The 288,358-nt window shown below is 41.4% G+C and overlaps 4 protein-coding genes and 1 long non-coding RNA gene across 24 annotated transcripts in view; all 5 read right to left on the bottom strand.

Moving 5' to 3' along the window:
• Nucleotides 1-47,164, bottom strand: part of SH3KBP1 (SH3 domain containing kinase binding protein 1) — a gene marked incomplete in the record, with an annotated part of 339,832 nt that extends 292,668 nt beyond the window's left edge. The window contains 2 exon segments of the mRNA XM_034755713.1: nt 6,038-6,195; nt 46,883-47,164. Coding sequence (XP_034611604.1) covers nt 6,038-6,195; nt 46,883-46,940 — 216 coding nt within the window.
• A 6,919-nt stretch (nt 47,165-54,083) lies between these two features.
• LOC117869154 lies at nt 54,084-56,656 on the bottom strand. The gene is made up of 2 exons (XR_004643782.1): nt 55,144-56,656; nt 54,084-54,387 (listed from the first exon to the last, which is right to left on the bottom strand). It is a non-coding gene; the product is annotated as an uncharacterized LOC117869154 (long non-coding RNA).
• Nucleotides 56,657-56,665: 9 nt separating this feature from the next.
• On the bottom strand, nt 56,666-120,294 carry BCLAF3 (BCLAF1 and THRAP3 family member 3). Of its 2 annotated transcripts, XM_034755684.1 has the most exons (12): nt 120,147-120,293; nt 98,653-98,726; nt 94,896-95,474; nt 93,875-94,540; nt 90,712-90,890; nt 89,459-89,573; nt 89,121-89,184; nt 85,649-85,767; nt 81,719-81,833; nt 68,404-68,499; nt 62,707-62,862; nt 56,666-59,056 (listed from the first exon to the last, which is right to left on the bottom strand). In XM_034755684.1, the coding sequence occupies exons 2-12, from the start codon at nt 98,691-98,693 to the stop codon at nt 59,027-59,029; spliced, it is 2,160 nt and encodes a 719-aa protein (XP_034611575.1). In that variant the 5' UTR covers nt 98,694-98,726; nt 120,147-120,293; the 3' UTR covers nt 56,666-59,026. The 2 variants fall into 2 exon arrangements, with proteins under 2 accessions (XP_034611575.1, XP_034611583.1); XM_034755692.1 differs by lacking the exons at nt 56,666-59,056; nt 62,707-62,862 and adding an exon at nt 62,905-64,699 and having other exon boundaries at nt 120,147-120,294.
• Nucleotides 120,295-131,166: 10,872 nt separating this feature from the next.
• Nucleotides 131,167-260,057, bottom strand: MAP7D2 (MAP7 domain containing 2). Of its 19 annotated transcripts, none has more exons than XM_034755532.1 (18): nt 259,902-260,057; nt 186,575-186,652; nt 182,958-183,121; nt 170,951-171,065; nt 169,966-170,064; nt 167,926-168,036; nt 166,313-166,435; nt 163,872-164,020; nt 162,724-162,851; nt 150,929-151,164; nt 149,756-149,882; nt 146,241-146,445; nt 145,636-145,740; nt 143,595-143,648; nt 138,522-138,600; nt 137,314-137,512; nt 135,227-135,506; nt 131,167-132,863 (listed from the first exon to the last, which is right to left on the bottom strand). In XM_034755532.1, exons 1-17 carry the CDS (start codon nt 259,951-259,953, stop codon nt 135,257-135,259), a joined length of 2,274 nt encoding a protein of 757 aa, XP_034611423.1. In that variant the 5' UTR covers nt 259,954-260,057; the 3' UTR covers nt 131,167-132,863; nt 135,227-135,256. The 19 variants fall into 19 exon arrangements, with proteins under 19 accessions (XP_034611423.1, XP_034611446.1, XP_034611441.1 ...); XM_034755555.1 differs by having other exon boundaries at nt 163,872-163,996; XM_034755550.1 differs by having other exon boundaries at nt 137,314-137,500; nt 259,902-260,055.
• Nucleotides 260,058-281,437: 21,380 nt separating this feature from the next.
• The window catches only part of EIF1AX (eukaryotic translation initiation factor 1A X-linked), a 17,592-nt gene continuing 10,671 nt past the window's right edge, over nt 281,438-288,358 (bottom strand). Inside the window, exons 4-7 of the mRNA XM_034755519.1 lie at nt 286,245-286,295; nt 284,316-284,397; nt 284,126-284,217; nt 281,438-282,600 (exon numbers count right to left, since the gene is read on the bottom strand). Coding sequence (XP_034611410.1) covers nt 282,595-282,600; nt 284,126-284,217; nt 284,316-284,397; nt 286,245-286,295 — 231 coding nt within the window. The 3' untranslated portion in view covers nt 281,438-282,594. The remainder of the gene's footprint in view (nt 282,601-284,125; nt 284,218-284,315; nt 284,398-286,244; nt 286,296-288,358) is intronic.

The raw sequence follows: 288,358 nt of genomic DNA, 5'->3' as shown, positions 1-288,358 counted from the left end.
CAATAAAATCAACAAGAATCAAGTAAAGTCAAGAGCACAGTACCAGAGGCAGATACAAGGAGCTTTATGGGAGGCTGCGGGGTTGGGAGACGGGATGCTGGAGGAGTGACAAAGAACCTGTCCACCACCGAGCAGCAGCCAGACGACTGGGACAAAGATAATAGAGTGGGTAAAAACTATTGGGATGCTCTGGGGATATGCGTGAAGGAAAGAATACATTCGATCGTCTCTCTAGCTGATAGGGCTGTGGGAGCTTTATAGTTATAAGTGACACATGCCCAGCATCTCTCCAGTGAACCCCTACAAGTCTCTGGCTGTTTAAGATTTGTAAAAGTTTAATAAAGGCAGAAAAAGGGAAGAGAAAATTTGGTGGCTAACAAACAAGCAGACACAGCTGTCCAAGTAACCTCTTGGTCTCCTGGCACTTGAACCTAAGTACCTTAAGGTTCCATTTCACATCTGCGATTTAGCATACACAACATCATCTTCTAAATTCAACTGATTTGCAGTATTTAGAGGCTTATTTCCTGCTTTAATGCAAAAAGAGGGAGACAATGGAGCTTGGCAGCTCTTCTGACCTCAGGCATCAGTGACGTTATGCATAGTTTCTGCCCTCTGTTTCACTGATTCTAAAAACTTGGCTTTATATAGCAACTTTACACAACTCCAGTTGCACTTGTAGACCCTTTATTTGCACACCAGCTACAAGTCTGCTAACTGTACTTGCAAGTCATCTGGAGCATTGACAAGGATGAAGATAGTCTAGTGTAGCATACAATTTACCAGTGCTGCACCACTAGATCACACACACAGTTGCCTTTGTAAATTAAAACCAGCGAGCATGGGTTTTCACCACAGCTTCCTGCTTTCTGCATCTCCATTTGATATCAGCAAAATCTAACTGTCTCAGCTGCCGCTGCATTTTTAAGTACAGTTTGTTACACCGAAAGCATGGTTTGACTAGGAATTCAATGTTTTTCTTAACTTCCATCTGCTTCCGAATGACATTTCTCAACACCAAAAGAAAGAGGAACAAATTTAGCACTCATCGTCTGTATTACCCAGAAGTTCAGTGTCCACACACATTTCATCTTTTGCAGACTCAGCACAAACATACAACGACAACAAACATTTTACAGATTAAAAATAGAAGTTCAATCAACTTCCCTTGCCACAGAATTCTCATCCTCTTCTTTTCCTGTACGTCCTTAAAAAATAAATAAATCTGTATCTGAAGGATATGGGGTACTAGGGCAGATACAGGGAGGGGGAAACTCTCCTTATTTGTATTTATACCTCTCACCTGCCAAATCTGAGAGGCAAGAATCTTAAAAGGATAAGAGATATTTCTTAAATATGATTTAAAAAATCAGTGTAATGAATCATTGTTTATAGTAACAGAAGTGAGTTGACAGCAGAATCTGAAATTAGGTCTTGAATGAGGAACAACTAATGTATTTTCACATATTTAGACCAACTTTTCCCACATCATCTTTCACTAGACCAGATATACATCTTGACAATAGACAAAGAAACATGGAAGAGGGAAAACAATATCTTAAGTACCTGTATAGTTGCTCCATTGAACAGAAGGTCATTTATGACAAATATGCCCCTTTACTCTCCCTATAAAACTTATAGCATTTGTTTTTGATAGCTGTTTTGCATGTTTTAAGTATATTTGGTTTGCAGATTCAAGAGCAGGAAGTACCCTTCCTGTAGCTTCATAGTGAAAGTCCCTTGATGAATAAGGCTACTGAAGCTGTAAATATAGACACTGTCACCCGCTTTCCTTTCCCCTTTCTTTCTCACATCTGTCTTTCTATTCTCTGTCTCTTCATTAGAATATTCTCTTGTAATCTGCATTTTTAGTCCTTTCTTGTGTCTCACTCTGCGGAGATGAAAACTTCATTCTGATTACAAGTACTTCAAAAAGTACTTCCAGTACCACTGGCTCTTACTCCCTCCTAGTGTCACTGGCTCTTACCCCATATTCAGTTTTTAATTTCCTCCACCACTCTTTCCCAAACAATGATTTAATATATTTCATTCTCTTTACCCCCGAATCATCCTTCTTCTCTCTTGACAATCGTCTACCCCCTTGCAATGGCACTTTTGGAATCCACAATAATTAGTTAATTTTTATGATTTAAGCAACTTTGATTGCCTAAACCACTAAGTTTTAGATGTCTGTAAAGTTCCTGATGAGCCTGGGATGCTCTCATAACCTTATTAAACAGCAAACCAATTATAGGAAGTGCACATTTTCCACCATAATCCATATTTTATCCCTCCAACCCAATCTACAGGTTTATCTACCTCAGGACTGGTCTAAAATGTAATAACCAGAACTGCTCATCCTCCTCTTGCTCTAGACCAGCATTTCTCATATACAGCATGATGGCTGCATGCGGCCACAGCCTCCTGGTTGGTCATGGGGGGGTGGCAAAGCTGCGGCCCCCTCCCCCAGGGCTGCTGCCAGCAGTGGTTGGACCCTGCCCACCTCTGGAGACACAAAAGCTGGAGGAGCAGGCAGCCAGTGAGTTCCCCACCTTCCCAGGGCTGGTGGGGTCAGGATTCAGCCCTTGGGTGGTGGGTGGCAGGCTCCAGCCACGGGGCTTCAGGCTCCATTCCCCTGCCGTACAGTGGCGGGCTCTGCCCCAAGTCACCCCCTGTCCCTCCAATGCCCCTGACCCCCTTCTGCCTCCATATCCATCTCCCCATCCAGGGCTTACCGGGGTTGAGTAAGTCTGCTGTGAAAAGTGATATTTGTATGTTTGTTAACATCATTTTTCACAGCAGACTTAGTAGTTAGCACGTCTTTTAAAAAAGCAACCAAAAAAAACCAAAAGACAAGGGGGAAAAAAAAAAAAAGACAAGAACATACAAAGCACCTTATTTGTGTTTCTAGTCTGTTTAGGTCCAGTAAAGAATAGAGACAACTGTACATTATTTTTATTATTGAGTCTGGAAAAAAAATCCTATGTAAATAAATTACAATGATTTAGACATATATACACCTCTACCCAGATATAACATGACCCAATATAACACGAATTCGGATATAACGCAGTAAAGCAGTGCTCCGGGAGTGGGGGGGGCCTGCGGTGGATCAAAGCAAGTTCAATATAACGTGGTTTCACCTATAACACGGTAAGATTTTTTGGCTCCCAAGGACAGCGTTATATTGAGGTAGAGGTGTATATGCATTATTTATTTGTTTTTCCCAAAGTTAATTAAGTATTTTAGGAAAAATTGTCAGAGCGGCTACCAGCAATCGTGTCACAGGTCTCATGGCCACCCAATCCATGTAATCACAGACTCTATGCCGATGCTACTAGCCCTCCCATAGCTAAACTATGAAAACCTTCCATAACTGGCAATGTGAAACTGGCACCAAACCCACCTTTAATGCCTGCAGGGAGTGTAGTCCTGTGTGCCTGCTCCTCGTCCTTCTTTGGCACAAAAGAATAGCTGCAGTTCCCTGTACTGGAGGCCTGACACAGCCCCTCCACTTACAGGTGAAATGTAACCTTTATGCAGGTATAGGAACATATATGTAAAAAGTTTCACTGTGAAGAGCTACTATTTTCAGCTCTGAGAGCAACTATTTTGACATTCTGAAGCAGGGTAGGATGCCACATACCAGAAACATCAAGAGACACTGAAAAAGTAGTGATCATTTTGAACACAGCTCCCAATAACAAGTTACACCTACTTGATATTGTTGTGAACATCCTTAGGAATCCTAAGGAATTCAAGAGAGACGCAATGAACATGAGTGAGTATATGTATGTATGTGATTATTATATACTAGTATTCATTTTATTTGCCAGGGTTATGCTTGAAAAGCTTTCCCAAAATGATTATGTCCATGCTGAATTGTAATTCTATCAAGTTTAAGGAAAATTATGGATAAAACAAATTGAAGCAGCAGGTGAGGTTATGCACTTCTGAGATTCTCACATAGTATTTATTTATTTATTTAAGAATGTGTGTCAGAAACCTTTTCTATTACAGTTGTATCCTATCTAACTGGAATAGGGAAGGTTCCGCAAAGGAAAGGCAAATTTGACTCAGTGTTCTGGTTGACTATGTGAAAGAGCACGTGTGTAATGTGATTTTCAGTTCTTTTGAAAACAGCTTTAGATGCTGACTGAGCAAAAACTGCAGTTTTATTGATACTGCATGTAATGTATATGTTTATGTAGGCCTTATGTTCTTTTTTATTGAGAAAAATGGTAAAATTTTGAGATAGTTTGACTAGATGCACATGTTTGCGATCATTTAGAAAGTACAGGATATAGCAAAACTTAGATACAATAGAACCTAAGTTTAATAAAAAACATCTTCCACAAAATAGTTTCTTCCTCCTTTAACCAAATGTAGAACTTCCTACCCACTATTCAATAAATTACACTTTGACAAGGACTACAAGGAACAATATTCAATCCTGCATCAGTAACAAATGTTGTATATGTTTGAAGTCCAACATGCAATGGCTCTGCACAGCTAGAAACAGGACCTTTATACCATTGGAAAGGGGAAATTCTCTCAGACCCTGAAGGGCTGCAATATCAGTCTTGAAAATCCCAATATTGGTGTCTAGAAAAGCTACTTTAGTAATTTATTCTGGTTATTATGCCTCCCTTTGACGCCTACAGAGCTAGGTTCATAGTAACTATCGCCCCAAAGCTACATCAGGATCTGCAAACAAGGTCCCCTGAACCAAGTATAGGCATATGGGTCCCCACTTGCAGGTCCCAGTACAAGATCAGGATGGATGCTCTTACGGGAGGAGGGGAACAAAGAAGAGCTCCCCCACAAAATATTAAGAACACTTGAAAACATTCCTAAAAATAGTATTTCTGCACCATATTTGGCACATTCTAGAAACGTGAATGGGAGATGTGGTATAAAGATTGTAAAGACATTTGTTTGGAAAAAATATGCATGACTCACTCATGGATTAACTATTTGTGAATAATGAATCTATCCCAAGCTTATGCTGATAAAGCAGGGGTGGGCAAACTTTCTGGCCCCAGGGCCACATCTGGGTGGGGATATTGTATGCAGGGCCATGAATGTAGGGCTGGGAAAGGGCATTGGGGTGCAGGAGGGAGCTCAGGGCAGGGGGTTGGAGTGCGAGAGGGATGTCTGAGGGGGCTCAGGGCGCAGGAGGGGTGCGGCAGGGAGGCTCAAGGCAGGAGTGCAGGGTGAAAGAGGTATTCGGGGTGTGGGCTCCGGCCCGGCACCGCTTACCTCGAGTGGCTCCGGGGTGGCAGTGGTACGCAGAGGGCTAAGGCAGGCTCCCTGTGTGCCCTGGCCCCGCGCTGCTCCCGGAAGTGTCCAGCATATCTGGCAGTGGCTCCTGGGGGTGGGGTGGGTACCACCCCGGAAGCTCCTACTGGCCACGGTTCCCAGCCAATAGTAGCTGGGGGGGGTAGGTGCCTGAAGGCGAGAGCGGCGCACAGAGCCCTCTGCCCCCTTCCCCCTCCCCCAGGGGCCGCAGGGACATAGTGCCGGCCACTTTCAGGAGTGGTGCAGGACCAGGGCAGGCAGGGAGCCTGCGCCCACGCCCGCTGCACCACGTGGCTGGCAATCATGCAGGCCGGATCCAGCCTGCGGGTCGTAGTTTGCCCTCCCCTGTGATAAAGCCTTTACATCACACCATAATGCACTCTAGCTATCTATAAATAGATACACTGTATATGAGAGAGAAGATATTACAAACAGCATGAGTCATACAAGAAACTGAGTTTTGGAGAACAGCTTTGTCCTAAACGTTAATTTTGTTTTCAGACCACGGGGTTGCAATAACCACTGCAGAGCAGGGAAAAGGTGTGTGTATTTATCTTTAATTTTAATGATATCATAACTACACCAGATATCCACACAAATGCATTCTCTACTTTGTAATGCAACATGATTAAAAAAAATACAGATAGCAGCATGATTTAAAAAGACTGCTTTTCAGTCAAACAACAATACAAGCTAGTAAGTACAATACACAAGAACTGTTTCACTTTGTACTCACTCTTACAAAGTTGTCAGGGAACAAACCTCTTCTGCCTTTGAGCTGTCCTTCCCACCAGCCTCCAGTCTCTTTCTTGATATTGGTGATTATGTCACCTACTGTGATTGTCAGCTCATCATCATGTTGAGCCTTGTAGTCAAATTCCACTATCGCCTCCACTAAAAAAAGAAACAGCCACATGTTACAGAGCGTTAGAGACAGTATTTATTTTCAGTCAGATTGATTGAAGTCTTCATGGCTTCAGAGGTAAAAAGAAAAAAACCAACCAACCAACCCAGTAACAGCTGCTCAACAACAGGAATAGCATCAGACTAACCTTGAAGACTTCATACAACAGCAGCGTATTACGGACAAGGGCTGGTGGGGGGAGATCCTTTGAGAAGCCCTTTATAACTAGTTGACAGACAGCAATTTGTATCAGTTTATTTTAATTTAAAAAAAAATCCATTTGGGTTGCTGCAGCAGTATCCATTCAGATGTAAGCATTACAAACTGGTGTCTACTTCTGGGAAAAGATTATGGTTTTTCTCCTTGTTACTTTACAAATACTTGCTTTATTTCAGTACCATTCTGAAATGGTGGTCAAATCCATACCATTCAAAACCATAGCCATTTACTCAGTTTGCCAGACACATCATTGCTACCCCCAGAAGCATTTATTAAAATTTCTGCATGATGCTAAGTTTCACTATATCAATCTTTCTATAAGCATGATGTATTCAGAAATGCAGAGCTCAGCCTGGCAAAGCTTTGCTATGTACATATACTCTCTTAGGATTTCACTGAGGAGGAAAAATTGATGTTCACTTGCAAAATGATTATGCATCAGAGGATGTGAAATTCAAATATTACTCTTGCGCCAAATGTCAACTATCAAACACAAACTTGTTGCTGCTCCTCTACCAGTATTTCATCATGCCAGGTAGAATGCCTTATTCTCTTCCCAGAAGAATAAAAACCCCATAAACCCAAACCCCTCAGATTCTCTCATATAATATTATAAATATCTACATCAATATCATGTATATCTAGATCTCTCACTGGAAGGACCTAGGGAATTCATAAAGGCAGGAATAAGCTCTATTAGAAATGGGTAAAGTTTCCTCCCCCCACTCCTGTACCATATCACTGAGCTCTTCCTCTGTCAGTGTGGAACTGAGATCTACAGTAAATTTCCTTGTGCTCTGTCTAGTCTAATTTTAAAAATCTCAGCCATAGGGCTTTCATCACTTCCCTCAAGAGAGGGATCTAAATCTAACAGATATCACCATCAGGAAGTTTTTCTGATTATTGGCCTCAGTCTTACTTTTGTTTATTTCATTCCATTACTTCTTGTTATAGCCACTTGTATCACTCCAATACATTTCTCTAGTAGGGAATGGAAAATCTTTTTTCTAAATACTTCATATTTTACTTACTGTAGAAAATATTTTTTTTTAAAAGAAGCTAATATCAGAGGCAAGCCATGCAGAAGGAATTAATAACTTTTCGGCTACTATGAAGATGATGCTCAATGGTAGAGTGAAATTTTTGTTAGTTTGTTTGCTTGTGTTTGTTTGTTTTTGGCACACTAGAACAACATTTTCCCACAGGTGCTGTTCTCACTTATTTTCACCCCTGAAACAACCCTCCTAACCAAAATTACTGTATTCTTATCTCTAGAAGCTCTCCCAGCAGCTACCAAAATAAGAGTGGATGCCAGAATCTCTGAAATAGATGCATTTAGAAAGCCCCATCTCCTGTGATGGGAAATCATGCCCTATAGACATTCTGTAGAACATTTACCCTTTAAGAGGTTGAAGCAGCAAGAACAGAAATACCCACATTCATCTCCTTTCTGTGCAGATAACTGTGTGTGTCATGTAAGACATCATGAGAGTGAACTCTCAGGGAATCATGGCGCTGGCACAGCTAAAGGAACATATACCATTAAACCAGGAACAGGGTGTTGTTGCCCCCTGCTGGAGGCCCTACCACCTTGACACCATCACCCTCAGATGGCCTTTTGGAGAAAAAGAAGAGTGTGTTCATTCTTTCAAGAGCTGCCTAGAGAGGCCATCCAGGATCAGCTGCTGGCAGAACCAACAACTGTCCTCCACCATCAAGAAGGGTGATGAGCAGGCAGAATCCAATCAGGGCCCAGCAGAGGGCAACACCACCCTGTTACTGGCTGCTTCTCCCAGGAGCCAGTTCTGGGTGAAGTTGGAATGGGGATGAAGAATGTCTCCAGTCTTAACCCAAGAAACCCAGCTTGGTCAGAGGCCACACTCTGACCACACTTTATTGTAATTGGACCAGCGAAATGTTCATTTAGATTATGAAATTTAAAGCCCAGGTGGTCATCTTGATTTAAATATCAATTTACATTGTAAAATGAAAGTGAGCGAAACCCCACTGGCCAGACAAGACTGTGACACCACCACAGATAGTAAGACAATCCCAATAACATTCCACCTAACCTATAAAGGGATAGTACATTATATCAAACTAGGTTGGTAAGAGTATTGTTATTCCTCCCATCCTAAAGAAGTTACACACAGACACATATGTATACACATATTTTCTTGTTTCTTGGGCAATATTAACACAGACAGAGATTCACTTAGCTATAGCTAGAAGAGCATGATTGCTTTTGGCCAAGGGCTAATGGCCACAACACATCTTGAACTTCTGAATGTCCTGGAGATCTTTCATCAAAACATACTACAGTCTCATTTCACATTAGATAAAGATTTCTAGCCCTACCAAGACTTAGACATCACAGCCACCATTTGGCATCATAATTAAGGCTGTGAGTTTGTCACAGAGGTCACGGATTCCGTGACTTTCCGTGACCTCGGTGATTTCTGCAGCAGCCGGTGCGCCTGGCTCAGGCAGTCCCTGTGCCAGGCGCAGGGCAGTCTCGGGCCCCCGCCTCGCAGAGTTTGGCTGTGTGAGGGGAAAGGGGGTGAAGCAGGCTCTGGGAACCACGGCAAATGGGAGCTGCGGGAGCAGTGCCTGCAGGCGGAGGCAGCGCAGAGTGATTGGCCACGCCTCCGCCTAGGACCTTAGCCAGGGGGATGTCAGTGCTTCCAGGCAGCCCCCAGGTAAGCGCCGCTGAGAGCCCGCCTCACCCCACCAGATGCCACAATATCCTGGCCCCTCCCACACCCAAACTCTGCTGAGGGGGGTGGGCAGAGCCAGCTAGGGAGCCTGCCAGCCCCAACCCTCCCCGCCAGCACCAGCGAGGGTCCCAGGCCGTTTGCTGCCGCCACCCCCACCCCCCTCCTCCAGGCAGCTCCCACCCCCCCCAGTTTTATTCACTGGTATTTTTAGTAAAAGTCATGGACAGATCACAGGCTGTGAATTTTTGTTTACTGCCTCTGACCTGTCCATGACTTTTATCAAAAAATACTCATGACTAAAACAACCCTAATCATAATGAATCCAAAATACCCACAAGGGAGATCATGGGCATCTTAAAGAAGCTAGAGATGGAAGAAACCATTTTAATGCATAATGGTGAATTTGTCAAACACAAATAATGCTCATTCGGCATTGGAAGCTAAAGTCTAAAGGACAATTTTGTTCAATGGATAGTTTACATTTGGTTGCCAGTTTTGGTCCACCTGTGAGACCACAGATTATGAGCATGCCATTGCTAGTCTTCTAGGAGAACCATTAAGATAGGGAATTTATCAGTCATGGCGCCTTTTTAGGAGTCTGGGAAGAAAGATCTGCTGGTGAGAACGTCTGGCCCTTGTATGGGGACCACAAAACAAAAGGAACAATACACAGCTGAGGCCATAAGGGGCTCACTGCTTGTAAAACAAATAGCAAGACCTGTAGCATATGTGAGATGAAGTCCAATACCACTTCTTATAAGAAATTTACTTTCAATCAGAGCTTGAATCAGACACCTAACTAAGGGCCCTACTAATTTTCCATATTGTTCATAGATGCACATATCCCCTTCTGGTGGGCTGAGTGGTCGGTTAGTTGAAAAGCATATCCATGCTGCAGCCCTGGCAAGATCGCTAGAACTCAGGCGGCTTCAGGGTTTAAGCAATGAGGCATGTCACTATTGTAGGCCTTAAATAATTTTTTCAGCCTTCGGTCCAGGCAATGCATTTTCCTCTTTGAGGGCAGGAGCTTACGTGGCCCAAGCCCTTCTTTTAAAAGAGCCTACTTCTGTAATATGGCTCAACTGCCTCCAGGTCTGACAGCTTGTGAAGACCCTTTGGTAGGTGTCAGGTCCTTCTGCTCTCTTCCAAGGAAACCTATTAGCCTCCATCCTCATCTTGCTGAAAGTGGAGTACGTAACTCTGCCATAGCCGCCCCACACCCCTCAGTTGCTATGAATGAACTTTTCCAAAAATGGGGGGAGAAGAGACAGGAAGGGATCAGAGCTCTAGGCTCACTCCCAGTACTGGCTCTTCAAATTACACAGCCTCCCCATTCCCTGGCTGCTGCAAGAAGAAGAGTGAAGGAAACGGATCAATACAGTACAACTCTCCTAGTCTCTATTTTTCAATCCTCTTTCTCCATAAATAATTCCAGTACCTGGCTCTGACGTTGCATCCGCAGCTCTCCCAAGGAGCAGTGTAAAATTGATATGACGTCATTTTATTCTGAATAGTACCAGTAAAATTGACCATACTGCTGTTAACTGGACTTTGCAGCTGCTTGGGGAAGCTATAAGCTGCTGCTGCAGAGGAACTGGAACTGCTACATATATCTTTGCAACCGTAAGTGCTAGGAACAATTTTTTGAAACGGAAGTTAAATTAAACACAGATGTATGTGCTCTTTCCCCAGGAAACTTCCCACTCACTGATACTTCTTAAATTCTGCATCCTATCAGGAAACTCCAAAGTTATTTCTTAAATGTGTGTGACCTGATGATGGTATACAAAACAGCAGCTGGCACAGCAAGGGAAAAATTTCACAGAAGCTGGATAATTGTATGCATTTTTCAAAAAAAGCTAAGAAATCCGTAGCTCCAGGGGGGTGGTGAATAGGGTAAATCTAAGGCATGTGAAAATCATTGTGACAAACTAATGAAAAATACAATTCTGAAAAAAAAAAAAGACACCCAAGTTCCCATGTATCAAAAAATAGTACATAAAAGCCTAACGGTGCTTTATAATTTATAGGACTGGGTTTCAGTTATTAAATCAAGTTAATTTTTAAAAGCATACTAAAGGATTTGTACATCCATATTTCAAAACATGTTTTGAATAATACATTCTGCCAACTTTGGGGGGGGGGGGATTTTGGCCTAGATTCTCACAGGTATTTAGGTGCCTAACTTTCATTGATTTCAAGTGGAGATCTCCTGTGCTAGATCTCTGTGGAACAGATGCTTGCATCCTAAATTGAACTGTGGTTTAGGAGAGAAGAAAAGCATCTCATGGACAATGAGATCAAACTAATTTCACTTGTAAGCTCTGCTTATGCATTAAATGGCCTACACCTCCTCCCACTGAAGGCAAGAGGAAAAAACTCTCAGTGACACCAGGAAGTACAGGATCTGGCCCTAGATCACTGGACTACTTAACTTTTCAGCAACTTTTACTTCAAAACAACGTACATGATGCCTCAATAATGTCAAACACGTATCTCTAACCCTGACAAGTTATAACCATTTTTTTCCCCAAAATGCAATGCACACTCTCCTTAGCACTCCTTCACTGACATAAGGAGATGAAATCCAGCACCAAAGCAATTCAAGCTATTTTGATCTGAAAACTGAATGTTCGTTCCTATGCCAACATGATCAACTATGCATGACATTATAAAACCGTCAAACCAAACTGTAACAAAAATCCCATGAGACAGAATCAAAACCAATTATCAACATCCCTGTTAGAGACTGACACAGTGAAGTCAGGTTTCAGAGTGGTAGCCATGTTAGTCTGTATCAGCAAAAACAACGAGGAGTCCTTGTGGCACCTTAGAGACTAACAAATTTATTTGGGCATAAGCTTTCGTAGGCGAAAACCCACTTCATCAGATGCATGGAGTGAAAAATTCAGTAAGCAGTATATATATGAAAAGATGGGAGTTGCCTTACCAAGTCGGGGGTCAGTGCTAAGGAGGCGAATTCAATTAAGGTGGAAATGGCCTATTCTCAACAGTTGATTATTTTTGTAGTGCTAACGAGGCCAATGCAATCAAGGTGGACATCTCCCATTTCCAACAGTTGACAAGAAGGTGTGAGTATCAGCAGAGGGGAAATTACTTTTTACTACTACCCTGTCAGGGACAAAGGTAGTGTTTTTTTATTTACTACTTTGGGTTTATGAAACAAAAATTTTAAATGCCTATTATATACACCACAAGTCTTTCACATAAATTTAAGATACATTTAGCTGAAGAATGTGGAGACACAGAAGAAGACCGGGTTGATTAAATTATTGCCATCTCTCACACACACAAACTTCCAGATATTTACAGGAACTTGAGAAAACAGACTTTTGTTGGTAATTACACAACAATTTCCCCTCATTGGTTATGGCTACTTACTAGTTCCTGTCACTATTTATTGCCATTATTGAACAGAAACAAATACCCCCCAAAAGACCTAGTTAGAGTAAAAGGAACTTTAACAACATGACAAAAATTCAGAGAAGCGATGACAATCAGAGTTAATGCTATCTTAACCCACACCACTGTGTCTTATCAAGAATATCACAGATTGTTACTATGTAGCAAGAACTATGTTAATTAATATCACCAACTTTCTGGAGACATCTGAAGTGTCTAGGCACAAGCCAAGTGTTATTAAAGTCTTTGGGACTATTCCACTGAAGTAACAGAAGCCATATGGTCATACAATCTTCTGTTCCAACATGATTTCTCGCACCACAATTATTGTCACCTGAAACTAGAGCGTGCAGCTAATGTGGCAATCGAAAGGTTTAGAGTTTCTTTATGACAAGCAGGAAATTTAAAGTTCAATTTGTGCATCACGTAGGTATCATGTAAATTGATAAACACATATGCTGTACAATATAACCAGAAAATCAGAACTGAAAGAGGGACAATAATGGCTTTCAAAATCTCAAACTAAAACTTAAAGGTAACATTTGAGTTACATAAATGCAGGAAAAAACAATTAGCTGTAATTTGTATTTTTGTAACTAATCACAACAGTGAAATTATTAGCATGGAACTAAAAATTTGGAGCAGAAATAATTGCAATTTTCACCATTCTGCTTTTCATGTAACATTATCTTAAAAGTCAGTAAGAGGACACAATGATTCTTACAGGATTAGTATTTTTTAACTAGTTATCATGGTCTGTTCAATTATTTAAAAATAAATTTCCTTGAATATGAATATTTCTATTATAACCTGGTTATAAACAGAAACTTCATTTATGCAGTTGCACAGTAGTTAAAAGTCTGTCAACACTTTACAATAAATACAGTTTATAAGTGGCTTTCAATCTGGCCATAAAAATTTAATCTGCATTGAAACTTGTTAGATAAGGGCCTAATCCAGAGGTGAATTAAAAAAAACAGAACTTGCTTTCAGCAATTTTTAGTGGTTTATGAACATGAATTTAAAAATAAATAATTATTTTAAACATAAAAGGGATATTACACTGCAAGCTAATGATCACCCAGTTAAGCTGATGTCACGTAGTATGAAAGATTACTGAAAAGCATCTGTCTGGAATGGTTAAAGTTTGGAAGGGTCAGTATGGCTTCATGCAGGGAAGGAGCACAGCTGATGTTATATTTGTACTACAAATCCTCATGGAGAAGTTCAGAGAAAATAGCAACTGCATATGGTCATTATGGACCTGGAGAAGGCAGCATATGATCACGTATCAAGAGAACTAGTTGGTGGAGTTTGCAACAGAGAAGTGTGCCAGAAGGATCTATCTTATCCAGGATATGTATGACAAAATCACTTACCACAGTCAAAATAGAGAACTTCCAATAAACATTGGCCTGCGCCGAGGTCAGCATTGAGTCCCCTTTTTGTTTACAGTGCTCATACATGTGATAAGTGAGAATATATGAAGGGAGACGCCTTGGAACTGCTGTTTGCTGAGGACTTAGGGATCTATGCAGAATATTGTGAGCCCCTGGAAACCAACTTTAAACAGTGACAACATAGTTCTGGGTGGGCTGGGCTTAGAGTGAATATTGGTAAAACTGAAGCTCTGATAACTGAGGGAGGAGGAGGACTCACCAGAAAGGATGTCAGAAGCAGAGAGCTTAGAAGAGTGAAAGAATTTAAATACCCAGGATCAATGGTTACTGACAATGGTACACTCCTGAGTGACGCCTGGCATTGTACTAAAGCTGCATGGTCTCAATGGCAAAAGCTGATCCCAGGTCTCTATGACAAAAAATGCCAATAAAGTTTAAAGGTATAAAATGTAATTCGATCCATCTTAACATATTGAACACAGACATGACCAGCCACAAAAAGGAGATCAGTACGCTCTCCGCCACGGAAATAAACATGTTGAGATGGTCAAATGGTTGGATTCCATGACAGGAAATAAAATGAGATTATAAGGGGGCTAGTGCGCGTTGCTCCAATTGAAGACAAGTTGAAGGAAGCTAAGCTATGTCGGTGTGGACATATCCAGTGGAGATCAGAGAGCTTGTCAGTAGGATGGCTCTTGCAATGACTGTGGACAGAAGACGGGGTGCTGGAACAATTTGTATGGTGGGGTTGCTGAGAGCTACGTAACCGAAGTTTAAACTCTGTATATAATGGAAACCACTTCAAGACAGGAGATATGGCAGCAGCCACAGTTCCAGAACCTATGACGAAAGATGACTATGAGGGAAACCTACGCAAGACTTGGTACATGGATGGATATTGGCAGACTTCAGAACGATCAACCTGCACGACAGCCTGAATCATGAGTTTTGGAAGATGGCTATAGAAGTCACTAACCACAAATAGGAAAGCAACAAGAAAGACAACAACGCTAAATAATTATTTATAGTACCTGTAGTGAGGCGGATTGGCTGCCAACAGACCCAGAGGGGAAGGAGCCCCTCATTGAACCTTGATGGGCGGAGCCATGCCATGTTCAACCCTCCCGCCGGAAGTCAGTGGGCGGGACCGAAAGCATAAAAGGCGTGCTGGAGAACTCAGCCGCCAGAGGAGCCAGACACCTCCTGTGAGTTCCCGAGCTGGGAGGCCGCTGCAGACCCCGAGGGACCCGAGGACTCGCCAGGACTATTTATGGACCCGAGCACAGAGGAGCTGCAAGCCCTGACAGAGGCCTTCTTCCCTGACAACGCTCTACCGAGCGAGTCAGCGTCTTGCGTTCAGGATCCCCACTGATCCAGTGGCAGACTGCTCCGCCAGTGCTAGGGACCTGGGCTGGGACACAGTGGAGTGGGTGGGCCTGCGTTCCCTCCCCCCCAACCCGCCGCCACCCCAATCTGTGGGTGGCAGTCTCCCGCTCGCTTAAGCGGGAAGCCTACGCTTTTTTTGGCCTTTCACCAGAGCTAGGAGGCTCGACTGTTTGCTGCTCAGCCTGAGTGCAGGCCTGAGCCCTCAGACTCTCTACTGCCCCGCCCTGATCCCCCGCAGATTTCTTTGCTTCCCCGCAGAAAACTGATTTTCTGACAGGGAAGCCACAAGAGCCGTCATGCGACCCTCCCCAGCAGCATGTTTCAGGTGCCTAGGGCAGCTGGCAGAGAAAGAAATCACTGTGAGGCTAGGGGCAGGACTGGGGAAGACCCAGCTGGTGGCTCCTACCCTGCACCAGGCTTAGCTACTAATCCTGGCTGGTCTGGGGAGGATGGGACAACTTCTTTCCATGCATGGCATCTGGGGCTGGGTCAGACCCACCCCCAGATTTCTCCCCTAGCTGCAGGAATCTCTGCAAACTCCCAACCCATTTACTGCACCCCTCACTCCTCAGCTGCAGGGGGAGGGATCCCTGTACTGGGAGCTGTATGACAGATTTTTGTTACCAATCTGCCTGGGCCCACAGTTGATCAGGCTGGGACCACAGGATCTTTTTGGGGAGGACATGATGAGGCACACCATGTGTCTGAATTTTAAAGCTTTATTGATAAAATGTTCCCAAGAGTTCTGAAGAAACTCAACTATTAACTGTGGCATATAACTTATTGCTTAAATCAGCCTCCATACTAGTTGAATGGAAGATACCTAAAAGTAACACTGTGTGACACTTAGTACCTCAAAATAGCATCCTGGAAACCCCATATTTATCACTGTCATAGGATTATGATGGGTTTTGTACAAAGTATGCCTTGTGAGATATCATTTAAGAAATCTTGGTTTGCTGAACATTAATATCCTTTTGAAGTGTGTGTACTACCATTGTAAGTGAAGTACAAAGTATTGGTATATGTGTTACTGAAATATGTTGTGAGGCTGGGAGACATCCACAGCCAGCCTTTCAGTAGTAACAAAGAAGCAACTATCATTGGCCAGACAGGAGTTGGTGGGCCATCAAAAAGATTCCACTCTCTCGGGAACTCCTCACAGAGGTCATGTACACAACCGGGACTGCCTAACCCCCGTGCCACAGCAAGGATCATTCTAGAACCTGGAGAGAAACTATAAGTGAGGGTCGATGACATCACCACTTGGCCTCTCTTCTCCCCCATCTCAACACCTGAAAGATCGTTTGGAGGACAAAGACTTTGAACTGGGGAGATTGGTCCCAGGCTGAAAGGAAATACAGCCTGAGTATTAAGTACTGTGAGCTGTCTGTAATATGTATTAGGGTGAGAAGAGCTGTTTGATTCAAATCTTGCTTAGTCTGTTAAAGTTAGAATTTAGACTGTGTTTCTATTTTTATTTTTTATGTAACCAACTTTGAGCTCTGTGCCTTCTACTTATTTCAAATCCATTTTTTTCTAGTTAATAAATCTGCTTTATATTTTACCTAAAACAGTGTGGTTTTGGTTGAAGTGCTTGGGGAATCTTAGCTCAGGTTAACAAGGACTGCTGCACATCCACCAATCTTTGTCGGAGTGGCAAATTAATGAGCTTGCACTATCCAAGGTAGTCTTGAGCAGTGTAAGACGGTATATTTCTGGGGCATAAGGCTGGGTTGATTTGCTATTGCCTCCCTGTATGATTCATGAGTGGCTTAGAGAGCATTCATGCAAATTAGCTGAGTTAGTCTCCACATGCTGATAGATGAGTGATCACTGGGCCTGGAAGGATGTTGCTGTTTGTCACTAGCATAGCATTGTGAGAGATAGCCCAGGCTGGAGAGTTAAGGAGGCACAGAAGTCCCATAGTTCCAGGTTGTACACTGGGGCTCCCATCACACACTGATTTTTAAGAGAGACTCCAGAGGCGATCCTGGCAATTACACACCTATAAACCTAACTTCATACCAGGCAAATTGATTAAAACTATAGTAAAGAACACAACTGTCAGACAGATAGAGGAACATGATATGTTGAGGAAGAGCCCACATGGCTTTTGTAAAAGAAAATCATATTTCACCAATCTATGAGAAGTCTCTGCAGGAGTCAACAAACATGTGGACAAGGATGATCCAGTCAATACAGTGTACGTTGACTTTCAGAAAGCCTTTGACAAGGTCCCTCACCAAAGGGCTCTTAAGCAGTCATGGGTCAGTAACTGGTTAAAAGATAGGAAACAGGAATAGTAATTAAATGGTCAGTTTTCACCATGGAAAGAGGTAAATAGCGGGGTCCCCCAAGGATCTCTACTGGGACCTGTGCTGTTCAACAAATTTATGAATGATCTGGAAAAGGGGGTGAGCAGTGAGGTGGCAAAATGTGCAAACAATACAAAATTACTCAAGATAGTGAAGTCCTAAGCAAATTGTGAAGTGTTACAAAGGGATCTCACAAAACTGGGTGACTGGGCAACAAAATGACAGATGAAATTCAATGCTAATAAATGGAAAGTAATGCACAGTGGAAGATGTAATTCCAACTATACATACAAAATGATGGGGCTAAATTAGCTGTTACCACTCAAGATCTTGAAGTCATGGTGGATAGTTCTCTGAAATCATCAGCTCGATGTGCAGCAGCAATTTTAAAAAGCTAACAATGTTAGGAACCATTAGTAAAAGGATAGACATTAAAACAGAAAATATCATAATGTCCCTATATAAATCCATGGCATGCCCAACACCTGGAATACTGCGTGCAGTTCTGGTCGTCCTATCTCAAACAAGACATATTAGAATTGGAAAAAATACAGAAAAAAGCAATAAAAATTATTAGGGGCATGGAACATCTTACATATGAGAGATTTAAAAGACTGGAACCGTTCATCTTGGAAAAGAGATGAGTAAGGGGAGATATGATTGAGATCTACAAAATCATGAACTGTGTGGCTAAAGTGAATAAGCAAGTGTTATTTACTCCTTCACATAACACTAGAACTAAAGATTACTTGATGAAATTAATAGACAGCAGGTTTAAAACAAACACAAGGAAGTACTTCTTTGCATAATGCACACCCAACCTTTGGAACTCATTGCCAGGGGATGTTGTGAAGGCCAAAAGTATAACTACGTTTAAAAAAGAATGAGGATGTCCTGGAGGACAGATCCATCAACAGCTATTAGCGAAGACGGTCAGGGACGCAACCCCCTGCTCTGGGTGTCCCTAAGCAGGAACTGACTGCAAGAAAATCAGGCACTGACCACTGTCAGAGACAGAATATTGGGCTAGATGGACCAGAACTCAGACCCAGTATGGCCATTCTTATAATCTTTACTCATTGTATATCAAAGATAAATCAGAAGGATTTTGTTTAGTATTCTCTCTCTCTCTCTCTCTCTCTCTCTCTCTCTCTCTCTCTCTCTCACACACACACACACACACACACCACCCTCCCCAGTGAAAGGAATCATTCAAGCATGCACCATCAAAAGGAGAATTGTAGGAAGTGAGTGGTGTGCATGCACATTGCCTCCTACTGTCTTGAATCAGAGTTGCTCAAGTGCTTGTAATTGCCCTCCTCCCCAGTGACTGGCCCAGAAAGATAATTTTGGCCTACATGGCTCTGACAGATAACCAAGTTCAGCTTTTGCTGAAGCAATAAATGCTCCTGTGCTTTTGTATTCAGAATGCCTAGAGCGTGTCCCTCATACCATATATGAGCCCTAGCTGAAGACTGTCTGAATGTATTCAATTCCACCTATCTAATAGGAAAGAAATAGAGATGGTTTCGGTTTCTTGGGGTAGGGAGAGGGTTAGGTATTGTTGTTTTGATTTTTTTAAACAGAAACACAACATGACTTAGTGGAATTCGCCCTGCAGAGCAGGAAATTCCTTGTAGGATAGGTAGAATATTTTACGATTTCATGATTGTACTCAGCCACAGATTGATTACAATCATAATCCATCATACAGGTCTAGGATTTCCAATTATGCAAATAAGGAAGATTATGCAAATTAGTTTAAACATACAGGAAACTCCATGTGCTGTGAACTCTGAAGTATCTCACGAGGCTCCCACAGTAAGCAAAGTTTCAGACACATGCACTTAAAATGTATTAAACATTATCTTGTTGAATGGGCTTTATCACAGTAGTTTTTTCGCCACCAGACCATTGTATTTGTCACAGACATATCAATACAAAATTAAAGACAATATGAGCAATAGCATGTGACCACCAGACTGGTCAATGCAAAATTTTAAGAATAAGCTAGGAAACAGGACAAAGTCACAGTAGTTCTAACCTGTAGCAGTTAGAACCATATTGCTATAGGCTTCTTTTTAGTCCACATTAGATCTAACAGCATTTGCCAGATTTGCCTTGCCAAATCCCTTAACCCTTTAGAGAGACACACCCCCTCACTCTAGCGTTCATCTGGCTGGCAGTCTGAACAATGCCTGTGTTCCATGAGTTAATTCATCCTTTCCCCCAGGGGAAAACAGCAGCTCCAGTGAGTAGCCCTTCTGTCTAGTGCACCGACATCTAGGACCAGGCTGCTGCCAGTGACAGAGCTTGATTTTTGATTCAGCGGCAAAACAAATTGAACTGCATCTTCCAAATACAGCAGATGCTTCAAGCTTTCCTGCCTCCAAAAGCCAGGTTGCCATACTTTGTAATTCATATTTTATTTGAGAAATATTTCAGTTGACCCAGTGTGTATTAACCTGTAATTCTGTAGTGTGAGTTATATAGCCACTTATTCTGAATCTCTCCAAGCCTTCAAGAACCTTTAGAAGGAAAATCCTTTATAAAGTTTTCTTCTTTTAAACATCTTTTTCCCTCAGATGTGTTACCACATTCCACTAGTTGCACAGAGGAAGCAGGAGAAGACAGACCAGTTGCAAAGGGCAATACCCACCTAAGGGTAAAATCATGGCCCCAGTGAAATCAATAGTTTTCCCAATAGAGCCAGGATTCCAATGCTGGAGTTTTAAAATTTTGCTAGCACCTGAAGAGGAATATTTGCATGGCTATAACTGAAAACAATACTGAAAATAAAATAGTTCATAACTAACCCTTAAATGCAAAGATTAAACTAAATAACTCTGATGTGACCTGGAATAAATGTATTCATATATAACCCGCTGGAAACACTACTTATGTGCTGTCCAACTCCCATCCCGAGCAACTTGAAGTTATTGAAGGACATAAGCTACACACAAAAAAATGTGCTTTTCCTTTAGATAGATTTTTTTGAGGCGCAAGAGTTGCATTGTTATTCAAGGCATCATCATCATCATATTTCTGCTTTTAGCAAAAAATTACACCAGCTCATGAAGAGAAGAAAAAAACAAAAAAACAAAACAAAATTAAGAAAGTTTATACCTTGAAAGCAGACACTGTTTAGCAATATTAGTCTATTGTAACTATCCAATGGTTCTAATTCCACTGTAGTGTCAATTTTTTAGCACTTTGTGTGAACTGTACTTTCAATATTATAACAAAAATGTGTGCGGATGGAGATCGATTCCCCCTAGCTCAAGGTCAGATGTCAAATCCAAAGACCTTACTGCAAAGCTAGGAAAAATTACCCCTTGAATAACAGGAGCAATGGCACAGGAGACAAAAAATAGTTGAAAAAGGGGAGTGAGTGAGTGAGTGAGTGAGTGAGTGAGTCTCCCCGTCCATCCATTCTTGATAGGAGCTTAGGTAAAAGGCTATGACAGCTACAAAGGCAGCAGTTGTAGCAACCCAAGGAACGGAGGAGACAAAGATGTGGAAGCTATGGGAGGCTCAGGTGATCTTCAGTGGGATTCCTCCTGTAAGGGACAGGTAGAGACCGAAAGATGAGACAAGATTATGATGATCAATAGATGGCTCGGGCAGTGGTGCTATAAGAAGGGCTTTCGGATGTTTGACCCTTGGGAGGCATTCATGGATGGAGGACTGTTCTCATGGGAGGACTCCACATGAGTAGGGAGAGAAATAAACTTCTGGGATGGAGGTTGGTACAACCAATAAAACCAACAACACACTTTAAACTAGGAACTCCAGAGAGCCAGTCAGAAGATGCTCACATAATCGCCACACCCGATTCTAATATGGAGCATGAGAAAAATCAAGGAAGAGGCTACAGCAATAGAGAAAGAAACAATTGAGGGTAGGAAAATGAATATCAAGAGGAAAAAGATAATGCCCATACCAATGGCATTAACAGGCAGGCAGGCAACACTGGCAGTAGAACGACTATACGAATCGAGCAAGGAATCTGGGCAAAGCCAAGCAGAAACAAACAACCAGTATCAGAAGCCTGGGTAACAAAATGGAGGAACTAGACCTATTAAACCAGGAAGTGAAACCAGATATTATAGTGGTACCAGAAACATGGTGGAATAGTAGTCATGACTGGAGTACAGGTATTGAAAGGTATGTGCTGTTCAGGAAAGACAGAAATAAAAGTAAAGGTGCGGCAGACTGTAAAGAAATTAGAAGTGATGGAATGGATACAACAGAATCTGTTTGGGTCAAAATCTCTTTGGGGAAGAAAGTTAGCAGAGGCTCCACTGGGTTAGTGCTTGGGATATGTTACAGACCCCCAGGACCCCATCTGGATATGGAGAGACCTGTTTTATATTTTTAATGAAATAAATACTACTTGGAATTGTGTGATTATGGGAGACTTCAATTTCCCAGATATAGATTGGAGGACAAGTGCTACTAATAATGATTGGGCCTAGATATTCCTGGATGTGATAGCTGACAGATTTCTTCACTAGATAGTCACCGAACCAACAAGAGCTTTTAGATTTAGTTTTGGTGAGTAGCAAGGACCTCATAAGAGAGAGAGTTGTAGAGGACAACTTTGGTTTGAGTGATCATGAGCCAATTCAGTTTAAACTAAATGGAAGGATAAACAAAAACAGATCTGCAATTAGGATACTTGATTTCAAAAGAGCAAACTTTAAAAAAATTAAGGGGAATTAGTTAGGAAAGTGGACTGGACTGAAGAACTGAAGGATCTGAATGTGGAGGAGGCCTGGAATTACTTTAACTTTAAATTGCAGAAACTATCAGAAGCAAGGGGAAAAAATCCATAGGGATGGAGTGCAGATGAGATGAACAAGCATCTCAAACAGGTTATTAAGAGAAAGCAAAAAGCATACAAGGAATGGAAGATGGGATGGATCAGCAAGAAAAGCTACCTCTTAGAGATCAGAAAGTGTAGGGAGCAAGTGAGAACTGCCCAAAGCCCAACAGAGTTGGTCCTTGCAAAGCAAATTAAAACTAATAGCAAAAGGTTCTCTAGCCATATAAGTAAAAAGATGACAAGGAAAGATGTGGGGAGATATGATATGCTCCCTATAAATACATACCAGGAAGGGATAAATACCAGGAAGGGAGAGGCATTTAATTTAAGCACCTATGCTGACACACAAACAAACAGATATAAACTGGCCATTAATAAGTTTAGGCTTGAAATTAGGTGAAGGTTTCTAACCATCAGAGGAGTGAAGTTCTGGAACAGCCTTAAAAGGGCAGCAGTGTGGGCAAAACACCTACCTGATTTCATGACTAAGCTTGATAAGGTTATGTAGGGGATGGTATGATAAGACTGCCTACAATGGCATGTGGCCCATCTGCAACTGCTAGTAGCAAAGATCTCCGACAGCCAGAAACGGGACACTAGATGGGGAGGGCTCTGACTTACTACGGAGAATTCTATCCCAGCAGCCTGGCCGGCGGGTCTTGCTGACATGCTCAGGGTCTAACTGATCGCCATATTTGGAGCTGGGAAGGAATTTTCCCCCGAAGTCAGATAAGCAGAGATTCTGGGGGGGTTTCACATTCCTCTGCAGCATGGGGCATGGGTCACAGGTCACTTGCAAGTTTAAACAAGTGTAAATGATGGAGGCTCTGTAGCTTGAAGTCTTTAAATCATGATTTGAGGACTTCAGTAACTCAGACAGAAGTTAGAGATCTATTACAGGAGGGAGGGGATGAGATTCTGTGGCCTGCGATGTGCAGGAAGTCAGACTAGATGACCATCATGATCCCTTCTGGCCTTAAAGTCTACATCAGTGGTTTTCAACCTTTTTTTATTTGCAGACCCCTAAAAAATTTCAAATGGAGTTACAGACCACTTTGGAAATATTAGACAGTCTGCAGACCCCAGGAGTCTGCAACCCACAGGTTCAAAAAAGCACTGGTCTACATCATACAGCAAAACAACTCCTAGCAGTTTGAAAGGAGTTGATGTTCAACCATTCATTCATTATCTCCAAACTTATATAACTGTATGATAATTAAACACAAAGCTAGTCCTTAAAAATTCCTACAACAGCAATACTTACCCAGCCACATTACACTTCCCTTCTGTTTGTGTTTTACTTGTTGAATATGCACTTAGATACTATATGCAAAAATTACGGCAACTTCTTTAAAAAAAAATCATTAAAAAAAAAAATCAACTATTTCTTCCTTTTCTGCAGTTTTCTTTTTCTTGAGAGCGGTGATGTCAGTTTTGCCTACAGCATTTACAATTTCACTCTCCCAGTTTTCCAACAGCAACCTGACAGCAGCAGCCCTTGGGCCTGTCAGATTGGGCACAGAGGATGTACAGTACAATATCACAAAGAGGCAAGGCTTCATCAGGCCCAACTTAAAAAAAAAAAAAAATCTTAGTTGATGCTTACTGGGCATGCTCAGAACTGAGTTTTCAATAATTTATAGCTTTCTAATCCAATTATTTCTCCTTGTCTCAAAAGACAATGTACATCTTCTTAAACACTCTTGACATGTTCATTTTCAACTTCTTGTCTTTTCTGAGTTATATGAAAAAGTGACAAATTTTACTTTTCATTTGCAAAAGGAAAAGCGCAGTTTTTCAGCCTCATCTCTCTCAAAATGGTTGAACAGTCTGTCCAGTTTTCTAAAACATTTTTAAATCACTTTTTTGCTGAAACTAAGCATAGGTATCTTCTACCATCAAATATATTGTTTTGAGAAGTTATAAACTGATGAAAACAGAGGTGTTATAATTTGACACTGGTCTGGCAATCTTAACTATCACACTATCAATTAATGGAGATTAAAATTACAATCCTGTTTGTGCTGAAGTGTCTATCAGGACCTAGACTTGCTGTTAAATAGAAAGAAAATCTGCAACTTTCTTGGCTCCCCCCATATGCAAGTATATATGTGTTCAACAGATTGGAAATATTCAGTGCAGTGCCGTCCCCAATCTGGAAGTACTCAGTAGGCTTTCATTACAGGCCAGATACAAACAATTACTACCAGAACTGCACATACACTTGATTTTCAGGCAGTGCGCTTGCTATTTTGGTGCAGAAGCTAGACTAACTTTTTAGTCAGTCTTGAACTACAGCAGAGCAAGACAATATTTAGTTTTAATCTCACCTTTATGAACCAATGCAACAGTAAAATACCCTAAGATTCAGCTCTCTCTGCTATCCTTCAAACTACAGTGACATAATAATGGACAAACATAAGGAAGCCATGGCAGAATACTAATTAAATATAACCTGTTTAATTATGGAGGTGGGAGCGGATGAAGGGTCCAAGTACCTGGAAAAAGATTTTTAATCAAACAACCATGCCTACTAGTATGAGATTCTACTTTTAATCATGAAAAGAAAAATAAAAAGCTGCATCTCTTGTGCTCTTCATGGCTTTCTATTTCTAGTACTACTAGCTTGTTCTTTGCTTATTCAGACTTGAAAGAATATTGATGTACAAAAAGGAAATGCTCTTTTAGCTACTGGATACAGGGACTCACCTACTCACAGATTCCAGCGAAGTCTTGGGCAAATAAACCCAAACCATCACATCAGATAGCATGTTGAATCTGAGGACTAAAAATCTTTCCAAATGACAGTTTTAGAATTCAAGAGGCAATCCTGAAGGACGAAGTTCTAGATGGTATCTTTACTGCCTCTAGTCTTCCCGTTCAAATCAATATTTACAGGTAATTTTGGCTGGCTATTAAGAAATAAGGAAAATTGGTGGTAAATATTTTTTAAAATAGTATTTATAACAGAACAACTTATGTGCCGCAGCCATTAACTTTGCTCTGGCCTTACTGTGCTCTGAAGCAATGTCAGATAGGCCTACTTGAGGGGACTCAGCAAAACAGGACTCTTCCATTATGGAATTTATTTTTTAAGAAAGTCTCTAGCCTACCAAAAAGGGGCACTGCTTTATGGTTAACAATCTTCATGCCGAGAGAAGACGACATGGATCTAATGGAAGTTTGTTTGTGGGGGTGGCAACTCCCCAGGAGGCTAACTCCACCTGGGGAAACAATCTGCTTACTTTCCTAGAGAGCCCCCATGTCTTCTGCTTAAAGCTTGAGGACTGTTGCCCAGAAGAGTGAGCTCTTGCCCAGAGGCAAATGGATGGAGTCCCCAAGTCCTAAGTGAGGAGTTACTGTACACAAGGTAGTGACACTGTGGAGTTCTGTAGAACTAGAGTATGCACAAGATGAGGCTATGCAGCCCTATTATACTGCAAGTCATGTCAGGAACATTATCCAGATCCATTCACAGCTTCTATCCTACTGACTGGGGCAGAGTCCCAGGTGCTGATAGAGAGGGCATCCATCCTGAGCAGTGTCTTTTCTTAGTCTCTGGCCTGGAATAGTCTCCAAAGACCATATTCTCCAAAGATCAGGGTTATGGGTAACTTCTGCTAGCTGCAGAGGCTGAAGGCTACAGAGGATAAACAGAGCTCTGACTAACCCCTCATTACCCACCCTGCTTCTCCATTCCCTAAGCTTCTGGTTAGATTTTACTATCAATCCCCTTGGGCAAAATGTTTCTGGCCTTCAAATGACGTGGAAAAGTAACTAGAGACCTTTTGAGACTTCAACAGATACTTTCTAAGAATGAGGCACTTCTTGTTGCTTGGTTAATTGGAGCCAAAACCAGTGTTCTAGTCAAACAGCATTGGGGGACATCTTTATCTGTTCCTAGTGGTAATGTATTTAAGTGGCTTTGCAGGGAGAGACTGTCAGGTCTTGCAGAAAAATGGTAAATGGCATAAAAACTGTAGCTAGAAATTTAACTTAAAAGTAACATTCCAATTAACAGTTTTACATTCTGCAAATTGGCAAATGTTTGTGCTTCAGCTATAAGCTCTGCAGGCTCTCAGGGGCTAGTTCCACCAGGAAACAGCAACTAGCCCATAATGCAGCAAGTCCCACTAAGCAGGACAACTCAAAAGACAGACTGAATAATATGCATTTCCTATGCAGTTCAGCATTCATTTTCAAGATGCTGGTCCTGATCTTTACAATGTTAAATGGGCAGCTAGACCAAAGCTATCTAAGATACTTCCTCTGCCTGCCCCAGCAGCTATGATCATTGATCACCAGGAACCCTGTAGCTTTCCCCAGGGTGAAGCCCACAGGGGCAGAGGACCAGCAATTCTTAGAAGAAGTCAGGACAGTCTACAAGCAAGTCATAAGGCAAGACCTGTAACTTCACAAAAGCCTTTTACCAATAATGGAGCAACAGAATGACCCAGCAACATTCTTCTGAAACACAACCACCTACGTGATCCTACTCAGGTAGTGGCTAACAAACGAGAAGGAGAGTGTTCAGGTCTCTTGACTGGCAGAGTTAAATATGACCTATTTACATATATGACACCCCTGCAGTACCAACGGCATAGACTCTTGGCTGGGGAGGGGGAAAATCAGCATAATGCCAAGGAAGAGAAGCCAACTGAGGCTCCAAGTACTCCTCCCACAGTCTCTGATTGCATAGCAATAGTGGTTCAGACATACCGTTGCTGACTCCTGTACCATGTGTCTTCAAAGACTTGGAAAACAGGCTGATACCTCCTCTAGAGCAGGTTCCTGTGCACCCAATACTAGGGAGTCACAACTGGATCGTGCAGGTGCTATCGGAGGGAGACTTCTGAGGGTAAAACAGGAGAGATGGAATGATGGAGAAAAGATGAAGGGCGGGAATGGAAGGAAGGGTGAGCTTAAAAAGACAGAGAATATGGAGAAGAAATAAGGTAGCACACTCAGAGGTGTCTGAGAAGGAGAAAGTGAGGATTGGGTGCCCAGGAGAGGAAGGAAGGCATCTGTGTGTTTAAGGAAGAGAGGGGGGAAAGGAGGAGTGATTCCCCAAGGGAAAAAGGTGTGCAGATATGCATATAGGAGGCCAACGGTGAAAAACTGTTGCTTGTGTCAGGGGAATGGACCATGGTAACAAGGAGAACAGTCTGTCCAAGCTTGTTTTAGTAAAGCTTTAATCCCTGCATAAAGTAGCAAAACTATAATGTGCTGAAGAACAAAATGCTAAAAGTCTCACCTCTGCCTAGGAACTGCCTGGAATCCGCAACCTCAGAAAGTACCAGATGGCAGTCCAGGACTCTCTAGCTGGCATCTCTGAAAGCCATTTATCCCAATTTTCCATGGACTTTAGCCAAAACCTCAATTATCAGATTAACAGGAAGTCCTGTTTATGGCTACTTCACATTAAAAACTTGCAGTCTTTACAAAAATACATGGCACGTTAACAATGAATCCATCTGAACAATTCTGACATGTGTGAGACAAAAGAGAACAAAGAATTTTCAAGTTGATCTAAGTGGCCAGGCAAAGTAAAACCGACAAAAGTATGTCAACCCTAACTATTTGCATAGGGCTACCATACGTCCGGATTTTCACGGACATGTCCGGCTTTTTGGTCCTGAAATCCCCGTCCGGGAGGAATTTCCAAAAAGCCGAACGTGTCTGGGAAAATAGGGAGTGTGACAGACCCAGACCAGTGGGGTACAGGAGTCTGGTAGTGGGCAAATATACCGGTCACTAGATGAGTAGTTTTCTGTTCCCTGAGTGATCAGAGCAGGGGCTTCACTAGAGTAATCAGGAACCTGCTAGAACCAATTAAGGCAGGCAGGCTAATTAGAACACCTGAAGCCAATTAAGAAGAAGCTGCTAGAATCAATTAAGGCAGGCTAATCAGGGTACCTGGATTTTAAAAGGCGCTCACTTCAGTTTGTGGTGTGAGGAGCAAAAGGTGCAAGGAGCGGAGAGTGAGTGCTGCTGGAGGACTGAGGAGCACAAGCGTTATCAGACACCAGGAGGAAGGTCCTGTGGTGAGAATAAGGAAGGTGTTTGGAGGCGGCCATGGGGAAGTAGCCCAGGGAGTTGTAGCTGTCATGCAGCTGTTACTGGAGGCACTATAGACAGCTGCAGTCCTCAGGGCCCTGGGCTGGAACCCGGAGTAGAAGGCGGGCCTGGGTTCCCCCCCGAACCTCCCAATTGACCTGGACTGTGGGTTCTTCCAGAGGGGAAGGTCTCTGGGCTGTTCCCCAACCCACATGGTGAATCTCTGAGGCAAGAAAATCTACCAATAAGCGCAGGACCCACCAAGATAGAGGAGGAACTTCCTCACAGGAGGCATGGTAAGGGGACCCCAAGTGCGAGTGGCTGCAGCAAAACTTACAACTCCCACAATCTGCCAATCTGCTGGGGCACAGAAGCGGCGGGCAGCATCTGAGCATACAGCCGCCTCCTCCCCGGGCTCCAACTTTCCCGGCTCCCGCCGCTCTCCACCGCGCTCCGGGGCCGAAGCAACTTCCCCAGTGTAGCAGCAGCCGGAGCCCAGGGGGGAGAGGGGGCCAGGAAGGAGGAGGAGGAATGCGGGGTGCTCAGGGGAGGGGGCGGAGTTAGGGTGGGGCTGGGACCCCTGTGGAGTGTCCTCTTTTTTCAGTGTTGAAATATGGTAACCCTATATTTGCAATAGTTTAACATATTCAACTGTAGCTGCAAGAGAGTGATCACTGCTACTTAATGGTACTGGAGACTTCTGCAGTTTGATGGCAGGTCTTTCTTCAGAGCAGGAGAGGAAGCAAACCACTGCAGTCTACTGTAAGCAGACTAAACTTAAAGAGTTGTAACACAAGAGGCAGCAGCAACTGTGTTTCTCTCATCTTGATTTTTAATTCTTGGCTTTCTGTTGCACAAATAAGAACTGTTCCCTCACTTGCAATATAGAAAGCTGTGTCCAAGGTATGCTCTTTCATCATGCAAAGGCCATAATGTGTCAACCTTGCAACCTCATCAAACACAAGCAAAGAAGAGGAAGTGAAGGATAGTTCTCTCCCATATTAGACCTTCAGATGGACATATATATCAGATCATAATACAAACACCAGGTTAAATCTCTTCTATAGCTGAATGGGAGGGTATGTGAATCAGAGACTAATTGGGGAAAGCTGGTGAGACTTAAATTGACTGGCTAATATCCACCCAAGTTCTCAAGGACTCTGGACCCACATTGCTTAATGAAAGAAATGTAACTCTGTATTTTGAAAACATTTTATTAAATCCATAAAACAAAAATAAAATTGAGAAACCTATCACTGCTACTGCTAGTAATACTGAACTCAGAATGAAAGCAATACAACTATGAAAACAAAGTCAAATCAACAATAACAAATAACTGATCTTTATAAATTCTAAGACAGGATCTATGAAGATGGCTGTCCATTTGGTTATGAATTCCAACTAAAGAACTCTACCCAAATCAATTGAATCTATAATTTGGCTGGTTTGATACCGAATCCAAATTATTATCTAATATCATAACCACAAACTCAGCCAATTATAAAACTTCTTCCACAGAATTCAATAAATTCTTGTATGGTGGTTAATCCTTTCCTCACTCCATGTCCCTTCCCTCCCCTCAGAGATATCAAACAGATTTAAAAAAAAAAAAAAAAAGCCTTAAAGGAACAATGATAAGCTTAACAACTTTTGCTTGGCGGTTTACAGCTAACACAGCTTTCAGTTTCTTAGTACCCTTAAACAAACACATTTTAATTAGTACATTTCAGAGACTATGTGTAGGGCTGCCTAAACCTGGGGAGACTTTCTTTCCCGTGCTTTCCCCGTGTAGTCTGTACAGGTACTCTTAGGGTATGTCGATCGATCTATCGGGGATCGATTTATCGCTTGTAGTGTAGACACGATAAATCGATCCCCGATCGCTCTCCTGTCAACTGCTGAACTCAAGCTCGGCAAGAGGCGAAAGCAAAGTCGACGGGGAAGCGGCAGCCGTCGATCCCGCGCCGTGAGGATGCGAAGTAAGTGATTCTAAATCTATCTAAGATACGCAACTTCAGCTACAAGAATAGCGTAGCTGAAGTTGACGTATCTTAAATAGATTCCCCCCTCCCCTAGTGTAGACCAGGCCTTACACACAGCCATATTTTCATATGTTACAATTAGGGAATAAAAGGGGCTGGGACACCTCCCAGGTAATAAAAACAAAAGACAAACATAGAAAAGGGAAAAACATATTAAGATAACGGGTTCACAAACTCTTCAACTCTCATTGTCTTCTGGACTCTCATGGAGTACAAGCTAGACCTGCAGTCCAGGAGCCAGACAGTGATGCTGTTGGTTCAGAGCTTCTCACTAGAAGGCCTCCTTTGGGTGCAGGGAAAGACTAGTCAAAGACTGAAGTGGGCTGGTTGTTGATGTCATGACTTTCTCTCCCCACCATGAGGAGTGTCAGAGATTCTGAAATGGTCCTCCTCCCCTGGTAGCTTGTAGACCAAACAGGGAGGCTTCATATGGTTTGCAAGCTTTGCCTCCCTTCAAGGCATTCAGACAAATCAGGTGTGAGGCTTACCTTGAAGCCATGCAACTTGGCCAATCAGGTTAAGATTAGATCATCCTTAGCTTGTGTCCATTTGGAAAAGTCCTGCTTATGCCAACAGCTTTTAAACTGTGACTATTTCCTCCCTCATAAAAAAATTAAAAATAGAGAATACCAGACCACTTTTGAGGAAGCTGGCATGGCCTTGTCAGCCTCATCTTGAGATTATGTCCAATCTACAGAAAGTTTGGCAAAAAAATCCTTTAAAACAACTGATTAAAAAGATCACAGCAACAACCAGCCATTTAACATTCATCCATCAGCAAAATTAAACAAATGTGAATATCTTATGACCAGATGTCACCATTCTCCTTGCAAAACAATTTAGTAATTTTATATTTAGAAACTAGAGCACATGTCAAACAGCTTATCTTTTAAAGTTTTCATCTTGATAAAGCAACAGAGGGTCCTGTGGCACCTTTGAGACTAACAGAAGTACTGGGAGCATAAGCTTTCGTGGGTAAGAACCTCACTTCTTCAGATGCAGGTATATATCAGTGTGGAGATAACGAGGTTAGTTCAATCAGGGAGGGTGAGGTGCTCTGCTAGCAGTTGAGGTGTGAACACCAACGGAGGAGAAACTGTTTCTATAGTTGGATAGCCATTCACAGTCTTTGTTTAATCCTGATCTGATGGTGTCAAATTTGCAAATGAACTGGAGCTCAGCAGTTTCTCTTTGGAGTCTGGTCCTGAAGTTTTTTTTGCGTAAGATGACTACCTTTACATCTGCTATTGTGTGGCCAGGGAGGTTGAAGTGTTCTCCTACAGGTTTTTGTATATTGCCATTCCTGATATCTGACTTGTGTCCATTTATCCTCTTGCGTACTGACTGTCCAGTTTGGCCAATGTACATAGCAGATAAAGATAAACTTGATAAAGTTACGTTAAAACCTCAGGAGGAAACCCATTTAATAAAAAATAATTAAGATGATTTCTATAAAGTCTATTTCCATTATGTTGTTTCACTCACAGGGGCTGAAATCCCAGCTACTCACTAAGAGCTAATATGAACACCACAGAAAGGACTAATGGAAATGAGGAGGAAAATACTTACAGAAATTAAATGAAAAGACAAAGGGTTTACCACAAGCCAGTGGTTTAATTCATTCCAAGGCCCTGAGTATAAATAATACCCCCCACTGTACAAGTCCCTAATGGATAAAAATCCAGTCAAGTTATCAGTGTGTTAAATGATCCTAGCCAGTGGCAAAGCAGAAGCAGCAATTGCATACTAGATTACACATTAGACTCAAACTGAAGTTGATGGTTTATGCAATCACAGGAAGTTGGTTTTGCACTGTATATTTAGTTCAAAAAGAGAAGATTTTGAACTATGTGTGTATTTATATTCCAAGTCTTGTGTTAACCTTATCTGAATATTTCACAAGTTTGTCTATATGGAAATAGAGTAAAGCATGCAAAAAGAATAATACTGCCATTAGCAACTGGATACAGTATAAAATAAAGAGTTACTAGTTAAAATAAAAATTCAGTAAAAGTTTTCATTTGGTTTTTTTTTAAGGTATATAAAATACAAGTCCTAATCACTGCCCACTACAAACTCCTTCAGTGAATGAAAGTACAGGTTTATTCTTTTGAGATATCAGTATTTCATTGATGGCTAAGAAACATCATACAAACTAGTAAACAAGATTTCCTGAACTCTAAGTAAACAGAGGACAAACAAAAACAAAACACAAAACAAACCACTTGAACAGTAGGCTCCATCTATCATAGCAAACCACCACAGTAACTAGACACAAATTTTGTCGCCTCTACAAGCTGATTATATATCTATGGTCCTAATTCTGCCCTGACTTGCAAACCATGCTACCAGTTCCCACTGACATCTCTCTACATGGAATAAAGGAACCAGCTCCAAAGGGAGTTGCTTATCCAACACATACTAGGACTAATCTAATTGGACACAGCTACATTGCAACTAACATTGAAATTACTCCACAAGAAGCTGGAGGACAGCGTGAGAAGGAGACAGCAAAAGGGAAAGAAAAAATGCCAACATTTTCTCTCTTATTTGAAATATTTCTAGTAAAATTCAAGGGAAGAGCTCAAAATGCAGTTTTCTACACTGAGTTTATAGATAAGTGGAGACCAGGAATAATTTCTCAAACGAAATAGCAGTTTTCTATTTTATGTCTTCCCTGTACCTAGAGAGAAGAATTTTAGCATAGCAGTGATTTCTGATCAAAAGTTCTATATATTTCCTAATCCTAAAACAGATATTAACAGAAGCACAATTCTAAGTGACACAGTGGAAAAGGAACTGCTTTATGAACTATTTGTCAGAAATACATGGCCATCTTATTTCATCATCATGGGCATTTTTTTTTTTTTTTTTTTTCCAAGTCAAACTCAGATTTGAAGGGAAGAAAAGTTGAGACACCAATATTTGTTTTGCCTTACAGACTTTATGTAGCTACTGCTACTTGAATTCCCCAAGACTTCAACTTCCACTGATCCTCATCTGTTATCATTTACAGGGAGGAAAGAACACACACACACACATACACACACGCTGTATTTACTAATAAAATTCATGACTATCAAACTGCAATATTGTATATTCTCTCTCACATATTCACAGATTTAAAACGTTTAACTTTTTCCCACTGGATATGAAGCAGACACTCACCAATTACTTTCACACAAGTTGAAGCAATTATCTGATTTCCCTATCGCCCCCCCCCCCATACTGTATTGCTTTTTTTAATAGAACATTAACAGTATGGAATGCACAAAGCCTGCTTTCATGTTCCCCCAAAAATACCTGTTCTTGGTTCAGATTTTTGTACTCTAATTTTAGACACACAGTGATAGGATCTCTATAAAAACCCATGATATAGTAAACCGTGATCTAAAAACTGCCATAGGGACAATAGAAATTCTAATTTCTCCCTCCCTCCCCACAACCAACAGGGCACAAATGCACCTTAACATTTGAGAAATGAAAGTTCAGCTGCTTATTATATACAACTGTAACTCCTCCTTTCCCCTCCCTACACATGGCCGCCATTAAGTAATGGCAGTCAGAGTCAATGTATTAGCCACAAGGTCAATGATGATCTGCTATATGAATTCTGGCACACACCTGTTAGAAATGTTACCTTGCTTAACTCCGATATTTGTCAAAAAGCTTCTTGATAATAATCAGGAAATAACTATTACAAAATAAGTAATTTGAGCAATGTTTAAATGCCTTCTAAAATAATAATTGTTAGCAATAATCTTACACTTCATGAACAGTATAGGAAGAAGTATATGATCACCACTGCTAATAAGAGGTAGTAAGAGAAGGTTGTTTATTGTTGGCAAAAAGGAGAAAAACCATTTTAATTATGCCATATTTTTTCTTCCCATTCTGAATAGAGGACACCTCATGATGTCTGGAAGGTCTAAATGGAACAGTAACCACCACACCATGATTTCACAGCTATGCATCTTTGTCAGGCATATGGACCAGTAAGAATGCAATTGTTTTACCCCCAGCACATCTGCAAATTATCCTCTTCTTTCTCACTTACTGACTTTGAAGCAACAGTTAATACACAACCCTATGATAACAGTGGGGGAGGGAGAAGCGAAGCGATACTCATGGAGGATACATCCTGGCATTAAAAAAAAGTTGTGCAATTAGAAATCATTCTCAAAAGAATACGTATGTGGTCCCAAACGATTAGCTAAAAATGCACAATTTTATATCTTAACTTCAGAATTCCTAGGTATGTCTTGTATCGTTTAAAATATAATTTGAAGGCACGCAACCTGGAACAGGCTTTTGTGAGAAGGGTTGTAATTTCCTGACTTCTGGGAGGAAAGAGAAGCGAGTTACTTTGCAGCTTTTGTGTAATACTTCCAGTAGATCTATGAACTTGACCTTTAATACATCACCATGCTTAATATAATTTATGAAAATGTCACATGCAATGAAAGGAGTTCACAAATGGTGTACCAAATGCAATGTACCAAACTACTAAAAATATGTTTTTGAACAGCTCTAGTTCACCTGGACTTGTCAACAACCAATCTCACAATGACTTCAATGGAAGCAAGACAGGGCTCTAGATAAGAAGAAAACAGTACTAGAAATTTGGAAGCGGACAAAACATTAAAAAAATGTTATGGGAGATTTTAATATAAAAATACTATAGGGGATGCAGGTAGTTAAGGTTGCTCACACTTCCCATTAATAGGACGGTGACAAAGTCAGGTTTTCCTCCTTATGTTGTACGTGAACCTATGTGAGTCTTACTGTTTTGCATGAATGCTGTGTGTATCTCAGTTTCCTGTGTATTACACCAGTGCTTAGATGGTGGGAATAAGGATGTGTGACTTTTGCTGAGAACCTCAGGGGCAGGTGAGGTAGCTCCTGCTGCCTGCACGTAAGCGATGCTGCCCTTCATAACCTGAGAAGCAGGAGGAGGATGCAACCAGGTGACACTTTTCCTAGGAAGCGAGACAAAAGACCAGAGGAGGAGCAACAGGACAGGGGCCAGGGAGCTGGAAGCATGTCAGTCTCAGCTGCCTTGAGGCCCAGGAGGAAGCTCAATGCTCTGGATCTGGGCTCCCCTCCCCCAAAGATGGACTTTACTGAATGTTCCTAATTTCTATGCTAGCAAGCTGTGTTCTATGCTGTGTTTCTGTCGACTAATAAACCCTTCTGTTTTACACGCTGGCTGAGAGGCATGGATGACTGTGAAGTTTGGGTGCAGGGCCCTTTGATTTCATCCCATTCAGGCAGACTTGTTGCGGGAAGTGCACGGTGAGAACAGGAGTACTGAATGCTCCGAGGTAAGACCCAGAGAGACCAAAGTCATGTAGGCTGCTTGCCATGGCAACAGCTCCAAGAGAAGAGGCATGTTAAACCTGAGTCCTGATTGGCTTCACTTGGAGCATTTCCAGAGCATTAGCACCGATTTCTTCTGGTGCTGATGAGTGCTCGACCCCGCCTCTGCCCCGGCCCCACCCCAACCCCACCCCTGCCCAATCCCCTCCCGCCCCTATTCCAACCCCTTCTTCAAAGACCCTGCCCCAACTCCACCCCTTCCCTGCCCCTATTCGACTCCTTCCCCAAATCCCTGTCCCGGCCCCGCCTCCTCCCGAGCGCGCCACGTTCCAGTTCCTTCCCCCTCCCTCCCAGAGCTTGCTACAGCTGTTTGGCTGCTACAAGTGCTGGGAGGAAGGAAGGGAGGAGCGGAGACGCGGTGCGCTGAGAGGAGGAAGTGAGGTGGGGGGGTGGAGAGGGGAGGGGAGCTTGGCTGCCAGTGGGTGCAGAGCACCCACTAATTTTTCCCCATGGGTGCCCCAGCCCCGGAGCTGGCGCCTATGAGCATTAGCCCTGTGACTCCGTGACAACTGGTGGCAGGGATGGTACCAACTGCACCCTGTGGGCAGAGCATCCTGCAGTAAGTGACTGGGGAGCAGTAAAACAAAGGGGGATTAGCGAGAGACAGGTGTGCTGAAGGCTGAGTGAGGTGCGGTTCCAGGAGGTGGAGCAGCCTACGGCTTAACCCCCTGAGAGAGATTGTGACCCCTGAGAAGGGCTGCCACACTGAAGGGAATTCCTCCCAGGGACTTTGGGGAGCCGAGAGAGCACAAGCCTGTGAGCCTGTGACAACAGCAAAGAGATGGCCTATAACTCAAGCTATGAGTCTGTCATGGAGGTCATGGATTCAGTGACTTTCCATGACCTCCGCAGCGGCTGGTGCTGGCCCAGGGGCTGCCCGAGCCAGGCAGCCCCCGGGCCAGCAGCAGCAGTTTGGGTGTGTGGGAGGGGGCTCAGGGCTAGGGGCAGCAGGTTGGGGGGGCAGCCCCCCTGCAGCTCCTAGGCAGCAGAGAGGGTCTCCGCACTGGGTGCTGCCAGTGCCCACAGGCCCCATCCCCGCAGCTCCCATTAGCTGCGGTTCCTGGCCAATGGAAGCTGTAGCAGTCAGCACTTGTGGCCTAGGAGCTGCAGGGATGCGGAGCCAGGTAGGGAGACCCGCCAACCCCCCGACCCCCAGTATCAGCAGGAGTCCTGGCAACATGCCGCAGCTGAGCCCCCTTCTCCCGCAGCATCAGCGGGAGTCCCAGCTGCACACCGTGGCCCCCCTCTCCCTCAGCACCAGCAGGGGTCCCGGGTCACCTCGACTCCCTCCCCCAGCACCTGCGGCACGCCCAGACTGCCCCCCCAGAACACCCTCGCCCAAGTTTTAGTCACAGTAGGTATTTTTAGTAAAAGTCATGGACAGGTCACTCGCCCGTGAATTTTTGTTTCTGGGCCATGATCTGTCTGTGACTTTTACTAAAAATACCTGTGACTAAAACGAAGCCTTACCTATAACCATCTCCTTAAAAAGCACATTGTAGAGCTTTGCAGGTGGAGAGACCTGCTCATTGGAAAGCTCACCAAGGTGCATCTTTCTCAGGTGGAAGAGGATGATCGCTCTAAGGAGCTGGTTCCTGACCCAGGGTCAGAGGCCCGTGAGAGACAGGGAAGGCATAAGGCAGAACAGCAGGAGGGACAGTGGCAGCATGAACTGGGATGGCTGAGCTGAGAGGCAGGGGACCCGTCCAGGGCTGAATGGGGATGGACCACGGGTTGCCAGTTTGGCAGGGAACTTTGACACTAAATTACTGCCCCAGGTTAAGGAGGGAGGAGGCTGTCTCACGGCCTTTGGGAAGGCAGGCAATTGGAACCTGGCTGACCCTGCAGAAAGGCTCCGTTGTCTAGCCCCCTTTCTGGGTCCCAAGGCCAGAGCTGTTTAGCCAGATGGGTGGAGTGGCAGATTGGCTCCCACTCCTGGCCCCAGCATATGTGTGTACTCTCCTGGGCTCAGGCTCCTCAGACCTCCCGTGGGAGTGGAAGATGGTGGACAATGGGGAGACATGCCTGTGGTGGTGAGATCCTGGGACAGAGAAAACTGTCGTCAGGCTCCGGGTGGTGCAGCCTCACCAGATGCTGCAGGGCTGTGTGACCTGGGTGAAGGTCCGAGGGATGAAGCCACTTGCCCTGCCTATGGCCCAGATCCCTGTGCAGACGGGGTCAGGCTGGCTAGTAGTTGGGGCTCTCCAAGATATCAGCTTTGATGTGGATGATAGGGGCATGACTGTGTCTCTTTGGGACAGGATTCAGGCCCTGTTCCTATAACGGCCAAGGATTCAAGTTTGAATCTAGGGAACCAATGGGCTAAGACTGAAGTGGTCAGTGTAAATGCAAATGTCCTGGCTGACAGGGAGGAGGAGTTGCTAAGGTGCCCTGACTATCTGTATCCAGACCCTTGAAGCTGAGTGGGACAGAGAGATGCTCCTCGGCCCCTGCCCACAGGGAGAGGTGGCTCACACTGTCTCTGAAGATGTTGTGACCAAAGTAGCAGGCTCACTGCCTGCCCTCACTGGGACAACAGGGGCGAAACTGAGCCCGGGAGGGATCGGAGACCTCCGCTGAGTGTGGAGAACCACAGCCAGGGCGGGACAGCTGCCAACCAGGGCTGCCTTGTCCAGAGGCGCAGAAGGCCCCAGTGAAGGGGGAAGCAGCTAAAAAGGTGCTGCTGGTGACAGAAATGCCTGGTCAGAGGGTGACCAAGATGAAAATAGTGGCTTTTCATCAAGAGAGCCCGAATCCCAGCATTCCAGTCTGGGGGACTGTGACCACAGGCAGCGAGCGGGAACTGGTTTCACTCCCGACTCCAGCCGCTGAATTCCAGACCGAGCTGCGGAAGGACCCCTCCTTAGAGAAGCTGAGGGAACTTGCTGGCAAAACCCCTTGGGGAAGGCTTCTGGGAAAGATTCCTGTGGTAGAAGAGATTCCTGTACTGGGAATGGGCTTCCCCAGGGGAAGTGGATCTATGGGGGATCAGAAGACAGCTAGTGGTCCCCCAGAAGTACTGCCCACAGGCTACTGTACCTGGCCTGCAATGCGCTTTTCTTGGGACACCAGGGAATCCTGTGCCCCAGGCAGAGGCTGCTACAGAACTTTTACTGGCCCAGTCTTGGATAACATCCAGCAGTACTGCAGATCCTGGGACCCCTGCCAGTCAGTGGGGAAGGCCCGGGACAAAGGGAAAGCAGTCTTGAGATGCCTGCCCATCAGAGGAGCCTTTTCAAAAGGTGGCTATGCACATAGTGGGGCCCCTCAGCAAGGCAACCCGGGCAAAGAAGAAATACATTCTGGTGGGGGTAGATTTCGCGACCCGTTACCCAAAGGCAGTGGCTCTGTCCTCTATCGAGGCAGACACTGTGGCAGATAAGCTGCTGACCATTCTCACCTGCCGGGAGCTCCTTACAGACCCGGGGTCCAATTTTATATCAGTCCGGCTCCTGTACTTGTGGGAGAAGTGTGGGGTCCAGCACACCTGCCTCAGCATATCATCCTCAGTCCAGTGGGCTGGTAGAGAGATTTAATGGAACCCTGAAAACAAAGCTGAAGACTTTCATGGGCCAGCATTTGCAGGACTGGGACAAGTATTTAAGTCACCTGCTATTTGCATAAAGGGAAAAGCCCCAGGAATCCATGGGGTTCTCTCCTTTGCAGTTGATGTATGGGAAGACAGTGAGGGGACCCCTGGACCTGGTGAGGGACGAATGGGAGAGGAAGGCCTCTCCCGATGGAGAATCAGTGGTGGAGTATGTATTGACTTCACGGGAAAAGCTCACTGAGCTCATGAGTCTGGTCAGGGAGAACCTAGCCAGGGCCCAAGGGAAGCAGAAAGTCTGATACAACTGCTGAGCCTATTGGGGGGGGGGGGGAAACCAGGTGGTGTTTCTCATCCCAGTGAGGAAGAATAAGCTACAAGATGCCTGGGACACGCCCTTTAAGGTCATCACACAGCTGAATGGGGTGAAATATGTGGTGGAACTGTCCAATCTGAGCCACTGAGGGTACCATGTCAACATGATAAATCCGTACTGTGACAGGGAGAGGCTGGTACTGGCTGAGAGTGGGCAGTGGGAGGAGAAGGGGGACGATCCTCTGGTGGATCTCTTCCCTGAGACTGGAGCTGGCCTCTGGCTGGAATCAATTCTCTTCTCTGCCCAGCTAATCCTTGTCCAACAGGCAGAGATCAGAGCGGTGCTGCATTCCTACCAGCAGCTGTTCTCCAGACAGCCTGGGCCTACTAACTTGGCTGTTCACTGAGTGGGGACAGGAGCCACCCGTCTTGTCAGGTGTCCCCCATTCAGAGTCAGTGGGAAAACGGCCCAGGCCCTGGAGAGAGAGGTCAGAGACATGCTGGCTTTACAGGTGATCCAGCCATCCATCAGCCACTGAGCCTCACCCATGGTGCTGATCCCCAAGACAGACGGGTGGATCCGATTCTGTGTGGACTATCGGAAGCTCAGTGCCATCACCATGTCTGGTGCCTGCCCCATGCCTAAGCCTGATGAGATCCTAGACAAGTTTGCGGGGGGTGACTTGATACTTCACTACCAAGAATCTCACCAAAGGCTACCGGCACGTGCCTATGGATCCAGATGCCAAGTTAAAACTTGCTTTTGTCACCCCTTGGGGCTATATGAATTCCTGGTCCTACCTTTCAGCCTCAAGGAGGCACCGGTCACCTGCCAGCATCTGGGGAATCAGTTACTGAGGGGAATGGAGAATTTTACCCTAGCGTACATTGATGATATGTGTGTCTTTAGCCAGACTGGGGAGGAACATGTGTCCCAGGTGAAGAGGGGGCAGGGTCACCTCTGGGAGGCAAGACTAGACTATAAATGCTGGGAAGTTCAAGGTGGGGATGGCAGAGACGCTGTACCTAGGCCACAAGGCGGGGAGCGGTTGCTTAAAGCCAGAACCAGCCAAGGTGGAGGTGATCAGAGATTGGCCCACTCCCCAGACTAAGAAACAGATCCACGCCTTTATTGGGATGGTTGGGCACTGCTGGAGGTTTCTGCCCCACTTATAGCTCAGTGATGGGGGCTGACAGGGAGCTAATGATAAGGGTAAGCCAGACAAGGTGATCTGGACCATGCAGTGCCAGAGGGCTCTCTGTGCGCTGAAGGAAGATCCGGTCAAGGGCCCGGTGCTGGTAAACCTAGACTTTGACAAATGTTTTATGGTGTTCACCAATGCCTCAGACGCAGGGTACTCCTGGTTGGAGGTACCGAGCCACCCTCCTCGGTGGCTTGGTACCTCCCCTCCTGCACTCTCCTTCCCCTTGCAGGATGTAGGAGATCGTCCTCTCCTGGTCTTCTTTTGTGCCACTTGGCAGGTGCTGGGAATGGGGATCAGTGCCGGTCCATCGACGGTACTGGTGGGGCTCTCCGCACCAATGCTGCAGTGCTCAGGGCAGAGTCGGACCTCAACTGCTCTGGTGCCGGAGTTAGAGCTGGCTCCATTAGGAACACTTTGAGACAGATGTCTCTCTCTTTCTTGGTATGAGGTTTGAAGGACTTGTAGATACAGCACTTGTCACTTATATGCGACTCACCCAGACACCTTAGACAACTGTTATGCGGATTGCTGACGGGCATTTTTTTTTTTTTGAAGCAATGGCAGGGCTTAAAGCCTGAGGACTGGGGGATGTCCAGTCCCGAGGCTGAGTCCTGTTCGGGACTCACCAAGTAAAATGCACTAACATGCTATGGAATAACTATTTTACAAGAAAAGTTTGTAACACTGAACGAAGCGAAAAAGCTAGCTGAAGCAGCAGACATTTCAGCACCGTCACTGGTGGCAAGAAGAAACTGAGGGTGGAGGGAAAACAGTGGTGTCCTTTATACTGCAGCATGTGCATGCCACTCCAGAGGGCGCCAGAGCCGGTCCCCTACAGCAGGGGTGGGCAAACTTTTTGACCTGAGGACCACATTGGGGAATAGAAATTGTATGGCGGGCCATGAATGCTCACAAAATTGGGGTTGGGGTGCAGGAAGGGGTGAGGGCTCTAGTTGGGGATGCAGGTTCTGGGGTGGGGCTGGGGAATTTGGGGTTTAGCAGGGTGCTCTGGGCTGGGACCGAGGGGTTCGGAGGGTGGGAGAGAGATCAGGGCTGGGGCAGGGGTGCGGAAAGGGTGCAGGTTCTAGGGTGGGAATGGGGATGAGAGGTTTGGGGTACAGGAGGGTGATCCGGGCTGGGATCGAAGGGTTTGGAGAGTGAAGGGGATCAGGGCTGGGGCAGGGGGTTGGGGCCTGGGGAGAGGCTCAGGGGGCGCAGGCATGTCCCTTCTCTAGCTCCTACGCGGAGGCGCGGCCAGGCGGCTCTGCACGCTGCCCCACCCGCAGGCATCCCCCTGCAGCTCCTATTGGAGCGCCGGAGGGGGCCATTAGAGTGCCTAGGAGCCGGAGCAGGGCCATGCCGCGGCTTCTGGGAGCCATGTGGTGTGGCCCTGACCCTGCACCCTGGCTGGAGCGGGGCCGAGCCACATGGTCCAGCCCTTGACCCAGTGCCCCGGCTGGCTTAAAACGGCTTGCAGGCCAGATCCGGCCCACGGGCCATAGTTTGCCCACCCCCGTCCTGCAGCTACCACTGAGGGGAAAAGCTTCCAGCACTGGTGCATGTGGCAAGCACACACACCTAATATGGAATGGACATGAGCAAGCACTCGAAGAACGATGCCTCCTTTCTGAATCCCTCCAATGTGGGGGGGAAGGGGGAGAGAGACAGCATACAAGCGCACTTTCCAAAGGTGCACTCTGAGATGAAGTAGAGTCCATAGCTCCCTATACTGAGTGGCTGGGTTCTGAGGAAGGACGTAAAGCTGCTTCCATCAACAGATGTCAAAGCCTCACCTCTCCAGATTTCTTGGTCCTAGTCTTGAACCCCCTGGAGATCAGACACTTCTCTCAAACGTGCCCCCTTCCAAACACTTTAAACAACGGGCTTGAGGGTCACTGGCTGGCATAGACTTATTACAGCCAGACAATACTTAAACCTTCGGAACTTGGGCATGCCCCACTACTTGGTGTCGATGACACTATTCAATCCAAATATGCAAAAATAAACAAATATAAAAACAATACATGTAAACTAACACTACTAATCTAATTATTTACATTTTTTTGGAGAATGATGAGGCATACAGGCTCTGTCTACCTTCCACAGGTGGGGCGAAGGAACTGAGGGAGGGTTGAGGGCGGCCCCACCTCTTCATACCATTGGTTATCAGCATGAGCATGTGGAGAGTGCATGCACCACCCTGAGAGGTACTGACAGAGATTTTTTTTCCCATAGCTTCTGTGCACTGAGTGAGCACATACCTAAAAGTGGAATGGATATGTACTATCACCTGAAGAACCTTAATTGTGTCATTTCCTAACTTTTCAGCACTTCACTTTATGGACCTTAACATTCTTTCAATGTGTGCGGCGGGGGGGGGGGGGGAGGAGCGTGTGAGTGTTGGGGAGGTTGTTTTCTTTAATGGAGCATATACATACAATAAGGAGCCCAGCATGGGACAGATTCGAGAGGGATGTAAGATGGCGTCTAACATACACAGATTTTCAAAACACAGAAAAGATTCAAAACACATAATGTCAGACTCAGGTTTGTTTTTAATAATTGACAGACAAGATTCACAGCCTAGGATTTTATGTATTCATATATAAATACAGTAGAACTTCAGAGTTACAAACATCAGAGTTACGAACTGACCAGTCAACCACACACCTCGTTTGGAACCGGAAGTACACAATCAGGCAGCAGCAGAGACCAAAAAAAGAAAAAAAGAAAATCTAGTACAGTACTGTGTTAAATGTAAATTACTAAAAAAATAAAGGGAAGTTTAAAAATAAGATTTGACAAGGTAAGGAAACTGTTTGTGCTTGTTCAATTTAAATTAAGATGGTTAAAAGTAGCATTTTTCTTCTGCATAGTAAAGTTTCAAAGCTGTATTAAATCAATGTTCAGTCATAAACTTTTGAAAGAACCACCATAGCATTTTGTTCAGATATGAACATTTCAGAGTTATGAACAACATCCATTCCCGAGATGTTCGTAACTATGAGGTTCTACCATATCTACATTTTCACTAAGTGCAAAGCCATCTGAATGATGGAGCTTACCTATTCTTTCGTATATGTAGAAAATCTTTAAATTGTCAAGTTAATTTTTAAAACTCACATTTTCATCTTGAATCTGTGACAAATACATAAAAAATTCACCTTCAATCTGTCAATACCTGTGCTTCCCTATATAGTTTGTTTCATTTTTTTAAGTGGTACTCATAAAATTAAAAGTAAAGATATTGACAGAACTGCAAAATATCTCCAATCTTCTTTTTGGCCAGGGAAAGAGAAATCTGAATGAGTTACTGTGAGTTCAGAAAAGAACTATTAGTAATATGAATGACCAAAATGAGATATGATAGAGCGCGCACGGGTACAAACAAATGTATGAACAAACCATCATGGATGGGCAGAAAACTCATCAGAAAAACAGTTTCCCTTAATTTCAGACTGGCTTGTAGATCACAATCTATGGCTCAAAGGAAAGTTACTTCATGTTGCTTCATCACTTCTTCTAACCTCCTGCGTGGGCATGCACAAAAAGGGAAGGCCAAATATTTTACATCAGAGAAAGAGCTTATCCTTATTCACCACAGCTTGGTCTCAGATATGAACACCACATACCTTTTTTGACAAGTGGCTGAATGAAACACTGGGGTCTAAGCAAGACTGATAGTAGTGTCCTGTGGCAGTTAACTTTTTATCAGAATAGAGACATGGCAAAGAATAAACTATACTGAAAAACTGAATAAGAACAGAAAAAAAAGGTTTCTGAGCTATTCCCAGATGAGCCCAGCAGGCGAGTCACACCCCATATTGCAGAGAAAGGCCAAAAAACCCAAACCTTTCAATGTCTCACCAATCTGACCTGGAGAAAAATTCCTGCCAGATTTGGGGATGGGAAATCAGTAAGACCCTGAGCATGTGAGCAAGATACAGAGAATCCTCTTATTGATGCCTGGCTGGTTTGAGCATTGGCCTGCTAAACCCAGGGTTGTGAGTTCAATCCTTGAGGGGGCCATTTAGGGATCTGAGGAAAAAGTCTGTCTGGGAATTGGTCCTGCTTTGAGCAGGGGGTTGGACTAGATGACCTCCTGAGGTCCCTTCCAACCCTGATATTCTATGATCTATGGTGTATCTCCTCAGAGCACAGATCCACTCGACGGGGTGTCCCGGCTTCCTCCCTGGACAAGCTCTAATGCTTCAGAGGAATACATCAATTCTACATGGGGGACTGGGATGGAAACTCTCCCTGGCCCCTGCAGATGGCTGGCTGAAGCCCTGAAGCATGGGATTTGATTACAGCCAACTAATTTAAAAAAAAAAGTGTGTGCTTAATTTCTTGTTACATATTTTTGTCCAAATTCATTTGTTACATTGCAGGGATGGACATTACACCCAAGATGCAGCTCTGCTTATCCATTCTTTAAAAAAAAAATCTCAATTACAGCACCATATTAATATCATATTGCAGATTGGGGAGTGCAACCCTTTACCACTGAATACAGAAATGGAGATGAACACTCTCTGTACATGAACAGCAATGATCTAATCCTACATAGTCTTCTAAAATGCACCAATGAAGTGAGGTGTTCTGGGATGTTGGCCTACTGTCAACCAGCAACTGAGCTCAGATCAAAGCAACTGAATCTGTTCCCACGACTTCATGCACTTCATTTTGGACTGCAGGACTAACTGAAGTTCAACAGCAAAAAGCTGGTGCTTAATCTTGTGTATCTTTGTGCATTACAGTAATTGTGCATATTTTCATATACATAAGTATATGTAGCATATACTTACATAAGTCTCAAGTAGCAGTAGTGATTTGTTGATTTTCAAACAAATTACCAAATATCACTATAGATACAGAAAACTGGGTTATGCCTGCACATGTAAGCAACTATATCTGCTCACTGTAACTGACAGGATACAGACACCTCAAAAGGAGAGCTAATGTTGACACCATCCTATCTGCTCTTTGCCTTCACTGTACACAAAACGGGGTGGCAATATAGGAGAGAAAACTTAAAAACTAGCTTTTAAAGTACATTTAACCACTTCCCCACGCCTAGTTAAAACCGCTGATCCTAGCCCAACCACACATGCAAGAGTTTGTGCGCACACACGGAGAGTCTATAAAACACCGTGGCACAGGTTCTCCTTTGTTGCCTTATTTCACGTATTCCTCCCCAATCTATAAAATGTATGTGTGTGACACACACACACACGGAGCACTAAACAGATTGGATGGATGCAACAGAGTCTGGCCCTGTTCAGGAGCGAGCAGGCTTGGCCCATGTGTGCGCCTCTAAGCCAGCCAGAGCCTGGCACTGCTGTCGCCCCCGCCTCTCTTCAGCTCCACGCTCAGCATAATAAGATAATTCACCCCCGGGCTCTACGGGCACAGCAGGGGAGCCTCCGAGCAACCCCCACCCGGAGGAGGCTCTTCCTAACACCTACAAACTGAGCAGCATGACTAAGTCTCGCCTTCCGCCAGCTGCCGCGCTCCTCACTAGCCCCAGGTACTGAGCCCACCCCACGGCCGCCGTGTGCCGGTCTCCCTCCCGGACAGCCTGCGCCTGGCTGGATGCACTAGGACTCGCAAACCAGACGCAGCTTCTTCTCGAAATCAAACGCGAGCCGCCCCTGCCGCGCGAGCTGCTCGGAGGGTTAACGCGGCGGGAGAGCGCGCAGCGGTTTGCAGAACCGACCCTGGGAACAGCCTGGCGGGGCTGCTCGGCTCTCCGCTCCGGGGCTGCAACGTGGGGCAGCGAAAGCAACGCCTGGCGCCTGAGCGGCCCCCGCCCGCCCCGCCTGGGACATGTCAAACCTCGAGCAGGCCTCTCAGATTTCCTGTCTCGCAAGAAGGCAGCAGCCGCTGCACTCATCAGCTCGGCTGCTCGAGCACCTCGGCAGGAAAAGTGCAGCTCGCGCGTCCAGGGCCCCCCGGCTCTGTTCTCGCTCACACTTCAGCCTCTCGAGCCTGCACTTCACCCCCTTGCCGGCAGCACAACGGCGGCGGCTCCCGCAGCAAACACAAGCCAGCTGATTAGCCGGGGAAATCGCAAACGTGTCAACCCAGCTCGCAATCCCCATCCGCCCCAAGGGGATGGGTCCCCCCAGCCCTTCCCCTCTCCTCGCCGCCCCAGCCCCTGGGCTGCACAGCCACCGTCACCCTGTCACTCCGCCTCAGCCGGGAAAACCATTAGCGAGCGCGTGAGCCGAAGGGGGAGAGAAAAGGCAGCCGGGGAAGCCGGAGAGCCTCCAGCACGGCGGGAGACAGCAGCCTCCTGATCTCTACCCCGCACCGGCCAACCACCCAGCCCCCGGCTCGTCCTGCGAAAAGGAAACGCCCCCTGAGCGCCCCTCGCAGCGCCCCTCGCTCACACTCACCCATGGATGTGGAGCCGGGCTCTGCCCGGCAGCGGGGACAGGCTGAAAGTTTGAGACGGCGGGACAAGCCGCGGGGACGGGAGCGAGTTAAAGCCCCTGCTCGGGGGTGGGAGCCGAGCGAAGCGGAGGCTGCTGATTGAGGCAGTCGCCCGCCCTCTCAGCGCCCGCTGCAGCCGGGCTGCGTGGTGCTGCTTCTCGCTAGCGGCTCCTCCGCTCTCATCGGCATCCAAACCGCAGAAATAGGACGAGGCGGGGGGGAGAGACGCAGTTTCCGCAAAGAACCTGGGTCCCCGCTGCTGCCTGCGCTGGGGTCAGGCAGGCTCAGGGTGCAGGCTCGGCGGGCGGTTGCTTATGGGCGGCGACTCCCCGTGTTGGGCTCCGCGTGTGCAGCAGGGCAAGTGTGAAGCCGGAGCTGGGTCTCCCCCCGCCCCAGGCGCCGCCACGCTGGGCGCTGCCCCCGCAATCAGCGGCTCCGCTCGGCAGGAAGTGTCGCGAGAACGCGCCACAGCCCGGCCGCACCGCCTCGGCCCCGCGCTGCCCGCAGCTGCGGCGCAGGAAGGAGGGAAGGGGGCTGGTGACCCTACTGAGACACAGGCGAGAGGCGCAGGCGTGGGGAAAACTCAGCTCCCAGGGTCCGCCTAGGGATGCTCCTCCTCCCCCCTAGGGACATTTGGAGGGGAGAGAGGGAGGCAGCTTTCGACTGTGAAACGGGGGAGAACAATAGCAGATCTAGTCTGTTGCTAAACAAAACTCCACCACAGGGCTGACCATGCCCTGGCCTTATAGCCATTGACTGAGTTTTGGGGGGTTTTAACGTCAGGCAGTGAAAACAGTCGGGGTGCGGAGGTTCCACTCCGCTGAACAAGTTCTGACACCTAAAGTTCAAACATCTCCCCCCACTTCAAAGCTCTAAATTCAACTGAAATCTTCAGTCCATCCCTACAACGTGGTGGAGCAATAGGGGCAGCTAGAGCAGCCCAGCTCCAGCACATCTTTTGAGAAGCCTCGTCTGACTTTTGTTTGTAATGAAACCCACTTACCAGTTCTACATTTCATGGCCACTGCAGCCCTACACGTGGCTCGCTGAGGCCTGCTATATCATCGCTAGAGTTGGAGTACTTGTGGCACCTTAGAGACTAACAAATTTATTAGAGCATAAGCTACAGCCCACTTCTTCAGATGCATATAGAATGGAACATATATTGAGGATATAGACACACATACAGAGAGCATGAAGAGGGGGGAGTTGTCTTACCAACTCTGAGAGGCCCATTAAGTAAGAGAAAAAAAAGCTCTAGTTATTTTCAAAGGCTCTTAGGAGAGGTTCTATTAGTTTGGAGCCCTGTATGGTTCAGGGTTGTTAGGGGGTCTATGCACTCTATTCTTGGTGATCAGGTAGAAACAGGTCTTCAATACACATTTAAATGAGAATGGCTGTATAGTCCACCTCAGTAAAGCTATTCCAGCTGGAGTGAAGTGGCATGGGAAAAAAAAATAAAAAAGACAAGCTCTGTAGAGCTCAAAAGCTGGTCTCTCTCACCAATAGAAGTTAGTCCAATAAAAGATACTACCTCACACATCTTGTTGCTATGGAAAAAAATAGGCAGACATTAGTGAGAAGACAAGGCATCAAAGCTGCTCTAACTGACAGAGTAGAGGAAGGTAGGTGATACCATAAATTAGAGATTTAAATTAAAAAAAAAAACTTTCATGTAGAGTGATTGTTCCTACTTTCAACTAATGCATAAGGATTTGAAGTCTACATCTGAAGACAATGAACACTTGTGACATTGACACAATGAAATAGTATCAAAATGATTTATTATGCTATTTCAAGAACAGTAACATGTTTGGACAGAAAGAGGCCAAGTGGCCTGTCTCAGCTTCCCTATCTATTTGGTAACTGGTGTTTTTCTGAGATTGGAGTGTATGTATAAGTTCAAGGGTCTTTGGAAGAGCTATACATATCAACTGAAGTAGACTCCCACTCAGAGGGAAAACTACTAAGAACTACATAATCAACTTTAAAAGATAAGGTGTAGGAAATGTAATCTAAAGAGAGATTTGCACTACTGAGCAGCTTTAACTGCCCAAGGCTGCTGTAGACTGTTTCTTTAACTCTCCGTAGCATTAATTTAGTTATGAAGATGGAAAAATGCTAGCAGCCAAAATGATATGGATTTAACATGTGGAGCATATTCTTTCCTGTTTGAAAAATAGCTCTCAGGTACCAAAAGAGCAGGAATTATAAAAACTCCTCAGTGGAGGCAGAATTGCCTATAAGTTTGATGCAATATGTTTATTTGGCCATCAGAATCTATATTTTTGAAATCAGGACTTGAATAAAGTGTTTTATTGTAGAAAATTAGATGATCTCAGAACGTAAACTCTACAGGGCCAGGGGCATGATTTCCGCTGTCGATGTCATGCACACACTGTGTTTTATAAATACCTAGATTTAATTTTTTAGTAATACAGTATGTCCATTAGAACTAGCTTTTGTTCGGCTATAAAGCAACGTTTGTAGGAGAGTGATTCCATATGCTCAAGCAGTTTAAACTGAACCAGCTTAGACTTAACTGTATTTCTTTTCTAGTTTAAAGTACTGGAATTTTACTTTTTGAAAAAATATATTACATGTCCAGAAAAAGAAAACAGTGCACAGAATGGCTTATAATGTTAAATGATTTCTTTGTTTTTATTAGACATATCTGTAAGGAAAATAGTAAAACAAATCCACCACTCAATAGGGACAGAATAGAAATGTAAGAGGAACAAGATAGGAAGAGAGTATCTCGTTCAGTCAGCTTTCACTGAAAAGACGAATCAAGCCAACTTGTCCATTAACATAGTTCCATCAAAAGCAGAGTAGAAGTGCAAACTGAAACATATTCTATTGTTTCACTTTTCACCCCAGGCAATGGCATTGGAAAATTTCTTGTAGCCATTCTTCCATAGTCAGGGAGTGGACGATTCTCTAACGTATCACAGCCTGGCTCTTTACTTACAAATGCAATCATACAAAGTCTGCACAAGGTCCAGTTTACATTGGTCTCATGTACTAAATTCATCACATTTCCACAATATGAATTGAGGTTTAAGGTCTTTTTAAAATAACCAAACACACCTTTTATAATGGCTTTCCTATATTTTTTAAATCTGTGGGATTACCAGAAAGTGTGGAAATACCTTTCCAGCACTACAATTTCAGCAATTGTCTATTCTGATACAACCCATCTGCCTCCATTTAAGAAGAGTCCAAGATCATAAGTAAATAATGTGCCAACCTATATTTAGAATTGATGGAACTGGTTTTGATAAGAATGAGGATGATTCCATTGTAGAATGTTAATTGCTCTGGTTGTGGTTCTAAGGAGATTAAGGTGTACTGGAGTAATTGGTATACCTGATTTATTAGGCTATGTCTACACTACCGCGTAAGTCTACCTATGCTACGCAACTCCAGCTATGTTATTCACATAGCTGGAGTCAACGTACCTTAGGTCAAGTTACTACACTGCGGGGGGGAGGGTGGGGTGTCAACAGGAGAAACTCTCCCATCGACTTACCTTACTCTTCTGTTTGGGGGTAGAGTACAGGGGTCAACTGGAGAGCAATTTGCTGTCGATTTGGCGGGTCTTCACTAGACCCGCTAAATCAACCACTGGTGGATCGATATCAGCACATGGATCCCAGCTGTAGTGTAGACATAGCCTGAGAGAACTGTAGCAGTTTCTACAAAGATGGATCAAGGCTGGCAGGGAGATAGATGCCACAGTGTCTTCCAGTTTTCACAAACTGTCTTACTCCTATGTAAAATTCCCAACTAGGCTCCCAGAATCAGAAAACCTCTTGCCTTCTGCCACAGCACACTCCAGCAACTTCTGTCCAACTCAAAGGAAATCACTCTAAAATAATTACTGTATTTGAATTAGCCAGTTTCCCAAGGATTAAAGCATGGAGATAATACACTCCCATTCTAGAAAGTGAAAAAACCTAATTTTTCTATAATGTAAGCTCTTTGTGGCAGAAAGCATCATTAGTTGTATGTTCATGCAGTGCCTATTACAAGAAGAACCCGATATGGTTAAGGCCTCAAGATGGTATCATAATATCCCCAAATAGCTTTCTATGCACTTTACTTTGCCAAAGGAATGATATACACTTAATAAATACATTACTGAATAATAAATTAGAGATAAGGATATGTTTAGAAAAGAAAAAGCATTTGGAAAAGAAAATTAATCTTCACAACTACAGTGTTTGCTTAGAAAAAATGTAAGGATTTGTTAAAATGCACAAAATTTCTCTGATGTATGGAATGTGATTATATATTTTAGATGAAAATAATTTTTTGACTGATGTATTTCTCAGGAAACAAAGATTCAGCCATATGTAGGATGCAATTTTCAAAAGCACATAACTGTTCTTGTTGATTTTTAGGGTGACTTGTGCTCTTCAGTCACTTAGGCATTTTTGAAAATCCCAGACAACTTTCAGATCTAAAATTGGGCCTGAGGAATGGAAGCGATCTATTTGCCTCTATTATACTAAACACATCATTAAAATGTCTACTCCAGACCCCGAGCTTTGCTTCACTGTTCCATCCCTTCAAAGATGATAATTGGAGTCTAATGGTGATCATAAATAGAGGACTGTGATTCACAAATATTAATTTGGATCTTTGCAATTTTAGGGAAAGAATGAACTTTCTTGGCAATTGGTTAGAAAAAGGCAAACATTAAATTTTTGACTTCTGAGTTTCAAGAGAGAATAGACATGCCTCTTAAGGGCCTTTCAGGACCTAAAATCTGGGCAGTGTTACTTTTTTACATTTTAGTGTTATGTAAAATAGGGTTACCATTCGTCCGGATCCCCCCGGACACGTCCGGCTTTTTGAGCTAAAAATAGCGTCCGGGGGAATTTGTAAATGTCCGGACTTCCTCCGCCCCCCCATGCAGAGCACGCGCGGCTAACAGGGCAGCCGGCCAGATGGTGCCACTTACATGGGGCTCCGACAGCCAGAGAGAGCCCCTCCTCCCCCCTGCAGCAGAGCTCACTCCCCTCCTCCCTGCATTCGCAGATAGTCTCCGGCAGTCTGGAGCTCCTCCCCCACTGCTGCCCAGCGTGCCGGGACGAGAGGCTCAGGCTGTTCCTGAGCAAGCTCACAGAGACATTAGGCAAAGGCCAACAACAAGGGGGCCAGGGGGTCGGAGAAGGGGCAGGGAGGTTCTGGAGGGGGCAGTCAAGAGACGGGGGAGGGTCGGGAGTTCAGGGGGAGCTTTCTGGGGGTGGGGGTGTGGATAAGGTTTGGGCAGTCAGGGTACAGGTAGGGGGTAGGATCCTAGGGGGCATCTGGGGGGGGGGTCTTAGGAGGGGGCAGTTAGGGGACAAGGAACAGGGAGGCTTAGGTAGGGGTAGGGTTCTGGGGGGCAGTTAGGAGCAGGGGTCCCAGGAGGAGGCAGTCAGGGGACAAGGAGCGGGGGGAGGGTTGGGGGTTCTGAGGGGGGGAAGTGGGAGGGGCAGAGGCGGGGCTAGGGCAGGATGGGGTGGGGCTCCTCCCGTCCTCTTTTTTGCTTGCTGAAATATGGTAACCCTATGTAAAAGGATGGTGTCACAAAAAACACACACATACCCTTGTCAGACTACTGGAGTGCAGAGCACTCACTTTTCTCAAGATGATCTCTTACATTTTAGAAATTGGAACGCTGCAAATCTGAACTTAGATATGATCAGAAATATTAGATCCGACTCTGTTAAGCCTAAAGATGCTATAGAGGACAAAAGTAATATAGAAAGTTAGTGACTTTGTGACTGCAATTGAAAATATTCTATCCTTCAGCCCTATCCCTAGATTCTAAGGTCACTTATTACACTACTTTCCATTTTGTTAAAAATTGAGGTTTTAAAAACTGTAAAGTGACTTGTGTAAACTAGCATAGATGGGCTTGAGTTTGTTACAGCAGTTTTAAACATTCAACAGAAATGTACACACACTCACACGGCAAATGCATGCCCTCCCCATATGTGGTGTACAAATAAGGATTTGCAACAAAAAGGATATAGAACTACATCTTTTGAATGAAATAAGTGATATATTCAGAACCTGTCCTAGAGTTTTCTATGTATCCATCATCATAATATCCAAACATTATTATTTTAAGAATTCAAGAACATTTATGGGCACTATAAAGACAAGAAATATGAAATAGGGGGTGTAGTAGTATTGATTCTATTAGCCAGAAAGGAAACATACCCAAAATTATAACTAGATTAAAGCTTTTACATTCACAAAAGAGCAATGGATGAAGCCTTGATGGGAAAAAAGCAATCTAGTACACAAATATTTTTATGGACTACATTTTTGCAGAAAGAATCTAGCAGAATTTTTTCTAAGGAAAACTGGACACTACTTCAATAACTACACATGATATCAATTCCTGCTGCTAAAACAACTCATTAAAACGATTTGCAACTCTAAAAAATTAAATTTGTTAAAACATCTATTTAGAGTTTGTAGGAACAATCTCTCTATATTAACATTGTATCTGTACATAGTCAAACATAAGCATACTTGAATGTCAATATATATGTTGTTGATCAGGAAACTATTAAACAGAGTGAATCGGGAGACTAAGTCACACTTTAGACAGTTTTACTCTTAATAGTGAAGATTAAAAAAAATACAATTCCCCATCCACACCAGCAGAAACAATCATGTTAAACTTAAAAAAAAAAACATTGTAAAAGGTTTAATGGAGAGGAACTGCAGTACAGATAGGTTCTACTTTAAATGTATTTCATAACAATGCACAGCTAGCCACATCCCTGCTGGATGGAAAACTTGATAATATCTAAACAAAGGAAAGAAGCTTTTGTTGTTCCAAGGACTGTTTACTTAATCAGCAACTCACTGGGAGGGCCCTTCGCCAACCTCATTAACTAGAATAAAAACAGTCACAAGAAAAAGAAACCAGTCACAAAATAAGATTAGCAACTAAATTATTTACAGAATATTACACCAACATTTCAAGACTATGAGATTTAAATGGCTCAGAAAAGATTCAGAGCAACAACTAGTATAGTATGTGTGGGGGAAAGTATAAGAAGAAAGTAGGGGGGCACAAGGCTGTGCTAAATCACATGCCTAAGTATTTACTCAAGAAACAGGCTAAGGACTTTGTTATAAGAGTGGTTATGTCAACTCCTTATCACTGAAATTTTCTCTTAGCCAAGACTGAGATAGGACAGTGGTCAACATTTAACTGACTCCTGGAAGTCTAATGAAGAGTTAGAGGGTTGTAGGTAAGCATTCATAGTTCTTGCAGTTGCTATTTTTAAATTATATTTATGGTACTTTTCTTTGCAGGGATGCTGAAGCACCAAGTATCTTCCTAACCTGCACCAGTGGAATAAAGTCATGTCATAGGCAAGAGATCTGTGCATGTACCTAGGCACTAAGTTTTTGCAGACTTTTGCTGCACTAGGAGGTGTACAAATTTTAAGATTTCCCCTTTAACCAAGAAATATAGACAACTTGGCAAGGGTGGCACGAATAGCAGTTTAAACAGAGGCCTTGGGAAAGCAGATTCTTCCAGCAGGTAAAGCAAAGTTTAGTAAGGATTGTATGCTCTGTCTGTCCTCTGAGGTGAATACTGAAAAGCCAAGTGTATTTTTCAAGTCCTCCTTATCACTTACCACCAGTATCTTAATCACTTCACTGAAGCCCCTCTCACTCTGTCCATCATGTCTGAGTCAAGATGGAGATGCATTTTTCCATGGACCGAAAAGCCAGTTTTGAAAAGCCTTCCTTTTCTATCAAGTTTCACAGACCTTCAACCTTTTGATTATGTGTGCAATTCTAAGCTCAGACACAGGAAGCTGAATGTCTGTTTCATCCAGATACCGTAGAAGAGAGAATGGCACCTAGGTATAGTCAGTTAGTGTCCAGACTGGGCCTTCAGGTGAATCCCCAAAGAAATCAGTCATCTGCATTGAGGTAGTCTTCTTGTCTCAAAACCTGGATATAACCAAGTCCTTTACATAAGGTAAATTGTTGGATTTTGAAAAAGTTGTTAAAAATTAAGCAAACCAAAGAGGGTAAGGCTGAGCTCTACTAGTGTGTTAGCTCTCTAGTTTTCCAGTAACTCCCACAATTTTCTTAACTTTGGGAGTCTGACCATCAAAGCAAAAAAATCCCGAAAGATTAAATTAGGATTCTAGCCATGCAATGTCAGATGTATATGTCAAAGCAATTACACACTTAAAAATGGAACTTTGATCGTATTAAACCATTGCATTTTTGGATAGCGGTAAAGAATAATTTAAACATTTCAATTTATAAAATGATATTGGGAATCTGACAAGCATCATTCTAGTACAGTCATTTCAAGATGATTGAAAGAAATTTAACAATAAAGATCTACACAAATTTAAAAAAACTAAAAAGAATGGCTGTCAGACATAATTACATATTCAACAGCTAACACTTCACAATAGTAGTGTCAATTGGCTTTGCCAATAAAAGGACATACCTATGCCTCCTTTTAGTTAAGCTACAATATGGAGGCTGAGAATTACTTGCATAGTGAAACGAAGTGGCTATTGTAATCCACAAATGTCTCCTGCCCACATTTCCATCAAACTGATTTTGAAAATGACATTTTGTTTTTGTACAGCAAGAGGTTATTTTCCTTAATGCAGTACATTACAGAAAGGCACATAATAATTTTATGATTCATTTTTCTTATAACTCTCACTAACTTCCTCCTTCCACCTTCCTCTATTTCTGGGCTGCCTTTTGGTATTTAAGTCTATTATTCTCAGCAAGTACATCACTGTATAGTATTTGTCTAACACAGAAATCAGTTAAGTGTGCAGTGCTAAGTGAGCCAATTGTGTGTGTACATTTGTGTATCAAGATACGCTATCACACAATATGTAATGAAGTCTTTGCACAATGTGAAGAGAGTCATCTCTGCAACATTCCCCCAATTAGCAGGACAGCAGATGCTCTTCAATGTAGCTATCATACTGGATAACAGCATGTAGTAGTAACTTAGGCTGTTTTAAAAAGACCTAGAATTCAAGTAAATTCCTGTAAGCTAAAATATCTATACACCCAATTTATTAAATTAATGCAGTTGAGAAATCTTGAATTAGCATTGCTAAATTATTAGTAACAAATAATTTGTTCAAGTGGTGAGCTCTTAAGAAAGTACAAATGACTGAATGAATATAGTTTGACACCCCCCGGTTAGAAAAGTTTATAAAATTACAATGGCTACAGTCTAAAATATGTGCCATTTGCAATGTGTTACCATCAATGGTCATCAGTCTTTTAAAACCGTGCACAGAACAAGATATAACTGAAGTACAAAAGAAATTAAAACTACCCAGTGTCATAGGTAGAATCAGCAAAACATACTAGTCAGTTGGGGAAGTCATTCATACTTCTAATGCTGGAATTTTTGCATAAAATGTATTAACTTTGATCTCTGACTACACCAATATTGTATACTCCCACACAATGGTATAAAATTCCCTTATCAGATATGGAGGAGTTGTCTCATGTAGCCATTTTTTCCTACTTGGCTCAAAATGTAATTCTTCTGCAGGTCTTTTGTGAAAACAATGAAAATGTTTCAGAAATAGTACAACACTGTATTGCCCCATAAAGCAATGTAGCTTCAACAGTTTACATTCTATTATGTGTACATTTGTTTAAAGGTATTTTTCCACATTAAGAAGCAGCATGCCTGTTGGACAGTTGGAGCACAAATTGGGCCTAGATTTGGACAGGGTCACTTTATGCAGTCTAATATTTAAAATATTTACTGCTACCTGAAAATTGTTAGCTGTATTGTTTGAAAAAGAAAACCTTTGTTCTAACACAACTTTCTGTTTGGCTTATGCACACCGTAAGTTCCTGAAAAAACTAGTTTAATTTTTGAACAACGGAGCAGTGTATGTACATTATTACCTAAGTCCTGCACTTAGCTTTTGGAAACATTCATAGAAGTCAACATGTCTGTCTGTTCTTGAATCACAGTTATACTAATGAGTACTGCACATTATCCTACATGAGGACTAAACTGTGTACCAAAGTGTATGTCAAAGTTTTTAGGCAGATTTCAGTGTATTAAAATTTTATAGTCCCTTGAACCACGGCATAAGTCAAATACTCCTATTATTAAAGGTACTCTGGAAAAATCATGCAGTATATATTGTTTATAGCTTGATCTTCCCAAAAATTGAGTGTTTTCCTTTGTATTTTCACATGCCTATTTAATGTGCCAGTTTTCTGAATACATTCCCTAAATGGGATTCTAATGTGTACTTTTATGGCTACTATAACATTGGAGATTACTAAAATGCACAAGATTGGATGACAATAACTTTCTTCTTAAAATTAATTAGAAAGTTTTCCCTGGAAAAGTTACTTGTTATATACCTTTAGTGTACTTGTATTAAGAAGTCTGAAACAAATCTTTAACACAAACAACCTCATCATATCTACATTAAGGCTCAAACTATAAATGGGAAATGAACACAATACAGTATTGCTTTAGGCCTGAGCATTATATTATGTACATCAGCCTGCTTGATTTTTGCATAAAGCATAATGATATTGAGGAGTGGTAAACTATGGAGAATGATTGGGATTTTAATAAAAATCAAGCTTTTTGCCTTAAATAGTTTCAGTTATAAACAGCTTTGTTAGAGAATATGCTCCTCTTATCTAGTTTTTTACATATCTTTAAGCCCACTTTTAGAATCAAGTCAGTCACTTGTAGCAGAAGGTAAGACAATGTGTTGCTTAATCAAGAAATGATATATATGGAAAAAAAGTGATGAGCCAGAATATTTCTGCATACAGGTCAACCAGTCCTCTAACTAACCCAAGCATCTCAGTGCAGTTATAAGATACTGCTATGTAACAGATGACAGACCTACCCATTATTACACATTTTTAGCAAATGTTGGAAATTGTTACAACTTTTCTAACAATTTATTTACAAATGTATATATATATTTAAGTCAAAAACCCAACTAAATATAAAGCAAAAATAAATACAAAAGATTGTTCTAGGGAAATGACTTGAAAGAGCTGTAAACTCTATTGCACAACCTAAGAAGTCATTGTTTGGAGAGTCCTGAGCTAATATGCTATCACTAAACAATTCAGGCACTTTTTTCCCTTTTTTTTTTTTTATTATGTAAGCAATAAACTTTTCAACATATAAACCTCTGGGTATAACAACTCAAGTTCTATTCATAAAATCATGCGTAGAGAAAAAGAATTTAATAAATAAGACTCCCTTCAATTTTTCTTTTTTGGGACTTGTTTGCAAAAAGAACCAAAGGTACCATACTAAACTTTTCAATTGAATACTGTAATTTAAAAACAATTATTAAAACTGTAAAAAAGTTCTGCAGCATGCCACTACTGAAAAATAGTTATTTTATCGCGACAGTTACAGTGTTAGTACATTTCTCCCATTTTAATTCCTGACAAAGTTGTCAAAAAACAAACCGATGCTCCCTTGCTGTGTTATTGTATGTCTCCACTTATCACAGTTCAGGTTTCTGTGGCAATGCCTGACTGTTCCTATTAAGAGGAAAAAATTGTTACTTCTAGGTCACAACAGTGGAAAAAACCTCTATTGGCTCATATTTTTATTATTTTAATGTTCACTATATGGTATGCAATAAGCCACAAGACTTCTTACTAAAGCAGCCACGCTGCTATAAAGAATAAGTAATTAGCTTTGCAAAATTTTACTTGCCAAGAACAAAATATTCTAAACAGGTAATACTGTAGGGTTTTTTAGTCATTTAGTATCATAACAAAGAGTAGGTAAGTATGAATTGTGCCTGGACTGGTACATTTTCATGTCAATTTTGTAAGACTAAAGTAAATCATACAATGTATGCCAACTTTTCCCAAGTCAGCAGAAACTCAGCATCTCTGAAAAGCAAGGAACTTATTTATTTACCTTTAAGTGCTTACCAAGTTTGAAAATTCTGGCCAAATAATGTAAACATACTAAACGGTCAAACTTTGGGACCAGAAAAAATACTAGTACATTAGAGAACAAACACTTAAATCTGTTCTTTTATTCACTCATAGTTAGGTTGTGAACCAGACATGCCAAACCCACGAAAAAACAAACAGAAATTGGGCTTGTTTTTGGCTTAATTGGCTTGTGAGAGTTGATTGTTGGCTAGTTTTTGGCTTGTCGCTTCTTTTTTTTGATTGGCTCCCGGCAAGCAGGGGTAAGGGGGGAGAAAGGGGTGCACAGCGGGCCCACCACAGTCCCAGACTGCACGCCGGGGGGATCTATTCACATAGAGTGTTGGGGTTCTTAGGAATTGGCTTGTTTTGGCCTTGTTTTGAAATGGGATTAGCTTGATTTGTGTCTTACTGTGAAAGTTGGGATGCTTATTTACCGTGTGAAAGTTGGCAACTGTGTTGTGAACCCCTTCATCATATTGATGAGAAGTTACTCAAGCAGCCCCATTAATATCAGTTGGACTACTTGTGTGAATAACTGCACACCAGTGCAGGCAGGGAGTTTGCAGTTTACCCCTAAGAAGATACATGGGTTATGCAAAAGCAGCAGTTTTAATACACTAATTAGAAAGAAGCACTCTTAAAACCTGCAAAGTACCTATTCTAGCAAATCAAAGTTTGTTAACACACTATGTACTGAAAATACTTTGACTAATATAGTGAATAAACAGTCATTTTATAGTTTTGAATGTGTAGATTAATATTTAAGATGAGTTTTGGCTGACACGGAATAGCACAATAGTAGTTTATAAAGGGTTCATACACGTTTATAACAATCTCTAATATGCTTATCTTTTAAGTAACTTCTTGACTTGCTAGACTTGAAAACAAACTGTTTATTAAAGTCATTTATTATAAAATGTGACTGGGAATTTGTTTCAGGTAGAAGCTTTTGGAAAAATAGTTTAGATTAAAAAACTTAAAATTGTTTACTTTGAACATCAAAGTATAATTTAAGTGGGGACATTCAATTCTTTTTAAAAAAATCAACTTTCAGCAAGAAACACGATAGATTAGCACTTTTAAAAAAAATCCATATAAATCATACCAATTGTAACCCATTTTAACAAATATCAACTATTTAACAAGTTTACTATGTGGGTAGAAATACATGAATTTTTGACACGTAAGAACACGTTGCCATGATGAGGCTTTTTAAACTGCTAGTTGCACACAGGAAAAAAGGCCACATTATACATATTAATACAGGATTTATTTTACTGTAACTGGGAGGTATTAGATTTCTTTATTTGTTATAAAATTAATATTTAAACAAGCCTAATTATACTGATCAACAATTCATGCTGTAATCTTTGGCAGCCAGATTTTAAGATTATTTTAATGAATTTTAAACAAGAATTTCTAGCATTGAATTATAAAATAGCAATAAGAAATTTACGTGGCAGTGACATCTGTTTGCTGATTATAGTGAAGCAATTGTACATTTGTATTATAATACAAGTTTATAATTCCGAATGATTCTGTATTCTGAAAATTGATCTTTCAGTCATTTTCTTTTTCCATCTAGCAAGCATGGGTATTTATCAGAGGTCTTAGAAAGGAATGATCAGGACTGTCATTGTTTAGTGATGTGAGAAGCACGCCCTGTTCCCTCAGAGAAGTAGTATACGGCCTTTGCAGTGTTCTCAGACTTTATCTACATCACTAGTCTAACCATGCCAAAAACATCTGTCCGGCATGTTTAACAATTTGTAATATGGATTAGACCCCATGGTTATAAAACAAGAAAGGAAGATACATTTTAGATTATGCTGAGACCATTCAAATAGGGGCTTTATGATGCTATAATAATATTGAGGTACCCTATTTGTTACTGAGCCTTACAATATTCATGACTCCTGACATGATTCTATAAACTGTAACATGATACTCCATCAGGTGCTATAACAGTGTTGTCCTGTGCACCCTACGAAGTTATTATAACATGGATACTCCTAACTGTGTTAGACTGTGCCCTGTCAATGTTACACTAATATTGATGGGAGATCCTACCAGTTCAGGGTACCCCAAAAATTCTTCATGAATTACTACTGCTGTAGCATGACTTTGCAGAGTGCTACCACTCATTTGAGTATTTTAAAAACAGAAGTTGCACAATTAAGCAAGCTTATATACAAACAGGAAAATACTTTAGATACCCAATTTAAGAACATAAGAATGGCCATACTGGGTCAGACCAATGGTCCATCTAGCCCAGTACCCTGTCTTCTAACAGTGGCTGGTGCCAGATGCATCGGAGGTAGTGAACAGAACAGGGCAATTTCTTGAGTGATTCACCCCATCATCCAGTCCCAGTTTCTAGCATTGAGGGGGGGTTCAGTCTGCCTTTTATGCACAAGGATTGCCTGTAATAGATCTCAGTGCAACTAAGGATGTAAATGTGAACATGCATTGTTCTGTATGATGCTTGTAAATATAGCACTCCAACATGTATGAATTAGATGGTTTATAAGGTGAATATTTGGCTTGGATCCTTAGGTAATGTACTGAAAAAGAGCACATATTCATATAATAGAATTTAGTTAACCAATTGTTTGAAAGGACACACAAAACAGTCTTCGACCAGCTTCCCACTTATAGATGGAAAATCAGCTTAGTTGGGCTGCAGAAAGGATTGCCCAAACTGAGATTTCAAAAGAGAGGCAATGACAGAGGCCATAGCTGACCTACAGCTAACCAAAAGTCTCAGGGTATGTCTACACTTACTGTGGATCGATGCTGCAGTGATCAATCCACTGGGGGATCGACTTAGCGGGTCTAGTGAAGACCCGCTAAAAACGATCACAGATCGTTCTCCCATCAACTCCAGTACTCCACCAGAACGAGAAGCATAAGGTAAGCCGACAGGAGAGTTTCTCCCATCGACCCAGCGTGGTGTAGACACTGCAATAAGTTGACCTAAGAGATATGTAGACTCCAGCTACGTCATGCACGTAGCTGGAGTTGCGTAACTTAGGTCGACTTACCCCCATAATGTAGACCTGCCCTCAGTTACCAAGTTTCTTGGATTAGGGGGAGGAGGGGAAGAATGTCATTTTAGTACTCCAAAGAATATCCATACAAGCTAGACAAACAACTCCAAGTGGATTCTGAAATAGGTGTGGATACTCACATTTTATATATCAAAGAAAAGTTTAGAGAAAATTAATTTTAATCCAACTCACCTTTTCTTTCCTCAAAAATCCTTCTCTGAATTTATAAGTGGTAAATCCCCTTACACCAGCAGAACGTAGCCGCTGGTACTTAGCCTGAATATATAAACCCTTCTGTACTAAGCCTGATTTATAACTGTGTTGCAATCGACCATCTGTAAAGTTGTTCTGTAGAGGGGAAAAAAAGAAAAAATGGACAAAATGATCGAATTTCGGAACTGTGGTCAAAAAGGCCTTTTGTATTTTATTGTATTCAACTCTTTTAAAGTTACAATTACACAATTATACACACACAAAAACTTACAGTACTGAAGTATTATTCATTTATAAATGCATATGCCTCTTCTTTGCCTCCTATTAAATACTTCCCAGACCCGTACTCACTGTTCATATCACAGAACTGCAGTGTGGCACATACTGGGCAACAGTCCAAAGTAGCTCAAGTTATCTTCATAGAACAGGTTTTGATATCAAAATTATGAGCACTGAAGAGGTTGTATAATGTGGGCAATAAATGAGGTGGAAGGGGAGAGACAAGCTCCTTTTTTGGGGGGGGTGAGTATCTCTCTATATAAACAGCTGTTCTAATAAGTAAACTTCAAGAGTAAAATCCTGGCCTGATTAACTCAATGGCAACCCACTGACTTTAAAGGATCCAGGATTGCATCCAAGAGCTGTCTCTGGTTCATATGTTGAATGTAAGATACCAAATTTACCTGGAATCACTTCAGTCTTTAAAACCATAGGAAGAACACCTAGCCACAGAGCTATGCTTCTTTCACCTCTATACTGGGCTACTGTAAACTCACTTGAAGTAGAACTGAGGGTGAAGGCCACAGAGAAACAGAAATAGAAAGTCAGTGGCACTGTAAATACTAGAGTGGACAGACAGCATATGTAGTGGGAGCAGCAGTGTCCACTATAATTAAGTTTGTGTTAAGTTTTCCATTCACAGGCACTCAGATGCCACACAAAAGGGTACAGTATAAGAATAATATAAAAATTCCAACCTCATTTATTATAGTTTCTCAGATTGTTTTTGAACATTTTGTTTGAAGTTTTCAAACTTGGTCTTGACAGAAGGTGATTTTTTTTTTTTTTAAGGAGTTTTAATAAAAAATTGTTAAATCTGCTTTTGAATACAAGGAGAATGCAAGAGGTAGAACAGAAACCTTCCCCATGTAAAAGTCTTGTAACTTTTCATGAACAACTTTAACTACTAGAAGAAGAAAGCTGAAATTTGTCATGAAAATAGCCCTCACTGAAAAATGCTTTTGAGTGTTCTGGTAACATTACGTATCAATCTGACAGAGTTGGGGAAAAAAAAATCACGTGCTTCACATACGCAATATATTTTGTACCAGTTTCAGTAAACTTGCAATGTGCAGCTAAAAAAGGCTTGCACAAGGGAGGAGCTCATTTATACAAATTCCTAGAAGCCTTTTTCTATTTCAAAGACCCTGTATCCATCCATGATATACTGAGAAAGCTGCATTAACAGGAAAGATGAACACGTCAGTGACCATAGTGAAGCTTATTGGAGTTGGAGGCACAGGATTCATGGCAGATAGCTGCCAAATGCTCAACTTCTCACAGGAGATCAGAATAAGTCCAAACCTGACTGTTCTCAGGATACAATAAATACAATACCATCCTTTATGCAAATATATTGCCACAATAGGGGAAACTGAAATGTTTTTAAAATTCTAAATTAAGCCCGTGAACCTTGGCAAGGTAAAAACCAAGATTCCCCCTAAACTATGTGAATGGGCAGCCTGTGCCCCAATTGATAGGCATCTTGCATTGAGTAGGGGAGTTCTTCCACCAGGAGGCATCTGCCTCCTACCATGAGAGGAGGCCCCAAGGCTTTCCAACAGCCATCACTACTGTTTCCAGCTTGGGAGAAAGCTACTGAGCTTCCCTCTCCTTCCACACCTTCTGGTCTTCATCTTAGCAGGAGTGGTTAGGAAGATGGTTCCAAGGCTATCCCCCTGCATGTCTCTCTCTATGGAAATAAGCAAATAATGGATAGACAGAGTAAGAGGAAGGAATGGGAGTGGAGCTGCTGCTGTCATAGGTTCTACGTTTGAACTAAGGCAATCATTTGATCCACACAAAAGTGGAGAAAACAAAACAAAAAGACAACACTGATGAAGAATATAGTCAATTGTACATAAACCTAACCAGAAGCTTAATTATATATTTGGCAACAAGGCACTGTGATGGTAGACACATTAGAAATACCAAAGATAGATAGTAATGTGTTTAGATCCTAACTACCACTATGTTCAGTATCAAATTCCACAAAACCAAAGCGTAGCTTACTCCAAATTACTAACACTCTTCAAAGACAAATTTATGCAATTTAAACAGATTCTGCTACAAAATTACTCCACTGCTCCAAGTTATTTGGAAAATCTTAAGATGTTTCAGTTTGAAACAGGAACCAATCTAAGGTTCTAAATTTCATTTAATAATCAATGTAAAACTACTTTACAAAGATTGCAAATATTGTTTGTTTCTGAAACCATCACTTCAAAACTGAAGTAACACTGCTTTTCAAAATATTTTATTTTTAAAACAGAGACTATATACCAAATAATATAAACATCTAAGCTATCCCACCATACAACCATGACTTTATAACATGAATAGTTAATGAAATCATCAGATAATGATTCCAGGATAATGATTTTATTTAAATGATAAACATACCAAGTGGGTTTTTTGATTGCCCTCATCCCTTGGGTGCATTGTGAATCACTAAGTCAAAGGAAGAGCTTTTTAAAGCTAAAAACTTTGGGTACCCCTTTATAAAACTGCTCCTCTAGAGTGTGTTACTCTTTTCATATAGAAGTTAACACACACCACAGACAACCAATTTTGAAGTATTCTGAACAAAACACTTCTGTTTAGTGACTCAACAGAAATTGTTTCATACACAAGGGAAAAGAGATTTGCCTAAGTCTTTTAGTTAATAAAGATATATTAACATTAGAAAGCAGTCAAACTACCATCTCAGGTATATTGAATGCAATCCACCTTCAACAACATAAGAAAAAATTATATGCAATACAAGAGAAAATTCAATGCAAAAAACAAGTTGATGAAATTTTAGATTAGGAATTTTAAGTCAATAAATCAATATTATTTTTCCCATACCAAAACATAGTGCTGCTGCATATGCTGTTTACCCGTAGTTATACTGAAGCACAAGGGAAGATATTATTGGCTGCAGCACAGGGGCGGACAGCACAAGTTGCATGCATGAATGCAACAGTGGTTTAAAGCTCATCTTTACATTCCCCCAATCCTACACAAAATTCCAAGTTGACATGAATTAAGCCAGACTTCAGGCTGCTTTAAGTTACATCAAGTGCCAACAGACCAAAGGGTTGATATGGCAGGCACGGATCAGCCTGGCATAACAGAACCATCTACTTCCCCTGTGCTGGTAATAGACGGGAGGTGGTGACACAGGTGCCATTATGGTAAGGTGTACACCAAAGGATCCCAAAATAATATTCTATGTAATGTAATTTTAGTGTAAGATGACTTTAACCTGTAAACTAAAGTAATACCTAAAAAAAGACTAATTTTATAACACTATGAACTTTATCTTGAGGAAAGTTTGTTTTTCTTTTAATCTGGGGGGACTGGTTGGCTAAGTGCATTTAATAATAGGCTACAGAGCAAGACACCACTAGCCAGGATGAGAAAGCCCGAAAGTCATTGCTATCTAATGGTTCCATTGTTTGAAGTATAGTTAAGAATCAGGAAGTCTGAAATTTGAATTTAGCCTTTGATGCCAACTACCCGTATATACTTGGTCATAATAATTCTGCCTCAATTTCCCTATCTGTAAAATGAGGATAATGCCTACCTACCTTACACAAGTTTAAAAAAAAAAAAAAATCCTTGCAGCAACCTTGTAAAATATCAAGCATTGTTCGGTGGCTTATCTGAAATGTGTTCTGTGGAAGAGGTGGATTAACAGTGGTCACATCTCCACCATTCACGTGGCTCATGAAGAAAAGGGATATTCTAGACCATGAGTCAGTGACCTAATTGCCTTATACCAAGGCCACTTTTAAATGAAAAACTAGAAGAGGTTGACCCAGATTTGATCAGCGTTTTCCCATTATGAATGGACCTAATTGGGCCCACGCACAGCATGCCACTCACAACAGGAAGGAAGAGATAACAAGTAATCTTTGTTTTACATTTAATTGACTTTGACCCCAGGATGCCTTTTACAGTCAAGACACATTGGGAAGCCAATGCAGTACCCCAGAATCGGGTGATTTTGCTGACTCTCTTACATCTTGGGGTTACTGTTAGGGTGACCAGATGTCCCGATTTTATAAGGACAGCCCCAATTTTGGGGGCTTTTTCTTATATAGGCACCTATTACCCCCCATTCCCTGTCCCGATTTTTCACACTTGCTGTCTGGCCGCCCTAGTTCCTGTAAACAAAACCTAAAAGCAACTTATCCGATAGAATAATGAGAAAATATAAAAACATAAAAAGATTTCTGTTTGGGAGTCATCATATAGATTTAAGGCAATTTTACATGAAAAATGCAAACAAAAATGCTGTGGAAGTGCAACTAAAAAAGATGATGTTTTCTCTTAAACGTGGAAAATACTCTGAATTTCTCATATAGCGTTATGACAACTACAACATTCCACCAGGCTTAATTAAAAAAAAATTTAGTGGAACAGTATTAAAAAAAATAATGAAATTAGGAGTGAATATATTCATAAGGTGTTTCCTCATAGGCAGATTTGACAGAATTTGATTTCTGTTTTTTTAAATAAATTTTGACTGATAGTAATGTTTATTTAAGCTCTCCCCCTCCCATTATCTATTTAAATTTTCACAGTTGTGGGAAGTTATGGAGAGGGTGAGGCAATAGTTATTTAATGACAGTAGATGGTGATTCAAAAAGTTAAAGCTTTATAACTGTTGAAACACAAAATTGTCAACTTCACATGTCAAAAAATACAAAGTAAGTATCCTTAAATCAAGTTCTGAAGCAGTATTTCTCTTACTTTGCCTATCGTGAATGTCTATTATGGATAGAAATATTTTTGTTGGTTTGTGTGCATATGGTGAAATCAATGTTTACCAACATTTACTGATTAAAAACCCTAATGTCTTTCCAAGTCTATTTATTGGCCAGATGTTTTAGTAATCTCCCATTTTTTCTGCAATTTTGATTCTAAAATTGATTTTTAAGATTTTTTTCCCCCTCTTCTATTGTCCAACACTAGCCCCATGATCTTGCCACTCCCTCCTTCCTTGCCCCACTCTCCTTTCAACCTTACTGTTTTGCCATCTCCCTTAATGTTATTTAAAATTACACCCTGAGAAAGTCAGCTCTCTTACCTACCTGGGAGAGTCCAAATTCTAGTAACTTAGTCTTTCAAAATATGATAGCACTCCAGCTGTTACAGGAGGGTTTGGGGGCAGGGGGAGGGAAAGGAGTGGAATTTTCAAACATTCAGTTCTGATATAACTCCCTTCCTACTGAAGTCAAGGCAAGCCCCCATTATTTCAATGGGAACAAATTTCAGCCAATGCTGACCATTTTTGAAAATCCCACCACTAACATGTTTGTTTAAGGCAACATGCCTAAATCACAACACCACAGCCTGAAATGAAACCTTACGCAACACATACACTTGGCAAGAGTCAAACAATACCTTAAAGGGTCTTCTGAAGGGTCTTGGATTTTCCAGGTGTCCTCCAAATGGTCTGTGAGTAAAGATGTCATTTGATTTTGCAGCATAATAAGAATTCTAGAAAAATGGCACAGATACTAGTTTAACAATGTTAAAAACAATCATTTCAATGAAACATGGACAATGTTTAGATGAAGCTAATTTGTATTGTACTTTTTTGGCCTAAGATTATAACTGTGATGGATTAAGTCAGTGAAATTGCGTTGCCCATTAAACTGGAGTCCAAGTTGCAGAGACTTATTTCAGTTCCCACAGCTGAAAAGACATAGGGCACCACTCCAGAATATGTCCCCATTGGACTGTAAAGCAGCCAGATCTTTCCAACTGAGGATTACCCTGGTGTGGGGTAGAGAGCCATCAGCTGGCACAGACCCAACATAGCAGCTATACCAACCCCTCTTTGAGGGGGAACATGGGGGGGGGGGGGAGGAGGGGGGAAGAGAAGAGGAACAGGAATCACGCAACCAGATCTTTGGTGATCCCTGGCTGGCAAATGGGATTACTATTTTTTTTTCAGACTTATTACCAGTCAGACATTATGACATTAAAGCAGCCATATGTATTTCTAGCATACTCATTACTGTAATACCCATGCACTGAATACCACCTTAAGAACTGCGTTAGATTTGTTCATAAGGATGACTACTCTTCATCCTTTCTTGATTGTGGCACGTATCAATATGAGAGGCTCATCTACCCTAGAGACATGCACCATTTCAGAAGCAAGTGACACAACTAAGTGTTGTTGGAACTGTTTGTAACTACAACTGTTGAGTGCGTGTGCATTAAGCAGCCTTAGTTATGTAGAACAGTGCAGTGTCTCCATACGCAGCACTCCTTCCCACCGCTGCTTTACCTGTGCATTGTGACCCTTTTCCCATAGTTTCTAGCACAGCTGCCAGGAGCTGGTGCATTTTTTAACATATATGACATGTATTATGTTATTTTCATATATAAATCTATCTTCCGAATGCATGTAAAATATAAATACAAATATAAAAGTGTTCGAGAAATTGGTTCATGTAGGCAGAGCTTAAATGATGCTAAGTTCTTCTTTTATCAACTGAAAATTGATACAATTTTTAATGCTTCTTTTAATAATAAATCATTAATACATTAAAAAGTTTTGAATTTGCTGGGACTACTATTTTCTTCAAACATAAATATCAATTTTTGGATCTTTGAAACAGTTATGGGGGTATACAGAGGTCTTCCTAGGAATACATCAACATATGTATATATTTGTCTAGTTTTACAACCAGTTAGATAAAAAACACTGGCAAAGTCAGTACAAACTAAAATTTCATAAAGACAATGACTTGTTTATACTGCAAACTGAAATATAAACACAATATTTATATGCCAATTGATTTATTTTATAATGATATGGTTAAAATGAAAAAGCAAGCAATTTTTCAGTAATAGTGTGCTATGATAGAAGAATGGCCATACTGGGTCAGACCTAAGGTCTGTCTAGCCCAGTATCCTGTCTTCCAACAGTGGCCAGTGCCAGGTGCCCCAGAAGGAATGAACAGAACAGGTAATCATCAAGTGATCCATCCCTTGTCGCCCACTCCCAGCTTCTGGCAAACAGAGGATAGGGACACCATCCCTGCCCATCCTGGCTAATAGCCACTGATAGACCTATCCTCCATGATAGCTCAGTGGTTTGAGCATTGGCCTGCTAAACCTAGGATTGTGAGTTCAATCCTTGAGGGGGCCATTCAGGGATCAGGGGCAAAAATCTGGGATTGGTCCTGCTCTGAGCAGGGGATTGGACTAGATGATCTCCTGAGGTCCCTTCCAACCCTGATGTTCTATGATTCTATCTAGTTCTTTTTTGATCCCTGTTATAGTCTTGGCCTTCACAACATCCTCTGACAAGGAGTTCCACAGGTTGACTGTGCGTTGTGTGAAAAAATACCTCCTTTTGTTTGTTTTAAATTTGCTGCCTATTAATATCATTTGCTGACCCCTCATTCTTGTGTTACGAGGAGGAGTAAATAATACTTCCTTATTTACTTTCTGCACACCAGTCATGATTTTATAGACCTCTATCATATCCCCCCACTACCTCCCCCCGTCATCTCTTTTCCAAGCTGAAAAGTCCCAGTCTTATTAATCTCTCCTCATATGGCAGCAGTTCCATACCCCTAATCATTTTTGTTGCCCTTTTCCGAAACTTTTCCAATTCCAATATATCTTTTTTGAGATGGGGCAACCACATCTGCACGCAGTATTCAAGCTGTGGGCAAACCATGGATTTATATACAGGCAATATGATATTTTCTGTTTTATTATCTATCCCTTTCCTAATGATTCCCAAGATTCTGTTCACTTTTTTGACTGCCGCTGCATATTGAATGGATGTTTTCAGAGAACTATCCACAATGACTCCAAGATCTCTTTCTTGAATGGTAACAGCTAATTTAGACCCCATCATTTTACATGTATAGTTGGGATTATGTTTTCCAATGTGCATTACTTTGCATTTATCAACACTGTATTCCAACTGCCATTTTGTTGCTCAGTCACCCAGTTTTGTGAGATCCTTTTGTAGCTCTTTGCAGTCTCCTTGGGACTTAACTATTTTGAGTAGTTTTGTCTCATCTGCAAATTTTGCCACCTTGTTTACCCCTTTTCCCAGAACATTTAAGAATATGTTGAATAGGACTGGTCCCAGTACAGACCCCTGGGGGACACCACTATTTACCTCTCTCCATTCTGAAAACTGACCATTTATTTTTACCCTTTGTTTCCCATCTTTTAACCACTTACCAATCCATGAGAGGACCTTCCCATGATAAGATCCCATGACAGCTTATTTGGCTTAAGAGCCTTTGGTGAGGGACCTTGTCAAAGGCTTTCTGAAAATCTGATTTTTTTTTTTACACTTCATTTGCCAGAGTTTATGCTCCTTTCTATTTTCCTCACTCGAATTTTAACTTCCACTTTTTAAAGGATGCCTTTTTCATCTCTCACTGCTTCTTTTACTTTGTTGTTTAGCCACAGGGGCACTTTTTTGATTCTCTATGTTTTTTTAATTTGGGGTGTATATTTAAGTTGAGCCTCTATTATGATGTCTTTAAAAAAGTTTCCAGGAAGCTTGCAAGGATTTCACTTTTTCATAGATTATTCATAGATTATAGGACTGGAAGGGACCTCGAGAGGTCATCGAGTCCAGTCCCCTGCCGGCATGGCAGGACCAAATACTGTCTAGATCATCCCTGATAGACATTTATCTAACCTAATCTTAAATATCTCCAGAGACGGAGATTCCACAACCTCCCTAGGCAATTTGTTCCAGTGTTTAACGACCCTGACAGTTAGGAACTTTTTCCTAATGTCCAACCTAGACCTCCCTTGCTGCAGTTTAAACCCATTGTTTCTGGTTCTATCCTTAGAGGATAAGGTGAACAAGTTCTCTCCCTCCTCCTTATGACACCCTTTTAGATACCTGAAAACTGCTATCATGTCCCCTCTCAGTCTTCTCTTTTCCAAACTAAACAAACCCAATTCTTTCAGCCTTCCTTCAGAGGTCATGTTCTCAAGACCTTTAATCATTCTTGTTGCTCTTCTTTGGACCCTTTCCAATTTCTCCACATCTTTTTTAAAATGCGGCGCCCAGAACTGGACACAGTACTCCAGCTGAGGCCTAACCAGAGCAGAGTAGAGCGGAAGAATGACTTCTCGTGTCTTGCTCACCACACACCTGTTAATACATCCCAGAATCATGTTTGCTTTTTTTGCAACAGCATCACACTGTTGACTCATATTTAGCTTGTGGTCCACTATAACCCCTAGATCCCTTTCTGCTGTACTCCTTCCTAGACAGTCTTTTCCCATTCTGTATGTGTGAAATTGATTTTTCCTTCCTAAGTGGAGCACTTTGCATTTGTCTTTGTTAAACTTCATCCTGTTTAACTCAGACCATTTCTCCAATTTGTCCAGATCATTTTGAATTATGACCCTGTCCTCCAAAGTAGTTGCAATCCCTCCCAGTTTGGTATCATCCGCAAACTTAATAAGCGTACTTTCTATGCCAATATCTAAGTCGTTGATGAAGATATTGAACAGAGCCGGTCCCAAAACAGACCCCTGCGGTACCCCACTCGTTACGCCTTTCCAGCAGGATTGGGAACCATTAATAACAACTCCCTGAGTACGGTTATCCAGCCAGTTGTGCACCCATCTCATAGTAGCCCCATCTACTTTTGGCAGTGTACCTTTTAATTTCTGTTTAACTAACTTGCTCATTTTTGTGTAGTCCCCCTTTCTGAAATTAAACGCTACAGTGTTGGGCTGCTGTGGGGTTTCCCTGCTACTGTGGGGTTTATCTTGATGTAGTCCTAAGTGCAGCACAGGATCTGGTCCAAGAGGTGAATATATCTGGACTGCTTGATAATAGTGACAGATCCTGTGCTCCACTTAGGACTAAATCAAGAATTGCCTCTCCTCTTGGGGGTTCCAGGACTAGCTGCTCCAAGAAACAGTCATTTAAGGTGTCAAGAAACTTTATCTCTGCATCCCATCCTGAGGTGACATGTACCCAGTCAATACAGGGATGTTGAAATCCCCCTTATTATTGAGTTTCTTTGTTTTTATAGCCTCTCTAATTTCACTGAGCATTTCACAGTCACTATCACCATCCTGGTCAGGTGGTCGGTAATATAGCCCTACTGCCATATTCTTATTATTTGAGCAGGGAATTACTATCCAGAGATTCTATGGTACAGTTTGGTTCATTTAAGATTTTTACTTCATTTGATTCTATGCTTTCTTTCACATATAGTGCCACTCCCCCACCAGCACGACCTGTTCTGTTCTTCTGCTCTATTTTATACCCTGGTATTACTGTGTTCCATTGATTATCCTCATTCCACCACGTTTCTGTGATGCCTATTATAGCAATATCCTCATTTAATATAAGACACTATAGTTCACCCATCTTATTATTTAGACTTCTTGCATTTGTATATAAATACTTTAAAAACTTGTCACTTTTTAGCATTTTGTCTGCCATTACATGATGTAATTGAATGGAACTCTTTCATTTGACTGTTTCTCATCAGATCCTACCCCTATTTTATCATCTTCCATTTTCTCCTCCTTACTAGGATATAAAGAATCTCCATTAACAGATCCTCCCCAAGGGATGTCTCTGTCCGAACCACGTGCTCCTTTTGCACCTGTCAGCTTTCCCGCAGCCCTTAAAGTTAAAAAGGTCATAGAGCAGTGTGGCAAATTGCCGGCACTACTATGATGGGTCTAGTGCTTTCTCTTCTGGGGGGGAAAAGGGGGGGGTTTCCAGGGCGCCGTTTCTTGACCCTGAACTGGGATATTATGTGCCCACTAGTGTCCTAGAGGAGGGGAGTGGAGAGGGAGGGACCTGGGCCCGCCCTCTACTCCAGGTCCCAGCCTAGGGGCCCTAAAGATAGCGGCAAACCACTTGAACTAGCAGTTCCTTCCCCTGGGCTACTTCCCTCTCCTGCCTTTCAGCTTGTGGGGGCTTCCTGCCCTCCCTCTGCACAAGCCTGGTGTTCCTTTACCTAGGGTCTTGGTCTTCTTAGCCCACCACAGCACTTCTCCAAACTTTCCTCTGCTTCCCTCCAAACTGCTCTCTGCTCCAACACCGATCCACTCTGCTTCAACTCCTTCCCCTGTCTGATTGAAGTGTGTGTGTGTGGGGGGGTTATCAGGTGACTGGCTTCAGGTGCTCTAATTAATCTATAGCAAACTTTCTTCCCTCTACAGGGAATAAGACTCCCTTCTAACCCTCTCCTGCTGCCCTCTGGCCATGCTGTATCACAAGCAGGTTTGTTTTTAAAAAAGAGCCAGCAATCTGGCTCCATTTTGGTTAGGTGGAGCCCATCCTTCCTATATAGGCTCCCCCTTTCCCAAACATTTCCCCAGTTCCTAATAAATCTAAACCCCACCTCCCTACACCATCATCTCATCCATGCATTGAGACCCTGCAGTTCTGCCTAACTGGCCCAGTGCATGGAACTGGAAGCATTTCAGAGAATGCCACCATGGAGGTCCTGGACTTCAATCTCTTACCTAGGAGCATAAATTTGGCCTCCAGGACCTCTCTCCTACCCTTCCCTATGTCATTGGTACCTACATGTACCACAACCACCGGCTCCTCCCCAGCACTACACATAAATCTAATCTAGATGTCTCGAGAGATCCGTGACCTTCGCACCAGACAGGAAAGTCACTATGCGGTTCTCCCAGTCATCGCAAACCCAGCTATCTATGTTTCTAATGATCGACTCCCCCATAACTATTACCTTGACACTTTTGTATGTTTATGTCTGATTTTGTAAGCAAGTAGTTTTTAAGTGAGTGTGAAATCTGGGATACCCAAGACAAATTAAGACTCCTGAAACGGGTACAGTAGTCTGGAAAGGTTGAAAGCCACTGATCTATACAACATTCTGGAATGTCTTACAGTCTAATAATGATACATTTGCAGTTAACAGCATTGTGCCTGGGATTTCAGCCATGTGCCTAGATATCAAATTATTAACAACAGATTATGCAACCAGTTGTTTCTTACTGCTGCTTAATTATAATGAACGGAAATAGAACAAGATTAGTTGAAAAAGCTAGCTGAAGATCATTTTTAAAGAATAAGTATTTAATAATTTAAAGGGGTCTTGCTTGTGTTAAGCGATAGCTTAAATTATTAAGAATAGACAAAATTAAAATTGAATTTATTCTCTCGCTCTTCATTTAGGCTAGATTTTTACTTTTCACTCAACTTGAATAATAAAAACAAAAATTGACAGTTTCTATGTCTGGGTCTCATGCACTAGTTACTTTTTAGGTTGCAAATATTGCAGAAAAATGTTTTAAATTCAGTGACAAGTTTATTTGAATTTAAAGATAATCATGAAAGTGTTTTATTAATTTAGTTTGTTTTAAACAGAAATAAAGGGGTGGCTAAGAGAATCAGTTGAAAATTTAGTCTTTCAAAAGGCCTTTACAAGATCTCTCACAGGAGGCTACAGAAACTAGATAGTCATGGAATGAAAGGCAAAGTATTGTCAGAGAACAAAAACTGGCTAAGAGTCAGGAAACAAAGTAGGAATAAGTGGCCAGTTTTCATCATGACAAAAGGTAGAGTGGGGTGCCTGAAGGTACTGGTGTTGTTTAACATATTTATTAATAATCTAGAAAGAAAGGTGAGCAGTGAAGTGACAAAATTTGCAGGTGGCAAAGTTATTTAGGTTAGTCAATTCTAGACAAGAATTCAGAGAGTTAACCCAAGACAAGTGAATGGGCAGATGAAGTTCAGTCATGATAAATTCAAAGAAATGCACACTGAAGGGGTAAATTTAAGCTACTCCTACACCTGATAGGTTTCTAAATTAACTGTGCCAACTCAGGAAAGGGACTTGGGCATCACTGTGAAGACCTCTGCAGCTGCATATTGAGCAAACAAGGATGCATAAGGAATGGGATAGGGAATATTATGGAAAATATTATAATGGTACAGCCTCATCTGCAATATTGTGTTCACTGGTTACCCCATCTCAAAGGATATTATTACAGAATTAGAAGGGGTTCAGAAGAAGACAAAAAATGATTGAGGGCATGGAAAAAATCTTATGAAGAGAGATTGAAGAGAATGGGACTGTATACCTTAGAAAGGAGATTAATAAAAGGCAACATGATAATAGTATATAAAATAATGAGTGGCATAGAGAAGGTACATCAGGAGCTTCTGTTCTTCCTGTCTCATAATACAAGAATACAGGGGTTTTTAATGAAATCAAAAGGTGTCAACATTTTTTTGTTTGTTTTTAAACAAAATACGTAATTAGAGAATGGAACTCATAGAAGCCAAGACGTACAAAGATTCAAAGAGTCTGTTACATGGATAACTAGAATATCTAGAGTTCTAGTAGTTAATGCTAACAAAAAGTGTATTGGAAGGGAGATAAAAAATTATGTTTCATGGTTTAAACCAACCTGTAACTATTAGGTATTAGCATGAAGGAAAGATTACCTTGCACCTACCTACTATAGGTATCTTGCACCTTCCTCTGAAACTACAGTGTGGGGCTACTGTCAGGAGACACTATACTGGACTAAATGGTCCACATATCTGATCTAGTATGGCAACAATGTTAAATTTTGGACCCACACTACCAGACATTGTCCATTTAACAACAATAATCAAATTATGGCAACAAAATTGAGCTTACATCAACTTTCTAGTAGTATTTCAGTTGTACCAAGGACAATCATTTTATTATTTTTATATATAAAAACACAACATACTCTCAGGTTTCATGTCATGCAGGATCTTAATAACTGGTATGACCTGCCACTCAGATTTAAATCGTTTAAATATCAGTTGCTTCTTTAATGTCTGTGTACGATGCACCTGAACCAACCATTTAATCAAAGAGCCAGACAAGCATGATTTAACCACAGAGTATTTTAAATACTGAACAAACAAAAATTAAGCAGAAATATCCACACAACACCATAAAAACTGGATGTCCAATCTAATTTAAAATATAATTTTAAATAACTTCAGGGATTTATTTCGGTCCTTATTTAAATATTATTTTTAAAATGCTATTCATAGAGCCTTGCCTACTGGTCATGCTTGCCCTTGGAAACCTGCCCCTCTGGTACAGTCTTCTCATTGTATAGTTACGTGTCAACAAAAACGAATACACTTAAAAGGGGAGTGGTTACGATTGCGTTTTGTCACTTAAAAAGCATATGCCTTATGACTGCATGTTGAACACCCCAAACATAAAGGCTAGCCAGACGTTCATTCCACTTGTTCCCCTAAATTTTATGATTTTGCTAATATTATGCTAAACTGCTACAGTTCTTCCACAGAATCCAGGATGAATTCCCTAATCAGCACCAAAATTGAGCCAACTAAAAAGATTAATCTGGATGTAATTTATCTGTTGCAGTTTGGGATTTATTTAAGGTTTAGTTTCTTATTACATGGGACACATGACACAATTTTAGGATTAATTTGATTTCACAAATTTTTAGGACCTTTTACATTTTTAGATTAAATTCAGGCTATAAACCATTTTATGACTGTGAGCAGAGCTATAGTAAAATACAATCTCTGCACCCTGCACACATACCCCTCCACTCTGACCTTTGGTAATAACTTATTATTCCATAATATGATCTCAAGTTACACAGCTCAAAGATATTGGCCTATTTTACTCCCATAGTGCAATATGATATCATGTTTAATTTACTTTTCACAAACCCCTAACTCTCAACATTTCAGGTTTCTCCCTCCCATATCTGCATTTCCTGTCTGTATATCTACATGCATTTTTCCAAGCTGAATCTCATTGAATTATTTTCTATTTTTTTAATCTCTCTAGGTCACTTCATTATCATATTATTTACCTATTATCTCTTCTTCCCTTGTGGCTATTTGCAACTGCCCATTCACCAAGTACAACTTTTTATTAGTGTCATTAACATAGACACAGTTCTAGATCATTTATGAAGATATTTGGTTAGACTGGACCTGAACTGAATCAACATCTGTGGGATTCCACAAAATATCTCCTTCAAATCTGACACACTGCTATTTAATATTGTCTTTTTTTAAAAAAAATGGTCCTGCCTCCAGTTTTGAATCCATGCAACAATATTCATATCCAAGACCACATGAATTTGTTTTGGTAGCAGGATTCTGTGAGTTACTAATGCTTTTCTAAGATTCAAATATTAATCTTCCAAATTCCCTTTCCCTACTTTTTGAGTGACTTGATAAATTAGCAATGAAGAATATTTGTCAAATTTTTAGTGGATAGATTTCTATGCTGCTTACTGCCCATGATTTTGTTCTTCTCTTGATACATAGTGATTTTTTCTTAACATTTCTTCTATATTTTACTAGAGATAGAATTGATAGTAAATTAATTACTAGGATCACTCTTCATTTTGAAGACCAATACTGCCTTTGCTTTTTCTAATGATCTGGCACATATCCAGTTTTCATGACATTTCAGAAATATGTCATTCATGAGTTTTACAAATTCTCTTAAGAGCACAGAATATATATTATGCAGACTGGATGATCTTTGTATTCATATTTAATGTACTTTATTTCCTTACTTGCTTTTTGTCAAGAACGTGTATAACATTGTCTCACTTTCTATTTGTGTAAGCTTCTCAGGTTTTCTTGAAGGCAGATCTTTTTGAAAAGGAGTTTAATATTAGAGGTATTTTGGGATCTTTATTTTCATTCAGTTCTTTAAATAGCTGCTTTCACTCTTCTCTACTGCAGTACTTTTCAACCCAAGAGATACCAGACTACTCTAGGGGATCAAGGCCAAAGAGTAGTGGATGCTGAGAAAGTTATATGGCTCTGGATCTACCTTAAAGCACACTGAAAAATTACTCTTAAGATACAAGTGGCTCCTTGAAAACAATCTTACCACCCTGCTCCTGCTACAGCCTGTAATTCTGTGATAGATGCTCACTTTTACAGAGATCAGGCTTAAGCTACAGCCTATCAGGCAAAGTTCTTCTCCCCTGGCACTCAGCTCAGCTACAATATCTGCCAGCCCAGCCCATGATACACCCCATCTTAGCCGTATATAGTGAGTGGGGAAATAGTAAGAGGCAGCAAAATGAAAAGAAACATCTTTGAAAAGGCAAAAAACAATATAGAAGAAAAGAGAAGATGGACGGAGAAAGGAAGCACAAGTGTGCCAGGGCAAGACAAGGGCAAAAAGGGATGCTCATCTGCTAATCTGTCACAACTGGGAGCTCTGACTAATAAATACTGGTAAGAAATGTTCTAGTGCTGTCCCTAAAAGCCCTTTTAATCTCTTTAAAACATTTGGCTAGCACTAACTCATTCTAATTTTTGCTGACATATTCATTGTCAACTCTGAGGCAAGAATCTTGTCTTCAAACTGGCTAGCACATGGCTGGCTCTCTCCTCTTCAGGATGCCCTGCATTATTCAGTAGCTGTTCTTTCATAGCTGCCATTGCTTCTTACTCAGCAACTCTTCATTGCTGGAACTTGTAAGTGTCAAGGCAAAGGCATTTTCTGCTGTCCAAGAACTCCCTTGTTTGCAGTTTCCTGTTAAATGTCAGGCAAAAGTTTTCACTGCACCCTTAGTAGACACAATGCATTAACTCAGTTCCCACTTTGAACCAACTCCCTTCTGATTTGCATTGAGTCTGTTAACCGCTAAGCCGGGCTCTCACAGTTTCAAATGCATAATTTCGATTTTAGTTCTGAATGAAGTATTATTCACGTCCTGTCCTAAATTGTTCTGTAGCATTGTCAGAGCTGTTAAAGAGTTGCCATATTACATCCCCAAAGCAACTGCATTTCAGTGTTGGTGAACAAATTGTGGATAATAAAAACAAACTTTGGTAGACTAAGGAAAAGTTTGATGAACCCATGGAAGTTTGACATTAAAATACTGACTACATATGTCAAGACATTAAATAAGACCACAAATTACATGTCTCCTATCTAGTTTATTTTATTTATTCTGCATGCACCAAAACAGTCCCTTGAAAACTCAGGAAGTTGAAGCTTTAGTTCTAATTTACACTGTACTTATTTCAACAAAAGTTTCTCTGCGTGCTTTTGCTTATCTAACTCTGTTAGCTTACAGTCACTCATTTATCTGAGGGTATTTCAATACCCAAACAGTTATAGTGGCATGGCTGCAGCTGCACCCCTGTGGCACTTCAATGTAGACACTACTTACGCTGACGGGAGAAGTTCTCCCACTGACATAGTTAATCCATCTCTCTGAGAGGAGGTAGCTAGGTTGACAGAAGAATTCTTCCATATACCTAGTGTGATCTACACTGGGGGTAACTCAGGGATGTGGATTTTTCACATCCCTGAGAGACATAGCTATACCGATGCAAGTTCCCAATGTAGACCAGTCCTTAGTAAACACTTAAAAACAGACTAAATTTATTTGTAGAGAAATTGTCCAGAGGGAACATGCATTTATTTCTAATTATTGCAGGTCAGCACTGGACCCGCAGTAATCATTCTGCCCAGTTTAATGTACAAATTTTATTTAAAAAAAAGACTCATTATGGAGATGTCAGTAAAGGCCCCGTCTAAATTTGGTGAATTAAAAATCTAGAGCAGTGTTTCCCAAACTTGGGACGCCGCATGTGTAGGGAAAGCCCCTGGCGGGCCAGGCCGGTTTGTTTGTTTACCTGCCCTGTCCGCAGGTTCAGACGATCGCAGCTCCCACTGGCTGCGGTTCGCTGCTCCAGGCCAATGGGGGCTGCAGGAAGAGGTGGCCAGTTCGCCCTTGGGAAACACTGATCTAGAGTAACATGAGCTTTTTCACTACATGAATTTTAAGTATGTCCAATTATTTCTATTCCCTGATTTTTCTTTTCTTATGCATTTCCTAGAATCTTTCTAGTAACTAAAAGATAATCTCTCTGCAGAGGAGGGTACTTAATTTAAGCAAGATGTGCACTTTGTCCTTTGGTCAGCCACTGGAGTGTGTGGGCTGGCGCTCTGTTCCTGTGTTCTTCATCCAAAACTATTATATTTTACTTCAGATGAGTCATTCAGTAATAACTCCTTTGATCTGTGCTTTAGGTGGGAGTATTTTATGAAGTAAGGGAAAATGTAGTGCATCACCAAATTTCTTGAATACAGGCTGCAATCAATCCAAGTTTTAATTTAATAGTTCCCCATGATCTATTGAAATTGCAAAGTCATTCAGCACCCACAATTACAGTGACCTGCTCTCATTATCCTGTGTTAGAAACTGATCTCCCCATTTCTTGACTATCCTGAAAATGTTCTGACTCCACTGTAAATAGTTCAAAGTCTAAATCAAACAGTGTTCCGATTCCCAATAACCATCTCCATGCCAGGGAAATAAAAAGACAGTACAAGTTGCTTAGGAGTGGTACATAGGCATCAAGAAGCAGAAAAAAAATCAAGATTTTAAATCAGAATAATGTCATCATTCATGCAAGCCAATACCTTTTTGTATACTATGTAACAGTTGTAACATTTGAAAAAGTTCAGATGCAGCAGAGTTTACCCATGACCAGTAAACTTTAGTACTGTTTAGATGTAATTTAACCGAGGTAAATTTTATGATGCAACAAATCATCTTTTGAAACTTAACATGACAAGAGATCAAGAGACTTAAAATTCATGTCAGCCCAGCCAACACAGTAAAATTTTAAATAAGAGTATAAGGGAAAGAGAAGAGAAAAGCAAGGAAAGGGATCTATTTCACTTCAACTTACCATGTGAGGTTTCCTAATAAATTTCCTGAAAGGTGGTTTTAGGAATCTTATAGGTTTTTGGAATCCATCAATTTGAGCGTTCTGTAATTTTGAAAAGCTACCGTTGTGCTCATTCCTGATTGGATACAGAAAATAAAAAAGGAATGAAAACTAAGCCATCAATATTTCAAAATTAAGCTATTTTAAAAATTTCAATTATGTACAAGTATTAAAAAATATGTTAAACTGGCACATAAATTGACAAATTACTAGTGGTCCATTTTCACTGTCGAAACCAAAGTTAAATGAAATTATCATTGCATTCTGGTACACAGATTAATAAACAGACAAGTTGGTGATTCTCAGTGCCTTCTTTAAATCCTCATTATACAACTGAAAATCTTTGTACAAATGATTCAACGATGCATGTGCTTGGCTATCTCTGCCCTCTGCTGGCTGGAATATGTTAGACCTAATTTTAATTATTTTACAGCTTGAACTTGTCTCAGCCTAGTGTGGCTGTCCAACATAGCTCTATGTCTTAGTGTTCTTATAAAATAGAGAGCTCTATTATTTCAAATGGAAGAAGACTGCATTTTTGGAGCTAAAGATCACAAGTTCTATTCCTCATACCACATTCAGTACACAGTATGACATCCAGCCTCTATTTATGTACCATTGATAGGATTTTCAAAAGCATGTAAGGGCCTGTCCACACAGTACAGAACTGCAGCAGCACTGATACAGCACATCTGGTGAAGATGCTCTATGCCAACAGGAGAGAGCTCTCCCGTTGGCATAATAAAACCACCTCCATGAGCTGCAGAAGCTGTGTCGGTGGGAGAAACTCTCCACCAACATAGTGCTGTCCACATTGGCACTTATGTCGGTGTAACTTATGTCTCTCAGGGGAGTGCTTTATTCACACCCCTGAGCGACATAAATTATACTGACATAAGCTGTAGTGTAGACATGCATTCCTAAATCACTTAGGCTAAGTCCCATTGAAAGTCATGTACTCAAATACTGAATGCTAGGGTTTCTCAACCTTTTTCTTTCTGAGCCCCACCACCATGCTATAAAAACTCCACAGCCCGCCTGTTCTACAACAACTCTTTTTCTGCATATCCAGTAGATTAAAAGCCCTGGCTGGCATTAGGGGGTAGCAAGCAGGGCAATTGCCTGGGACCCCACATCACGGGGGCCCGCAAAGCTAAGTTGCTCAAGCTTTGGCTTCAGCCCACAGCGGTGGGGCTCAGGCTTCAGCCCCAGGCCCCAGTGAATCTAACACTGGCCCTGCTCTCTGGTTTATTTTGGCGGACCCCCTGAAACCTGCTTGTGGCCCCCCAGTGGGCCCCGTACCCTTAGTTGAAAACCACTGCTGAATACAACATACTCTTAGCACCCTGGATTAAGAAGAGACAAGAACAAATTTTGAAGGTGGAATTTTAAAAATCTGGTTTTGACCAATGTTATGCATGTCAGATTAGACCACAAATGATCCCTTCTCTAGGCTAAAAATCTATTAATCTATGAAAGTGCAGGATATGAAGAAACACTGCATGAATTATGAAGAATCCTTGGCGTTACATGGCACCAAAAGCAGCAAAGCTGCAAAGAGCAAGAAAAACTACATTTCTTCTCTAGGTCCTGCACAAAAAAATATGTTTTCCTACAACTTTTGAAGATTTCACAATTGTACACTGGTGTCTTATATAAGGTTTAAATATAAAGCTGAAGAATAACTGCCTGAAACATAAGACTGGGGTTTATGGTTAGCAGTTTCAAATGCATAAAACCTGGAATGCTGCTTTAATATGCTTTTTATATTCTCTCCTGATAGAAAGAAAATAGCTCATTCATGTAAGCACCACTAAACAGTCTTCTAAATAAAACCATACAAATTTTGTAATTTTTAAAGCTCTAAATTAAAACAGACATTATGCAGTACACAAAAGAATGCTTACTGATATTATACCCCTAGGTCTCCTTCCTGAACAGGCCATACCACTCACTCTCTTTTATTTAGTATACCACAAATGCAGTATTGTCAACATCTACCTAAGAAAAGATTCACCATAAAAAGAAGCAGCCAGTAGTAGTCAAGATTTAGCTTTGGGACTATACAACTGACCATTTCCATTTGCCTATTCAAATTGCTTAGCATCTACTTTTAAATAAGAATTTACAGTATGGCCTAAAAGCATTTAAATGTAAATCTCTATGGTTTGAAAATATATAGTTATAAAATGAATTCCAAGGACATTCATTGAGATATACTGGATGAGAGTTGAATAGCAGTGAATCAAGCTAATCACTTACATAATATATTCTGTATGATCTTCCATGAAAGTTCTCGTCAATTTTTAAAAAAAAGGAAAACATGATGACGATGTTACAAACTGACAAAGGAAAGGAAATTAGTTCCTTCTCCCCTTCTTAAGTCTGCACCCAGTCCAAGCCACAAATTAGTTTTCCAATCAGAAGGTATTGCAATTTATTATGTAATAGGCTTTGTATTTAAAATAAATATGCACTGGTATGTTATGACATATCATCAAATCAAGCCCTATTTCATTACAATTTGACAGTTTCCTCCACAATTATTCTTTTCTGTACAAAGAAGTCATCTCTGTATATTTAGATTAATCTTTTAAGGTTAACCAGTGAAGTACCATATATACTCGTTCATAAGCTGAATTTTTTTTAGTAAGGGAAGCACCAGAGAAGGGAGTCGGCTTATGAACGGGTATAGAGAGGGAGAGGTGGGACACAGCCCCTCCGCCCAACAGAGGGAGCAAGGAGAGGCAGCACAGCCAGCAGAGACAGAAGGGAAGAGGCGGGGCCAGAGTCTCTCTGCTTCTGGCCACGCTGCTCTCCCCACAGCCTAGGAAGCAGCTGCAGCTCCGGGGCTGGCAGGCTGCAGCCATGACGCCCGGCCCACCCCCAGAGCAGGCTGTGGCCGTGCCACCCGGCCCAGTCCGCTGGAACATGCTGTGGCCACGCCGCCCTGACTGGCCCACCGGAGCAGGCTGCGGCTGTGCTGCCCAGCCTGCTGGAGCAGCTCCAGCCAGGCCAGAGACATCCTCCCCTGGCCCTCCCCAGATAAGGTGGGAAGGGATGGGATGGGGAGAGCGTGGAGGTCTCGGGCTAGGAGTAGGGTCATGTGGGGGGTGGTCACAGGGGTTACTCCCCGACCCCCAGATTCTACCCCCAAAATACATTTCCCCACTAGTTGCTGTCCCGGTCCGTCAGGGTAAGCAGCTGGCATGCCGGGACGCTTTGTTTACTTAGGTTTACCTCCGTGCCTGCGGACGCTTGAGGTAAACAAAACATCTCGGCCCACCAGCGGCTTATCCTGATGGTTCGGGAGCCAAAGTTTGCTGACCCCTGAATTATAGGGTCGGTGCTGAATGTCCCCATTAATCAAGCAGTGGGAGGCACTCTGTGCAATAATAAACTGTAACTAAATCTTTTGAAAAAAAAATCTCTAAAATACTCTTGGAACTTCCTGCTTCACTGAAAGTATCCCAGATGGGGACATCACAAATAGCAATGGTTGCACAGAACAATTCATTCCAGAATACTGTCAGCGAACCAGAGAATTCCAAGAGAATTCTACAACAAAGGGGAATTTTTAAATGGTTAAAAAAAATCTATTTGAATTCAATTCCTTCCTCCTTCCCAGACCTGGCCAATGGGAACATTTGACACAAAGCTTAATTTTGATTTTCACATTGCAGTTCACCTTTATTAAAAGTTAAACCGTTCTCTCTTTCAAGGCTGTTCTTTGTTACTACAGAATAAAGTCTAGGTGTGTTTATAGTGGATTTCAATGGAATTAGATTTTGAGACTCAAAATTCAAGGACCAACCTTAAAAACAGATGCAAAAAATTTCTGATGACCCTACAGACTCCAGTATACAGATGTATTCACTAAAGGTAGATTACCTTTGAATTACACTGTCTATGTGAAACACTCTCTCATCTTCATTCTGCAGCCTCTCTTTTCTCCTCCTCTCTATATCATGCCGTAGATCATTTGGATCTTCTAGAACTCTCACAACAGTCTAAGTAACAGGAAGGGAAATTTTACTGAAATTATATTGGATATATAAAATCAATTTAAAGGCAGGTTACTTGATCCATACAGTAGGTGCTGTGGCTTGTCTTGTGCTTGCAAAACCATTTTAAAGAAGTGTAACCATCTGAGTGTGGGTAGGAGGCTGGCATGCACATTGACCCATGGATACAAAGTTCAAACCTTGGTTATAAAGAACGCAGCTCTGCAACTATCTGCTGATCCTCTCTGCTTCATTTTACTAATTACAAGATCTCAAAGTAACAGGGAAGAAGGGTCAGTGTACAGTTGAAGAGACAAAATATTCACAGAACTCAGTTACTGGTACTTAGGCTGCCATTCTCCTTCATGTAGTTACCTCTGTAAATTTGCACTGTAGTAGATTAGCAAGCAGGAAGAGGGCAGAATACTTAATTAAAAGACCTCAGGCCTGCCCTCCTATTTGGCTATGGAGTTGAGAAAAAAAGTACTGAATAAACTAAGCTATGAGTGGAATTCCAAGTGGGATCCTTACAAAGAAAGGTACATTAATGACAGACTGGCAAGGTGGCTCCTCTGTTAGAAAGGGTTCCAAGTCCCTCTTGGTGCTGGAACTCTTTCAGGCCTGGTATAATGAAGTGGGAAATATCTGTTTAATGAATATGGCACATGAGACTCTGCATTTACAATGGCCAAGATAATGAGCATCCTACCAAACACTCAAACACAATAGCCAGGTTTATAGCCACGAAGGGAAGGCTCCTCAGCCCCAACTCAGATGTTTTATCAGGGCTGAGAAGAGAGAGATGTCAAAGGGAATACTCAACCATTACAAGACCCCAGGGCCTAGAAAAGGAAGGGGGTACAGGTGAGCTAAGAGGGTCTGCCCCAGGAGTCAATGAGAGCTGACAGGCTAGCAAGGAGACATAAAGAGTGAGAAACGCAGAAACTGAAGTAGTGGCAGTCGGCTCCTCATAACCCAGAGGTGGAGATAAATGGGCTGGCTGAAACATGTGAAAGATTGCAATTAGGGGTTAGGTAAAGAGAAATATGCGTGTAAATCTGTATTATGTTTATCCTTTGCTCTGTATGCTCTGTACCATTAGTGAATGAATAAAAAATGGGGGGCTGTGTTTTGAAAAAAGCTGTTTTGGAGTCACTATAGCTACCTCAGTGGTCAAAGGACCCCTGAGAGAAAGTGGTGACAGGTGCCAAAGTTGGGCCTGCCACATTAACACAGGTGGGAAACAGGGGAGCTGATAGCCATAGACCCAGTTCCAGAGTAGTTGAAGTACCTGGTTCCACACAGAGTTAGGTGCAAGAAGCCATGTCTGCCACCTAGGGGATACTTGAGAAGGACTAAAGGGGCTCAAACTTCACCCGGTAACTGTGACATCCAGACACATTACTTTAACCATCTGGATAATCTCTAGATCAGGGATTCTCAAACTGGGGGTCGGGACCCCCCAGGGAGTCACAAGGTTATTACATGGAGGGTCACGAGCTGTCAGTCTCCACCCCAAACCCCAATTTGCATCCAGCATTTATAATTGGGTTAAATATATAAAAAAGTGTTTTTAATTTGTAAGGGGAGAGGGGGCCACACTCAAGAGGCTTGCTATGTGAAAGGGGTCACCAGTACAAAAGTTTGAGAACTACTGCTCTAGATGGAGATCTCATCTCCTTTGATCTTGTTATCAAGTCCTCAAATAAGATTACTTCCAAAATGGCTTAGTTTTTAAAGGTCTGTTTTCACATCTAATTTATTCAGCTAGCCTTTCTCAGCATGATATAAAGCTTTGAGCAGAAGATATAGATATATGTTTCATTTTAGATCAGGGTTCAGCAATCTTTCAGAAGCGGTGTGCCGAGTCTTCATTTATTCACTCTAGTTTAAGATTTCGCATGCCAGTAATACATTTTAACGTTTTTAGAAGGTCTCTTTCTATAAGTCTATAATATATAACTAAACTATTGTTGTATGTAAAGTAAATAAGGTTTTTAAAATGCTTAAGAAGCTTCATTTAAAATTAAATTAAAATGCAGAGTACCCTGAACCAATGGCCAGGACCCAGGCAGTGTGAGTGCCACTGAAAATCAGCTCACGTGCCGCCTTCGGCGTGTGTGCCATAGGTTGCCTACCCCTGTTTTAGATGATGCTCAGATACTTTGCTTTACCCAGAAATATTAACTAAGGATGCTGCACTGCTTTCTCTTTGGAAAATACTAAACAAGAAGGGTCCACCATTAAAGTCTGGATTTTACTCAGCCATCAGGAAGACAACTTTTCTGGAAAGAAAAGGTAGAGAACAGTTCCCCAACATTCAAAAGGAGTAGCCATAAGCCTACTAAGAACCTAGCTCAACATACAGAAGTTAACAGGCTGGTGAACTGGGGGATTAGACCTTTAAAGGCAATGTGCTTCTCCATACAATCCTGAGCTTGGCAACAAGGGCTCACCTCTTGAATGTTTCTTTGAAACAACTACATCAAAATTGTCTTGATACCTCAGAGAATAGAGGACTATGGGACTCTGAATGGGCTGCTATAACCCATTTGTCTTTCCTCTTTGGAGAAAGACTGAAGTACTTGTGATCAGTTGATCCAAAGCCTCAGATAGAGTGCCACATGGAAAGGCCTAGTCCCACTTTTCTTATTTGCATCTTGTTCTGATATCAGAGAACACCAGCCAAGTATCCTCAAGTCGGTGCCCTTTTCCCAAACACTTTAAGCACCTAGTGTGAAATGCAGTGCAGTGCTTGAAGCCTGGGTGCTTATCTGGATCCACATTAACTAGATCCTAACATTTTTTAAACAATATGTAAATACAACTATAATCATTAAAGTACATTGACAATACAGTTGGTTTGAGGTAAATAGTGCTGAGGCTGCTTGTGCCTACAAAAAGAGAAGTACTCAGGACAACTATTTAGTTTAGCAGGAGGGGAAGGAGCTTAGAGCCTTTTATAACCCCAGGTGGAACACTGGATCCATGGGTTAACTGGCATCAGCTCAATATTTAAACTGCTTTCAAATGGTCCTGGGTTCACAAAGCATAGCATGAGTACTCAAAGACTTCAGTTAACGCAGAACACATTTGCCTGCTTATTGAATGGGGAGGGAAATACACGATACTTGGACTGTCAAGATTCAGTTTCTAAATCTATGTGCAAAAAAAAAAAAAAAATGTGGAAAAAAATTAAAATGATCTTAAAATTGCTTGATGGTTCAGTATTTGTATACTAATGGGAATGTTATGGACGAGTTACAAGAGCATGAAAAAAGGATTACAGAAGTGCTAACAGATTGTCATTGTAACTTATTCTCCCCCCCTCCCCATAAAAAAACAAAAAATTAACATACCTGTCCAGATTCACATGGCATAGCTAGTTTATTCTGAAGTTCTGCCAAAGATATATCAATTCTCCTGAAGTAATAAACCGAAATGATACAAGAATGAGTATGCCACATTTAAACATGGAAGAGAATGATCACTTTAAACAAAAAGCCATGGTTATTACGGCCATTTTAAAAATAATTATACTACACAATTGCATGCTATGCAATTTACAGTCCACTAAAAGATGCTGAAAGAAAAATTCCATTTATTTCATATTCCACATTAAGCTGCACGTATAATATAAAGGAAACAATTAAATAGCTGAATCAATATAAATAATAGCACAAAGTTTATGCTTTACCTGTGAATTTCTGGATCTGAATATATTTTAACTTCATTTAAATTTACAACTGGTTTATCTTGAATTTTTGAGAAGCGTTCATTTAAAGTTAGGTCAGATGATGTAAAATAATTTGCTGTGAAAATATATTAAATGCAAAAATATTACTTTATCATTTGTATTGCAATTGCACAACCATACTATTAAAATATTAACTGTACAAAATAACACTGAACGCTGACATTAAATCAAAATAAATCCCACTTGAAATCCAACCCTAACTCACACTGCTGAAAGATTAGTACTTTAACAAATTGCATACATATTAAAGCAGCCATCCTAGTACTTTAATATTTAGTATATTAGCAACAATGGATTTAATCATTTCATTTTTCAATTAAATTAATCTCAACATAAAGAAATGTAAGGGTTTACCATCTCTGTTAATATAATAATTTAAATACTGGTACCTATGGGTTGTCACAATCAGCACTGCATAGAAGTAGCACTACAACAAAATTAATAAGGTTAAACTGAAAAATGAAAGGAGCAGAAAATGTAAATTGCTTATAGTTAATTTTGAATAAAACAAAGTATATTTTATCTCACTCCTTTCCTCCCAAGAAAAGTTATATGAGAGGCACCAGTATCTCTCCACTGCAACACATAAGCCCTGGTACTGCAATATGGGATGCATATGGGTGCAATAGTTTATGCATATAGATTACCACATAGAATTGAGGCCCTAGCTTTGTATTTGTTTTGGCTTGGCTGTAAATGAAATGCAAATCAAGACCATTTTTACTTAATATAAAAACTATGTAACCAAGTGAGGCCACCAATTAAGAGACTACTTTTGTCCCAGCAGTCAATTTCTAACCCCACCTTTAACAATCAAGAGCCCCAATGTCCTACCACCTTCTCCAGGCTGCCAAGCCCTCTGCGTATCCCTTACCCACATTCACTCAGGACAGAACCCCAACTCTTTCTCGACAAGCAGGTTAATTTGATCGCTCCTCTAGCAAAACCCTTCCTGAACCCTTAGTGGCACACCAGATTTCCTCTACGCTAGACTACCAAAACCTTCACATCAGCATTCCTTGTCAAACATGCCCAAGGCCACAGCCACCCCACATACTGTTCAGAAACCCGCATGAGGCTTTACTTGTCTTGTTCTATTTGTATTCAAATAGCGAGTATTCTTGTAGATACAAAAACATTTTAATTAACCACATCCTAGTTTATATGTTCAAGCATAAAATATTATAATTCACCTTTAACTTGATGGATAATTGTTATGATTTCTTGAGTAAATTCTTTTGATGGGTTGTTCTCGACATTTTGTGTTACAGATTCCATGTGTTCAAACACTGGATGAAAATTTTCATTTTTCCTGCCAACAGCAACCAGATCATGTGACATCTGCCGCTCCATAGTATGGCTAGAGGCAGTCCTAGAATAAATTTGCATACATTTATTTAGTAACTTTCAGAGATACTGAAATATTAATAAAAAAATAAAATAAAGAGTAGATCAAGAGACAATTTCATCTTAGGGAAAGGTGGAAAGAAATTAAAGTCCTTTTCACATTTTAAATCAAGCACTACGCGAGGAACACAGATCATGAAGACGACGACTGAATGAGGGATGAAGGAGAGGATAGCACGGAGACTAGGCGTGAGCTAGGACTGGATTTTTAATGATTATATGTATTTGTAGATTTAAAATTATGTAATGAACCCACATAATCAAATAAAAATAAAGGAAAAACATGTATTGAGAAACAGCCATTACTATAGGCATATGTTCCAGCAGAAGATCTGGAGTGATTTTGGAACTCGGCAGGATGTATCTCCATATTCGAAAAGAGGGACTATATTGATTTCCAACAGTAGAATAGGCTATTCCCTCCCACTCCTACCCCCTCAAACAATGATCTAATTTTTGAAAAGTCTTGTGGCTGACTATTGCAAGTAACCAGCTTGATTGGTTAATACATCAAAGGAGAAGCAAGTATCTGGTGTTTCTGTCAGTATGTTTTAAAATTTCTAAATTAAGTTGGTCTTCAAAATTGCTGCATTTTCTCAAACTATTTTGAGACCAGCAATACTTTTAACAATCTTATTCTGTTACCCTCCTTACAATGAATGCTTTAGTCATTATTTAGGAAAATACAAAATGCAGAACACCTCTAAGTGTTCCACATTATCATCTTTTTCATAAAATACAAAAATGTTTTGGAATTTTTTTTTATTGTGCTTTTGGAAGGCAACTCTCTATTTTCTTCCAACAAGAAGCAACAGAAGCAACATTTAAATAATAATGAGCTACATCAGACATAGCTGTTCCTGGAAGGTCTTGAAAACTCCGTTTGCCTATTTGCCACTGAAGAATAGGAAGCTTTCCAATGAAAATTAACGGGCCTAAGCAACCAACTTCTGCAGAAATTAAGTTTGTTTTTGTTTTGTTTTGTTTTTTTAAATGAAAAAAGAATGCAAAAAGTGTCTTCCAAATGTGAAATGAATGACAATCAATGTAGTGTTGTCTTGCTTGGACTGCAAATAAATTTCCATCTCTACTGTGGGTGGCTTTCCCAAACATAAACAGAGTGAAATTAGCAAGACATGGCCAGGTTATTCAGTACTGTTTTTCGGACCCTTGTGGGAAGCAGTGAAATGGAGAAGAATCACGTCATGTATATTGCCACTCAAGAAAGCAGGAACAGCAGCCCAAGCACAGGTGCCACTGTCTCTCAACCTCCCTAGTGGTACAGCCCTCTATAGTCTTTCATATTGGCCTCTCTTCAGTTAGTACACTGTTCTCTCTAGTCTCCGTAACTCCACATTTTATTACTGATTTCAGGCAGAAAAATATACAAAAGAAACTTTGATGGGGAGGGAAAAATACTGTGGGAGTAGTTCCCTTGATATATAAGGAGTTTCTAATTGACTATATTCTTTTGCTATTTCTTAGACTGAGGTAGTTTATCAATGTAATGAAATACCACTCAGACATCTAGAACGTTGGTTTATTGGTCACCTTTCAGAAAATACATCATGAACATAAGAACTGCTATACCAGATAAGACCCGTGGCTCATCCAGTGCAGTCTCCGCAAGGGAAGTTTCTTCCTAACATTTGTCAGACGTTGGCTTCTTTTATAAGGGAGGTATGACTGTTTGCCTCCCTTATAAAAATCTTTCTCCTACCTTATGTAGTTATCCAATTCTTTTTCTAACTAACTCTTTCTTGATTAAATCTGGTCATCCGCAAGATTTTGCCACTTAGCTGTTCAGCCTCTTCTACAGTTTATTAATATAATAATAAACACTAGTCCTAGTAGAGAATCTTATGACACCCAACTGCTAATCTTTTGCCATGCTGCAAATGGATAGTTTTCTGTCTCTCAGCTAAGTTATAATTCATCATAGTACTTTACCTCTCGGACCGTAACTACCTAGTTCTCCTACCCCAACCCCCTCAAAATAGCTTCTCGTAAAGGACTGTCAAGGTTTTCCAGCCCAAATTAAATAAACCATCTCGCCCAAATTATATAAACCAACTCTCCTTTATTCACCATCATGTTAATATGTTAGAATAATTCTAGTATACTAAAGCATGATTTCTTCTCAAGAAGTCATACTGGCTTGTCCGTCCATGTAATTTTCATCTAGGTATTTATATTGCAATTTCTACTAATTTACTGGTACTTAAGTAAGCCTGATAGGGATGATCATAGAAATTACAATCAAACACCTATTTAACATAGGTACAACATTTGCCATTTCCAGTCCTCTGGCATAATGGTTGATTATGATAATGTCATATTTTTGTTAGCTGCTAGTGACTTCACTTTCAAGCTCAAGCAGAACTGTTGCAGAAATACCATCAAGCCCAGGTAACATGCTGCTGTTTAATTTAGTTTGTTCCAGCAACACCTCTTTCAACACACTTGAATTATACAGCCCATGAATGTACCATTTTGTTCTATAGTTTTACTGGATTTGAGATCTTAGGTGTTTGAGATTATATACATTTTAAGGCAGTAATTTTCCAAAGGAGCCTGATGGAGTTAGGTACCCAAGTACCAGTGGAAGTCAACGAAAATCCCATCCTAAATGGTCATTCCAGAAGACAGGACAAAACCAGATTTTTACCTGGTTAAAAAAAAATCCTAGGTAGATAAATCCATCTCAGTGAGAGGAAGGGAAAAAAAGCATTCCCCCCCCCCCCCCCCCCCCGCCACCACATCCTTATAATCAGGTACTATTTTCCTTTCAGAGAAACAAACAGTAACTCAGAGTTAGCAAGTTAGCATTTTTGTACTAAAGAACAACCACCTTATTTTGCTCTAGTTACCACCTTAAGAATCTTTGGTTTCTCTAATATTCACAACTAAACAAGAAAGGAAGCATGAACAGGTAAGAAAAAAAAATACCTGTACTTGTTCATCATTTTCTTCATATCCACTTTGATTGTGAGCAGCTCCTTCCTAGGAGTGACATCTGACATTTTCACATCTGAAACTGTATGACTTGTGTCATGATGGCTATTAGAAGAATCTATTTTTTTTCTGAAATCCCCTTCATTCCTTACTCTTTCCTTCTTTGTGTTATTAAAGGGTCTCAGATCAACATCATTTTTGTAAGAGTTGGCACATGCATTGCAACCCTTCTCTGAACTATATTTAATGGGTACTTCATTATGCCCTTCTTCAGTCTGTCTTACTCTTCCACCACTACAATAATCTAACTCTTTGCTATTCAGAGCACCCTTAGGAGAATTATATTTTTGGTCTTCCTGCTTTATATACTTCTGAGCTCTATCATCAGAAAAAGATTTTGTCCCATCTGGGTGTCTATGATGTTTGTAACTATAGTCATATGCTATCTTCGTAACAGAACTCTTTGTGTACTCCCTTTCAGCAGAACGATGAGCTTGTGGACCAATGTTTCTTTGCTCCTCCTTTTTTTGGTAGGGTGGAAAAGAACGATCTTGCTTCCATTTGTGATTTCTTGCTATTTCTCCACCGTCATATCTCTCAATTTCTTTAGCCCTTTTAGATGTATGCCCATGTTCTCTGTAATCACGATCTTCAGGATACCTGTGTTGACATAAAGCAATTTACACTTGCACTAGAGAAGAAAGTGAGAATTTATGTGCAGAATGTTGGATAGCACGGCCTTATATGCAGAATGTGTGGCAAGTTAACCCAAAATCCCTCAAGCCAGAATACAGAAGTGCAGGGGCACTTAAAAGGAAAATATTATCCTTTTATACTCTAGCCATGTACATGATTTACTTAAAAAGATAAATACTTCTCTACCACCAGTTGCCCACAATTAAACTACAAATTGATAAATGCCTTTCAAGGTGGAAATCTTCAACTACAACGAAACTAGACTTTCACTTGAGGCTTTACACCACATTACCCAGGTTTAATTATTTTATTCCTATACCTCTTCTGCAAAGAGCTCCTTGTCGTAAATTCTTCAGAAGCTCTTCGGAGCGACTGACCATATTTGTCTTCCTGAAACTTCTGGTGCCTCATTTCATCTTCATGCCATTTTCTTTCAAATTTACATGAAGCCCCTAATGGTCTATGAAAAGGTTTCATTCCTTTTTCATCTCCAGTGACTCTGAAGTCCTCAGGCATATATCTTTCTTGCATTTTGTGTGGGTAAAAAGGTTGATCATGTTCTTTGTAGGATACTTCTGAGTATTTGGGTGGAAACTGATATCTCCTGTTGCCTTCACCCCTTTCTGATGAATGTGTTCTATAGGGTTTATGACTATATGTATCCTCTAAAGGAATTCTTTTTACATTTGGCAAAGATGATCTATGCTCATAAATTCTGTGGTGGATATTCCCATGTGGTGCAAACATAGAATTGCTTTGTCCGTATTTCCCATCTTCTACTCTCCAAGACACAGGTTTCTTTAGGTCCTTCCTAAATCTCTTATATTCACAGTCATAATTAATATGAGCATGTCTTTGTCTATGGTGTTCTGGACTCCTAAATGCAGGTGATAAGGACCTACATAAGAAAAAGAAAGATTCCATTTTAAGTGTTACAAAAAAAAACACATACAAATTTGTTGTTAAAACAAAAAATATATTCAGTGCAAAAATAACTTACGCAGTATTACTGCAATGTTATGGTTCTTAATTTAAACAAGCCAAAGTATTCAAAATTATGAAGTCCAAAGCAATTGTATCTCAGCTAGAGCGGATATAAAAACCTGATTTTTCCCCTAATGAAAAATTACCATGGGAAAATACCAAATCTTTTTAACTGAAAATTTTCAGGTTTTCCACAATTTAGAAATGTCACTTTGAAGCATGATGTTTAATTTCAAAATTTCTTTTTGAACAAAATCAAAAATGTTATTGAAATTAGCCTTTTCCTGCAGAAAATTCTGATTTTGTCAAAACCACATTTGCCACTAGGAAAAGTTTTCATAAGTCAAGAAATTTAAACCAGCTCTAATCTCTGTCTTCTTGCATATAAATATTAATGTTTTTGCTAGTAAGTATATACCTGAATATGTTAAATGATACTTCCACACGTTCATTTAAAAACAACAACAAAAAACCATGATTGATTGCACTTTCATATGCAAAACTAATTATTCAAATGAACAGTGCCCCATCACAAATTCAAGTGACACTTCCACATTAAAATCAATACTCCTCCATGTGTGATGAAAGCATGTTGGATAAAGTATGCTCATCTGATTTTCAAAAATGCTGAGGCCAGCTATGCAGTTTTTTGTTCTTTTTTAAACTGCCAGACACCTACTAGTCAGAGGCCATTCCAAAAGAATAAGACAGTAGGAACCACCAGTGAGAATCAGGAGGCAATCCTAGATCAAAGCATCTTGTATTTAAACTAATCAGTTACTGAATATTTACAGCAAACTCTGCAATCAATCCACAGATTTAGAGAACCCTTGAAAAAAGCTTGAGTAAATTCCAAGAAAATCACTATCTTCTTGTGGATTTTTCCTTAGCAAATGCAAAATTCATTGCAGATTGCTAGCTCAATTCTAGAAAGCTGTATTCAGCAAAAAAAGCTGTCTGCAGACTCAGGACACCATCACCACCTTTGAAAGGTACGTTCACACCAATTGGGGCCAACTAGAAACGTAGTGGTTGTTTTGACATTCTGCAAAAATTGATAGCATGCACCCCTTTCCCTCTACTCAGCAGGGAAAGGCTTCATCCAGCCTACCCAACAAACCACCTCACTTAATTGTTAACCAATTTGTTTTACTTTTTTAAAAATGGAAGTGGAATTTAAAAGCTGTCACAAATTAAACTGGTGCCATTCATGCACGAACTCCTTGCAGGCTTAATGATGCTTAAAACCTATTACCACTTTCTATCTGGCTCAAATTTCATGCAAGTAAGAACTCAATTTACTTTTGAAAACTTGCTTTTACAGGTTACATAAAATTAGTATTTTATAAAATAAATATGTTTTCTTTGAAATACATTTTTAGTCTTAATATCTTTTTGTTCTGCTATCCTAGAAGATACAGGCTGTTTTATAAACTCCTATATAAAGCTATGTTCTGAAAACAAATATAAACTAGGGCTATCGATTAATTGCAGTTAACTCACGCGATTAACTCAAAAAATTAATCGCAATTAATCACAGTTTTTAATTGCACTGTTAAACAATAGAATACCAACTGAAATTTATTAAATATTTTGGATGTTTTTCTATATGTTCATATCTATTGTAATCTGTGTTGTAACTGAAATCAAAGTGTATATTATTTTTGATTACAAATATTTGCACTGTAAAAGTGATAAACAAAAAATAGTATTTCTCAGTTTACTTCATACAAGTACTGTAGTGCAATCTCCATGTTGTGAAAGTGCAACTTACAAACAGATTTTGTTGTTGTTACACAACTGCACTCAAAAACAAAACAATGTAAAACTTCAGTGCCTACAAGTACACTCAGTCCTATTTCTTGTTCAGCGAATCGCTAAGACAAACAAGTTTGTTTACATTTACAGGAGATAATGCTGCCCTCTTCTTATTTACAATGTCACCAGAAAGCAAGAACAGGCATTTGCATGGCACTTTTGTAGCTGGCATTACAAGGTATTTACGTGCCAGATATGCTAAACATTCGTATGCCCCTTCATGCTTCGGCCACCATTCCAGAAGACATGCTGATGACACAAGTTAAAAAAATAATGCGTTATTTAAATTTGTGACTGAACTCCTTGGGGGAGAATTGTATGTTCCCTGCTCTGTTTTACCTGCATTCTGCCATATATTTCATGTTATAGCAATATCGGATGATGAACAAGCACATGTTGGCATTTTAAGAACACTTTCACTGCAGATTTGACAAAACCCAAAGAAGGTACCAATGTGAGATTTCTAAAGATAGCTACAGCACTCAACACAAGGTTTAAGAATCTGAAGTGCCTTCCAAAAACTGAGAGGAACGAGGTGTCGAGCATACTTTCAGAAGTCTTAAAAAAGCAACACTCCAATGCAGAAACTACAGAATCCGAACCACCAAAAGAGAAAATCAACCTTCTGCTGGGGGCATCTAACTCAGATAATGAAAATAAACATGCGTCAGTCTGCACTGCTTTGGATTGTTATTGAGCAGAACCTGTCATCAGCATGGATGCATGTCCCCTGGAATGGTAGTTGAAGCATGAATGGATATATGAATCTTTAGCGCATCCTGCACATAAATTCCTTGCAATGCCAGCTACAAATGTGCCATGAAAATGCCTGTTCTCACTTTCAGTTGACATTGTAAACAAGAAGCGGGCAGAATTATCTCCTGCAAATGTAAACAAACTTGTTTGTCTGAGCAATTGGCTGAACAAGAAGTAGGACTGAGTGGACTTGCAGGCTCTAAAATTTTATATTGTTTTATTTTTGAATGCAGGTTTTTTTTTTCATAATTCTACTTTTGGAAATTCAACTTACATGATAGAGAGATTGCACTACAGTACTTGTATTAGGTGAATTGAAAAATACTATTTATTTTGTTTTTTTACAGTGAAAATACTTGTAATCAAAAATAAATATAAAGTGAGCACTGTACACTTTGTATTCTGTATTGTATTGAAATGAATATATTTGAAAATGTAGAAAACATCCAAAAATATTTAAATAAATGGTATTCTATTAACAGCTCTAATATAAATCATAATAAAAGTTAAGCATTTACCTGCGTTTCCACCTTGGTGATCTTGATCTAGATCTAGCCATCTTTTAATGTGTGTGTCAATTAGTTTCTTGAAGCTATAAGAAAAATATGAATTATTAGTCTATTTAGAGAGCTGTAATACAGCTATCAATAGGAGGCCTAGACATTTTTTATTTATTTTACAAGATTTGTATTTAAATCTTGTTCAGTTTTTTTTAAAAAGGTAAAAAGTGATTAAATTCCCTTATATCACTTTTTAATCCATTGGTGACACAGCCTTTCCCAGTGGTGACTTGCTATTTCTATATTTAGGTTTTTATAACCTGATTTAAGACATATTTAAAAACATACAGATGACAACAAATACAATTTCAACTGCAGGAATAGCTATTAGAGCTTAACAAATCATTCTATTAATTGCAATGAGAAGTAGGACATACTGAATAGTCCCAATGAAGACCACAAGCATTCAGATATTATGATAGTGGGTAACCTTTTAAAAACCTAGAGCAACAGGTGTGCTAAGTCAGGAGCTAACTCAGCACCCTGTCACTTTAGCACCCATCAGGAAGCAACCCCAGTAGGTGGGATTATATAAACTGACAGGAAGAAAGTCCAGGGGTGAGGGATCTTGAGGTACACAGGACTAGATGCCGCTAGTACAGTTCCCTTCCCTAGAAGCAAGTGGGGAAACTGGCTAGGGACTGTAAATATATGTAAACAACGCTACAGGCTATGGCCTGCTGGAAGAATACAATAGAACATGGTGGTGATGGTGAAAGAGACCTGGAGTAGTAGTGGTGAGTTGCTGCAACTGGAGAGGACCTCCAGAGAACCATCCCTAATACCTGGATTCAGTTCTCGGTTTATCGAAACCAGCGTTTTCTCATCGAGATGGGCCATAACCTACCCATCCACCAATTTGCAATAAACTGAAGTTTCTTACTAGAACTATACTTTACTACAGAAAAAAACCACAAAGTAGTAAACATCAAATATCTGAGTATTAACCTTTGGTGAATCCTTCCATGTGGCGTAAAATGAAGGAGTGCTACCAAAAGGCAAAAAAGCTGGCAAAAACCTTGTAATGGAGCAGAGATGGTGACACACACCCAAAGGCATTTGTACTGAGTGCCTCACAAGAGCTCCAGATTTAAAGTAATTTTGATCATCAATGCTGAAGTCATGTGCATGAAAGCCACACTACTAAAATGGCAGATACTTATTATAGACAAATGGTTTCATTGTACTTTATTTAAAAATTATAGGCCAGATTGCAAAATTTTTACCCACACTGAGTAGCATCTTATTCCAAAAACAATCCCGCTGACATCAACGGTATCACAATAGGGGCATAAGTGATTTCCCACTTGATCCAATGCAATGAAAATCTTTAAAATCTTGGCTAGTGAACATGTTGGAAATGGTTTCGCAAGGGAGTTCTCCAGGTGAAGGGGGAGCAAATACAGGACCCTTGGGGTAAGTGACTGTCTGTAGTGTGTGTGTGTGTTTGTTTGTGTTTGGGGGTTACTTGCTGTGTGCTGAGCTTGTGTTTGTCAGTCTGTTTGTTTGTTTGTTTGAAGGACTGTGTGCTGTGGCTGGCAGTTGGAAGCTGTGAGCTTCAAAGGAAGGTCTGAAGGCTAGAAGCCTCTGGTAATTGGCTGAGCCTTAATCAGTGGGCGGGACATTCACCCAGGCCAGGGCTTTATAAAGCAGCGCACAAGCGACCAGGGAGCTTTTGCGACCAGGGGCTGCTAACGGAGTTTCACAAGGGAGTTAGGAAGGGAGCGTGGGTCCCTTGCCGGTTCTATCTTATACCCTTTATTCCCCTTAAAACCTATAGCCCAAACTACATTCAAAACTTCTTGCTTTAAACAACCCCTTCATTAACTAGGAGAAAATGCAGGCAGAAACCCAGCTGCAGAGTGGGGGCTATCCAGTTTATTGCACTGAGTGTAGCATGTATGATTACCTGCCCTGTGGGCGGGTGGCGTGTGTGTGCATTCGGTGCAAGGAGCTCCTGGCCCTCAGAGACCACATACGGACTCTGGAGGCAAGGGTGGCGGAACTGGAGGAGCTAAGGGAGGCAGAGAGGTATGTTGATGAGGCTTTCCGGGACACTGTAGAATTGTCCCACCTCCGGTCAGACAGCCCCTGCGCTGTTGAGGAGAATGAAAGGCCCAGGGAAGCAGAGCAGTCAACGGGAGCAGAGGGAAACCTTCCCATAGTTACAGAGGGTCCTGTGGCACCTTTGAGACTAACAGAAGTATTGGGAGCATAAGCTTTTGTGAGTAAGAACCTCACTTCTTCAGATGCAAGTCTGAAGTGAGGTTCTTACTCACAAAAGCTTATGCTCCCAATACTTCTGTTAATCTCAAAGGTGCCACAGGACCCTCTGTTGCTTTTTACAGATTCAGACTAACACGGCTACCCCTCTGATACTTCCCATAGTTGGGAGCCTCCTTCCAGACGGTGCTGGGGTTGCCTCTCGCACTGAGGTTACCTCTCCAGGGGAGGGAACTCCAGTTGCTAGGAAAAGGCAGGTATTAGTATTGGGAGATTCGATCATTAGAAACGTAGATAGCTGGGTTTGTGATGACCGGGAGAACCGTATGGTGACTTGCCTGCCTGGTGCGAAGGCTGCGGATCTCTCGAGGCATCTAGACAGACTTATGTGTAGTGCTGGGGAGGAGCCTGTGGTCATGGTACATGTAGGTACCAATGACATAGGGAAGGGTAGGAGAGATGTCCTGGAGGCCAAATTTAGGCTGCTAGGGAAGAGACTGAAATCCAGGACCTCTATGGTGGCATTCTCAGAAATGCTCCCAGTTCCACGCGCAGAGCCAGGTAGGCAGGCAGAGCTTCAGAGTCTCAATGCGTGGATGAGACGATGGTGTAGAGAGGAGGAGTTTACATTCATTAGGAACTGGGGAAACTTCTGGAATGGGGGAGCCTATACAGGAAGGATGGGCTCCACCTAAACCAAAGTGGAACCAGACTGCTTGCACTAAACATTAAAAAGGTTGCAGAGCAGTTTTTAAACTAGGTGATGGGGGAAAGCCGACTGCTGCAGAGGAGCATGTGGATCGGACAGAGACTTCTCTTAGGGGAGAGTCTAATCATAGAGAATCTCCAGGTTATAGTCAAGAGCAGAGAATGGAAGAGGATAAAGTAGGGGCCAGATCAGATGATAAACATTCACATAAAAAAGAATCTGATACATCAGAAAAGGGCAGACAAATAAACAGTGACAAGTTTTTAAAGTGCTTGTACACAAATGCTAGAAGTCTAAATAATAAGATGGGTGAACTAGAGTGCCTTGTGATAAAGGAGGATATTGATATAATAGGCATCACAGAAACCTGGTGGACTGAGAGCAATCAATGGGACACAATCATTCCGGGGTACAAAATGTATCGGAAGGACAGAACAGGTCATGCAGGGGGGGGGAGTGGCACTATATGTGAAAGAAAATGTACAATCAAATGAAGTAAAAATCTTAAGTAAATCCGCATGTTCCATAGAATCTCTATGGATAGAAATTTCATGCTCTAATAAGAATATAACATTAGGGATCTATTATCGACCACCTGACCAGGACGGTGATAGTGATGATGAAATGCTAAGGGAAATTAGAGAGGCTATCAAAATTAAGAACTCAATAATAGTGGGGGATTTCAATTATCCCCATATTGACTGGGAACATTTCACTTCAGGATGAAATGCAGAGATAAAATTTCTCGATACTTTAAATGACTGCTTCAAGGAGCAGCTGGTACGGGAACCCACAAGGGGAGAGGCAACTCTAGATTTAGTCCTGAATGGAGCGCAGGAGCTGGTCCAAGAGGTAACTATAGGCAGGCCCGCTTGGAAATAGTGACCATAATACAATAGCGTTCAACATCCCTGTGGTGGGAAGACCATCTCAACAGCCCAACACTGTGGCATTTAATTTCAAAAGGGGGAACTATGCAAAAATGAGGGGGTTAATTAAACAGAAGTTAAAAGGTACAGTGACTAAAGTGAAATCCCTGCAAGCTGCATGGGTGCTTTTTAAAGACACCATAATAGAGGCCCAACTTCAATGTATACCCCAAATTAAGAAACACTGTAAAAGAACTAAAAAAGAGCCACCATGGCTTAACAACCATGTAAAAGAAGCAGTGAGAGATAAAAAGACTTCCTTAGAAAGTGGAAGTCAAATCCTAGTGAGGCAAATAGAAAGGAGCATAAACGCTGCCAAATTAAGTGCAAGAATGTAATAAGAAAAGCCAAAGAGGTGTTTGAAGAACGGCTAGCCAAAAACTCCAAAGGTAATAACAAAATGTTTTTTAAGTACATCAGAAGCAGGAAGCCTGCTAAACAACCAGTGGGGCCCCTGGATGATCGAGATACAAAAGGAGCGCTTAAAGACGATAAAGTCATTGCGGAGAAACTAAATGGATTCTTTGCTTCAGTCTTCACGGCTGAGGATGTCAGGGAGATTCCCAAACCTGAGCTGGCTTTTGTAGGTGACAAATCTGAGGAACTGTCACGGATTGAAGTGTCACGAGAGGAGGTTTTGGAATTAACTGATAAACTTAACATTAACAAGTCACCGGGACCAGATAGCATTCACCCAAGAGTTCTGAAAGAACTCAAATGTGAAATTGCAGAACTGTTTACTAAGGTTTGTAACCTGTCCTTTAAATCGGCTTCTGTACCCAATGACTGGAAGTTAGCTAATGTAACACCAATATTTTAAAAGGGCTCTAGAGGTGATCCCGGCAATTACAGACTGGTAAGTCTAACGTCTGTACCGGGCAAATTAGTCGAAACAATAGTTAAGAATAAAATTGTCCAACACATGGAAAAACAAACTGTTGAGCAATAGTCAACATGGTTTCTGTAAAGGGAAATCGTGTCTTACTAATCTATTAGAATTCTTTGAAGGGGTCAACAAACATGTGGACAAGGGGGATCCAGTGGACATAGTGTACTTAGATTTCCAAAGAACCTTTGACAAGGTCCCTCACCAAAGGCTCTTATGTAAATTAAGCTGCCATGGGATAAAAGGGAAGGTCCTTTCATGGATTGAGAACTGGTTAAAAGACAGGGAACAAAGGGTAGGAATAAATGGTAAATTCTCAGAATGGAGAGGGGTAACTAGTGGTGTTCCCCAAGGGTCAGTCCTCGGACCGATCCTATTCAATTTATTCATAAATGATCTGAAGAAAGGGGTAAACAGTGAGGTGTCAAAGTTTGCAGATGATACTAAACTGCTGAAGATAGTTAAGTCCAAAGCAGACTGTGAAGAACTTCAAAAAGATCTCACAAAACTAAGTGATTGGGCAACAAAATGGCAAATGAAATTTAATGTGGATAAATGTAAAGTAATGCACATTGGAAAAAATAACCCCAACTATATATACACAATATGATGGGGGCTAATTTAGCTACAACAAGTCAGGAAAAAGATCTTGGAGTCATCGTGGATAGTTCTCTGAAAATGTCCACGCAGTGTGCAGAGGCGGTCAAAAAAGCAAACAGGATGTTAGGAATCATTAAAAAGGGGATAGAGAATAAGACTGAAAATATATTATTGCCCTTATATAAATCGATGGTACGCCCTCATCTCGAATACTGCATACAGATGTGGTCTGCAAGGATTTTTGCAAGGATTCAGTTGTTTTCCTTCCCAATCACCAACTCTGCCCATCCAGAAAAAGCACAATAGTTTGTGTACTTCACCAAAAACGTGTTCCCTTCATAGCTTTCTTAAAATTTTTGTATTTCATTCTTAATTTTAAAAAGTACATCATCTAAAGAAGAAGCATCTCTATTTACTCCCCACTGAAAATAAGTAGTAATGCTAAAGAGACAATAATGCTCATCCCTAGCCATCTCAAAGCCTGGCAGAACTCCATGATATTACAATACAATCAAACTAAAAGTGGAATGTACATGGTTAAGTCAAACCTAAGAAAAAGCCTTTTCAGCCAGATCAGCAGTGCAGTCATGTTGGAAGCGTGGGAAAGACTGATAGCATGTACTTGTTTTCGCCCTGGGATAAATGGTACTATTATAATTTCCAGCTCAGACACTCCTTTTGCCTCATGGAAAGAAATGTCTTATTTGTTTTAATATAGGACATTTAAAACTTACCCAAGTCAAGTAATCAGTTTCTGACTGAGATTCAGAAAATTATGGTTAAAAAAATAGATAATTTATTAAAGAAATTTCTCATAGCTTATTTTCCAAGGGTATGTGGACAATGACCCGGAGTACTAGTTACCTAAAATCATGGAAATATATGAAAATATTACTAAGTCATCTAGCTCCCTCCCTGCTAAAAAAGCTTTAAAATTAAATTATAATATGGAAAGCAAGAATAAGAATATTTGTGCTTACTCAACACATTTCTTTTCTTTGGGTACTAAGGTGTGGAGGGAGGGATAAAAAGGTGGAGGGGAGAGGGGGCAGTTGCCCTGGCTGAGAATGCCAAGCAAACATGAGACTGATTAGTTTTGGGAGGAAACTAGACAGCAATTCTGTTTATATCAGGATTGTTCGAGCCAAGCAGGGGGATTCTGCGGAGGCCTTTTGAGTTGCTGAATCTGCCTCATAGATCTTCCTTACAGATTAATTCACTTGTCTGTCTACTGGCAACTATAGTGGGATACAAATCCACAAGCTTTGAATTAGAGATCCAATGAGGTCCATTGTACCACAGAGCTTGGGGTATTGCAGGGCCCTCCCATTCTGCCATAATCTGGACACCATTTAATGGGATATAAGGAACTAATTTTGAAGCTGAGGAAAAATATCTTCTGGACATTTTGCTGTCTGGTTTTTTTTTTTTTTTTGGGGGGGGGGGGGGAAGTGGGTTGTTTTTTGTTTACAAAATGGAAGACTTTCCATAAGCAAGGGTCTTATGCAGAAATAAACCTCCTTAGAATAGTCTTGAAGTATTCCTGATGGAACCCATCCTATATTTCCTTTTCTTGTCCCTCAAGTTTCAAATCCAAGAACTGACCTTCCTCTCAGAAAGAAGAGTCTGAGCCCCCGTGACAGCTTTTCTTGGCGACTGCCTTTTTGAGAGTAGTGCTTTAGGTATGTGCAAGGATCCTTATAACACCCTTCGTAAAAGTCTGAAAGACAAATCTATGACTGAGCTTAAAATGGCCAGTGTTATTTTGTATTCCCTCCCCTCCTTCCATGTGCATTCTTTGGGGGAGGCAGCAAGGAATAGGCTCCTGCACTTTTACCCTGTCTGAATCAGACAAAGATTCCAACATACAACACAGAGCTAAGGAAATTCCTGCAGAGCTAGTGGGATGGGTATCTGGATTATTTGAGAGAGACAAGGTGGGTGAGCTACTATCTTTTATTGGACCAGCTTTTGTTGACCAATTATTTTAATCTTTTTGTCTGCTTCACAGGGCTGCTGCTTCTTTGATCCCCTTGTCAGATGCAAGTCTTGGAGGAGGGTATGTTCATAGATTCCTGACTCCTTGTGACAATGCGGTTCTGGCGGAACCCAACTGAGAGTGCCAACTCAGGACAAATTGCTCAAACAGGGCAGTTACAGCCCAAGGCTGGGGTTTTTTCCACCTCTAAGGCAAACCAAACCAGCCAGACTAAGGGGACTTCGGTCTCACCCCACTGGCTAACCGCAAGTCTCACAAGCAATCTCCTTAGACACTCCAGTTTCCCAGTATAACCACCAGTGCCACTCGTTATGGGGACAAATGGTTATGAAAACCAATACCCAAGTAACAGAAAAAGGTTCTCCTGATCCCAAAGGACCAAGCCCCAGACCCAGGTCAATATACAAATCAGATCTTACCCACAAATCACGCTGTTGCCAATCCTTTAGAATCTAAAATCTAAAGGTTTATTTATAAAGGAAAAAGATAGAAATGAGAGTTAGAATTGGTTAAATGGAATCAATTACATACAGTAATGGCAAAGTTCTTGGTTCAGGCTTGCAGCAGCGATAGAATAAACTGCAGGTTCAAATCAAGTCTCTGGAATACATCCCCCGCTGGGATGGGTCCTCAGTCCTTTGTTCAAAGCTTCAGCTTGTAGCAAAGTTCCTCCAGAGGTATGAAGCAGGATTGAAGACCAGATGGAGATGAGGCATCAGCCTTATATAGTCTTTTCCAGGTGTAAGAACACCTCTTTGTTCTTACTGTGGAAAATTACAGCAAAATTACAGCAAAAACCTGGAGTCACATGGGCCCATCCCTGCATACTTTGCTGAGTTACAAGGCGTATCTGCCTTCTCTCAATGGGTCCATTGTATAGCTGATGGTCCTTAATGGGCCATCAAGCAGACTAGGCAGAGCTAGCACCAGTTTGTCTGGGATGTCACCCAGCAGCATAGCATAAGTTTGAAACACAGACAGTATAGAGCCAATACCCACAACTTCAACTACAAAATTGATACACACATATAGACAGCATAATCATAACCCATAAACCATAACCTTGTCTTAGACACCCCATTTGACCCCCTTTATACAAGATCTGGGTGCCACTACAGGACCTTGGTCGCAACACTGATCTATATGGTCCCAGGTTATATCAATAACGTCACACTCCTTTACGGGGATTTTTATCCAGCATGGCCAGACTCAGGAATCACCAATTGGAACTGTGGTCACCTGGCTGATGGAAGAGGGAACTGGAGCTGCCCCAGGGAAAGCAACCTCCACCCTTATATATCTTGAATGGAAAAAACTTACATAGATAAATCTAACTGGAAAAACAGCCGCTAGTTAAGGCCTTTGATAACAGGCCATGAAATATGTGGACTGTTGGGTATTCTGTGGAGTTGGGCACAATGGTCCCTTATTGCCATCTTGATAGCCTCTCCAGCCTAGCTTTTGTCTAGCCTTGTTAATAAGGCGGTCTGGATGATTCGTTTGTGGGCTAGGCAGGAGATGGGGAGAAAGAGAGGAAGGGGCATTTCCCCAGCCATAAAACCAGTAGAGCTCACTATCCATGCATTACCTGGAAAGAGGTTTAGGAATTGAAGGTTTTTCATTTGACCACCTGCCAAACAAGTATCTAGCAGGCTATGAGGGGCACACCAGAGCATGCACCACCTGCAGTGCCTCAGCAAGAGAGAGAAGCCAAGAATTCAGAGGCTCAACCCCAGAAGACAGCCAAACCATTTGACACAGATCCAGACACATTAAAGCTCAACTGCCCCCAAATTTATTTTTTAGTAGAAAAGTTTTAAATCCTAAGACCTGCAGCACAGAAGTCTGTCCTGTCCTACTTATAAATGAGGTGGCAGGACAAAACTGGCATCCTTTTCAACAGATGAGGGATATCCATGAGCCAGGAATTAACAAGCTTTCACAGACCTGGTGTAGCTGCCCCTTTGTGGAAGCTCACCAGGCTGCTGAGATTGGATCCATATGCTTTTAAGCTCCTCTGGCTCTGAGGGAGCTCCAGGCACATTCTTTCTTTGGCCTCTAGGCTCACTCCCCGGGAACAGACTCTTGTCTGGTACCCCTTCTTGGTCCAGCTACCCTAGCCCCAAGACCAGTGCAGAACACACGCGCCCAATAACTTAAGTAAACACTTTCCAGAACTCCACCCTAATGGGTACTCAGGTGTATAGTTTAATTCTTCAGTGACGTGATAGTTGAAGCAGATAAACAACAATTTGCAGAGGAATTTCTAAACCAATCACTTTACAACAGGGTGGAATGATTTAAAATTCAGTGGTTTTCAAACTTTTTTTCTGGCAACCGAGTTGAAATAAATTGTTGATGCCCACGACGCAATGGAGCTGAGGATGAGTGGGGTTTGGGGTGGTGGGAAGGGGTCAGGGCTGGGGCAGAGGGTTGAGGTGTGGGGGTGAGGGCTGCAGAGTTGGGCCAGGGATGAGGCGTTTGAGGTGCAGGAGGGGACTCCAGGTTTGGGGGGGACTCAGGGCTGGGGCTGGGGATTGGGGTGCGGGAGCAGGTCAGGGCTCTGGGCTGGGAGTGCAGGCTCTGGGCTGGGGTCGGGGATGAGGGGTTTGGGGCGCAGGAAGGGGCTCTGGGTTTGGGAGGGCTGGGGCAGGGGATTAGGGCGCAGGCTTACTTCAGGCAGCTCCCAGTCAGCGGCGCAGCAGGGGTGCTAAGGCAGGCTTCCTGCCTGTCCTGGCATCGCAGACCACACTGTGCCCCGGAAGCGGCCAGCAGCACGTCCAGCTCCTAGGTGGAGGCGCAAAAGCTCCTCCATGTGGTTCTCTCCCCCAGGCACTGCCCCCCCCCAGCTCCCATTGGCCAGGAACCCCGGTGCTTGGGGCGGGGGTAATGTGTGGAGCCCCATGGGCTACCCGCCTAGGAGCCAGACCTGCTCCTGGCCTCTTCTGGGGTGCAGTGCGGTGTCAAAACAACTAGGGACTAGCCTGCCTTAGCCAGGCAGCACCACCGACGGGACTTTTTACGACCCGGTTGGCGGTGCTGACCAGAGCTCCTGTGACCCAGTGCCTTACATTCCGCGACCCAGTACTGATTTAAATCACCATGGGGAAAGCCTTGATTTACAAAATTGATTTTAATCAACTTTTCCATTTGTACTTCAGTTAATTTTCTAAAGAAGGTGCATTTTCATTAGTTGATATAACCATTAAAACATGTTGATTTAAACTAAACAGAGCCTTTACACTAGATTTGGTACATCTTTTTGCTATCTAGAAGGGTCCCTATATACACATTTATTTAAGCAATAATATAGCTTAATATTTTCAGATTCTTATTTATTGTACATTTTTAGTTTGTTAGAAAATGATGAATGATATATTGCTTATTTACTAGATAATTAACTTTTAGCTCACGGTTTGTGGCAAGCTGTATTAGGATGGCAACTAGAATTTAAACACACAAAACAGCATATAAAGTTTGTTTTTACTAAACAAAACACCCTTAATTGTTTTAGATACACAAATCTCTCTTAACAAAACATGTTTCACACTTACACAACTAAAAATTTTATTAAACAGAGGTGTTAACTGTAGTCAGTTAAACAAACTGATTTCAGGTCAGCCTGGGGAAATTTTAAATATGCCAAACAAAAGTAACAAGATCTTAAATTCCTAATCTCACCCAAGTCTCTCAAAAATGAAACAGTCTCTTAAATTACTTAGGCTGATCTATTGGTCCATATTCATAATGCTTGACTTCAAAAGTTAGATTTTTTCCCAATTTTTTTTTCTTTATACAGAAGAACAGCTTTTAACTCCATTTTTCATAGAGGCTCATGCATTCGAAATATTTATTTAAATGCTTTCAGAGATTACAGTAAATTTAAGCCTTAATGTATTTTTAATTAAATTCAGATTCATGTTAAACAGGTTTATATTTTAAAAAGAAAAAAATACAATTTAAACAAAATAAAAAATCAGTTAAGTTTTTCAAAAAGTCACCAATTTTTATCCACTCTGCTTTATTTTAGACAACATGAGATGCCCCAATTGGTGCAAAATAAGAAACATCTGTATACAATTCCCCGCCTCAGTTCCTCACCACTCTTGAGCATTCTTTGTCATTTGGTATATAACAGTTCAAGCTTCCAGGCCCCCTCTCCTGGACCTCACTCCTCCAGCTCAAGCTTCTCTTCTGAATCATGGAGTCTGCTTTGACTCCTGCAACCAGCTTCCTTTGGCTTCTGTTGGTCTGACAGTCACAAGGTTCCCTCTAGCCTAGGGCAAGGCCTAGTCAGCTAAAGGTCCTCAATGACCACCTATTCAGTCCCCTCTTTCCTTCCCACATTCAGTATGATGCAAACAGCTAAGATCACCCAGGCATAAACATACAGAGTTAATAATATCATACAGAAATCATAAATTGCACACAAACTGTCCCACATGCCTGAGTTCAACCCAAAAGATGGAAGCAGGATGAAGACCTACTATAGGATTTATAAACTTTACCATGCTGAAGAAAAAAAGTGCAGAGCATCAATGGGTTTGTTACAACAAATTTAAAAGAATTTTCTACAATGTTTGAATTTGTGGGAACATCTTTAGTAATGTAGCGTACAACAGAAGACATGCCAAGAGGCACTAAATGGACACCCTTCTCATCCCATGAAGACCTGGACTTTGCAGATGATCTCGCTCTCCTATCACATACCCAATACCATATACCCCTCTACCCCGATATAACATGACCCAATACAACACGAATTCGGATATAACACGGTAAAACAATGCTCCGGGGGGGGAGGGGGAGCGGGGCTGCACACTCCGGTGGATCAAAGCAAGTTCGATATAACGCGGTTTCACCTATAACGCGGTAAGATTTTTTGGCTCCCAAGGACAGCGTTATATTGGGGTAGAGGCGTATAAGAAAAAACAACTCGACTCAACGCATTCAGTCAGCAAATTGGACTGAAAATCAACCACAATAAGACAGATATCATGACCTTTAATATTGCCTCACTATCACCAGTAGGGATAGAGGATTATGTTCTCACCAATGTAGAAACATTCACATACTTGGGGAGCACCATCAGCCAGGACAGTGGAACAAGCCAGGACATCCAGAACAAAATCAATAAAGTCAGGACCACCTTCAGGAGCTCAACAGAGTCTAGAAATCATTAACATACAAAATCAAAACTAAACTCAAGATTTATCAGAGCAACATACTTTCAACATTACAGTGCAGAATGCTGGGGAATGAGAAAGGATGACATGTCCAAACTATCTTCGTTCCATACAACCTGCCTCAGAAAAATCCTCCATATCTTTTGGCCCAGGACAATCTCAAACCAAGACCTGTTTACACAGTGCTGCCAAGAGGACATGAGCACCATCATTGCCAGGAGACGTTGGAGATGGATTGGTCATGTGCTTCAGATGGAAGCTGATTCCATTACCAGAGTGGCAATAAGATGGACACCTGAAGGCAAGCGAAAACGAGGCCGCTGGAAAACAACATGGCAAAGAGCTGTGGAAGCCGAGCTGAAAAACCTGGGGCACAGCTGGTGAAACATTAAAAGACTTGCCAGAAACAGACAGGGGTGGAGGAGCTTCATTGCTGCCCTAAACACCAGAAGCATAATGGGAACATGATGATAATGATCTTTAGTAAATATAAGCAGCAGAAATGTCTTATCTGAGTTAGCTTACTGGGCATCTGCTACAATTTTAGCAGACTTCCATGAAAACTCACCCAGTCAGTGACATCACCTAGGCCAGTGGAGCACCATGTTTGCAGCAAAAAAGAATGCAGTGGAAACTTACAAGAATCAATGGGCTAAAAGTAACATACATAATGATTATATATTTTAAACCCAAGATAAATGGAGTTTTTTGTGGAGAAAGCACTAAGACCATAGGTTATACACCACAGATCTAGGCAGCCTTTTCCAAGTCTACCTTTTATAATATCAACCACAAACATTATCTAGACATTTCTGTGAGGAGCACCAGAGAAATCCTAGTAAGTACACTTCAAAGATGATGTGAGGCAGTTATCTCTTAGAATTCTAGGCAGTCCGCAGACTCAGGAGGACAACAATGTATCTTCAGTTCATCTTCAGGAGGTTTATTTCACTACTGTAATGACTAACTTTTTTTTTTTAAATCATGTGTGAGGTTCATACAACCCATCACACAAGTCAGGGGAATAACTGTCTAGACAACAGTACTGCTAAAAGGATATGAGGGGTTACAGTGGATAAAGTGAATGACTCAACAATGTCATGTACTTGCGAAAAAGGCTAATATTCCAGGGTGTATTAACAGGAGTGTCATATGTATGCAAGACACAGGAGGTAATTTTTCCAATGTATACATCATAAAGAAGAAATATCAAACCCACTGTTAAATGAATGCACTGGAAGACCTCAGCTGGAGTACCGTATCCCATTTTAGGCACTACGCTTTAAGAAAGAGATGAACAAATTGGACAGAGTCCAGAGGACAGCAACAAAAATGATAAAAGGTTTAGAAAACTATCCTATGAGGAAAGGTTAAAACAATTGGTCATGTTTAATTTTGTGAAAAGACTTATAATAGTCTTCAAAGGCTTCAAGGGCTATTATAAAGAGGAAGGTGACCAATTACACTGGTCTACAATTTTTGAGAAGTCGTCTGCTTCAGAGATAAAACGTGCTATTTATTATGTATTTTGATGTGCTGAATTCAAATATGACAATTAAAACAACTGATTGGCTTCTGTTTCTAAGATATTTAAGTTTTTACATTTTATGTCTATGTATATTGTGTAGATAGAGTTTTAATCATAAATTGTATACCTAGGTCTTTTCATGTATTTATGGTTGCTTTACATGATATTTCACCTGTCCTGTTTATGTAACACGTTAAAAATCAGCAAAAGGGTTATATAAATAAAATGTATTATGAAACAAAAGGCAAAAAACTATTATGTACATAGTTTAGTCCTATTCAGTGTCTACTCGGCGCTTCTTGGCTTGTCTCTTGTATTCATTAAATGGAGCATCTCTTGTCACTGTCCAGCAATAGTCTGCAAGCATTGATGGGCTTCATTTGCCCTGATAGTGTTTCTCCATTGTTGCAATGTCCTGGTGAAATCGCTCGCCGCTCGCTGCTCCGCAGTTCGGTGGGAAAAAATCTAGATGAGAGTGCAAAAAATGTATCTTTAGTGACATGTTGCAACCAAGGCTTTTGTATGCCTTGAGGAGGTTTTCCCACCAACAACCTGTAGTTGTCTGCCTTGTTGTTTCCGAGAAAACTTATTGCCACTAACTGGAAGGCTTTCTTTTGGTCAAATGAATCATCTCGAAGAAGTTCACGAATCTGAGGACCAACAAAGGCACCTTCCTTTATCTTAGCTTCACTTAACCTTGGAAATTTTCCACGGAGGTACTTGAAAGCTGCTTGTCAATGCTTTTTTGTCAATGGCCTTGACAAAGTTCTTCATCAGACCCAGCTTGATGTGTAAGGGTGGTAACAGAATCTTCCTTGATTCAACAAGTGGTGCATGCTGAACACTTTTCCTCCCAGGCTCCAATGACTGTCGGAGTGGCCAATCTTTCTTGATGTAGTGAGAATCTCTTGCACGACTATCCCATTCGCAGAGAAAACAGCAGTACTTTGTGTATCCAGTCTGCAGACCAAGTAAGAGAGCAACAACCTTCAAATCGCCACAAAGCTGCCACTGATGTTGGTCATAGTTTATGCACCTCAAAAGTTGTTTATGTTGTCATAGGTTTCCTTCATATGGACTGCATGACCAACTGGAATTGATGGCAAAACATTGCCATTATGAAGTAAAAACAGCTTTAAGACTCGTCTTCGATGAATCAATGAACAGTCTCCACTCATCTGGATCGTGAACGATGTTGAGGGCTGCCATCACACCATCGATGTTCTTGCAGGCTACAAGATCACCTTCCATGAAGAAGAATGGGACAAGATCCTTTTGATGGTCACGGAACATGGAAATCCTAACATCACCTGCCAGGAGATTCCACTGCTGCAGTCTGGAGCCCAACAGCTCTGCCTTACTCTTGGGTAGTTCTAAATCACTGACAAGGTCATTCAGTTCACCTTGTGTTATGAGGTGTGGTTCAGAGGAGGAGGATGGGAGAAAATGTGGGTCCTGTGACATTGATGGTTCAGGACCAGAAGTTTCATCCTCTTCCTCGTCTGACTCAAGTGAGAATGATTCTGGTGCATCAGGAACTGGCAGTCCTTCTCCGTGGGGTACTGGGCGTATAGCTGATGGAATGTTTGGATAATGCACAGTCCATTTTTTCTTCTTTGACACACCTTTCCCAACTGGAGGCACCATGCAGAAATAACGATTGCTGGTATCATCTGTTGGCTCTCTCCAAACCATTGGCACTGCAAAAGGCATAGATTTCCTTTTCCTGTTCAACCACTGGTGAAGATTTGTTGCACAAGTGTTGCAGCATATGTGTGGGGCCCACCTCTCGTCCTGATCTCCAATTTTGCAGCCAAAATAAAGGTGATAGGCTTTCTTAACCATAGTGGTTATACTGCGCTCTTGTGATGCAAAGTCACTTCGCCACAAACATAGCAGAAGTTATCTGCACTGTTCACACAAGTACGAGGCATCTCTGCTCACTTTGGCTAAACAGAAATGTGTCCCTTTGCAAAATCAAACACTGACAAATAAGAGAGCACGACACTGTAATGATTTCTAAAGCCGATATAGGGCAATTTGTTCAACAGAGTGATGTAAGCTTCGTTACGACTGCATCATCCATGACTTCTAGGAATAACATGATGCAATTCATATCATGTATGACGCAATACCAGCTTCAGATTGCATCATTCGTTGTTTTGCCTAAAAAGCAAGTACTGTCCAAACCCAGTCATAGATTTATTCATAGATCCAGTCAAAGATGTATTTTAGTCATTTCTGGTTTAAACTGAGATCCCTTCCCTTTATAACTCACTTATCCTCCGCCATTCCCAAGTCAAGGGTCATATATGCTGACCCAATAGCGTATCTTGAAAACTAGAGCCAATCAACAATTTTAAGCATCATTTTTGTTCTCAGTGATGCAGAATTAGTAAAGTTTGACTACATTTATTTCAGAAGCATTTTGGCTGTAGAGCAGTGTTATTATCCATGTCCACTGAAGGCAGGACAAGTAGCAATTGGCTTAATATGAAGCAAAGGAGATTTAGATTAGATACGAGGAAAAACTTTCTAACTATAAATATAAGTAAGTACTGGAACAGGCTTCCAAGGTAAATTATGAAATCCTAGTCCATGGAGATTTTTAGGTTAGACAAACACTTGCCAGGGATGGTCTAGGTTTATTTGGTCTTGTCTCAGCCCAGGAGGCTGGAGTAGATTATTTCAAGGTCCCTTCCAGACATTTTAACTATGTTGCCCATCTACACTACAAAATCAGTCATCCTGGAGAATTTATTTACTATACTTTCCTCTTCCCCTGAGATGATTGAAATATGGTTCCATCTGTAATATAGATAGTTAAAACAGGTTGGATCCTATGTCACCACCTTGCTTTAGAATAATCCAAGGAGAAAGATCTCCTTCATGTTGCAAGACAGAGCTACCTGGGGGATGGCCCCCATTCAAAATGCATGTCCGTTGACAGAGTTGGTTTTTCTAGCAAAGTCTGGACCAAAATGAATCCTGCTTCAGTTTATCACAGGCATGAAGAATACATTGGCATTGATTATACACAAAGTATAAAGTTGTGGCAATAATACCAGAGTTATTTTGCTGGAGGCAGATGTGGAGGAGCACAGTACAGCACAGACACTATTTAGTAAAGACAGTTGTTCATCAGGACTACGAGGTTGTGTCAAACTAAATGAATTACTTTTGTCTGATCTCTTCCCACACTAGCACTTGCAGAAGAAAATATTTTAAAACTATTCTAGAAAATCCAATTAGAAGTTTCAAGATGTCAAAAATGTATTGTTCAGGAACAAGTGAATATCAAATTTAAACTTCTGATCCTTGCCTTCCAGCTTCTCCCCCCCCGAACTCCCTCCCACACCCAGTCTTGTGCGCTGCACGTCCACACACCCCAGCCCTCTGCCCTGACCTCGAGTCCCCCCCCCACACCCAACCTCTGCCCTGAACCCCCCCACACCCAGCCTTCTGCCCTGACCACGAGCCCCGCCCCCCACCCCCCCAACACCCAGCCCTCTGCCCTGAACCCCCCACCCAGTGGGCTGAGCAGGCTGGCGGCGTAAGATCAGCATTTTAATTTAATTTTAAATGAAGCTTCTTAAACATTTTGAAAACCTTGTTTACTTTACATACAACAATAGTTTAGTTATATAATATACACTTAGAGAGAGACCCCTTCTAAAAAAGCGTTAAAATATATTACCAGCACGCGAAACCTTAAATTAAAGTGAATAAATGAAGACTCGGCACACCACTTCTGAAAGGTTGCCTACCCCTGCACTACGCAAACCTCCTCCCACAAGACTCAAGAAAGAATAGAGACCTACAAAGCTAAGAGATAAATAAAATAAGTAATTATGATAGGGACTCCCTTCTCTAGTTTTCTCATCACTTCTTGTCTCACTTGTCTCTCTTTTTAGGACTTGAGTACAATTTTCAAGAGCTCTGATGTGACTAAGGAGCACACACCCCATTTTCTCAGTGATTTTCAGGAGCCTAAGGCCTGGTCTACGCTACAGGGTTAGGTCGACATAAGCTGCCTTGTGTCAACCTAGCTGTGGAAGTGTCTTCACTTTTGGCTCCTGCCAACGTAAGTGCCTCTTAACACTAATTTAGTAACAGCATCTTCCTGAGCTGCCTAGAGTCACAATCGATGTAATTAGGTCGATGCACCGTCGGTGTAGACACTAAGTTGCTTACTGACAATACAATCAATACACACACTCCTGGTGAGGACGTGCACCGCCAACACAAGGAGCCCTGTGCACATACATAAGCCAGTTAACTTTGGTGGCTGTATGCCAACGTAAGTTACGCAGACATAATTCTGTAGTGTGCACATGGCCTAAGTCACTTTTGAAAATGGCGCTTAGCCTCCTAACTCACTTCGATGCGTTTAGAAGTGTTACCCCTTGTCTATGCTAGGCAAAAAGATGTTTCTATAAAATAGTGTCGCTTTATCTAGACAAGGACTTAGGTGTAAGGGCTTGTCTACACAAAAGCTTGTACCACTTCAACTATTTTTTGTATATTTGCTTTCAGTTTAAACTGGTGCAAGTTTGTGTAGATGTCTATACTGATTTCGTTTAATCCTGTAAAATGACACTACACAGAAACAAAACTCTCAAGCCAAAATACCAGTCCCTACACACAAAACTTGCACCTGTTTAATGAAATCAATATAAATTAGGGCTGTCAATTAATCGCAGTTAACGCATGCGATTAACTCAAAAAAAATTAATCACATGCTTATAACAATAGAATACCAATTGAAATTTATTAAATATTTTTGGATGTTTCTCTACATTTCAATATTGATTTTAATTACAACTCAGAATACAAAGTGCACGTGCTCACTTTATATTATTTTTATTACAAATATATGCACTGTAAAAATTATAAACAAAATAAATAGTATTTTTCAATTCACCTCATACAAGTACTGAAGTGCAATCTCTTTATCGTCAAAGTGTAACTTACAAATGCAGATTTTTTTTGGTTACATAACTGCACTCAAAAACAAAACAGTGTAAAACTTTAGAGCCTACAAGTCCATTCAGTCCTACGTCTTATTCTGCCAATCGCTAAGACAAACAAGTTTGTTTACATTAATGGGAGATACTGCTGCGTGCTTCTTATTTACAATGTCACCTAAAAGTGAGAACAGGCATTCACATAGCACTTTTGTTGCCGGCATTGCAAGGTATTTAAATGCCAGATATGCTAAACATTCGTATGCCCTTCCATGCTTTGGCCACCATTCCAGAGGACATGCTTCCATTTTGATGAAGCTTGTTAAAAAAATAATGCGTTAATTAAATTTGTGACTATACTCCTTGGGGGGAGAACTGTATGTCTTCTGCTCTGTTTTACCCGCATTCTGCATATATTTCATGTTATAGCCGTCTCGGATGATGAACAAGCACATTTTCGTTTTAAAAACACTTTCACTGCAGATCTGACAAAACGCAAAGAAGGTACCAACGTGAGATTTCTAAGGATAGCTACAGCACTCGACCCAAGATTTAAGAATCTGAAGTGCCTTCCAAAATCTGAGAGGGACGGGGGTGGAGCATGCTTTCAGAAGTCTTAAAAGAGCAATGCTCTGATGCAGAAACTACAGTACCCGAACCACCAAAAGAGAATATCAATCTTCTGCTGGTGGCATCTGACTCAGATGATGAAAATAAATATGCGTCAGTCCGCGCTGCTTTGGATTGTTATCAAGCAGACCCCATCATCAGCATGGAAACATGTCCTCTGAAATGATGGTTGAAGCATGAAGGGACATATGAATCTTGCATCTGGCATGTAAATATCTTGCAACGCGAGCTACAACAGTGCCATGAGAATGCCCGTAAACAAGTCTGTAACACTGTAAACAAGAAGCTGGCAGCATTATCTCCTGCAAATTGTAACCAATCTTGTTTATCTGAGTGATTGGCTGACCAAGAAATAGGACTGAGTGAACTTGTAGGCTCTAAAATTTTACATTTTATTTTTGAATGCAGTTGTTGATTTTACATGATTCTACATATGTAAGTTCAACTTTCATGATAAAGAGATTGCACTACATTACTTGTATGAGGTGAATTGAAAAATACATTTGTTTTTTACTGTGCAAATATTAATGATCAAAAATAAATATAAAGTGAGCACTGTACACTTTGTATTCTGTGTTATAATTGAAATTAATATATTTGAAAATGTAGTAAACATCCAAAAATATTTAAAATAAATAGTATTGTATTGTTTAATCGCACAATTAATTTATTTAACTGCTTGGCAGCCCTAATACACACCTTCAGTTAAGCTGTGCAAATTTGTGTTCAAAAATCCAAAATTTCTTAGGGCAGGGAGGGTCTGGACACATCTTGTTCAATTCAAAGCAAAATAATAGCAATAAACTCAGTGCTGTATAGGTGATGCAACAGAGTTCACAGAAAAAAAATGAATTTAATGGATCAATAAATATGAGTAACCTCATGATATTATAATCTCATAATTCTTGCCTATGCTCGCCTTAACCCTAACAAACCTGGTCAAATCATACTGTATGCAAGATATCATCTATTTTAGGGGGCTTATACCTATCACCATAAATGAGTTTCTCCAGATTAGCACAGCCCAAGTCTCTATTGATCTTTTGCTGAGTCTACAACTCCTCTCCTCTCCAGATTTACAGGGCAGTTTAGAATGAGTTTTTTTTTTTTTTTGGGGGGGGGGGGGGAGAGAGGCTGTTAGCTTGATTGGTATTTTAATCTTATGCAATTTGCCATACCAATACATATTTTATTTGGTTTTACTACACGACGAGAGGACAAGGTTTCACATGAAATATCAAGCGGGAAACATTTGTTTGTCGGTAGCCCTGGCCCCTGACCTGAAGCCAGGCTAGTACCCTGGCGGGGAAGAGTCAGCTGGAGTGGAAGGGGCAGAAGAAAGGTCAGCGAGGGGAAGGGAGCATTGCTCAGCCACCTGTGTTGGTATGAGGCGTTTTGCACATGCCGGGGGGAGGGGAGGATGGGCGGCACTGGGAGAACTCAAAGCGCAGCCAGCCCAATGCCCAGGCCGCGCGGGGCTCTGGCTGGGGGCTCAGGCCAGGGGCGGGAGCTTTAGTTTTCCTCCCAGCGCTGTCCCCAGGTGAGGCTCCGCTCGGGAGCTCGCCCCCGGGGCTGCAGGCAGCCGAGCAGGCCCCGCGCCTCGCCATGTCCCCGCGGCCGCCCCCGAGTCACGCCGGGTCCTGCCCCCAGCGAGCCCCGGGCCCGGCCGCAGCAGGTGCCCCCGCCCCGCCATGGGGAGCGAGGCCCGGCCGGGGACACACCCACCTCCTGACCCGCCAGCGGGAGGCCCCAGCCCGGCGCGGCCCCCTCCCGCCGGGCGCGCGGTGACACTCACCCTGTGCCGCCGCCGCCAACGCCGCTTCGGGGCCCGCCGCCGCCCCCGCGGAGAGAGCTGGGCCCCGGCGTAACGTGACAAACCGCTGCCCCCTTGGACTAGGCGGCTGCTGCTCGGCTCGGCTCGGCTGGCAGGGCGCATGCGCCCAGGGGCTGAGCAGGCTCCGTGCCGCCCGCTGAAGCCTCTGCCCGCGCTCGGGGGAGCTGGCTCGGGGCCGGGCGGAGCCTGGGCAGGGGGCGGTCACAGAGATGGGGGCGGGGCCCAGGGGCAATACGGGTTGCCGCGGCTGACAGCGGGGTCTGGGCGCTGCCGGGCAGGGGGCAGCGGAGAAGCCGGCTGGGATTGGGGGGGTAACGGGGACCCCAGACCCGGACGCTGCCGTGGCTGCAAAAACGGGGCGTGGCGACGGGGGACTTTTTGCCCCATCTCAGCCCCTCGCTCCCCAGGGCGGCGCCGCAAACCCCGGGCCCGTCCCAGCGCCCAGACCAGGCTGCTCCCCCCGGCGTGCGGAGCCGCGAGTCGGGGCAACATTTCACATGCAGCCCCCGGCTCGCTAATGGCCAGACGCGAGTTTAGAGACTCCCCGGTCCCGTGTCCGCAGCGCCTCCCAGCGGTTCCCCGACGTGCCCGCGCGGCTGTTCTCAGCGCCGGACCCGCACCCGGGTGTCCGGCAACACGTGTTTCTAATTCTACAGTTTTGTTTTTATTTTTTAACACACCAGTTTATTCTTTGGGATCATGTGGCTTTAAGGCTGGCAGTTTTCCTGTTGTGGAGACAACACTTGTTCAGTTTCCTTTGATCCACCAAAGGGGATTGGTTTCAGAGTAGAAGCCGTGTTAGTCTGTATCCCCAAAAAGAAGAACAGGAGTACTTATGGCACCTTAGAGACTCACAAATTTATTAGAGCATAAGCTTTCGTGGACTACAGCCCACTTCTTCGGATCCACAAATTTATTAGAGCATAAGCTTTCATGGACTACAGCCCACTTCTTTGGATCCGAAGAAGTGGGCTGTAGTCCACGAAAGCTTATGCTCTAATAAATTTGTGAGTCTCTAAGGTGCCACAAGTCCTCCTGTTCTTCTTTTTTCAAAGGGGATTGCCTTGTCAAGGATTTTTGGGGTTTTTGCCTCTCTATCCAACACCATAGTGCTATTGCACATGTCGCCACTGGTGTGTAGAATGTATTTCCCAAATATTCACCACAGGCCAGATTCGTAAACGGTAAAAGCACCTAGATGCTTATGAAAATCCCAATAGTTGCCTAAATATGTTTAAAAATCTGGTCTAAGTCGGCAGGGCTACTAGATGGTCTTTGGTTCATACTTTCTAGAGCCTATACCTTGGTTGATGGCACCAGGTCTGATGGTGCAGTCGGCAATATAGTTCTCTCTTCTGTACTGGACTCTAGTCCAAAGCCCCCTCCTCTCCTACTGGGGATACTGCTCAGGACTCACCCAGAGTAGAGCACCCAGAGGGACACTACTCAAAGAAGAGGCTATTTACCCTATTCAGTAACTGTAGCTCTTCAAGGTTTATCCCCCTCTGGGTGCTCCATTCTGGGTGCAGATCCTTAAGTGGAGATTTTCATTAGCAGTGTCTGTTCAGCACACACACCATTGGCATACTTGTGTCCTACATCACATATCACTATATACAGGGCTGTCCCTAGGGGGGTACGGAGCCTGGAGTGGAAGTGATGTCACTTCCTGGAGTGACCATGACAGGGGTGGTTAGGGGAGGCAATTCCTCCCCACACTCCACCCCCCAAAGACCCCACTTCAGCGGCGCTGCTGGGTTCCAAGGGCCTGGGGCCATGCCGCCCACCTTCCTGGGGCTGAGGAGGCTGCAGCAGTACCACCATGCGCTTTCCTGGTGCTCCAGAGCACATGCTCTCCCTTGGGTGGAAGGGCAGGGCTAGGGATAGCCTCCCCCAGATAGCGGTTCACCCGCCACCTATGCAGCACGAGCCCGCCCCAAAGCGTGGGGCCTAGAGTGGTCACCCCGATTTGCCGTCCCCTAGGGACGACTCTGACTGTATCAGAAGAAACTCCGAAGATGAGGGGAAGGAGGGTGGGCACGGTAGCACCCATAAGGACACACATCTCAAAGAAATACAGATACTGCACATCGCGAGTAACCTCTGCTTCGCAATGTGTCCACAAAACAAATGTCTCTCCCGTCGACGTAACTTCTACCTCTCAGGGAAGTGGATTACCCTACAATCAGGAGCTCTCAACCATTCCTGACAACTGTACACCTTTAAGGAGTCTGGTTTGTCTTGCATACCCCAATGTTCACCTCACTTAAAAAGTATTTGCTTACAAAATCAGACATAAAAATACAAAAGTGTCACAGCACCCTATTACTGAAAAATTGTTTACTTTCTCATTTTTACCATATAATTATAAATCAATTGGAGTATAAATATTGTACTAGCATTTCAGTGTACAGTACATAGAGCAGTATGAAATGTTAGTTTGTACTGACTTCACTAGCGCTTTTTATGGGGCCTGTTGTTCAACTAGGGAAATATCTAGATGAGCTGATGTAGCCCCTGGAAGACCACTGCGTACCCCCAGGGGTATGCGTACTCCTGGTTTAGCACCACTGATCCTATATCCAGGGCCGGCTCTAGGCACCAGCAAAACAAGCTGGTGCTTGGGGCAGCACATTTTTAGGGGCGGCATGGCCGGCGCCAGAATGCCGCCCCTAAAAATGTGCCCCGGCCGCCCTAGCTCACCTCCCCTGCTGCTGCCACGGCGCGCGAAACAGCTGATTCGCGTGCCGCTACTCGCCCTCCCTCCTAGGCTCTCAAACCTGGGAGGGAGGGGGAGCAGCGGCGCGCGAATCAGCTGTTTCGCGCTCCACGGCGGCTCGGAGTCTCCCCCTCCCTCCCAGGCTCTCAAACCTGGGAGGAAGGGGGAGATCCCGAGCGGCCACGGCGTGGCGCCGCTTCTCCCCCTCCCTCCCAGGCTTGAGAGCCTGGGGGGAGGAGGCAGGGCTGGGGATTTGGGGAAGGGGCGGAGTTGAGGCGAGGCAATTAAATAAGGGGGAGGAGGGCACGGCCAAAATTGTTTTTGCTTTGGGGGGCAAAAATCCTAGAGCTGGCCCTGCCTATATCGATGGGTGAACCCCTCCCACTGGCGTAGGTACCATCTTCACTGAAGTGCTACAGCTGCACTGCTGCTGTTTTTTAAGCATAGACAAACCCTGAACATTGTAAAACCTACGTCCCTTCGTGAATCTACCCTTAGGCCTTTTCCTCATGGCTAAAAAAGATTGTTTTGTTTTACTTCGGATACCTAAGGTGCGAGAGCTACTCTGAGGTTAAAAAACAAAACAAACCACCACACTAGGGTTACCATACGTCCGGATTTTCCCGGACATGTCCGGCTTTTTGGGCTCCAAATCCCAGTCCGGGGGGAAATCCCAAAAAGCCGGACATGTCCGGGAAAATCGGACATGCGGTGCCAGGCCGGCGGAGCGGGGCCTGGCCAGGCCGGGGGCTCGGGGGGCCTGGCCAGCGGTGCCGGGCCGGGGGCTCGGGGGCGGGCCGCGCCTCCTCCCCCCACACCCTCCCTTACCTACTTCAGGCTTCCTGCGACTCAAATGTTCGCGGGAAGCAGGGGAGGGGGCGGAGACTTTGGGGAGGGGGCGGAGTTGGGGCGGGGCTGGGGCCCCGTGGAGTGTCCTCCTTTTGGAGGCACTAAATATGGTAACCCTACACCACACACACACACACTGAGGACAAGGCACTTCAGTTTTAGCAGTGAGAAGACCTGAGAAAACGTCTCTGCAGTAAGAGCAGAAGGCAATAGGCTCATATGTTTGTGCCAAAGCAGAGAGGTGTAAATCTTGTTTTGAAAACTTGATCAATAAGTGTAATAGTGACAACGAAGAGGGGTGCGGAGTCTGTATAAGGAACAATGGTAAATTTTCTGCCTAATGGGTTGTGTTTAAAATGTATTCATAAGTATTTCAAATGCTGTTTACAATGCTTTACACGAGTATCAGTGTTGTGTACATTAAACCTTCCTATAGGCCATACAGTTTCTGATCTATAATGGGAAGAGCTTAATAAAAAAAAACAATACCTTCCTGCAGGGTTTTACATACAATAGCCTTGTGGTTTACCTCTATAAAATGCTTCTCCAAATTACAAAAATCTTTTATTTAGTTGTGTCCAAATTTAAAAGAGAGATTTCACAATGGTAGCAAATTGTGATGGGAGTGCAACCAACCATTACAATGTGCTACCCTCGGACCAAGATAATGGTGAAAGGCAAAGGGAGCAAATTGTGACAGTGCACCAAAAAAGCATACCCATGGAAGTCAGTAACTGCTGTATAAAATTGTGTTTGTAGCTGTTTCTAACATTATACTGGTCCCAGAACAGCAAGCCTGGCTAGGGGGTGTGCTGACTGCAGCTTCTCCCTGTGGGTAGGCCAGGCTGGGCCCAGTGCCTGGGAAATGAAGGGGCAGGGATGAACATCCAGTCGAACCTCCTCTCCCCCATCTGCCCTCCAGGAAGAGGCTGGGCAATAATGGCCCCAACCCCACACACTGCTGGGAAACAACCCTCCTCCCCCAATCTGGCAGGGCATTAGCTCACCCCCTCCAATTCCCCTGATGGGGCAATGATTTCCCCCTTCCACTGGGGCAATAACTCTCCCAGAGCCAGCCATATTAATCCATACATCTTTACCAGGAAAGGTGAACTGCTGGAAAGTCCTGAACTCCAAAGGGCTCAACCTGATTATATATATCTAAAATTTACTACACTTTTAAACCCCATAGAACACTCCCTATCACTGCACAAAGAGGAATATCTTTATAATCAAGAAAAGGAAGGTCGACCTGTTAGAGTAAGAAAACATCTCACTTTTTCTGTTATTCATTACTCCAGCTGGCAGGTTCATATATTTACCATGACAAAAGATGGGCTTTATAAAGCACACAGGGATATTCAGACCAATAGCATGGCTGACAACATTCTGAAACTTGAAAATGGGCAGATAGAGCATCCCACTTTAAGTTGCAAACTGTTTCAGAATGACTACAGAAAACCCATTTTGCATATAAGCTTTTATATACATAACCTGAAATAATGTAGCAATATTAACTTCTTTACTTCTGAATCCTCCTCTAGCAATACAGGTTTCAGTCCTGCAAACAGTTATATGGTTAATATTAAACATGTGCATAAGTGTTTCCAGAATTGGGACCATAGTTTTTAAAGTAAAACTCCAATAAACTAGTTAACTAAATATTTAATTAGTAAAATTATATTTAAATTTCAAAACAGCTTTTATCAAGAGTCTCATTGGTTCATTATCTCCATACCTGTGAACTGTGACTGGTTTCTCTATGGGCCTTATTGGACATGGCTCATTTGATGATTACACATTATATTTAAGACAATTTATTATTTTTAAATGATTTGTCTTTCCAATTAAAAGTAGTTAGTGTAGCTTTCATATTCCACTTGAATGAAAAATTTGTTTTGTGGACACATTAACTGTGTCTATGTGGCTAAAGACTTATAGATTACAAATGCAAGTAAACTGGAATTCAAAAATAAAAGATCACACAATTAAACATACGGTGACTTAACTGTCCATAAAAATCACTTTTACACACAAAAAGTTGTGCCAAAGGCCATGGCCAGCTAATTGTAGAACAGTGAACAAAATATTTCAATGGAAGCTGTTCAGCCAGGGGCGGCTCTATGTATTTTGCCGCCCCAAGCACGGCAGTCAGGCGGCTGTGAGCGGCGCGCCTGCGGGAGGTCCACCGGTCCCACGGCTTTGGTGTACCCGCCGCCAAAGCTGCGGGACCGGCGGACCTCCAGCAGGCATGCCACCGAAGGCTTGGTGCGCTGGTGCCTGGAGCCATCCCTGTGCTCAGCCCCTTTCAAGATCAGGTAGAGGCAAGCTGAGCAACACAGGCTTACTCTGCACTAGTGAAAGTTAACTGGTTTGACGACAACAGATCAAAACACCTGGTTTTGAATACTGCTATTCCACTGAGGTGATCCTGGTTAACCAAGTTCCAAGCCTCTTGTAACAAGTGTGCTAGTTTTGTTATCATATACAATTCATTTTTACTAGCCTTGACTCAGCCCTAGTGCAAGAGATGTTTCAGAGGAGAGAGAATGCTGCCTCAAACCTGCTGCAGCAGATCCTCTGGAGAGAGAGTCTGCAAGGGAGGAGAAAGTCTAAGAGAGCTGTCAAAGAAACAATAAAAAAGTGGACGAGGCAAACTTCAAGAGAAATGTTTAGTGGGTGCTTTACCTTTTTTTAAGCCTGGTTTTAAATATGCTTTTATAGTAACAATAATTTTGGGCTCTGCTTTCAGTAATAGCCTGAACTTCAATCATCATTTCTCCCTCACACACGCCCCTCTTCAGAGATCCAGGTATTTTTCTCCCTTTTATACAAAAATACTTTAACCAAATAAACCACAAGTTTTGTTTCCCTTTATTAAAGGAGAGTGCTGTATACATACTGTACAGAAAGCATTTATAGATAGTCTATAGTAATATTTAGTATTTATACAGTGCTGTGGAAACAAATCAGTTAAGCATCACAAACACCGACATGATGTAGGTCAACTATTTTTCCCCAATTTACAGAAACTTAGGCCAGAAGCTCAAATCAGACCTTGGGATAATTTGTTACATCTACATTGACTTCAGGTGAGTTACACCTCACCCAGACCAAGGCTGACTTTGGCCCAGAAAACGGTTAAGCAATTAGCTCAATGATCAGTTTGCATACTTGTGATCCTCTCCTGATTATGTGCTCCAAGCAGTAGCCAACATTTCCTCAGTTAACTGGAGGTGATTAGGATCCTCCTTATTAAAATCACATTGTGTAGCTTTGATATTTGAGTGAAACTCTGTCAAATTAGTAACTTATAAATATGGAAAAAGAAATGGGATTTAACAATTAAACTGGAACAGGATGACTGACTGCATTACTCAGCTCACTTAGCATCAGCAAATTATTTTTTAAATAGAGTCTTACTCTGAATCTAACAACTCATCTAATTCTCCTGGTTGGTCAAATAAAATAGGATTCAAGCCTCCTTTTTATGACATAATGGTGCCTGGATATTTATAAGGTCATTGTGACTTCCCTGTAGCAACACATAAAACAAATCCATTGCCTCTAGCTGTACTGACTGTGGTGACTGGTGTATAATTTGTAAGATGTAGCTTAATAACTTTAGCTGTAAACTAAAGGCACTTAGTGTATGAACAGGTATGGCGTATAAACTTGATCACCAAAAGAGAATTTTTTTTTATTTTTTTTGAACAAGCAATCAATTTTGAATAAGTAATAAATAGGACACCAGTGAGGTTATTTAAGGATGGAGTGATGCATTTGCATTTCCCTGCATATGTGAGCAGGAAGAACTAGAATTTGGATACTCCACAGGGAAAGAAGTTGTAATGAAGTGGTGGCGTGAGAAAATGAAAGTATGACTTTGGATTTCAAGAGACATCGATAGGTAGATGGTTAAGAAGGGATTACTAATATTTATTTATATATTATGATTTTGAATATTCATGACTCAATATTAAGTTTGCACAGTCTATGAACCACCTTAGTGACATTGTTACCCTTATCCTCCCCCATTTCTTCCAATTGTTTGTTAAACCCATTTGTTGTATCTTGTTTTACATTAAATTATAAAAATCCTCAATGCAGGATCTTGTGCGTTTGTATAGCAACTAGCAAAACAGAGCCCTGATTTTGATTGGAGGCACTGAGTGTTACCATAATACAAATAATTAAGTAGAGGTGATGCAATAGTATATCTGAGATGGCAATAGGCAGACTTACTGATCTAGGACACTGGGAAAGAGAAAAAGTTCAGGGTTCAGGATATCACCAGGATTACAGTTAGTAAAGAAAAATGGGAGGTTTGGGTCAAGGAAGATGAAACAGGCAAAGAAGCTATTACTTATTTCCTAAATTGTGTGGGAATTTTTAGTGCTTTGACACACCCTAGAAGTCCTCTATTTATTAACATAGTGAGAATAGCATGGACCACAGCACAGCAAACTTCTCCATATGGCCATAGCAATTCTGATCTGGATGCGCCATCTCTAGAGGTGAGAGGATTATTCAGTCTCTGTGCCCATTCAATTTTTGGTCTGGCAGCTGTGGTATAAAGTGCCTTCAACTAGAAATTGGACTAAGAGCAAACTAATTTCACAAGACATCCGTGAGAATTTTTAGTCGTGAGGGCTGACTGTCTTGGGACTGGTAATGTAGAGGTGAAAGCTATGGTCTTGATTCTGAACTCACACCAGTGTAAATTAGGAGTGACCTCAGAGAAGTCACTAGAGTTAAACCCTGTAACACTGTAACAGTTCTCCAGGGAATTGAGAATGGTCAGTTATGTTCATATTTCTCCATATTTGTGAAAGATGCTAATAATTTTCTTTTGGGGGATGTTGCCACATTAGGTTAAAAAAAGGAAGTTTTAGACCACAATAGAATAGTTTTGCCATTTATTTTAAGAGAAAAGTTATTGTGATGACATAAGGGACACCCGAATTTTTGAAAGTTCAGTATTGTATTATGCCTGCATTGCCCTAACATTGCCAGCCACTGGCCTGCACTCTGTCTTTCCATGGGATTAACAAGTACTGCTCATATGTAGTATTTGGTAAATATGTGCCTGTCATTCTCAGAAAAATACAGGAAATAGTATGAGAATAAATTTCCAGTTTATGATCTCATCTCACACCCACGAAAATTCTTCTATAACTAGATATTTCTGGATATTTGGGGGTCCAATCCTGTGTAGTGCTGAGCACTCTCAACTCCCATTAACTTCGGTGACTCTTCTTAACCTGCGCATGTATGGCTGAAATATACAGCACATGTGATTGATTGCCAAAATAAATAAATAAAACATTCTCCGTTCAAGGACTATGTAAATCATGCCACTTATTACTGCAGTTTTCTACTTTTCTCATTTCTTCTCAGTCTGAGCTAGCATCTCTCTAACAAACATTCAGGCTGGATTTCAGAAGGGCTGCATGTGTAGTTGTGAATCACGAGACCCTAGCTTCTAGAAGGTCATTTTGATCCTGCACATTGCAGGGTTCAGATAGTCATCCAAACCACTGGTTGGGAAACAGATTTACACTATTTCCTTGGTTTTCAATGATCAAATATACTGTAAGAACTTCTCACCATATTTCAGTACTTCAGCTGTGCAAAATGAGGAAACAGAGTGGAAGACAAGTGTCATAAAACTCTTCTGAAGGACAAGAAATTGTTAGCTTGTTAGCTTGCATTTTAGTTAAAAAAAAAAAAAAAAAAGCTTAAAACCCTTTCCCTCCTTACTCCCTGCTTTCAAATTTAAATAGTCTTTCCCATAAAATATTTTCTTAATAGACAAAATAGATAATCGATGATTAGCAGATTGAGCAGTAGTACTAATTTTCAGACATGAGAGCTTATACAGATGATAAAGGACTGTGTATTAATGAAAATCAACTAATTTGTGATCCACTATAACCCTCAGATCCTTTTCAGCAGTACTACCACCTAGCCAGTTATTCCCCTTTTGTAGCTGTGCATTTGATTTGTCCTTCCCAAGTGAAGTACTTTGCATTTGTCTTTACTGAATTCCATCTTATTGAATTCAGACCAGTTCTCCAATTAATCAAGGTCATTTTGAATTCTAACCCTGTCCTCCAAAGTGCGTGTAATCCCTCCCAGCTTGGTGTCATCTGCAAATTGTGTAAGCACACTCTCCACTTTGTAATTCAGGTCATTAATGAACATTAAATAGTACCACACCCAGGACTGACCCCTGGGGATCCCACTAGCTATGCACTCCCAATTTGATAGTGAACCACTGACAACTACTCTGAGTACCATCTTTCAACTAGTTGTGTACCCATCTTATAGTAATTTTGCTTTAGTCCAGTTGTGTAAATACTTTTCTGTAGCTTCAACTTAGCAATGTAGTATATGATTTCATCTAACACAATGAAAGAGGCATATTTCAGTGGTTCTCCAACAATTCCATTCTGTGGATCACTTCATAACAAAGATCACTTTCATCCACTTCTCTCCCCCTCCTTCTCTACGGCGCGGTTCTCAAATGGTTTAATTCTGTAGATCTCTAGAAAGAACTTGGAGGACCACCTGTAGTTCCAGGACCATTGTCCTATACAAAGAAAGTCCATTGCATCGTTCTGAACCACAGCAGCAAATATGAATACCAGTACAAAGAGTAAGAAAATGAATTAAGGCCCCGCCCACGACACATTCTATTTTCTACAAGAGCAGTAACCCCAGATATTCAGCCAAATCCTGCTGAAAAAATCTTTGGAAGTCAGTAAGAAAAGGATCTGAAGTTATTTATATGTACACCTATCTGTGTCTCCTCCTATCATCTTAGAATGCAACTGTATTGAGAAATCACATACAGGGACCCAGTGTACCATAGAACTCAAATGAGCATGTGTTGAAACATTATGATGGAAAGAGATATCCTCGATGATAAAGGTAACATTTTACACTCTAAAATATATCAGACTTATATGTTTGATATTTTGCATTAAAATTATTTTGTTTTATTTTACTTTTATTTAAAACAAATGTTTGCAGACTGCTCCTCCCCGAGAGTTTAATGGACTGTTAGTCATTACATTGAACAACCTGGTCTCTTTCTAAAAAGATCTTTGTCTTTAGTCTAAGGAGCAGTTTAACATTTATATTTTAGGCTGCTTTGTAATGTGGCTAATTCACAGTTCAAGTACCTGAGAGAAGACCAGTAAGAGAATAGAACAGCCTTTAGAAGCAAATCACCACATCAAATTGAAAACAAAAGGTAAAAAGATAAATATTTTGAGAGGCTTAGGGACTATCCCTTCATTTAGTATTAAGCCTTGCTGAGAAAACCACCACAAATCAAACTGCCTTTTTTTTTTAAAAGTAGTTTTGCCATGATTATTTGGAGGGGAAAAAAGGCTAGGAAACAAGTCAGACTCAAATGAAAATGTATTTCACTCTTATACATGCTATACATGTCATGCAAGTGAGGTAATCTACAGGTTATACAATGACACCATAATAAAATATAACATCTCAGGTGACATCTGCCAAATACAATATATCAAGCAAAACAAACATGATTAGTTTGTTTTGGTTCTTTTTTTTATTATTATTTAGGAAACAACTGTAGGACTAATTTGGAAGACACGATACCATGCTACAGCTTACTGAACAGTCACTAGAAAGGTATTTTGCTGAAATACACCAACATAAAAAGAACTATTGTTATAGGCATGTTTTCTTTACATACTCACACACAGGTTCATTGGCTACTTCAATTTTTAAACAGTTGCTGGCTTTAAAAGCAGAAGAACGTGGCTACAATTGAGACCAAGCTACACTGTAAACTTCTCTACATATAAAAGTTTCTACTTTTTTGTTAGTGTCCAAACAGAATTGTAGTGACTTTTTTAAAAGACTTGGACAAAAATGTCCTCCAGGCAGCACAGAATATAGGATAAAAGTTACCATAGTTCACCAAAAGAAATAAAACTAACCAAAATACATTGTATGGCACATAATGTCTACATTTTACATTCTTGATATGAATTTTCCCATATAGATGTTTGTTGAGTACTAAGGAGGCTAATATTGTTATATAGGTGAAAATACTATGTGAGAGAGAGAGAGAGTGTCTCAGACTTAGTATTTCCGTTGCAATATCTGTATATTGTTTTACCGCTGATTATATTTTTTGTTGAGTCTGTAGGAAGACACAAAATAGTTGTCTACATGAATGAAAGCCTGCTGGTATTAATAACTGATCTCAAATAGTTAACTCAACATTTATCTGAACCCCATGACATACTTGCTTAGAACTACTGCATTTATGGAATACATATTAAAGAACTGTAATGGGTATTATGCCTACATTGTCTACAAGTGTTATATCAAGGGAGTTTTAAAGACTTCAGCGAGAGTCAACCCAAGCCTTTATTAGTACTGTATTAAACTGCTTTGTCACTACTGACTTTAAAAAAAAGACAAAATAGCCATGTGTGATGCATTGTAGCAGGGGGATAAATCTAACCCTCCACAGTCTGTAAGGAGGCTCCTTTGATTCCAACAGTTGAATAATTATTTGTTTTCGTGCTTCCTCAGTTCTAGTTTTGCAATTATACACCTGCAAAAAAGAGTTGCCAAGAACTCTTCAGTATTTTTCCCCATTTAAAAAAATAGGCACAGAGCTAAAGTACAGTACATTATTTAATTTCAACGCACTGTGGGCAAACCTCATAGCATTTACAAGAAAGTGACATTGAGTACTTGTATGATAAAACTGAAGGAAGAATGATTTTAAAATAAAATACACAGGGTAGAAATCACAGTGAAGTATTTAGATGAAATTTAAATTAAAAAAAAAAAGTAGTAAGAGCTTTATTAGCAGCTGAAGCCCAAATTCTAAAGCACAATGAATCTTCCCTGAAACTAATCAAGGCTATAGATTCCTGGCATCTATGAAGAACAGCCAGTTATTCAACATACCACTTGGGAAGACAAAGTTATATTCAGCTCTGATTATGTGAAATCCAGTGTTCAAAGACTGCAGAAGCTCTTTCAGATGACAAGCTCATATTTTACTGCCAGCAGCATGACAGGACGTATATCCTCCATAAATACTTCCTCTGTCAATTAAAAACACACCCAAACAGTTTATGCAAGTAAAATGGCTCCAATTTTTATAACTGAGAACTGATTCTCTTGCAATAAAGTACAATGCTACAATTAACGTTAAAACTATCAGTATCTCATACTGTATGTCACTTAGCTTGCAGACTTTCCAAGAAAAGGACTGTTACTTAACTGTCTGTACAACGCTGCGTATATCTATAGCACTGAACCATAATAAATGGCAATCACTACCACATTCCACATTGTTGCATACTTAATTGGTCCTGCTTTTAACTGTTCTCTCTTTGTTATTAAATTGAAATGAGATATAATTAAGGACTATCATAACTAATAGGGAAGGGTGCATAGTTCTTTAACCAAAAGAGAACACACATCTATGTTTTTCATTATACCCTGAGTTTATCACTGAAATGTTTAAGTTAAACAGGTAGCTTCAACTGCTTTAATGTAACTGATTTGGGTACCAGTACAGATCAACAAAAAGTCTTAAACATTTTATTAAGTACCGACTACTGTCTGTAGAATTCACAAATAAAAACACTGTCCTCTGCCAGACACACAATTTACATCTTTAGTTCCGAACTATGCAATGAGTTCCTGCACTGATGGCTCAACTGCCAGCATAGAACCAATCTAGATCTCACTCTCTTTCCACTCCTAGCTGGACATGAGCTAGCTCCCCACTCCTCCTGGCTGTGGTTAGAAACCAGGAGCAGGGAGAGGTAGGGCATGACAGGGGTTCCCATCAGGGACGAAGTAAAAACTTGATAGGAAAGCATATGGTGTGACCCATCTTTCCAACAGCCGAACAAGCTTCCCTTTTCCTCCATGATGCCTTCCTTACCTATTTATTATCTATAGAGTACCAAGAATGTGCAAGGTGCTTTACAGACTAGTATGAAGACAGAACACCTACACCAAGAAAGTTACAATCCAAGTAGTCACTGAAAGGAAATTGCAGGAAGATGAATGGGCAAACTCAAAGAGCAAGGTGAGCAAACATTGAGGATGAGACATATCTTGCAAGTTCCACACTTTTCCGATTATTTTTATGTGGGGGTTTATTTTCCTTTGTTATATTTTTACGTCTTTTCCTTTCACATTTTTGTACTTTGTATTGAGGATTCTCATTCATCTGACTAGTTAACAATTAAACTGCAGAGAGCTCTAGAGTTAATAGGCCTTTTGGAACAGGTAGTGTCATAAGGAGATTTTGAAGGTAGAGAGGGTGGATGTATGACAAAATGGGTAAGGACAGAGGCTCCAAGCTTACAATCGGAGGCTATATGAAAAGAAGCAGAGACAAAATTAGGAGGGAGCACAACATGAAGCAAACAGTTAGCTGTTCTGCTTGGGCACAGCAGAGGGAGCAAGAAGAGATGATGAAAGGAAAGGTGAGTTGAAAGGTACAAGGGAGTAAAGTTGTGCAAGTCCTTGAAGGATAGGAAAAGTAGTTTGAATTTGACACAGGTGGCTAACAAGTTACTCTAAAACCTAGGAAAATGCTCATTCCCCAAGATGTTCAACAGCTGGAGATTAACCTATATTCCAAGGGTTCACAAGGTTTCTCTTGTGTCACTTTATCTCCAAAAAATGGAGAAGTGTTCAGAGAAAGGAATACTTATGTAATTGGGGAATTCTATCCTAGTAGATTTCAGGAAGACTAAGGTTATTTCGTTTGAAAGGGGAAGAGTAAGTAGTATGATAGGGGTATAAAAGAATAAAAATGTAGAGAAGGATGAACATTTACTCCTATTTACCCTTTCCCATAATACAAGAATAAGAGGAAATTAGAAGAGAATTTAGAACTGATAACAGTAAAGCTTTTTATGTTACATTTAATTAATCTGTGAAACTGTTGGCTGCAGGGTATTCAGGCAAAAAGTTTAGCACATATCAGAAAAGGATTAGAAGATTGTTTTAAAAAGAGTAAGAATAGCATCTGTTACCCTAGTATATTAGCTAGGGTAAAGTTACAAGGACCATCACTTCTCATACCTTAGGGCTTAAGATGGTAAACATCTTGGGTCAGGAGGAGTTACAGTTAAGATCTGGAGAGTTCTGCTTTGTTATACATCGGAGCATTCTGAGGGTTTATACCTTGCTCTGAGGGACACTGTTCAACACAGACTGCACGCTAAAACGGGATTCAGGACTAAGTGGACCATTCCTCTTTTCCACTATGCCAATTCTTACATTCCTAATTAGTCTACTCACGGAAGATTATGCCAAATTTAAATGTCCAGGAACCTAACTCTCAACATATGCTGCTCGCACTACTGGATTAACCTAAAAAGTGTGCTATCTACACTCCCAATAACTTGTCATAGCTTAGATATTTCTCACAATATTGTACCTTCATCTGTACAACAGAATCGTGTGGTTGTCAACAGATGGAGTTAAGTGTATTCTCCTGCCCAGGACTGTTAAATCCATCAATCAAGTTTTTGTTACAATCATCCAGGCTAATGTTTTCACTGGATATCTTGGAGTAAGTGGCCTGTCCTGTGAAATCCAAGAGATCTTCAAGAGCCTTGGCATTACTTGTTCCATTCTGGTCCATAGAACCACCGGGAATGAGTTCATTCATAGGTGAGAATTCTGGGATAGATATAAGTTCTTCTTTGGAAACAGGACTGTATGGAAGACAGAAAGGAAAATGCAGAATAAAAGTCTTGTAAGCTCTTAGTGTTCATGAAAAGGGTTACGACATCCCTGAAAGCCGTTCTATTTATCCTCAGAACAGGTACAACATGCCTCAGTGCTATGTGCCCAACTCATACACAAAGGAGCCAACTTATAGGAGAGAAAGTAATTCTGTCTTCATACTCCTTAAATGTTGGTCTTGGTGGTGGCTGCATAGTATTGACACAGTCCAGTAGGAACTGGACTGAGATTACAAACTCATTTCAGAGAGGCTGGATTCCAACTAGTGACCCAGAGGTTAAAAAGGCTGAATATTCCATTCCCTGCGCCATCAGATACCTTATATTTACCATTTTAATCGCATCTTAATTCTGCAAAGGTTTACACACATACTTAACTTCATGAACAGCAAATAGTCCCCTTGGCTTCAATGCATAAATTTCAGTTAAGCTTGTGGATAAATCTTTGCAGGATCGTGGTCTCAGACTGTTAATTTTGCACAGTACAGATTTCAAAGATATATTCAACCATGTGAAAATTGTGAAACCGTGTGAAATTTAAAAAGCTAACTTTTACAGAACAAACTAAATGCAGCACAACAAGGGAATTGAAATTCTAAGGTTGCTGGGAACTATAGTTCTGAATTTCTTTATTTTAGTAAAATCTCATATTTAATATTGCATTAATGTAGGTTTTTTTAATCAATGGGCAAATTAAGCCCTGATGCAACTCTAATTACTTCAATAATTATGCAATGGATCTATTTGTTACAATGTTAGGTTCATTTAATTTTTAGTTATAATGTTAATGGGGAATGAACACTATATTTAAGATTATAAATATATTATATATCTATGCCAAACATTGATATACAGATGTCTACAATCTTCGCTTATTTCCTCCTGTTTCTCTAACAAATAGTCAAAAGGGCATGGGTACATTTCAAATGCAATTTTAATAAAAGATTTTTCTTGTTAAAGTCTTGGTATAATCTTCAGACATAACATGAAAAAACTGAAAATTAAATGAACCTAACATCATCACAAATGGATCCATTGCATAACTATTGAAGTAATTAGAGTTGCATCAGGGCTTAATTTGGCCCATTGATTAAAAAACCTACATTAATGCAATATTAAATATGAGATTTTACTAAAATCAAGGAATTCAGGACTATGGTTCTCAGCAATCTTAAAATGTCAATTCCCTTGTTGCACATACTGTACAATAGGAGTCTTTCACCCAAGATCCCATAATACTTGTTTATTGCTTACTTGTTGCCAAATATTTGTTAAATTAGCATGAATTAAAAGACTTAAGATTAAAATAATTGAAAATGTGAATGTTGAAATTCTAACCTGCGGCATTATTTGTACAACACAATGACTTATATGCCACTGTTTTATAGTTCTGGTACAAAACAAAATCTGATATTTGAATACCCATTTTCACAGCAATACAGCATGTGAACTCTATGGACAATCCAAAATGTTTGAGCATGTTTGTGTGCACTTGGCAAGTGAGAACTATGGAAGAGCTTAATTATTTTGCAGGATATGAGAGTGAGATAAGAGATTGTAAGTATCCTTCAACCTGAAAGTGCATTTACTTCTTGAGAGCACACTACTAGTCAGAACATACAAAGAGTAGTTACACAGGAGTCCATATTTGGGGTTGGGCTGTGCCCAGAGATGGACAGATTAACAAATGAAATGAGAGAACTGCATATGTTTTGGTGGGTTGGTTTTGGTTTTCTGAACAGTTACTTAAAAGTTATGTGTTTCATGTGACGTGTACCTCACATCCATAGACTGAACCTCATCTGTTGAATCATCCATGCTGTTAGATTTCCCATCAATGGCATCCAGCTGAATAAGGCCCGTAACTGACTTAAGTCCATTAGAAAATATATCTCGAGAAAGTGTTTCAACAGCAGCACATCCTAAGCCTTTACTCTCCTGGCAGGCTGTCAGTCCATTGATTTCTATAAAAGAACCTCATTAGGAAGTAATAGCAGTGTTTATATTTAAAAATCACAAAATTATTTGAGTCATAGAAATTAGAGACGAAAGTGACCCATCATATTATCTTGTCAATCACCCTGCTATTGTAGGACAGTTTGAAAAAGAAACAAGATAATATATTATCTTTTACAACATGCAGAGAGAAGCCCTAGAGAAGGGGAAAAAATACGGAAAAGTCACACTTCACTATTTACACATTTTTCATTTATCATTCTTTAATATATATATATATATATATGCTGTTAGCAAACCAAATTAAATGCAAAAGGGATTGTATTTTAAAACAATGTTTAAAAAGCATGTCAAGCTTGGCCGTAGGGGAAAATATTTCTAGAGAATCTACAAAACAGGAATGTAGACTACAATGAACAAAGAAATCTGCAGGCTAGAATAACTTTTATATAAATGCTATCTGGGACATGCTGTGGAGTAGAATATTACCCATCAGGATAGTTGTCTTCTGCTTCTACATCAGGGATAGGCAGCCTTTGTCACGCGGCCCACCAGGGTAAGCCCCCTGGTGGATCCGCAGGTTCGGCTGATCATGGCTCCCACTGGCCGAGGTTCGCCGTCCCAGGCCAATGGGGGCTGCGGGAAGCGGCACGGGCTGAGGGATGTGCTGGCTGCCACTTCCCGCCGCCCCCATTGGCCTTGGAGCAGCAAACCGCGGCCAGTAGGAGCCACAATCGGTCACACCTGCAGATGCGGCAGGTAAACAAACCAGCCCGGCCCGCCAGGGTACTTACTCTGGTGGGCTGCGGGCCAAAGATGGCCGATCCCTGTTCTACATTTACCATACTTTGGTAAATCAAAGATGTTCTATTTTCTTATGTTTAACATATTTACACATAAATGTATCTGTTCCTTTTCTGAATGAAAACACAGCATCTGTGACAATACAGCACTATCTGAGGTTATGGATTTTTGTTTTCAAGTTATCAAGACTGAATATTGGTCAAAACAAAAATGAAGGGCTTTTACCTGTTTGATTGAGAGCAAGAGTTTTTGGTTGCTTTTCCACAGTCAAAGTTGATGGTATCTCCAGTTTTGGCTCTTCCTTCTGTAACCAAATAATGTTTAAGCTGCATTAGATGCAAGGTCCTAAGATTCAGGGAATTGACTGGACTCAGAACCTTTAAAAAACTCTGCTGGTTAATACACAGTTGTTCCTAGAATGCTTTTTCTCAATTACATTCAAGCACATAAAACAAAAACTACAACACACATTTTATCTTTAGGCTGCATCTATTATAGAAGTATTCCCTACACTGCCAGAGTAGTTACTCAGAGTACACATGGCCTTGTGAAATTATCCTCAGGTCCCCTTTTGGGATGCAGAGGCACAAGGTGTGAGAGGAAGACAAAGGGAAGAGCAGAGGCTCAAGTGATGGTGGTAGGGGAGTGGACGGGATAGGACAGTGCCAGAAGGAGGTCAGAAAGTTGACTGAGATGGATGGGGAAATCCTGCATGGCTGGGAGAATAGGGGTTGAAGAAAGACAAGATGCAAGGGATGTAGTTTAAATTAGGCCACAATTTTATTAACTCATTTTGGAAATACGTGGCAAGGATTGTATGGTGCTGATCATTCTTTCCTTAATAATTCCCACCTATCTGCAAAGGCTGCCAACAGCCCTCTGGACTTCCTGCCTGGACCCAGCTCATTGCTGGTCCTCATTGCCCTTCTCTTATATGAAGGTTAAGAAGGAGTGGGGATACAAGATTGTCTTCCTGCTAGACCAGACGGTAGGAGTTCCACTTCCCGAGGAGATGCCCTTCCCATATATCCACTTCCAACTGGTTCATCAGGGAACCGGATCCTCCATGCAATGAGTAACTTCACTGGATACCTACTAAGCTGAGACAACTTGAACCTTTCCTCCTGACCTGCCCCACCAGGTCCCTAAGCTGCAGAAAACCCCCCACTCCATCTCAGCCACTCTGCAGTGAGAGAATTTCCTTCCCAGGCCCCAAAAAAGAAGCTGGTGTAATGTCCGCCATAGACAATAAAACCCAATCTTATTATGATCCATGGGTGGGAGGTACTGGCCTTGGGAATGAAATATAAATACTAGGGCTGTCAAGTGATTAAAAAAATTAATTGCAATTAATCGCACTGTTAAACAATAATAGAATACCATTTATAGAAATATTTGTGGATATTTTCCACATTTTCAAATATATTGATATCAATTACAACACAGAATACAAATTGTACAGTGCTCACTTTATATTTATTTTTGATTATAAATATTTGCATTGTAAAAATAAAAACTCGTATTTTTCAATTCACTTAATACAAGTATGGTAGTGCAAACTCTTTATCGTGAAAGGTCAACTTACAAACGTAGGATTTTGTGTTACATAGCTGCCCTCAAAAACAAAACAATGTAAAACTTAAGGGCCTACAAGTCCACTCAGTCCTACTTCTTGTTCAGCCAATCGCTCAGACAAACAAGTTTGTTTACATTTGCAGGAAATAATGCTGCCCGCTTCTTGTTTACAATGTCATCTGAAAGTGAGAACAGGTGTTCGCATGGCACTATTGTAGCCAGCGTTGCAAGATATTTACGTGCCAGATGCGCTAAAGATTCAGATGTCCCTTCGTGCTTCAACCATCATTCCAGAGGACCATGCGTCCATGCAGATGATGGGTTCTGCTCATCATCCAATCCAATCATCCAATCCAAAGCAATGCATACCAATGCATGTTTATTTTCGTCTTCTGAGTCAGATGCCACCAGCAGAAGATTGATTTTCTTTTTTGGTGGTTCGGGTTCTGTAGTTTCCACATCAGACTGTTGCTCTTAAGACTTCTGAAAGCATGCTCCACACCTCGTCCCTCTCAGATTTTGGAAGGCACTTCAGATTTTTAAACCTTGAGTCAAGTGCTGTAGCTATCCCTAGAAATCTCTAAGGATTTCTCTGGTACCTTCCCTGTGTTTTGTAAAATCTGCAGTGAAAGTGTTCTTAAAATGAACAACATGCTGGGTCATCATCCGAGACTGCTATAACATGAAATATACGGCAGAATGCAGGTAAAACACAGAGCAGGAGACATAAAATTCTCCCCCAAGGAGTTCAGTCACAAATTTAATTAACGCATTATTTTTTTAACAAGCGTCATCAGCATGGAAGCATGTCCTCTGGAATGGTGGCCAAAGCTTGAAGGGGCATACGAATGTTTAGCATATCTGGCACGCAAATATCTTGCAATGCAAACTACAAAAGTGCCACGTGAATGTTTGTTCTCACTTTCAGGTGACAACATTGTAAATAAGAAGTGGGCAGCATTATCTCCCGTAAATGTAAACAAACCTGTTTCTCTTAGTGGTTGGCTGAACAAGAAGCAGGCCTAAGTGGACTTGTAGGCTCTAAAGTTTTACATTGTTTTGGTTTTGAGTGTTAAAAAAAAAAAATCTACATTTGTAAGTTGCACTTTCACGATTAAAAAGATTGCATTATGGTACTTGTATCACGTGAATTGAAAAATACTATTTCTTTTATCATTTTTGCAGTGCAAATATTTGTAAGAAAAATGATATAAAGTGAGCACTGTATTCTTTGTTGTAATTGAAATCAATATATTTGAAAATGTAAAAAACCACTCAAAATATTTAATAAATTTCAGTTGGTATTCTGTTGTTTAACAATGCGATTAAATCGGCGATTAATCATAATTAATTTTTTTAATCGCTATTAATTTTTTGAGTTAATCACATGAGTTAACGCTGATTAATCGACAGCCCTAATAAACACCTTTGTGACACAGAGGCCCACTGGTGGTTCACTACTCTGTGTCAGCAACTCGTCAGGCCTGACATACTCACTACACCTCACACACAATTGTCATGATATATACCCCAAAAGTGGCACGTAATATATCATTTGAAAACTAGTAACTCACTGATCATTAACATTCTTGTATGATGTATGCATGAAGTGTCTAAGAGAGTTATGGATATGTGCTAGAATTATGTTCACAAAAATGTGTTTGGCAAGCAATGCATAAGCACAGATTGCTGTAAACAAAAGAATGTGCATTTGTTTGTCTGACCCACCTGGTCATCAGGCAGAGACAACGAAGGCACATTTACATAAAAGATTTTAAAAAGCCACCAACCTAGCATGTGGGGGAGATATCCCCTGGAAGGATCTGAACTTCAATGGTAAGTAACAGAATCAACTGACTGTACACAGTATTACAGTATTAGCAAAGTGTACAGTCAGCGGAAGGTTTTTTCTGAAAGCTGATGACACACTGGTGATTAATATAACTGTGAAATGTACATATTAACAGTCTATGAGAAAATATGGATACTTAAGGACATTATGCTTTAAAGTCTGTAACTAAAAGCAGGGAAAAACAGGTTTCTCCCAGACAGGAGAGAAGTCAGCTATCTATCTGTCTCCAATGACATTAAGCGAGGTGTGACCAAAAATAATGGAAGCACTATTTACATACGAATCAGCAGGGGGATGGGAAGTCCACAGGAAGGGAAGAACAGCATGACGTAATCCTGGGTCTGGGGACAAAAGAGTGAGTTTGGGAAGATAATATAAGGCAAGAGGAAGAAGCCATCATGGCATCCATCACTAGGCCAGAGCTCTTGCAAGACGACAAAGATAAGTCCTTGAACCAAGGGGGCTGAAGTTTCTGGGAACTGAATATAAGCGAGAAACCTGCTTAGGCAAAGATCTGTCACCTAGGAAGACAAGGGAAACCAGCCCCTTGTACTTCTGTGGAAGGTCCTGACTGAGAGAAAGTCAGGCATAGCTGGAAAGAAAAAGATTGGTAAGAAATCTACCTCAAACAAAGGCTATAGCTTGTTAAGTCTTAGCCACTAGAAAGTGTATTTTATTCCTTCTATTTGGTATCACTTAACCTATGCCCTTTTGTTAATACCCTTGTTTTATACCCCAACTCCTCAGTGGTATGTTTGAAGGGAAGGGTGTATTTACCCCAATTAAGGTAAAAAGCTCTAATTTGCTTTTGTCTCTTTGAAGACACAAACGAACTATATTATTTCTCCGAGCGTTCCAGGAGAAGTCAGGACACTTCAGGGCAGACAGTTTTGGAGAAATTGGAGACTGGTGGTATGTTGGGGTCACTTGGCGAGCAGTAACCAAGGCTGCTGGAGACCAGTGTGTGGCTATGGTGAAACAAGCAGGCAGTTGGAGTCAGAGTTGCTGAACCAGGGCTCTTACCACACGGATAGTCAGGGCACACAGGGTCACTGGGCAGATCGTGGCAGAACCCCTTACTGGTCAGGGATTGCACTCGAAAACCTCCTCCCTCCCCAAGGTGTCCATGGATTAGTGGCCCACCTGTGCCATTTCTAGTCCTCCCCTGGCTCAAGTGAGGTTCCCCTTCTGCCCCTCAACCCAAAGGAGGGTAACCCTTAAAGGAGTCACATCCCCCATTTCTTCCCCCTGGCCAGACAACACCTTCCCCTCATATGCCTAATGTCTGGTAGCTTTTAGAGAAATGTAGACAGGAGAGAGGATTTTTCTGGTTTTGTCTTTTTAAAGAAAACTAGAGCCTCTTAAGCTAAATAAAGAAACAGCTTCCCTAAAAGAAAATTTTATGAAGTAAAAGTCTGAAGTGAGAGTCAAACACTTTACCTCTGTCCATTGAGTGCTGGTGCATCATCAGGCACCTCTGCTCTGCTGTTAATCCCACCCCGTGATCAGAATTAACATGGAGGAGGACAAGAGCTCTATGACTGATTAATTCAACATCATCAAAATGGAGGAGATGCATTGCATAGGCAAAAGTCACAAAGATACCAGTTCTCAGCACTACAGTTCTGAACTATATATGGCTCACCACCTCCACTGCCTAGGAGAGTAGTACTGACCTCACGGTGCTGCTACAACTATAGTCACTCTTAATTCTAAAATCTAACGGAAAAATAAGAATAGAGCATTTCTAGTCAAAGCATTTATTCTCCAGGGAGCAATCCTACAGTGTCCCTCCCCCTCCCTGCCACCCACACCCACTGGGAAAATATCCTGGGAGCAGGGTGTGTGTGGAGAGGCACTCTGTTCCATACCTTTACTTCTGGTGTTTCACTCTTTCTTGTTCTCTTCATTATTTCATCTATTCGCTAGAAAGCAATGTAAATCAATCACATCAGAAGGTTACAAGGCAGACATGCTATGAAGCTGGGAGAGAGGGCTCATGGGATTGGTAATGGGCAGCAGGGAAGGTTGATTTAACTCTGGTGTCACAAACTTATCTCTGCCCTCACTAGAAAGGAAGAAGACAAAAGGTACATCTACACTGCAATAAAAGACCCACAGCATGGCTGTGGCTGGCCTGAGTCAGCTGAATTGGATTTACAGGGCTAAAAATGGCAGTGTAGGTGTTTGAGCTCAGGCGGGAGCCCAGGGCGGGCGGGTCTCAGAGGTGAGCTCCAGCCTGAAGCCAAACACTGCAATTTCTGGCCCTGCAGCCCAAGCCCTGCGAGCCCAAGTCAATTCATCCAGGTTCTGAGACTTGGTGCCGTGGGTTTTTTATTGCAGTGTAGATGTACCCAGAGGAGAAGAGGGGAAGAAGAGAAGGGAGCTCTCTTTGTAATCACAATTCCAACAAACTGAATTTCTCACCAGGTGCAAATTAGTAGATAAAAAATAAATAAAAAGGTTTGCGATGATGAGCCCCCCAGTGCCCACTTCCTGAACAAAAAGTTTGTCAGCTGAACACTAATTGCTCAAGTCTCCAACTACTGCTTCTTCAGACCACAAAGTCATCAGTAGTCCTCTAGTATTGCAATCCATTTGCTATTTAAAATGAAACACTTTATTTTACAGTTGTACAGCTGTAAAATCCTTCTTTTCTGCTTGTTAATTCATCAAATGCATTATGTCTTTGCCCAGAGAGTTATATACTTAAAGTAAACTATTTTAGATTTAAAGACATCACTTCTAGTTCTTGTGTTCCAATGTACAAGTGGTTGACCCTACTAAAGTTAAACCCCTCCAGCCTCCAAGACTAATAATTTGGAATGAAACTGGAAGAAAACACACAAAAGGGAAGGCTTTTATAACAACTTTCCAGGCATCTCTTAACTAAGCTAAAGACAAAGATTTCTAGAAATCTGGGGGAAATTCTGTCCGGCCACCTATGGGCATGCAGTGTGACTAAGCACTACATGGATGCTTTGCAGGGTGTGGGTCTGGAGTTACATAGAAGCACCAGCCATTTCCCTGCTTGAGCGAAACAACTGCAGTAGTGGCCATAGAGTGGCTCTGCTGATGCTCCTCCATTCCCTCAGAGTAGGGTGGGAGGAGAATGCTTTTTCCAACTGGATAACATACTATTTTTTCTGCAGAGTACAAATCCACTTTCTCAATTAAAAACTGCATATTTATTTAAAGCAAACACACTCCTGTTATTGTTTTTAACTTTCTGTGGCTTATAAGTCTGAGTGGGAACCATCACTCTGCTTGTATATTATACCCGCTTCTCCTACCCTTTGTCTTGTCCATTTAAATTGTAAGCTCCTCAGAGCAGGGACAGTCCAATACTGTGTTTGTACAGTGCCTAGAACGATAAGGCCCCATTCTCAGTGGGCACTTAGGCACTGCCTTAATAATTATTAATTAAAAATAATAATAAAACAACAACAACTAAGGGTATGTCTATACCCAGCCGCTAGTTGGCAATCGAACTTCTGGGTTCGACTTATCGTGTCTTGTCTGGACGCGATAAGTCGAACCCGGAAGTGCTCGCCGTCGACTGCGGTACTCCAGCTCGGCAAGAGGAGTACCGCGGAGTCGACGGTGGAGCCTGCCTGCCGCGTGTGGACCGAGGTAAGTTCGAACTAAGGTACTTCGAACTTCAGCTAAGTTGCGTACCTTAGTTCGATTTGGGGGTTTAGTGTAGACCAAGCCTTAGTTTGTTACAAACTCTGAGGTACATGTTTCTCCAGGTTGAAAATTAGCTAATCTGGATTAGGTTTTAAAAAACAAACCTTGAACTCTGCCTACTCAACTGAATGTTTGTTTTGGATATTTTTGGGCAGGTTTCTGGATTTATGCATTTAAAATAACAAAGGTACTAGTTCTTTTAAATTGGAGATGAACACCTACCTTCTTTCTCTCCAGTCTTTCTTGCTCAATCTGCTGCATGATTTGTTCCCTTTCCAGCCGCATGTGTTCAGCTGCCTCTCGGGCCTTTGCTTCAGCTTCTTCTCTCTAATGAAAATGCATAAGCTAAGGTAGAACCGTTATTTATTTTAGACAAATCATCAGATTCTATAAAATCTTACACAGCCTGCCAGGTATGGATTATCGGCATAACTCTGTCAGCAAGCATCTTACAAAAGAGAAAGAGTAAGAGGTTTAAATTTCATTAGACTGCATGTCCCGTTGTAAAAGGGATCACTGAAGATTACATTTTTTCTAGATTACATTTTATCTTCACTGCAGTGTCCCTCTGCTTTCCACTTGATCTAAGAAGCAATGGACTCTAAGTTATTAAGTGCTCTTCAATAACTTTTCCACACTCGTAGTTTTTTATAACGTTCATAAATAAAGATGGGGTCCCCGTTTTCTGAAATACTGAGCACACCAAGTTTCCAGTGATTCAATTGGAGTTGCTGTTCTCAGAACATCTGAAAATCAGGTCCATTGCTTGTATTTTAGATTTCTGCTCTTTTAACAGAAGTTCTTGCAAGAGATATCTTATACTATACCTGTTTTTCAAGCTTGGCCTGCAGTTCTTTTTCTTGCTTTTCCTTTAGCATTTTTTCTTCCTCAGCTCTCCTTCTGGCATCCTCTTCTGCTTTTCTCCTAGCTTCTTCCTCTTCACGCCTTCTTTCCTCCTCTCTCTCACGAGCTTCTTCTTCTAGGCGAATTCTTTCTTCTTCTGCCTTTCTTTTCAGCTCCTCTCTCTCTAGCCTTCAAAAAAACAGCAGCACATTTGAAAATGCAGCACACGTTGCTCTTCGTTTAACACAGAACTCAAAGACGCACAGAGTGCATCATGCACTGTATGTACAGAACGTAATTTGGCTGCGAATAAACGCTTCTACATACATTTGTATGGAATGGGCTCTGACACAATGGAGGGATTGGCCACAACTCCATAATTCAAGTTGCAACCAGGCTTCCATTCTAAGCTTTATTCACCCCATCTAATGTTTTGAAGAATAACATTTCCCTTTGAACACTGATGTGACTAAAGTGGGACAGAACAAGAAACGTGTTTGTAATTTCAACTACAGTATGTAGAACTAACATTTTTCAAGTTTTGAGCAGTTAAAAAGGACCCTTATTCCCACTTTTGCCTTATGATAACCTCACCTCACTCCTGACCATCTGAGCAATGAAGTTATTTTTGAACATGCAAATGCCCTCCCTTGGTGAAAATAGTGAGACACAGCCCCAGAAGGAAGGGAAAGCACATACCTGATAATGCCTCCTTCAGAAGCTTACTAAACTGTGTGTTTGCGATGCTGTGGGTCTGACAGGTCCCATTTTGGGATCAGGAAAGAATTTTTCCCATTGGGCCAAACTGACTGAGGCCCAGTGGTTCAATCTTTTCACCCTCCTCACAGCATCATGGAGTTAGATTAAAAGAAGTAGGGTATGGAATTTTAATATTAGCAATTTATAGGAACGGTTAGTTTGTCACAATTTGCCGCTGGTGTCCAGTGTGGCAAAAGGCTAAAAGAGCCAGCTTCCTGAGGTAAGAGAGACCTGGAATTTTGCTGGTGGCCCTTGCATCTCTGGGAAAAGGGGAGACCTGAAATCTTTGCAGACCAAACCTTTGGTATCGTCTAATCCCCTCGGGGGCAGAGGGTGAGAGATTCAGAAGTGGGCTATGTCATAGGGGTAGGCTGAGTAGGTTCTCTCCCCAGTTATTAATTATATGATGTGAGACCTGCAACTAAATGTGTGGTATGAGAGAGACCAGGTGGGTGGGACACACATAATGCCCTTCCCCAGCGTTCAGTCAATAAAGTTGTGGCCTGCTGCTTAAATCCATCCCTGTTTTAATTCACTTGTGTGTCCTGCTCAATTCATGAGTGCATGTGTCCAGAAACAATATCTCATGACACGGAGAGCTAAGGGGGTCAGGAGTACAGAAACTCATGTCTATTAGCTCCACAGACCACGTGGAAGTAAAGATAAAACTCCTACCTTTTGAATTGCTTAAAGTTTCATACTTTTATAAATAAACTGGCTTTAAAAAAAAAAAACACCGCCAAGTTTAGAGCCTCAGCACTTCAAATTTTACACACATAAAGCTTGACACACTTGACAGGAGAGATTGCACACTACTTTGCATCTGTACACCTAAAACCTTAAGAAGGTCAGGATAGTTGGGAGCTAACTCTTCCATCCAGTGCTAAGCCTCTCATGGTCCTTGGGCTACCTGACTGTCTATGGAGCTCTCTCCCCTCAGTGCAATTTTAGCCTGGCAGCCTAGGGACCACCGGGTGCTTAACAGCTCAGTAAGGAAGCAGGAGGTAGGAGCAGACTGCATGGTACTTGATCTGTAAATAAATAAATCAATTCAGGCTAGAATGAGCTGAGAGTATGGCAGTATCTTCATACTCCCTTAGCCACAGGGAAAGCGAGGTGAGGGAAAGGACCTAGTACTGCACTGTGATATGAGACAGTGACTCCTTATTCATAGATTCTAGGACTGGAAGGGACCTCGAGAGATCGAGTCCAGTCCTTTGCCCGCATGGCAGGACCAAATACTGTCTAGACCATCCCTGACAGACATTTATCTAACCTACTCTTAAATATCTCCATAGATGAGATTCCCTAGGCAATTTATTCCAGTGTTTAACCACCCTGACAGTTAGGAACTTTTTCCTAATGTCCAACCTAGATCTCCCTTGTTGCAGTTTAAACCCATTGCTTCTTGTTCTATCCTTAGAAGCTAAGGTGAACAAGTTTTCTCCCTCCTCCTTATGACACCCTTTTAGATACCTGAAAACTGCTATCATGTCCCCTCTCAGTCTTCTCTTTTCCAAACTAAACAAACCCAATTCTTTCAGCCTTCCTTCATAGGTCATGTTCTCAAGACCTTTAATCATTCTTGTTGCTCTTCTCTTGACCCTCTCCAATTTCTCCACATCTTTCTTGAAATGCGGTGCCCGGAACTGGACACAATACTCCAGCTGAGGCCTAACCAGCGCAGAGTAGAGCGGAAGAATGACTTCTCGTGTCTTGCTCACAACACACCTGTTAATACATCCCAGGATCATGTTTGCTTTTTTTGCAACAGCATCACACTGTTGACTCATATTTAGCTTGTGGTCCACTATAACCCCTAGATCCCTTTCTGCCGTACTCCTTCCTAGACAGTCTCTTCCCATTCTGTATGTGTGAAACTGATTTTTTCTTCCTAAGTGGAGCATTTTGCATTTGTCTTTGTTAAACTTCATCCTGTTTAACTCGGACCATTTCTCCAGTTTGTCCAGATCATTTTGAATTATGACCCTATCCTCCAAAGCAGTTGCAATCCCTCCCAGTTTGGTATCATCCGCAAACTTAATAAGCGTACTTTCTATGCCAATATCTAAGTCATTAATGAAGATATTGAAGAAAGCCGGTCCCAAAACAGACCGCTTCTATCAATTGTGAAGGAGCAATGACAAGCTCTGAATTAAATTCCTTTCAGTTCTCCAGGGACAGAAGGACAGACACTTTAGATGCGTGGAAGCGTAAAGTGGGGAAAGAGTGAGAAGCCTCTGGCCTTCTACAGGGATAAAAACACACGTTTCTATTGCACTCAATATAAAAAGACTTGAGTAATTAGTTATTTGAGTTAAATTTTTAAAACCATGAGGGCCTAAGCTTAGGTTCCTGAGTAGCTGGCTTGATTTTCAAAAGTTCTGAGCTCCAATAATAGATCTGCTCTTAGGGATTCTCTCTATTACTATGTGTTTGTGTAACCCACACACCTCCTGGGTGTGGTGTTCTGTGCCACCTTGGGGGAGGGGGAGAAGAGAGAGAGACTGACTCTGCTCTATAGCCTTAGCTCTGAGACAGTTGGCTTTTAGCTCATTCACTGGCTCATGCACTAAGCTCCAAGGGTCCCAAGTTCAATCCAGCCCACTGACGACCAGGGTCTGTCGGCGTTACATTTGTACAGTACTTTTTATAATGGGCCACTGACCTTAGACTTCTGGGCGCTAATGACTACCACCACTAATTTTCTTTTTGTTTTTTTTAAAATGACAGCAAGTACCTTTCCCGCTCTTCTCTCTCCTGTCTCTCCTGTTCTTCTTGTTCTTTCTGCAGACGAGCCTGCCGTCTTTTCTCTGCCAGAATTTTTGTAGCTTCTTCTGCATCAGTAGTTCCTGCTGTGAGCTTCCCTGGTGCAGCATTGTGATTAGAATGTTAGTCAGGAAATGAAAAAAGGAAGCACAGCACATACATATATATACTTTGTAACATGTATTCAATAAGCATGTTATCTTTTCACAGTAGCCTACTGTTTCCCATTCCCCTTATCCACCTCACAAGTACTTCTTTACATCCCTCATGCACTGGAAACTTCTATGGCAGGGTATTTATTTTGTGTATGTTTACAAAGTACCAGGCATTTTAAAGCAGCTGATACAGCCATAGAAATAAGATTAGTATAAAAATAACTTCATTGTGTGGTGAAGTATTTTAGATCACAACTGCTGTAGAGATTTAGCTGCATCTTAAAAGAAAGATGTAGACAATATTTTCAGGTGGCATCTACTGTCTAGCTAAATGGACCCTGATCCTGCTCAGACAGAGCCCAGCACTTCAGGGAAGTACCAGAAAGAATAAAGTTAAGTTCTGAAAACCTGGCTTAAGTGTAAGGAGTATTCAAGGAGCTCATTTTTCTAAGGACTGTTGACTTCAAATGATTAGCACAGCTGAAGCTGAAGCACCTTGTTAGCATGAAAAACAAAAATGGAAAAATAAGGGGTTTTTAACTGATCGTTTTGATACGAAGAGGGTAGTAAAGAAAAAAAAGTTTTAATCCAAAATTGGCAAGATTTTTTTTTTTTAAAAAAGGAAGCCTATGCCTAGGCTCCTAAATCCATACTTAGGCATCTAAATAAATGACTTGATTTTCAAAACCGTGCATCCTTCTGCTTCCATTGATGAAAATGACTAACGTCATAACTTCCGGCTCTTATTTTTGAAAACCTTGGTCCATGAGATGCATTGATGGGAATCCTCAGTTTGGCCACCTCAAGTTGCATTTTTATAATTAAGAATTTATCCACGTCACCACAATGGAAATTATATAACTAGTGATTTCAATAGATACTGCAAACTTCAGATTTACAAGTAGCTTTAGGAAAAGAAAGAAATGCCCTTGTTTAAAAGCATCGTGTACCTGCAGCGGCTTTAGATATATCCTTGCCACAAAACCCACCTTCAGTGCTTTCAGTCTTTCCTGTAGAAGGCACATGTTTCTCAGCAACTGCTTGGCCCACAACCTCCTCAGTGGAAGACAGCTGGGGTTTGTGGCTAGTGGTGTTCTCTTTCTCCTTGTCTGCTTTCTTTTTAGGAGTCTCCTGGCTGAGATTAGAGATGACACGGTGCTTCACAGGAGATGCAGGATATTGTTTAACATTTTTAGGAGACTGTGGATACGTCTTTGTAACTGTCCTGGGGTTGGGGTGGGGTGGGGTGGAAGAGAAGGAGAGAAAAGTCACACACACACCATTAATTGTATGTGATTTAGTATGAAGTTCTCACTTAACAGATATTTGCTACTCCTTTCTTGTAGGCTTTGACACAGTATCTCAGACTATCAAAGAAATGAAATGCTAGTGATAAGGAGAGCGTGTTTATTTTTTTTTATATATATATATATAGAGAGAGAGAGAGAGAGAGAGAGAGAGAGTTGTATGTAACTTACTGGCCTGAATTTATTATATATACATACATACATTCCCCACCCCACCCACATCACTACCCTTTAGGAGATGGAATGTAGGACCTGGCTTGTGTGGTTATCATCTCCTCTACTGGCTGAACCAGTGGAGCTCCTCGTTTAAATCATGTACTAGAGGCCTGTGTTTAAGCGAAATGCATTATTTTGTTTTTATCCATACATCCATCCAATTATTAAGTCAGCTGTTGCCATAGCATTTAAGTGCTGATGCTAATTGTATGAAGTTAAGACAACTACTATGTCTGTATGTCAACTTCCATGGTGTAGCTAGAGAAGCGGTACACTTATGGTGCTTCGCCCCACAGGCAGTACCGGGTTTACCTGGCCCACGATCCAAAGGGGCCCCGGCCTGGCCTGGCCGCTCTTCTCCCCCCGCCCCTGTGGGAACAGAAGCTTGGTGCTGCTGGCTCCTGGGGCTCCTGCTGAAGCAGGGCAGGCTCTCCCGGCAGCTAAGCTCCTTCCCCACCTCTTCCCCCAGCTTGCTATGTTCCTCCCCTCCCCATCTCCCTGCCGCCAATTAGCTGTTTGCCACCAGGTGGGAGGGGGAAGAGTGGAGCCTCAGCACGCTTGCTGCTCGGGGGAGGGGGAGAAGGGGTGGGGGCAATGCCTTGGAGAAGGGGCTGTAATTGGGGCATACCCCCTCTAGCCCCCTGCCGTGAGCACCCCGACCCCAGCCCACACCCACAGACCTCTGCCCACCCTGACCCCTGCACCCCCTCACACGCCCCAGCCCCCTGAACCCCCTCACACACATCCAGCCCCCTGCACCCCCTTCACATCCCCAGCCCTTGCCCTGACTCCTGCAGCTCCCTCACACACACCCAGCCCCCCCACACCCTATGCCCTGACTCCTGCACCCCCCCCCACATCCCCACCCCCATCCTGAGCACCAAACAGGGGCTCCTGTCCCATCCCCCCAGCACCCCTCACACCAAACAGGAGCTGCCCCAGGTAAGCGCTCCACACCCCAACCTCCTGCCCCAATCCTGAGCCCCGTCCCTCGCCCTAGCTCCTGGCTAGACCCCACACCCCAACTTTTTTTACAATATTTGGAAAGATCATTAAGTGGGCCATCGAGACCCTCTGTGATTTTCAAATGGTCTGTGGAAAAATAAGTTAGACTACAAGAACAATCAAGGTACCATACTTTATTTTCATTGACTTGCTATTACTTATAGGAGGAGGATGAAGGAAAAAAAGAATGAAAAACAGGGGCGGGGGAGATAAGAGAGAATGTTCTTTTTCTTGGCTGGGTCCTAAGGAGGGACCCCAAAACTGAAGCTGGCTGTCACGTCACCTGGGCTGGGGATACGGTCTCTAACCTACCTGGGCAGTACAGCAGACATGGTTCTGCCCACTAGCTCCTCTTCACTCCCTAGCCCACCCACCACTTGCTTCCCTCCCTCCCGTCCCCAAGGCTTAGCCCTCTCACTTTTAAAAATGATTGCTTCCTTTCCCCCCTCCTCCCCCGGGCTTTTCTTGCAGCCCTGTTGCCAGGTATCCCGTTTTAGACTGGAAACTCCAGTAGAAAATGGGACCTGAGTGTCCGGTTAGCAGTGCTGACTGGAAGCTAAAACTCCAGTTATAGGAGTAACCACATTAGCCTCTGCACCTCCCACTCCCAACACCCACCTCAGAGAGCTGGAAGAGAACCTGTCCTCCTGCTGGGGGAGGAGGGGCAGCTCAGTGCAGAGAGAGATGAAGAGAATGGGCTAGAACCAGTTAGGTACCCGCTGTATGTGGGCAGGGGCGGGGATGGGGGGGAGAGGAGGGAGATCCTGTTTACCCCCTCCGCAGCCCTGCTGCGCTTGCAGTTTACCCCTGGCCCCTCCCTTGCTCCAGGGACCAACCCTAGCTCCTGCCCCACTGTGCTTTTGCCCCCGGCCCCTTTTACAATCATTCCCCAGGGGGGCCCACAAATATGTTTGGCGCCAGGTCCACAAAAAGTTAATCTGGCCCTGCCCATAGGCTGAAGTAATGGAATCCTTTCTTTGCTACAAATACACTGGAGAGAGAGAGAGAGAGAGAGAGAGAGAGAGAGAGAGAGAAAGAAAGAGGCAGGCAAGACTGATATGTGGAAATAACTTGATTAACTAGTTAAAGCTCTGGGAAGATCAGTACAATGCAGTTTCGGAATACCACGCCTACCCCCCTATACAAATTACAGTCCAGATTTTGCATAATCATCTTGAACATAGCAAAGAATTCAACAGACATCACTAGGTTAGATTAATTTTTCAATCTGAAGAGGGACAAATTTCTCTATCTTCTCAACTAACCCCTTAGTATATAGGAATAATTTTCTGGGGGTCAAAGCATGGCATCCCTAGACTCTGTTTGTTTGTCAGAGGGTGGAGATGGATGGCAGGAGAGAGATCACTTGATCATTACCTGTTAGGTTCACTCCCTCTGGGGCACCTGGCATTGGCCACTGTCGGTAGACAGGATACTGGGCTGGATGGACCTTTGGTCGGACCCAGTATGGCCGTTCTTATGTTCTTATGTTATCAACGGTTGGAAATGGGCCATCCTGATTATCACTACAAAAGGTTTTTTTTCTTCTGCTGCTAATAGCTCATCTTAATTAATTACCTTTGTTAAAGTTGGTATGGCAACATCAATTTTTTCATGTTTTCTGTATATATATATTTTTCTACTGTATCTTCCACTGCATGCATCCAATGAAGTGGGTTTTAGCCCACGAAAGCTTATGCTCAAATAAATTTGTTAGTCTCTAAGGTGCCACAAGTACTCCTAGTTCTTTTTATGTAATTTAGGTATCCAAGTTCTATTTTCAGAAGTGATGTAGGAACTTCTGTGCCTAATTTTCATGAAAAGTCATTTTTCAAAATGGGACTTAGGTCCCTTTAAAAGATATGCCCCTAGTCTAGATAGGGCTGGTGTGTGGGGGGGAATTGTGTATCCAAACAACTTCTTTCACAGTCCACTCTCCAAGCAGAGTCTATTGACAGAAATTTCCCTTTTTTGTTCTTTGCTGTGTCCCTGCACTCCCCTTCTATCTGTGTGTGTCCAAATTTCATTTCAGTTAGAATGTAAACTGTTTGGGGAAATGACCTTGTTTTATTCACATTGAAAATACCATGCACACCAATGGCACAAAATAAATAAATTAAGTATATCAGCTACATAGGGAAACCCTTTTAGCTTTCATGTGTTTGTGCGTGTGTGTTAATGTTCAACATTAAAGCTAAAACCATCCCTATATTTTTTATTTAATAAAATAAAATTTGTAAATAAAAATTGATAGCCATCCCTCAGTCTATACTTTTCCTTTGCACAGAGGATATTATTTCCCAACCAGATTGCATTCACCCTCTACCTCAGTTTCTTGGATCACCTTTTCCATTTCAGAACACATTTCTGGCAAATCTGTTTTAGTCGTTGTGGCAGGAGGAGAAACAGTCATATAACTAAGGCTGAGTCATCACTTTTAGCATTACCAAAGCAGTAATTATATTCTGATTAAGGGATGACAACAGGTTTATATTAAAGAGGTTGGTAGGGAAGGAGTTTAGTAATGAGCAATTAAATCTCTTGATCTACTTTGAGGACTATGACAGAAGAACTGCACAGCATACTACACTGGAGCCAAAACGTGAGTTAAAACGGTAACTTGAGGAATAAATCTCTCTACATTTTATTTTGTGGTTGTCTGATGAGAGGAAAAGAAAACAGTGGTTTACTTGTTTTGATATTTGCAAAAAGCCAGAAATAAAACCTATAACAACTGTAAAAAATATTGCACCATGACAGAGGAACAGCTGTTAAACAAAATTTATATCAGCAATAAGAATCTGTATTCTGAAGTTTTCAAATCCCACATTAGGTGCCAGTCATAAATATATAAAAAAGAACATTGCTTTGATTTGATGGTTTTCTCTTTGCATTTAAGAGCACCATAAATTGACACTTCTAGCATTCCTCTATTCCAAGATGCCAGCAGGGGTCATTATTTGAAGCAAGTTTCTCTTCTTTTTTCTCTTTACTGAAAGGCTGAACCAAAATGTGTAGAGCCCTGAGTGGATACAAAAATTTGTACCCGCATCTGATCTGCAAAAATTGTCTGCAGATCTCCGCAGGTTTGCAGGGATCTATAATAGCTCCACAGGTCACCGCGCAGTGACTCAGGAGTATGCCAAGCACCTGCTTCCCAACTGCCCTCCACTTCTCCCCAGAGACCTCCTGCCCTGCCGCCCATGTTGTATTTCCTTCCCCACTCCGGGCAGGGAGGCTACAATCCTGGGCACTCATATGCAGCACCGCCCTCCCAGTGGGAGGCTTGGACACCCCTACGCAGCTGCAGTGGCTCTAACACCCGCAGACCAGGCTGGGATAGACAGTGGCAACAACTACTCTCCTCACCATGTCTGCAGTTGCTGCCCACTAATTTAAAGTACAACCACACCTCTTTCAAAATGGCATTTCACTCATTCCCTTCTGGGAGTTGTAGTTCACCTCCACTGTCTGAGCAAGCTGGGGACAACTCCTCCCACATTGCCACTTATTGCAGCCAGCTGCTCTGTGATTCAGAGAGCCGAGCTGGAGCCTGAGGGCTGGGTGACAGCCACTCCATTCAGGTGAGCGTGTGATGCAGAGTCTTGGGGCTGGTCTACACTGGGGGGAGGGAGGGGATCGATCTAAGATACGCAACTTCAGCTACGCGAATAGCGTAGCTGAAGTCGAAGTATCTAAAATAGAATTAGGGGTCCACACGGGGGTGGTGGGCCCTCCACAGCTCCCCAGCCTCCACTGCTGGCAGCTCCGCCCCCTCCTCCCCGCGCAGCTCCCCTGCCGCCATGGGTGGCAGGAAACTCTCCGCAGCTCTGAGCCCTGCTGGGGGCCCCTTCTAGCCACTGGGCAATGATATCCCTTGCAGCTCTCAGCTGCGGGGGGGCGGGGGGGCGGGGGGGGCATAGGAGGCAGGGTGCTAGACCCTCCTCCCTCCCCATTTTGTCAGGGATGTTTTTAGTAAGAGTCAGGGACAAGTCACGGGCTTTCGTGATTTTGTATTTATTGCCTGTGACCTGTCCCTGCCTTTTACTACCAATATCCATGACAAAATCTTAGCCTTACTAATAGTGCACGAACCAACACTGCTTTGCCTGGCTTTACTACTTTGTCTGAATAGCCTCATCAGTTAAGACAACACAGCTCTGAAACTGGTGTTCTCAGCATGAGTGCCTTCTGTTAGCTGACTATCTGTGAAGGAGGTAAACTTTAAATATTGTAGATCCAACAATTAATATGTGGCTTTATTTTATTTCTCTCCCTCCCTCAGTCAAGACAATGTTGGGTTGAAAATCAACGTAGCATACTGAATGGATTAAACACTGGCTAACTGATGGATCTAAAAATGTAACTGTTAACAGGGAATTAATCACTGAACACAGCTATTTCTAGTAGGGTCTTGTAGGGATCTTTTCAAAACTCTTTAAAAAACTGATTTCAATACCATTCCACATACAGTTATGGCCATGATCCTTCATTTTGATCCATGAAGACAGATCCTGAGCCCATATAGAACCCCTCTGGCTTGAGGGGGACATTGCAGAGATATAAGGGTCCATCCACATTGATCAAATTGCAGGATTGGGCCATAGTTAGTAAGCTTGACTGGCAACAAAAATCTAAATTGGACTAGCAACAGACGCCAGAGAATATTGGTAAACAAATACAGATCAGATCAAGAAGACGACGACCCAACGAGAGCCACCATTGGGTTCACTTTTCCATTTTTTTTTAAATACACTGTACATCAAATGTCCTACGGGAAACAATATGTTACAAAAATGAAAATTTGCAGATGCTTGAACAGGTAGGGGCCTGTCAGTTCCCAGGAGGACATTGGCTGGACCCAAAGAAAGTTAGAAGAAATGGGGACTTGTGCAGACCGACAGATCAAATGTAAACAAGGGAACAATAATTTTAAATGGACACATGCTTCCAGACACGGATCTGAGAGATAATCTAATGTCCTGAACAGATGACTTGGGGCCAAAACTTCTGCTTTCAATTCCTGGCCCTAGCACTGGCTCCCTTTATGGCTTAGGGCAAGTCAATTAGGGCTAAATCCTGCTTGCTCTACTCAGGCAAGTAGTCCCACTGAGTGCAGTGGAACATCTCACTTGAGTAAAGGCAAACCCAATGCGGCGGCCCTCAATCACTCGGTCTATCCATAAAATAGGGTAATAATACTTATCTACCCACCCTTACAGGAATGTTATGAAAATTAGCTGATATTTTCAAGATCTTTGAAGATGAAGAGAGTTATAAAAGTGCTAAGTATTATTGACCTGGGGAAGTATCTTGAAGGTGATAAACACTTAAAATAATCAATATCTGACAACTGGGAAATTAAAAAGAATTCCTTGTTTTTGCCAAGCTATCCCACGCTGTCAACTTCCCTGCCCATTAACAGACTTCCATATTAAGTTAAGATTATTGTTCTAAACTTTTCTGTGCTTCGTGTCATTTCCTGTCTCATCTGTAATTTCACACAACTTTATATACTTCCTCTTGTCTTCTAATTAGTGTTCTTTTGGTATCTCCTTTATTCCCCATTTTGCCTCATCATCATATTATCACTCTTTCCATCCTTCTTGTACTCCTGGGGGAATTCTGTGCCCCTGCACAATGCAGAATTTTGAAGAAATTAACATGCATGCAGAATTTCCTTTCCCCCACAGAAACGGGCTGCAGAGCCCAGCTTGCCCATAGAAGATACTGCCAGGGGTGGGAGAGGGAGCTAAAGGGTTCCTGGCAGCGGCAGTTCCCTGCATGCCCTGAGGGAAGGCGAGAGTGGTGCGCCGGAAACTCCGTGCAAGTCTGGGACTGAGCATCAAGCTGTTTCTCCTGCTGGATTCCTGGGCCAGGGCTGTCCCACAACATTTTGGCACCTGAGGCGGGGAGCTCAAATGACACCCTCAGGCCCCCTCGCTTGGGCCAAAAACTTTGAAGGTCTCAATTCTGCCTTCTTCCTGTTCTACTCCTCTCATGGTACTGCTCTGCTACCTACCCCAATAAAAGAGAACTAACAACTTAAAATGCCTTGTTCAAAAATTTTAAGTAACACTTAACTTTCAAATGCCCGAACAGCAAATGTAACTTTTCTTGTCTACATAGTCAACTCTGGCATTTGTATCTGTTTGAATAATCAAAGTGGTGCTTTTCGTGCCTTCTTGGTTGAAAAGATTTGAACTGCTTCCTGAAGGTTAACAGTCTGGGCCTGCTCATGATCTATTGAGATGGTTGCAAGGCCGACCAGCCTCTCCTGTGTCATTGTGGAGTATAGATGTGTTTTTATTAACTTCAGCTTGGAGAAGCTGTGTTCTGCACTGGCAACTGTTACAGGAAGTGTCACAAGTATGCCCAGAGCAACAAAAGCATTTGGAAAGAGGGTGGTCATCTTAATCAGCCTTTGGAGTTTATCCTTCTGAAATGCATCTTGAAAGGACTTTCAGTTCATCACCTAAATCACTTGCGTCAATATCATGCATATCATCATGTGTCAACACTGTCTCTAGTGCCCTGCATTGTGGGTATAGGTCTTCTTCAGGTATAGTGAGGAGTTCTGGAATATCATACAACGTCCCAAATATACGGCTGTGTTCCTTGAGCTGCATGAAACATTCTTCAACTGACTGTATTCACACACAATCTAGCACCTGGTTAAAAAAATCAACTTTGAATTATTGTTTGGGGTCTCTTATGGGATTATCCCGTGCCTCGTAATCAAAATGTTGTCTTCGTCGGTGACTCTTGTATTCTTGAATGGGTGGGAAAATAGCTTCAGTGTGAAGTTCCTCTGCCAACTTCTGTGCACTCTTCAGAACGTTTTGAAATCCCAAAACTGACCGCTAAGACTGCAGGTATGACTTTGCTTTGTCCAGTTGTTCCGTTGCTCCAGATATATCAAGGTCAACACCTTGGAGTCTCTTGCTTACGACATTTATGTCAAACAGTTTGTCATGCCATAACACTAAGCCACACAGAAATGTGAAGTTATGTATGTTTCTGGTGATTCCATTTCCCTCTGCCACTGTTCTCCCACGAACAGTTCCTGTCATAGCATTATCCTCCATAATGGCAACTATGGCATCATCTATCTTCCCAATTTGGTGTTTGATAGGCTTTATTACCTCCACTCTACTTTCCCATCGTGTTGCACTCAGTGATTTCAGTGTCAGAGAGGATGTTCCCAGATGTTGATGGAGAGAAAAATATATAGATGCTTTGCATTACATTAAAAAATTCAGCAGCCTCATTAGAAGCTGATGCTGCATCACTGACCACCAAGTTCAAAGAATGAGAACTGCATGGGACAAAAAAAGCTTGAGGGTTTAACTCTCGGATCCATGTCTGCACTCCTCTGCTCTTTCCTCTCATGTTGGCACCATTATTGTTGCCCTGACCACTCAAGTCATATCGCAATTCCCGTATCTTCCAGCTTTTTAAGAAGCACATTTGTCATACCAGCTCCTGTAGTATCATCAATGTCAATAAATTCTAGAAAATGCTCTCTGACAATCACCATTGCAGGGACATTTTCACTAGGTTCTGTTGTTGTTACAAAACGCACCATTAAAGTCATTTGTTCCATATGGCTGATGTCAGGTGTGCAGTCCAGAATAACAGAGTAATATCTTGCTGACTTCAGATCTGCCACAATCTTCTGTTTGAAGGGGGAAGGGTGCAGAGAAACAGGAACTGGGTTGTCATAGGGCAGGGGTCGGCAACCTTTCAGAAGTGGTGTGCCAGAGTCTTCATTTATTCACTCTAATTTAAGGTTTTGTGTGCCAGTAATACATTTTAACGTTTTTAGAAGGTCTCTTTCTATAAGTCTATAATATGTAACTAAACTGTTGTATGTAAAGTAAATAAGGTTTTTAAAATGTTTAAGAAGCTTCATTTAAAATTAAATTAAAATGCAGAGTCCCCTGGAGTGGTGGCCAGGACCCGCGACCACTGAAAATCACCTCGCTTGCCGCCTTTGGCACGCATGCCATAGGTTGCCTACCCCTGTCATAGGGGTTTCTTTAACTCTCTACTCCTGCGGGAATTTGTGTGTGTCTCTGTATTGTTACAGACACACTTGTTGACAGGTATTTTGAAATTAATTACCAAAATAATTGAAACTGACATGATTATATGGTGTTATTTTACAATATTGTGGGCAGAATTTTTAATTTTTTTGGCGCAGAATGCCCCCAGGAGTATTCTTGGCCCTTTTAGTGGAACAAGCTCCTTTCTTTTAATCATTTCACTAGATCTTTGTCCAAATGTAATTGTGGATGTTCTCATTATTCATTTAAGTGTCTATTTTTAAAAAAATCTAAGTTCTTGGCCTCAATCTTTTATGTTAACTAGTTTCATAGGTTAAAGGCATTGAAAAATAAAGTATTTCCTTTATCAGTTATAATTTTGTTGTCTTTCAATTTCATTGAATGGCCCCTTGTTCCATGATATAAGAAAAGGTAAATCAGGTACTACTCCCGCTCTGTACCATTCATTAGTTTGTATCTCTCTATCATGTCCCTTCTTATTTATCATCTCTCTAAACTAAACATTTTCATTGTCTACTCATCCAGAACTGTTTCCATGTTGCTACTCTCCCATTCCTTGACCTCCTCTATTTCTTGTATATCTTTGAGATAGGATGATTGAACTGTTAAGGAATACCATAATTTAAGAAATCCCATTATTTTAATAATATTTTTGGACTTATTTTATATCCAGTCAACTAATTTTTTTTTACATTTTTGACTGCCATCACACACAGAGGAGAAGTTTTCCCTGAACTGTCCAAAATGATTCTTAAAAAATTGGGCCTCTGCAGAGTTGCCATTTCATTCTTCAATGTTACATGAATTTGGATTGAGACAAATTCATGTAACTCCAACATTTGGAACAGACAAGTCTTTACTGTATATTTAATATATGACATTTGATTGTGACCCAGGATGGAAATATGAATTAGGAATGTTTTGTGGCTGAGTATGAGGGGTCTTCTGGAAGATAGAAGACGTGTCTCAATTCAGGCTGTGTCGACAATACAAGGCAGGGGTGTGATTCCTCTGCTTATGTATACATACTCGCACTGATTCATGACTGTAAACAGCAATACAGCCATGGTACATGGTAGCATCAGTCGCGGCAGTGGAGGCAGAGCTGAGCCATATTGAGTATGAGTCTCAGGAGGATTTGTACTCCTCATGGTTCAACTGTGCCTCCGCTCCTGCTACTGGTGCTACCCTGGTTACACTGCTGTTTATACTCACGTTAGTTCCATGAGAGTTAGCACGAATGTGTGTACACAAGCAGGTGTAATTCCACCCCTAGCTCGTAGCAGAGACATAGCCATAGTGTCAAAGGCTAGACTGCTTTTCGAAAAGTCTCCATGAAATCCCTACACTATTTTGTCTGACTAACACGAAAAACTTACATGCACAAAACTCTCTTCTGTCAAGAGGCCACACACAAAAAGTTTGAAAGAGAGGGAGGGTTGGATTTTCGTTTGTTATTGTTGTTAAAGAAGATGGGTATGTGTCAAACTGGACTCATGGGGCATCAGCATGTGGCAAGGTTAATAACCTTTGTGCTAATTAGAAAAAGGAGATCATATCATAGATGGATGAGACTGAAGTATGAATGTTCCAAGGGGCACAGAGGCAATGCGTAACACAAAACTGTTATAAACAGTAATCAGCTCAAACCCAATAGTACACTGAACTAAAGAAAGAAAGGATGAAGCTATAAGGACATTAAGGATAAATTTCTTTAGATGGAGGGTAATACATTTGTTTGTGGACTGGACTATGATGGTCAGCAATAGAAACTGCAACATTAAATGTATTATAAAAGGAGTTAGACTAATATTTAGTGTTTGTCCTCTTGCCAATTTCTTTCTTCTTAGATAGAGAAGGATGGCTTTAACCTTCCTCCCTCCCCCAAACACACACACACACACACACACTTCTATGCTACATAACTAAAGCCAGGCTAACTCAACCAGATTTAATATAAGCTACCAAATGAAAGGCTAACACCAATCAGTTCATGAGTGGGACTAAGAAAGATGAAGAGAAATATTATCAGAGAGCCATTAACACAATAATATAAAAAAAATTAGAACTCAAATTAATCTGGATTTTAATCAAAATTTCTAAGGAAGCCCCTGAGCAGTTAATGGTTTTCCTATGGCAATAGGGACATTCTCAAAAAGTACTGAAGCAATGAGAAAATATCCATACTTCGGTGGTGCAGGTGATGCAGATCTTTTAGATATGCTTGCAGGAGAATCAGATCTTCTCAGAGGGGATCCCAGGCCAGATGATGAAACAGGTGTTGTGGGTCGCTTCTCTCTCTTTATCTTTTCAGTCTAGAAAAAGAAATTCAGGTGTTTTTGTTTAGCTTGTAATTAAAAGCAATGCTTCATTGATACAGATAGTTTATTAATACAAGGACATATAAACAGATTTGCATAACAGTCACATAAAATGGAAGTTTTCTAAATCCCAGTATACAATTGAACTGCAAGATCTTTTTCAATACTGTATATACATTTTTATGTCTTGCGCACACAGTATATGCTACTGCAAAAATACCTTTCAGGCCATAAAGAAATATTAATGGAACGGTACAGAAGGGCACTGCCCCTGTTGGAGCCCAGAAAGCATTGGGTAGAATTTTCAAAAGCAACTAAATCCTACTGACTTCCACAACTACACAGACATATTCTTTCTATCAATTATTACAAGAGATATGGCACTATCAGGGGATTTGGCAGAAAAGTTGAGCTTTTGTTCTCAGATGCTATACAGTGACTAGGTACATGCAGGCTAAGTTAAGTTTCCATGCCTCTATAGAAAATGTACAGTTGTCAATAGTAAAAATGTTGAATAAATTTCACTTAAAATTATATATACAGAAAGAAGTGAAACTTGACAGGTATAAATTAGTGATACTGCCAATACATTAGGCAAGCTGCCGGAGCATGAGGAAAATTTGCCAATTCACTAGTAGGGTGGCTTTATTTCTAGTCAAACACTCTCAGCGATGGCAACATCCCATTTGCCATGCAGCTGTAAACCCATTCCCAGAAGTACTGGTTTCACAGCACGCAGCACGTCCAGAAAACATGTTTCACTGCCAGAAATGTAGATTCCCTGAATACAGAAGTGTCATTTCCACTAATGCTGGTTAATAGAGGCTACACTGCCTTCCAGGAAGATATTAAAAACCTGCTGATTGGCAGGTGAATAGAACCAAATGGATGTGAAAGTTTTTCTGCTTTCTGTTCTTAAAAAAAAAAAAAAGCATATTGTACAATAATGAAACACAGCAACTAAAGCAACATAACTTTGTCCAGGAACGCAATCAAAACATGCTCCAAACCCACCTGTGTAACTTCAGCTGCAGTTGCCCCTTTCATGGCATCAGAAGTGGAAGCTGATGCTGCCTTCTTCCTTTCTGCACTTCGGGTGGGGGAAGGCTTGTAGGGAGATTTAAGAGGACTAGCTGGTGCTACACGAGGACAGATATGGAATACTAAAGAGTTATAGTACAATAGCAAGAGCAAAGGGGAACAGACAGAGGAAGTAGGGGAGAGGAAAAAACAGCACAACTTTATGTTATAACATTAAACACGGCAAACGACATTTTTAAAGGTTTATTTAAATAGATATTTAAATCACATTAAATCCGTGCCTTTTGCATATGTGCAGAATGGTCTCATTTACCAAAAATGCGTTCACTAAAAGCATTAACATAAAACTAAGTGCATTTTTAAAAAGCCTATAAAATACCTGAGCACTAAAGTATCTCTTTTACCCATATAAATTCTGAATAACTTTGTAAAGATTTCGTGATTTCCCCCCCTCTTCTTTATTAAACACACACAAAAAAAGATTAATAGGATAGCCATAGTTGTGTTAGTGTAGATAGTGCTAGGTCTCTGTCAACCTAACTACTGCCTCTCAGGGAGGTGGATTAGCTACGCCATTGGGAGAACCCCTCCCATCGCAGTAGTGAGTGTCTATACCGAAGCACTACAGCAGTGCAGTAGCTGTGCGGCTGTAGTGTTTCAAGCATAGACAAGACCTCAGTCACCGAGATCAAATGGGTGCTTTTAAAAGCTGTACCCATGCATCCTAAAAAAAGCTTGTCTGAGATATATTAAGTGCACGGTTAGTATTACTAAGTGCACAGTTATTGTTACTGTGCACATATTAAATGCAAAGTTATTACTACACATAACCTTGAATTTGAAAGTTCACTGGTTATGTGCATTGTGATCAGAATCACAGCGCTTCCCCCCCACACACATTTGTTGTCTTTTTTTTTTTTTAACTTGCAATTTGAACAAAGGTTTGTGAAAAGAGGATATTCTATGTTTTGCTCATATTGCTTTGGCAATATGTTGGGAACATTTCACAGATGTGAAAAAACAATATTAACTGGAAGAATGTGAGAAAAAGCAAAACAAAAAACAATTTTGCCCTACGTTTGATGTCTTCTATATAAATCATGAAGAACCCATAAAAGATTTAGTCTTGCCTCAGTGCCAGGAACTGGACTAGATGACCTACTTAGGTCCCTTCCAGTCCTACCTTTCTGTGGTTGTGTGAAATAAAAGCAACATACTTTTATTTTATCTTAGTAGCTCTCCTTTAATTTAGAGCAGAGTACACTGACATTCTGGAGTTGGCTTTCCTTTAGACAGTTGCTTTGTGAACAGTAAATCAGGAATTCTCTCATGGCTAAAGTGTTCTATATCATAACTTCCAAAGGTACAATATTTTTCATGTAGAAACAAAAAACTGAGGATCTTTTAATGAGTCTACCTTTATATAGCATAAAGAAAAAGTGGAGGGGAAAAAGAGAATATCTTTTTGCTTTGTAATATACCTTTGAGCATCCTTTTATTAAGAGGTAACATACAGAACATGCGTAGATTTGAGCCACGTAATATGGGGATAACAGATGACATAGATGCTGTACCTTAGCACAATTTTGTCCTGAAAAGTGAATATTTTCCTTTGCAGAAAGTCTATTTTTAAAAAAAAGTGCACAAAACTTTTCCTACTTTTGATCCTGATTCTGCAAATATGTACTCATGTGAGTAGCCCCACTGAAGTCAATCGGATTACTCATGTGCATAAAGTCAATAAGGCTGCTGCTATATTTAGTTTTGTGTTGGCAGGGTTTATAGATTATAATAGATTTATAATATACCGAAAAGAAGCACTAATTACCATCACTCTCAATTTATATAAAAATAATATATATAATAACATATATTTTTATCACTAGAAAAACTGATATCCTCCACTCTGTGCTTCTAGTTTATTTTTAAGTATACCCAAGAACTTAACCCTTTTCTGATCTGTTCCTTTAAAAAGACAAAAATGATTCCATAATAAATAATTGCAGCCCCAATAAAGCAATTATGGATGAAATTACATGTTTAAAATGCTAATTTGTATTTTGGAAATTATTTGGGTGTTGAGGATACAGAGCACTACATTAATGTGCGATCTTTTGCTCTGATAAATGGGTCACCTTGGAGGGAAGATCCAAAAGTTGAGATACCTGGAATTTCCTGTTGATTTTAGTTAGTTAATTCAAGACCCTGACACCAAATTTTCTTATAAATAAAAGAAAGAACTGAAAAGGACAAAATGGGTAGACATGTAAATATTTCCATGCTTTTGAGACATTACTACCCAAAAAGGAAGTAAAATTATATTAAAAAATAACAGATAATATCTCTACGCAATTTTTCAAGTGCAGCTAAACACATACCTTAACATTTTCAAAGGGCACAATTTTCATTTTTACCTGAATCATTGTATTGCTCAGAAAGCATTAATGTGCTTCTGCTTCTGGCTAAAGAAGACTGTGTGGGAGTCAGCAGTCGAGAAACAATAAAGTTTTCCACTGGACTAAGGTGCATGCGGTGAGCTGAAGGATGGGAGCAAATAAAACAAATAAATTTTAAAAGCAAAAATTAAAAAAAAATATTTGTTTTAAATAACAAATAAAACCAGTGAAATGATCAAATGAAATGAACAAGAGAAAACCTGGTATGTCTGTGATTTAAAAATGCTGTTAAAGAAGTTAATGCTCCTCTGAAGGAGGTTTCTGGTTTCTTCATCATTTTAAGCCACCTAAATTATCTTCCAACCTGTATAATAAATACAGTAGATTAAACTTGTTTTTTATACAGAAGAAACTTCAGTTCTGCAAAATGGTTGCTTTCATGACTCAGCATGAAAAGGGTTTGCTTTTTTTCCCCAGTGACAGAGCAGTTCCTTGTTTGTGTGCTAAGTACACTGGGAGTCATTTAAAATGCACAGTCTCTCTGTGGTACAAACCTTATTTATACAGTACATCCTTATGCCTTTCCTCCTCATAAATATGAGGTATGACTACATATGTTTATAAACAAATTCCTATTACCTGCATTTATAAGGTCACCTATTACCATAATCTCCGAGTTCTACATTTATATTTATTAAGCAACTCTAAAACCAATTTAAAATGAAGTATGTTTACTGTTGCTTCTTGTTTCTGTCAAAATATTTGTAATTTGTTCTAAAAGAAACAATTCACAGAGGGACAAATCGTTCAGTATTTACTGTACAGTTACCTTCTAAAGGGCCTAATCTTGCAGAATGCTCATCATCTGCAGAGCCTCTCATGGATCAGGCCTTTAAGTCAAATTAAAAGACTCTAGAAATCTTGACACAAGTGACAACTTCCAGCTGGTTCACAATGATGACAAACTTTTGTCAACAACACCCAGTAAATACACACCTGCGCTCATTTTTTAATTATAGTTTCTTAATATGCTAAAGCGTCACAAGCAATGCATTTCTGGAGGATTACTGCAATTACATTTTGTGCTCAGCCCTGTTTGTATTTCATCTCGTGATGCACTAAGAAACAGTATGAAATTCTTACTGTGTTTTACTGTTTAAATAAACCTCGTATTTACTTAAGGTGCAAAAGCATAATACATCACGGTGTGAACTATCACAGCTCAAAAAAAAACAACAACTAATTTGCATCCTTTAATTCATCCAACATTTCCACTGCCCTGCCATTCCTCACCAATATTCAACCACAGTAATGCAGATAACTGGCTACCCAAAATGGTTACATGAAGGTGCACTTTGTCCTCTATGGCACAGACTTACATCTGCCGTGCCACATTTAGTCACACGCAGCCTGGGGTCTCTAACATGGTAGCATTATCCTGGGCTGGCTATAAAGCTATTTCATGTATTTAAGATCTTTTACTAATATATTTAACTCACCACCCTAATAATGTTAGAATTGGTTATTGTAAAGAACTCAAGAGCTACAAACAGATCTATGGACAAGAAAGTGTGCTTTAAACATAGGAGAGTTTATGCTGATAAGAGACAATGAGCAGCATATTCACTTGCCTCTGTCAGGGGAATATGTTATTGCCGCTGTGGAGGAGGAGAGACGCTTACTGATTGGTGACTCCATTTGCTTTGGCAGATTCATTGTAGAAGCTGAAAGTTTGTCACATGCTGCAGAGAGACGCATTAAAGATATTTATATTCATACTACAGTGTTGAACGCTCCCCAAATTAACCTCTCATTTTTTACTCATGGACCTTGTAATTTATCTGGGGGCAATGAATAATGTAGAACAGATAATCCTATTCCAATTGCTGTAGATACCAGCATTTTATAAGATACAGTTTGGGATACAATTTTTCTACTTGTGATTTTAACATTTCAATTTTACAATACCCTGTGCAATACAATGCCAGGAGCAAGTGACTTCATACTAAATCCAAATGAATGAAATTGTATCAAGGAAAGAAATGCAATAGTTGTACAAGAAGAAAATACATAGGCCACACAAACATAACAAATCTGAACTCTTCCCTGACATCTCTCAGCTTCAGTCTGGAGGAGATGAGATGTATATCAGCTCCTCCAAAATACTATTCTAATGCAAAATTCAAGATATTCAACACTAATTTATGCATTTATAGGATGAATGATAGCATCATTTACCTCTTTACCATCTTGTGCATGAGAACTTTCAAAACAATAACTTGGTTTTGGCCCAACTGTTTATATTTGTTTTTATTTCTGTTATAATACTGTTTGAGAAAGTAAATTTTGGCTTGATGACTATTCCTACGTACTCATAATTTCAATATAATGATGGAATCACTTATGCCCAATTATTGTAGTGGTGAACTACGACGTGTTGTTCATTATGTAATGGTCAGAACCTACAAGCATACTGGATGGCTTCAGGGGGGTTGTTTATGTTTTAAATTTTGTTTCTTCTGACAACAACAAAGAAGTCTCAGCTGGTAACTCACATTCATGTTATAAATTCTACAGTCCTTGCTCAACTATGAGTTCCACTTACATCAGTGGAAGTCTTGCCAAAGTGACAACTGCAAGATTTGGCCCTATCTGCTACAGCAAGCAATAAAATTCCTTATGTTCACATTTTTAAAAGGTAGATGCAATGATTGCTTCCAAAAAATGCATGCAAACCTGCAAATAACTTATTTGTACATTAATACTGCTTTGTGTGAACATTCACCCATGTCTGCACAAAAGTAAGAGTCTTGGGGTTTACATACATGTTTTTTTGCAGTACATCAGTTACTCATGCATTTTGCAGGCATAACCATTGTGCCCATCTTTGTAAAAACAGCTCTTGAGTAGGTTGGCTGTGCTAGATTTCCAAAATATGTCAAATATATTTGCAGCTGAAGGAAAAAACAAACATCACCAAAAAAAAACCAAACCCCACAATGTACGATTCATCCCTGGTATAGACACACAAGATCTATTTCACAGTCCTCTGAAATTAATATTCTAATCTAACATATAATATAAAATTCAATAAAGTTGTCAAAGGACAAACGCAGAATCAGAATTTGTAATCATTATTACAATGTTCAAAAGACTTCAGCATACTAAAACAATGCTTACTAATTTTTAACATATTGTGGATGTAGAGGGTAGGGCTGGAAGGAATAGATAGCATGTCACCCATCCTGTATCTCCATAACATATTTACTCTTATTGTATAATTGAAATGTTTTAAAATAGAACCTCTGCCCCATCAAGTCTCTCTTGAACAAGCTACTCAAATGATATACACACACAAAAACTACAAAAACATGTATCTGTGCCCACAAATTTGACAAAGACGTGAATTTATTGAGTTATTCAAGTCCACAGTTAGTGAGAAAATTATGGAATGTCTCCATTGTGCTGGAATGCTAGGCATGCATTGGTTCACTATGACAAAATCAAAAGAAAAAAGACATTTATTCCATATCTTTAACGGTAACAGTGTAGAGTACCAGACTGAAATAATAAGAAAAACAGTGGTTAGGAAGGACAAGATCAGTGAATGATTTAAAGTGATTAGAACAGTTATAAACGAGACACTATGGTACTGTGATTCTCTGAAATACCATTGTAGGAATCAGCAGCAGCAGTAGAGGTCACAGGGTCTGAAGGAAGGGTGTTGGCAGCTAAACCTAGGAGAGGGGGTGGGGTATTTTCTGATTCACCTATACAGCAGAAAAATCAGAGCAAAGAGAGGTGAAAGAAATTACCGAATAGATTAAAAAAAATAATGTATAAGCTATACTAGAAAATTAAAGAGGTTGCTTTCTAGAAGCATAAGAGATGCTTTTATTATGTTGCAAGTATATTTCTTGCCCAATTTTTCTTAAATGACAAACCCTGAAAATTTAATGTGATATAAAGCTAAATGTTTTTTGCTTTAACATGGACAGAAAAATATATTTTAGAAGAGAGCAGCAGTCATATTTCATCATCTGAGCAGAGGGTTTTTTGTTTTTCTTTTTTAATAAACCAGTCCATTTGGAAACCCAGTGAATTTAAATGATATAAATAGAAGAGAGATGAATACCTTTTTGAAACGTAAAAGCAGTTCATGGTTGATTATGAAATAATTATGAAACCAAATCAAAAAGAGCAACAACAACAAAAAAGTACGTGGAAAAATCCATTTTAAACTGTGAATGCTGCATAATCATCTAGAAATCCCTGTGAGCTTTTAGAAGTGCCAGTGACAAAAACAGATTGTTTTCCGCAAAGGTTTGGGCAGCACTAGGCTCCTTTGTGAATACAGCAAGCTAAACGTATTGGGGTTTTTTAAAATTTCATTTTAGCATTTGCTGTGATCCCCAAAACAATTTCTGATTACTCTATTAAAATGACCCTGCTTTCACAAACTTAGGAGTGACCTTTCTTCCCAGGAGATAGCATAGACAGGAAACCTGATAAGCTATTACAAAGCATTTATTCATGCTACATTATCAACAGCCCTCACAACATCACAGTAACTATAAACAGGTACCTTCTTTCTATCTTTAATCTCATGCATTTTGCACTTCAGGATCTGCAATGCAGGCAGCTTGTTTCACTCACCATCTCTCCCTCCTGAGCCTGCAGTCAGTGCTCCTCCCCACGACCATCGCTTCTGTTTCTGTTCCAGCTGCTGACTACGTTCTAGTGAACGACGCATCATGGCTTCTAAACGTTCCTGGTTAAATTGTTGCAAAAATGGAGAGAGAGAGAAATAAAATCTAATTCAGTTCACCTGGGCTTTCTGATCAAAACTAAAAAATAAACATCATTTGTCACCACACATAACAGGTTCCTGTAATCATGCTATCAACAAAAGAAAAACGACTGAATACAGAAGGTACCAGTATGTCTACCTACCTCCAGAGAAGAGTATCCTTTGTTTGCAATCCACTGAGGTCACTACAGAGGCCTAAGTAAACACCACAGGTTGCATCACTGCCTAGCATCTGTTCCTGCTGGTGAGTCTGCTGCTGTGCTCTGGACTTAATTTGTGTAAGAATAATGCTTGACAAGCATTAACTCCTTCTTGTCTAAGCAGGCCTCAGGTTTTTCTCCTTCAGTATTAAAGCTAGATTGCTGCAATGCCAGTGGCTCCTCCTAGCTGCACAGATAAATGATCATTTCAAACCTGAAGCAGGTTGCATTTGCAGGATGACATTTTTCTTTTCTTTTTTTTAAATCCCTGCTTCCCCCAAAACACCTTCTACAGATTAGATATTTAAGATTGTCTTTATCCTAATCTGAGTTGCATAGACCATTCCATTTAGATACACCTTTTTAAACACATATTTACTACTTCTTGCTCGAACAACTTGCTTCCCCCTCCCTTACCCCCGCATCCCCCCTCCCCTTCACTCTGCCTGGTGTATTGTTTTTTTCTTTTTTTGGTCCCTTTGGAAATCTTGCCCCACCTTTAAACTTTCAACTGTTTATCCATGATCTTTCCACTACCTCCACCTCCTGGCCCTCACAGAAACCTGACTCCTCCATCCATGCCTGTTGCCATCTTCCCCCTACAGTGTGCGCGCTCTCTGTGCTTTATTGGTCAAGATGTTGGCACTGGTCTTTTACTTTCTTACTCTTTTTCCTTCAAAATGGGCATCATCTTGTTCTTTGCCCTCTGCTTATTTTTTGCATCTATTGCCTCCCACGGTCCTGGTCCTTCTTCCTCTCTTTCTCCAAACTGCCTTCCATCATCCTTGGCCACTTCAGCCTCCATGCTGAAGATCAGTCCAGTTGTGCAGCCTCTCACTTTCTTACCCAACATTCAGTCATTCATTTGGTTTTTAACCTCAGTTCCTCTACTCACTACCTCAGTCACTATTTTTCACGAGACACTGGATTCTTATGCTCTAAATTTTCTGTCCCTGATCACCACATTATCTTACTTATTCATCGCTGTTAAACCCCAACCCAATCTCAAAATCCATGTGTTACCTCCAATCTATTAAATTATCAACTTCCCGCTGACATTAACACCATTCTTTTATCATTATCCTCTTTCACTTTGGCAGAGAACACTGGTCTCCAGAGGCAATGCATAAGGGGCACACAAGGTCATATCCTCCCTCCCCTCCCCACCCCCCAATTTGCTGCTTGGCTTCTACTGAGCACGCTCACAAGGACTTCTCATAATATTTACCTTACAAGTTGCCATTTGGGTATCATATGTAAACAGGTAACACACTAGATATTAATATTATTGCATGATTTATGTACGTTTAGCATGTGAAGAGTTAGCTAGGTGTGCTGGAAATATGTTTAGATCAAGCATACTAAGTAGAGTGAATAACAAGCCTGCCCTAGACAAAGGAATGTGGATTTAACTGTCTGCCTAGCTTGATTACAGGCAAAGGACAATGAAAGTACATTTACATATAAGGTGAACAAAGTAATCAAGTTAACAGGTGATGGAAGAGCATGGTGAGCATACTAGGGGACTCCCCAGAGTCTGAACCCTCAGAAGGTCTTCATGGCTCTTGAGGCAAAATCAATGGACTTTGGGGAATAAAATGGGAGCAAACATCCTGGCTCTCCATCACTTAGGGGACAAAGGGAACAGCACCCTCTGATTCTGTGAACGCTGGATCCTCTGGCCTGAAGGGCAAGAGATTCTGGTAGTTTGAGGTCAGTGAGAAAGCTTAGGCAAAGATTGTAACTTGTTAAAATTAAGTTTTAGTCACTAGGAAACATGTTTCTGTTTTATTTGTAACCATTTGTCTCTGGTACTCTTGCTTAGTATCACTCAAGTCTACATTCTTTATCAATAAACATATGCTTAGTTTTACTATAAACCATCTCAGTGCTGCGTATTAAGATAAAGAGCATGTCCTATTTCTGGCCGAGTGTAAATGCCTCCACCCCATCCTCCTCCATGATCTATCCACTGATTTCAGCAGCAGGCCACTTCCTACTCCTGGATTCTGCTCTACTGGTTCTTCCTCTCCCTCTCCAACCGCTCCTTTAGTTTCTCCTCTCCCTCTTTCGTGGATTCTTTCAGTCTCTCTCAGGCCTCTGTCCATTGTTCCATCTTTTCCCGCTACCCTGGATGACCTAATCTGATCTCGAACTTTCAGCTATTATTGTCTATCTACTGATGAGTCCTTCATCTATGTCTCCATACTGACATCTCCCCCTTTGATCTGTCTCTCATCTCCAGCTCTCTTTAGAACATCACATCCTAAATACCCTGCCATTAGCTAATGCAAAACATGCCAAAAGCAAACTGCAGCATTTTGTCCTTTTTTATGTCACTGTCAATACCATCAGTGTCTAAACAGACACACAAGCTCCCTTCTCTTTTTCTCCCTCCTCATTTCCCACCCTCCCTCCAAGTGCATGCATAGAGAGGCACACACAGGCCACCACAAAATCCAGACGTCTCTCTCTCTACAATATCTCAGAAAAAAACATACCTTCCTTCCTGTCTCTGGGAGTAACATGCTTGTCCATACTGTGGTCTTCTCCTGCCTTTGCTATGCAGCTTTTCTCTGTCTCCCTGATTCCAGACTTGCTCCCCTCCAGGCTACCATGCCATGACCTAAACACACTTTCTTTCCTGCTTCTCTGACCACGTCATCCCCACATTCAAATCCCTCTGCTGTCTCCCACTCATCTTCTGGTCCTCACCCTTCAAGGTCATATTAACTCCACAGCCTAATCATTGCTCTCATTTCCTTTCAGTTCCTCTACTCCTCCCAAGACTCCTACCTCACCCATCTCTTTATAGTCTCCTCCCACTCATTTACATTACTTTCTCCAGTTATCCTCCTTGCCTCTGAAATGTCATTCCACCAGCGTCATGCAAAACAATCACTCTTTTCTCTCATACCCCTCTTTAAACACACTTCCGCAAAACCTACCAACCTTATCATAGCTAATAAGTATTATAAACACACTTATTTAAAAAAATGTGATACTATATATTAAAATGTCAGCTGGTTATAAGAGGCAACGTGTATTTGTTTTGTCTGTTTATAACTTTAATATTCCATGGGGCAAAGATCGTGTCATCCTCTGTTTTGTAGGTCAGATAACACAATGATGGCATTTAAAATAACTAATAACACTGTTCTATGAACAAAATAAAGCACAAAATGAAATAGTTTAAAGGAAAAACTGTGGGTTTTTTCATATTTATTTGAAAACTCATGTTACCCACATTTAGAATTTGATATCTTAAATTGTATAGTATGAAACTACAAAGAGAGAAGGATTTTCTGTATATTTTATTTGGAAATATATACTTTCATTTATGTAGTGCCTTTCATCAAAGAATCACAGAACACTTGAATATTAAACCCTCACAAAATTAACAAATATATACATTAACATTTTAAACTAGCAAAATATCACATACTTAAAGAAAAAACCAAAAAACCTCAGCTTGTTAGCCTATAAAATGCAGGATTAGCAAAAACAACATTTGGATTTAGTACTGTTACAACCAATTTATTTGCCCAGGAATAGCTAACCAGTAGGACACAAATGCATTTCTCCATCAGCAACGCAAAATGTGCTGCCTTTGTTACATAGACCCTAACTCATTGAAAGACATTTCATACACTATGCCGGCTTCCCATCTGGAATCTGTAATAGCTATTGTGAACGTAACTGCTGCACTATTGACATGTTGAGCCATCAAAAACAATCCTATAGTATTCCATGAGCTTCGCATGAAGGTTAAATCAAGAATAAGCAAACTATGAAAACCTGAATAGAGCCACCTACTGTTCATACAGAAAATATAAAATTTCTGCATTCCAAAAACCCCTGTAGCCATCAACCCAAGTTTCTTCAGTCTAAAAAACAGAACCATTTGGATCACCCCAAATTAACTCTTTTTAAAAAAGCATTAGCCCAGAGAACTCAAGTAAATTGATCAAGAACTTCCCTTTCATCTATACAAAATATAATACACACAAATGGCAAAAGAATCCAATTTCTTTTCTCATTCAAACTGGAGGTTATTTTACAAATATCATGGGTATAAACAAAAAGGAATTTGTTAAAAGGACAGCTTAAAAAAGTCATGCTCCTGCCTGAAATTTTTGTACCCACTGTTACAAACAACTAGCTGAATGTAAGATTAGAGAAAAAAATAATTCTGTTCACCTATAGTAAACAAAATGAAAAAAGAGGATTTTAAAAAAATCAAAACTGTGTATATAGTTAGTTGCACTATTTCTAAATACCACCACCCAGTCACTTTCAACTTTTATTTGTGTGGGTCTTTTGCATAGCAATGGGGGAAAGAATTTTTTTGTTTTGTTTTAAAGGGAAAAAATGTGCATTGTAAAAAATCACAAAAATGTTTATGCCGGCCTACACCACTCCTTCTAACTGCCTTTCTGCACACAACCCTTTACCAAACTACCCTCATTTAACACAACCTATTTCTACTCCAGACATTCGTACTGACAGGGAAAACATATCTGGTGAACAGGTGTGCAGAAGGGCACAGGGAGTACATGGTCTGTGGTATACGATAGTTATAGCAATGATAATGGGCATGTTTGCAGTTGGAGGAGAAGACGGTATGAACTGATCAGTTGCTTAACTTTATTTCTTTACTTTTGTGAGTTTGTGTCAGGTAAGTTGCGTGTGTAATAACTTAACTGTTTGACAATAACTTTTTTGTGTATTTATATATTGGATTAAGTTACACACAAATGAATTACAACACTTATTATGAAAAAATTATTATTCACGTTTTTTGGTTCAAAAAGTAATTAACTGGAGTCCCCAAACATTCATGAATATTTCCAATCTATTTTTTTTAAAAACACATATCCTTCCCAAATGCGAGTTTCAAAAATATGAAATTTACTCCATAATGAATATTTTACTGAGAGAAGTCCTTCCAATGATGCAGAATGATTTTACAACAGCTATTACCAAGATGTTTTGAAGTTGGGAGCTGGGTTTTGTGTATGTATCTATTTTGCAGTGCTTGTTTATTTAAACCTCGATACAGTGGTTTAAATAAACAAGCACAATGTTAATTTTGTCTTTTTCATAGAATCATAGAATATCAGGGTTGGAAGAGACCTCAGGAGGTCATCTAGTCCAACCCCCTGCTCAAAGCAGGACCAATCCCCAGCTAAATCCCCAAATCCCTAAATGGTCCCCTCAAGGATTGAACTCACAACCCTGGATTTAGCAGGCCAATGCTCAAACCACTGAGCTATCTCAACCCCACGGATTATTTTTAAAAATATAATCTGACATTTTTACCCCAAAATGATGTATGAATGGGCAGCGTAGAAAAATATGAGAAAGAGCACCCAATATGCTTGACACAGTCAGTCCAAGTCAGAATGTAATCCAACGTCGTACATTTTGGGAGGTGTTCACATTGCTTTATTAACAAAAAGTGGGAGGAGCAGAGGACATTACATCTAAAAAGAGATACATTTAGAATATGTTGAAAGACCTACTAAAGCACTCCAGTCTCAGAAGTGCTTTGGGGTAGGAGTGGGGACAGACCTGCATTTTAGTAAAGTATGAGGAACAAACTTCCCAAAACCATTGGCTATACACTAATAAAAACCACACTTGAAACTTTTCTGGACAAGAGAGTGCTTTCTTCCTTGAAATGTCAGAGGTTTTTAATCCAATGCTATTGGATTAAAATAAATATGGAGATAAAAATGGTGCCATCTGGAACCTCTAGGAAAAAAGGAGTAGCTAATAAGGAGAGGGTTACGTTAAAGTAAAAATTCAGTTTCTACTTGTCACATTCACACAGTTCCTATCTGAGGAAATGCTCCTAAATAATGATAGAAAGTGGAAACACACCCACTGTCACTCCACTCTGCAATGTGGCTAATCACCACCTCAGAGAGAGCCTTGCTGGAGCCACTCCACTTTTACTATCAATTCCCTTCAAAATACACAAACCGCCCTATCTGCCTTTGCACAGGGAACAAGGAAGAAGAGAAGTCAGAATAGGTGGGACTTTCACTACCTACAAGTACTTTTGAAGATGAGTTAGTACAAAATAGCTGAGCAAAGGATTCTCAGCTCTATGAAAGGAATAAGCCTAATACAGATTGTGAAGAGCGATTCTCCTTTCTTTAAAAAAAAAAAAAAAAAGTTCTACAGACTCAACAACAACAAGTATTTTCTACCCAGATTCTCATGGCTTATTCCACCACAGATATGCAATGATCTTCCCAGTAGATTTTCTGAAGATTTTATATACATATATATATATATATATATATGCATTTACAAGTGGCATGCAAGTGGAAGCACTTCTCTCTTTGAATATCACGAGAGGATGGTTACAGAAAGGTCTGTGATGGTGCATACACTTAACATAACACAAAAACTCACATAACACAAGGACCAGGTGTCACCCATTGAAATGAACAGACAGCAGGTTTAAAACAAACATAAGGAAGTACTTCACACAATGCACAGTCAACCTGTGGATCTCACTGCCAGGGCATGGTCTGAAGAATGAAAGTATAATTGGGCTCAGAAAAGAATTAGATAAGTTCATGGAGGATATGTCCAACTATGTCTATTAGCCAAGATGGTCAGGGATGTAACCCCACGCTCTGATGTCCCTAAGCCTCTGACTGCCAGGTGCTGGGACTGGACAGGGGATGGATCACTGCTAAATGCCCTTTTCTGTTCATTCCCTCAAACATCTGGCACTGGCCGCCATCAGAAGACAAGTTACTGGGCTAGATGGACCATTGGTCTGACCCAGTATAGCCATTCTTATGTTCTTATACTTGCCTGTTTTTTTTTCCAGATGGATCACTGATATGTATTTCCAGCTGCGTCCAATTAGTTTAACACATCTTTGGGGAAAGTATTGTCATGGCAATGAAGTAATTTCAGAAGGAGATAGAGGTCTGTTGCTGCTCATTATAAAGGTAAAACAGGAGCAATTCTTAAGATGATTCATATGACACATTGGCGGGCAAGCAGGATGGTTGCCCTGGATTCCAACTTCCAGAGGGTGCCAGACTGCTGTGCCACTCAGCTTTGTTTACTTTTTGCTCCGCTGATTGGCTAGCCAAACGTTCTGTATTTTTTGCTCTGCCACTCAGGTGGGGCAGGAGTGAACCAAAAACATTTTCCATCTGGGCCGACAAAACAACTATGGTATGAGACCATAATTTTTTTTTTTAAATGAAGCAAATCATTTCCACAGACAGTAAAGCACCAGATCATAGAAACAGGATGTCACAGTTAAAGTGGGAGAGGCCAGATTTTGTTTTCTCTTTTAAAGTTAAAGTCGGGGCAAAATGTACATAGACTAAAAGAAGAGAAATGGGAGTAATCATTTTGATACTACATGGAAATATTTTCTCTCTTTTGAAAAGGTGTTTTGGTCATAGGGAAGGTTATCAAGGCTCTCTAGAACGTGTCCTTACAAGATTTGAAAGTCAACTATTCTAGCAAAGTCATCATCTTCTCATGACATCTTTTTTCTTTCCCTGTCTTTTAAAAAAACGTAATTCTTAATCTTAAGCTGCAGTAGCAGTGCTAGTGTCTACTAAGGCCCAAGCCGTCTTCAACCTCTGTCCACGTGTGAACACATAATAATAGTAAGAGGAACCTTACTGTGTAACAGCAGCACAATAACCGCGGTGAACTTAAGTGTTAAAGTGAAATCCTGGAAGTGCAGGACAAGCTTGTGGCCATTTGTTTTCAGCAGAATTGGAACTTTCACACTGTATTTTAAGTCTCTATCCCTTTCTGGTTTGTTAAAACCTTCCTCATAGGGCGGAACTGCAATGATCCACCGCAAAGGTTCTTCCAAGATGTGAACATGCCCCATTTTATCGTGAGTTATTGTGCTAACTCTGAAACGTTTTGATTGTTGCCATTATGCAATTCCCTATTTTAAGGGACTCTGGTTTTCCAGTTTCTGTTTTTACTCATTTCTATGTTCATCTTTTTGATACTTCAGTGCACTGACACTGCATAAAATAATATTTATTGGTTTGCCTGAATTGTTACTACATAATTTATCAGAAATCTGTTGCTTCTTTAGCAATGAAAAAAACACAAAACAAATTAAAAGAGTTTTAAAGCAGTCTCCTTTCATGCTTGTCTCCTATGTTGCGGGCCTGTCCATAAGTGTGCAGATACACACATGTACACACTGCATTTAGAGAGCTACATCAGAAATTAGGTCACTGTCCACCACAACAAAAAACCAAATTGAGTACTAACTGACCCTGGCAGAGAGCGTGCATATGCATGTGCGCACACAAGCCTTTTAGAATACTTTATCCCTTTTATTAAAGATTGGTATTTCAGCTGGCCTAGATTATTTACATATGTTCCAGTGAGACTTTCTGGTTTTGTTATGGGATATGGTAGGAAAAGGAAATATGTATTTAGATGTATAAAATCCTCCATCTGTCAGTGGACAGTGTAAAGAGGACATGAAAAAAGAACCTTGCATTTTCTGACTCTTCCCTCTCGTCCTGGCTATTTTTAAAAAACTGACTCTTGGAATGCTACATTAAACTCATGCATTATCGAAAGCCCTAGTTATTTCAGTAGAAACATCCAGCTAACATTTGGGTTTTGACTGAAATTACAAGATAGAGAAACCCACGCTTCCCAGCTAGAGTCTCTCTATGGAGGAGCAAGATGCATGTGGAATGGGTAGGATAAGTAGAAAACTTATGTGGATAGCAGCAAACTACAAGGAAGCTTGTGGAAAGATCGTTCTGCAGCTAACACTGCATGGCTGCGACTGTGTTGCACGGGTCAGTAAAGACTGTGGTTCAGATTTTCAAGGTCAACTAGGTGATGTAAACACACAAATGGATTAATTTTATGGTGAGTTGTGTGCCTAAAATCCAGCGAACAGGCTATGAAAATCTTTGCCTGTATTCTGCTGATTGGAAGCCATGTCTTGAGTGAATGGCTGCAAAAATATTTTTGAAGGGCTTAAAAATATTACATTTCAGTGGGAAGCAAAGGGACATGTCTGCAGCTGCCAGAGGAATGGAACAACAGGCAACTTTTCTTGCAGGTGGCAGGGGATCAGGGAGGAAAGTTAGCATTTGTCTGCTTCTGAAAGCTTTACATAGGAAGGTTTGGGAAAGGGCTTGCCAGATTTCCAAGAAATGCTCAAAAATATGTATGAATTATCCTAAAGGGCAAATGGATCAAGCATGTTCTAGATTAAATAAAATCAGTGGCACAGAGACTTAGGAAAAGAAACATTCCAGTTGTTTGTAGAGCCACGTTCACCTGAACACAAAGAGACCAAACATCCACAAAGAAAATGTATTGAAGTTCTATAAACGTCTGAGAACAAGTGACATATATCCAGAGTTATGCAAGAAAGCTTCTATTTGTGCTATATTCTTTGGAAGTATTTGTATTTATAAACAGATTTTCTACTATGGAACTAAATATATCAAAACACTGCAGTGACCAAACATAGGCCTGGTCTACACTACAGAGTTAGGCTGACGTAAGGCAATTTACGTCAACCCAATTATGTCAGTACACACTACAGCTTTGTTCCACTGACGTAAGTGCCCTACTACACCGACATCATAACTCAACCTCCACAGGAGGTGAAGGGCTTATGTCAGTGTAGTTATGGCGTTGCAGTGTCTGTGCAGACACTGCTTTACTTGCACTGGCTGTTGACAGTCTCGTCAATTTCAGGGCTGAAATTGACAAGAAAGCCAGGCAGCCAGAGCCCAGTTGTCCCCGGCTCCCTGCCAGACTACACCTGCCCGGCTCCCCACTGGTCTGTTCATGTCCTCCTGGCTCCCCATTCAGAGAGGCGAGAAACCTGGGCAGCTGCCCCCGCGCTCAGTGGGGAATGGAGAGGCGAGAAGCACAGGCGGCTGGCACCCGCTCCCGGCAGGCAATGGGGAGCTGAGCGGAGCTGAAAGCCCTGGCTCTCAACCCCTCCCACTGCTCTTCTTCCACCAGTGGAAGCACTCCTGGTGAGGATGAGCAATACCGATAGGAGGAGGGTAGTGTGGATATCAGCCACTGCAGTAATTACTGTGGTGGCTGTAAGTCGACTTAACAAATTTTTACGTAAGTTTGTAGTTTAGACATGCCCATAGGAATGGGATCAGACCCAAGGTCCATCTCATCTAGAATCCAGTCGCTGGCAGCAGCCAGACTCCAGTCTTCCCTGCATAATGTGTGGCGTCACTTCAAGGATAAAGTAGGACATCAATACATAATATTCATATTACAATAATTATTCCTGGGGGAATTCTGTGTCACTGCGCATCCGCAGACTTCATGTGCCATGCAGAATTTTTTTTCTCTGCTGGAAAAGTCCTGCAGTTATGCCTTTCACCCACCAGTGGCTGCCGTGGCGCCAGAACAAAGAGCAGCTGCTCCCGGGGGGCAGTATCCCCAGATGCAGATAGGGAAGAAAAGAGGTTGCTTTCCTTACAGCACCCTGCCCACCTCACACCACCCTGCCCTCGGGGCCAGGTCAGGAGGCATGGGATATGGGGGGAGGGATAGCATGGGGCACAGAGGGCTGCTGGGGGGGGGGGTCACAGACTGGGGTTCAGAAGGGCTAGTTGAGAGAGATAGACTGGGGCAGAGACTGAATGGGAGTGGAGGGGCAGGGACATATGGGGACAGGGGCAGATGTGCATAATTGAATGAGAGAGCCTAGAGGTCAGCCAGGGTCTGCATGTGGAGGCTCCCTAATAATCCCATACAAAAAATGCTCCATACTTCTCCCACCCACACCCAACAACCCACCAAGTTCACACCCAGGCTCCTTCCCAGCAATTACTTCTCTCTGCCTCAGCTCCTCCATTACCCAGGACTCCCCAAAACCTTTGCACGGCTTCTCAGGGGAGTGGGAAATACGGTTCTATATTGTAGTTTAAATGAATTATTACTCAGAGTTCTGTGCTAATGTGCCTAGTAATGAATCTATTTGTCAAAAAACATTTCCTGAATCTTTTTTGTTATCTGTATTGTTACAGACATATATGCTGACAGGTATTTTGAAATAAATTACCAAAATAATTGAAACTGGTGTGATTATACTGTGTTATTTTGACAAATAAAATATGCAGAATTTTACAGAATTTTAAAATATTGTGTGCAGAATTTTAATTTTTTGGCACAGAATTCCCCCAGGAGTAATATATTCACAATTTGCAGATGAGTTGTTTACTAACCCCCCCCCACTCCAAAAAAACCCCCAAGAGATATTAATGGTGTCATAAATGAACAACTTTCAGAGATGCAGTACCAGTTTCCCCACAGGTATTCCCTCCCCTGCAGCCCACAGAGCATTTTGTCTCTGTGCAGTTTGCGAAGTACTGTATACCATTCACAGTGCTCAATAAAACATACACACAGATACATATGAAAACAAACTGTGCAGCTCTCTGAAATCCTATGTAAGTTTAGGCACAGCTGTTGGCTACCAGCCTGTAGGCAGCATGGTCCTTACTGCCACAAAGGTTGAGCCCCAGTGCCATAATCATTGGATAGCTCACGTCAAAGCATAACCATCCCTACACAACAGTCACGCTACCTGTGGTGGCTGTATTATATATGTCATAGCAGTATACCTCACCTCTTCTTCTCTGAGCTTCTGTTTCCTCTTCTCTTCAACAGCTGCTCTCTTTTGCTCCTCTCTCTGTCTCTGTTCCTCCAGTTTTCTCCATCGTTCTTCAATTTGCTTTTCATACTGAAGTTTTGCTCTTCTTTCCTTCTCCAAAATCTGCTGCTCTCTGGCAGCTTAAATAAATAAAAATACTTACTTAACTTGATTTGATTTTTCCTCGTCTATAAAGTCATTTACCAGTATGACAAAATGGGAAGCAAAGAGCAAAAGTATACCAAGAGCAAATATACAGGACACACTGGTGCAACAAAATCAACAGCACAATGCATAAAAATACACTATGCAGGTTAAAAAAAAAAAGCAATAATCTAATTAGTATAATAAGTAATGGGGACACCCTTTTTTTGCAAACTGGCAGGTGCTCTATTTCTTCCATAGACAACATAATCAGACTAACAAGTGATCTGTATACATTATGAGTTCCTTCATAGCTTTATGGCTAAATTCTTCCCTGCACAAACACGCCTCCTCTGGCTTTTAAAGGGAGTCACATGTAGATGAAGAGGGCCGAATGTGGGTTTTAGAACTACAAAGGCTGATTGTTCCATTTTCTCTTCTTTAAAGAAAGAATTTAAATAGCTACAAAAGCTTTATGGAACAGCTTTGAACAGTGGTCCATTCAGTTAATAATTTTGTATGTTTCAGTTACCTTGTTTGTCACCTCTAGCTATTTGTATGAAGAAAATTTATTTTTGTTGTTGAGTTTGTCGCAATTGCTTGTTCCACATGAAAGTCATAATCCTCTTTGATTCACTAATTTATTGCTATAGAAATAATGACTGAAACATGATAAACAGGATAGTTACTTCAAGTGTATAGGGGAATAAATATTGGGAACAAATCAATAAATTATTAAGAAAAGTTTGCTTGAGAACTGGAGCTTTAGGTAAAAGGCAACAGAAAAATAATTCAGAATAGATATGAATGTATAAGAGTGCATACATACATACACACACACACACACACACACACACACATAAATATATATTTTTGCACACACACTAAAAGTTGCATTAACTTGGATGGATCTAGACTGTTCTCAGTGGTACCAAATGACAGAACAAGGAGTGATGGTCTCAAGTTGCAGTGGGGGAGGTTTAGGTTGGCTATTATGAAAAACTTTTTCACTAGGAGGGTGGTGAAGCACTGGAATGGGTTACCTAGGGAGGTGGTGGAATCTCCATCCTTAGAGGTTTTTAAGGTCAGGCTTGACAAAGCCCTGGCTGGGAGGATTTAGTTGGGGATTGGTCCTGCTTTGAGCAGGGGGTTGGACTAGATGACCTCCTGAGGTCCCTTCCAACCTTGATATTCTATGATTCTATGATTAATAGAACATTATTAAAGTTGAAAAATCATGCATCCAGTCTCATTCTCCTCACCCAGTCAGTCCCCATCTCCACCCCTCAGACTGTTCCAGTCCCAGCCACCCCTCCCAACCATTTCTGGGTCCATCCCCTATCTACTGTTCCCAGTCCCATTTCCCAGCCAGTCCCAGTGCCAGTCCCCACTCCCAGCTCCTCATCTGATCCATCTCTCCCCACGACCCGGGCCTACAGTCCCTTATCCCCATCCCCACTGGCTCTCAGTCCCAATCCCCCCTCTTCAGGTTCCTGATTCAATTCTAGTTGTGAACCGTCCCTTTCCGGCTCCTTCTCTAGTTTCTTGGCCCAAGTAATCTCAACTTCCCCTCTGCACCCTTATCTGATATGTCTCCCTTTCTTTCCCCACCCCATTGGTTCTCATTCCCAATCTCCCTGCCCACAAGTCCCAGTCTCCACACTTGGCTCCTCACCCAGTCTCAATCTGCCCATCCCTTCCCCATTTACCTCCCCAGATCCCATTCCCAGTCTCATCTGGCTCTTGCTCCCAGTCAGTTTCCTTTCCCACCCCTGTCAGCTCACAGTTGTAGTCTCCCCTCCCCTCACAGGCTCTTTATTCCAATCTACTTCCCCCTTCCTGACCCCCAATCCTGGTTCTCATTCTCTCTGCACTCAAATCAGGCAGCTCTCTCTCCCACAATGATCCCAGGCTTCAAGTGCCCATTGGAGAGAGAGTCTCCCCCTTCTTATTTCAGGTGCCCACATCCAGCAGTGGCACGGCCTCTAGCAGCCCAGTGCTACTATTGCAGAGAATACCCTGTTGAGACCCAGGCTGCAGTATGCTCAGTGCATACAGAATCTTTGGGGAATTTACCAACTAAAAACCTAAGATGTCTCTATTGAGCATGTTCAAACTGTGATTCTTCAAAGGCTTATAACTTGGCCAGATTCTGGCCCCTTTTCACAAGGACAGGAAAGGGCACATCCATGATAATGGCTATGTCTACACTGCAATTAGACATGCCTGGCTGGCCCGTGCCAGCCTATTCGGGATAAGGGGCCCTAGCTCAGGGGCTGTTTAATTGCAGTGTAAATGTCCCGGCTCAGGCTGGGGCGCAGGCTTTCGGACCCTGCGAGGTGGGAGGGTCCCAGAGTTTGGGCTTCAGCCTGAGCTGGAACCTCTACATTGTAATTAAACAGCCCTTTTAGCTTGAGCCCCTGTGAGCCCGAGGCAGCTGGCAAGGGTCAGCTGCGGGTGTCTAATTGCAGTATAAAGGTCACACAAAGGCCACACCCCTGCCAAATTTCAAGTCCCTACTCCAAAAAATCAGGGCCCTGCAGCTTTTCAAAGGAAAGGTTGCTAGAGATATTTGACATGAGCAAAACAACATTTTCTCTAGCCTCATTCTTGGAAACAACTGAATCATTTTGGTGAAATCTTCCAAAAATACCTGTCATGGCAAATTTCAGTCCAAATGTTTAAAGTTTGGCAAAGTTAAAAGCAGGATGTCTTAATGGGAAGTGTTGGGCAGCGTGCCCTGCCTATAATAATGAGGTAGAAAAAGTTATTCAGAAATATTTTGCGCGCGCACACACACACACACACACACACACACACACACACTCAACATTTCCCATGAGGTTTAAGTTGTTCTTTAAAGCATCAGAAACGACACCAATGAGTCTGAAAATAATTTTTGCCTCCCATGACTGAAAAATGAATTTGTAAACTTTAATTCATGTGACAGCAAGGCAAAGGAAATATTTAGTTTATGCCACTCTCACTAACTCCACTTTAATTTTAAAGTTGTTAACCCTCAGAGGCTAAAATCACAATGCCGCAGCCAATCAATCTTTCATTGTAAATATCATTCAAGGCTTGACTTTTTGACAGAATCATATACATCAGCTTCCAAAAAGTCAGTATCTCACACATATATTCATGTCATAATATTCAATAGCACATTTATTGAAGATAACGGATTGTTAATTGTAGCATGTGAAGTGCTGTACACTGAAATCAATTGAAAGAGTCCTAGAAGATTAGATTCTCTGTTTGAAAGTGAATTAGATTCTGCTAAAATTCTTCAGCAATTTAAACCATTTCAAGATGGCGGAAAAACAAAAGTAGATTGAAATATAACATTTAAAATTCAGAAGAGGAAAAACACAATTATTTTCCTTTTAATAATGTAAGCCCCACTAAAAGTCACATATAGCTTTCAAAAAATGCAGAGGTCAACTTACCTAGGTATTTTTCTCTTTCTTCTCTTCTTTCTTTTGCTAATCTTTGCCTTTCATCAGTTTTCAGAAATCCATCCACCACTAAAACCAGAGGGGAAAAAAGGAATTTTAACAATAAAAGTCAAGAAGAGTCCCGAAGAGCCACAGAGCTAGTGCATTTCTTTTTTTAAAAAATTACACCATACTCTCATGGGTTATTGCATTGTATCAGGGATTTATTTTTTTAAAATAACTCCTTACTATGTACTGTGGAATTCAAGATAAAGTTAATCACTGTAAATACCCAAGCCTGAATCCCTTCCACTGCAGACAAGTGAAAGATCAGGCTTTTGTAGGCTGTGGTTTTTTAAAACCTTTGTGAAGGCAAAGTTACAATAAAACATTAATACACTACCCACTGTACATCACTTGTTCAGGATAAGGTTAATATTCAAAGAATCTGGCTACAGATTCTGACCTGCTTGTTGGGAATCCTTCCTCTGCGGAGTACACTAGGAAGGGTGACCAAATTTTTAAACACCTATCCTCTTTTTGGAGCTTCTCTTCTGTGTGTACTTTTAGTTTACTTTAAAAATACCCAGACATTTTTATTGCTATATATTCAATATCATTAACAAGCTTGTTCTCAAATCCTTGACTAGGGTTGGGGTATTTCAGTATAACAATAAGGCACAACAAGTTGTCATTCCTCACAAGACATAGGCGATCATTTGTGAGACCTTCAATGTTTTAGTAATGTTGTGGACATTAAAGGGAGCCAGCATCAAAAGACAGCTTTATTTGCCTTCTAGTATAACTGTTACATGATCCTGTGGTCTCCTTATTAGTGGGTTAAGCACAGCCATACCGAATCCCTGGAATAACATTTGCACAACAGAATCATATGTAATTATTACTGCAGGAGAGTACAGAGGCAGCTCCCTTCCTGCAGCTGGTACAAACAATTTATTTCCCCACCTCTGACCCCGCCCCCAGTCAGGAAACACACTTTTCATCTTCCTCTCGCTTGGCTTCTGCACTTTCCATCTGTGAGAAGCCACACCCCTTAGAAAAACGAATAGGAGTACTTGTGGCTACAGCCCACTTCTTATGCTCAAATAAATTTGTTAGTCTCTAAAGTGCCACAAGTACTCATTCTTTTTGCGGATACAGACTAACACGTCTGCTACTCTGACACCCTTTAGAGGCGGTCTATGGATATGCCATGCACAGACCCAGCCAGCACAGTAAATCTGCTACAGTACCAGGTCCCCTAGAAAGTGTCAATTAACAGACAGACATTTCACAAAACACAATACAAAATACAATGTAAGTCATCCATCTGAGGCGTAACTACATTGTCTCCATTTATACACCAACAATTAACCAGGGGCCCTTCGATCAAACAGACTATTAAAAGGCTCCTTCTGAATCATGTTCTTAGGTAGCCTTCAGACATTGACTCAACGCATATTTGCTTCTTATTCCAAGGTAATGGCCTTCACTTTCTTCCAGGTTTTCAGAAGCCACTACAACCCTGCCAGAGCAGCAGTGTATACAGATAGCTAGAACTTAGATGTGTATCTATAGTTAGTGATTAGTTTATTTGGACCCACTGTTGTGCCAGTGTGGTTTCCTCATATCACATATGTCGTCTAAAGAGCAAAGGACAACAGAACAGAGCAAGGTATACAAGGGAACAGAAGTATGCGAGTTTCATTCAAATATTAAAAAGGGAGAATTACTTAGCTTGTAATTCTGCTTCTCTGGAAGTGGTATCTCACTGCAGTCTCACTCCTGGGCCTCAGCTCCTCTGAGAAAAGCAGGTGGTGACCAGGAGTGAGAGTCCTGCCCAGATGGTGGCATAAAAGAATGTATAATATGCACTATGGAAGTTTAAAAATCAGCCTGGCAAGGCCATCAAGAAAATTTACCAAAACACAAAGTCCAGTTGTTCTGCATTACAATGATTACAGAGGACAACACTGGTTCTCTCGAGCACCTTTATGCTCTCTCCCATACCATACCACACCTTACACATGAGGAAATTTCCAACTGAAAATCTGTAAACAGCGAGCAAGTTGAAATTACTGCTACTGAGTGGCTTATGACATTTAGGGTTTGTGCAGCTAGACTACACTAAAATATCTGGTTGTTACTGCTGCCCCATGTTTCTTCTCCACTTTCCAGGGTGCAAGGAGAGAACGAGGAGTTGCTGGCAAAGAGATTAAGACAAGGCGCAGGAAGGTGGTTGTGGGGAAATGAAACAGACTGAATGAGACCACGGGAATGAGGAACCCATGGGGGTGGGGAGCTGGAAGGGGTGTGTGCACTGGAGGCCAACGGGTGGGAGAGAAATCAGATGAGGAGCTGGAAGTCGGTAACTGGAAAGGGAGACTCAGACTGGCTAAACAAGGAGATGGGGATAAGAAGCCTAAGGAGTGAAGACTGGGATTGGGACAGGGACAAGATGGAGGGGGAGGGGCAGAAGAGTCTGAGGCCATTATAGAATGTTTCCCTCCACAGCCTGGAACGGAACCCAAGATTCCTGAGTCTCTCAATTCCTCTGCTATCAGCTAATATCTATGAAACCTTCTGGCAAAAAGTGTCATCTCCCTGCTGTGCTGGTCCACATAAAGTAACTGCTATCATTAGCTCAAGTAGCAGAGGTCTGTGGGGTGGATCTAAAGTTTCCAACCCTGCTGATGACCCATATGGATGTCAGTATGGTGTCACACTATGGAATTTCTGTTTTTTCAGTTTGGCTTTTTTATAAAATTAGGAAATTACTCACAAAAAATTACGTTCAAAGAACATTATTAAGGCTGCAGAGCTCAAAAGTTAGGAATTGCCAGAATTAAGGTTGCCTCTTGAACCTTAAATTGCCACTTGTGTGCATATGAATTATGAGACAGTTATAACATATAATATAATGTGGAAAAATAGTAACATACTATTTTTTCCACAGGACTCCTGCCTTACTCAATGCACGGAATAGATGGTGCTCACTTGCTAAGCAGCTGTTCAATATTTTCTTTTTCCCTAATTGTCCAATGAGTGGCCCCAGGCCTTAACTACTGCACACAGTTCAAAACCTGCTCTGAAGAGAAAATTATTAATTTCCTCATGGGCCTATGGAAATGATGCTTGCTCATATTTATATAGAAATGTGTTGAAATGTAAGTCCAAAATTCTATTTTCTAAAAATAGGCTGGACAGTAGCCAAGTGAGGCCTCGTAAAATATGAGTAAAGTGAAGTGAGATAATTCAGAAGCAAATTGGAGATTAGTTAGGACATAACCCCAGGTCATGTTGTAAAACATGTTTTGGTCCCAACTGGTTTTCTCGAGTGTTCTACATAAAATGTTAATGTTTTGGAAAATCTTACCTATATTGATAGTTATTGGTATGGCATTTATGTGGATGTTAATTAAGATGATGTTTAATGTTAAATAGCCAATGAGAAAGTAAAAAATATTTAATTATGGCAGTGGATATGTATTTATGGTAAAAGGTGGATTTAATGTTAAGGGGCATTATTATAGTTGATTATAAAACGGTAGCACACTAATTTTAGATTCGGTATGGCCATCCACCATCAAGGTAGAGGAAGAATTATAACTATTAAGGAACTGATCACTTCTAAATGTACCATTTCATATTAGGAAGGGAGCATGACTGCAGTGTATGGTTATAGATCTCTACCTCGATATAACGCTGTCCCCGGGATCCAATAAATCTTACTGCGTTATAGGTGAAACCGCGTTATATTGAATTTGCTTTGATCCACCGGAGTGTGCAGCCCCGCTCCACCGGAGCCCTGCTTTACCACGTTATATCCGAATTCGTGTTACATCGCGTGGCGTTATATTGGGGTAGAGGTATACTGCAATACCTGTTTGCTTAACTATTTTATATTAAATAAAGTCTTTAATTTTAACACTCCTTGTGCCAGTCACAGTCCTCCACTAAATTAAATTATCTGTAATTGCCCTGGAGGCTCAAACCTTAAAAGAATTCAGATTGGTTTTATTTCTTATTTTTAAGATACTAATTGGGAACACAAATAAAAAGTTACAGGGCGCTCATCACAATAGTTTCTAAGTGCTGCACAAACATTAATTTATTATTAAAATACTCTTGTGAAGTGAGGAGGTGGTATTTTACAAATGGGGAACTAAAACACAAAGATTAAGGTCAAAACTGTCTATTGATTTTGGGTGTTCTATATAAGGCCTCGTTGTTCAGAGTACTTAGCATTTATAGCACTTTATATAGTCAGAGTAGAGTTCTTGTTGACCTCTGTTGCAACTGTGAGTCCTTGGGCTCTGAACTGCAGAAGTGCTAAGTATCTCAAGATGGACAATCAGAAAATGAAGAACACGCAATGGCCACCTGTGAAAATGCTGGTTTCAGTGACTTGCCCAGCATGATGCATTACATAGGAACTCTGTGGCAGAGGAAGGGATAGAATCCAGTTCTCCAGGGTGGCATTCCACTGCTTGAACTAGGAGCTCCTCCTCTCTCTTCTTGCAATCCCCTGCCTCATTCAATACACACATTCCAACCTCTGCAACAAATGAGGCAGGAATCCTATGGACAACAGCCTCCTGCATTACACAACCCAGATTCATCCCTAGAGCAGATCCTTCCTGTGCACTCAATAAGCCAGAGGTCCTATGGAAAAAATAATATGTCATCATGTAAAGACTATCAGAATGCATATGCACAAGGAAGGCAAATTAAGGTTGCACAGTCAACCTTAATTCTGGCCCATCCTAACGTCTGAGTGCCTGATTTTGCAACCCTAATAATATTATTTTAACATGGGGTTTTTTGTGTGTAATTAATATTTAACTTGTCTGTCAAAAGTTTCTTGCCCTAATTGAGTAGGCAAATAATTTTCTCCAAAGCTGATCTAGCTATTTCTCTTGTGTAATAACTGATTATTTGGTAGTGATTTTTTATTGCAGGTCAAAATAAGCACACAGAGCAAGGGCATAGAATATAGAATACAGTGTAAAGATAGTAGCAGTAATGGAGGTTCACAGTTAATTTACTAAGAATATGATCAATAGTACAAATTTAAATATTCTAAAAAGCAGATTGCAAATGATGTGCATCAGATAAACTAAGTGCACGTTTATGAATCACACCACCATTAATCTCCCATTTAAAAAATGGCATCTATTTATTTCACATAACGAAATACCAGCAGATGGCAGAGCAATAGTTTTGCAAAATTGGAAGCATGAAAAACTGCACTCCAGGACTGAAAACTTGTATACTAAGCTTCAGTCAAAAGGATTTTTATTGCCAAGCCACTGGTCCCTCAACAAGGGATCTGAAGTGGTGAAGGACTTGTATAAAATTCCAGGACACAACCACCTCTGCAGAAAAGGGTCATAATAGGACTCTAGAAATCAGTTAAAATGTCAGTACTCTTGCAGCAGTAATTCATCAACAAATATTGAAGACTTTTTTCAATACTTTTACATTCATTTGAGATAAACATTCACAGCAGCACATGCACACTTATCTTAATCACGGCTACAATTCAGTCTAATGGACTTGCTGCCTCTGGAGGTCCTTTCAACATAAATTATTGTGTGATAAAACTGAATGTCAGAACACATTCTCTGCCTGGTAGTTTTTGGGAGGATAAATTACCATTTCTTGGGCAATGCTGCTCAAGAAGTAGAAATTAAACCACGTCAACTGAAATGTAGAACAAGTTTCTAAACTTAATATAATGTTGCCACTTCTGACACCAGCCTTCTGTTTCTGACACAAGTACTGTCCCTCTGTCAGGAGAGAGTAGATGTCTGGGCCCTTGTAGATTGTCTTCCCAGTGTAAGAGAAAATCTGGGATGTGGACTCAGTGCATATCCTAAGCATAACTTGCTTTATTTACATGCACATACACAAATCATGGTAGACAGGTAGTTACCCACCACACACAAGCAATCCACTCTTCCAGAAATCTCAGCCCACACATCAAAGTCCAGTTCCAGGAAGTTACTCTGTCCCAAGAATGGTCTCCAAATATAGAGAATAAAGCAGACAGCAAACTCTCTGCTCTCTTCCACAGCTTCTGTCCAAGTAGTACTGCACAGTAAAATAATAATACAGCATTTCTTCAAAGACTAAAAACTGTATTGCAATCTAAGAAAAAGAACTTGTAGGATTATGCATAACTTTGCCATGCGGTGACTCCCCCATAACAATACTCAGCATCTTACAAGATGTGCCAAGAAACCATGACATACAAATTTATATTCACAAGATTCAATACTTCAGAAACAGATGGGGTAGGAATACAAGACATACTATAGACTGTCATAAGGAAAGTATCTGTGAATTTTGTATTTTGGTACAACACTGACCATAGTCCCAGGTCAGCTAAAAGAAAATTGTTTTTCAAACTCTGGTATATTGCCAAAAATCTTGCAAGTGTTAAGTAACAATGTGTCAAGTAGAGATGGTCATGATTTTTTCCCCCTAAATTTTCCATGAAAAATATTGACAAAATAACTGTTAATCAAACGTTTTCCTATAAATTTTTTCCGGGTTTTTCATTGAACTGAAAACCCAAGTTCAGAAACATTTTGGGCTTTCAACCAATTAAAAATTTTGTCCAGTCCAGTCTTCGCTTGAATGGCTGAAACTTTAATTTTGTTTTTCAAAATAAATAATCTAAAAATTTCATCAATATTTTCCACAGAAAATACTATTTGACAAAAAAAAATTTGTAAAATAATATTTTGAATTGATAAGTTTCAGACAGCTCTAGTTCCAAACACACAAGAATCACAGTATTTTATTGGTCATAAAGAGGTTAATGTTAATGTGGATAGTCAAGAAGTGGTGACTATATTTCAGCATCCATTTTGAAAGCATGCCATATTTACATAAGGTTATGGTACTGATTTTTTTAAAAAATTCAAGTTATATTTACTTAAGCTTTACCTACGAGACATCCTGAACCATTCGCTAAATGTCCTTTATCAAAAAGATTTTCAGGGTATTTGCAATGCACTAGGAGTTTGGTGATCAGCAAACTTAAGTATAAAATGGTTCCCTCTTGACACCTCACCATATTCCAATATCTAAGAGGGCAGTCCACGCCGTCCCTCTCTCTCTCTCTCTCTCTCTCTCTCTGCTTAATTCCCACACTGAAGCTCTGATATTTAGCCAATACATGAACTTAACTGGAAATAAAATGTAACCCCACAAAGGTCTCCAATTATGTTTAATCCTAAAAGAAATGTTAATCCATCTCTTAACAAGCTGCACGGAAATTCACAAAAGAAGGCTCTTGTGTTGGGTTAAACAGAACCCTATTAGCTATGAATAGGCCATAAAAGGGATGCTTATCTAGGAGAGTTGAGGTCCTATATGTTAGGAGCATTTGAAGGTAAACAACCCTCCCACATTTATTTTGGGAAGAGCCCTGACCTCTAATTTAAACCAGAATTTAGGGTGCCATCTCTGTAATTAAACACATCTTAGACATATGCAAGGAAGTAAGTTAACTTAGAAATCTTTACTAATGTTCCCAGATTTTGAGATTAAAATTGTATGTCCTAATTATATTTAGGACTTTGGAAGTTCCAAAACTCAGGTTCTTGTCCATAAAGGACTTTCAATTAAAAGAAACTATCTCTTGGGAGAGCAGAATCACTGCATAAATAGGATACACTCATCTGAGTTGAGATCAGGATGCTTCTGTATTCAGGACTTCTGGACCTTTGGACAAAGACTGGATCTCTCAATGAAGTGAATCAGTGGACTCTCTTAGGTGTAGAGAACTAACTTGGATTTTGCAAAACTTTTTATGCAACATCTTTCCATTCAGCTGTATGGAAGGGTTGGCCCAATTCCAAAGAGGAATCAATCGCTCATTCTAACATCATCCCATTGGGCAGTTTAAAATTTTGGGACATACTCAGATTTGATTGCAGGTAATAAATTCATTGACTGAACAGGTCAAAATATCATTTCATGTTTTCTATTCATCCAATAGATGGCAACCAAGCTTTAGATAAGTTCACCTCTTCAACAGTTTCAAACCCTTTTATTTTGGACTTCTTTAATTTCTTTTTTAGCACTGTTAAATAAAATATATTCCAACAGAATTGTTTGAAAAGTCTTTTGGCTCAATTTTCTGTCACTACTTCTTCTTGAACCATTTAACAACAGGATGGGGTAACTTGGTGATTATCTTCCAGAATTCTACTTAATTTTGAAGTTAAAGCTTTCATCTTCTTTCTTCTTACAATGAGAAGAGATGAAGGTTTCCTCCGATTTGATTCTACTTTTAAACAACTTCCAGGTTCATTATAAAATCATAATCCTAATTACCAATAATTAAAATATTCTGGCTATTCTAACCTGTCCTAAATAATTTCAAAACATTAATAAAATGAGCAAAAAAAATCAAAAAGCTTATATTATCAAATATCAAATTCACAATTTAAAGTTAGCAATTTTATACAACATTCCTACAATCAGTAATATGTGAACATACATTTTCAACATTAACTCTTATACGAATACTTCGGTACTATTCCCAGATTGGTCAAAATATTTACTTGCAAACATAAAAGATAAAGTTAGCTATATAATCAGACAAATATTAGGTTTTCTTATAAGAAAGGAATTCAGAATTGTCACCTTAAAAATTAACAGAAAAAAACATAAATTCCTTTGTTTTCAATAGTTTCTTGTTTCTCAGGGTGCTATGGCATGCAACCTTAGGAAAGAAAGAGCTTTCCTGAAAATAAAAATACTAAGAAGAACTCTACAGACAACAGAAGGAAAGGGGAAACAACAACAGGTCATACTGAACGGTGAATTGTCAGGCTGAAGGGAGATTACTAGTGGAATTTCTCAAGATTTTGGGACCAATTTTATTTAATATTTTCATTAATAACCTTGACACAAAGATTGGGCATGTGCTAATAAAACTGCAGATGTCACAAAGTTGGGAGGTATTGCTAATATGGAGGACCACCAAAATATCGTACAAAATGGATGACCTAGAAAACTGGACTAATAGAAATGGGATGAAATTTAATAGTGCAAAGTGTATGGTCATACACTCAGGTACTAATGACAAGAATTTTTGCTATAAGCTGGGGACTTATCAATTGGAGGAGACAGAAGAGGAGAGAAGCCTACATGTACTGGTCTATCACAGGATGACTATGAGCCACCAATATGATGTGACTATGAAAAAGGCTAATGCAATCCCAGGATGCATCAGGCAAGATATTTCCAATAGAGATAGGGAAGTGTTATTACCATTATACAAGACACGGTGAGACCTCATTTGGAATACTGTGTGCAATTCTGGTCTCCATTGTTTAAGAAAGATGAATTCAAACTGGAATAAGTGCAGAGAAAGGCTCCTAGGATGATAAGAGGAGACTTACAAAAGCTTGGCTTGTTTAGTCTAACAAAAGGAAGGCTGAGGGAGATATGATTGCTCTCGATAAATAAATCAGAGGGATAAACACCAGGGAGAGAGAGGGTTATTTAAGTTAAGGATCAACATTGGCACAAAACCAAATGGATATAAATTGGCCACCAACCAGTTTAGTCTTGAAATTAGATGAAGGTTTCTAACCATCAGAGGAGTAAAGTACTAGAACAGACTCCCAAGGGGAGAAGTGGGAGCAAAACATCTAATGTGTTTCAATACTGAGCTTCATAAGTGTATGGAGGGGATGATGAGGCATATGGCCCATCCACAATTGCTATTAGAAGTATCTCCAACTGCCAGAGATGGGACACTAGATGGGGAGGGATCTGAGTTACTACAGAGAATTCTTTCCCAGCAAAGTTTCGCACACATGTTCAGGTCTAACTGATCACAGTGTTTGGGGTCAGGTCAGATTGGCAGAGACCTTGTGAGATTTTTTCGCTTTCCTTTGCAGTGTGGGGCATGGGTCACTTGCTGGTTTTCACTAGAGTAAATACTAGTCTTTAAATCATGATTTGAGGACTTCAGTAACTCAGCCAGAGGTTATGGGCCTATTACAGGAGTGGGTGGGTAAGGTTCTGTGGCCTGCAATGCGCAGGAGGTCACACTAGATGATCATGATGGTCCCTTCTGGCCCTAAAGTCTATAATCCACTTGGCTCTAAAGCTCACTGAATGAAATAGAATTTATTTCCAAAAGAAAGTTGTGCACAGACAGTATTTTGAGAATAGATGTATTGCTCCCTCAACTCAGGAAAGTTGCACCTTCAAATTCTCCCTAAGCAAATGAAATACCAAAAAAGTTAAGTGCATGATTTCTACTTGCTCATACAGTCTCTTGGGACACATCCATCTTTTAAAACAAGATGAATGGAGGTCAGTCCAAGTCAACATCTTTCAGGAAGGAAAAAAAAAAAATCAATTGCTTCAGAGGACTAGAATAATCACTGCTTCTAAGTAATGCTTTACTTTTCTAAAATAAGTAGCCAATTTAGCTAATGGCCAGCTGGGATTGCTAGGATACAGGACTGCTGATTTTTATATATTTTAACATTAAAAAAAACTTTAAAAATTACTCGGAACCATCAAGCCAAGCACACAATCTATGGAACCATATGTTATTGCTATCCTTGTCCCTCCTCCACTTTAAAACTCCCTCTTATTGTCTGTTACACTCACTCGTTGCACTTGTCTTGAATTAGACACTGATCCTGCAAAGATATATGCACCTTCTTAATTTTATGGACTGTGTGTAATTCCATTTACTTCAGTTGGGCTACTCGCCTCACATAAGTTAATCAAGTATGTAAATCTCTGCAGAACTGGGGCCTTAGATTGGAAGCTCTTATGTGGCCAAGCTGTACTTAGCACAGAGGAACCCCAACCCCGAATATAACCTTTGGTCCCTACCACAATACAAACAGAACACATTTGAAGGATGTGAAGGAAGGTATACAGCAGACCTTCTGTTTAGTCTGCTCCAGTTTGCCTTGTGCCATGGCCTATGAAGAAAAAGTCTCACAGAAAGTCAACTTCATAAAAAAAAAAAAAAAAAATCTGTAAATATAGTTGCTTTGTCCAGGCAATCTAGTGGAGTACCTATAGTCACGCTGATTTGCTTCCCCATCTCTTGACTTCAGCCTGGGTCTCAATAAAAGCCCTCTTAGAACATACACTTGAATATAGTAGGGATTTGATATCTGCAGTGAAGATCAATTGATTTTTATATCTGGACTTATGTTCATTATTATTTGAAACAAGCAGCAGCAGCATAGTTTTGCTATATAACAGAGTTAATTTCTTCATATTAAACATACTCTAAATATATTTGGATTTAAAATAGTCAGGTTTTATAAAATCAAACCATCTATTACATTTTATTGTTGTTTATTAGTATTACAGTAGCATGTAGAGGTCCCAAGCATTGGTGCCCCATTTACTGAGACTCCTGAGTTTTGACCTAGAAACTGTAACTCCACAGCTACATGTTAAAAACTGCTTGCTATCAGGATTAATTGGCTCTGCCAGCATGTCGTGCTGAACACAGTGCAAGCCCCTTGCATCCATATTCTGGGGAGCGAAGGAGGAAGGAGGTGAAAGGGGAATAAGAGTCCTCTTCACTTGTTCTACCATATTCTTTACTACAACATACTCCTAGGGATGTAGCTAAAATATGTGGGAGGCAGGGAAGGTCAAGGAAATCACACAGCTGCTCTTAGGGTCCAAGAAACTAACAGCAGCCTTAGTAGAATCTCTAAAGCCAGTGCATTCTGCAGTCTTTTGCAGCCGCCATGTGGACATAGTATTGATCTGCAACTGGATCTTCATTTTATTGATATTACTTTACAAAAAAACAACAACATACTTGTCTATTTTCCTTACATAATTGCTTTTGATATTGTAATTTAACAAACTTACCAGGGCCTATACTTTTTCAGAGGGCTACTCAGAAAATCAAATGTTCTGTCTTTTTTTTTTGGAGGGGGGGGGGGAGGGCTAGAGAACCAGGTTTCTTTGTACTCAAGGGCTTAGCATGCTGCCTCTAAAGTACTGGCAGCCTTTTAATCTGAATGTTTCTCCTCCACCTAGAGAGATTTCCTGCCACCACTAGATTGACAAGCTATGGTCTAAGATTTCAGTATGCTGGAGCCCTTTTTAAAATTTTGCCATCACAGTAAAGGAAAAGTTAGGATGATTTTCTGCTGGTGGCAAAAGCAGTCTACACTCACTCTAGATATTACTGAATCATCCCTTACAGAGAAAGCTTATAAAATAATTTAATTCTTAATTTTCTGGAGACACCAAAAGGTGATAATTTCTGTACGTGTACACACACACACACACACACTTTAAAAAAATCCTGGGGAAAATATTTCTTAAAGTCTAAAGTGTTTGTCTACACACAAACTGGAATAGAATGAACTAAATCAATTGTAATTCACAGTTTTAGTTATTTCTGGGTTAGTCTGTATGTGGACACTTATTTCAGATTAAGAGGGATGCAATCCGAAATAAAAGTGTTCACACACCGATTTACCTTTAAGTACTTAAAGGTGCGAATTAAAACCAGTTTAGTTCATCCTGTTCTAGTTAATGTGTAGACAAGCCCTGTGGATCGTCTAAACTGGAACCATGAGGGGTATTTTAAAAGTGCTTCTGATGTACTAAAAAAAATTTGCTGTTAATTTTTGAGTCTTCGACTAGCTGAGTCTTCAAATTCTTTTTTGGCTTTCCTAATTATATTTTTACACTTCACTTGCCAGAGTTTATGCTCCTTTCTATTTTCCTCAATAGGATTTAACTTCCACTTTTTAAAGGATGCCTTTTTGCCTCTCACTGCTTCTTTTACTTTGTTGTTTAGCCCGGGGGGCTCTTTTTTGGTCCTCTTACTATGTTTTTTAATTTGGGGTACAAATTTAAATTGAGCCTCTATTATGGTGTCTTTAAAAAGTTTCCATGCAGCTTGCAGAGATTTCACTTTTGGCGCTGTACCTTTTATTTTTGCTTAACTAACTTGCTCATTCAGAAATTAAATGCTACTGTGGACTAGCCCCACTGAAGTCAATGGGACTAAGCACATTTGTAGGTACCCTGTTGCATAGGGGCCTTAAAAGACAACTCCCATCCAGCTTTCTAGCAAACCATAACCAAAAAACATTAAGGGGGTATCTGGCTGCATTTATTCCATTATACTGAATAAAGGTTGGCACTGAACAATTTGCATGTTATGTCCTCATGAAAATGATAACAGAATTACATAACATATCATATCTCAGTTAATTAAAACAAAAGAGTGTTCTCTACTGTTCTCTGACACCCAAGCTTAGAATTGCTTTTTCACAATTTATGTAAGATGATAGTTTTTTTGTTCCTTTGGATATTTTCTGAGGAAAGCAGGGGAAGAGCAGGCAAAGATCTGCAATATTTTTATCATTATATATTACTTGTATTCTGGTAGTGCCTAGAAGCCCCAGCCATGGATTAGGGCCCCGTTGTGCTAGGCCCTCTACAAACATAACCAAGAGACGGTCCCTGACTCAAAGAGCTTCCAATCTAGAACTTTCTTCTCTCACAAAGCTACATTAACCTAGATGTCAGGTTTAAACCCCCACTCCACTTTCAGCTAATTTTGTGCACACTGACAGAATCTATACTCAATAAGATGGAAAAGAATAGGGTGGGTTTTTGTTTTGTTTTTTGTTTTAATACACCATCTCACTATTAGCACAACACCAAGAGTATACTTACTTATTTTAAAAGTTGGTCTAGGAGACTGACTGACAACATTAAAGTATTAACTTGGCCTACTAGTTTAAAATATTGAGATGTGAGATTTGAAATGCAAACAAAAAACCCAACACAATCTATATTTTTTTAAAATATTTTTTAATTTTTTTTTAAAATGTACATGTATTTCAAGTAGACTGCACAGTAAAAACTGCATCTAAAGTATTAGTTGTCTATGCTTAACAGCTAAAGTACACCCTGATCCTGCAACTTGTTCCACACCTTGTAAAACCCCACTGAAGTCAAACGGGAATCTGGTCACGTGGCGTTAACTACAGGACTGGGTCCCTCCTTATGTGACCTACAATTTCTGTGTAACCTTGTGACTTTTAGAATTTCTGGATTTCTTCACAAAGAGGTGACAGACTGTGGAAGTCAAAGTTAATTTTATTTCATGTTATAGCAAACTGATGATATCCATGATACAGTTCAAAGGAACATGATGTACTTTAAAAACAATTACGTTGTGAAGTTTCTGTATTAAAACCTTTTATTTCATAGAGCACATAAGATGATTATAACTGAAGGATGTAGAAAAATATTTCCACCACCACCAAAGTTATTTATTTATGCATTTTGAAAGCACCTTTGGACATTTGGGGAAAGAAGGCGTAGGTTTCAGAGTTTCCTCGTTTGTTTGCATGGTTCTTTCACAAAGCAGCTGAGATAGAAAACTAATTTTAAAAAGATAAGAAAGTGTGACTAAGAATACAAAAGTTGCCAGGGGAACTCCTTTCAACTCATTTTTTTTTTAAATTACTCAATTTCAAGTTGACATTGTCCTTTTAACACTAGTTCACAAATATAGAGAAGATTTTCTTCACAAAAACTACTGCTTGATTGGAAACCAACTTCCGCAGAATGCTACATTCTGGAGCTTTAGTAAAAATACCACTCCAGGTTTCTCTATCTAGTGTCTCAGTCAGTAAACATTAATTTTTTAAAGCATGAAGCTCCAGTTTTTGCACTCCAAAACCCCAAAAAAGTTTAAAACAAAGTCTATCTATATCAAAATGACTCTTTCTGGGAAACCTGTTGACATGGTGAATGAGCACATCACAGGTGGCATTTCATAAAATGCAACACTGACCTTGAACAAATCACTGCACACATATGCAGGGATACTGCTGTAAAACCTCTTACATTTTTTGTTTTGTGCTCAGTTTAATACAATTATATATTTTTTAAAATGGCTTTACTTGTGCTCTTGACCCAAATGAGCAACTTGCTCTGGATTATGAATAATGGGGAAGAAACTGAAGTTGGAGAACCAGGATAATGGGCTTGGGCTCCAAGAAATCCTCCAAAAATTCCCACTCCTTCCAATAGATCTACAGTTCCTAGGGCATGATACTCCTGTCCTTCATTTTAGTCCTTCCTAGATAACAACAGATGACAATTGAGGAAGTTTATTTCTCAATAGCCTCTTCACTCTCCAACACTCACTCTCCTCCATCATTATAAATTGGCTGGGAAGGATTAGATTTTTATCAGCAAATGTCTGTAAACATTTGATTTCCTTCCACCCCAAACTGACAAAAATATATTTCCATCTATAATAATCAAAATCTAAAGAAAGAAAAATATTGTTTGAGAACTTCTTAGAGTCAAAATCCAGTGATTTAGAATTTTGAATTAGGCTTGTTACAGTAGTGAATGAATATTAAATGATTAGTTGATTTAAGGATATCTACTTTGTATATTTTGACCTGTGATATTAACAGCTTGTGCTTTAACAGTTTTATAAAGCTTTAATTTTTTGAATCACGTCGAGGTCATTAAATAATTGTCTGCCCCTCATAATTTTGTGCCACTGTGAAAATTTAAAATAAATACAAATCTATAAAAAAAAAAATCTTAAAAATAATTTTTTTATAATTGCAACAGATAAAAATCAATAAAAAAAATTCTGCCAAGTCTAATTAGAAATTGACTTGTCAGTGCCGCCTGAAGTATTTAACTTTTTTGGGAGGGAGGATGTCAGGGGTTTTATTTTCTCTTCTGTATGCAATCTAGGTGCATGTGGATTGTTTAATGTAAGTAATATGTAAGACTAGAGACTAGTCTCTACTGCAAGCTTCCCTTGATGTAACTTAATGCTCTACAAATAAGCAGTGAGACACTGACTGACCTTAACTGGCATGGTATGCTCCTGTCAATGGCAAGCTGAAACAAGTTCCAGTTTGCTCTGCTCTCATCTGCTACATCAGTGGAATAGCTCATGGCTTCAGATAGAAGCATCTGTTGGTTGTCAGATGGGGAAAGTCTTTTCTCCTCATCTACTGTTCCCATAAGCAATGACTGCAGGATAAAAGCAAACCTGACAGATCCAGAAAAAAGCAAAATTTATCAGCTGTGGATCCAACTTTGATTAGGAGACAGGTTTAACTTGTTCTTTTTACTGTACCTTATTTTAATGAACAATATTTCCCACTGACTTACTAAGGGAAAGCAAGAGATGTTTGTAGACCAGTGGAAAAAAAAGGATACAAATTTTTCTAGGCCTGTGCATGTCAGCCCCTTTCATTGTTAGGGGTGTTTCTCCATTAATGCCTTCAGTTTGTTCATCCCATTTTTCTTGAAAGCTACACTACTACATATATTATAAACAGCATATGTTATAAGTATAGCAACAATATCACCAGTAGCAACTGTAGTTCCTTAATTATATTTTTGGCCAATTCAAAATGAATTCAACCCCACCTCTAATTCTGGGAATACAATTTTAGTGGCCCACAATTAGAGGCCGCTTCTCAAAGCTTGACTTTTAAGTCCACATCAATAATTGCCTCAGGGCTTTCTTCCACGTGCCCCCTATGCAAAAAGGGCCTCCATGAGCTCATTGAAGACTCTACCCTTTCTAGACCCACTTTAAAGACCCACTTCTGCTGTGATGTCTACAGTGATTTTAGTTAACTAGTATCAGTTGTCCCTATGAGTACGTCTTCACTTACTGGAGGGTCCGGCGGCAGGCAATCGATGTTCTGGGATCGATCCCGGAAGTGCTCGCCGTCGACGCCGGTACTCCAGCTCGCCGAGAGGAGTACGCGGCATCGACGGGGGAGCCTTCCTGCCGCGTCTGGACCCGCGGTAAGTTCGGACTAAGGTACTTCGAATTCAGCTACGTTATTAACGTAGCTGAATTTGCGTACCTTAGTCCGAAGTGGGGGCTTAGTGGGGACCAGGCCTATTTGTCATTCTCCTTCCCCATACCTGTGTCTACTTTCCTATCTGTCCTTAGACAGAGCAGGAGCCTTCCAATCTTGCATAGCTAAAGAGCACTTAAATAAAAAAAAAAAAAAACAATTACATTGGCCCAGCACATGTGATCAAGTGGTTTTTCTCCCTGTCTCTTTAAGAGGTGCCCCAAAGACTATTCAGCCTGCCCCTTTTCCACAGCTGGAGTAGTTATCCTTCAGCTCAGCTAGTGGAGGACTAGTGCTTTTAGTGTTAAGTGTCCTAGGTTATACATTCTTTGAGAACTCAGGTACGTGAGTGTAAGAGAGCCACCATGGTTGACTAAACATATAGAGAAAGTCTGAATCAAACTGATTTTTCTTTTCAATACAACCTTTCAGACATGATGTTAAAGAAATACTGACTATAAGTCATCTTTTGTCTTTATCCTTTGATGTTGCGCTCTGCACATGGAAAGATGTCAGTATCCTGTCAAACCTGCGACCATTTTATCCTTCTCCAAGGTGACATACTACAGAAAGCGAGCGAAGGGGGAAGAGGCAAGAAAAGAGTGAATGCACTCCTGCCTTGCGCTCCACAGTTACAACAGGCACCAAAACCACATTCCACAAATGAAAACTTCTTGCTTAACAACCCTTAGGGCAACAATTAATTTTTATATGTTCTACTTCATTTTTTCCACACACAGTCATAAGCTATATATTACATTAGACAGAAATAGAAAGCTTTGAACTAGACTACTGAATTTTAGTATTGTAAAGGGGGCTCTTTGGTAAGGTATTTCTAGTAGGTTCTCGTGGAACAGATCTCAAAGACAATACAATTGGTATTGGCATGATAAGCTAGCCAGAAAGAGGTATTATGAAACACATACACAATGGGATCCAATCCATCTTGCCTGGAACAAAGTGAAGAGTGTTTACAGCCTTGTTGAGAAGGCAAGAGAGAATTCCACCTCTTGACTCTGAGGGAACGTTGAGTGAAAAGAGCATCACTGGCTGCAATTCTACCTGCAAGGACTTGCTGAGATTCCAGCAAGTGCTAGGAACCCAGATGCGGAGAGGTGAGGATATAAGAATCAAATTGTGTGTGTAGCTATATTTTATACCCTCTTGATAGCTCTGAGGCTAATCTAAATGTAAGGTGTATAATAATTTGTTTTCATTTTATGCTATCTTCATATTGGTTCCTTTTAATAGTCCTATTATTCTCTGGTTTAATATTTTAACGTGAATAACACAGTGGCTGTAATCAGTCATGTAGAGGATGTATGCATCTGTGTGTGTAAAGTCAGACACAGACTTCCTAGGACAAGTTCCTCACCCCTGCTTTCTGTCTTTTCTGCAGGCTTAACAGGGCACATGGAGCACCACAGGGAGGTTGCCATAATTTAGATAGCTGTCTCCATTATGCTGGAATCCACTTCAGTCCCCAGAGCAGCTCAAGATTGGGAGGGGACAAAGGTGGCTCAAAGCCACCATAAACAGCCCTAGCCCCTCCAATGGCTGTGCGTTCTGTGCTGCACTTCTTAGAGATGCATCCCAGAATCTTACCCATAGTGTTTAAGTCCTGCTGCTCTCCAATCAAAAGAAAATGTTTGTAATCAAGGTGAGACAATACACCGAAGTGACTCCATCTTTCTGGGAGCCTAGGGTGATTCCTGGAAGAGACGACTTTTACGTACAACTAACAACATCCAAATGAGTTGATGCATAAAAACATTCAGGTTGATTATTTCACTAGGAGGGTGGTGAAGCACTGGAATGGGTTACCTAGGGAGGTGGTAGAATCTCCATCCTTACAGGTTTTTAAGGCCCGGCTTGACAAAGCCCTGGCTGGGATGATTTAGTTGGGGTTGGACTAGATGACCTCCTGAAGTCTCTTCCAACCCTAATCTTCTATGATTCTATAATCTGGATACACTTTGGAAGAGTATAGGTCAGTGTTCTGAATAAATAATGTAATTGTTAAGTTGATGTGTCTCTGTGTATTTCCCTGGCTATTCTGAATTTGAAGGGAAAAAAATGATAAGATGCTTTCACAAAAAAAAAAAAAAAAAAAAAAAAAGTCTGTTCTTATGTCTATTGCAAAATAAAGTTAAATCTTTGTTAACCTGTAACCTATTCAAGGCTTCATCATGAGTTTCTGTTGCAAACCTTCACGTTTATTTATAAAAATACTAGCAGAAACAGGGTGACAATCTAATAACGAGCACTTGATCTACAGACCAACTAAGTATTAACAAAGTTACGTTTGTCTAGCCTAAGAGGTAGCACGTGAGAGAATTGTGTCTCTAACACTTATTTTCATGTCTTAAAAAAAGAAAACTATCTGCAGGTAAAATTTTGGCACATTTACAGGGATTTCTCTAAGCTACAGGATAAAGCAAATATGAAGGCATGGGGAGGGGACCCAGATTAAACTGTATGTATACATTTGCGCACGCACACACATGCATACTATTTTCAGAATTTTGCCACACTCATTCCAAGAGAAAAATCAAAGAACCAGTTAGAATACAGCAGGTCACTAAGCTTTCAGTTTAAGTTATGTTTACCACAAAGTTAAGGCACCATAGTAAGTATTCTGTCAAAATACATCAAAACCTCAAGGTCAATAAAAAGTGCAATGAGGCGTAACAAGACTCCCTGAGGATGAATGTAGAACTTTCATTACAACAGATATCGCTTAGGTTTTTTTTAGGAAATGCGCAGCCCCTGAACATACTTGTAGAAGTTCTCTCTCTTTTCATCAGCTGAACTCCACTATGATTTAAAGCACTAATTTTGGTCAAGAATGCGGTCCACTAGTCTTTTTAATTGTATATAACTCAGCCAAGTCACCACTTGAAAATAGTCAAATTGTATTATAACATCTTGCTGAGGTCAGAAGTGAAATTGAGGTTGGCAATCTTACCCCAATCACTACTTGGGCATTTGCCTATATCACCAAGAGACTAAAAATATTTAGCCTAGGGTGACCAGACAGCAAATGTGAAAAATTGGGACGGGGGTGGGGTGGTAATAGGAACCTATATAAGAAAAAGACCCAAAAATCAGGACTGTCCCTATAAAATTGGGACATCTGGTCACCCTAATGTAGCCCTACTTGCAGACTTTATTCAAGAGAAGTCATAGAATATCAGGGTTGGAAGGGACCTCAGGAGGTCATCTAGTCCAATCCCCTGCTCAAAGCAGGACCAATCCCCAACTAAATCTCCAAATGGCCCCCTCAAGGATTGAACTGACAACCCTGAATTTAGCAGGCCAATGCTTAAACCACTAAGCTATCCCTCCCCCCAAGAACTAGAACAAGGGAGGCAGTGTAGGTGCACTGACAGAGCTAAGAGCAGACTTGTGAACCAATGTCCTGACTCAATTCATCTCATAATTAAACACAATATTTCATTTTGACTAGCAACTTTACATTATCTTATTCTGCAAGGCCCATGGACATTAACCCACATTTAAAAAGAATTAGAGAGTGGGAGAGTGATTGCATGTTAAACAAGTTTTATCAGGGATGACCATAGCCGGAGATGGAATGTACGGTAGGGAGGGCCAGGGCTCTTAGGCAGCACTGACCATTCTCTCAGTGACGGCACCAAGCCTGGAAGTGTTTCCACTTCCGCGGGCAAGTTTTCCACTACTAAGATGTAGTGTTTGTATCTCTGGGAAGTATTTTTGTCCTATACCAGAGAACCAGCTAGTAGACACCATGTCTTGAGGTGAAGTGCCAAGAGATTGAGGGTGGGAGGTGATGGATCCCAATTGAGTGAGGAGATTTGTTCTCAGAGGAAGGTTGCAGAGACAGGTGAACCAGCTTTGGAAACACCACCTGTCTTGACAACAACGGTACTACAAGGATGGATACTAATTACAAATAGCAAAGGAAGTAGTAAACATATAGCGCAGTAGTGAAGACGCTGGTGGATAAACATATGTTAGATCAAGGAATGACTAGGGCATCTCCCCTTGAGTTGTGGCTGTGTCCCTCCCCCAGCCAAGCAGAACTGTCTACACTTCGCATTGTGACACCATCCAAAGAGATCTCTCTCTGGATGATCCCTGGTAAGACACATCTCTGAGCCCTGGTCTATACTACGAGTTTAGGTCGAATTTAGCAGCGTTAGATTGATTTAACCCTGCACCCGTCCACACGACGAAGCCATTTTTGTCGACTTAAGTCGACGCTAGCCTCGATACTGTGGACGCACTCCGCCGACTTAATGGTTTTAAGTGGGGACACACACAATCAACTGTATCAAATCAATTTCTAAAAAACTTATATTAAATTGACCTAATTTCGTAGTGTAGACATACCCTCAGAATACATCATTCAGCTGCCATTAGTGGTCAATGAGGAAATGCCTGCTAAGGCAGTTGGCCACTGTGTTCTGCAGTCCTGGTAGATAAACCACTGAGATCTCTATGCAGTATGACATGCACCAGGTCCATACTTTTACAGATTCGGTACATAAGGATTGGGATTTTGCTCCTCTGTCAAGCATCATTCTGATTGGGTGGCCCCAATGTGCAGTAGGAAGTGCTGGCAAGCATAATGAACCACTCTGAGCTAATTCGTTGATATGGAGGACCGCCTCCCAAGAGATCCATTTGCCCTGAGCTGTGAAGTTCTGGAAGTGTGTGCCCCAGCCTAGCAGGGAGACATCTGTAGTGATTATCCTAGTGAGAGAAGTCTACAAGAATGTAACTCCCATGCACACCTTCTGTGAAGCCTTCAACCAATTTAGAGAATCAAGGACCCTCCAAGGTATGGACACTCACTTGGCTAGACTGTGCTTGTTGGTATACAGTTCTCAGCCAGGCTTGAAGACACCAAGACTGTAGTCTTGCTAAGGGTGTCACAAATGTACAGGCTCCCATATGGCCCAGAACTTGCAGGCGAACCATTGTTGTGGCTTGCAGATTCTGTTGTATTGTTGAAATGAGGCTGGACATTGTGGAAAATCCATCCTTGAGCAAGTATGGTCTGGCAGTGGAGGAGTCCAGACTGGCCTCAATTAAGTCCATGTGTTGAGTGGGTGGAAGGGTAGGATCTTCTGTGTCGAGAAAGAGGCCCAGTGACTGGAAAGAGATAGGGCCTCAGTAGTTTCTGTCTGTACCTTGAGAAATCAGCAACCTTTCAGGAACCAATCTGCCAGCTAGGGAAAGTCAATTATTCCCATCTGGCGAAGATGGGCTGCAACAGCTGAGAGGCCTTTGGTAAAGGCTTTAAAAGGAAGGCCCTTTCCTAGAGAACCTGAGTTTTTTCCAGGTGGCGGAGGGGGGTGTAGTCAGTCTCATGTGCTGCTAGTGGACTAGGTGAGACCATTGAGCTATCTATGATCTACTGTATTGTCTCCTTGTTGCAGGTGTATAGGTGCCCAGAGATTGTACCGTCTCCTGGGAGTTTTTAAGAGAAAGGGAAGAGACCTGGCCATAGCATCATTGAACAACTTGGGCCCACCAAAAGAAAGGTCCTCGACAGTTTATTGGACCTCCCAGGGGACTGAAACCAAGAAGCTCGGTGCATGACTACTGCCATAGCCATGGAACATGGAGCTGCATTGGCGGCATCGAGCAAAGCCCGGAGAGACATGTTGGCAATTGTTTGGCCTTCTGTTATGAGGGCTTCAAATCGTTCCTTCTGATCCTGTGGCAGGTGTTCAATAAAAGATGAACAATTTGAATAATTTGTAAAATCATATTTTGCCATCAGGGCTTGTTAGCTACTGTGAACTGCAAAGAAGCAGAGGAGTAGCTCTTGCAGCCCAGAAGGTCCAGTCGTTTCAATTCCTGGTCAGATGGTGTTGGGCGAGACCAATGCTGCTTGTTTTGTTCATTAACAGCCTTGACAACTAGGGAGTTGTGTGTAGAATGGGGAAAAAAATAATACTCTTGAGCATCTGGGTGGGATAAAGGTTTTTTTGTCAGTCTGTTTACACATAAGTGGTACAGTAGCTGGAGTTTCCCATACAGTACAGGCTGGGGCCAGCAGAACATCATTGCTGGGCAAGGCGATTTTGCCCTGAGGAAATGCAGGACAGATTTCTATCAGGAAACGTTGGGATTCCTGTATCTCCTCCAATGGTATTAGGCCTCCACTAATCATTTCATAATGAAAGGCCTTGAAATCATCAGTGTAAAATGGTGGGGTGGCTTAACAGCCTCCTCTCGTGATGAGGAGAATTTGTGGGAAGGTGTTGTTTCTTCCTCATCAGCAGGTACTTACTCTTTTGTAAGATCCTCTTCTGGAGCAGGACCTAAGGCAGTGGCTGTTGCTCCTGGTATGCCCTCTTATGAAATGGGATCCTGGAGAACTGGTCACCATAAGAGGCCATGGGTTTCCAATAAGCCAATTATCATGGGGCATAAGGGAAGAGGGCACAGCCCCTTCTAGGTGTATCTCCTGCTGGGAGATTCCTCCTCAGGGTGTACCCCTGAGACTCAGACTTTAAGGCCAGAAGGAACCATCATGATCATCTAATCTGACCTCCTGCACATTGCCACAGACCCTCACCTATCCCTCCTGTAATAGACCCATAACCTCTGGCTGAGTTTCTAAAGTCCTCAAATCATGATTTAAAGTTACAGAGAATACACTATTTACATTAGTTTAAACATAGGCGCCGACTCTGTGGGTGCTCCAGGGCTGGTACACCCATGAAAAAAAATTAGTGGGTGCTTAGCACCCATCGGCAGCCAGCTCTCCCTCTCAAAGCCTTCCGCCCGCAGTGATCAGCTGTTCCGCGGCATGCAGGAAGTGCTAGGAGGGAGTGGGAGAAGCAGGGACAAGGCACACTCTGAGGAGGGGGCAGAACTGGGCAGGAAGAGGCAGAACGGAGGTGGAGTGGGGCGGGAAGAGGTAGGGCAGGGGTGGGGTCTGGGGCAGGGCTTGGGAGGGAAGAAACCGGGGTGGAGGCTTGGGGGAATGGCCTGAGGTGGAGCAGGGGGGTTGATCACACACACCCCAGGCCTGGAGGAAGCCGGTGCCTGTGAGTTTAAACCTGCAAGTGACCTGTGCCCCATGCTGCAAAGAAGAAGGCAAAAAACCCCGGTGGTGGGGGTGTCGCTACCAATCTGACTGGTAACCCCAAATACGCCCATCAGTTAGAGCCTGAGCATGTGGGGAAGACCAACCAGCCAGACAACTGGAAAAGAATTCTCTGTAGTAACTCAGAGCCCTCCCCATCTAGTGTCCCATCACTGGCCATTAGAGATCTTTGCAGCTAGCAGGCACAGATCTGCTACATGCCATTGTAGGCAGAGAAGGGGTAGCCTGAAGTCTCTGCAAACCAAATACAGGAGATGGATAGGTGTGTACAACACCTCCACCCACTGCTAAATTAACAAAGTTGCAACTTGTCACTAAGGCCTGGTCTACACTATGAGTTTAATTCGAATTTAGCAGCGTTAAATCGAATTAACCGTGCACCCGTCCACACAACGAAGCCATTTATTTCGAAATAAAGGGCTCTTAAAATCGATTTCTGTACTCCTCCCCGACGAGCGGAGTAGCGCCGAAATTGATATTGTCATTTCGAATCAGGGTTAGTGTGGCCGCAATTCGATAGTATTGGCCTCCGGGAGCTATCCTACAGTGCACCATTGTGACCGCTCTGGACAGCAATCTGAACTCGGATGCACTGGCCAGGTAGACAGGAAAAGCCCCGCGAACATTTGGATTTCATTTCCTGTTTGCCCAGCACAGGAGAGCACAGGTGACCACAGATAGCTCATCAACACAGGTAACCAGGCAGACCGATAATCGAAATAGAGCACCAGCATGGACCGTATGGGAGGTACTGGATCTGATCGCTATATGGAGAGAGGATTCAATGCTAGCAGAACTTCATTCGAAAAGATGAAATGCCAAAACTTTTGAAAAAAATCTCCAAGGGCATGATTGAGAGAGGCCACAATAGGGACTCAGAGCAGTGCCACGTTAAAGTCAAGGAGCTCAGACAAGCCTATCAGAAAACAAAGGAGGCAAACGGTCGCTCCGGGTCAGAGCCGCAGACATGCCGCTTCTACGCTGAGCTGCATGCAATTCTAGGGGGGGGGGGCTGCCACCGCTACCCCACCTCTGACCGTGGATTCTGAGGCAGGGGTAATCTCATCAGCCAAACCTGAGGATTCTGCGGACAGGGAAGAGGAGGAGGAGAACGACGAGCTTGCGGAGAGCACACAGCACTCCGTTCTCCCCAACAGCCAGGATCTTTTTCTCAACCTGACTGAAGTACCCTCCCAGGCCAGTACCCAAGACCATGACCCCATTGAAGGGACCTCAGGTGAGTTTATCTTTTAAAATATAAAACATGGTTTAAAAGCAAGCGTTTTTTAATGATTAATTTGCCCTGAGGACTTGGGATGCATTCGTGGCCAGTACAGCTACTGGAAAAGTCCGTTAACGTGTCTGGGGATGGAGCGGAAATCCATGGTAGGACACTTGACCACGCCATGCTAGTAGCAAGTAATCTGGTATCATTGCATGACAAAGCCTGGCAGCGTATGGTCCCAGTGTTTGCTGGCATTCAAGCAACATCTGTTCTTTATCTCGCTATGTAATCCTCAGGAGAGTGATATCGCTCATGGTAACCTGGTTGAAATACAGGAATTTAATTAAGGGGACAGAGGTGGCCCTTCCTACTGGGCTGTTTGCCTGTGGCTGAAAAGAAATCCTTCCCTGTAGTAAGCCAAGCGCGCGGGAGGCAGGGGGAGAGGGGATTGGCGCTAAGCTTTTTGCCTTTGGCTAGCAGGGATCTTCCCAGAGAATTGGATGGGGCATGGGGTTAGTTTGTTTTCTGCTACTGAAGGTTAACAGGAAAACCGCGGCACTCAACAGGCTTTGCTTGGTATGTGGGAAAGGAGGGCGCAGAAGCGGAAAGACAATGGCTTACCATGGCCGCATGCAAGCCGAATTCTGTTGCCCGGACCTGCGTCTGTGATCTCTAGCAGCAAAGCCACAGGTACTCAATATTAAGAGGCAAAATGCGACCTTGTACAGAAATCACATGTGCTATGTAATGTGAATAGTGTTGTTCACCGTGAAAGAGTATAAGCATTGTTCTGTAAAATGTATCTTTTTAAAAAAATTCTCTCCTTTTTTCCCCTCCCTCCAGCAGCTGCAAATTTTTCAAGCCTCCCTCCTCCGTCCCAAAGGCTATCTCAGATAAGGCGTCGGAAAAAGAGGACACGAGACGAGATGTTCGCGGAAATCATGGAATCCACCCGCAATGAAAGAGCTCATCTGAATGAGTGGAAAGACACAGTTTCAAAGTATAGGAAAGATGCCAGTGAACGTGAGGACAGGAGGGACCAAAGTGAGGACATGGGGGACGCTCGAGATGAGAGGTGGCGGCAGGAAGATCAGAGGCGGCAGGATGCAATGCTGGGGCTGCTGCGTGAGCAAACAGACGTGCTCCGGCATCTGGTGGAGCTTCAGGAACGGCAGCAGGATCACAGACTGGCGCTACAGCCCCTGTATAACCCCCCTCCCCATGTTCCATAGCCTCCTCACCCAGATGTGTAAGAACGCGGGGGGGGGGGGGAGGCTCCGTGCACCCTCCCATTCCACCCCAGTGGACAGCCCAAGCAAAAGGCTGTCATTATTTTAACCTTTTTTTAGTGGCCTTTTCCTTCCCTCCGATCCTCCTCCCAAACCCCACCCGGACTACCTTGTCAGTTCTCTCCCTCTTTTTATAATCAATTAATAAAGAATACATGATTTTTAAACGATAGTGACTTTATTTCCTTTGAAAGCAAGCTGTGATCGAAGGGGGAGGGTGGGTTGCCTACAGAGAATGAGTCAATAAAAGGGGCGGGTTTTCATCAAGGAATAAAACAGAACTTTCACACGGTAGCCTGGCCAGTCATGAAACTGGTTTTCAAAGCTTCTCTGATGCACCGCGCTTCCTCGTGTGCTCTTCTAATCACCCTGGTGTCTGGCTGCGCGTAATCAGCAGCGAGGCGATTTGCCTCAGCCTCCCATCCCGCCATAAACGTCTCCCCCTTACTCTCACAGAGATGGTGGAGCACACAGCAAGCAACAATAACAATGGGGATATTGGTTTGGCTGAGGTCTGAGCGAGTCAGTACACTGCGCTAGCGACCTTTTAAATGGCCAAATGCACATTCCACCACCATTCTGCACTTGCTCAGCCTGTAGTTGAACAGCTCCTGACTCCTGTCCAGGCTGCCTGTGTATGGCTTCATGAGCCATGGCATTAAGGGGTAGGCTGGGTCCCCAAGGATAACTATAGGCATTTCAACATCCCCAACAGTTATTTTCTGGTATGGGAAGTAAGTCCCTTGCTGCAGCCGTTTAAACAGAGTAGTGTTCCTGAAGACATGAGCGTCATGAACCTTTCCCAGCCAGCCCACGTTGATGTTGGTGAAACGTCCCCTGTGATTCACCAGAGCTTGCAGCACCATTGAAAAGTAACCCTTGCAGTTTATGTACTGGGTACCCTGGTGCTCCGGTGCCAAGATAGGGATATGGGTTCCATCTATTGCCCCACCACAGTTAGGGAATCCCATTGCAGCAAAGCCATCCACTATGGCCTGCACATTTCCCAGAGTCACTACCTTTCGTAGCAGCAGCTCAATGATTGCTTTGGCTACTTGCTTGACAGCAGCCCCCACAGTAGATTTGCCCACTCCAAATTGATTCCCGACTGACCGGTAGCTGTCTGGCGTTGCAAGCTTCCACAGGGCTATCGCCACTCGCTTTTCAACTGCGAGGGCTGCTCTCATCCTCGTATTCTGGTGCTTCAGGGCAGGGGAAAGCAAGTCACAAAGTTCCATGAAAGTGCCCTTATGCGTGCAAAAGCTTCGCAGCCACTGGGAATCGTCCCACACCTGCAACACTATGCAGTCCCACCATTCTGTGCTTGTTTCCCAGGCCCAGAATCGACGTTCCTGGGATAGACCCTGCCCCATCAACAACATTATCTCCAAAGCGCCAGGACCCGCGGTTTGAGAGAATTCTGTGTCCATGTCCATGTCCTCATCATTCTCGTCGCTGCGCTGCCGTCGCCACCTCCTATCCTCGTTTTTCTGGTCCTGGTTCAGCATAAACTGCACGATAATGCACAAGGTGTTTACAATGTTCATGACTGCTGTCTTGAGCTGAGCAGGCTCCAGGCTTGCTGTGGTATGGCGTCTGCTGTGTTCATCCAGGAAAAAAGGCGCAAAATGGTTGTCTGCCGTCCGTTGCTTTCATGCAGGGAGGGAGGGAGGGGTGAGGCTGTACACCCAGAACCACCTGCGACAATGTTTTTTGCCCCATCAGGCACTGGGATCTCAACCCAGAATTCCAATGGGTGGGGGAGACTGCGGGAACTATGGGATAGCTACCCACAGTGCAACACTCCGGAAATCGACGCTAGCCCCGGTACATGGACACACACCGCCGAATTAATGTGCTTAGTGTGGCCGCATACATTCGACTTTATACAATCTGTTTCCAAAATTCGAATTCTGTAAATTCGGATTAATCCTGTAGTGTAGACATACCCTTAAAATCCATTCCACTGTTTCATTCACCTGCATGTCCTAAGAGCAATCAATTCTGAGAGTTTGGATACTACTCCAGTGAGTGTTTGCTGTGTTAAGCCCCAGACAAGAACTCGACCCATTCACAGCATGGCTGGCAGTTAGAAAAACAAATATCCATCCATTATAGTTAAATTGAGAAAGTCTGATCTAGCAGTCCCTAGGCACAACAGCTGCAAAAGCCCATGATTGCATTTTTAGCATCACCTTTCAGAGTAGAACCACTCTTTTACATATTAACTTCCGAGCAATTTGAATGAGACAAAGGTAAATTTATTGACTGAGGTGATATACAGATTAGCCAAAAAGGCAGTTCAAGTTGTATTGTTATATGAAAATTTCCTGTTTAAACGTGTTAAGGGATATAACCACCACATCACACTAGTGTCAGTTTTCACAGCATGTAATGTAAAACAGCTAATATTAGAACTGAGAAGCTTAGAGAGATGATGTCATAGCCTTGTCAGTCCCAGGATATTAGAGACACGAGGTCAGTGAGGTTCAGGGGAGGCCAAACTGCAGCTCTTTTACAATTAAAGTGCAGCTCGCAAAGCCACCCACATCCCCTCCATTCTCCATCTACCAGATTGCGGGGGGAGGCCCAGGAGGGAGCTTGGGCTAGGGGCTTCCGCCCAGCAGAGTCGGGGGATCTTGGGGCTTCAGGCCCACAGAGTATGCCTGCCAGGGATCGGGCATCAGCAGGTATAGGGCTGAAGCCCCATCAGGTGTTCCCTGCCAGGCTGAAGCTCCAAGGCCCCGAAGACATGCCCTGTGGGGCTTAAGTCCCAAGCCCCCGGCCCTGCATTCCTGGAGCTCCGACAGGTGCACCTTGTGGGGCTGAAGCCCTGAGGTCCCCCTTCCCACAGGGCAGAAGCCCTTAGCCCCACCACACCATCACAGGACTGAAGCCCTGCTCCAGCTGGTGTGCCTGGTCTCTCAAACTTCTGAAGATTGTTGTATGCAGCTCAGAGGGTCAGTAAGTTTGGCCACCCCTATTTATTGGATCAACTTCTGATATTACCCACCCACCTTCTAAGGCTTAGAGAGGCAGTGACCACGTCCAAAACCAGTTTCTAAAGTAATTTAGAGTTAATGCCAATGTGAAACGGAATTATAGTGTTGGAGATGATAGATTTCATCGTAAAATATTTTTTTTTTATCATCTGTGGAAAGCAGGAAATTAATGGTGGCTACAGTCTATCAAAATATTGCCGGGTCAACTAGAAACTGAAGATGACAGATTAGTCAACAACAAAAATTATTTGCATATAACATAATACATCTTTGACAGAAAGCACTTACAAAGAGAGAGAGAGAGAGAGAGAGAATTGTCCCTTAGTCTTTCCTGTGGGAAGCCAATTTAATCATGCACCCAAGCCTTCCTCTGTATTCCAGTTTTACAGTATTAGAGCATGTATGTAATGCTAGTTATATATGAAGTTCATAAAATAATCCTGCAAAAGGCATGTGATGTTACACCCCATATTCTTTATGGAAATATGCTCATGATATGAATATGGTATAACTAAGGTATCTTACAAGACCAATCTTGCATAAAGTATATCATTGGAAAGGTAATAATTTACTGAATGTGTTTATCCAGTTTGCATGCATCTATCATTTTTGTAGCTGAATATTGACCATGTCTCTATATTTCAAATGTGCTACATTGGATGAGGCCAAACAACTTTAGTGGTTTATTAAAGAAATGCACACAAGCATAAGGATTACCCCAGGAACTGTGTGCAATAGAAGCCTCTCAGAGATAGCTCTACACAATGGGAACTGTTTGACACAGGTCTCAGGAAAAAAAAAAAAAAAACGCTTTCCAGAAAGTGGGGGAGAAGATATAAAAGAGGGAAAAATGACAACATGAAGGGGCCTCACTCTCCCTAGAACAACACCCCTGAAAACACCTGAGGAACAAAGACTGAACTGTGAGAAGTGATGGTCCCAGGCTAAGATCTTTAGCCTATGTAAGAAAACCTGGGAAAGCCAAGGCAACTTGTGCTGTAAGAATCTGCCAGCCTGTTTATCACTCAGGGTGAGAATTTGTTAATTTGTATCCTACTATATAGTGTAGGAAACTCAGTCTGCGGCTTTTATTTATTTACTAAGGTAATCTGCTTGGTTCTGTTTGCTATCCCTTGAACCACTTAAACTTATTTCTTGTTTATAATAATACCCAGTTTATGTAATTTCTAAAGGGGGGGGGCAAGAAGTCGTGCATCTCTCTCTTCACATTGAGGAAGAGGGTGGATTTGTATGAGCTTGTGCTGTGCAGATTTTTCTATACAATGCAAGATGATACACACCAAAAGGGGTGTGCACGTGAGTGCTGGGGGAGTCCTCTCACACAGAGCTGACTTCAGCCTGTGACTGCAGCGGGGTATGGCCCTGTTTGTGTGTGCTGCAAGAAGCCAGACGCTAGAGAGCCTAATTCAGCAAAGCAGGGAGAGGGAACCCTGACTGGCTGAGCAAGAGGCTCATGAAATTCCAGTACATCAGGTGGCACCCCAGAAGGGGGATCCAACCCATCACAAGGCAACAAAAATGAGTGCAAAGGAATCAAAAGACAGTAGTCTATTATATTTATCTCTATTTAGCAAATGATACTTTGGTCTAACTGCTTTAACAAATCTAAAAATGGTCATTTATCAATTAACTAATATACACAATAATATGAGACACAAAGTGGGTGAGGTAATATTTTTTATTGGACCTACATCTGTTGGTGAGAGAGAGAAACTTTCAAGCTACAAAGAGCTCTTCCTCAGGTCTGGGAAAAAGAACGAAGAGTACTTGTGGCACCTTAGAGACTAACAAATGTATCTGGGCATAAGCTTTCGTGGGCTAAAACCCACTTCATCGGATGCATGCAGTGGAAAATACTGTAGGAAGTATTTTTTTTCTGAGACCTGTGTCAAACAGTTCCCATTGTGTAGAGCTATCTCTGAGAGGCTTAAAAGTAGGAAAATATATATATACACACACACACAGAGAACATGAAAAAAATGGGTGTTGCCATACCAACTGTAACAAGGGTAATTAATTAAGGTGGGCTATTATCAGCAGGAGGAAAAAAAACTTTTGTAGTGATAATCAGAATGGCCCATTTCCAGCAGTTGACAAGACGGTGTGAGTAATAGTAGGGGAAAATTAGCTTGGGGAAATAGTTTTTATTTTGTGTGATGACCCATCCACTCCCAGTCTTTATTCAAGCCTAATTTAATGGTGTCCAGTTTGCAAATTAATTCCAATTCTGCAGTTTCTCATTGGATTCTGTTTTTGAAGTTTTTTTGTTGGAGAATTGCGACTTTTAGGTCTGTAATTGAGTGACTAGGGAGGTTGAAGTGTTCTCCGCCTGGTTTTTGAATGTTATAATTCTTGACGTCTGATCTGTCCATTTATTCTTTTGCGTAGAGACTGTCCGGTGTATCCAATGTACATGTCAGAGGGGCATTGCTGGCACATGATGGCATATATCACATTGGTAGATGTTCAGGTGAACAAGCTTCATAGTGTGGCTGATGTGATTAGGTCTTATGATGGTGTCCCCTGAATAGATATGTGGACAGAGTTGGCAACAGGCTTTGTTGCAAGAATAGGTTCCTGGGTTAGTGTTTTTGTTGTGTGGTTGCTGGTGAGTATTTGATTCAGGTTGGGGGGCTGTCTGTAATAAATCTGTTAGTCTCTAAGGTACCACAAGTACTCCTCGTTCTTTTTGCGAATACAGACTAACACGGCTACCACTCTGAAACAGGTCTAGGAAAGATACTCTCAGAGTCTCAACAAAATGCAAGGTGGAACAGATTGGTTAGCATATATTGTAAGGGAGCATTGAAGGTAGAGTGGCCCATTAACACCTCTACAGTCATAGGACCAAAAGAGGGGGTTAGTGGTTTACAGGTTGTTGCAACACACCATAAATCCAGTCTCTCTGTTCAGTCCATGATTTTTAGTGTCTAGCACAGTAATGAATTTTAGCTCCCAGGCTTGTCTTTTGAAAGCTTTGTGCAGGTTTCCTTTGAGGATGAGGACTGATATGTCAAATATAGAGTGATTGCTTTGATATTACCTCATCCACCTTGTGTCTCTGACATCCTGGGACTGACAGGGCTACAACTACACTGCATATTACACAATAATATTTGGAAGCTTATGACTGAGCAAGCTTTGTAATCAGTTTAATGTCTTTTAATGTGTGTTTGGAGTTCAATTTGTGTCTATAATATCCTCTAAAGGGTTTGGTGATTTAAGTGACACATGCAATTTTAATTGTATTTTTTCCTTATTAAAATGAAAACTAAAAAATAATTTCCCCACATTCTTCATTTCCTCTTTCCCTTATGGCTTGTCATAATTGTGCTTTTACTGCAGCAATTTCTTTGTAGGAATGTTAACTCTGCCAATTCTGCCAATAAATAAAAATAGCTTTATTTGGCTACCATATGCACACAATATGGGTTTTGAATGTCAAAAGCTGGTTGGTTTTTAAAATATAATTACCAATGTACAAAAAATGCAAAAATCAGCCCCTGTAATATTCAAATAATTTTGTCTTCTTTTTTCTACTGTAATATCCTCTTAAAGGACAAATCCTTTACTTAGAAATAGTGTCCATTTCCACTTGGGAATTATTCCTCTTCCCATTCCAACAAACGTGTGCTCTGATGGAGGCTGAGATAACACAGTTATATCAAATACTTCAGCTGGTCATGATATTCATGCTGAAAAATGTTCTTGAACCACAGTATTAACACATACTTTGGACTCATCTTTTTTGTGTCCAATTCTGCAACACTCCATTGAGGTAGAGATCTCCGATTTTTCAGAAAGAAATTAAACCAGATTTCATGCGTTTTCGAGAGGGAGATGGTCAGAACTTGGATTACAGCTCAGGAGCAGAGCTAGGCTGGAAACTGTTTTCTCATCTTGGGAAAATTTTGAAATTTTCAAAAAATTTCCATGTCCCAAATGGCCAAAACAAAAAAAAGATGGAATCTCAAAATGTTTGTGAACGACAGAAAAAAAACGGTTTAGGTTAATTGAAACATGTTTTTTAAATAAAGGTGAAAATCAAAACAATTTAAAAAAATGTATAATTTTGCAACTTTTTTCTAAAAAGTTTTTGAAATTAGAAAGTCATCAAAACTAATATTTTCCTTGCAAAAAGTTTTGTTTTCAATGAATAGGCATTTTCTAAGGAAAGTCAAACAAATCCCTGCAGCTGTGCTCAAGAGTACCTATCTCTCAGGCCTGAGCTCAAATCACTAGCCTGATGAGCACAGCTCTAGAAATTGTTCTGTAGCCAAAAGGGGAAGATCACCTCGGCTCTTCTCCAAAACCCCTTCATTATGTTTGCAGCAGTGTGGTAAAATCATATTAAATAAAAATGTTAAAATCGGATAGTATTTTTACCCACATAGGTTTGCAATAGCATCTAAGTTATGGATGATCTCTGTCAAAGGGACTTGTGTTACACCATCTTGGCACCATATAAAATTCTCTCAATTTAATCAAGGTGACTCCCTAAGTATTGTGCCAAGACTCGCTATACTACTGAAGGGGATGTTTGTGGAATGGGACATAAAATATAGGTTCTGACTACTTTTAGTTATTAAAGATTCCATGGCATATTTCGCATGAGGGATGAGGTTAGACTCAGTGTCCTGGACAAATTCCAGTTTGGGTAGTTATAGTTTGCCTATCTAGATCACTCCCACTGAAGTTTCAGCTGAATACAGTATTTCCTAGACCAGTGGTTGTCAATCTTTTTTCATTTGCGGACCCCTACAAAATTTCAAATGGAGGTGCAGACCCCTTTGGAAATTCAACCTGTGGTCCGCGGACCCCTACCATAGAAGTCTGAGAGACTGAAAACTGACTGAACAGAATTCAACTATAAACGTTGCACGTGCTCGGCAAGACACTTGATGCAGCGTCAGAAATAGGGTTACCACATTTCAACAATCAAAAAAGAGGACACGGGGTGCCACCCTAGTCCCGCCCCAGCCCTGCCCCCTCCCACTTCCCGCCCCCTCCCTACCTGCCCCCCCCAACTGCCCCCAGGACCTCACCCACTATCTAAGCCCCCCTGCTCCCTGTCCCTTGCCTGCCCCCCCCCACCCACCAGGCAGAGGGAGACCTGCGGGCTCCACGTGCAGCCAAACAAATAAGGCGCTGCTCTGCGGGGAGGAGGGAGCGGGGGAGGGGGAGGTACTCTGGCTGCTAGAGGCCCCAGTGGTTGCGAGCGGCTTTCAGACAGGCACAGCCGTCCAATCAGCTGCGCCGCACTCTGCATGAGGGGAAGGGGGAAATCCCGGACATTTCTACCTTATCAGAAATCCCCCCCCGGACGGCCATTTAAAGCTAAAAAAGTCGGACATGTCCGGGGAAACCCGGACGCATGGTAACCCTAGTCAGAAAGGGCACTAAACTGTGGGCTTCTAAGGTAATGACAACACTTCTGGGTTTTGACCTGTAGGTGGAAATTTTCACATACTTTTGATTGATCAGAAAAACGGAATGTCTTTTCTGGGGTCTGAAACTTTATTTTCATAGTCACCTTTCGTGGACCCCTTAGACAAAGTCTGCCAACCCCCAGGGTCTGCGGACCACAGGTTGAAAGCCATTGCCCTAAACTCTCATGTACTGATTCTGTGCCTTATTAAACAGTAACCATATTCCATCCAGAGGTGATCAGTAATCAGTGATAGTTAAATGACTCAGGCATAGATAACTTATAAACTGCTTTATAACACTCACATGAATGGTGTGATACAAACCCAGTTATGAAACTATAAGGAATTGTTTTAGCAAGGATATTTTGGTAATATTGAAATACTTGAATGGCCTCCCAATAATCATGTAGTAAAACTAATTATTTTCAGTATTACAAACACACGCATTACAACAGATGCACTTTACTATGTTCTATCCAAACGCCTTAGGATACAGAATTACATATATCTGCTCTTTATATTTTACAAGGGTATTCACTTACTAAGACAGGTGGTATACCACATTCTCCTGCAAAAGATGTATCTGACAAAATGATTAACCTATCACCACACAAGTCTCCTTTTGTATAAACTGGGCTTTGCAAATAACTTTTTTTTGAAAATTGCTTATCACAGCAGGTCTGTTATTTCTCAATATTGGCAAATTCTTCAGTAGTACTCCCATGTGCCACATTTTGGCATTTCTGTAGACATATTGCCCAGTAACAAACTGCTAAAGAAAGAAAAGCAATGTGATTAATTGAATTATTTCCAAGACAAATCAAAAGTATTAATTTGTTTTACATACAGAAATGAACAGTTCTCCACTGATTAAGTCATTTTCACCTTGTAATCTATGAACTAGAGTAGTTGTATATGGCTTAGAATCTGCCTTATAATTAAGTGCTAAATATGGCATTCTGGCAGAGGAGGATCAGTAAGAAAGTCTTTCGAGTGAATTCTTTTTAATCACAGTAAAAGTAAGGAAGAGAAGTAAAAAATCCATTCTACACCCTCACTTATACTTATGGCTTTAGGAGTTAATTAATAGGTGATTGATATAAAACAACAAAACAAAACCTTTATTCCTTGGTGATAAAAGACAAAGAAAAAATTAACAAAATAGGAAAACAAAAAACGGAACTGAACAGTGCAGAATATTGTCCTATTAATCTGTTCAGATTTAATCAAGTGGCAGCTACTTTGATGAAAAAGCGGCACACTAATTTCAGATAGTTTAAAAAATGCATTTGAAACATCTCTTGAAGTTTGATTTTTATATTAGCAAGTAAAAGAATAATTTTGCACCAGACAGATCTATGGACTAAGACTGGCTGGAAAATACAAATTCCAGTTCACAAAAATTGTAGAGGTTTTGACATTTGTTTTCATTCCGATGCGGAACAAAAGCAATATATTACTAACTTTTTTGTGTGTGAAAAGTTTCAGAGTGCATGAGCACACCCCAGAATAGCCAACAGCCTGGCCACAGAGTCATAGAATTTAAGGCCAGAAAGACCACCAGATCATCTAGTCTGATCTCCTGCACATCACAGGCCAGCAACACCTGCACATTAAATCCAACAACTGAAATGATAGTGAAGTATTACAGCCCACAGAAGACTAGACACAGGCAGGGAATAGGAAGGACCAAGGAGTGCCAGTGCTCTGCTTGATACACACCAGAGACTTTAACCTGAGCCTCTCACCTCCCAGGTGTGTGCCCTAGCCACTGGGCTATCGGCTATTCTGCTCCTTCCCAACACCTTCTCCCCCCCCCCACCCGACCAAACATTCCACTGTAGACCTGAGAAACCTTCCCTACAAATGTATAGTCAAAAACAAATTCGCACAACTCTAGCATTGTGACAACACCAAGGATGGAGTCTGTTTCAAAAACAGCAACCGTAACAGAGTTCTGAAACACGGTTGTAACTAGAACTGGCAGGGAAAGTTTTAGATTTCAAAATGTTTAGCTGAAAATGGGCAATTTTTTTTAAATGAAAAACTAATTTCTGCTTTTCTACCAGCTCTAGTTACAATACTATTCAGACCTACCCACACAGAAGACAAAATTATGCTATAGTGCGGTTGAGGTAATAACAGAGCTTCCACGCAAAATGTGTAGTATAGATTCAATCTTACTGTGTCAGTTGGTGAATAGAATATTGGCCCTGACCTCAGTAGGGCTTGTAAAAACATTTGGAATGGTTTTAACTAAAACAAAAAACACTTTGTAACAAATATTGCAACCACATCTAACATTGTTAGTGTTACAGTCACTTTTGGGAACTTTGCTGCAGACTTTCCAGGTGCAGAAGATTAGATACCTGTGCTGTAACCTAGGAACACTTGTTCACAATGGACATTGAACACATACTATAAGTGAAATAACCATTTTTAGGGTGACCAGACGTCCCGTTTTTTAAAGGGACAGTCCTGTATTTAAGCCCTCCTGCAGGTGTCCCAACTTTTTCTTTAAAATGGGCAAATTGTCCCATAATTTCTGTCTCCCCCCCAGTCAGTACTGGCAGGTCCTGCTGCAGGCCAGATCCCTGCTCGCTAGCGGTGAGTGCAGGGGGTCCAGTGGCCAATAATGGGGGTGGGTGAGTAAGGCTCGTAGCGGGGCAAAGATGCAGCATGAGGGGCTGGGCTGCTCCCCCTGCTTATCTGTCAGCACAGCCCCCGCTGCGCAGGGGCTCTCGACCAGCAGGGCCCTGCCCCCCTATCCCATTTCTGGCTGATACTGGCTGCAAACTGTGAGCTGCAGTGGCTGGTGAGTGCGGGAAGGTGCCAGGTGGCAGCCGACTATGTGTCGTCTCTGCTGCCCACCCACTGGCCCTTTACATGCTTGCCCTCTCACTGTCCTCTCCCTGCTTTGCCCCTTTGCTCCCCGCCCCCATCCCCACTGCTCCTCCATATCCCCCCCAGCGGGGTGCGTCCTGCTCCCAGCGCTTTGTGGAGAACCAGGCCCTGGCCGGAGCGCTCAGCTTGCCAACAGCCTGGCCATCAGGCTCCTTCCTTCCCCCACTGACTCTGGCCGGGTTGGTGCCCCAGGAAATTCCAAGACCCTCTGGCCTGGGGTGCTGGCCAGGAGGACCCGAGCCCTGCATGTGCCAAAACCCCACACAGCGCTGGTATGGGCCAGTCTCTCCGAACCTGCAGGCTCCACAGCAGTCCCCCAGGGCAGTGGCTTAGCACCCTCTTCTCACTCTCACACACACACACACACACACACACACACATACACACACGTCTTGCCCCCAGGGAGTCCAGGGCTGTTCTGTCCCCTAGGCACCCTCCCCTGCTGAGCTACCTCTCTGGCCCAGTTTGCTGAACCCCTGCAGTCAGGTTCCCTGGGCCCTGGGGCACAATGCATCCTTAGGGCTTAACCCCTTCCTCCCCGCACTGTAGCAAGGGGGGGGGAGGGGAGTGAGACAGGAGGCAGCTGGGTTATGTCAGTGGCCAGCAGCAGCCTGGAAGTGTTAGTTGCCTTTCAAGCTGCTTCCAGCCACAAGAGGGGAAGAGGGAGAGATGAGCTTTTGAAAGAAGTGGGCCAGGTCATCCTTCTCCTCCCCTCCCCTCCCCCCGCCCTGCCTTCCTCCCTTGTGACTGGAAGGGGCTCCCATCCCTTCCCTCTCACACAGTGCCGAAAGGCTGCTGCTGGCCACATTCTGGTGTGAACCCTGGCAGAAATCTGGGGGGCGGGGCATGTGACCCTGCATGCCCCCACCCCAAGTGTTGCCTCAGGAAGACACGGCGCCAGGTACTAGGAGTGGTGGGGTCCTTCCCAGGGGCCCAGCCAGGCAAGGAGGGCGGAGAGTGCCACGAAGGGAGGGGAGGGTCGGTGTGTGCGAGAGAGACCTCTCTCCATGTGAACCCTAAAGCCATACGAAAGTAAATAAATGAATTCAACTACGCAGTATTTCTTAACAGTCAACTTGATTTTAATTTGTATCTTTGTACTGCATAGTTCTGATTGACTGTCATTAAACTCGCTTGAACACAAGTAATTTTACCAGGTGCCCCGTATTCAGCATAGGGAAATATGGTCACCCTAACCATTTTTCTAGTATGTTGCTCCCAGAATTGTGTTTGATAATCATATGAGGAGACACTACCTTACCCTTTGAGAGAGTATATTCATATTTCAAGCTGGGAGTGCAATTCCCAGCTTGAGGACACATTCCCATGCTACTTCTAACTGCGCTAGAGCGGTAAAAATAAAATATAGCTGCCAAAGTGTGAGCAGTGGGACAGTTAGCACATACTTTTGTTGTTTACACTACTGTTCTACAACTGGCCACCCTACCTTCATCAAGCCATCCAACTGTCACTGACTGGTAAAATATCCACTTTTTCCATTAACTTTTCAACTCAGAAGCCTAAAGAAGAAAGAGCAGAGGTCTCTCAGCCATTTATAGAACTATCACTACAGTGAGTTATACTAAAATAATTGGTAAAAAATGGACACTAAGCTGATACTTCTCTAAATGTGTCTTTTTAGGGAAAGATATTAGCCATTGAAAGTTAGCCTTGAAATAGTAACAACCTATTTTTCTTGCTGAGCAATGAGAATTCAATTGAGAAGATGCTAACCACCATCAGAACAGCAAATGTAAGAAATTCGATTAGACATTACATTTTATTGATTGGCTCAGCTCTCTTACATTGATCTACCAAATTAAAATGAACATTAAGACATGAAGGTTTGCATTTTAGTGGTCCATTAATGCCTCAGATGCACAACGATGCATGATAAATTACACACTGCTCTTTTACAATAAGATTTATTGATTTGTATATTAGAAGTGTATTAAGATTGAAAAAAGTGTTTACAGTATATAAACCTGTCTAAGAGAAAGACAGGTAGTAAAAATGCAAGTATTGAACTTTAAAATTTTACAGCACTATCAGTTAGTATAATTGATATTGTACCATTGTGTTCTTATATATTCTGCCTTCCTTCCCTTTTTGGGATGCTAGTGTAAAACAAGGCTATATACCATTTCAGACCCTTTAAAAATATTTCCCCCTACATCTCCCCACCTCTTATTCCCAACATTGAATGACTGGTTTTAGAGGATGTGTTTTGGCATACATACATGGGCACACAACCTCTCCAGGTACTTAAAGTAAGGACTTAACATTGGACCACTGACAAGAGCAGTGAGTCTTGCCTTCAAAGAAGCAATGAACAATCCCTCCCCCTCTCCCAAAAAAAGAAAAAGCACACATCCAACTTTGCTTTGGAAATGTATTGCAAAGGAGTGCATTTATACTGTTAGCAACCAGTATATCAGTTACTAAGATAGCACAGGGACATTTAACAGATTTCAGGTTTTCTGTATCAACAGCATTTTCATATCCAGTTAGTTACCAAAAGCAATCTTTGTCAAAGCCAACATAAATCCTGAGAAGTGTGATATATACAAAATGATGTAGACTTCCAGCCAAGAATACAAGTGGCGAGAAAGATGGTCCAATTTAGCACGTGTAGCATGGCTACTTTCTGTTGATCGTGGATGCTTTAATTCAACTGTTAAATAAACATGCAGTTCAAGTCAAGATGGTGAGAGTGTCGTAACCAAATCTGAAAGGCAAAGAGCCATAGTGAGGTGTAATGATGTGCTGCAGTCAGGGCTTTTTGGCCCCCCCCCCCCCCGAAAAAAAAACCTGTGGCGTGGCCGGAGCGCGGGTGCAGGGGGACCAGCTGGGGGGAGGAGGAAGGGAGGGAGGGAGCGGGCGGCAGAGAGAGAGAAGGGGGCAGCCAGGGCTACAGCAGGGGCGCTGCCACGCGGCCCCTCCCGCTGCGCTGCCTCCTGCCGCGAGGGCTCCACTCCGGTTGGCGGGGAGGGAAGGAAGAGGACTGCCCTGCAGGGTGCTCTGGTTCTCCGCGCCACCGCCCCCTACAGGGCAGCTGGAGCGGAACAAGAAAAAAAAAAGCAGCCGTGTCGCCCTAGGATTGGGCAGAATGCCGCCTCCAACAATCTGCCGCCCCAAGCACCAGCTTGCTCAGCTGGTGCCTGGAGCCGGCCCTGGCTGCAGTTTCCTCAAACCAGCAGGAGTGATAAATGGAACATACCATGATCATCTATTCCCGCACTACTCAAATTTGTTCCCTGTAAACAGGGTAAATCCACTGTATACACTGGGACGGGTTTGGAACTTATTCTGAACAGTTCCAGCACAGTACTTTGAATATCGTGTCCACACCTAACACTATTCCCAAACCATCAGTCATCAGGTTATCTGAGGTTTCTCTAAAGGGTCCATCATCATAACATCTAGAGACTAAGCAGCCAAAGTGACCATATCAGGGCCTCACATTACAACACAATAATGCCACAACAATGTCATACAGGATTTGTTCTTGCCTGTGGAGACAACAAGCAGGGTTATAAACATGCTACAGAACTATACAACAGCCATATAAAGACCAGTGTAAAAGTTAAATTTTAATACAATCAGAACTAAGTTAAGCATTGCCACAGTGTTTCACACCAGTAAAGGAAGAGCGAGAACCCACTGGTATTTACCAGAAGTAGCTATATCTGCCTGGGATAGGGCTTCAGTATATTTGGCAGTCTACTTCTGCATACCTCTGTTCAATCTTTCCTTCCAGGGTTATATAATTTTTCCTCTTTATTTAAAAAATGAATGGTCTAAAGAACACACACACACACGCACAATGTAGTATTTTACACAGGTTCTCCTTAGGGAAATTCCACATGTCAATTCCACTCCCTTGTGTAGAGTTTGCTGTTGGCTGTAGGGTAGCTCCATACACCATGGGGAGATGGTAGGTTGATTTTACTTTGGAGCCCACATAAGTCTGCAGTGGTTATCCCAAATTTGAAGTTTTGCTATTGTGGAAAGATGCTTTTTCTGTGGCCTGGGAAAGCTGGCCCTCTGAAGAGATCAGGTGTGGGCTGTGGGCTAGACAGTTGGTCCCCCAAAGACATGAAAGGAAAATAAAGGCCACTGTTCCTCACCCACAGAGAATGATGCTCAACATTGTGAAAGAAGAGAAGAGAAGAGAAGAGAAGAGAAGAGAAGAGAAGAGAAGAGAAGAGAAGAGAAGAGATTGTCAAGTGGAGAATTCTCATTCCACTCCTCTTCCCTTCAGAGACGGAGTACCAATTCCTTTTCCCTGCTTGGGAGATGCAACCACCATTCAGGTTAAGACAGTGCTGCAGCATGGATTCAGACAATATAAAACAAAGCTGTGCTTATCCACTATGTATAACTAGGCTTGGAAGAATTACATGATCGATAAGTGTTGATTGCACCGTACACGCACAAACTAGCAAAAAAATATTTCCATTGATAACAGAAATTTACAGATCTGCAAAGAAAGAAAAATGCTGATTGAAAACTCAGAATTTGATCTAAGGCTATTTAATTTGTATCTTTGGACATGTGATGTTGACAATTTATGTTTTAACAGTTATAAAGCTTAAAATTTTTGAATCTCAATGTGTGCTCTCATTAAACAATTATTGTCAGACTCCTCCCCCAAAATTTCCCACAACAGTGACAATTTAAATTGATAAAAATGGGGTGGAAGCTTAAAATCCAGAGATTTGTACAGCTAGGAACATTTAAATAAAATAAAAAATGCTTAAAAATAAACCTGGATAATATCCATTAAAATTATTTAAAAAAAACTTAAAATCTAATTCTGCCAATCCTATTTATAACATAGATGTAAATATCACAATTTGGTGCTGTAATAAGGCAAGTCCAAACATCCTGATTACTAGCCGGAAATTTTAGGCTACGTCTACACTAGGAGCACCTCGTCAGTATAAGAATACCAGTACACCAATCTGGCAAAATGCTGCTAGCGTGCTAAAGCTATACCAGCAGAACTGTGCTTTGTACTGGCATACTAAACCCCACCCCTACTCCCTTTTGCAGTCTAACTCTGTCCACACTAGAGACTTTTGCCCTCACAGCTATTTCTGTTGGGGATCACACCTTCTCCATATCCCTGACAGAGCTATGCTCAAAGAAATCTGTAGTGTACACCTAGCCTAAGGAAGTGAATGTAGTACTGAGGGGTAAAGTTGTGATTTATAAAATTAAAACCCATAGCATTTTAACTGTCCTGGACATCACACAGTATAAACAGAGACACTATTTTAAAAAGCTGTTATTAACACATTAATTAAAAATAAATCACCATCTTTTTAACTATAGTGTGTGTACTGTCTCCATTTATGTTCTTTTCATAGATTCTAGGACTGGAAGGGACCTCGAGAGGTCATTGAGTCCAGTCCCCTGCCCGCATGGCAGGACCAAACACTGTCTAGACCATCCCTGATAGACATTTATCTAACCTACTCTTAAATATCTCCAGAGATGGAGATTCCTCAACTTCCCTAGGCAATTTATTCCAGTGTTTAACCACCCTGACAGTTAGGAACTTTTTCCTAATGTCCAACCTAAGCCACCTCCTTATCCTATCCCACATAAGGAGAACACTCTTCCTGGGTCCTAATGGATTTAATGATCCCAATTTTTAGAGTAAGCTCTTTGGGACAAGATCTGTGCCTTCTTGTGTTTGTACCGCATCTACCACAGTGTGGAAACTACCAGAAACATACTCTTGAAATACAATTGCAATTATTTTTATCAATAGGATAGGACAGTAGATAACAGTATTCCTTTCATTGAAGTATTACTTCTTACTTTTTAAGACAGCATCTTCTGACATGTTACCCAGAACGTTCGTCAGGCATTTTGGTTAATTGGAAACCTTTTATCTGAAACATTATTAAAAAATATTTCTTCTGTTTGAACTCAGAACAAGCACGTCTAGGATGACTGCACATTAACTAAGATCTCAGTCTTTAACTGTTACTCTACAAGCAGCTTTCCTTGCAGAAACAGAAACAAGTCAGTGCAAATAAATTAATTTGTATATTATAATTAAACTTTGTTGTAATTAAAAATTATGGTAATCTACTTTACAAATCTCAATTTAAGCCAACTAGAACTACCTTCTAAAATACATTTTTTGTTCCTTTCATTGTGGAAAACATGCGTATTATCTCTTGCCGCAAAGTTAGTCAGTCTAACACAAAATAATTATTTGAACCATTTGAAAGACACAAGGACAGTTTTGACTTTTTAATCAGTACCAAAAATGTAAATACAAGCATTGTGATATTTTCTGTATTCAAAATGAAAAACTGATGCAAAATTCAGTGTTTAAATTGGGGATGGAATATAGGCCATTAGGGCATATCTTGTTCTCCCCACCTTTGCTGGTTTAAAAAAAATAGACAAGTGCCCTAACTTTCTCCTAACTCCTCTCCTTTTTTCTCTCCCAATTTTTCTTCTTTTTTTGAACAGAAGTAGTGAAGAAGAGAGGCATAGAATCATAGTCTATCAGGGTTGGAAGGGACCTCAGGAGGTCATCTAGTCCAACCCCCTGTTTAAAGCAGGACCAATCCCCAGACAGATATTTGCCCCAGATCCCTAAATGGCCCCCTCAAGGATTGAACTGACAACCCTGGGTTTAGCAGGCCAATGCTCAAACCACTGAGCTATCCCTCCCCGCCCCCGGCATGGCATGACTCTCTCTATTTGCTCTACCCTGTCCTCCCTCAAACATTAATAGTTTCAGTATTTGTTTATTATTCAGTTACGGAAATAGAGACCGACACTGTTCCTAAATTCTATAGAACTTAACTGATTTATTTTATGAGGAACTTTAGCATACAAAAGTTTTAAGGAATATTTTAGGTCTTCATGCAAGATTGATTAAAATTTCAGGGCAGTTTCTTGTACCTAAGAACATCCAATGGTATCTTGATATTACACTGCTGGAAACCACCATCTCGGTTTGTCTAAATTACACTAAAATTTAAAAACAAAAAAAGTTATATTGTCTTAAGTAGGATATGCAGAGGGAGATACCTGAAAGATTTTTAGTAAGAAAATGTTGATTAAATGATTACTTTACAAAGTTATGTCAATATTGGTGTAATGCTGGTTAAAGTTTAAGCGACACGCCAAAACAAAGTGAAAGTTAAACAAAAAAAGTCGAACTCAGGAAACTCAAAAAGCAATGCCAGTGTATGAAAACCTTATTGAAGCAAACTTTAAACATTTCACATTCCAAAAATAGTCAGACATGCTTTGGATGGTCCTTAAACTTAATATAGACAATAGCTAACATGAAATAGATACCAGTGGAAGAGATTTCTGTGAAGAAATGTTTGTCTATACAGAAGAGACCTTGAAAGTTGCAAGTTCCTAGTTATACTAATATGTGTGAATTTTTATCTGTACTAGATTGAAGTACATGAGTATCTAAGTACATGAGTATCTAGTCTTTCTGCACAGTTCCAGAATGTTTATATACATAGGAGATGTGTTGTTTTTATTATGACTAAATCTATTCATATCTTGTGAATAGCCAGAAAGATAAAAACTGATTATTCATTTATTTGCCAGTGACATTTTTAAGCTATGTGAACTATAGCCTGTTTTTCAGCTAAACTAACCAAACTGATGGTAGTCCATCCAAGCTTTGCCAGAGAGATCCACTGAAGAGAAAAATCTCTTAAATTGTTGTACTTATACAATCCAATATTAATAGCACATATTTATCCTGGATTAAGCATGCTGCTCTTAACAAAAATGCACAAACACCATGGATACCTTGAACATTAGTCACTACTGTAACCTATAAAAAAAAGTACAGTATCTTTTATAGCAAGATTCACAAATCCTTGAGCAAAGAATCTCAAACAATTCATTAAACTGAGAAAACATATAATGAACACATGACTAGTTATTGCCAATGTGAGATGTACAGAACTGAGAGAGGTTAATTTGAATTTTTTCTTCCTGGGTTAAAGCTGCTTTGGGAAAACCTAGCAGCATCAGGACATCTAGATGATTCAAACACAGCTTATTTTCCCCAAGTTGTCATACAAGTCATTTTTACTTTCCCAGAGTTGTTGTTCCTAAGCCCTAAGTCTCTTCCAGTTTCGGAAAATTTAAAGACCTGTTTGCCACCTATTAAGTAGCCACCCTGCTATACAGACAAAACAGAAGTATGTACTTAATTTTTTCAATATCTCACTTTTTAAAATGATAAGACTTGTGCCCAACATCCTCCTCAGAACCGCACTGGGGATTTGTGGATGGGGGGTTGCTTAGGCAAGAAGATACAATACAGATTCAGAAAACTTTCCATTGAAACTGGAAAGGAAGGGGCCAAGCAGCTAGAGTCCCTACAGCCAGGCCTTAGGCACGACAACCTACCCAGTCAGTAATGAGAATTCAGTGAGCAGAACAAGCGTTATTATTGGTTCAGTGACTGAAAGAAGATTACATCAGTAGTTCAGAGACCTGAGTCTGTGGCCACTGTTGCTCCTAGTAAAATCCTTATATTATTAGACTGCCTCTTTGAAAGTGATGAGAAGGAGCATGGTCAGCTTTATACACTTGATGTTTCTCCACAACAAAGTCAACACCCAAACCAAAAAACAAAACAAAAACCAGGGGTCCAACTCAGGGACAAGACTACATGCATTCACTACTGCAGGGGTCAAAAACGTTTGGCACGCGGCTCGCCAGGGTAAGCACCCTAGCGGGCCGGGCCAGTTTATTTACCTGCTGACCCGGCAGGTTCAGCCGATCGTGGCCCCTACTGACCACGGTTTGCCGTCCCGGGCCAACAGGGGCGGCGGGAAGCCGCGGCCAGCACATCCCTCGCCCGCGCCGCTTCCCGCCACCCCCATTAGCCCAGGACGGCGAACCGCGGCCAGTGGGGGCCGCAATCGGCCCAACCTGCTGCGTCAGCAGGTAAATAAACTGGCCCGGCCTGCTAGGGTGCTTACCCTGGCGAGCCGCGTGCCGAACCCGGCACTACTGTTTCCTTCTTTCTGCAATATTCCTATGCAAGTAAAAGTGCACCTCCCTGAATAGTTATACTCAAGGTAAAAAGGAACACTCAAAGAAGATAAGGCCGGTGCGGAGAAACTAAGTAAATTCTTTGCATCCATCTTCACTGCAGAGGATGTGGAGGGAGATTCCCACCATTGAGCCATCCTTTTTACATGACAAATCTGAGAAACTGACTCAGATTGAGGTGTCAATAGGGATGGTTTTGGAACAAACTGATAAATTACTCAATAAGTCACCAAGACCAGATGGTATTCACCACCCAAGAGTTCTGAAGGAACTCTCATGAAATTGCAGAACTACTAACAAAGGTATGTAAACTATCACTTAAATCACCTTCTGTACCAGATGACTGGAGGATAGCTAATGTGACGCCAATTTTTAAAAAAGGTTCCAGAGGTAACCCTGGCAATTACAGGCCAGTAAGTCTAACTTCAGTACTGGGCAAACTGGTTGAAACTATAGTAAAGAACAGAATTATCAGGCACACAGATAAACCCAATTTGTTGGGGAAGAGTGAACAAGGCTTTTGTAAAGGAAAATCATGTCTCACCAATCTGTTAGAATTCTTTGAGAGGGTCAAACAGCTGGACAAGGGTGATCCAGTGGATCTAGCATACTCCAACTTTCAGAAAGCTTTTGAAATGGTCCCTCGGCAACGGCTCTTAAGCAAACTAAACAGTCATGGGATAAGAGGGAAGGTTCTCTCATAGATCAGTAACTGGTTACAAGATAGGAAACAAAGAGTAGGAATAAATGGTCAGTCTGGAGAGAGGTAAATGGTGTCCCCCAGGGATCTGTACTGAGAGCAGTGCTGTTCAACATATTCATAAAAAGTTCTGAAAAAGAGGTGCAGTGGTACCATTTGAAGATGATACTAAATTAATCAAGATAATTAAGTCCAAAGCGACTGCAAAGCGTTACAAAGGGATGTGTCAAAACTGGGTGACTGAGCAACAAAATGGCAGATGAAATTCAACTTGATAAATGTAAAGTAATGCACATTAGAAAACATAATCCTAACTATACATACAAAATGATGGGGTCTAAATTAGCTTTACCACTCAAGAAAAAGATCTTGGAGTTACTGTGGATAGTTCTCTGAAAACATCTGCTCAATGTGTATGCTCTGGGTGTCCCTAAAGCCTCTGACTGCCAGATCCTGGGACAGGACGACAGGAGACGGGTCACTTAATAATTGCCCTGTTCTGTTGATTCCCTTTGAAGCATCTGGCATTGGCCACTATCGAAAGCCAGGATACAGACCACTGGTCTGACCCAGTATGGCCATTCTTTTGTTCTTATTCTTATGTTCTTATACTGAATACAGCATCTCTTTTCTTCAGTGAAGCTGCTGGTCTTTTAATGCGCCCAGTGTGGAGTAGGCATGTAGACAATTCATTACATGCAGGATAGGCATAATAGGTATTTTGTTTTCACAGAGCTAATAGAGACAGTGCCAATTTTTGCACCGTGTCAGTTTTGCTGCAAGCATTATTATGGTCTTATCCCTCATAAGTAATTACAGTAGAAAAATCATATCATTTGGTTGCACGTGCTTCTGCATGAAAGCAACTTGTGAAGTCAGTGACACAATGGTTGCCTAACAACAAGTATTTAGGGCCCCTTATTATAGTAACAGGAAAAATTCATGCCTATGCAACTGAAATTCAAGTAATCAATCAAGCTAAAGAACCAATTAGTTTTATGGTGGGGCAGGTAATAGTACTGCTATCACTTCCTGAGGATCCAAGCAGGGGTTGACCTGGGCCAGCTCACTGCAACTCAGCAAACTGGTACTTCTTTTGAGAGTTGCTTTCTTGCTATTCACAATATAAGCTCACTTTTAACAATTCTTTAGCCCTGATGTTTGATGCAGACCTTCAAATGTTCAGTCCCTGAGTCTGCAGACAGTGCAAAACAATAGTTTGAGAGGATGTGAACTACACCTATTTATTTAATCTGGTGTTAACTCATAAACCTAATGATGGTGGTTTAACCATTAATACTATTAACTACTACAATGCTGCTTGAAGTACAAAAGAACAAAGAAAGAGAATTGTATTGTGGAGACTTGTCCAATTATTCCATTAGGAATATGTAGATCCATTCAAGAAAGAGTGAATCCAATGTTATTTCATCCTCTCAAGCTGTTATGAAAAGAAAACAGCCCCCACCTAACATAACAGCATCCCTTGGGGGAGTCAAACTTATTTTAAAATAAGTATGTAAAACATTATTATAATAAATCCAACTGCCTTTAAACGTAGTTGGGATTCAAGATACCAGAGTGCTGTAGTAAAAGAGCCTTTTATTATTATCACATGAGCATCCAGAGACCTACTCAGGATTGGTGTTTCTTTGTGGTAGGCACTGTATAATCATATGCCCTAATCCTGCAAATGGAGCTATACAGGTGGACCCATATGGATATACATTGTAGTCAATGATGCTCTGCACAGATGCAGAGGTGCATCCATGCAGAACCTCTTGCAGGGTCAGGATGTAGAGCAGATAGGCCCTGCCCCAAATAACACAGCAGTTTACCAGTACAGTGCCCACCACTATAACGAAGGCTGTGTTAATGCTGCAAAATCTGTTCTATATCACTGGCACCATGCACACACATGCCCCTTCCCAGAACCACGGGAGAGGTGAAAAGCAGGATCTACCATTGTATGCTCTATGGACAAAGGTATGTGAATCTAAAGAGACTGAATTTGATGCTCAGGTGCCAAGCGAATGGGTACTCTCTAGATATACACCTTATAAAGATTAGCTATTCACTCAACAGGTTCTTCACTGTGTCAAATGTATACTTTAAAATACAACTGTTTAAAACAAAAAAGACTGGATCCAGAAGATTTTCATCCCACACACTGCAGCAAAATAGTGTCATATATATATATATGTATATATAAATAAAATTTGGCTGCAGTAAAAGAATTACTAAAATAGAATAAGCACCTTGTATTCTGGTTTTGTACTCCTGAAATACTGGGCTCCCCTCACCCAACAGCATGTGCTTACAAGGAGAAGACATTTTCAAATTACAGCCTACATCCATTTGTGTGGCAAATCTTAAAGGTAGTTTGTCATTTTGTGCGCAATTCTGAATTCTGTATTTTTTAGAACAAAAGTTAGGAGAGAATACCAACAACATTTTAAAACTGTTCTGCATTAGGAAGCATGAAGTCCCTTAAGATAAACAAGTATTCTGAGCACTGTACTACTGCTTAAGGGTGAAAATTCAACCTCTTTGATGCTGTCACGTTCTTCATTTGTAGTTAGTAGAAATTATTTGAAAGACCTAAAAAAGGGGCATGCTTAGGCTTATGGAATAGTCGACTACAACACTTGAACAAATTAAGCCCGACTTCTAAGGGATACCCCTCTGGACTAAGGATAATCATGACAAGTTAACATGTTTTTACACGCTGATGACGTTATCCACACATTTAACACAGTATTAACATTTCCTAATGTGATGCATTTTCCCAGTATAGACAAAGCCCACAAAAGTAGGGATTGGAAGAGGAGTTCTCACCACCCAGTGATAACTTATAACAGAGGTTCTCAAACTAGGGGTAGAGGGGGAAACAATGTATTAGGGAGGAAGGGGACATGAAAAGCTTTAGGAAAAAAATACTTACTGTGAACACTTTATGCACCGCCATGAATAACTAGCAAAACTGATTCCTCCAGACATACCGAGTCATCAGATGGTGCTGTGCATTTTGACAGATTTTCGGTAAGTTTGCATAGCATTATACAAAGTCATTGCCATCTGTATGTTAATCCGTTTGTAAGACGCCATTTGCACATTTAATCATAAGTATCGACAGCTTTGTTTTTGCTCTTATTACAATGGATCATTGACTGTGTTTGAATCAGTGCCTTACTGTTTTTAATATTTAGTGAGTTGCATGTTGATTTTTTTATGTACTTGTGTGGTGGGGGGGGGGTGGCATAAACTACTACAGACACAAAGAAGGGTGGGGATACGATCAAATAAGTTTGAGAACCACTGACATAGAATATGGTGTAATCCAGGGGTGGGCAAACTATGACCCATGGGCCACGTCTGATGGGCCAGATCTTTTAATCCGGCCCTCGAGCTCCCGCTGGGGAGTGGGGTCGGGGGCTTTCCGCGTGGCTCCCGGAAGCAGCAGTATGTCCCACCTTCGGCTCCTACGCATAGAGGCAGACAGGGGGCTCCACATGCTGCCCACACGCCAAGCACCGCCCCAGAGCCTGCACCCCCAGCTGGATCCCTCAACCTCCCTGCACCCCAACCCCCTGCCTTGATCCCCTTCCTGCCCTCTGAATCCCTCATCCCCAGCCTGGAGCACCCTCCAACCCCAAGCCCCTCATCCCCAGCCCCACCCCAGAGCCCGCACCTCCAGCCTGAGTCCTCACTCCCCCCCTGCACTCCAACCCCTGACGACCTCATTTCTGGCCCCACCCCAGAGCCCGCATCCCCAGCCAGAGCCCTCACCCCCTCCCGCACCCCAACCCCCAATTTCATGAGCATTCATGGCCCGCCATACAATTTCTATACCAGATGTGGCCCTCAGGCCAAAAAGCTTACCTATCCCGGTGTAGTCCATAAAAGGTGGAGGGGTGCATTAGGAGAATAGGTAAAAATGTGCCTCTTTACTGAAGGGGCAGAGGATTGCTTCCTAACATGCGACAAAACAGGAGAGAAACCCCTTTTCCTGTATTGTTCTTGGTAAGTGCTCACAAAGTAAGAAATGAACATTCAGAGAACTGTTACTGACGAGGATCACATGCTCCCATCCAACAGACCTCCGGCCCCCCAAAAACATTAAAGCTAAATTCACCTGAATATCACAGAGAAAACTGAAGCAAGTGAAACAACAGGCCCACCTAGCGGATGGTTAAGCAGGAGACTTCATGAACAAAACTGAAATCAGGCTTACCACAGAGCAGATGAAGCACTGAAAAAGTCTACAGATTCTTGAAGTGAACAGGGAACCAATGGAATTGAGGATAGGAGTGATTTGGTTGCATTTGTCCATGTTCAGAGAGCTGGGACACAATGAGTCTACAGGGAAGGGTACCGCAAGTTAATGTGAGAGGAGATGGTTCAACATTGTGAAGTGGTAACTTACAGATTTGCAGACATGTAGAGAGAAAATATTTAGGGTCAAGGATGACAAAGTTATATACAGTGGATCCAAAGAGGAAAGTCTGAGCTAGAAAAAGAAACTATTGAGTTGAATTTTTATTTATTATTGAAAGATTTCATACTTTAATGAAGACCATGTAGTTGACTTAACTATCTCAGAAAAGTGACCTGTTTGCAATTCTACATAAACACTAAGATAATAAGCTCATTTCAACCAGTGTTTGCCTTATTTGATTTACTGTGCCTCCATATTGAGAATAGGTGGTTTTCTAAATTAACAAGAGATATTTAGAACTTTATGTATTTCTCTTTGGAGCAGACTTTTTGTTGTGTGCTTGGCATTGTTATATAACCTCACACGATGTAACAAGCTCACAGGCTAGAGGACAAACTGAAAGTTTCTCTGCTAGTCAGTATGAATCCACAAAAACATTTTAAAAATAGGAACAAAATCACTATTTGAGTTAATTTATTAGCGAGTACAAAACCATCCAAATGCAAACAATGAAACTTTAGCTTCTGCTAAAAAGGAAAGTTAATGTGCCCAGAGATTGATTATCTTCACTAAAAAGGTTGATTGTGACCAGACACTTAACACAATCAATATTAATAAGGAGGAAGGATTGCAAGCTAAAATAGCGAAAGAACAGCTTAAAGAATATTTAGAGAAGTTGGATGTATTCAAGTCAGTAGGGCCGGATTAAATTCATCCTAGGGCACTTAAGGAATGAGCTGAAGAAATCTCAGAAATCTTAGCAATTATCTTTGAGAACTGCTGGAGGACAGGTGAGATCCTAAAGGATTGCAGAAGGGCAAATATAATACCTATCTTTAAAAAGGGAAAGAAAGAGGATCCGGGATTTATAGACCAGTCTGCTTAACTTCAATACCTGGAAAGATACTGGACCAAATTAAACAATCAATTTATAAGCACCTAGAAGATAACAAATAGCCAGCATGGATTGGTCAAGAATAATCATGCCAAACCAATCAAGCCTCCTTCTTTCATAGGTTCTGGCCTAGTGAATTGGGGGGTGGGCTATAGACAGGATATATCTTGATTTCAGTAAAGCTCTTGACATAGTCACACGACATTCTCATAAGCAAACTAGGGAAATGTGATCTAGATTAAATCACTACAAGGTGGGTGCATAGCTGGTTGAAAGACGGTACGTCTAATTTGTTCCCACAAGAGTGCGTCCTGGGTCCAGTACTATTCAATAATGACCTGAACAATGTTGTGGAGTGTATGCTTATAAAATATGCAGGTGACACCAGGCTGGGAAGGACTGCTACCACTTTAGATTTCAAAATGATCTTGACAAATTGGAGAACTGGTGTGAATTCAACAAGATGAAATTCAATAATGACAAGTGCAAAGTACTTCATTTCAGAAGTTAAAAATCAAATGCACAAATAAAAGATGGGGAATAACTGGCTAGGCAGTAGTATTGCAGAAAAGGATCTGGGGGTTATAGTGGATCACAAATTAAACATGAGCAACAATGTGATGCAGTTGCCAAAAAAAGGCTAATATAATTCTGGGGTGTATTAACAGGAATGTTGTATATAAGACACAGGAGGTAATTGTCCCACTCTACTTGGCAATGGTGAGGCCTCACCTGGAGCACTGTGTCCATTTTCAGGCACCACACTAAGAAAGATGTGGACAAATTGGAGAGTTTCAGAAGAAAGCAACAAAAATGAAAGGATTTAGAAAACCAGACTATGAGGAAAGGATAAAAAAAATGAACATGTTTAGTCTTGAGAAAAGACTGGGGGCAGGGGGGGGAAGACACACTTGATAACAGTCTTCAGATATGTTAAGGGTTGTTATAAAGAGCACTGTGATCAACTTATCCATGTCCACTGAAGGTAGGACAAGTAGTAATGGGCTTCATCTGCAGCAAGGGAGATTTAGGTTAGATATTAGGAAAAACTTTAACTATAAGGATAGTTAAGCATTGGATTAGGCATCCAAGGGAGATTGTGGAATCTCAGTCACTGGAGGTGTTTAGGAACAGGTTGGACAAACATCTGTCAGGGACTGTCTAGGTTTAATCTTAATCCCATTTTCCAGCCTTCCCACCACACCTATAATCTCTTCCAACAAAATGTAGATGCTTCCCACTAACTATGCTTTTTGCTTCAATCACCCTTAACTTACACTTTACTGAGAATCATTTTAGAGTAAGCAAATACAGAACACCTCTTACAGCAACAAATGCACTATGTACCAATGTTTACTGACCTTTTGTTATCTATTATGCCTTTAAAAAATATTTATCTGATTGTAATGAAGCAGAGAAACAACCCACCAGCACTGCAGGGGTTAAGGAGAGCCTTTGGGCCCAGCTAGCCCCACCCAGTTATACCTGCAGCCAATGCCAGGCCTGGACGAGGGAGAGAGCCAGGCCCAGATCAGGGCTGACTGGCAGAGGCAGGAGTTAGCTACTGCCCTACCTGACCAGAAGGATTGCTAGTCTACCAAACAAGGCAGCCACCAGGGAGCATGTTCTGTCTCCCAGCCAAGGGAGACTGTGAAGGAGACCTCAGAGCCTCTTGCAATTGAGGTAACTGGATGACTGCAGCCCAGAGACATTGTGGGGTTTGGCTTCACCAAACTTACAGCTGCCCCGGCGAAGGAGCCTGGGACTGCAGCAGGACACCACCCAAGATCCACAATAGGGCACCACGGGAGGTAAGCCTCCTCAGCAAATTGGACTACAGGGGCCATGCCCCAAGCTGAAGGGAATCTGGTAGGAAGTAGCCCAGGACAGTGGCTTTGGACTTCCTGCTTGGAGTGCCCCTGTTCAGGGGTTGATTCACACAGGGCTTTGGGCTGGGATATAGTGGGAAGGCCCGTGTTCCCCTACCCAGAGTGTCTGAAAGACTGAGGCTTCTTGATCAGCCCACCACTACCCTCCAAGCACCCTGTTAGTTACACTGATACACAAAGATTAAAAGTGGGGACTTCATATACCAAAGGATATACAATGATCAGAGACCGTACAAACATAACCTTACTGAACTGCATTCCTCCCCACCCCCCACCCCCTCGCCACCATTTACATGTAGGATGAAATCATTTCTAACCAACACCCATGGTAGAAGTTCAGGCATGCATTCCCACACAGTATAGGACTACTTAGAGAGAGAGAAAGTATTTATTTCCAAGATCATTAACCAGGAGCAAGCCACCACCTCTTTTTTTAAAACCACATTCACAAGAATATTCATCCAGGTGATTAAAGAAAAATGAACAACATGGATTTCTGGTTCCACAGTTACATATCAATCTGTAATTGATACACTATTTGTCTATCACTCTCTAAACCCGGTGATGTTCGCCTTCACAGAATGATAGAAGTAAACAATTCTGATCTCTTTTTTCAATTTCATCTATTACGTACAACCAAGTCTCTTAAATTTTGTTTAAAGGATGTGCTTAATTTTGCTTCTGTTCCCAACATGTGGAGCCTTATTTTGTACAACAGAAGATTTAGGGGTTTGAATGCCAATTCTGCAGTTAATACATTCTAGTGACAAGCCTATCACAGCTGTTTGTGCCACATTCACACCACACCAGCTTCACCCAAAACACCATTTTCCCACATCCTGCATTGTTAATCCAGCACAGTTTAGATTGGCTATGCATGGATGCTTCTAGTATGATATTCTCAATGTTACAATAAACATGACAACTAGACACCTTAAAGAAATGCCTATGTCTCAGAAGACTTCTCCATTTTGGTATAAACTAAATACTAGGGGTGAGGATCCTGTCCCGAGTGAAGTCAGTGGAAGTTTGGTCATCAGGTTGGGCCACAATTTGACCCTAGTACTCCTGTTCTTTTTGCGGATACAGACTAACACGGCTGCTACTCTGAAATTTGACCCTAGATAATTTTTCACTGACAAATTCAATGTCAAGATATCCTTGTTTTCTTCTTTGCCAATTTGTAACAGACCTCTATTAGTGCTCCCGGCACCTACAAAGAACAGTAACAAGATGTATTGAATTAAACTATTTCCCTCAAGATTTTTCCCCACTCTACTCCACCAGCACCATTCAGACACCCATATTCCTCCTGGCCACAAGGAAGGTAACTTTTGAGGTGGGCAAGCTGTGTGTTAATTTCACCAGGTGAGCTATTTTTAAAAGCCTGATTTAGTTAATACTTTGCACTTTACATTTTCAAAACACTGTACAAATACTACTTTTCAAAACACCCTTGTTAAATATCATCCCTACTGGGATAGGGAAGATGTGGAGAAGAACATGAGAGTACTCAGGGATATATGGCGAGTCAACAGCATAGCTGTGACTAAAACTCAGAAGTTCCAGGATCATGCTCAGTCCACTACACCAGAGGTTCTCACAGTGGTCCGTGGACAACCAGTGGTCCGTGAGCTCCATTCAGGTAGTCCGCGGATAGTTCCCTCTAAGGTGCACATCTGGGTGGTGCCTGGAGAGACCCCCCCCGCCTTCCCAGTCCCAGATTGGGGGCTGCCGCAGCAGGAGAGAGAGAGGGCATATCCATCAAATTAGAAAGGTAAGACTACTGATATTAAAATATGAGTTGTGAGATTTTATTTGTAGAAAGAAAAAACTATTAAGGTTTTTTATATATAGTGCTTTTGTCCAAAGTGCTTTACAATAGGTTGCTAACGGTACAAACAATATTTGGAAAGATCATTAAGTGGTCCGCTGAGACCCTCAGCAATTTTCAAGTGGCCCGCAAAAAAAAAAAAAAAAAGTTTGAGAACCACTGCACTACACCATATTGGTTTATTTAAAATAAAATGTAAGTAAGCAATCCTTAACCCTATTACAAGAAGCACTAAATTAATACTGCAAATATTTTTTTTTTAAATTCACTATTTTTAGTATTCATGCTGTGTGTTTCCTCCTTCACATTCCACTGGACTTTGATAATGAAAGCAGCCTAATCGTTTTCACATTGGCTTTCTAACCAGTCTCACTTTCAGATGCTCTTACAATTAAAAGATTTTTTTTTTTAATTTCATGAAAACATTTTGTTTGGTAAAAAGAGTATATTTAAAAAAACCTACATTTTGGATCAAATTTGACCTGACTAATTTCCCTTTACTTTATTCATACAGGTACTTGTAAAAAACACCTCAGACCCGCCTTCCTATCTCCCCTCCAAATATGTGCCCAGCAGTGTAGTTTTAAGTTATTTGAAAAGCTTTACAACTCACACAGCATGGTGAAATCATCACTGCTATTACTGCCCATAATTACTGACTGGCAGACATATCTTCCTTGTGAGACCCAGATCTCAGTGTAAGCCGCGTTAGCCTAAAGCACAGCATCCTTCTCAGAAAGCCACCTATTTGGAAGCAAGTTCCACAAGCTGATGACTTCTGCTCACAATGCCATTTACTACACAGTTCTAGCCTAACACATTGCGGAAGCATCTCCACTGATTTTAACTGTCAGATTCCAGATAACTAAGACAAGGATAACCATGACATGGCAAGCATTGGAGGGAAACAATCTTGATCAACCAGAGATTGGAAGCAGCACTATGGAGCACCACTGCTACCTAGGAAATAATGTGTTTTGACATTTTCATATAAAAGTTCAAAGCAAATAAGGACATTTTAGTTTCATAATTTGTGTTAAAGAGTGTATCATTTGTTCCAATATGAAACTGGATATGCAAGTACTGAAAATAAGTCACTCTTAGAGGTGAAATTCATACTCTAAAACTTGAACTTGACATAGTTCACATCAGGGGTTCTCAACCTTTTTCCTTCTGAGGCCCCCGCAACATGCTATAAAAACTCCACAGCCCACCTGTGCCACAACAACTGTTTTCTGCATATAAAAGCAATGGCCAGCATTGGGGATAGCAAGCCGGGCAATTGCCTAGGGCCACATGCCACAGGACCCCTGTGAAGCTAAGCTGTTCAGGCTTTGGCTCCTGCACTAGGTGGTGGGGATCAGGGCCTCAGACTTCAGCCCCATGCGATGGAGCTTCAGCTTTCTGCCAAGGGCCCAGCCTCTGGTTGAGGAAGAGTTCAAAATTCCATAGGAAGTGAGTGCTCCTTTGTTCTGAGATCTTTCACAAGTTGCTGAAGTTACTAGGCAGCAAGTGTGAAAAATCAGGACAAGGGATGGGGGGGTAATAGAAGACTATATAAGAAAAAGACCCCAAAATTGGGACTGTCCCTATAAAAATTGGGACATCTGGTCACCCTAGAAGTTACTGATTCCACAGGGCAACCAACAAATGACTGCTACTGGGATGCTTGCGAGACCAAGAAGGAAGAGTTCTTATTCACACACTGGGTAATACAGCTCAGCCAGTTCGTTCCCACACCTTGATGACAGACTGCTGTTGCACCTTGATGAGTGGTATCTTTTTAGTGCAGGACACAGTAGCTGCATATATAACACACAAAAAAAAAATCACAGCAGATTATGAGAGTCTGCTCTGTATCATTTCAAATGTATCCCACTTGCCCAGAAGTTAAAATAACTGCATCTTGGATTCTCCAAATCTGTTACTCTTGACTGACTCATTATGAGTCTAGCAGAAAAAGGAACCATTCAGTGTTAGAGATCCCATCTTGCCTCTCCTGCTTTCCCTTAAGATCTGATGGCAATCAAGCTGAAAGTTACTCAGGAGAATCATAATACAGTATATGTAAATGATAGACAGCTTCTACTCTTAGTCATACAAAAAACAAATTAAAAATAAACGTATCATCTGAGGTTTAGGGAGGAAATACAAATAGTCACCGATATCCAGGGTATCTCTAAATAACAAAACCAGCATCTCTGTCTCATTTCAGATTGCATGTCTGATGCACCAGAAACATCACGTACAGATGAATATTTCAACTTATGTAGCCCCCAACATAGAATTCTCACGATTCTCTTTGCAGTTCCTCACAAAGAGGATGGGCAAGTGCAGAGAGAAATACTTGGAGAAAATTGCAACTTCCTGTCTGTGTATACCTGAAGCAAATTCTTACAGACTAATCTAAAAATTCCTAAATCAAAAAAAAGAAGGCTCCAGTTATTGGATTTTTTTTTTTTTTTTAAGTTCACTACATTCTCTGGTTTATTTGATTCATGGTTTGTGTCAATCTTGATTTAAGTTTCCCTGAGGACTAATATATCGTGATCATAAGGACAGCAGTTACCTAACATTTTGCAGAAATTACTTTAAATATATTTAAGCTTTTGAAAAGCCTCTGTTCTCATGATTTTAAAGGTTTGGGGATAACACCCCCTTGCCTTGCAACTCCATATAACTGCCATGCTTTCACTCACACTCCCTCTCTCCCCCCCCTCCCCCCATCTCCAAAAGCCAAGTCCTTCCATTTGAGTAATTAACTCAGGAACTCACCATCTAGGCTCTTGGCTGCAGGCACTCCTCCTCCTCTCCCCCTTCTCATCAAGCCCAAGTTGTGCTTTTATTAAAGGCCCGATTTATTCTTGTATAATCCTCCTCCGCTGTTGACAGGCCTTGCGGCAGCACAACTCTCCTCCGGCTGGAGTGTCTTTTCAGAGCTTGTCAGTGAAATTCTCAAACTGGTAATAACTCATGCCAACCAAACACACATCTTAACATCCATTACTCACTCCCTGAGAGCGATATTCATTGCTTCCGTAACATCCCTCCCCCTCAGTCGCCCCTTGCTTCCAACAAGGGGAGCAAGTGGTTTAAATGTATTTTTGTAGGCAAATTTTCTTCTATTACTGTTCGCTAAACAAAACTGCTTAACTTAATCCCTTCTAGGAAATTTCTGAAGATAACAAACCTGGCTCTATCTGAAAGCGCTAGGGGAAACTTCCAGTGTCTTCCGACTGCTCATTAACTTACCATGTCCATTAAAATTAACACAATTTACCTTCCATTACAAATACCTAGTACACATGAAAACTTTAATAGCTTTACTGTTTATGGCTTCTGTTTGCTGTCCCAAATACTATAACAATACTATTAACCTACATGTTAGTTTACTACTTTTAAAAGGCAATCTTCTGAAGCAACAGAAAGAAAAGACAGCAGTTGCTCTAGACTCCCCTGCTTTTGCACAATTTTGTTTTGTGCTTAGATATGAAGTGAGATGTGTCTTGAGGCAAACTAAGGCAATCAGATATGTGGTTGGGTTGAGTTGGCCTGAGTAACTGAAGCCAATACATTTCTCAGAAGGAAGGAGCAGCCAGGGAGCAAATTGGTCTCCCAGGGGTTGCTCCTTTCAGAGGGAAGGTAGCAGTAAGGAACAGCAAACCTATGTGGAGATGAGAAGCTAGAGCCTAGAGCATGCTCAAGAAGGCAGGAGGAGCAGCAGCAGCCAGACCCAGAACTGATTTATTTAGGTTGGTTACATAATCAGCAAATCTTCACAGGGCCGGCGCAACCCATTAGGCAACCTAGGCGGTTGCCTAGGTCGCTAACATTTGGGGGGCGGTGACCACGGCGGCAGATCTTTGGCCGCCCCGGTCGTTGGTGGTATTTCAGGGGTGGTATTTTGGGGGTGGGACCTTCCGCCCCCTAGGGCGGCAAAAAAGCTGGCAGTGCTCCTGAATCTTCACGCTACCCAGTAGATTCCAAAAAAGTTGCACATACATGGTTGTGGGGTCATGGCAGCATAGGTGTTCTTTACTTAAGCCAGTAGGATTATTACCCTTGCCAAAAGAAGTCAAGTAAAACTTTCAAGCTCTGAACACCTGATCAGTATATGAATGACAAACATAGTATCTGCAGCAAGAAAAATTTCAAGTCAGGATTAAACAACTTTGTCCATAAGCTCCAAACAAGGAAAATAATAAGTAAAATTATGGAAGGCAGTAGTCTCTGCACAGAAAGGGGAACACCAATTTCCTGTGTAAGAAAAATATTTACCCATCATGGATTTGTTCCAGAAGTGCTGAATACATTAATAAAAATATGTTCTTCAAATGGTTTTTGTAATTTTAAGTCAGTCACCTTTTCACTTGCTCCCTGATCCCTCTTATGCTTGCTTAAATGCATTATGATTCAGGGGCAGCCTACTTACTTTCTTCTATACACCCTTTTATCAATATGTAACTTACAAAAAAATCAAGGTACATTCAGTACCAGTGATATCCAAATAAGGAATAATATCTAAAACTCAGGAACACTACATAAAACAGATCAAGAAAAATATACTGGAAAAAAAAATGATATACCAAAAAGCACTTTTCCTCATTCTGTCAAAATAACTGCACACAATAAGATCTGTTCCCACTAACTTATAAAAATGAGTGCACCTCAGGTTATTTGAGTCTCGATGCAGGTGTGTCTCTCAGGGTATGTCTACACTGCCCGTCATATCAGCGGGCAGCAATCAATCTGGGGGGGGAGGTGTCGATTTATCGCATCTAGTCTAGACACGATAATCGATCCCTGAGCGCTCTCCTGTCGACTCCTGTACTCCACCACTGCGAGAGGCGCAGGCGGAGTCAATGGGGGAGCGGCAGCAGTTGACTCACTGCAGTGAAGACACCACAGAGATTAGGTCTAAGTACGCTGACTTCAGCGACGTTATTCATGTAGCTGAAGTTGCGTAACTTAGATCGATCTCCTCCCCCAGTGTAGACCAGGCCTCAGACTTTTCTTCTAGGTCTTCAGCTTCTCAGTCACTTCACTGACTGTAGAAGTCAGTGATTTCTCCAACTCTGCTCTCTCCATAGAACACTCTCTCTAAACAACCTATATTATGCACTGTGCGCATCTCCCATTGCCTCATTCCTACTCAGACTTTGTTCTAGAATCTAGCCTCAGAAAAATTTACACAACCACATCCTGGAACATGACCTTGGAATAGGGTGACCAGATGTCCCTATTTTATAGGGATAGTCCCGATTTTTGGGTCTTTTTCTTATATAGGCTCCTATTACCCCCCACCCCTGTCCCGATTTTTCACATTTGCTGTCTGGTCACCCTACCTTGGAAGCCCTTAGATGTCTTCGTTCAGGGCCTGATCAAAAACCCATTGATGTCAATGGAAAGGCACCCATCGATTTCAGTGGGCTTCGGACCAGGTCTTTAGACAGTTCCATAACTGCCATTCCTAATCATAGACACAGCAGTTAGCTGTGTTTCTTACTAAAAAAAGTTTGAAGTTGAACAACGAACACTTGCACATATTAACAGGAGATAAAATGTTTTGAATACAGGGAAGGATGTCTTGTGGCTAAAACACAGGACTGGGAATCAGGAGACACAATAAAACTCAGGCTCTGCCTCAGATTTCCTTTGTGACCTTGACTAAGTCTCAATTGCAATATTCAGCTTCTTCCATCAAAGAAATCAGAATTCCTGCCTCCCTCACAGAGGCTTAATTTTTTTTGTTTGTGTATTGCTTTAATTGAAAGAAATATACATATGGAAAGCATTACTATTGTTATTAAAATCCAGTCATGGTACCATGCAGAAAGTATTGCAAAAATAAAGGCACCATTACATCAAACATTAAAAATGCTATTAATGCAATATTTATTTATGCCCCGATAAGATATTTAATGGATGATTATATTTATTTCCTTTTGGGACACAGAGCAAGATCCATTTTCTGATGTGCCCTATGGTCTGCTTAACTACATAAAGAACACATCTTCGTTTCTGTGATTAAGGTTTTTCAAATTAAGGGCTTATTTTACTTACAATAAAATAAACTTACATTTAAAATTTAATAAAAATACATTTAATTCTAGATAGATAATCAAGGACTGTTTACTTAGATTATAGCTTTCCTCAAACTATAACCCAATTTACTCTTAAAATAAAAAAGAGCAGCACATTCACTGACTGAAAGAAAGACCACTTCAAAGTTCTTTCTGTAGTCAATACCCTGGAGCATGCTGACTTAGCCTTATGATAAGTCTGTATCTTTCTTCGTGGATCAAAGACCCATTAAAAATTCCAGCATTCTATGACATACATAAACTGAATTAATTACAAACCACAGATACTAGAAAGAGCATTTTATTAAAATAAAGAACAGTCATTCTTGTTTATGTTTAACGTGTGACAGGTAATTGACCACTTGCACACGCTGAACCAAGCAGGAACATAACATAAGAACATAAGAATGGCCGTACTGGGTCAGAGCAAAGGTCCATCCAGCCCAGTATCTTGTCTACTGACAGTGGCCAATGCCAGGTGCCCCAGAGGGAGTGAACCTAACAGGTAATGATCAAGTGATCTCTCTCCTGCCATCCATCACCACCCTCTGACAGACAGGAATGGATAGGGACACCATTCCTTACCCATCCTGGCTAATAGCCATTAATGGACTTAACCTCCATGAATTTGTCCAGTTTTCTTTTAAACCCTGTTATAGTCCTAGCCTTCAGAACCTCCTCAGGCAAGGAGTTCCACAAGTTGACTGTGCACTGTGTGAAGAACTTCCTTTTATTTGTTTTAAACCTGCTGCCCATTAATTTCATTTGGTGGCCCCTAGTTCTTGTATTATGAGAACAAGTAAATAACTTTTCCTTATTTACTTTCTCTACATCACTCATGATTTTATATACCTCTATCATATCCCCCCCTTAGTCTCCTCTTTCCCAAGCTGAAAAGTCCTAGCCTCTTTAATCTCTCCTCATATGGGACCCATTCCAAACCCCTAATCATTTTAGTTGCCCTTCTCTGAACCTTTTCTAATGCCAGTATACCTTTTTTGAGATGAGGAGACTACATCCGTACGCAGTATTCAAGATGTGGGCGTACCATGGATTTATATAAAGGCAATAAGATATTCTCCATCTTATTCTCTATCCCCTTTTTAATGATTCCTAACGTCCAGTTCGCTTTTTTGACTGCCGCTGCACTCTGCGTGGATGTCTTCAGAGAACTATCCATGAGGACTCCAAGATCTCTTAGATTTAGCTGTAGCTAAATTATTCCCCATCATATTGTATGTATAGATGGGGTTATTTTTTCCAATGTGCATTACTTTACATTTATCCACATTACATTACATTTGCCATTTTGTTGCCCAATCACTTAGTTTTGGGAGATCTTTTTGAAGTTCTTCACAGTCTGCTTTGGTCTTAACTATCTTGAGCAGTTTAATATCATCTGCAAACTTTGCCACTTCACTTTTTACCCCTTTCTCCAGATAATTTATGAATAAGTTGAATAGGATTGGTCTTAGGACTGACCCTTGGGGAACACCACTAGTTACCCATCTCCATTCTGAAAATTTACCATCTATTCCTACCCTTTGTTCCCTGTCTTTCAACCAGTTCTCAATCCATGAAAGGATTTTCCTTCTTATCCCATGACAACTTAACTTACATAAGAGCCTCTGGTGAGGGACCTTGTCAAAGGCTTTCTGGAAATCTAAGTACACTATGTCCATTGGATCCTCCTCGTTCACATGTTTGTTGACCCCTTCAGAGAACTTTAATAGATTAGTAAAACATGATTTCCCTTTACAGAAACCATGTTGACTTTTGCCCTACAATTTACGTTCTTCTATGTCAGGGGTCGGCAACGTTGGCACGCGGCTCACCAGGGTAAGCACCCTGGTGGGCCGGGCCAGTTTTATTTACCTGCTGATGCGGCAGGTTCGGCCGATCACGGCCCCCACTGGCCACGGTTCGCCGTCCCAGGCCAATGGGGATGGCGAGAAGCCGCGGCCAGCACATCGCTCGCCCATGCCGCTTCTCGCCGCCCCCATAGGCCCAGGACGGCGAACCGCAGCCAGTGGGGGCCACGATCGGCCAAACCTGCCGCGTCAGCAGGTAAATAAAACTGGCCCAGCCCGCCAGGGTGCTTACCCTGGCCAGCTGCGTGCCAACATTGCCGACCCCTGTTCTATGTGTCTGACAATTTTATTCTTTACAATTGTTTCAACTAATTTGCCTGGTACTGACACTGCTAGAGCTTACCTAACTGGATTAAACTACAGGGATCAATATGCCCTCCAGCATCTGACTGGAACAGAAAAGACAACAACTGGTATACATCATGTCATTGTTATCTTCTTACATATTTCTAAGGAGCCTTTACAATGGCATCCAGGAGCTGACACATGGTTTCACCAACATTACCCTTCCTGCCCTTTCCCTTCATATACCCAAATCTCTACAACTGTTCATTTTGTAACACTGCCTATTTCTCTAATGGAGGGAGTTAATGTTAACAATTGGGAAAAACAAAACAATTAAGAGAAGAAATGTATTAAAACAGCAAGAAGAGGGACAAGTAGCATCATGATTCTCAGATGGCTACTTAAGCCAATAGCTCTGCAAGATTAAAGAATGTTTTATGTGCCCTGTCACCTTTCTGTCACTGGATATGAGAAATGCAGCAGAAGCACTAAAGTGAATGTAAAGGCCGACATCACTGAAGTGAAGAATCCACTTAGAAAGACACTGCAGGAGGACAAGTCAACTTTACAACAGCGAACTGAAACATATGCAATGAAGTTAGAAGGGGACTGGTCCATTCCACAACACAGACAGGAGTGATTTAACATTAGATATAAACTATAAAAATGAACTTTCATTAAATGGGTTGGGTTTGATAACAGAGAGAGCAAATGAATGGAGAAATTAAAATATTTCTGGAACAGGAAGTGAAAAACCATCTCCTGGATTTTCTGGTAAAAATCTGGAACTGAATACATGATAAAATCTATTTCAGCTCATTATGGGATAAAGAAATCTTCAGGGAAATTAAATCCTACAAAAGACTGGAATGCCTAAATTTTGACAATGGAAGGCAATAAAGCTGACTCATCTATGAAGTGAGGAAAATAATTTAATATTAAAGGAACATTCAGAAATGAAGTTTGTAACAGGGATTTTCATTCATCAGACATGTGAGTTTTCCCTGTTTAGACTGATATTATAAACAGAAAGTTTAAGAGTATTACCAAAACCAATCCAAAAGAAACAGCAATCAGAGAAAAAGATAAACCAAGGAAAATAACTTGCAACCGAAGTGAAGGAAAGAACTTTGCATACTGAGAAGCCATGGAGTGACTTAAAATACTTAAAGGTTCATTTACCTTCATATGCAGAGAGGCTACCTAAAATATTACTCAATTCCCCCAAACACTGCTCATTGGAAAATGAGAGCTTTTAAAAATGAACACATATTCCAGTCACTATCAATTTGGGATCCCTTGTCAGAAACTAGAGTTACAAAGCACAACAGAAACAAAGAGGGCCTGCTGTCATAACAGCAGGAGTGGAATAAAAATTCAACCGACAATGCGGGAGCAGGTGGGAATGGGAATCGCAGGGTGGGACTGGTGCGGGATTAAAAAAATAATCGTCTTGTGCCACAAACAACATGAACGCCCCAGCCAGCAGCCACTGCTCTCCAGCTGCCCAGCTCTGAAGGCAGCACTGCTGCCAGCAGCAGCACATAAGTAAGGTTGGCAACATTGATATTTGTATGTTTGTTTTTTTAAAAGGGCGAAAGGCAGAAGTTTACTCACAGCACCCCAGAGTGCCTCTTGCACACACCCCTTAGGGGAGTGCCCCCCATTCTGCGCACCACTGGTCTATAGAAAATCTAGAGAAAGCAGAGGTTTGGTTGTTACTATTCTGAAGTGACTATTACAAGCATGGTCAATAGCAGGTTGAACAAAGAACAATCTCTCTCTCTCTCTCTCTCTCTCTCTCTCTCTATATATATATATGATGATAACTAATACTTTTTAGACATTAAATTGGGCAAAGAATTGTTGCGCTAAGATTCACAGAAACATATGCTAATTAGGCACACAGTAAGCAAGAGTTGAGATATAGCAATTTGATGTGGTTTATTTGCCCTCACATTTGACAAGAATTCAGACGAGCCAAGGGAGAAAAACGTTAAGAGTTGAATGAAAGTATAATTACATGAATCTTTTAAATAATAATTTAAATAATGAATAACGGGAGGGAATGAAGAGAAAAAAAAACTAAGATGGAACAGTCGAAGATCTGAACATCTTACTTTATTACTTTAACAAAAATACTCTATGAACACCAAATAGAAAGAACAATTTTAAAGCAAAACTGCCATTTAATATGAAAGATTTTAATCACTATCTAATTACACACAAAATACATCACTAAAGAGCTTTACAATATTCATTTGAAAAGACTGTCAAGCAGGAAACACTGCTATCTTGACAGCCCATTGGCAGAAATCAAGACAAAGAAAATTAAATTCATTATCTGAATGAGAGAGGCAGAGACCGTCAGACATAAGATTTTAAGTAACAGAACAATAAGAACCTGGAAAGTCTCTGCCTATTTCATTCTAACAGTGAAATGCATTTCCTCTGTCTTAAGTCACTTCCCAGCAGGAAGACCAATCTGACATCAGCTCTCACTGAGGCAGGTGTGCAGGCACACACACATCCCCAAGCATTAGTCACAGTCAGGGAGATCAATTACAATGACAGGTATCTCTAAAAACTCAGTATGGTATATTATTCTGATGAAAAGTAAATGTTTTTCCAGCTAAGATTACAGGTCACTAAATTAGCGAGTAACCCATTAAATGACCCTAAAACAGGTATTGGACACAAGCAATGTGGCAGACTACCTAGTATACTATAACAGCTCCAAATTTAAAATCATGTAGTTTTATGAAATTAGAGCATGGAAAAAACAGAGAAACTGACTGTGAGCAATATATATAAATATATGCATATATACACATACCTAGAACGGTAAAATCCTCACTTACACAATATCAAGTCATCTGTGATTTAAATGCCAAATGCAGGTGACTTATGGTAAATTCATAGAAAAGGAAGTAAATAATAAATAAGAAGGGTTAAATAATAACTAGAACAAGTTCACAACAGTACTAGAGGAACTTTGGTGTTTTATTAGTGAAACTTTTGTTAATGTACACTAGTATTCCTGTAAACAATTAAACAATAAACTAGAAGTTTGCCTGGGCCAGTATGAGAGAAACATGCTGTATGAAAGTTAAACTTGGGTGTGTAACAAAGGAACACACTGTATTAATGTGTATTACTCAAATCACAGTAACGTGGTGTACTGACCTAGGTAAAATGTGTTGTTCACATCAAGTGAAAGGTAATTGTATCAAGGAGAACCTGGATCAAACAGAGAATTCCAAAGATTTGCTGAAATTCTAATCTGATAGGCTGGAAAAAATTGTGACAGCCAGGTAGAGATGGAAGGTGGAAAAGGCAGAGTGGAGCAAGAGATGGTTGTACCAGGACATAGGTAATATTTTCACACTTCATAACATAGTGTTTGTCTGCTTAGTCTTTTTTTATAGTGCCTGAATAGATGCATTTAGTTACAACTTTTATACATGACAATTTTGTATTTTAAGCACAGAAATTGAGTATGGATCATAGAATCATAGAATCATAGAATATCAGAGTTGGAAGGGACCTCAAGAGGTCATCTAGTCCAACCCCCTGCTCAAAGCAGGACCAATTCCCAGCTAAATCATCCCAGCCAGGGCTTTGTCAAGCCGGGCCTTAAAAACCTCCAAGGAAGGAGACTCCACCACCTCCCTAGGTAACGCATATTCCAATTGAGACTAACTGCTATTGAGAATCTTACAGAGAATGCCCCTAAATTTAGAGAAAGTTTAGTAACAGCTTGTGTGTCTGGTCCTAGCAGGAGATTGTGATTTTTCTTCCATAGACAGTGCTGCAATGAAGTTAATGGAAGCCAGCTTGTACATGGAGAGATCCAATGATTTGAGGGGAGCCAGACTTAATTACAATACTACTGTATTCATCAAAATAAAAAGGCACTAATTTAAAAATTGCTAATCTATTAAAATACTGGCTAATAGCCATTGAGACTGCCAATATAACCATAGTGGAGGAAAGCAAAAGAACCAGCTAGTACTGCCAACCATGGAATATATTGACAATGGAGGACTTCACAGATAGGAATAAGGAAAAAAAAGACATACCTTATTACATGAACAGTCAATAAGAATAATCTGGCCACCAAACACAAATTCTCAATTTTCAGTGCACTGGATAGGTGGTATTAGTACCTGACTGAAGAGTATGAACAGGATATTCAAAACTTCTCTTTTACTAGGTTAAGCTATAAATAAACCTAAAGTTAAAAAAATTACTAAGAAAATTATAATCGTTTTAATACACAATAAAAAGTGTTTACTATAAAAATCTTAAGATTTCAACGGGCAGTATACATAATTTTATTTACGTGACATACATGTAAACCCCTTCAGTCAACATAAAAAAAAGAGAATAGCAAATATCTAAGTTAACCCTCATGTATTTCCCACATATGTATATGAGAGCCCAATAATGCAGACTGAAATCTGTATATTATGTATGGTATCAAGACAGCTTTCTAACACCCTAAAGTTCAGATTTTTCACTGCTACACTTTTATAGCTTATTACATTCAAGAAACAACTCTTCTTTTTCCCCCCTCCATGTTTGCAGTTCAAAGAGACAAGATACTGTTCCTCACTTCATTTTAATCAAAGTACAAAAATAATTTTAACTAGTAATGCCTCTGAGCCATTTCTTATGTAACTACAGAATTCATTACATTATTCTGAAATAAAATTGATGGTTATGAAATAGTTACACCATATAAAAGCAGGTACACATTACTTATGTGTATACTTTGCTATACACTGAAAAGTATTATAGAAGTCAGCTGAGTGAATGCTGTCATCACAGCAGCAAAAAAACAAAACAACATTCTGAAGGAATATGTAAGAATTTGCTACTTATATTTTCACTCTGTTTATCTTTTCTACTTAACTAGACACCATATGTACCTTTCTCTTAAATCCTCTTAGTTTTGATCAAGCTTTTCTGCAAGGAAAGAAAAAACACTTCCCTGAAAAATAACCACAAATACTGAGCTCTGCTTAGGTTTCCAGGACAGATCTAAGTACATGTCACAGAGCACTGAAACAGAAGATGAAGATCTGGAACTCAAAAGCTTGACATTTGGTAATAATTAATACTGATGAATAAATATTTCATGGAGAACTGGCAGTGACCCCAATATTTAGTTTACCTAACACTTCCATTATAAAAGATTATTGCCATCTTTCTTGAGCTCTATCACCTTTATTATTTGCAGCAGGGTTTTGGCAGGAGGAAAGTGTAGTTTACTAGTACCATGAAATTCTGCTCAGATGTGGATGAATATAAACTGTTGAAAATAGCTATTTCCCTACCATGGCTTGTGTTATTACTGCGTGATTTTGGCAGCATGCAAAAACACCATGAACATTCTAAGGCTAAGGCATACACTGCACTGGAAATCCCTGTGAACAGAAACTCTGCCGAGTTGCTGCCAGAACAGCTATAGTACCGGAGGAGGGGATGGGAAGATCCAGGCTGGGCTACAACCATCACCTGCACCCAACACATGGACCCAGTGGCCATTGCCCACTTCTAGGGGTATCACAGATGGGCAGATATTATTCTCCCCACCCACAGACCTCCCATGGTGGGATGAGAACCCCAGGAGAAGATAAATTAAAATAATAATAATGTGTACCTGAAGAGCATGAGTTCTAAACTCTGTCGCTGAGTGCTTTAGTAATTGTGTACTCTTCACAGTTATTATTAAACTGGGACTAGTAATATATCCCAGCTCTCTACTACAGCAGACCCAAATCTCATCCAATCAGCCACACTGCATATCTTTATTTTCTATTCTGTCTGTAGAATGGGGCTACTCATGCATATGTAACCCACTATTTTTCAGTGTATTATGCAACTTCTTTTAGTGGAAGGTTCAAATAGGGTAACTGTCTTCTGCTACCAATTAATATATTTAGTCCTGTAGTTGAAGGAATAGCACTCTCTGTTGTAGTGCTTAAAATTCAGGTTTCAAACCCTGATGATGCATGATCAGCAGTTATTACAATTGCCCATGCAACCTTCATTCTTGTGCAGATTCATTGTGACACAGTCTGATCACACAATAACATACTATCTTTTCCACAGGACAGGACAGAGAATGGACGGTGCTGAGAAGTTGTATAGTCAATGAGATTTATCTGTAGGACCCTGCCTCACTTTTCTAGCAGTTGGAAAGTGCATAGAGAATAAAGTAGGAAATGCAAAAAGATAAAAGATGGCTGGTCTTGTGGTTAAGACAGGTGACTTACACAGACCTCACTTCCATCCCTCCCTCTACCAGAAACTTCCTACATGATACTGGGCGAGTTACTTGAAGTGGAATTTTGGTACATGGTCAATAGTAGTTTCTCTCTCATTTTCTAGGGGCCCAACTTGAGATACCAAGGGCTGGATGATCAGCAATGCTAAACACTCTGAAGAGCAACTGAGCTGTGGTTGCTCAGTAGGGCCGCCCGGGGAGGGGGGGGCAAGTGGGGCAATTTGCCCCAGGCCCTGGACCCCACAGGGGCCCCCACGAGAATATAGTATTCTATGGTATTGCAACTTTTTTTACGGAAGGGGCCCCCCAAAATTGCTTTGCCTCAGGCCCCCTGAATCCTCTGGGCAGCCCTGTTGCTCAGCACAGTAAGGCAGTGTGGCCTAGAGTAGTCAGGAATTGATGTTGAAAGTTCTAATTCTGCCGCTGTGTGGCCTCAAGCAAGTCACTGTCTTTGTCTCAGTTTCCCCATCTGAGAAACAGGGATAACAATACTTTCTCTCTCCAAGAAGTTGTGAAAATAAACTTATTAGTGTTTGTGAGGCACTCAGGTACTACAGTTGATGAGCACCATAAGTAAATTACTAATTCTGTATTCAGTACATGGTTTTATATGGTGTGCAAGGGTCACATATTAGATAATGGAGATAAAAATATATTGAATAGCTCCTTCATTCCCTTCTGTGCACTGACTGAAGCAGAGGTCATATGGAAAAAATAGTATGCAATCAGGTTATTACGGTGTCTATCATAATGCACACACACATACAAGCAGGGGAAAGAATAAGATTTCACAGGCAACCTTAGTTCTAGTATTTCCTAATGTTCAAATGCTTGACTCTACCAACTAAAGAACTTTATTTTAATATGTTCTAACGTAATTATTATTTATATTTTGGTAGCACCCAGAGATCCCAATTAGAATCAGAGCTCCATTGTGTTGGGTGCTGTACAAACACAGAGCAAAAAAAAGTCCTAGCCCCAAGAAGCTTACAATATGGTTATTTAGAATGAAGCAGGAAAGGAGAGCCCTTCAGAAGTTGTGCCTATATAGGACTGAGAATAAAACTGATTGTTCAAGCTCAATACCAGCTTAACCTGTTTATTCCATGGTTTGGCCTACCAGTATAGACAGGCCCAGACACTGCAGGAATTGTGTTTAGATGTTCTGTCCTGGATCCCTACTTTAGGCTAAAATAAAGCTCATTCCATCCCTGGCAACACATTTAGTGGTTAAGAAATTAACATGCAGCTGTCATCCAAGACCAACCCAACAGGTTTAAAGACACCTAAAAACTGCCTCATGGCAAATATTTACTATACCACAAAGAAAACATAGTTTTAAAATGAATATAAGCATGCAAAGGGATGTGAATCGGAACTATACCAGTCTAATAGTAGCAGAGCTCTGTGCAGATTTACTCTCAAACAACACATACTCCCTTTCTGATAGTGTTGAACCAAATCATGTTTGACATCCCCAGAGAACAGCAAACCATTCAGCATTAACAGCTTTCCTCTGTAGCTATTACTGATACTCTCTCCCACAGACGCAGGGATAATCCTTCCTTGGCATTATTTACAGCCGGCCTCGTGCTCCTAGGATAGAGGGACCTCTCCACATTCTCTTACTGGTGCCTGGATGCGGAAGGCTCCCCACATCTAGCCATCACCCCCAGGATGAGCACTACGCGCCCTTCCCCTCCACAAGCGCCTACTGCCCACCAGCGTGAACCTCTCCTGAACACCGGGGCCCCCGCCCAGGAGAAAGAGTCCTTTGCTAAGGCCTGGCGCTCCCCTCCTCCGCACCCGCTCACACACACACACACCCCCGCTGGTTATTTGCAACCCTCCCCCCATGAGTTATTGGGGCACCTGCCCCCTTCCGTCTTTGTCACTTTCATGCTAGTGAAGGAGGCTCCGCTGGCCCCCGTCCCTGGGGCTGCTCCGGCTAGAGAGCGGCTCTGGGCACCGCTGGAGGGGCCGCTCCTACCTCCGCGGGGCTTCCCTGCGGGTCCCGCTACTCCGCGGGAAGGGGGGTCCCCCCACGCCCGCTGCCCCTGCACCTGGCGGGCCCGCCCGGCCCGTCCCTCACCTGGCGCCCGAGGCTGCGGGGGGGAGGTACGCGCAGCCCCCGGCTCCGCCATCTTCTCACTCGGCCAGCGGCGAGCGCGGCTCCTGCTCCCGGCTGCGGCCCCGCTGCGCTCCGGGTGGCCGCCGCACAGGCGCGCTGGGCGCTCCGCGGCACCTGACGCCGCGCTGCTGGGAGGGGGAGGCGGCGGCGCGGGCTGCCAGCGGGGCGGGAGGCGGCGGCTGCTCCGGTGCTCGCTGCGCGCAGAGCGGGTGGGGCGGAGGCTCCGGCGCCTGCAGGTGTTTTCCTCCTTCCCGGCGCTTGCTGCGCGTTGCCGGCGTGTGGCGGCCCGTCCCGGTCCCGCGCCCGCCCCCTGCCCCAGCGCCGGGGAGCGGCCCTTGGCCCTGCAACTGACCTGGCGGGTGGGCGCTAAGCGGGGCCCGGCCGCTGCCTCCTGCGCAGGCAGCCGGGCTCCAGCAGCACCTCTAGGCGCGCCGGTGGGGGGAGGTGAAGGGCAATTGCAAAGCGGCTGGTGCGTTTCCCTGGCCTCAGAGCGCTGGTGGCTTCGGGCTACTAACGCCTGACATACAGCCTGGCCACTAGACGATGGGGCAGCCAAGAGATGGGCTTCTGGAGTCACGGCTCTTTTGCTACACCCCCCGCCATCGCCTCAGCCTCCGCACACTTGGCCTCTCCATTGTTCTCAAAGATTTCTGATTCCCAGGGTGGAGGGAAATTGGGTTGAACGAATCTTGCCCTGGCTTGACAGATTCTAGTGCGAAGTTTAACTCCACGAATATTCTTGAACCGAGCAGTAGGAAAACTTTCTTCACCAGTACAGATTGAGCGCCTCAGGCATAAGCCTTCCGGGGTGTGTGTGTGCGGAGGACGATTTCCCCGCTTACAGAACAACTGGATCCTGCTACATTTAGAGACAAGTGAGGAGAAAACAGCTGGATCCAGGTGCGCGATTATTTAAGAAATCATTAGTGCCGTGGACAATCAGTGAGAGGTAGATCATGATAGTCAAGTTTCGGGTGTATTCTGACTGCTTCGCACACGCTCCTTGGAAAAGATGGCACCTGGAATTTGGATCCATGTGCGTGGATCTGCTAGAGTGCAAATTTGTTCCCTAATTATATACACAATCAATACATAAAACAAATATCGGATAAAAGCACGTTTTAAAGGACCAGAAAACAAGTGAGAATCCCGAAAGTGTTTAAAGTAACATTAAAACGTTTATATCTTCTTCCCTTTTTCACTGATTCTTTGTTACTGTATGTATATCATTTTTGTTTCAAAGTTTAGCCCCATTGCAGTTCCACAATAAAGGAATTCTGATACCAGGCAGTGAGCTTTTAAAACACACAGGATGAAAAAAATGTAATTAGCATTTAAAAAGGAAAGACAACAACACTACATGTGAGATGTCAAGCCTTAAACCTGTTGATTTTTTTTATATATTATAAAGAGACACATTGTGTCATAGCTTTGCATGCAAAGGTATGTTTTGTGGAGTAACATTACTTCATACATTGATAATTAGGCTATTGTAATTAGTTTATCCAGGGAGGGAAGCTAAACGATCTGTAGCATCTGGCTTTCAGGGAGGTCCTGGTTTAACTCATTTTTCCAGCTGAGCAGATTGAAACAAAAGAAGGTTAAGTGACTTGTTGGAGGTCACACAGCACCTTGAATAAACCAATGGCAAATTCTTATTATTAGCTCCTTCCTAAGATGCTAGACATACTGCCTGCTTTTGGTGTGGAATACAGCTTGAAAAAGATACGATATGTAATTTATAATTATGTTTCTCAGTATTCTAAATACACGGTTCTTTCCATTGTTTGGGTTGAGAAGAAGGTTACTCAAATAGGTTTACTCTGCTGGGACAGTATGATTGTTTTCTTCATACATCTAATGACAGGCTCCAAAAAGAATTATGGAAATTGCTTTCTGGATTTCTGAAATCTTCTATTTTCTCGTTAGTATCTGTATGTTTGTGATCAAGGGACTGGACTGAAATCTATACAGTTCAGCTGGTACATCTGCTTTGCTTCTGATATCTCTGTTTCAGCTAATTCCTGCAAAAACTCTGACAGCATTAGTACTAAAGGAGTGTAAGATATCTCCATTTGTGTGATGGGAAGGCATGCACTCTTCAGATGGATTGAGCAAATCTTTCTTTGCATAGAAGCAATGAAGTTTTAACAGACAATTTAGTCCTACAGCTGCTCTGTCCTACTATACTTGTACTGGACAGTTATCCTCCCAGTATATAGTTGTCCCCATGAAAATACAAGGCAATATGGAACATAATTTTGTCAGTATTTCAGTATTAATGCTACTTCAAATAAATTACAGTTTCTTGCTACATGTGAATTGTTTTGTTGGAACTTGCTTGTGAACTATTTTTCTTTCACGTCAGTACATTCAAATGGGTTTTGATTTATAGATGGTGCATGAAGTAATACCTATAAGTTAAAGTTGCCCAACACTTTCCCTTATAAGGACGTTGTTTTCAGTTGCTGATAACTGCGCCAAAGTTAAACCATTTGGGCTGAAAATTTCCATGCTGGGCATCTCCCTCAGCCTGAATTATTCTGGAAAGTTTCATCTAAAATGGTTCATCCTGTTCTAAGAATGAGCTTAGGGGGAAATGCATTTTTGCCCAGTTTAAAAAAATTCTTACAACCATTTCATAAGGAGCTCTATTGTCAAGTTATAACTTTCTGAAGAAAAAAAAATTATGGTTCACACATACTCAGCAGAGACTTGTTAGAGTTTGGCAGCTAAATACACCAAAGATTCTATCTGTACTGGGTATACTCCATTCCCTCACATGGCTCCTTCCTGCCCACTAGATGAGCTACAGACTCACTGAACATGCCCTAGACCAGCACTGCAGGGACTGAGCAGAACTTCCCCTGCAATGCTCCCCTTGCTGCTGCCAAGGGCCACTGTACAACTGGAACTGAGACCAAGACCACTCATAAGCTCTCAGTGCTCTCCTTGCTGATGCCCAGGAAATGTGCAGAAGGAAGAAATAGATGACTCAAATGCTGGGGTGTAAGGAAAGTGGGGAAGGGGAAGATAGGATGCAGAAGGAACAGGGCCAGGAGCTCAGGGGATAGGAGCCTGGTGGTGTAGGAAGTTAGAAACAGGAGCTCAGAGGTGGGAAACAGGGAAAGGAGAAGAGGGAGGATAGGAGTGGGGAAAAACATAGACAGGAGCCAGAGGGAAGATAGGAGTGGGGGAGGGAGGGACTGGGCAAGAGTTGAGGGAGGAGACAGGCAGGAACTGGGGAAGAATATCAGCAGTGGAATGACAAGGACAGGAGCTGAGAAGAGGGGAGAACTGAAGGGGTCAGGAACAGAAAGGTCTGTAACCACTAGAAAATGCTCTCCTACAGAACCTGGACTTGATCCCCTCATTCCCAAGTCTCAATATTCCCTTTCAGTCTAGCAAATAGCTGTGAAACCCACTGGCAAAGTATGCATCTCATCCTCCCGCTCCCCCTCTAGTGGCAGGTCATATAGAAGATAACAGATTTCTAATGCTGCCAGTTATGCTATTAGCTCAAGTCAGTAGAGGACTGTGCTCTGGATCTAATGACCCCAATCCTGGTGATAACCAAGTTAAGCAACAACATGGTTTCATGGGATGAAATTTTTGTTTTTCCGATATTTGTTTTTTTAATGTAATTCCCTAAGTTTTTAAAAACAAACAAGACTCCCTAAATTACAAGAATAGTGAGGCTGCAAAGAGAAGCACTCAAAAGTAAGGAAATGCCAGAACTGTTTGCCTGTGCAACCTTAATTTGCCTCATTTGTATGTATTATGATAGTCTTTAATTACATTACATACTAATATTTTAATAAGTGGTGCATAGCTTTTTTGTGTATGTGAGAATTAGATGAATACATATCACCTTTCTTTCTCTTCCACCTCCTGTTCCCCCTTCTTATTTTCTACTATATATGTACCCCTCCCAAACCCTCATATTAAATAACTCCAATTATAAACAATCTTAGGCATAACAGGATATACCTTTGTATCAGAGGGGTAGGCGTGTTAGTCTGAATCTGTAAAAAGCAACAGAGGGTCCTGTGGCACCTTTAAGACTAACAGAAGTATTGGGAGCATAAGCTTTCATGGGTAAGAACCTCACTTCTTCAGATGCAAGTAATGGAAATTTCCAGAGGCAGATATAAATCAGTATGGAGATAACGAGGTTAGTTCAATCAGGGAGGGTGAGGTGCTCTGCTAGCAGTTGAGGTGTGAACACCAAGGGAGGAGAAACTGCTTCTGTAGTTGGATAGCCAACTACAGGATATACCTTTGTGACTCACATGCAGGATCAAGGCCTTGCTGCAGTGATTGTTGTGCATAAATTGAATTTTAATGAGTTTTGGATTACTTTTGATTCTGGGATTAAACTCAAGATTCTTTGCTACAAAGTTAGGCAAAGAAATGGCAAAAGTGCTCCTAGTTTTTCATGCTTTGACAGGCTGTGACACAGCCTCAGCATTTGCTGGGAGAGGTAAAAAAAGAAAAATCCTCCTAGGAAGCATGGAATGTTTGCCCTTAAGTCACAGAAACATTTGTTTAGGTTTCTCATCACCAACTGCTGAAATCATTGATACTTGCCTTAAGGGAAATTGAGTTGTTTGTAGTGTTTCTGGGTAACTGCACTAGTGCATTGGAAATGCCAGAGAAACAAAAGAGCACCCTTTCACCAAACAGTATGTTTAATAGATTACATAGAGTTCAAGGCCAGAAGGGACCATTAGATCATCTAGTCTGACCTCCTGTGTAACACAGGCCATTACATTTCATCTAGATATCCCTATATTTAGCCCAATGACTTTCAGCCATGTTACGGGGTGGCTGCCCCACACAGGCACAGAAGGGCTTAATCATGCCCTGCCCTAGAAGGAGCAATGGAGGTGAGTCCTCTGAATGTCCCAGAGAGGCTGCATGAAGCACAGCCAATCAGGGAGGAGGTGCAGGGACTAACCAATCTGGGCCCAGCTGGCTCAAATAAAAAGGAGCTGCAGGGCCAGGGCAGGGGATATCATAGGTGAGGGGAGACTATATCTTCCCTAACCCAGGCTGTGGCCCTGCCTGGCTCCCACTCTTCCCTGAAGCTGGGGGAACTGTGGCTCAGTTGGCTGGCTGCTTTAGCCAGCTGGTGGCCAGGGGCAGCCTGGGGTGGCTCAGGCCAGGGGGTGGCTGGCTGGTGGCTTGGGGGCTGGGCTGGTGGGTGCTTGGGCTGGTGCTCAGGGCTGTCCGGCAGCCCAGGGGTTGGTACAGTTTGGCTGGGGCTCCTCTGGCCATGGTGAGGGGGTGGGAGAACTTGAGGCTCTGGCAGGTGAGAGGATGTGGGGTAAGGGCACTGGGGGCTAGCTTCCCCAAAGGGGGTATTCCTGTGCCACCCATGTGCAGGGCAGAGTAGGTCAGTTGCTGCTGGGAGCCAGGGAATTTCTACAGTTTTCTAAGGTTTGTTAAAAATTAACATTAGTGGGTAAGAGTTCTTCAACTCTACACTCTTGGGTATAAGTTACCCAGCCTTATTATTATTATTTTTTTAATATTTAATTTTAACAGATGCTGGCTTGCATCCTCCTTTGTTACAGATGTTAAGCTTTCTGCTCCATCCACAACTTCACATAGGATGGCTACAGCCTCCTGTGTTCCAAATAGACTAGAAATACCTTTTGAACATTTCTGCCTTTTCTACATCACTATTTACAATTTTACCATTTGCATTTAGCAATGGACTTACACCTCACCTAGGTTTTTCCCTAATGTTTTTAAAAAATCCATTCTTATTGGCCAGATCAGAAAAGGTATTTCTCTACATCAGAAATTCACAGAAGCACCTTTTTGATTATGTAATATCCATGGGATTTCTGCATTGGTAGGGATTTAAGCAGTCCCAGATAAGGAGGAAGGTCCTCTAGGATCAGTAACTGGTTAAAAGGTAGGAATAAATGGCCAATTTTCACAATGGGGAGAGGTAAATAGTGGGGTCCTCCAAGGATCTCTGGTGTTCAACATTCATGGATGATCTGGAAAAGGAGGTCAACAGTGAGGTGGCAAAGTTTACAGATGATACAGAATTATTCAATAGTCAAGTCCAAAGCTGACTGTGAAGAGTTAAAAGGATCTCATTAAATTGGATGACTGGGCAACAAATTGGCAGATGAAATGTAATGTTGATAAATGCAAGGTAATCCACATTGGAAAACATAATCCCAACCATACATACAAAATTAGCTGTTACCACTGAGGAAAGACCTTGGAGTCATCGTGGATAGTTCTCTGAAAACATCTTAATGTGCAGTAGCAGACAAAAATCTAACAACCATTAGGAAAGGGATAGATAATAAGACAGAAACTTTCATAATGCACTATAGAAATCCATGGAACAACCCTCACCTTGAAAACTGCATGCAGTCTTGGTTGTACCATCTCAAAACAGATATTACCATTGGAAAAGATACAGAGATGGGCAACAAAAATTATTAGGGTTATGGACTGAAAGGAGAGAGTAAAAAATCTCTCTCCTCCGTATGGAGGAGAGATTAAAAAGACTGAGTTTGAGGTTAGACAAGAGACTACTAAAGAGGGTTAAGATAGAGATCTATAAAATTATGAATGGTATGAAGAAAGTGATTAAGGAAGTGTTATTTACCCCATCATATAACACAAGTGGGGGGAGGGTCACCCAATTAAATTAATAGGCAGGTTTAAAACATATGTAAGGGGACTATTGGCCCTTTACTAAAACTCATGGGGGTGTTTTGGCTGGCTAGCTCCCAGTACTGAAAGAAAGGGGAAGGGTCGATAGGAAATCAGGACCCTGAGACTGACAGTCCCTGGAGTAAGGGGGAGAGGTCAATGCTCCACGTCAGCCTGACTGACAGGGCAGGCAGGCTAATGAGGGATCAGGAGGCCGGGAGGGTACCATCCTTCCTGGGAGCTGGAATTGCCTGGAATAGAGTGGGGCAGAGATAAGGAGAGAGCAGGAGCCCGAGCTGAGCTGGGGAGCAGAGCTGTGCTGGCCAGAGAGAACCAGAGAGAAAGCCCAGGAAGCAGGTCAGTGCTGGGAGCAGAGCCACAGAAGCAGCCCAGGGAGCAGAGCTGCAGCAACCAGAGCCAGAGAGGCCAGAGAAGCAGCCCAGGGGGCTGGAGGCAGAGCAGCATCAATGCTGAGGCAGTCCAGAGCCAGGTGTGTGAGCAGTTGGGGAGAGCAAGGGGGGACACTGGGCAGCTGGCCCAGCACAGAGAGACGTCCCCAGCCAAGAGGCCTTGCAGGCCAGACTTACCGTAACCCCAACGGGGGAGGAGGGAGGGCTGATGCTAGGAAGAGGGGTCCTGCCACATAGAGCCTGAAGGAGTGTGGGCACCGCCAGAGCAAGTGTCTGACTGGCAGCATCCCTGCAGCACAGCCAAGGCCTGGGACATGTGAGGAACAGACTGAACTTCCCTTACATTCCAGAGACTTGTGGCGTCCCCATGCCACAGAGCGGGGTTGTGTGTTTTCCTTTAACCTTTCCCATTTTTTCCTTATTTTTTTAAATGGATTGCTGTTTAATAAATTGTATTTGCTTGAACTATATGTAATGTTCGGTGGGCCAGGGAAGCGTCTGGTGTGAAGAGAGTACCCCGGAGTGGGGATAAACTACTCGCTGTCCTAAATGACCATGACAAGGTTGGGGGTTGAGCCCCCCCAGGAATCCTGGGCCCAGCCTTGTTAGGGTTACAAGGAGCAGAAGAGGAGCCCTTGAGGTCAGGCCGGCCTCTGGGTAAAGGAAATAGGAGTGAGTACTCAGATCCTTTCGCTAACCCATTTCACTGGGGTAATTTATGAGCCAGGAAAGTTCCCCACAATAGCAGGACCATTCCCCTGCTTACACATACACAAGGAAGCACTTCTTCATACAACACACAGTCAATCTATGGAATTTGTTGCCAGGGGATGTTGTGAAGGCCATAAGTATAACTTGGTTCAGAACAAAATTAGATAAGTTCATGGAGGATAGTTCCAGCAATGGCTATTAGCAAAGATGGTTAGGGATGCAACCTCATGCTCTGGATGTCCTTAAATCTCTGACTGCCAAAAGCTGGGACTGGATGTTAGGGGATCAATTACTCAATAATTGCCCTGTTCCCTCTGCACCTTCTGGCACTGTTGGAAGACAGGTTACTGAGCTAGATGGACCTGACCCAGTATAGCTATTCTTATGTTCATGAATGATAGATGCCTGGGTATGAGTTGCATTAACAGAAATAAATCTGAATTTCTCTGTGATTTTGAACATCAAGAGTTATTCCTGAATGCATAAAAATGGCAAACTGGGCTGACTCAAGGTAGCTCAGTGAGCCAGGTGTTTTATTTTATTTTGACTTGTTAAACTGCCATCTTGTGCTCAAGAATCTAAGCTTTCATTAAAAAAATAAAGAAGAAAGGGCATGTCTACATTAGGGATTCCTGCATTGGTCCAAACCCCTGGAGCATATAGGACAGATGGGCTGCGTGGGGTGCAGCCACAGCCATACAAATCTGCTTTAATAATGCTGCTGAATTTATCTTATAAGGAAGCTATGACAGAGTTAGCGGAATTAAAGGAAAGGTTAGATAAGCACATAGAAGGTACTTAGGTCCTGATTCTGAAAAGATCTAAGCATTTGTTTAAGCCTTTGTATTACTGGGCCCATAATGTCACTTCTTAATCCAACCAGTTGAATTAGATGTTTCAGATGATCCCTTCCAACCTCTGGTGAATATTTATTCTGTATGGTGATATTCTAGAGGCTCACATCACTGGTGACTTGATCTAACTTCCACTGAAGTAAATTAAAAGACTTATTGACTTTAATGGACACTGAATCAGGCCCTTGCCTGGTAATGACAATGGAGTAGTTCTGTGCAGATTCAGTCATCGTAGGTCTGTAAGAATTTGTTCAGGGAGTTGTGCCCTGTTAGGTGGTAATAGATTAATGATTTTTAAAGTTTGCATGCACAGAGTGGTGAGTGGGAATATTGTTAAAAATAAAATACATCATTTAAATAAAAAACTGTTCTCCTTGCCTGAATATCAGTAATTGATTAGTCACTTTTGAATATTACTGGGGGGAGAAAAAGGAACAAAACTTGTATTTTCTTCTTGTCTCTGTTTACACGTGAAAAATCCTTGAACAGTTACATTGTCTTCATTGTTGAGTTGATATTTTGTTTGCTTATTTCTTTAAAAGGGCACAGCATCACTAACATCTGGATAGAAATTGCATTTTTAAAAGAATATTTGAAATGGCAAATTATGATTTTATTTGCTTTGTAATCAGTTTTTCCAGTTTTCCTTATTCTTTCATTTTTAGAAACTTGAACAAATTAATGAATTGTGTGCGACTAAGCATATACAAACTAAAAACATGTGTATTGGTCATTAAAGCTCTGATAGCAAGGTAGCAAGCTTGTTGTGCCATTGACTGCAGTAGGGCCAGAATTTCAATTAAGGACAGATCTGTAGCTGATGTAAACTGCCAAATCTATTGACTTCAATATAGTTACTAGAGCTGAGTAAATAACTGATTTCAGTTAACTGACCAAAAAAAAACCAAACAAACTTGGTTAGTTTCAAACCAAAGCTTTTATTGGGGAGGGGGAGTGCATGGGGGAACTTCTCATAAAAGCATGGCAATGTAAGTCTGGAAGGGACCACAAGAGGTCATCTAGTCCACCCTGGACTGAGGCAGGACCATGTAAATCTAGATCATCTCTGACATTTGTTTGTCTAATCTGATCTTATAAATCTCCAATGATGATTCCACAACCTCTCGTTAGCTATTCCAGTATATAACTATTCTGATAGTTACGTTTTTTTCTAATATCTAACTTGAATCTCCTTTTGTAACAAGTGAGGCAAAGGACAAGCTGCCAAAGGCTCAAAAATGGAAGACCCATCAAGACTGCCAATATCCTATTAAGGACCTAGAGTGGAACTGTGTCCATTACAGGAGAAGAAAGCCGGACAATAACGTCTAAAAATCAGGCAAGCATGAGGTTAGGAAAAAACAACAACAATCTTCCTTGAATGGGAGGATGGATAGCCAAGATCGCAGCCAGCTGGACTCTCAGGGAACTGAAAGATCTGAGGATGTGTACTGATAATGTTGACCTGCCACCAGGAATCTCAGAAACTTCTTGCGACTTGACAGCACCACCACCAAGGAGATGTCCTGGAGATTGAAGATAGCAAACCAGTCGTCACAATCCAGAGAGGGAAGGATTGAAGCTATGGAAACCATGCAGAATCTTATATACTTGATGAACTTGTTGAAATTTCGGAGACTGAGTACAGGTCTCAGACCCTTTTTGGACTTGGGGGATCAGAAAAGTATCATGAGTAAAATCCCTTTCCCTAGTGTTGAAGAGGAACTTGTTCTATAGCTCACAGTCAGAGTAGAGTCTGAACTTTTTGAAGGAACACTGACATGTAGGATTGTGTCTATGAAAAGGGATGGGAATAAGTGGGTGGGAAAAGGGGATAGAGAGGAATTGGATAGAATATCCCAGACTCACAGTGCTTAGGACCCATCTGTCTGTTGTTATGGCTTCCCAAGCATTGAGAAAGTGGGACAATCGGTCCCCAAATGGTGTGTGGCAAGATGACTGCTAATGACTGTATCACTGACCTCCAGAAAGAAGTCAAATATTCTGCTTCCCCTGAGCTGACTAGGGACGAGAGGCTGATTTGAGTTGGAACTGGAGGACCTCCTTCTTTGTGGCTTATGCTTCCTCCTAGAAAAGGCATGCTGCTTAGATGAGTGTCCTGGCTGCCTGTAATACTACTGAGAGTATTGTTGTTGTGGGGCTTTAAATTGATGCTTTTTGGGAGCTGGGGAACCACTAATGAATGAAGCATAGCACGGGAGTCTTTAATGAATGTAAAGGCTCAGCAGTTTTGTTGGAAAACAAAAACAGATCATCAAAGGTAAGGTCCTCTATGGTTTGCTGGATGTCAGATGCTCTATAGAAGTTCTGTAACCAGGAGGCTCTCATTGTTATTGTAGAAGCCATATCCCTAGAAGAAGTGTCCACCACGTCAAGTGCAGACTGGAGGAATGTCTTGACTTCAATGGGACCTTCCATCAGAAAGTCTTGAACTCATCCCTTGCATCTTCTGGAAGTTTATCAGTAAATTTGGACATTGCATCCCAGTTTACAAAATCATATTTGGCTAACAGGGCCTGCTGGTTAGCTATATGCATCTGGAAAGAGAAGGTGGAATGAATCTTTCTCCCAAACAGATCAAATCTCTTGGGTTCTTTTTCTTTGGGGGCTGATTTAAATCTCCCTTGATGTGACCTTTCCTTAGCAATGGTAACCACCAGGGAGTTAGGGGCAGGATGGGAATAAAATAGGACAAGAAGCAATGGACTTAAATTGAAGCAAGGGCAGTTTAGGTTGGACATTAGGAAAAACTTCCTGTCAGGGTGGTTAAGCACTGGAATAAATTGCCTCGGAAGGTTGTGGAATCTCTGTCATAGGAGATTTTTAAGAGCAGGTTAGACAAACACCTGTCAGGGATGGTCTAGATAATACTTAGTCCTACCATGAGTGCAGGAGACTGGACTAGATGACTTCTCGAAGTCCCTTCCAGTTCTACAATGCTATGGTTCTATGAAAAGCACTGAACTCCCTGCTTTGGCACATAATACTTGTCTGTGCACTTAGCTGGAGGAGCTGAGGCTGGCATGTGCCTTAAAGAGTGCCCTCTGATGGCTGTAGAAGACCATAATTAATTGAGAGGGCCACCCTCCCGGGTAGCTGCCTGCAGACTGTCCAAATGTTTGTCAGTATTCTCTTGAGCAAGCTCAACTTATATGCCTAAAGCCACCACCGTTCTCCTCAGCAGGTCTTGATAAGACTTACAGTTCTCTAGGACTGGAGAAGAGGAGTCTGGTATCAGTGAGTTGTCAGACGAGGAGGAGGACAGCTGCACAGGAGCCATAGGATCCTCCTGATGGGAAACTGGCTCCTCCCACAATGGGCTTTTGAAGCACCGGCTGCTCAAGAGGACCAGTATCTCCATGCGTTTCCAATTTAACAGGCTCTAAAAGCTGTTTTGCCAAACAGTCTGATGACCTTCCACTTAATTGGGTCTGTGAGTGGTGCCTGAGGGAAATCGAGAAACAACCCAGGGATTCCAAAAAAGCCACTGGGGAAGAGCTTAAAGCCTGGGCAGCCGGTAAATACCAGGATACAATGACCTGTCTCTACCATCTGGTCGGCTCCAGTCTTGGTACCAATGCTCTCCCTCTGGAGGTAGCCTAGAGGAGTTGCTAGACGGTCTGTGCTTAGGAGGGGACAGTGAAGTACTGGAGGACTCTGAACCAGATTGCAAGAAATCATCCAAATAGTGAGCATCAGAGGTGCCAAGGCTGATGGAGCCATTGGGTGACTGAACATATCCATAGCCCATTGAACAGACACTGAGGTCAGTACAAAGTTGTTGGTACTACAGAAGCATCCCGAGACACTGATGGTCAGTCGTCATACATCGGTGTTCGGAAAACCCTCAGCTGGTGCTGAATAGCAGCCCATAGACAGGACGCCTTCCAATGAACATCATAATATAAAGACTGCAGGAGCCAAAAGAGGTAATACAACTGGTACCGAGGCTGGGGACTGAGCTGAAGTTGGCATGGTGTGCAGTGGTGCTGATGGTGGTACCGGGGCCAAATCTCTGCCAGATTTCTTAGTCGATCCTGGGCATTGTTACCACTAACAGTCCTGAGCAGAAGACCAGGACTGCAACAGGCCTGGACAAGTGGGAGGCACCATCAGCAAAATGGATTCCTGCATCACAGGAGAGTCCAGGACTGAAAGGCACAGCAAATCCTTTGCTGCCTCAAAAACTTGCAGGATCATCAGTACTGATAAAGCTAGTGCTGAGATAGTGTCCACTGGTACCAGACTCAATGGCCATCCTGCAGACAGTACTGGAGTTTTTCATCACAGTACAGGGGTAATATGGGTTGACGACCCAGCTCTACCATGAGTACCTCAAGTCCTGATAATGTTCCACATCCTTTCTTGAAGAAGAGTCCTTCTTCAACTTTGAATGGCTGTGGTCTGTTTTACAGGTCCTTTTTCTAGGAGGGCCCAGAGAGGAAGATCGAGCCCTCTTTCTCTGTGGAGAACAATCTGAATCTGGGGGTCTGTCAGAAACAACAGGAGCCACTATAAAGTATTGAGCATAGGAGACAGGGCACTTGCCATGAGGTCCTGGGTCTGAGGTGGGCCTCATTGCCTTCTCCATGAGGTATTATTTTGAGATGAAGGTCTCTGGTAATCTGCTTTTTTTTCTATTAATAAATTGGTACTGTTATCAGCCACTGTAAACTGCTCCTTTACAATTTTTTTTCTTTCTAGCTTATTGAACAGTGTGGTGTGTTAGGAGGAAAGAAGAGAGATAGTGGGAGATGGAAGGTAGATGCTGCATTTCTCCTTGATGTGCCCCTTGCTGAGGAACAAAAGGCAGGGTGTGCGTGTATGTGTGGGGGGGAGAGGGTCACTATTTGGAGATAGATACCCCAGGCCATAGGCAGTGCTTAAAGTCTGGCGAGCACTGCATGTCACTGGTGCCTACTACTGAACTGACTAAAAACTGAAAGAAAACAAAAGAAAATAAACCCTATCTATTGAGTACTAAATAACAGCGGTCTACAAGGAAGATAGAGAGCTAAGTATTCTGAAAAGAATGCAAGAAAAACCACACAGGGAGCTCTGACTGGCCATGGCGAGTAAGAAGGAAAAGAGGGAATTTGGGGTGTCCCCACCTACTCTACAAATAATTAAATTAATAATAATCTGTTCATGCTTCCATCAAATCAGCTCCTCCAATGTTAACAGCAGTGGGAGAACCTAGCATAGACAAAGCTCCGGTGGCTTTGAGCATTTTTATTACCATGTCAATTAAATCAGCTAACAAACCAGAAGAGAACACAGCATTTCAGCTGGGTAAGACAGGGACACAGATATTTGTGTTATAAAGGATATGAAACATCTGAGTGGGTTTTAGCCTTTAATCCTAATCTTGCATCAGTTGCAAATGGATGCAGTGTCATTACCTGCATCCCTCCATCTCCCACTATCTCTCTTCTTTCCTCCTAACACCCTACACTGTTCAATAAGTTAGAAAGAAATAAAAAATTGTAAAGGACCAGCTTACAGTGGCTGATAACATTACCAATTTATTAATAGAAATGCATTGCAAGTGTTCAAAAGACTAAAAGCATTGCAGCCATAGCCATGAAAAAAATATAGCTTGCTTGATCAGTCCTTAAAGGCACCATGTGGTATCACCCTCTCACTGGTGTAGCAGCCACTTAATTGCAGTTCTTATTTTGGTCCATTTGTAACAAATAGTAAAGTAGAATTTTTCACACAGTAGAAATTCCAAGTGGGCTACTAGATTTCTGGACAAGGTAAGCTTCCCTCTGCCTTCTCTGTAATTCACAAACCCCTTCAATCATTATTTTTCAGTTCATCTGGTATAAAAGTGCAGAAATATTTCCCTTGAATAACCAGGTCTCTGCTGTGAGGCCTGAAATAACTGCTCTCTTCCAGTCTGGAATCTCCAACACATCAGCCTGCAATAAGTTTGAAATAATCACCCATGCTGTTGTTTCACTAAGATTGGCTGCCCCCCCTTTAAAACATCTCCCTATTAAAGTGGAAATATTTGGAAGCACACTATTCTTTTCCTGCGAACATGCTTTAAACAGGCACATGAGGCAGCAAAAGGAATGGCAGAGATAAAAAGTTGCAATTTTTTTTATGGTTATTTCCAGCTACATAGAAAGAGTATAAAATCATAGTAGGACTCAAGGACACTCACAGATTTTTCTTTGTCAGAAACCTCTGAGTCAGTCTCAAATGTAGGAGGGAAGGGAGAATGCCAAAAGCTGTGAGCCTGTCTGCAGAATCTGAGAGCCAAGTGACAGAGGCCCAGGGCTGACCTGCTGCCGGAGATGCAGAATGACTGCTCTGTCAGACCAGCACTATCAAATGAAGCTCAGGAACTGGCAGGTGAACCTAGAGCAAGGTGCAAAGCAAAGGGAGGACCTGGCATTGAAGAAGCAATCCAGATGAAAGGGATATGATGGAGTATCTTTGTTATGACTGGGACATCAGGGAGTGAGACATGACATTTCAGGGGGATCTTTCAGAGATGTTTAGGGGTCATGAGCCAGTTGGCCTCAAGTTCTCCCGCCTAAAGCCCCAGACCACCTCTGCCCAGTCCTGTCATTTAATCTCTATGGTACCATCATCTAACCTATAGCCAACTCTAGCTGAAGGCAGAGAGGAAATCAGTCAATAAGCTATGGGAGCATGCTCCATCAGCAGTATCTGCTGCACAGCACCCCTATTCCAATATGGGAAAAGAAACAGATATCCTAATGGTATATTACAATGCACATCAACACTTTCAGTTTATTTTGCTCTTGGGTGTTTAGTACTGTGGTACCTTTGCAGGTAAGTGTTGCTGGTTTGGATTTGTCTGGTTTTGTTTTGCACACCTTTTCAGTGTTGTAATGGCAGTTGAGCTGCCCAAATAGATTTACCTTCTATAAAGCTTTTTATGGTCACATACTGAGGTCTGGAATTACAATGGCTAACAGTACACACCCAGAAATGACAAGTCCACTATATTTATTTAATACAAGACTACATTTCATTTCACCCTCCGGGCCAAGGTGTGGCATTAACCCCCATTATCCCCACAGACACACAAAGCACCCCGTATCACCTTTGCTGTAATGGACCCTCCCTCAGCACAAGGTGGATGTCTGTAAGCATCCCAAACAATCCCCCCTTATCCCCACATATATGGTAGAGCACACGTCATAATCACATGGCATTATACATGCTACAGTCCAAACAAGTCTGTAAGCAGCACCGTTTTGCCTTCAGTCAGCTGAAAGTACATTTCACCCCCATCCTGCACTTGCTCAGTGTGTAGTTATATTGTCTTCTGCCACATTGGTGGAAATCAGAAGCCATTACCACCTATTGCAACAGAGGGTAGGCTAGTTTGCCTACAATCCCAGTGGGCATGGACAATCCCTTGGTGCCTGTGACGAGGATGGAATAAAACTTGCCTGGTGAAATAGCTCATACCTCTGAAATACCCTGGTATTGTATGTAGGTGTCCACAAATCTACCACGGTGAACCACAAGGGTTGCAAAATGGCATAGCAGTATCCTTTCCAGATACTGTACTCACATCAATTAAACTCCACAATTATTTTGAAGAAACTTACTAATTCAATCTCTCTGGGCTGCAGTAAAGCAATAATTGCCTTGCAAATCTCCATGGCCCCTGTGATAACTTTGGATTTGCCAACCCTGAAGAGACCATCACAGATGTGTAACAATCCAGGGTTGCCACTTTCCATAAGGTGATAGCAACATATTTCTGGACAGTTACAGCCTTTTTCAACTGCAAGTTATGGTGGCATTCAAGGAGTGAGCTTCTCACACTACTCCACGAACATTACTTTAATCATAAAAAAGGTCTGGGCCAACTGCTGGTCACCCCACATTTCCATTAAGATACAGTCCCACCACTCTACGCTTGTGGTACTGGTCCAGAAGTGGCAGTCTGAATAGGGGAGAGTCTGCCATGAAAGACAGCATCAGCTTGGTCCATGTCTCCATCTCTGATTGGCACTGACCTTTTCTCTTCCTTCTAACAGCAAACCACCACTGTCTTCTTGGGGTAAAAAGCCACCTCTGAAACCACCATCTCTTAGTGACAGCTGAAGCATACTAAAAGTAACATAGCCACCACCAGCGGCTGTTGGTTCTGTTCTGAGGGCAAGCAGGATTCATACTTTACAACACACCCACGTGTCCTGCCAGAACATGAATTTCTCAGGCCTAGATAATTTCTGCCCACAATCCCCAGTGGACAGAAAAATTGTCCCTCAGCACAGAGTTATGACACTACAAACAATGTAATGTGCACCCAGAAATTTGAGTTTCTCATGGCTGGATATGTGGCATGACAATAAGTGTGAAGAACTCAATTGCTGTTCTGCAGCAGGGTCACACTCTAATGAGTTAGACAAAAATGAGATGACTAACTTGTGATTGCCCAACTCAGTCTTCACTGCAGCACAAAGTTCTGTTGAGACACAATGAGGTTTTAATGCAAGTTGGCTGGTTGGTATGGATGTGGTTAACAAATAAAAAACTCACTCTTTGAGATAAAAGCACCAGAAAGCATGACTAATACAGTTGTCCTGGTTCTACTGGCCAGTGCAAGTGCATTAGAACTCCATGTGGTTGTAACAGATTTTTAACAACTGTGCACAAACACTAATTTCTTTAATAGATGGGGCCTGTAATGACATATGTCAATATAGTTAAGAGCATTTGCTTCGCTTAGTTAATAGTGCCTAAAAGCAGTAGCAGGGACAGGCCTCAGACTTGGTGAGTGGAAGAGACATTTTACTGCCTGGTGTAGATAACAATTACAGAATTTTTCTGGGTTTTTTTTACCTGAATGCCTTCTTATGAACTTCTAATGAGACAAGACAACTACTGCAACTTGGCTTAACAGACCTCAAAACAGGAGTCATGACTTCTCAGTCCTGAGATTGTCATTGCTCCTAAGGACTGGACTTTCATGCTTAACAGAAGCAAGAATATTTCTTTATTTTTGGAAGGAGGGTAATGACACTTATGAGGGCTCCATCCTTGCATTAAGAGCACAATATTGGTTCTTATGTGAGAAAGCTCCAAACTTCAAGTCAGCTGATTGGACATAGTAGCTAGCAGGACACCCTTTCAGGCACAAGAAATATAACAGCAGCTCCTGCAGGGGGTCAGTCCAGGTAGCACTGTAAGGAGCAGAATGAGCGTCTAAAGTTATGCTCTCTGATCTTGAGAGGCTGGAAAAAAGGGTGTTGTCCTAAGAAGGCAATTAATGTTGGGATTTGTGCAAAACTTTTTTCTTGAACCTACTGAGAATATTATACTACAAGAACTAGACCTTTTGCTCTAAACAGCTGCTTAAAACCCTCCTGCAGGAACTCAGGGCTGTGTTTCACTTGGTTAAATGATAGACTTTGCTCCAGCCAAGAGACTAAGTTCTATTTGTTGACTTCTCTTCAGGTCTATGAACTTTATCCAAGCATCCATTCTGAAGCCGTCTGATTCCAGGTGGAGGATTAGGTTTTTGCAGTAGCAGACGTCCTCTGAGACAGACACATCAGATAGCTCAATGCTATGTTAGGCCAGAAAGCCACAGCTTCTTTAGTTAGAAAGGCATAAATAGTATCACAGCTGCTTCTCCTTCCTATCTTTTGTATGGTTCTAGGGAAATGGAAAAGGTTGGAAGATATACAGCACAGACACTGTCATGCTTTGAAAGAGGTTGTTCACCACCTCACATTCTGGGTCCAATACATGGAGAGGAGACTGCTTTCTAGATGCAAAAAAGACCAACCACCATCATAGTGACTTACAATGAAAGAAAATATTTCCGGATGCAAATTCTATGCTAAGATGAGGGGGGGGGAGAACTTCTGACATGTAAGCCTTGGTATCCATCTCCCCCTTGATGGGCAGTATGCATACAGAGGGAAACTCTGCTCTGCCCAGGACTAGAGAAGTTGATTTTCACTCTTGGCTCAGGTGATCATGTTCTTATTTTTAGGAAAACAGCTATCAAACACACTGATGGCTAGAACCAAAACAAGTTTGATCCAGAGAAGGAAAGATGCTCCAAAGACTTCACTGATTCATTGGTTCCTGCAGGTGGTGTGCCTGGTATCTGGAATCTATTCCCTGGTTTGAATTAAGAAATGAATGAATCTCTCTATTAAACCCAGCTGGCATCAGAGCTAGGATCACTCTGCCTAATTCAATAATAGGTGGAGCTCTTTAAACAAAACCCTGCTTCTGCATTCAGTTGACATAGGATGTCAATGGATGTGATAAAGAGGTGGAGGGGATAACCTGAATTACTGGATAGGTCTCATATGACTGCTGGATCATTAAAAGCACACACAGAATTGATTAAAGATCGTTCACTAAATCCAATAGTCATACAGAGCCACAGGAATTACCACATGGCTATGGCTTGGTCTCTGCTGCACTGATCTACCATACTGTACACGTTGAAGGTGAGCAGGGGAACTAGTTGCTGATTTCATTTAAAGGGAGCAAAACTGGTCCCAGAGATTGCTCCAACAGTATTTCAAGTGGTTAACTATCTCCCTCGCCTCAAAGTGGTCAGATTTATTGTCCCTTCCTCCCCCACATGAGCCTCTTTTAAGTCTTTAGGTTTTCAAGGCAGGTACTGGTGGCCTGGGGTTCGAGGATGGACAGCTCATCTCTACCCTTTCTACTGCATGAGATCCAGATGGGCCTGCAATTCCCCTGTATACCTCAGCCTAGTATATCAATAGAGATCCTTTAAAAGGCTTGTTGAGATTGTGGCAGTAGGAAAGAGCTGGGTCCAATGACTCTTTACTGCACACCCTGCCATTAGCAGTATCTGTGCTGAGTCCACTATCCTCCACCATCTACACTGAGGGGAGAGTGAGGATGTGACTGAGCTCAACAGTTAAAAGGTGGTATGAACTCCAGGGACTTAATCTTCCATCTAGCAAGCTGTCCTTCTGGCATCAAGATGGGAGCGGGAACTGGTTGGCCCCATTTTTCAAATCCTGCTCAGGAGTGGGGGGGCTAAAGCAACCCTGCTTGGACTGGCTGAGAGAGAGAGAGACACACACACACACACAGACACTGCACCCTGCCCATAAAGCCAGTCAAGCTCCACAATCAGACACTAAGCGGGTGAAGCAAGAACAGACCCTTCCTTTTGCCTCTGGCTTTTCTCAGCCTTGCTCAGTCTCTGAAAATGCACCAAAACACTGCAAATGCTTAAGATGGAGAAACAAAGCTGAGGGGATAATCTCCCTAAAATGCAAATGAAGCCCTAGAACAGAGACAGGAATTGCACAGCCAATTTGCTGAGCCAAAACAGTACTCAGAAATTTGAAATGAAGTTGGGAATTTTCCCTCAGAAAAGCTCTGCAGCAGGGAGGTCTGTCTGTGCCATCTGCCACTGTGGGTGCACATAACAGGCAGAACTTCAGGGAGCAGGGCATTCGCCAGCTACCAGTGACTGACAGGTCCAGTTCTGCTTCCAAGCTGAAATACAGATGGTAATAGATTGGTGGACTTTTGTATGATGAATAAAGTTCCCTGCAACAAATGAAGATAATCAGTATAAAATTTGGCTCGTTCCTCCCAGTCACAATATATTATAATAAATTTACATTTGAACAAAACATACAGGTTCCCTAACAGCAATTCCTCCAGTAAGTGGACAGGTAAGATGATTTAGTCATCACCACTGAATCTTCTCCAATGGATAGTTCTAGCATTCTAAAGTCAATGCCCACATTTTATCTGTTATGACACCAAGCCAATTCACATGTAGTTGGTATTAGGAAAAAACGGCACAAGCAAAGACAGGACCAATGTACTAAAAGCCTTCTGTGCCATGCCTCTAGCTAAATTTTAAGAGCTCAACCATGTTAAGGTGTTCAAGATCCCGTTTGGGCACTCAGGGGAAAAGATAAAGAAGAAGGGGGGAAATGGTTTATGAATTCCTGCTCTCTACATGCTCTATGAAACTGTTAATTAAAAATCAGATCCTGAATTGATGGAAATTCAGGCATAAAAGGACTACAAAAGTCAAAAGCAACAGAGGGTCCTGTGGCACCTTTAAGACTAACAGAAGTATTGGGAGCATAAGCTTTCGTGGGTAAGAACCTCACTTCTTCAGATGCAAGTAATGGAAATCTCCAGAGGCAGGTATAAATCAATATGGAGATAACGAGGTTAGTTCAATCAGGGAGGGTGACTTCTGTTAGTTTTAAAGGTGCCACAGGATCCTCTGTTGCTTTTTACAGATTCAGACTGACACTGCTACCCCTCTGATACAAAAGTCAATACACCCGATACACACCAACAGAGCAGGAAGTGTGTGTGGGTAATGCAAATATATTCTCTTTTCTCAAAAGTCAGCAGGATTGTAAAATTCTTTATAAATTATTTAAATATATAAAAAGTTCTGCAAATATACTGAATATTAAAGAAAATTTTTCAGTCCCTGTAGTGACTCCCAACTCCACACAAGGAAAATGGAAACCTACTGTACACTGGGGAGAAAAGGTAGGAAGTTACATTTTTGCTACATGCTCTAAGGGAGTTTGTTTGAATAGTCAACAGTATCCAAAAAATCTTGTTTAAAGCAACGAGACCCATCTGCATTTTTAAAGCTATAGTCACTTCATATCATGCCTATCAGACCATATAATGAATACAAAATGTCAAAAACCAATTTTACACAGCACAGAATGAAAATTAAGTTCCCCAGAGCCCCATTCTGCTTTCAACTGTTAAACTCAAAATACATCATTAAAAAGACACACAAACTAATGCTAGCACATGAAAATATTTCCAGGAATATGTTAGTCTTTATTCAGCTTTTTAGCTATGACTCTTCCATTCAGAAGCTGGAGAGAATCTTTCCATTAGTTTGTCTTACTGGTTAATTCTGGATAAAAAGACTTTGCAGAATTTGACATTAATTTAATTTTTCATTTATAGTCGGTTATTCAAAGTTTACATAAACCTTTTCAAAGTTGTTCCTTACAATGTATGGAATTTAAGATTAAAATAAAACTCTACTTTTAACATAACCTTTCTATAATGTAAAAATATTCTAGGTATGTTTAACACATCAAGAATGCTAGTCATTTACTTTGTTGAGGGAAAACTATTTAATGCATGTTTCAGTATAAAAACAACTGTAAATGTTTAGTATCAATGTGTCTGTTAAATTGGGTGCCACCCAGTGTTTAATTTCCACAACTACAGTATAATACTGCATTTACAAATACAGAATAGCGATTCAAACATACCTAACAGTTTTAAACAACTGCAAATTTGAGATGCTGCTTACTTTTTACATTTACTTTTTCTCCCATTGTGGCAACTTTACATTTTTGAAAGAATGAGTGCTTAATTATCAAAACTATTATAAAAATAGCAGCATTCTACTAAAACATGAAAAGCAGACCCATGCATTAGGAGTTTGAATGCAGATTTCTGCCTTCCTTTTAGATTATCAAAATCTTTTCAAGTTAACTTCAAGGCAAGGGTATACAGAAAGATACTGCATAGTATGATTGGACACTAATCTGAACTGGGTATTTAATCAAAATCCATGATAATTACAGGGTAAACAATTTTATTTCAAAATACAGGTTTATCTTGAAATGTAGTGATGAATGCATAAGAGACAAAAATGCAGAGTTTTACAGCAGATATTACTGTCTCACTTCCATCCAGATGTAAGAGCTCTAATTTGTGAAAAGACAAAATAGTTGTGGCATTTCACTTAGCCTTTAAGATAATCCAGCATTATCTGTTTCTAAAGAAATATAAATACTTTAAAACAAACACTGAAAATAAATTCTCATTTGATGTAACAAGCTACACTCATTACTGATGTTTCAGTCTTCTTAAAAGAAAGGGATTTTACCCAATATATCAATGAAGAATAATCCTTGTTGGAAAAAAGTTGGAATGTAAACCTCTTAGCTCAATTTAGATCTGTAAATGGGGAAAAAGGACAGCATAGTGAGAAAGATAATTTTGACCATGTGAGCAAACAAACAATTCTACCTTTAAGATGTATTTTAATAACTTATCTTAGAGAACAGAAGATTCACAACTCATTTCACAATCGATTTTTTTTTTTTGCCCCCAGTTTCCTTTGCCATTTTTTGTTAATGAGTACGTAATCATTTGCCCCTTCCCTCCCAACTCATCTCCTCTAGGGAAGTTAATGTTCAATGTAAAATCATCTCAAGGAGTAAACATTAAAATACAAACAGGCAGGTTTGCTTCCTGAAGAAGCAAAAAGAAAAATAAACCGAGCTGGGAGGTAAGTTCCAAATCAAAACACAAATATAGTTTAAGAAGTCACTGGCAAAGTGAACTGGTTCCTGTTTAAATCTTCCTACTACAAAGATGCTCCAGCATACAAATCACAACTTTTTCATACTAACTGTGAATTTGAGATCATTTTACTCAGAGTCTAACTGGATTAAAAAGAAACTGCAAGCATGCTAACACTTCAGAGTGTTTCTTTATGCTGTTTTATTCTGCCCTCTTATCCTTTGGGCAGAAATCTTGCTATCTGCCTGATACACCTAATTTACAATATTGTGCCATCTTATACTATATAAATGATTAATAAACAGTCTCAGCTGCACTTTAGAATACATTTTCCCCCACTTGAAATTCCATGTTCATAAGATATAGCACACTGTTTTCAGAATTTGCCTGAGGAATCAGAGGATGGGATTGAGTCATTGTTCATTTTGAGGGTGACTTGTCCACTAGAGCAGTGGTTTTCATCCTGGGGTCCGCTGACTACATCAAAGATTGCCAAAGGGGTCTCCCACCTCCATTTGAAATATTTTAGGGTTTCGCAAATGAAAAAAGTTTGAGAACCACTGCACTAGAGCTCTGAAATTGTCACATTAACTTGATTATTCTATAGTGACTGCTGAGGTTGACTACATTCCTGCAACCATAATGTGATAATTTATTTCTAGCTCCCATAAACAGTGTTAAAGATCAAACTTTGACAGGTATGAAATTGTTATTAAAATCTGAAGCAATATTCACTGTATGACATCCTACAAATCTTTGATTTATGTCTATGCAGAGGTCTGCAAGAAGTGCCATAACTCTAAAGGACGGGATTTTTGACCAATTTCACTAAGTCACTGGACAGCCTTTGAGAAATATCATCTAGCCCGGTTAAAGGCTTCAAAGCTTTAATACGTTATGCTACCTAAATTAAGTAGTAAACAAAGCAGTATTATCAAGAGTTGATGCTTCAAACAAATAAACAAATAAATAAATGGAGATATCCTATCGCCTAGAACTGGAAGGGACCTTGAAAGGTCATAGAGTCCAGCCGCCTGCCTTCACTAGCAGGACCAAGTACTGATTTTGCCCCAGATCCCTAAGTGGCCCCCTCAAGGATTGAACTCATAACCCTGGGTTTAGTAGGCCAATGCTCAAACCAATGCTCCCCCCCAAATATAGTATTCTTATTACTTACATCATCAATGTCCTCATCATCATCTCCAATATCATCAAACTGGATTTCATCATCATCACCAGGACCAAATGTGTCTGTTTCATTGATTTTAGCTAAATAGAGAGAGTTTTAAAAAAGTTAATTCACATATTAAAAACTGACAATTCACTGTGGACTACTGACTTCCAATCTGATCTTGAAAGATTCTTACCGTGTTCTGGAAGTTCCCCATATGCCTTCAGACTTCTGGCTTCATCTGCATTGTATTTTAGAATGACATCCGCCTTGTTATCCTAAGTAAGAGAACATTTGATTGCATTAGTCAGCATTGTAGAAAGGTTTCCACTTCCTAAAAATGACAGGCTAGCAAGGTGTTTGTTAGTTGGACAGTTGAATCTTTTTCAATTCTTATGTCCTGAAATCACCCTCAAAATCCTTAGTTCTCAACTATTCTTCAATTTGCCACTACAAGTGAAAGAGGTAAACCTACTATACAGAATATCATAAGTCTTCCCTCCCTGAAGTCCTTTTTTGTTAAGCATTCTATTCTTTTTCAAGATATATCTACAACTGTCATATATCACAAACTAAAGCTTTAGCTAGCATTAGCAGTCTAAATTTTATCTATGCAGCTGTGTAATAAAATATTTCTTAATGGGTTGTTTGTTGAAAGTCTATTTTGAAGAAATAGAATTCTCTTCACAATTCCATTAGCAACAAAATTCACATTCCAATAATTGAAGGTATCATACTGCACTCACTGAACGTATATTTATTATGAAAACAGCCCATTAAAAATCTGATACAACTGCCATTCACTGGACTCAACATATAGTTACATAGAAAACTATTAGAGCCACACATTTTAAAGAAAAAACTAATGTCTCTCTGGATTCAGTGACAGATTAAGGCAGGATTCTTAGAACGGCAAAGGGCTCAAAGAATACATTTATCTGAATGGTTTCAGAGTAACAGCCGTGTTAGTCTGTATCCGCAAAAAGAAGAACAGGAATACTTGTGGCACCTTAGAGACTAAAATTTATTAGAGCATAAGCTTATATGCATCCGAAGAAGTGGGCTGTAGTCCACGAAAGCTTATGCTCTAATAAATTTGTTAGTCTCTAAGGTGCCACAAGTACTCCTGTTCTTCATTTATCTGAATGAAATGGCTGGTGTGACAGACATGGTAATTTTCTGCAATATCCTTGACAAACCTTAATGAATTAAATGTAAGCATCTTTGGAGTCTATTGTATTAGATGTAAAGGTTATGTATTATTGTGAGCCCTGGAAGTGTTATGAACTTCAAAGAACTATATTGAACAATGGGCCACACAAGAATGGACTTTTGGCCAAACAATGTCAAGTGGTTTGCCTGGGGAATCTCCATGGAGAAGTGAAAGCAAATTCTCGGCTCTGGTTATGAAAAAGCCCAGCCTTTTGAAGCTACACCCTGAGGGGACCATTGTCTATTGAGTTCTTGTTCCCAGAATCTGAAGAGTAAAGGCTCAAGATGTGTAAAGGAAAGACTATCCGTGTGTGCTTCTTTTGAGCTAAAGCTATTATGAACTTAACACAAAACTCTGGGACCTGTTTAGGCAGTCTGGCTTGCTGGAAACATCACACTGTAGTCAGGGGAGTGAGGGCCAGGTCTCCACCCAAGAGAGTGAGGGAAAGCAGCCAGAAGCTTAACAGTGGCAGCCCTTGCTGGACCACAAAGGGAGAAATACAGGTGCAGTTACATTGAACTGTGACGGCTGGCATCCTACCAGACTACTGGAGCAGCACTTTGCTCCATTTGCCAGTGAAATGCACAGGAGCAGCTCACCAAGCAGCCATTTCTGAAAAAGTCAGAGGCATTCTGATGCCATAGGGCATTTTCCACACACACACATGGTCTAAAGGGGCAATTTGGATGAAAACTGGTCCATTTACCCCTGACTGAATTTGCCTTGTATTACAAATATAAAAATAATCAAATATGAAACATATTTAACGTGATCAGTTAAACACATAGTAAGTGCCAGTTAAACAGAAATTATTTGCACAATGTTCTCTAGCAGACTTTTAGTGCTATTTAAGTCATAAGCCATGCTATTTACTATAATACATATAAGTGCTAAATCAAGAAGAATATTTACCTGGTAGTCTCTTAAGCCAACCAATATAATATCCGATGTATTTATCCAAACCTGAAAGTCAGAAACAAGGAACATTTATTTAAAAAACCTCTACAAATCCACATTTGTCCATCTGCAATTTAACAGCAATAAGTTCAAACACTATATTTGTGGATCTACTAAAATATTAAAACAAACTGCAGACACTATTTTTCCTAAACAAGAAAACAAAGACATCCCCACTTCATAACACTTGGTTTCAATATTACATTACATAACTAACTGTTGGTGGGGATAATAGTTGACCAAGCATGTTACAGAACTCCATCACCGCAGCAAATCAAGTGATTTAGATGTCTCCAGCCCTATGGATGGCTAATAAGCCATTAAATTTGGGTAGGCCAAAGGAAGTCTAACCATTTTATTGACCGAGTTCCACAAAGGGTCTGTGCGCAGAAAAGTAAAACTTCACAGTAAAGTGAATGAGAGGAAGAAGCCAAGCAGAAAAGAAAATGCAAGAAATCTAACCTGGACTGTTTCTGTTGAAGTGATTTTCTAAAAGTTGGACTATTTTATTCATTAAAGAGATACTATGAACGGGTCATTTTTCAAAGATGACATGAATTCACATTAAAAGAAATGAAGATTAAAAATATGTTGAACTATTCACTGTGCATTATTCCAATGGTTTACATTGTTCTGCAATAGGGAAAAATAGAGTCTTTCCTTATACTTAGATTTAAATTTAAACTCTTTGAGGCAGGGACCATTCATTAAGCATGTGTACAGTGCCTAGCATGGTAAGGAGTTTCAAGTCAGAGATCCCTAAGCACTACTGCAATTCAAATAAATAATGTAGTAACTGGCATAAATATGATATTGCATTAAATAAATATTTAGGAATTAAGTTTATTGGAATCCTAAATACTTACTGACATCCTGTAATGCAGAGGTTCTCAACCTTTTTCCTTCTGAAGCCTGTCCCAACATGCTATAAAAACTCCACAGCCCACCTGTATCATAACTGGTTTTCTGCATGTAAAATGCCTAGGGCTGGCATTACAGAGTACCAAGCAGGGCAATTGCCTAGGACCTCATGCCACAGGGGCCCCTGCAGAGCTATATTGCTCAGACTTTGGCTTTAGCCTTGGGAAGTGGAGCTCAGGGCCTGGGCTTCAGCCCCTTGTGGCAGGGAATTGGCTTTCTGCCCAGGGCCCCAGCAAGTCTAATGCTGGCCCTGCTCGGCAGCCCCCATGAAACCTGCTCGGTTGAGAACCACGGCTGTAATCCACGGTGTGAGTGGGAGGTTTCTTTGTACCATAACAGGGAGAGAACCCTCAGTGAGAAAGGTGCATCTCCTATCACTTACACAGACAGGGATGCAGACTATGTAGAAATCAGCCACACAGCTTCATAAGATCTATTGCAGAGGCAGATATTAGACACAGACTTGACTGTGTGGTAGGACTTGTTAGGCTTCTTGCTTAAATGGATTTTTCCCAAAGAGCATACACCATAAAAAAAGACTCCGGGAACTAGATTTTATGTCTTTATCTAGATGTGTGAATGAAATGAAAGACAATTTAGTCAACTGATCACATGTCCTGCCTGTTAATGTAAATTCTTTTTTTTGGTTTTTACTGTACTTAACTTTCCTCTGCAAGCCTGGCTGGCAACCAGGGGATCTGTAAGTTACTATTACCGTAAGTGCATAACTGGTTGGAAAACTGTTCTTAAAGAGTAGTTATCAGTGGTTCATAATCAAGCTAGAAGGGCATATCGAGTGAGGTCCTGCAGGGATCAGTTCTGGGTCCAGTTCTGTTCAATATATTAATCAATTATTTAGATAATGGCACAGAGTACACTTCTAAAATCTGTGGACCATACCAAGCTGGGAGGGGTTGCAAGTGCTTTGGAGGATAGGAATAAAATTCAAAATGATCTGGACAAACTGGAGAAATGGTCTGAAGTAAACAGGATGAAATTCAGCAAGGACAAATGCAAAGTACTCCACTTAAGACGGAACAATCAGTTGCACACATACAAAATGGGAAATGACTGCCTACGAAGGAGTACCACAGAAAGGGATCTGGGGGTTAAAGTGGATCACAAGCTAAATGTCAGTCAACAGTGTA

The sequence above is a fragment of the Trachemys scripta genome, chromosome 1, assembly GCF_013100865.1.
Source record: "Trachemys scripta elegans isolate TJP31775 chromosome 1, CAS_Tse_1.0, whole genome shotgun sequence".
Lineage (NCBI taxonomy): Eukaryota > Metazoa > Chordata > Testudines > Emydidae > Trachemys > Trachemys scripta.
This window is presented reverse-complemented; position numbering and strand designations above follow the sequence as displayed.

Excerpts from the sequence above, each read along its gene's own strand:
- BCLAF3 (XM_034755684.1), bottom strand. The coding sequence starts at position 98,693 with ATGGCTAGATCTAGATCAAGATCACCAAGGTGGAAACGCAG. Across the intron at positions 95,475-98,652 it reads TCACCAAGGTGGAAACGCAG|GTCCTTATCACCTGCATTTA; the intron begins GTAAATGCTTAA and ends TTTCTTATGTAG. Across the intron at positions 59,057-62,706 it reads GATTTTTGAGGAAAGAAAAG|GAACAGTCAGGCATTGCCAC; the intron begins GTGAGTTGGATT and ends TCCTCTTAATAG.
- MAP7D2 (XM_034755532.1), bottom strand. The coding sequence starts at position 259,953 with ATGGCGGAGCCGGGGGCTGCGCGTACCTCCCCCCCGCAGCCTCGGGCG. Across the intron at positions 170,065-170,950 it reads AGGCTCAGGAGGGAGAGATG|GTGAATCAGAAAATACCCCA; the intron begins GTGAGTGAAACA and ends TCTGCTGTATAG. Across the intron at positions 138,601-143,594 it reads GTGAAACACCAGAAGTAAAG|AAGGAAGAGCCAAAACTGGA; the intron begins GTATGGAACAGA and ends ATTTGGTTACAG.